General features: G+C 31.4%; 30 protein-coding genes and 1 long non-coding RNA gene across 42 annotated transcripts in view; 14 read left to right on the top strand and 17 right to left on the bottom strand.

Annotated features, from left to right (window-relative positions):
• LOC105790257 (subtilisin-like protease SBT5.4) overlaps window positions 1-746 on the bottom strand; it is a 3017-nt gene extending 2271 nt beyond the window's left edge. Inside the window, exons 1-4 of the mRNA XM_012617756.2 lie at window positions 663-746; window positions 449-558; window positions 273-370; window positions 3-167 (exon numbers count right to left, since the gene is read on the bottom strand). Of these exons, the coding sequence (XP_012473210.1) occupies window positions 3-167; window positions 273-370; window positions 449-558; window positions 663-746 (457 nt within the window). The remainder of the gene's footprint in view (window positions 1-2; window positions 168-272; window positions 371-448; window positions 559-662) is intronic.
• Window positions 747-5450: 4704 nt separating this feature from the next.
• LOC105790255 (heat shock cognate protein 80) lies at window positions 5451-8660 on the top strand. Its single transcript, XM_052635099.1, has 3 exons — window positions 5451-5694; window positions 6425-6566; window positions 6670-8660. Exons 1-3 carry the CDS (start codon window positions 5572-5574, stop codon window positions 8502-8504), a joined length of 2100 nt encoding a protein of 699 aa, XP_052491059.1. The 5' UTR covers window positions 5451-5571; the 3' UTR covers window positions 8505-8660.
• A 9392-nt stretch (window positions 8661-18052) lies between these two features.
• Window positions 18053-21000, top strand: LOC105790254 (heat shock cognate protein 80). The gene is given in 4 exon segments (XM_012617752.2): window positions 18053-18299; window positions 18744-18885; window positions 18989-19870; window positions 19873-21000. Coding segments are annotated over 4 exon segments (2097 nt in total). The 5' UTR covers window positions 18053-18176; the 3' UTR covers window positions 20823-21000.
• A 37-nt stretch (window positions 21001-21037) lies between these two features.
• Window positions 21038-24071, bottom strand: LOC105790256 (ABC transporter G family member 26). The gene is made up of 10 exons (XM_052635100.1): window positions 24007-24071; window positions 23859-23937; window positions 23491-23780; window positions 23262-23417; window positions 23000-23183; window positions 22644-22922; window positions 22266-22550; window positions 21883-22167; window positions 21674-21781; window positions 21038-21572 (listed from the first exon to the last, which is right to left on the bottom strand). The coding sequence occupies exons 1-10, from the start codon at window positions 24069-24071 to the stop codon at window positions 21303-21305; spliced, it is 2001 nt and encodes a 666-aa protein (XP_052491060.1). The 3' UTR covers window positions 21038-21302.
• A 4669-nt stretch (window positions 24072-28740) lies between these two features.
• LOC105790250 (nicotinamide/nicotinic acid mononucleotide adenylyltransferase) lies at window positions 28741-31336 on the top strand. Of its 2 annotated transcripts, none has more exons than XM_012617750.2 (9): window positions 28741-28902; window positions 29026-29102; window positions 29235-29275; window positions 29540-29623; window positions 29767-29851; window positions 30332-30411; window positions 30561-30662; window positions 30871-30929; window positions 31042-31336. In XM_012617750.2, exons 1-9 carry the CDS (start codon window positions 28853-28855, stop codon window positions 31142-31144), a joined length of 681 nt encoding a protein of 226 aa, XP_012473204.1. In that variant the 5' UTR covers window positions 28741-28852; the 3' UTR covers window positions 31145-31336. The 2 variants fall into 2 exon arrangements, with proteins under 2 accessions (XP_012473204.1, XP_012473203.1); XM_012617749.2 differs by having other exon boundaries at window positions 29190-29275.
• Window positions 31337-32293: 957 nt separating this feature from the next.
• On the bottom strand, window positions 32294-36884 carry LOC105790249 (nuclear transcription factor Y subunit B-9). Its single transcript, XM_052634460.1, has 3 exons — window positions 36531-36884; window positions 36422-36435; window positions 32294-33261 (listed from the first exon to the last, which is right to left on the bottom strand). The coding sequence occupies exons 1-3, from the start codon at window positions 36882-36884 to the stop codon at window positions 32538-32540; spliced, it is 1092 nt and encodes a 363-aa protein (XP_052490420.1). The 3' UTR covers window positions 32294-32537.
• Window positions 36885-50031: 13147 nt separating this feature from the next.
• On the bottom strand, window positions 50032-55609 carry LOC105790248 (inactive beta-amylase 4, chloroplastic). 5 transcript variants are annotated; one of them, XM_052634972.1, is made up of 10 exons: window positions 55301-55609; window positions 54307-54435; window positions 53819-54065; window positions 53238-53458; window positions 53055-53132; window positions 52823-52994; window positions 52108-52361; window positions 51520-51640; window positions 50629-50697; window positions 50032-50397 (listed from the first exon to the last, which is right to left on the bottom strand). In XM_052634972.1, exons 1-10 carry the CDS (start codon window positions 55474-55476, stop codon window positions 50245-50247), a joined length of 1620 nt encoding a protein of 539 aa, XP_052490932.1. In that variant the 5' UTR covers window positions 55477-55609; the 3' UTR covers window positions 50032-50244. The 5 variants fall into 5 exon arrangements, 4 of the variants coding, with proteins under 4 accessions (XP_052490932.1, XP_052490933.1, XP_012473200.1 ...); XM_052634973.1 differs by having other exon boundaries at window positions 52823-52982; window positions 55301-55607; XM_012617746.2 differs by having other exon boundaries at window positions 51520-51589; window positions 55301-55605.
• A 3056-nt stretch (window positions 55610-58665) lies between these two features.
• On the top strand, window positions 58666-59311 carry LOC105793512 (uncharacterized). The gene is made up of 2 exons (XR_001133459.2): window positions 58666-58808; window positions 59089-59311. It is a non-coding gene; the product is annotated as an uncharacterized LOC105793512 (long non-coding RNA).
• A 20915-nt stretch (window positions 59312-80226) lies between these two features.
• LOC105793068 (uncharacterized) lies at window positions 80227-80667 on the bottom strand. Its single transcript, XM_012622007.1, has one exon. It carries the CDS (start codon window positions 80665-80667, stop codon window positions 80227-80229), a length of 441 nt encoding a protein of 146 aa, XP_012477461.1.
• A 9237-nt stretch (window positions 80668-89904) lies between these two features.
• Window positions 89905-94094, top strand: LOC105790246 (mitochondrial import inner membrane translocase subunit TIM50). The gene is made up of 10 exons (XM_012617744.2): window positions 89905-90288; window positions 90377-90465; window positions 90894-90930; window positions 91671-91732; window positions 92382-92495; window positions 92602-92706; window positions 92803-92901; window positions 93275-93431; window positions 93590-93692; window positions 93784-94094. Exons 1-10 carry the CDS (start codon window positions 90000-90002, stop codon window positions 93830-93832), a joined length of 1104 nt encoding a protein of 367 aa, XP_012473198.1. The 5' UTR covers window positions 89905-89999; the 3' UTR covers window positions 93833-94094.
• Window positions 94095-97619: 3525 nt separating this feature from the next.
• LOC105790245 (probable WRKY transcription factor 20) lies at window positions 97620-101369 on the bottom strand. Of its 2 annotated transcripts, XM_052635237.1 has the most exons (6): window positions 101058-101369; window positions 99633-99791; window positions 99029-99458; window positions 98797-98920; window positions 98554-98709; window positions 97620-98437 (listed from the first exon to the last, which is right to left on the bottom strand). In XM_052635237.1, exons 1-6 carry the CDS (start codon window positions 101262-101264, stop codon window positions 97945-97947), a joined length of 1569 nt encoding a protein of 522 aa, XP_052491197.1. In that variant the 5' UTR covers window positions 101265-101369; the 3' UTR covers window positions 97620-97944. The 2 variants fall into 2 exon arrangements, with proteins under 2 accessions (XP_052491197.1, XP_012473197.1); XM_012617743.2 differs by having other exon boundaries at window positions 98797-99458.
• A 3261-nt stretch (window positions 101370-104630) lies between these two features.
• LOC105790247 (40S ribosomal protein S8) lies at window positions 104631-106454 on the top strand. Its single transcript, XM_012617745.2, has 5 exons — window positions 104631-104777; window positions 104882-104954; window positions 105395-105722; window positions 105877-106046; window positions 106188-106454. The coding sequence occupies exons 1-5, from the start codon at window positions 104774-104776 to the stop codon at window positions 106261-106263; spliced, it is 651 nt and encodes a 216-aa protein (XP_012473199.1). The 5' UTR covers window positions 104631-104773; the 3' UTR covers window positions 106264-106454.
• A 2202-nt stretch (window positions 106455-108656) lies between these two features.
• On the top strand, window positions 108657-111947 carry LOC105790244 (syntaxin-51). The gene is made up of 6 exons (XM_012617741.2): window positions 108657-108819; window positions 109437-109655; window positions 109830-110032; window positions 110108-110208; window positions 110324-110368; window positions 111454-111947. The coding sequence occupies exons 2-6, from the start codon at window positions 109441-109443 to the stop codon at window positions 111583-111585; spliced, it is 696 nt and encodes a 231-aa protein (XP_012473195.1). The 5' UTR covers window positions 108657-108819; window positions 109437-109440; the 3' UTR covers window positions 111586-111947.
• Window positions 111948-112323: 376 nt separating this feature from the next.
• On the bottom strand, window positions 112324-115604 carry LOC105790243 (V-type proton ATPase subunit e1). The gene is made up of 4 exons (XM_012617740.2): window positions 115457-115604; window positions 115250-115377; window positions 114177-114224; window positions 112324-112674 (listed from the first exon to the last, which is right to left on the bottom strand). Exons 2-4 carry the CDS (start codon window positions 115345-115347, stop codon window positions 112608-112610), a joined length of 213 nt encoding a protein of 70 aa, XP_012473194.1. The 5' UTR covers window positions 115348-115377; window positions 115457-115604; the 3' UTR covers window positions 112324-112607.
• Window positions 115605-118654: 3050 nt separating this feature from the next.
• Window positions 118655-123515, top strand: LOC105790242 (hypothetical protein). Of its 2 annotated transcripts, none has more exons than XM_052635227.1 (7): window positions 118655-119339; window positions 120369-120747; window positions 121064-122433; window positions 122522-122635; window positions 122816-122922; window positions 123010-123133; window positions 123245-123515. In XM_052635227.1, exons 1-6 carry the CDS (start codon window positions 118938-118940, stop codon window positions 123056-123058), a joined length of 2421 nt encoding a protein of 806 aa, XP_052491187.1. In that variant the 5' UTR covers window positions 118655-118937; the 3' UTR covers window positions 123059-123133; window positions 123245-123515. The 2 variants fall into 2 exon arrangements, with proteins under 2 accessions (XP_052491187.1, XP_052491186.1); XM_052635226.1 differs by having other exon boundaries at window positions 118656-119339; window positions 122768-122922.
• A 1833-nt stretch (window positions 123516-125348) lies between these two features.
• Window positions 125349-129288, top strand: LOC105790240 (phosphatidate cytidylyltransferase 1). 2 transcript variants are annotated; one of them, XR_001132428.2, is made up of 12 exons: window positions 125349-125491; window positions 125900-126037; window positions 126532-126785; window positions 126872-127023; window positions 127287-127428; window positions 127570-127726; window positions 127938-127985; window positions 128068-128157; window positions 128310-128438; window positions 128551-128621; window positions 128717-128800; window positions 128886-128908. XR_001132428.2 is itself a non-coding variant. In XM_052634465.1 (12 exons), the coding sequence occupies exons 2-12, from the start codon at window positions 125960-125962 to the stop codon at window positions 128973-128975; spliced, it is 1281 nt and encodes a 426-aa protein (XP_052490425.1). In that variant the 5' UTR covers window positions 125349-125491; window positions 125900-125959; the 3' UTR covers window positions 128976-129288. The 2 variants fall into 2 exon arrangements, 1 of the variants encoding a protein (XP_052490425.1); XM_052634465.1 differs by having other exon boundaries at window positions 128551-128607; window positions 128886-129288.
• Window positions 129289-130200: 912 nt separating this feature from the next.
• Window positions 130201-131322, bottom strand: LOC105790241 (ethylene-responsive transcription factor 3). Its single transcript, XM_012617738.2, has one exon. It carries the CDS (start codon window positions 131097-131099, stop codon window positions 130422-130424), a length of 678 nt encoding a protein of 225 aa, XP_012473192.1. The 5' UTR covers window positions 131100-131322; the 3' UTR covers window positions 130201-130421.
• A 12023-nt stretch (window positions 131323-143345) lies between these two features.
• On the bottom strand, window positions 143346-145820 carry LOC128031911 (ribonuclease 3-like protein 2). The gene is made up of 4 exons (XM_012617732.2): window positions 145692-145820; window positions 144543-144689; window positions 144242-144372; window positions 143346-143940 (listed from the first exon to the last, which is right to left on the bottom strand). Exons 1-4 carry the CDS (start codon window positions 145818-145820, stop codon window positions 143781-143783), a joined length of 567 nt encoding a protein of 188 aa, XP_012473186.2. The 3' UTR covers window positions 143346-143780.
• A 6998-nt stretch (window positions 145821-152818) lies between these two features.
• On the bottom strand, window positions 152819-167700 carry LOC105790239 (glutathione S-transferase U17). The gene is made up of 3 exons (XM_012617736.2): window positions 167338-167700; window positions 166049-166425; window positions 152819-152917 (listed from the first exon to the last, which is right to left on the bottom strand). The coding sequence occupies exons 1-3, from the start codon at window positions 167656-167658 to the stop codon at window positions 152893-152895; spliced, it is 723 nt and encodes a 240-aa protein (XP_012473190.1). The 5' UTR covers window positions 167659-167700; the 3' UTR covers window positions 152819-152892.
• On the bottom strand, window positions 154312-157063 carry LOC105790237 (ribonuclease 3-like protein 2). Its single transcript, XM_012617733.2, has 4 exons — window positions 156439-157063; window positions 155476-155622; window positions 155172-155305; window positions 154312-154866 (listed from the first exon to the last, which is right to left on the bottom strand). The coding sequence occupies exons 1-4, from the start codon at window positions 156925-156927 to the stop codon at window positions 154692-154694; spliced, it is 945 nt and encodes a 314-aa protein (XP_012473187.1). The 5' UTR covers window positions 156928-157063; the 3' UTR covers window positions 154312-154691.
• A 9104-nt stretch (window positions 167701-176804) lies between the features above and the next one.
• LOC105793066 (ribonuclease 3-like protein 2) lies at window positions 176805-178470 on the bottom strand. The gene is made up of 2 exons (XM_012622005.2): window positions 177843-178470; window positions 176805-177430 (listed from the first exon to the last, which is right to left on the bottom strand). The coding sequence occupies exons 1-2, from the start codon at window positions 178347-178349 to the stop codon at window positions 177368-177370; spliced, it is 570 nt and encodes a 189-aa protein (XP_012477459.2). The 5' UTR covers window positions 178350-178470; the 3' UTR covers window positions 176805-177367.
• A 615-nt stretch (window positions 178471-179085) lies between these two features.
• On the bottom strand, window positions 179086-180966 carry LOC105790238 (glutathione S-transferase U17). Its single transcript, XM_012617734.2, has 2 exons — window positions 180590-180966; window positions 179086-179664 (listed from the first exon to the last, which is right to left on the bottom strand). Exons 1-2 carry the CDS (start codon window positions 180908-180910, stop codon window positions 179263-179265), a joined length of 723 nt encoding a protein of 240 aa, XP_012473188.1. The 5' UTR covers window positions 180911-180966; the 3' UTR covers window positions 179086-179262.
• Window positions 180967-190337: 9371 nt separating this feature from the next.
• LOC105790234 (aspartic proteinase A1) lies at window positions 190338-195071 on the top strand. Of its 2 annotated transcripts, none has more exons than XM_012617723.2 (14): window positions 190338-190504; window positions 191371-191758; window positions 191852-191912; window positions 192240-192334; window positions 192446-192558; window positions 192696-192864; window positions 192953-192992; window positions 193135-193199; window positions 193487-193600; window positions 193730-193794; window positions 193954-194110; window positions 194202-194321; window positions 194566-194654; window positions 194756-195071. In XM_012617723.2, the coding sequence occupies exons 2-14, from the start codon at window positions 191387-191389 to the stop codon at window positions 194838-194840; spliced, it is 1545 nt and encodes a 514-aa protein (XP_012473177.1). In that variant the 5' UTR covers window positions 190338-190504; window positions 191371-191386; the 3' UTR covers window positions 194841-195071. The 2 variants fall into 2 exon arrangements, with proteins under 2 accessions (XP_012473177.1, XP_012473179.1); XM_012617725.2 differs by lacking the exon at window positions 190338-190504 and adding an exon at window positions 190523-190617.
• A 2114-nt stretch (window positions 195072-197185) lies between these two features.
• On the bottom strand, window positions 197186-202449 carry LOC105790235 (dihydrolipoyllysine-residue succinyltransferase component of 2-oxoglutarate dehydrogenase complex 2, mitochondrial). The gene is made up of 15 exons (XM_012617726.2): window positions 202357-202449; window positions 202092-202161; window positions 201934-201999; window positions 201236-201299; window positions 201117-201144; window positions 200716-200786; window positions 200076-200150; window positions 199914-199969; window positions 199792-199836; window positions 199395-199670; window positions 199199-199293; window positions 198867-198957; window positions 198648-198758; window positions 197902-198096; window positions 197186-197739 (listed from the first exon to the last, which is right to left on the bottom strand). The coding sequence occupies exons 2-15, from the start codon at window positions 202140-202142 to the stop codon at window positions 197548-197550; spliced, it is 1416 nt and encodes a 471-aa protein (XP_012473180.1). The 5' UTR covers window positions 202143-202161; window positions 202357-202449; the 3' UTR covers window positions 197186-197547.
• A 2332-nt stretch (window positions 202450-204781) lies between these two features.
• On the top strand, window positions 204782-210145 carry LOC105790233 (NADPH--cytochrome P450 reductase 2). The gene is made up of 17 exons (XM_012617722.2): window positions 204782-205337; window positions 205437-205496; window positions 205598-205674; window positions 205807-205864; window positions 206007-206127; window positions 206689-206758; window positions 206844-207038; window positions 207135-207227; window positions 207386-207611; window positions 207705-207788; window positions 207871-208022; window positions 208322-208418; window positions 208651-208800; window positions 208879-208956; window positions 209070-209192; window positions 209294-209407; window positions 209686-210145. Exons 1-17 carry the CDS (start codon window positions 204981-204983, stop codon window positions 209764-209766), a joined length of 2136 nt encoding a protein of 711 aa, XP_012473176.1. The 5' UTR covers window positions 204782-204980; the 3' UTR covers window positions 209767-210145.
• Window positions 210146-211945: 1800 nt separating this feature from the next.
• LOC105790232 (hypothetical protein) lies at window positions 211946-212980 on the top strand. Its single transcript, XM_012617720.2, has one exon. It carries the CDS (start codon window positions 212118-212120, stop codon window positions 212838-212840), a length of 723 nt encoding a protein of 240 aa, XP_012473174.1. The 5' UTR covers window positions 211946-212117; the 3' UTR covers window positions 212841-212980.
• A 2371-nt stretch (window positions 212981-215351) lies between these two features.
• Window positions 215352-219808, bottom strand: LOC105790231 (hypothetical protein). Its single transcript, XM_012617719.2, has 6 exons — window positions 219420-219808; window positions 218812-218926; window positions 217993-218637; window positions 217780-217891; window positions 216991-217055; window positions 215352-215745 (listed from the first exon to the last, which is right to left on the bottom strand). Exons 1-5 carry the CDS (start codon window positions 219500-219502, stop codon window positions 217030-217032), a joined length of 981 nt encoding a protein of 326 aa, XP_012473173.1. The 5' UTR covers window positions 219503-219808; the 3' UTR covers window positions 215352-215745; window positions 216991-217029.
• A 28652-nt stretch (window positions 219809-248460) lies between these two features.
• LOC105790230 (zinc finger protein 2) lies at window positions 248461-249285 on the top strand. Its single transcript, XM_012617717.2, has one exon. It carries the CDS (start codon window positions 248721-248723, stop codon window positions 249204-249206), a length of 486 nt encoding a protein of 161 aa, XP_012473171.1. The 5' UTR covers window positions 248461-248720; the 3' UTR covers window positions 249207-249285.
• Window positions 249286-273783: 24498 nt separating this feature from the next.
• Window positions 273784-274909, top strand: LOC105793510 (nicotianamine synthase). Its single transcript, XM_012622411.2, has one exon. The coding sequence runs from the start codon at window positions 273858-273860 to the stop codon at window positions 274677-274679; it is 822 nt and encodes a 273-aa protein (XP_012477865.1). The 5' UTR covers window positions 273784-273857; the 3' UTR covers window positions 274680-274909.
• A 4055-nt stretch (window positions 274910-278964) lies between these two features.
• Window positions 278965-280210, bottom strand: LOC105790229 (xyloglucan endotransglucosylase/hydrolase protein 22). The gene is made up of 3 exons (XM_012617716.2): window positions 279897-280210; window positions 279630-279823; window positions 278965-279531 (listed from the first exon to the last, which is right to left on the bottom strand). Exons 1-3 carry the CDS (start codon window positions 280152-280154, stop codon window positions 279141-279143), a joined length of 843 nt encoding a protein of 280 aa, XP_012473170.1. The 5' UTR covers window positions 280155-280210; the 3' UTR covers window positions 278965-279140.
• A 3675-nt stretch (window positions 280211-283885) lies between these two features.
• LOC105790228 (hypothetical protein) overlaps window positions 283886-288358 on the bottom strand; it is a 6369-nt gene continuing 1896 nt past the window's right edge. For all 3 annotated transcript variants that reach the window (XM_012617711.2, XM_012617715.2, XM_012617712.2), the window contains 6 exons: window positions 287969-288027; window positions 286473-286966; window positions 286235-286395; window positions 285952-286155; window positions 285438-285657; window positions 283886-284934 (listed from right to left, as the gene is read on the bottom strand). In XM_012617711.2, the coding sequence (XP_012473165.1) occupies window positions 284333-284934; window positions 285438-285657; window positions 285952-286155; window positions 286235-286395; window positions 286473-286966; window positions 287969-288027 (1740 nt within the window). In that variant the 3' untranslated portion in view covers window positions 283886-284332. The remainder of the gene's footprint in view (window positions 284935-285437; window positions 285658-285951; window positions 286156-286234; window positions 286396-286472; window positions 286967-287968; window positions 288028-288358) is intronic.

The following is a 288358-nucleotide window of genomic DNA, read 5'->3' as shown; positions in this document are numbered from 1 at the left end:
GCCTGTATCAAGGTTTCCAATAATTACGTCGGCACCAAAATTCGATCTGTTCCAAAGTGAATCAACTGGGACCAAACCATCCCTCTCTAATCTGAGAAAATCCCATGAATGTGTTGTATGCAATTTTCGTCCTTTGTTCAAGAAAACCGACACGACATTCGGATGTTCTGTTTTTAATCATAGACCAAACATACATACATGCATCAGAAAAAACATAGGCAGAGTTTAATGATGTATCCATACACATATACATATGCATATATATATATTACTTGCAATTTCTGAAGCTTCCTTGTCGTCCAAGATAGCAGCAAAGCCATTGATGTTTCGAGTGTACGAGTAAAATATTTTCTCTCTAGCTAATTCAGTACTGCAAAACAAGAACTATATTGAAATTGAATTACAAAAATACATTAAATTAAAATTTACAGAATGTTTTTAACTATACCTTCCTACAGATGTAGCCAACAATTCGTAGTGAGAATTCGTGGCGTAATCTAGATCGGCAGTTGTCGGATTTAGACCGTGAGTATGTCCTCCTAAGTACACTATATAAGACTGCAACAAGAACAACAACAAAAATAAATTAAAAAAAAAAAGAATTTATACAATAAACCAAGAATTTGTATTGGGATATTAAAAGAGATGAAGATTTTTCCCACCTTTTTTATAGCAAAAGTAGGAGACTGCGACAAAGAGAAAACAATGAATGATAAAAGCAATGAAGAAAGAATTGTATGCATCATTGCTTTGGTCTTTGATCTTATATGTTTTGGTTTGTTTATATATATGTTGCTTGTGATGTGGTGCTAAATGCTCTTTGTGTGTATGGGTATTTTTTATTTTTATTTTTTTGGAAATAATTTGCTTGATTTCACCCATTGATGAAGGGTGGGAAATGGAAATTCTTCCATTTTGGAAGCCAATATTTTAGGGGATTTGATTTTATTTAAAGATTAAAGTTTCCTAATTGATTTTAAAATTAATTAGTATAATTTCATAATTTGTGTATCTCCAAACCAAATCTTTGAAACAATCTGCAATGATTTAGGGATCTTTTCAATTTCGTCCTTGAAATTGATTCAAACAATATTAGATTAAGTGATATTATTATGATTAGCTTTCCAATGAATTTTGAATTTAAGTAAATCGAAATTTTGTAGCTTGAGTTACGATTGACTTATGGAGAAGTGCCCAAGGCTTTTTTTTTGTTACATTATTAACATAAAGGATAAATTTCAAATCTAATCCTCTACTTTTTAGAATATATAAAATGATTAAATTGCAATTTCAGTCTTTGTATTACGTTTAATTTAATATTTAATCTTTATGCTTTAACTTTTTACATAATTTGATAAATCACCGTTTAGATTAAGTGATATTATTATGATTATCTTTCCAACGAATTTTGATTTTGAATAAATGCGTTCTCTTTCGCTCTCTTATTTTTCTTGTTATTTTACTCTCTTTATTATTTATTTCATAATACGTAATAAAAAAATCATCACCTACAAAAAGATTAAATCTCGCACCACTAATTGCTTTCATTATTATTATTTAATCAAAAATGCATGTGGTTTTAGGATGTGATTTTATATTTTAATCACACCACTTATTAATTTGGTGTTTTCTTCAATACAATATAAGGTCCGTTTGTTTACATGTAAAAGGTTTTACAGAAAATGTTTTCTGTATTTTCCTGTGTTTGTTTTACAGAAAACAGCTTGGTCAACAGAAAATGACTTACAAGTCAACGGAAAATAAGCCTTTTTCCTTGTAAAATAACTTACCCTTTTGAAAAGCGTAAGTCATTTTCCGGAAAAAACTCCTCAATAGATAATTTTACTTTTATATAAAAATTAACTTAAATCAAGTTTAATATTATTATATTGATAATAATTTTATTTTATTTTAAAATATTTAAAATATTAATATAAAATATTATATTTTTTAATATTATTAAACATACGTATTTAATTATTTATATTTAGTCATATAATAAATTATTAATATAATTAATATAATTTATTATTTTAATACATTATTTAATATTTAATATTTAAATTTTATTTTAAAAGTAAATTTTAAAATAATTAATTTTAAATAATAGTATTCACATATTATTGAAAATATCAATATTAATATTTTAATACTAAATATTTATTACAATTATAAATATATTAATAATAAATATTTTGTAGTATAAATGTTAAAATGTGTCATAAGTCTATATACTCTTCACAAATTTGCAATTTAGTTTCAGACTTTTATTTTCAAGAATTTAGTCCTTTTACTTTCCAGATTTGAAAATAAAGTTCAATCACGACATTGTTGATTTTTTGTCAAATTTGTTAAAGTCACATTTTAAATATAAAAATACTCAGTTGGTAGTCATGTAACTAAAAATAATCGTTGCAATGAACCTAAATTTAACAAAATATTTTTAATATATGTAAAAACAATGTAAAATATAAAATTATAGATATAAAATAAACTCAATTAAACAATAAAAAATAAAAAAAAATCTCAAATGTATGTTTGTTTCATTGAAAACGACTTTTATGAAATATTTTTAAAGAACCTGCCAAACAAAAGAAAATATTTTACACAGATTCATCCAAACACCAAAAAAAATTAGTTTTTCTAGAAAAGTAAGTCATTTTCCAGAAATCATTTTCCGGAAGCCATTTTCAGTGAAACAAATGGAGCCTTAGTATAATTGTTTGTATGGTTAAGTCACGTCCAATTGTAAACTAAAAGTTTACTTTAGTATTATTGAATCACGTGCATAATAAATTTCAAATTTACGAGTCCAAATATACTAATTAATTAGCATGATTGATTAAATTGTCTCAATCAATAATGATGCGGCAACATAAGAATTTACATAGAAATTTATTAAAGAACCTAAAGATACTTAATTTTAAAGATTTTTTAATCGTTGATTGTTCTCAAAGAATATGAGTTATTAAAAACATCACTAACAAAAGTTAAAATTGAATCTGTAGCATTTTTTAAAAAACTATGAACCCGCTTATCCAACAAATGGATGTTTTAATATGATTTTGGTAGATGCATCTACAAGATAATTACATTTGAGTTATGAATGTGCGGTGGGAATAAATGTCGCAAATATGTTTATGTGTATAAAGTGGTTCAATGTAATTAATAATTAAATGCCTCCAGTTAGTAGTTAAATCGTAATTTTTAGAGCAAAAGCTTTTGTATATATGTATAAGGATACGATGTTTTATATGAATTGGAACTTGTACGGCTAATAAATTTTAATAAATTCAATTAAAATTTATTTGCAATTTTAATAATTTATCAATTATTATATTTAAAACATTAAAATAGTTTACATTTTATTACTTTATCGACAATTACTATTTTTTATACATATATATCCATCTCTATACTATTATTTATTAGTTTATCGAATTAATACCACTTATTAACTGAGTTTCAATTTATTTGTAAAATTACAAAAAAACCTCATTGTTTTTACAAATCAACAAAAATATTTTGAAGATATTTTTTCTTTTATATTTTATATAAAATCTAAACAACGATATATATATATATATATATATATATATATATATATGATGAGATTTAAATTCAAAATATTATGATTTTCACACCTCAACTTTATCATTTCAGCTAAAGTCATACTTAGTTTTTACATCATTTAATTTTGTAAATTTGTTACAAAAATATTTTCACGCAAATCATGAGGTGTATCATAATCTAGTTATTGTTTAAATTTTTATTGAGTTTAATATGATAAATTAATTGAACACCAACTCAATTGAGAATTTACCAAATAATTAATTTTTAAAATGAACGTAATATATTAAAAAGGTTATGTACGTAATTTAATTTATTTAAAAAACAATATAAAATTTTATATATTATTTTCTTAACAAAATAACAAAAATTATTTTTAATTATGATGTAATGATATTTTCATCTTTTATTAATTTTATATGAATAAAGTGTTTAAATAAAACAATTAAAATCAAAATTTATAAAAAAATATTTGGGGTTTAATATTTATAATTTAAATTATTTTTATTTAATTTTATACATATTATATAAATCTCATACATCATCATTGTACCATGTCAAATAAATTCATTAATAAGTAAAAGGAAAAAAATGAAAATTTATTAATGAATACTATTAAGTTTATTTGAATATAATTAAAATTGATTAATTTTATTATCTTCTCATCTCCTACAAGAAAAAAACTTCTTTAAAATCCTAAAAAATTTATAATTTTATTATAGAGAAATACAGGGCAGGAGATAAGAAAATAATAACTTTACAAGTTCCTTTTAGGATTTTAAAGAAGTTTTTTATGTAAGAAATGAGAAAATCACAATTTTAATTAATTTTAATCACATTGAAGTAAATTCAATAGTTTTTATTTACAAGTTTTCAAATAATGTTTTATTCAATGATACAATGATTTAGACTCGTTCTTGACATTTTTGAGCCCTAGGCGAAACAATAAATTGAGCCTATTTTAGGAAAAATTACAAAATACAATACAATAAAAACTGAAAATTTGTTAGGACCCTAAGATATGAAGCATTTATGGTAACAAAAAAAATGGAAGTACTAGTCACTTAATTAATTTATTTTAGTTTGAATTTTCTTCATATTAAAAGCTAAAAGAATATTTTTTTTGGACCCCTTTCAGTTTTGGGCCCTAGGTTGCTGCACTATCAAACAACCCTTAGGGCCAAGCTTGCAATGACTTGATATGATTTATTAAGGTAGCGCTTGGTACTTTCTAATGTTATAATTTCAACAAGATGTTATTTTACAACGTTTGGTAGACATTAAAAAATATTAATTAAAATATTTAGAAAGTTATCACGATTGATTCACTAATTTTTTTGAGAATGTAGTGATAATTCCTAAATTTACCTTTATTAAATACCAATAGTATTCATGTATTTAATATCTTATCATAAACTTTATTTGCACTAAATTTTTGGATTAAATATTTAATAATATTTTAATTGATCATTTTAATTGAAAAAAATTATTTCATATTTTTCTTACATGTATTTTTCATCATATCAAATCCTACTTAATAGTAGCCGATTGAATTTTGGTTCGATTAGTATGGGTATTATTGTCAATGCAGGAAGATGTGGATTCAAGTGTGTTGAAGCCCATTTTCTTCTCATTTATGAGTTGGGGAGTAACTATTTGTAATTCTAGATATTATAGAAAAAAAAATATAACCATAATCTATAATAAGATTGTTCCATCTCTAAAAATATATATAGATTTCGTTGGTTGATAGTATTTATTTTTCAGCTTCAATTATTGCTATTTTTCTAATAAATATATTTTTAATATAAAAAAGAGCGGCAATGGAAGGATCTAGAAACCCTAATTAAGTTTTATATATAAACTCTCTTTTCGTGCAAGTTCAGAGCAGTGCCTCACTTTGTTCTTTTTCTTCTCTCTTCAAAATCTAACCTCGAAAGCTTTCGAGATTCTCATTTTGCTAAGCGTATTTTAGATCGGGAGTTTAGAGGTTATTCATTAATGGCGGATACAGAGACATTTGCTTTCCAAGCTGAGATCAATCAGCTTCTTAGCTTGATCATCAACACTTTCTACAGCAACAAAGAGATCTTTCTTCGTGAGCTCATCAGCAACGCATCCGATGTAAGTTTCCTTTTTTTATGATATTTTTCGTTTTTAAAAACTGAGAAATATTGAGTTTTCCTTTTTCTTTTTTTAATTTCCTTTTGAATGCTTTTTTTAAATGAATCTGATATTTTGTGATTTGATGATGGTGGATTTTGTTTGTTTGTTCATTCTTCATGATGGAAGGTATAGGTTTTGTTCAGGGTTATTCTGACGTTTAATTCTGGATGTCTGTTCATTGGTTATTCAATTTGATTTGCATATGGCTTTTATTAGTCAGTAAAAGATTTTTAGATTTAGCATTTGATGTATTTTTATCGTTACGGATAAAAGTGAGTAATTTTGTATGCATAAAAGTTAGTCGAGAGTGAGAATTTTCCTTCTTTTATGAAAGCTTCATGTTGTTAGATTCAAATTGCGCACTTTATTGGTGTTTATGAATTGTAAAAAAGTGAGTGAAAATGATCTCGTGAATCTAATTTTGTTAAACATACTGCAAATTAAGGGGCCTTTAGGTATGATTAGTAATTAAAATAATGTTAAACCTGTTCCTGGTAGCTTGTTTATTCAATACATGATACGCTATGTTCATTTGTTGTCCAAATGACTGATTTTTTAGACTTAAAGGTTGGTTTGAATTTGTGCTCTTTATTGGTATGGATGAATAGTGAATAAAAATGATCTCGTGAATCTAACGTGCATAACATAATGCTAGTAGTTCGTTTAATCTTGTACATGTTCGCTGTAGGCTTTGGATAAGATCAGATTTGAGAGCTTAACAGACAAGAGCAAGCTAGATGCTCAACCTGAGCTCTTCATCCACATTATTCCAGACAAGACTAACAATACACTGACCATCATTGACAGTGGTATTGGCATGACTAAGGCTGGTAAGTGTTTTCTTGAGTATTGGAGTATCAACTATTGTGCATTTAGTTGTGGAGTTTCGTTTAAAATGGGAATCTAATGCATTTATATATTTCTGTTGTTTAGATTTGGTGAACAATCTTGGTACAATCGCAAGATCTGGTACTAAGGAGTTTATGGAAGCACTGGCTGCTGGTGCTGACGTTAGTATGATTGGTCAATTTGGTGTTGGTTTCTACTCCGCATACTTGGTTGCTGAGAAGGTTATTGTAACCGCAAAGCATAATGATGATGAACAATATGTGTGGGAGTCCCAAGCTGGTGGTTCATTCACTGTTACCAGGGATACTTCCGGGGAGAACCTTGGTAGGGGTACAAAGATTACTCTGTTTTTGAAAGAGGATCAGCTTGAGTACCTTGAGGAGCGACGTTTGAAGGATTTGATTAAGAAGCATTCTGAATTTATTAGCTACCCGATTTCCCTTTGGATTGAGAAGACCACTGAGAAGGAGATTTCTGATGATGAAGATGAGGAGGATAAGAAGGACGAAGAAGGGAAAGTTGAGGATGTTGATGAGGAGAAAGAGAAGGAAGAAAAGAAAAAGAAGAAGATTAAGGAGGTGTCGCACGAGTGGTCTTTGGTGAACAAACAGAAGCCCATCTGGATGAGGAAGCCTGAGGAGATTACCAAGGAAGAATATGCTGCTTTCTACAAGAGCCTTACAAATGACTGGGAAGAGCATTTGGCCGTCAAGCACTTCTCAGTTGAGGGGCAACTTGAGTTCAAGGCTGTCCTCTTTGTCCCCAAGAGGGCTCCTTTTGATCTCTTTGACACAAGGAAGAAGCCCAACAACATTAAGCTGTATGTGAGACGTGTCTTTATCATGGACAACTGCGAGGAGTTGATTCCTGAATTCCTCAGCTTTGTTAAGGGTATTGTCGACTCAGAGGACCTTCCTTTGAACATCTCAAGAGAAATGTTGCAGCAAAACAAGATCTTGAAGGTTATCCGCAAGAACTTGGTAAAGAAGTGCATTGAGCTCTTCTTTGAAATAGCAGAGAACAAGGAAGATTACAACAAGTTTTATGAGGCATTCTCAAAGAACCTCAAGCTTGGTATCCATGAGGACTCTCAGAACAGGACTAAAATTGCCGAATTGCTCCGCTACCACTCCACCAAGAGTGGTGATGAGCTGACCAGCTTGAAGGACTATGTGACCAGAATGAAGGAGGGTCAGAATGATATCTACTACATCACTGGTGAGAGTAAAAAGGCAGTTGAGAACTCTCCCTTCCTTGAGAAGCTGAAGAAGAAGGGTTATGAGGTCCTTTACATGGTTGATGCTATTGATGAGTATGCTGTCGGACAGCTCAAAGAATTTGAGGGCAAAAAGCTTGTGTCAGCTACCAAGGAAGGTCTTAAACTTGATGAGAGTGAGGATGAGAAGAAGAAGAAGGAAGCTTTGAAGGAAAAGTTTGAGGGTCTTTGCAAGGTCATCAAGGATGTGCTGGGTGACAAGGTTGAAAAGGTTGTGGTTTCTGATCGTGTTGTTGACTCACCTTGCTGTTTAGTGACTGGCGAGTATGGTTGGACTGCAAACATGGAGAGAATCATGAAGGCCCAGGCTTTGAGGGATAACAGCATGGCTGGTTACATGTCAAGCAAGAAGACAATGGAGATCAACCCGGAGAATCCCATCATGGAAGAGCTGAGAAAGAGAGCTGATGCAGACAAGAATGATAAATCTGTGAAGGACCTTGTTCTCCTTCTCTTTGAGACTGCTCTCCTCACCTCTGGCTTCAGCCTTGATGAACCTAACACCTTTGGCAACAGAATCCACAGGATGCTGAAACTCGGCTTGAGCATTGACGAGGATGCAGGTGAAGCTGAAGCTGATGCTGATATGCCCCCATTGGAGGATGCTGATGCTGAAGGCAGCAAAATGGAAGAAGTTGACTAAGCACCACTCTTCTTGTTGGAACTTTTTACTAGTTTTTTTTTTAATTATTATTGAAGTTATCCTTAGGTTTAATATTTTGTTTTGTGCCTTTTTGGGAGGTTTTGTTAGTGATTTTGGAGAAAGTTCTTAATGATAATTGCTGTTCTGTTTCTGGTATATTTATACATTTTATCGGTGCCTTATCTTTGGTGCTTGCTTAGAATGCTTAGAATGGTTGCTGTTGCCATATGTTTTCTTAAATGGTTATTATACATTGCTTCATCAGGACTTTACTTGAATAAAAAATGTGAAAGTTGGAAATTAACTACCATATGATCTGATGGGACGGCTTCCTTTTTCTTTTTCTTTTTTAATATTGAATGGTGTAAAGCCTTGTTAAGATATACGGTATTGTATACAGCAGCAGCAGCAGTAGGTGTATTTTCTGTTGATTTCCACAAACAAAAATGTGAATAATGGGGGTAACGGCTGCAGGAACTTCTGCGAATCACCAAGTAGGAAATACCGTCGACAACGAGCCGTAGGTGTCGAGGAAATTAATCAAGCATGCAAACCAAGCACCGTCGACACGCATAGCTACGCCGACTCACAAGTGTGTTAATCTTCTTTTTTCAGTTTGAATAGCCTTATCTCAACTCATTCAACACATCTAAATCCAATATAACAGTTTTAATACACAAAATTCAATGTACTAGACCTAAAGACAATACACACAGGCTCAAGCCCAGACAAATATAATGGTTTAATCAATAGTAGGCTAATCAATCACCAAAAACCCACAAAAAGGTTATCAGCTCATAATATAATAAGAACAGGTTTGAAATGCTTCAGAAGGGACCTTCTTGTGCAAAGCTCAAAAGCTTTCGCACAATCAAGGACCGAGAAGAGTTAAAACGAAATAAGGTAGGAAGCTAATGACCTTGAATATGCGAAAAAAATGCCCAAGCACAACCAACTGAAATCGAGGCACCAGCCCGAGCAGCTCTAGGCACAAAGCCTATAAATATGCACTTTCACCATGTTGATCAGGTACGAAAACAATCTCTTCCATAAACCCTGCTTTCTTTGATCCTTCTTCCGTTATACTTTGTTGTCTTAAGCAGAGGGTGCTTCAGAAGACTCTTGCACCCTTTGATTTTGTGTTACTGATCACCAATAGCTCACCTTCAACCTACCTTGACCAATATCACAAAAACGATGTCAAGAATTGATGTCATTTCTGGGAATCCTTCATGGATTCTTCTGCTAAGCAACCTAGCCTGATCGTCACTGATCCAAACAACTTTGAACCTAGATCATAAACAACAAACACGAAAAAACAAAACCAATGGTTCATAAAAACAATATAAAAGTTCAGTCATCCTCGACAACAGTAGTCGCTTGACTAATTATAACATTCTATTCAAAGCCTAGGGTAGCATCTAGAGTAGCTTCCTTCGTAGTCTCTCATTATTCTCTAGTGGAGCAGCAACAGTAGCACGAAGCTCCACTCTTTTTAATAAGGGTTCTAACACGGGATGCAACAACTCATGAGGAAATCTAATGGCCCATACTTTAGCTGCATTTCCAAAGCGTCCATTCGCGGTGGCATTGTGTAGTGTTGATTATCTGCTCGACTAGATCTTCATTCTTTGCTGTATCAACAGGTAGCTCCTTCATTACCCTCTTCAGTTCCTCAGACAATGCTTTGTCTCTCTCTCCAACAATGCCAACTCTTTATCCTTGCTCTTAATAACATAATGCAACACCCCGAAAATTTCAGTATTGAGTTCATGCTGATATGAGATCAGTTCGGTGAAAATTTTTCGAACTATTTGTATAATATTGGTAAAATAAAGGCTTAATTCATCATTTGACTTTTAAAGAATTCCCAATTTTTTCATTTTGGTACTTAATTTTTTTTCCTAATTTGATATCTAAAATACACTTAAATCCTCAATTTGGTATATGTCTCCTTATATTTTTAGTTCATTTTCTGACAAACGATAAAAAAATCTTGTAACTAATCACAAAGCGCCATGTACATTTTGATGTAAAATAAATATTTTCTTTTACTAAATGCATATATACATTAAAATATAAAAATAAAATTAAATATATTAAAATTATAAATAAATATAAAAGATAGAAAAAACATATAAATTATAATTTTTATAAAAATAAAATTTATAAAAATAGGATAACTGAAAAGAAATTAGTTGAAATTAATAATATTATTACTAAAAGTGTAAAAAATTTAAATACCTTTTTTAATTTTTATAACATTTTTAATTTTATATATTATTTTGACTTTTAAAATTTAAAATTATATATTTTAAAATTTTATAAAAAATATTTTTAATTTTTTAAAAATATATATTATATATGATTTTTTTACATTCTTAATCAATATAATAGTAAAAAAAAAAAAGGGACACATTGCATGTTCTAATTGCGCTATGTGGCCAGTCAATGTTGTGGTTGGTCAATGTCAAAAGTATTTTTTAATATTATAATTTTTAATTTTTAATTTAATAATTTATTTTAAATAAAATTAATTGCCATGTGACATTTTTTCATTGGCCAAAACATGCCATGTGCCGCTTTTTCATTAGCCAAAGTTGCCTAAGAGTTTTTTTTTAAATTTTTGTTACAAATGGACCAAAAATAGAGGAAATTGATACTTTAGGTAACAAATTGGGACAAAAAATTTTAGGTATTAAAATGGAAAAATGGGTATATTTCAAGGGCTAAATTGTGAATTAAGCCTAAAATGAATTGTTTCAGAAAATTCATATGAAATGATAAAATTTAGATTTTTAGTATTGTTATGAATCATGGACTTCTTTGAATTTTTAATTTCGAGACTAAATTGAATGATTGATTGAACTAGTTCGTGCTAGCGACCACTATAAGGCTTTGGATCCAACTGGACTTCTGAGCCAGAATTAAGGTGTTACACATAATGTAATTGGTCTCTTTTCGGGTGACTATCCTCATTCAAACACTTATTCTTTAAAACTTCCAATTCCCCCTCCAACAATTGAAGTTTTTACTCCAAGTTTTCTCTCTCATTCGTTATAAAAAAAAACCAACACACAAGTAAGAAAATAAAAGGTAGACTAAAGATATATTAGTAGAGGGACATATGTCTTTGCCACTTGAAGGAGGGTGCGATTTCTATAACCTTCAAGCTCATTTACAGGCTAGTACCTTAAAGGCTATTCAAAGGGGTGGAGGCAACAACATTCGGAGGAACATATTTCAACAAAGAAGTAGCTACAAGTGAAGATCCTTCAACCAAGGGAACAAGTTCAACACTTGACAATCTAGGGATGTTCTTGTCTAGTGTTTTCCTAAAGGGTTCTCCCAAAGACCTTCTGCCCTTCTTTGCATAGATATTAAAAACCCAAGTTCAAATTGGTAATAGAGTCAAAAGTTGGTACATTAGGCATACAACTTCTGCATGACATAACACCACTTACAATAGTGGAATTCATAGCCCAAATATGGTAAATGATATTTTTTCATCGGCATGACATGATAAATGGAAAAGTAAAATGGTCACAAGTCATTTGTCCAGGAAAAATAATTTAATTATTATTTGTAATTAATTAACATTTTTATTTAGGAAGATAGTAATGGTTACCATGAGAAGTTAGCTGAAATTTATATCTCAAATATTGTCAGATTATATAGTGTGCCATTGTCTATCATTTTAGACTGGGACTCAAGATTTACCTCCAGATTTTGGGGTAAATTACACGAAGCCTTGAGTATGAAACTGAATTTCAGTATAGCGTTTCATCCTCAGACTGACGGACAATCAGAACGAGTGATTCAAATACTCAAAGATATGTTACGATGTTGTGTGATTAAATCTGAAGGTGGCTGGAAAAGATTCCTACCGTTAGCTAAGTTTGCTTACAACAATAGTTATCATCCGAGCATTAAAATGACATCTTATGAGGTTTTATATGGTTGTAAATGCATAACTCCTCTATGCTGGCTAGAGTTGAGTGAAAGAAAGTTAACAGGAACTGATTTGATACAATAAATTAAAGAAAAGGTCTAGATTATTCGAGACTGTTTGAAAGTTGCTTTCGACAGAAAAAAGTCTTATAGTGACTTAAAAAGAAAAGACATTGAATTTCAGATTTGTGATAAAGTCTTTCTGAAAGTTTTGTCTTGGAAGAAAGTTTTGCATTTTGACAGAACAGAAAAACTCAGTCCGAGGTTTATTGGGTCGCATGAGATTCTTGGAAGAATTGGACCTGTAGCGTATCAACTAGCTCTACGTCCATAATTAGACAAGATTCATAATGTCTTCCACATATCAATGTTACCAAGATATATATCCTATCTATCCCATAAGTTATCTCCTGATGAAATAGAGTTACATCCTGATTTGATGTATAGTGAAGAATCGGTAAAGATTTTAGCTCGAGAAGTAAAATATTTAAGAAATAAACATGTGGCACTAATGAAAGTATTATGACATCATTACAGTACATAAGAGGCTACATGGGAGCCGGAAGAAACTATGTAACAACCAGATTGTTAGTGGTGTCAAAAACTATGGTTTCAGAACCCTATTTCCGTAGTTTAAGTCCATAAATATTAATATTTAATATTTACGAGGTTAATATAAAAATATATTAAATTTTTATCCAGTAATTTTTCCGAATTGATAGTTAATTAGGGTACATGGACTAAATTATAAAAATCTTATCTCTATAGATTTTTAAATAGCTAAAGGATCAAAAAGGCAATTAAACCATTTTAATTGCTTCAAATAGTGGTGGATGTATTTAAAACCCATTGGTTGATTACACTTAAGGTTTAATTAATTAAGTTTTTATTAATTAATTATGATTAATCAAGTTAATTAAAGGTATATAAGCAAAAATTAAAAGAAAAACAAATCATTTTTTTCTCTGCACCATCTTCTCCACCGAACTAAAAGGGAGAAATAGGGTTTCAAAAGCTTCAAAGTTTCAGCAACTATTAGGTATGCTCAATTAAGTTCTTTTCGTGTAACTTTTATGTTTTTGTGGTCATGGGAGCTTGATTTAGCTAGCCCATGTACCAATTTGTAAAAATTGTTAAAGTTTTTGAAAGTTCCCATTGATGATTTCTTAAATAATTTGATGTTAAATTTATAAATTTTAAACTTAGATGTGAAAAAAGGGACCAAATTTTAAAGTTTAATTCTTAGTTTTGTCAAAAATGACTAAAGTGTATACATTGAATATTTGATATGAAATTTCTATAATAATAGATAATAGAGGGTCCTAGAAGGATGTGATTAAGATCGGCTCTGAAATTGAAGCTTAAAATTGAAAGTTATTGCTATTTCGGGTTTAGGGACTAAATTGAATAAAATGTAAATTTTTATAGGCATTCGAAAAGATGGAATTTAAACTAGTTCATGCATATTATGAGATGATATAAAAATTTTTAGTATTGATAAATTGAATTGAATAATTATATAGATCGAAAATTGAACCAAACCAGAGAAATTGAGGAAAAGCAAAAATTGTCAATTAGTCCTCAAAGACTCGTTTATTTGTTGTTTTACCAGGTAAGTTCATATGGAAATTATTAATTTTTTTTTGAATTGTATTGTTTCAATTGTGTGTTTATACTTAATATGTGAAATTAACATATTTGAGTTCACATGGACTGAATTGAAAAACATGAAAATATTGGTTATTACGAATAGGTACGGAGTATCAAATGTGAATGTTGAATGTTTACAGCACTTGTATGAAATATGTAAACTAGTACAAGGTTTGTTAATGATATGTAGACGAAAATAATACCCGTGTGAACTTAGTAAAAGATTAAGATACATATTACATGTCATTAGGATTATACACGTAATCGATCAGGGATTTACATGATGATACGAGATATAACATTTGTTGCAGATTCTCAAGTTATATGTATCATTGGTTTAGCCTGGACTAGTAACCTTAATACGATGCCAACTTGTGTGAGCATTTTCGTTAAAATCTCAGGTTGTGTAAGGAAAATATTCCCGTGTATCCGAGTTCGTTTTACTATAGTTCCCTCAGACGAAACTTTAACCTAATGGAAATGGAAATATTAAAATGGTTTGGGCATATATTGGGTTGCATATGCTTTCAAATTGAGTTATGGTATATGATTACTTACTTAATGATCTTGGTATGCAAATTGACTAACCTATTTGGTTGTATATGTTTATGTGTCTTAGTTGCATCAAAGTATGTCAAGGAAGGGCAATTAAATGTCAATATGTTTAGTAATCTAGCTTGTTGAATTGTTAAGGTAAGTAATGTAAATTTCATATGAACTTACTAAGAATTTTATATGCTTACCCCGTTGTTTTTCCTTTTCCTTGTAGATCAATACCTTGTGGAACACGTCAAGCTGGATTACCTCGAAACTCACACTATCCTTAAATTGGTAAGCTTTTTGATCACTTTGAGTTTTGGGATCGTGACATGTAAATAAGGATTAGATGTTAAGGAAATAGTCACTATGTTGATCATTTGGTACGTTTGATATTTGTGGCAAATATTGAGTTGTTGAAAAATTGGTATGTACTAGATGGTGTATGAAATATTAGCTAATGCTTGATGTGGTTTAATTGATGATTTTAAACTTGAACATGTCATTTGATATGTTAAAAGTTAAATATGGAAGAAATGGTAAGTTGAATGAATAGATGTGCAAATATGCTGAAGTCTTTGAAATGAAAATGAAATGGCATGATCCTATATGACTTGGCCTAGGTAAGGATTGATAATTGAATGGTTTGGTTGATTTATATGGAATGGTATTTGATGGAATGTATGAAAATGAATAATTGATAATAGTTGAACTTATGTTGAAATGGTTGAATGGAAGTAGTTGATGACTTGATTTGGTATGAAATGTTATGTGTTTTGGTATGCTTGAGGTATGTTTTTATTCAATTGAAGTTGGCTTTGGTGCGTAAATTGATAGGTATGTTTGGGAATATTTGAAATAGGTACCAAATGGTCCATTTTTTTTTTACCAAAAACAGAGTTCACATCCCGATGAGTAACCTATCTCGTCGCAATGTCGATCAATGTGAGTCACGTTGTGACGTCGAGAGGCTTGAGGTCATAACATGACAAACTATTTGGAGACGTCACGACGTCAACCTTGAAATTTTAAAAATTTGCAATTTGGTCCTATTTTGAGCTCAGGTTGACAAAAGAGCTTTTGTAAGCTTGAACAAGACTCAGTTTTGATTCTTTAACTATAGATGAATGTGTTTGATGTTAAATTACATGCGATTATGATTATTTTCTTGTAAATTAACTGTAATTGCTTCGGCAACGACTGTAGCATCCGGTAGCTAGGACCCGACAATTAGGTCAGGCGATGGGTATTACTAGAAATATGTTTCGAGACATCGAAACTGCGAACCTAAAAATCTACAGTAACATTGCCATGTCTCAAGATATATTGGACTTTATCTCGAGAAAAAAGCCCCATTTTCCCTAGATAAGGCAATTTCAAAGCCAAATTTCTACAATGCCATGACAATATCTTGAGACATGAAGGCCATGGTCTCGAGACATACAGACCTGCAGGGCAAAAATTTTAATTAAGTGATATGAGATCTAAAACAATATTTACATGCAATTAATCTTTATTATTAGATAAATTATGTTCCTAAAAACATAATAAGGACCTGATATCATTTGTAAAATTCCAATTTAAAACTATTTGAATTCGTAAGTAAATGTTCAGTGTTAAATGTAACACTCATTGCCCGAGTTTACTCGAATAAAGGGTGTTACACATGTAAACTTGTAAAGGAACATTAGCAACCTACAAAGATTGAATTTTGCTTAAAAATGGTAAAAACAATTTTCTTTCTTGTTGTTTCTCCGCCATAAATTTGGGTCATTGAAGCACTATTTAAATTACAAGTGATGACGATTTACAAGTTTTTGAAAAATATTAATGCTTCTTTGGCATTGGAAAGATTGTTGATTACTTATTTATTTCTCTCTTTGTTCTTGAAACAATCATTTGTTGCATATTTACAGGATCTTTGAATCAAAATCCATGGCGATTGTTTATCAAATTACCCAAGAAAGATGAATGACTTCCCTACCAACATCATCAAACAAAGGCATCACATGGAATAAAAAAAATTCAAAAAATTTATAATTTTAAATGATTTTTATTTGGATAAAACTCGATCAACGTCCACATCAGCGGTCAACAGGAACACATAGTGTGTTCTAATCGATTTTTGTTCTTTTAACACCATTAACGGCAAGGGCCAAAAAAGTGTAACAAAATTATAATTCAAGTACTAAAATGGTACAAAAAAATTTAGGTACAAATATAAAAAAATGAATATACTTCAAAAGCCAAATGGTGAATAAAAACCTAGTATTTAAAGTGCAAGAACTATTCTAATTAGACTTGATCATGGGCCAGGTCACTCGATCGGGCCCGAAGGCCTGCCCTAAAAGTGAGAGGGTTTGGGTAAAAATATAGGCTCAAAAAATAGGCTTAGGCAAAAAAATGAAACCCATTTTCTAAAGGGGTCAAGTCTTGGGTAAGCCGTTTTTGGCCCATGCCCAGCCTGGTCTGATCCCAATTTGTAAAGAAACAAACAAACATGGTGCTGTTTCCACTGTTTTGGTGTTGCTTTTTCACTGTTTTGCTGCTATTTCGTTATTATATTATTACTATTTTGTTGTTATTGTTTGAATATTGTACAACTCTTGTTTTATTATTAATTTTGCTACTATTTTAAAGATATTTCCTTACTAACTTGCACATATCTTAGTATTATTTAAGCATAAATATTAAAAAATTTTAAATTTATTTTCAATACGGGCAGATCAATTCGGGCTCAAGTTTTAATATTTTCATCCGAGTCAAATATAGACAAAATTTTAAATCTATCTTTTAGACAGAATCTAAAATTATATTGATGCCCAACCTGACCCGATCCGACTTGAACCAAACCCAACCTGACCCATCATCCTCACTAACTCTAATAAATTCTATAAATTTTAAAGTCGTTTTCAAAGTTTCCATAAGAAGCTTCATCGAACGTGGAAGCTAAAACGTTACTTATCATACACGTTTTACAAAAAACGATTTTAACCAAAAGCATTTTCCGCCATTTGTAATTTTTATTTATTTTTCTAAAAAATGTATTTGAAAAAAAAAAAACATCATCTCATCTTGATTAATAAATTTTTTTAATTTTCTATTTTGTAATTGAATATAATTTTTTTATTTTTAACATTTAATTTAATTTTAAGCGAACATTTTTGCCTTATATTTTATATATTTATAATAAATATAACAAAAAAGTCAAAAAAAAAAGAAAAAGAAAAAAAAGAAAGCAAAGTCTAATTGGCGAAGAAAAGTATTAAGCATATAAATGAGTGGCTCCCGCATTCCCTATTCTGCTATCATATAGGTAAACCCAAAAATAATTTTTTTTTAAAAGTACGTCAATAGAAGGATCTAGAAACCCTAATGAAGTTCCCCTATATAAGGTACCCTTCAGCCTTGCATCACAGAACTGCCTCACTCTGATATTTTCTGCTCTTTCTCTCTATTCGAAATTTGAATACTCTCTCATTTTACGGTATTTCTTAGTGTGTTTTGGATCGGGAGGTTAGAGGTTTATCATCAATGGCGGATACTGAGACGTTTGCTTTTCAAGCTGAGATCAATCAGCTTCTTAGTTTGATTATCAACACTTTCTACAGCAACAAGGAGATCTTTCTTCGTGAGCTTATCAGTAACGCCTCTGATGTAAGTTCTATTTAATAATAGTTTTTGATTTTTTTTTATGCGTGATTGTATGGATCTGATCTCTTTATTCGATATTGATGGATTTCTTTTTGTTTGTTTGTTTCATAATAGAAATGTTGGAGTTTATTTTGGATTTGGATATATGTTATTATGATGTTTAATGCGTAATTTTCTGTTCAGTGGTTGTTTGTTTTGATTTGCATAATGCTTTTGTTAGTGAAATATTTTTAGGGTTTAGGGTTTAGCTTTTGTATTTTTAGTTGGCCGTTAATTTATGCTTATTGGAACTTAATTGAAGCGGTATGTTAGTACATTTTTTTGGTTTCTTTGAATGTAAAAGAGTAAATAAGAAAGATCTCGTGAATCTAATGCGTGTAACATAACTGAAGTGCCTTTTTGGTGTGGTTAGTGATTAGTATATGATGTTAAATCTTTTACCTGTAGGCTTTGGATAAGATCAGGTTCGAGAGCTTGACAGACAAGAGCAAGCTCGATGCTCAACCTGAGCTCTTCATCCACATTATTCCAGACAAGACTAACAATACACTGTCCATCATTGACAGTGGTATTGGCATGACTAAGGCTGGTAAGTGTTTTCTTGAGTATTGGAGTATCAACTATTGTGCATTTAGTTGTGGAGTTTCGTTTAAAATGGGAATCTAATGCATTTATATATTTCTGTTGTTTAGATTTGGTGAACAATCTTGGTACAATCGCAAGATCTGGTACTAAGGAGTTTATGGAAGCACTGGCTGCTGGTGCTGACGTTAGTATGATTGGTCAATTTGGTGTTGGTTTCTACTCCGCATACTTGGTTGCTGAGAAGGTTATTGTAACCGCAAAGCATAATGATGATGAACAATATGTGTGGGAGTCCCAAGCTGGTGGTTCATTCACTGTTACCAGGGATACTTCCGGGGAGAACCTTGGTAGGGGTACAAAGATTACTCTGTTTTTGAAAGAGGATCAGCTTGAGTACCTTGAGGAGCGACGTTTGAAGGATTTGATTAAGAAGCATTCTGAATTTATTAGCTACCCGATTTCCCTTTGGATTGAGAAGACCACTGAGAAGGAGATTTCTGATGATGAAGATGAGGAGGATAAGAAGGACGAAGAAGGGAAAGTTGAGGATGTTGATGAGGAGAAAGAGAAGGAAGAAAAGAAAAAGAAGAAGATTAAGGAGGTGTCGCACGAGTGGTCTTTGGTGAACAAACAGAAGCCCATCTGGATGAGGAAGCCTGAGGAGATTACCAAGGAAGAATATGCTGCTTTCTACAAGAGCCTTACAAATGACTGGGAAGAGCATTTGGCCGTCAAGCACTTCTCAGTTGAGGGGCAACTTGAGTTCAAGGCTGTCCTCTTTGTCCCCAAGAGGGCTCCTTTTGATCTCTTTGACACAAGGAAGAAGCCCAACAACATTAAGCTGTATGTGAGACGTGTCTTTATCATGGACAACTGCGAGGAGTTGATTCCTGAATTCCTCAGCTTTGTTAAGGGTATTGTCGACTCAGAGGACCTTCCTTTGAACATCTCAAGAGAAATGTTGCAGCAAAACAAGATCTTGAAGGTTATCCGAAGAACTTGGTAAAGAAGTGCATTGAGCTCTTCTTTGAAATAGCAGAGAACAAGGAAGATTACAACAAGTTTTATGAGGCATTCTCAAAGAACCTCAAGCTTGGTATCCATGAGGACTCTCAGAACAGGACTAAAATTGCCGAATTGCTCCGCTACCACTCCACCAAGAGTGGTGATGAGCTGACCAGCTTGAAGGACTATGTGACCAGAATGAAGGAGGGTCAGAATGATATCTACTACATCACTGGTGAGAGTAAAAAGGCAGTTGAGAACTCTCCCTTCCTTGAGAAGCTGAAGAAGAAGGGTTATGAGGTCCTTTACATGGTTGATGCTATTGATGAGTATGCTGTCGGACAGCTCAAAGAATTTGAGGGCAAAAAGCTTGTGTCAGCTACCAAGGAAGGTCTTAAACTTGATGAGAGTGAGGATGAGAAGAAGAAGAAGGAAGCTTTGAAGGAAAAGTTTGAGGGTCTTTGCAAGGTCATCAAGGATGTGCTGGGTGACAAGGTTGAAAAGGTTGTGGTTTCTGATCGTGTTGTTGACTCACCTTGCTGTTTAGTGACTGGCGAGTATGGTTGGACTGCAAACATGGAGAGAATCATGAAGGCCCAGGCTTTGAGGGATAACAGCATGGCTGGTTACATGTCAAGCAAGAAGACAATGGAGATCAACCCGGAGAACCCCATCATGGAAGAGCTGAGAAAGAGAGCCGATGCAGAGAAGAATGATAAATCTGTGAAGGACCTTGTTCTCCTTCTCTTCGAGACTGCTCTCCTCACCTCTGGCTTCAGCCTTGATGACCCTAACACCTTTGGCAACAGAATCCACAGGATGCTGAAACTCGGCTTGAGCATTGATGAGGATGCAGGTGAAGGTGAAGCTGATGCTGATATGCCCCCATTGGAGGATGCTGATGCCGAAGGCAGCAAGATGGAGGAAGTTGATTAAGCCTAACATGTTTTTATAAGAACTCTAATCAGTAGATTTATCTTACTTTTGAAGCATCTGTTAGCTTGTTTTACATTTTGTTTGGTGCTTTTGTTATGTTTTTGTTAGTTATTTTCGAGTACTCTTAAATGATAAGTGCTGTTTTTTTCTGGGATATTTATACAGTTTCTTACTGCCATATTTTTCTGTTTTTGATTGTTCCCAATCCACTGGAATTGTGTTTATACAGTTTCTTACTGCCATGTTTATACAGTTACTAAAATAAATTCCATATAATTTAATGACTTGATTAAATCAAATTAAGTTTCTTTAATATTCAAATCAAATTACTTTATATGCAGGACACCTTGAAAATTTAATGACATTGTTTTAGAACTTCTGCACATGCTTGGAATTCAAAAGTTAACAGGTGAGGAGTAATCAAAGCCCCTCGACCTTTGTCTTTTGTTACATATATTCATCAGCAAAGTAGAATCCTGCTCAAATATGACATCCACTGATTCTTTTGCGCAGGCAAAAGTAAGCACACAATCGGTAGCCTAGCGCCATGGCAAGTAAAATCCATACTTCTTGCAAGCCTCCATCGAGGTTAACCGTATCAAACGAAGGTGAATTCTGCAGAGTCCGACAGCCACCTTTGCTTTGACATTCGTACAATTGATCTCCAGAGTATTGCACTTTCACCAGGAGCCTAAAGCCATAGTACATGAAAGATAAGTACTTCATCCACCTCATAAATTTCGGTATATGCTGCAAAACAAAAACAACACACTCCACATTTTTTAGTGAACTCATTCATAGTTTTCTCTAATGAAGACTTGGAACCGATTTTCATGGTAGTTTTAAAGTACCTGGACATAGTAACCTCCTGTTAGAAGAAACAACATCAAAACCAAAGAGGCCATCATCCCGGCCCTCTTAATACTCAAAACTGCAGCCCCAAATAGCTCTCCTGCTCCCTAATTTTGTTCATTTGTTAGGTTTTAAGATTGCATTAGTTGAAAGAGATATTCGAGTCTTTAATGAAAATAAGTCTTATATCCGAAATTGCTTGACTTACTTGGCTTATAATTGCTATCAGTAAGATGGTAAACAATGTGAGGAAGAAACAAACGACTGTTCTCTTAAAGCCAGCCATGAAGTAGACAATCAACATGAATGATGTAGGATACAAAACATGTGCTACCATGTCACACAGAGTGCTGCAAACATAGTATACACTTAACCTGTACATGTCGGCTTTCCTTTCTTTCACCAAATATACCTTTTCGAAAGGAAAAACATATACTGCTCCAAAAATTGATGAAGATGTCCAAAAAATGCATATGTAGAATAGCAGACCAACCTAAAACAAAAAAGAGTGTGGAAAACTGCACTTTACACATACTGATTAATGTAATAGGGATTCAAAGAATTGTATAATGAAGTTTGAGAAATGTTTACTTGATCCCTCAGTTGAGCCTCGGTTGCAGCACTGGATTTCCACCAAAGCAGACCTAGTAAGACTGCAACTCCTAATGATTGTAGTAATCTTAGTTTATCGAAGTAATCCCTTCGTCTTTCTCGAAAGGTTCTCTTCATTATTATCATGAACTGCTCCCACCAAGTTATTGTCCAGTCTTTCTTAACTTGAATGGCTAGTTGAAGTTGTTGTGGCGCCTTGGTACTTCGATGATTCTCTTCCTTTTCCTTTGGCTCCAAATGAGTTTTATACTTGAGTTGAAGATACTAATATGATGTAAAGAAAAAATTGTTTTCAGGAGAAGATCATAGAAAGGGATTCAATGCCCACTTAAATTGTTAGTTTGAAGGAGTTTATACTTTGATTACAGCCCTGTCTGAATCAGCAGTTCCTTGAGATGCCACTAGATCTTCAGGCAGAGTTATGTCATTAACTTGGCCAGTTGCTAAATCAAGCAAGAACTCAGCTGGATTCATTGCTATTTCCGGGATGAATCGCAATGATGAAAAATATTCCATGCACTCTCTTGCCTTCCCGGAGTAAATAGGGTATCCTTCCGATATCAGGAGAAGCTTGTCAAACATGTGAAACATTCGGCTTGATGGCTGGTGAATTGTTGTGATTACAGTTCTCCCTGCCTGTAGAACATCAACCATTTACTAATTTGTTATATGAAAATGGTGCATTTTGTACATGTTATGGTCAATTAGGATACCTTAGCAACTCCTTGAAGAATATGAATAAGTTTATTGGCTGAGGTGGAATCAAGACCCGAAGTTGGTTCATCGAGCAACAACAATGAAGGATCAACAAGAATTTCATAGCCAATACTAGTCCTTTTTCTTTCTCCTCCTGATATTCCTTTAACCAATCCTCCCCCGATTCTCGTGTGACGACATCTACAGTTATGCAACAGATAACTTAGAAAAGAAGGTAAAAGGTCTGTTTGTTATCTCAGTGATGATCATAGTTCATACCTTTCAAGGCCTAGCTCCTTCATAATCATCTCTACTTTTGCATACTTTTGTTGCAGGCTCATGTCACTCGGAAGTCTCAGAAATGCTGAAAAAACTAAGGTTTCTTCCACTGTTAGTTGGGGGAGCAAGATATCATCTTGTGTCACAAAACCAATCCTGCAAGAAAATGAAACACTCAAAATCGACTGAATGACAGAAAAAAGAAAAGCTTCGATAAAAATGAGCTAACCTTCGTTTAAGAGCCGGATTGTAAGGTATGTCATTGTATGTTATATTCCCTTTCACATTATCTGTCAACCTTCCACCTATTATTTTTAACAAGGTTGTTTTGCCACTACCAGAAGGACCCATCAAAGCTAGGATTTCACCAGGGCCAGTGCTGCCTGTTACACCTTTAAGGATCTCCTTGTATTTATCTTGTTCCAAGTTAAGTTGCGAGGCAAACTTTGACACCACCACTCGCACCGGGTTGATTGAGGCGGCTTGGCTACTTCGAACCTTGTATTCCACATCTTCAAACTTCATTTACGAAACCAATAGAAAAAGTTAATACCGATAAATATCAAATAAATCAAAAGAACCCAAGAAATCAACTACCTTGAGAAATATGGGGAGAGGGTGGTCTTTATCAGCATACACGGTGTAGTCCTCAATATCAATCTCAGAGTATCGGTTTCTGAGGTAAGCCTGAGACATGAACTCAATGTTATGACCAAAACCATTGCTTCCTGCAATCTGCATAGACCCCATTGTTGGTGGGGACAATGGCATTGGCATGTCCTCAATTTCACCCTCTTTTCTATTTTCCATAATTGAAAACCTTTAACTAAATAGTTGTGTGTATATAAAGTGGGTGTAAAAATGAAGTGAATCAACTGTGATGGACCAAATGCTTGCCTATATATTGAGGGGAAGAGCCTTGGCTGGTAGACCACATGCTTTCCATTCTATGCCTGCCTGCCCTTGTTTTAATGAAGTATTTTTCAAATAAAAATACAAACTATATATAGCCAGAAGAACATGCCAAGAATATGAATTTGATTTGGGGTTTTATTTAATTTTTTTATTATTTAAACTATCTATTAATTCTATCTAGATTACTATTATTAGGAAGTAAAATGTTGCAGCAATTATCATTGGGAAAGTCTGCAATTTTCAGTTGTTTATACTACTATATCACAAGGATGGATTATCTTCATCCAAACATAAAATAATTTTTTTAAAAGATAGATTATTATATTATACTTCGTAGATGAATTGGTTTATTATATTATACTTCAAGATTAATTGTCAAAAGTAGAAAATAAAGATATACTAAGAGATGCATGTTTGAATTTTGACGACTACATTGTTGAGAAAAATATTCATGAACTTCAAACATGATCGTAAAGAATGAAAATATAGAATATAAAAAATTTACATATTTCCTTATTCAATTATGTCGTTGAAGCTTGGGTAGTATGACATATTCCCTTATTAATAAAAGTACTCGGTAGGGTATTCGATGAGATTTCAACTGTTACCTCTTCTATTACATTTAAAGATGGATATCTGATACTTATAAAGTATAATACAACATAAATATATGAATATTTTAAATTTTTTATATATTTTTATAAATAAATAAATATATTAATATCATAAAAAATAACATTCCACTTTTACCTTCCTTTCCAAGTATCCCATTATCTAATATCATACCATTTGCTGGAGTTAATTGTCAAGTGTTACACATCCTGTTCTCAAGGTTCTCAAATTTATGGGTTTCTTTGTGTCATAAAACCAAATAATCTTATAGGACCCTACCCTTTGTCTTTGCAGACAGTGAGTGTTCACTATTTTGGTGCTTATGCATCAATGGGAGACTTTGATGATCTCTGCAACAGCTTTAGGGTAGAAGTGGCTCGACGAACCGAAGACGAGATCGAGTTTGATACAATTGGTATTGATGCAGCAATTGCCGATGCATTTTAGAGGACCCTTATAGCTATGGTCTGTATCTTTTTGGAGTACTTTTAGGTCTATGTTAGCTTGCACCGATATTGGCCTGAGATTCTATGAATAGAATTGATAGTGCATGCAGCTTGCAACAATGGCAATTCAAAGGATTCCCATTGCAACCAACATAAATCCAAGATGAACTTCTTATCACAGCATAGTTAAATTTTAATGAAAATAAATCCCGATTTTCAATGGTCTGTTTTCTTTTTAATGAACATAAATCTCGATTTTTAATGGTGCCGAAAAAGACAGTTTCGAAACTCCATTTTCGCAAATCGAGTCCGTAAATATTAATTATAAATATTTACGGAGTTTATATAAAAAATATTAGAGTTTAGTCCTTCAATTTTTTCTATTAATTGTTTACAAGAACTAAATTGTAAAAATCTTACCACTATAGAACTTTAAATAGCAAAAGATTCAAAATGATAATTAAACCATTTTACTTAATAAAATAGTGGAGAATGATGTTATCTTCCACTAACTTTGGTTAATTGAGATTGAAGTTTAATTAAGTTACTTAGGTGATTAAGGAATAAACTAAAGTATAAACGGCTTGTAAGTGAAAAGTACTTTTTTCTTCTTCCACCTAATTTTTAAAATTGTTAAAGTTTTTGAAAGTTGCCATTGTTGATTTCTTGAAGATTTTGGTGTTAAATTGATATATTTTAAGCTTAGATATGGAAAAGGACTAAATTGCAATGATTAATTTTAGTTTTTGTACATATGACTAAAGTGAATAAGTTATGAAATTGATATAAAATTTTGTAATAATAGATAGTAGAGGGTCTATAATGAATGTGATTGAGATCGGTTTTGAAACCAAAACTCAAATTTGAAAGATATTGTTATTTCAGTTTTAGGGACTAAATTGAATAAAATGTAAAAAATTAAGGGCATTCAAAAATAGAGTTAAATAGATTCATTCATATCATGGAATGATATAAAATGTTTGGTATTGATGAATTGTTTAAAATAATTGTTTAGATCAAGAATTGAATCAAACCGAAGATAATTAGGGAAAAGTCAAAATTGTCGAATAGTCCTTGAGGATTCAATTGGTTTGTTGTTTTGACTAGGTAAGTTCATATGCTAATTATTTATATATTGTTGTTGTGTATTTGATTTATATGTGGGCTTAGTTATGAATTGATGAAAAATGTGAGAATTGGTTTGAATTGTAAAATGATGGTATAAGAGGAAATAAGGCCTGTGTGAACTTATTAAAGGTTAGGATATGATTGACATGCCAATGCCAATAGAGTTTTGTGAATGCTTGTACAAGATTGGTTACAGATATTACTGAGATCCAACATTTGTTGTGGACTCGAAGACACATGTGACACATGTTTAGCCTGGACTAGTATCTTAATGTAATTTTAAAAGTTTAGCTCAGACAAATAACCTGACATGTATACTTTTAATTTGGATAAGCAATCAGATGTTTCGTATAAATGTTTATCTTGAACTGGTAACCTGATATGAATATACTTTGCTCAGACAAAATGATTAATGTGAAATTTACATGATATGAACTTAGTGTCCAAATGGACAATTGTTAAATTGAACATAAGTATGGTATTGAAATGTTGACATTGTCATATATATAAATGATTGTAACAATCCTTAATTGAATAAGTTTTGAGTTTGGTTAAGTAAATGACTTGAGTTGACATATTATTTAGTTGTGATATCATATGATTGTATATAAGTAAATACTCACATTGTTAACGTTTTGGTTTGCCATGCTAGCTAAAACATGCAACTTGTGATAGCCTTTTGTATTTAATTGAAAGCTAATGTAAGTTTTATTTAATGTTTATGAACTTACTAAGCATTTTATATGCTTATCCCGTTTGTTTCCTATTTCCCTTTTAGATCATCATCTTACGGAACGCGTCAAGCCGGATCGTTGGAAAGCTCACACTATCTTATCACTGATTTGATAGCTTTTGATAATTTTGAGTCATAAATTATGACATGTATATAAGGTGTCTTGTGATATAACTTAGCATGTAAATATGCTTACTTATGATAAGTTTGCTTTAACCTTTAATGATCATATTGAATTAATAACCTAAATCATTTATGTTGTTGAGTACATATATGTGCTTATGGTAATAGGTGAGGTGAATTATAATCAAAGGAATGATATATGAAATGGCATGAATGAAGGTTTGGAAATGGTTGATGCTTATATGAAATGGCACATGTTGTCTTGGTTGAATTGTGATTTGGCATGTATTTGATTAACTAAAAAGAGAATGGTATGCTTCAAGATGTTATGGCATAAACAAGGGTTGGCATTTAAATGGCTAAATGTTAAAATAAAATGTCATTTGAATTGTTCGAGTTTAGTTGGAGATTATGTATTGAATGCTTGTTTATTGGTTGGATTGAATGTTTGAATTGTTTAACGTGATTTGGTAAGTTTGAAATCAAGTAAAAATGATGTTTTGCTGAACATAATGATAGATATGTAATGAAGCATTGAAATAGGTACCAAATGGTTTAATTTTATCAAAAATAGAACCCACGTCTCGATGACCAACCTTCTTCGTCGCAACGCCGGCCGACAGTGAATCATATTGCGACGTTGAGTGGCCTGAGGTCACGACATGAGAAACCGTTTGGCGACATCACCACGTGAAGGAGGTGACATCATGACATCGACCTTAAACTTTTAAAACTTTGCAATTTGATTCCATTTCATACTCGAGTCAACAAAAGAGCTTTCGTAAGCTCGATTAAGACTTGAAATTTTTTGATTAACATGAATTGAATGTGATTGGCACTGGTTTACATGTATAAATGGTTGTATGCTATCTGATTGACTATAGTTACTCCGACAACGAATATGATTATATATGTGATTGCATTTAATACTATCATTAAATCAATAACAATATTTTGATACTATTGACAAATGTTAAAGTTATCGTGAGTATCTAAATTTGAGTTTCACTTTATACAACTATTGCATATGGATTTCAATTTGATACGTGCCACCTTTTCTAAAAGTATTTCTTTATAATAATTTGAACTATCAAATTAATTGGTTCTTATTGCTCAAATTGGTTGGTATTATCTAATTTTAATAATATACAAGTATTGAGGGTTAAAGTTGTTATTATATTAATTTTAAAACTGTCAAATTATATTTTCGTTAATAATTTAGATGTTGGTGACAAAAAAGAATAAATCAAATAGATAAGTGACTATTTTGTAATTTTTCATAATTAGATGATAAATAGTTGATTCAAATGTTGTTTACCCTTTAGTTTAATGGTTTTTTAAATTAAATAATTTAAATGCTATACAAAATAACAATATAGGCAATTAAAAAAAAAAAAAAAACTAGCCTAGTAGACGGCGTCGTTTGCAGTCAATTTACGTTAATCACACGCTGTCGTTTTTGACACGGTGATTATCAAGACCGGCTTTCTCTTTTCTCCCCTGTTTTTTCGTCTCTGCGTTTTCTTCAAGAGCTTTGAATTTTATTCTATAAAATTGTTCTGGTTTTTTTTTTTTTTAATTCATTCAAAAAATTTCTGAAATACTAAACCCTAAACCCCAAAAAAATTCTTAAAATGGAGATCACATTGCCTTTAGATAAACTATGTCTACCATCAATAACCAAGTAAATTACTCTCTTCTATTTATTTTATTTTATTTAAATTATTGCTTTTTTTTATTGTTTCAATTCATCTACTTTTGATATCATACTAATTTCTCTTCTTCTTCTTTTTCTATTTAATCAAAGTGGGGACAAAATTTATGTAGTTTTAGTAGCTACTGGAAGCTTCAATCCTCCTACTTTGATGCACTTACGCATGTTTGGTAAGTTTCTTAAAATTATAATTTGCTTTCACTTTTTTCTTTATTTTTATGGGTTTTGATTTTTTTTTAAAATTTTTATATGCTTAGAACTGGCTAGAGATGCGTTGAATTCAAATGGGTTTTGTGTTATAGGAGGCTATATGTCACCTGTAAATGATGCTTACAAGAAAAAGGTTAGTCTTTTTCTTTACTGAATTATTTATTAATGGTAGAATTTACCAATTTTTGTTATAAGCTTAGGTTTTGATTCATTAGCATCTGGAGAAAAATTGGAAATAATTTGGTTAGTGAAATTTGCTAGAATTCAATCACTAATGCGTTGGATTATAATCCAAAAATGAATAAATTAGAGGAAAATGGCAATAGCTAGTTATATGTGCTTATCTTGTTATGTGGTTATATATACTACAATTGAGTAGTTTTGATTGATTATGCAGGGCCTTATAGCTGCTGATCATCGTATCGAGTTGTGTAATCTAGCCTGTAAAAGTTCCGATTTTATCATGGTTGATCCTTGGGAGGTACTGTTTCTCTTTCTCCCGTGTTTGTTTTGCAAATTTGTTGGAAAAACCGAGTTGAATCGTAAGGAACATCTGTTGCATTTGCAAAGTATGACTTGCCTTTTAAAGTGCTTTTCTTTTTTTTTTCCCATTCTCATTTACAGGCAAAACAAAGCTCTTTTCAGCGCTCTCTAACCGTTCTTAATCGAGTCAAGAGCTTCTTGATTGAGGGTGGACTGATACCTAAGGGTATACAAGCAAAAACTTAAACTTTCTTTCCTACCAATACACATAATTTGATAGATACAGTTATGCATTATAATCAGTTTGCAATAACGGGTTGATGCTTGATTAAATGGAAAAACTAGATTCTTGTTTCCCGGAACTGTCTCTGTGAACCATCATATTTTTTAAGTTTAACAAATGAACAATTTTTAATTTCAAATAACATACTATATACAACCAAATGAATAAATATTAGAAGCTGTATCAACATGCATATGGGTCATTCATACATTGTTGTCAGCTCAAAAGGGTCATATAATATATTTATCTCATGTTTAATGATACCATTTAGTAACTTCTTTGGTTCGTTTGTCGAGATCAGATGTATTGGTTGGGATAAAATAGAACTATGAAATGTTAGATCCAATAAAAAAGACAACCTACAAGGTTATTGAATTGATAATGAGGAGTGGAGATACAGTAACGATATCGGTCTTTTTGCAGAATCCCTTAAAGTCATGCTTGTTTGTGGTTCTGATTTAGTTCAATCTTTCAGCATTCCCGGGTTTTGGATCCCTGAGCAGGTATATGCTTATTAGTCTCTTCGTATGGTATTGGTGTTAAAGGACGATGGGGACATTAAGGATATATTTTTTGGTCTAAATATAATGCGTAGAGCATGCTCTAGCTTATCATATGAAGGCACTAACTTTGGAATTTGATCAAATTTCAGGTTAGAAGTATATGCAAGGATTACGGTGTGGTTTGCATTCGTAGAGAAGGACAAGATTTGGAAAAAATCATCAACAACGATGAAATTTTGAATGAAAACCAGGTTAGTAGTGGGGTTTCTCGATTCTTTCCACTTTGTCACAAGAAGCAAATTGAGGTCTCAATTCCCGGTCATTACCCTTGATGATATTTGAACTTCAATTGGCTCCGGAAAGGAACATTAGAGTCCCACAAAGTCATATATGCTGGTTTCTTTCAGGATAAAAGGCCTATCTCACTGATTTTGGCACATTTGCTTTTGTTTCTTTCAGGATAACATTAGAATTGTCGACGAACTTGTCCCGAACCAAATCAGTTCAACTAGATTGAGGTAAAACAGCATTAGTTTTTGGTCTATTATAGTACTAGAAGATATATGCAACTTTATTTTCGAGTCTGATTTTGATGGAGATTCCCCTGTTTTCTTTTCATTTTTGTTTCAGGGAATGCATTTCAAGAGGATTGTCTATAAAATATTTGACTGTAGATGAAGTGATAGAGTATATAAGAAAACAGAATTTGTACTTGAAACCAAATGAGAAATGAGGATTGACTAACTGATCAGATTAATGAACTTTCAATCCTTTGAATAAAGAAACTTTCATTGCAGTGGGAGGAGTTATATATTATGATACTCGGATTCGGGTGCGAGTGTTGTATAACCCTATGTTTCAGATACGAATATTTAAAAATAAAAATTCCGAGCCACATAGGTTATATGTTTTCATTTATAGAGAAGCAGCAGCTCTAATTTCTTATGTATGTATGTGAACTTAATCACCATTGCTGTTAAGTCAAAATAACTTGAAATGCCATTATTGATATTGGAAATGTTGTTTAAATTGGAATGGATCATAAATTGGTTGGGGTATCAATCCGGAGAGTGGCTTTGAACCGATTAGATCAGGAAATGGTATGGATCGATTAAACCAGCTAAAAAGTCAGTTGAATTGGGGTTTTAAATTTTTCTTTTTTGAATTATGAATAATTTTTTAATCAGGTCGGTTAAATCAACGAATTAATGGTATGATAAGTACCATGGGTGTAATCCAAGTAACATGTTTTCATTTATAGATGAGTATAATCGAGTAAAATTTAGTTAAGATTATTAAGCTTGATTAAGCCTATTTCCTAGTAAAAATGAACATGATTCTCATGGTTGAGCTGAAGTAGTAAAAATGAACATGACTCTCATGGTTGAGTTGAAGTTGAAATTGAGATTTTTCAATACTAGCTAAAAATAAAAAAATTCCGTTAATCTTATGAGTTATTCAATTCAAATATTAGTATATTCAAATTTTACTTATTAAATAGTTTGAAATTTGACATTTAAAAGCTCAATCGAATTTACCATGGCTTAATTAAGAAGAAAAATCAAACTGCTCGAGCTTGTTAAACTTGATTAAGCGGTAAAAGTATTATAAGGATTTGTATTAAAAGTTAAATTGTATTTTGTCTCTTTTACTTAAAAATGAATAAACTAATTCTTATACATTAGAACAAACAGAAACTGATATTTTTATTAAAATTTGGCGTGACTAATGAAATAACTAGATACTTACATGTGGTATACTACGATAAGGATTAATTTGCTACTTTTTATTAGATGAGAGAAAATGTAATCCGACTTCTAATATAGCAGCATCTTTAAATATAACAAAACAAAAAAAACTTTAAATTTATAATTTACTCAAATTCAGCTCCAAATACATTAAAAAAACACAAGCAATCCTATTACTGTAACTGTTTAAACCATACCAATGAACAGATACATGTTCAAGTTCATTAAGCAAAATGAAAATTATAACCCTAACTGATGCCCACACTGTATCTGTGTATTTGCCTTCTCCATATATTCCTAAACAACGGCTACTTTGATACTATGATTATCTGTTTATTCAAATTAAATTTGCTTTTCCCTTTTTTAATCCATATTTTCTCATTTGAACTCAACAAATGGATCCAAGTTGTTATCGAAAGGAGCCTGCTGCGATGATGATCCAGCGGCACCACCTGGATGAGCACCATGGTTGTATCCACCCATGATGGCTCGGGCGGCGGCGGAGGTGGCATCCGTCATCCCTTCCTGAAACCCCGCATTGAAAGGCTCGACGCCGTGAGGGGGAATCATCATTGGCCCATAGGCATTCCCGCGCTTCAAAAAGGTGTCCCCGCGCAGTGAAGTCCTCTCGTTCTCGGATTGCCTGTACCGGGTCAAGTAAACGGTGAGGGGCTCGATGTAGTCGTCGAAGCCTAGTTTTCCCATGGCACAGAGGATGTCCTCGGCGGTGACGGTCTTGCGTTGCTCGCTTTGGCAGCGTTCGTTGGCTTCCCCGGTGATGAAACTGATGAACTCCGAAACGCATTCTTGGATGGTTTCTTTGGCTTCGTCTGAGATTTTGGCATGGGGTGGTAGGATGCGGCGCATGATGCGGATCACGTTGGCTATTGGCATGTACTGATCCTGTTCGCGCAACACCGGGCTCGGTGGAGGCATGGTGCTGACGGCATTGGTGTTGCTGGTGTTGGAGATGTTGCCGGCGTTGCTGACATTGTCGGTGACGTTGAAGATGTTGTTAACGTTGTTAATGGAGTTCGATGAATCACCATGTTGAATGATACCCAAACCTGCCAAAAAAATATAAAATTGCACTTTGACCCCTAAAATTATTTAAAATTTAAAGATTATCCTAAAATAAGTAAAAATTATAGGATGGTTAGTGCCATTAACGCACAAATAATTTAAAACTCTTAAAATAATAATAAAATCTTCTTCCTTTAAAGCATTCAAACGAAAGAGAGAAAAATCCAAAAGATAAAAAGTCATAAGTAAATGCTACCTCCGTGTCAGAGGGATTCTATATACACGTGGAAAACCGTAAGTGGCTCATTCCAGGCGTTAAATGGGTCCCACTTTTAGAGAGGGGCCCAATGAGGTACTAAAAAAGGGCCCCACCTATCACTGTTTAGATTCTTTGTTGGGAGTCTTAAAAGTCAAACCCTTTTTCTCCTTCTCACTCTACAGGCTTTGACTTTTCTTTTTCCCTAAATAATGAAAATGAAAAAGAAAATAAATAACAAATAATATTTTCTTCCTGCTTTATTAATTGAATTGATTTTAGATCCGTGCAAATAAATTTTCGACTTTTTAACGACCTTAATTCAAATAAATTGTTAATTTTAATTCAATCAATTTGATTGGCCGTATACAAATAATATTATTTAAAATGATTGGTTCAACACACGTGTTAAAAGATGTAAAAAGTATTGATTGAAAAAAAGTGTTTAAAGAGACTAAACTAGAAAACAATTGAAAGCAAAACACTTCTTAAATTAATTCATATTTAAAAATTCTTTGTTTATAATATTTATAATGATTTATTTTAATTAAAGAAAAAAGAAATAAAAGTGTATTTGTTTTAATTATTATATTAGTTATTAATTTTTTTTCATCCACAACACTAAAATCCAAAGAAATCAAACTTTTACCACATGGACCTAATAAATATTTATAAATACGTATAGATGTGTGGAAATCACGTATTTAAAACACAAAGATGTGTTTTAAAATAACACATAATAAATAATAAAAATATAATTTTATCCAATTAATTTATGACACAAACTCAATCAACAACATTATTAATATACAAATATATATATATATATATATATATAAACAAACAAAAGACAAAAGTGAAGAATGAAGCAAGCGTTACTATATGAACATAGAGGAAATTCAAGATGAAGTCAAAAAGGTGGTCTAAATATATTGCTTTTAAGCTTAAACCCCGTCGAGAAACAATCAATGGTGAAAATTTGATTTTTTTTCAAAAAAGGACTTAAAAAAGGGGAAAATTTTGATATAATACATAAGAAAGAAAGGAGATTTGCGATGAACAACATGCAAAAGGGGGAAAAAAAACCAAGTCAATAAAAAAAATGAAAGGAATGAACTGTTGATGCATGCAATAAACCTTAATCATTTTGAGGATAAATCTTTGTGTATTTTTCATTAAAAAAAAACAAAAAATGGGTATTATATGTATATGAAACATAAAAATAAAATAAAAAATATATCTAGTTGAAGGGTGCTTTACCAGAATTTGATTTTGCAAGCTTGGGAAAACGACTGAACTCATCACCACGTTCCATGATTTTTAAGGATTTGGGTGTTGAAAGCTTAGTTTGTGTGTCCTCGGAATGGGAATTTGACCATTTTTATAGTGGCCAACACAGTCCATTTGGCGAACCGGCGTTTTAAACGAGGAACTTACTATTGCCGGTCACACCAACTCTCTCATTGGACACTGCCCTTCCCCCTCACCGGTATTTACAGGTGGTGGCCCCTCTAAAACGCTTTTTCTTTTTTCTTTTTAAATAAAATAATAATTTATAATTATGAGATACAAATTTTCATTTACTGTAGTTATAACCTTGGAAAGTGCTATTTTTGGTATTATTAATTTCTTAATTATTTTTAAAAATTTTAATTATCCCGCTTAAAATGGTATGTTGTAAAATTTATAAAACAAATTATATATTTATAATGAGTATCATTAATTATAGGATTTTTAAAACTATTATAATTATAAATACAAGTCTGAATAATCATAAAATAGAATCAAATTATTACAACATAAACGGACTAAGAACTGTTATAATCTAGACTAAAGCCAACAAACCAGGATTAACTGGATTAAAATCCCATAATATGATTTATTTTAATGCATTAATAATGTATAGATTTATATATAATGTATCAGTAACATTAATTATATTTAATTTTCTACATATCATTACTAGGATTTCTTACATTATTTTTTAATAATTATAAGAAATTATTTAGTTCGTTATTAATGGAGTACTGTTTAGAGTCCACAAACAACGTTGATTCCAAGAGCGAATTGATGAAATTTTTTAGGGGTGGAATTGAATTATAAATTTTTGAAATGTGAAAATGTAATTTTATTAATTTATCAATTAATAATTTCATTATTTTTTAAAAGGTTAATATTATTTTTGTTTTTTTTATTATTTATAAGGGGACCACAAGGTTAATTTTCCCTTTTCCTGGGAGGGGGCGCAAGGTCGTTACGCGACCCCTTAAATTCGCCCCTGGTTGATAGGATAACGTGATGATATGTATCCAGTTAACGTATTGGGCAATATAAAGTAATACAGGACAATCTAAGTCACCACTCTCCGTATAAGGCAATGATTACAATAAAATTTAAAGAAAATGAATTAAAACCTATAATTTCATTTGTTTTTTTAACCCATCATGGTATAAGAATAGAAAAAACCGTTTATAGAGTTAAGATTTAACCTTGATTTGGTTACGTCTTTAAATAAATTTCAACAAAAAGTCACAATATTAATAAAGAAGGATTATGCATGCTAAAACTCGAACTTTGCCTTTTGAATGTTCATCGGACCAATCATTCTTAAATCATGCAATGTTAATTATAAAATCTAAAAAATATGCATTACAAAAATCTACAACTTCGTTTACCTTTTAACTCACTGTGATGCTTACAAGTTAAGATTTAACTTTAGTTTAATAAAACATGCTTACAATTTAAAAAATGATTAATAAATTCAATAGAATATCAATCAGAACATGTTTTTTAGACCATAGAGGGATTAGGGGATGGGATAACATGGTTTGAACCCATGCTAAATGGATGCTTGACAAAAGTTTTAACCATTATTTCATACTAATACAGACACAAAATACCCTCATAAAATAATGCATAAAATATAAATTCATTAATAATAGGATTTTTTTTTGGTAGAAAAAAGATAGCACAGAGCAATTACATCAAACCCTCAAACTAAATATGCATGAAAGAGTTACAATCAGCCAACAATAAATTAACCACAGAGGATGATGGCTCCTTAAACCACTATAGAAGTGCTAGCCACTTACAATACCTTTTTCCATATGATCAGCCATTTCATTTAGAGATCTTAGACTGTGATGAATCCTTACTTTCCAATTCCTACTTAGAAGTTGGCGCACTAAGCGTAACTCCACCAATCTACTATATGCATGCCATCCAGCTAAAAGCAACTCGACCAGAAGTGCATTATCGCATTTCAATTCAATCTGCCTGAACCCCATGTCCCACGCAATGCGCAGACCTTCCAACATTGCACGAGCTTCAATCCTAAAGATAGATTCTTTGCCAATCCTCATTGAATAGCCACCCAACCAATTTGCATTAAAGTCCCTAAACACCCCCCGTAGAAGCAGTAGTGTTACCTGAAGCCAAAGCCCCATCAATATTAAATTTAATTCAATCATTCTCCAGAGGAGTCCAATGCCTCAATGAGACCATAGGATTAGGTTCTAGGATCTTTGAGAGTGACGTTGCAAAACTCATTGCCCAAGTAAAACCATTATTCATAATATCATTTACACAATTATGACCATTAGAAAAAAAACAAAGAGATTGTGGTTCTTCCAAAGCAACCAACATAGTATGGAAAATAGAGTTTGCCAATCCACATCCATACTACCACAACCATGTGTATCGTGCAAGTTCTATAATAACCATTCATTAAGAGGCAATGATAAAAACGTAATTTAAGCATGAATCGACACCATTGCAAGCCACACCGATCTCGAGAAAGGGCACTCCTAAATCGTATGGAGACCAATTTCCAACACATTATCACATCTAGGACAACGACCGTCACTGGACATGTGTTTCCTCACTTGTTCCCCATTCATTAACAACTTATTCTGCCACAACAATCAAATAAAAGCTTGAAACCTCTGAGGTGCTTTCGCATTCCAAATCAGCCTCCAAATATTAGCAAGCGCAATACTGTCCCCCTGATACATATTTCTAAACATTTCTATTGTGGAAAGAATGCCTCTCTCCATCCATTTCCAAGCTAACCAATCCTGACATGTATCACTAGAAGGGGGCACAATAGATGTTATTTGTGTAACAATATTAACCGATAATAGCAAGAATAGACAAGACCAGTCTCAACAACCATTTACGTCTATCAAATCACATACTTTTAAAGTATCATCCTGTATAAAACCCTCAGGGAGGACCAATCCGTCAAACCCAAACGTCATTTCAAAAGTTTACAAGCCAACCATCCCCAATAAACCAATATGCATTAGTGATGTCATTAGACCAAACTCTCATCAAAGATCTCTAAATAAATGAACAATTACTCTTAGCAATAGAGACCAACAACACCCCGTGTATATTATACTTATTCCTCAAAACCTAACCCACAAGGCATCCATATTGGTAAGCAGCCGGAAACCTAGCTTTAATAGAAAATTTTGATTCTAATCAGCAAGGCTTTGCAACCCTAGATCTCTATTATCTATTGGACGACAATAAGCCCCCAAGACAAAAGAGTCAGCTTCTTTGATTCGATACAAGTACCCTGAATAAAATTATAGGCAATCCTCTCAATCTCATTACACACTGAGACCAGAATACAAACCGTACACATAAAATAATTTGGTATAACTAAGAGCACCGACTTGGCCAACATTATTCTGCCTTCCAAAGAAAGGTTCCTCACATCCCAACCAGATAGTTTATTACGGACTTTATCAACCACAAAGTCAAAAGTACTCGACATAACTCTGTTATGCATCAATGGTAACCCCAGATAAATACCAAGATCAATCACACGAACAAACCCCACAAGATTACAAATAGCATCAGCTAACTCGTCCAGTATATTAGGAGAGGAAAAAATCTAAGACTTGCATTTATTCACTTTTTAACCCAAAAAGTGATAGAACCTATTAAGAATATCATTAAGAAGCACCACTTAACCCATATCAGCCTCGTAGTAAAGCATAAGATCATTGACAAAAAATAAATGGGACAAAGTCGACCCTCTCCTAAATAGAAATAAAGGCGTCCAATTCCCATGATCAACTACATCACTGATTAGGTGCCCTATCCATTCCATTCAAAGGACAAACAAATACTAATTAGGTGCGCTAACCGCCAAAGTGCAAATTTATTATATTTTTTTATAAAGGGGCCGCAAGGTTATTTTTCCTTTTTCTAAGAGGGGGGCAAGGCTCTTGCGTGACCCCTTAAATTCGCCCATGGTTGATAGGATAACGTGATGATATGTATCCAGTTAACGTATTGGGCAATATAAAGTAATACAAGACAATCTAACTCACCACTCTCGTATAAGGTAATGATAACTATAAAATTTAAAGAAAATGCATTTAAAACCTATAATTTCATTTGTTTTTAACCCATTATGGTATAAGACTAGAAAAAAACCGTTTACTGAGTTAGGATTTAACCTTAGTTTGGTTACGCCTTCAAATAGGTTTCAATAAAAAGTTGGAGTCTTAATAAAGAAGAGTTATGCATGCTAAAAACTCGAACTCTGCCTTTTGAATGTTCATCTAATCAACCATTCTTAAATTACGCAATGTTAACTATAAAATCATAAAAATCTACATTAAAAAATCTACAACTTCTTTTACATTTTAACTCACAGTGGTCTAAGATTAGAAAAATAGATGCTTACTAGTTAAGATTTAACTGTAATTTAATAAAAAATGCTTACAATTTTTTTTAAAAAAAATAGTAAATTTAATAAAATATCAATTAATACATGTCTTTTAGACTATATAGGGAGTAGGGGATGGGCGTAACATGATTTTAACCCGTACTAAATGAATGCTTGACAAGAATTTAACCATCGTTTCATATTAATCGAGACCTAAAAAGCCCTCATAAAATAATGCATAAAATATAACTTCATTAATAATAAGATTTATTTTGATACATTTAAACGTAACATTACATATATTTAATTTTCTGTATATAATGGTTAGAATTTCTTACATTATTTTTTAATGATTATTACAACTTTAGTCCTCAATAAATTACTTAGTGTACTTAGCAGAGCGTTTAGAATCCACAAATGATATTGAAAGAATGACTTGATGACAGTAGAGGTGAGCATTCGATCGAGTCGAGTCGAATTGAGTCAAAAAATTTCGAGTCAGTCAAGTTGACGAATACTTTTTTAACAATCGAACTCAATTTGAATTTTTTTCAAATTGAGTTAAAAAATTTCGAGTCAAATCGAGTCGAGTTAACGAATCCTATTATTTATACTTAATGTTGCGTTTACATAGACCAATTATTTAACTAGTAGACAAAATAAAAGATTATTTAAACAATATAATGGTTTTGCTTTTTAACTTAATGGAAAAACATTTATCAAAACAATGTAGTTTTACTTTTTCTTATTCGAATTTTCGGATAACTTGAATTGTATAATTCATATTTGAGTTAAACCAAAAAATTTGTTTTTTATTCGAGTTGATCCGAATAACTCGATTAACTTTAATAACTCGAACTATTTGATTCAAAATTTGAATATTTATCGAGTTTTTCAAATCGAATTTTGCTCACCCTTAGATGACACATATCCACTTAGTTTACCGGACAAAATAAATTAATACAAGAGAATCCAATTGACCAATCTCGTATAAGGAAACATTAACGGTAAAATCTATAATTTCATTTATATTTTAACTCATCATGGTGTAAGATTAAAAAGAACCGTTTAAGTTTACTCACCCTTAGATGACACATATCCACTTAGTGTACCGAACAAAATAAATTAATACAAGAGAATCCAATTGACCACTCTCCCTTAAATGACACATATCCACTTAGTGTACCGAACAAAATAAATTAATACAAGAGAATCCAATTGACCACTCTCGTATAAAGAAACATTAACTGTAAAATCTAACTAACATGCTTTAAAAATCTATAATTTCATTTATATTTTAACTAATCATGGTGCAAGATTAGAAAGAATTGTTTAAGAGTTAAGATTTAACTTTAGTTTGGTTAAGTCTAACTTTTTAGTTTACTCAAATAAGTCTATAATTTTAAGGTAAGGAAAAGTTACACGTGCTAAAACTCGAACTAGACCTGCTCATGGGTCGGGCCACCCGACCCGACCCGAAAGTTCGCCCGAAATGTGGGAGGGTTTAGACAAAAAAATAAAGCCTGTTTAGAAAACGAGTCTGGTTTTGGGTAAGGTATTTTTTGCCTAGGCTCGGCCCGAATTCATTGAAGGACAAAAAAATTACTTTTTTTGTTTTTTAATATTATTTTCTTGTTGTTTTCTCCCTATTTTGCGACCATTTTACTATTATGTTGCTACTATTTTGTTGTTATTGTTTGGATATTGTATAAAACTTATTTTATTGTTAATTTTGTTATTATTTTAAAGACATTTGTTAATTTTTTTATTATTTTAGAGGTATTTGCTTGTTAAGTTGCATCTATCTTAGTGTTATTCAAGTATACATATTTTTAAAAATTTATTTTCAATTTATTGGGAAATATTTATTTTGATATTTTTAGTATTTTTTATGTATTATATATATTTTAAAATAATATAAAAATTAATATGGGCGGGATGGGTCGGGCACGGGTTTTAGCATTTTTATCCGAGTCGGGCTTGGACAAAATTTTAGGCCCATTTTTCTAGCTGAGCTCAGGCCTAGCAAACGGGCCTGAATTTTTAGTTGAGCTTAGCCTGGCCCGGCCCATGCACACCTCTAACACGAACTACACCTTTTTAAGATTGAAAAGAACCGCTTAAGAGTTAAGATTTAACTTTTGTTTGGTTTTGCTACGCTTTAAATTATTTGCATTGTACCCACTATTATCAACCAAGGAAAAAATATGGAATACACATGGGGTAATAATTCCATATTGATCGAATTAATCCATATGCTCCCATTTTTTATAAAATTTCGGTTAGAAGCATACAAGTACTATAATGGGCCTCTCCGTGGGTATCTGATAACCACATAGGTAAGGGTATAATCGGTGATTTGATAGGAAAAGCAACAAGATATCCAATATATAATATTATTTCGAGTGCGATAGGATATGATTGATTAGCTAATGTTTTAAAATTTAATGTTGGCTCATTAGAACCATATAAACCAGACCCAAAACTCCTATTAATAGAAAAATGGAACCCCTTGTAGTGTACAAAATAAATTTTGTAGTCGAGTACAGACATTTCTTCCCCCTGGATAGAAGTAGATAAACGAGAATTAATCCGAACTCCCACATGATGAAAAAAAGTAAAAGATCTCGAGAAAAAAATAACCCTATTTGACCACTATACATTGTTGGCATCAAGAAATGAAATAATTGTGAATCTCGAGTAATTGGCCAAGCCACCAAAGTCGCTAAAATTGTGATAAATTTTGTCAGTAAAATGGGCCTTATAGAAAGCCTATCTATCCCCAATCAACAATTAAAAAATTATCTATTTATAATCTTCCGCCACCTGAATTAATGGATCATCCAATCGGAAATTATAACAAAATGCATAGGCTTTTAGGAGTTCGAATTTTTTAATTTATTTAAAATAAAATATATCTTTTTATGCCTCCTTTTTTTTTCATATATCTTTTTATGCCTCCTAACTAGTTTAAGGATGAGGTTGGATGAGCGACGCGTCTACCTACAATTAGTATAAAAATAGTGGTAACGGTGAGATTAAATACTGTAACGTAAAAAAAAAAAAGACTAAACGCACCACACCGTAAATTAAAAAATATGCATTGAACTTCTTTTATATTTTTAATTCATTATGTTATAAGGTAGGAAAGACACAATTATTAATTAAATCATTATGATTTAACCTTCATTTGATTTTATCAATTTTCTAATTTATTCAAAGTAAAATACATCATATTCTAATCGTATATATATTTCGTTAAAAATGTTATGATAAAAAAAGTTGTAAATATTAGGATTGAGCAAAGTAAGAAAAAAATTTGGGACAAAAATTAAATTATATATTTTATTATAGTAAAATGTAATTTTATTACTTTAATAGATTATATTTTATAATTTTAAAGAATTAAATCAAATTTTATTATTTTAGAAGGACCAAAGTGCAATTTTATTATTATTAATTTAAAATTTATAATTTATAAAGGAACCTGGTAACTCCCCGAATTCACCTCCGTATTCAAACCTCAATATGCTGAAGGGCACCTAATACTTTGATGTAATAAAATTCAAACATTTACATTTTAACTCGTTAAAGTATAAGACTGAACAAAGATGATTATGAGTTACAACTGCAGCTGCATGTTGACAAATCTTTAATTTCATCTACATTTTAATTAATTAATGTACAAAGTTGGATAGAAATGATGATGAGTTATTTAACCTTTGCTTGGTTTTTTTCATATTTTTAGTTTATAAAAAAAATTTATAAGAAAGAGTTATAGATAATAAAATTGAATTATAGATATATTGATTTTTTTTTAAAAAAAATCTAATGCAATTGTGAAAGTATCTGAAAAATTGCTATAATCCATCTCAACCCTTAAATTAGAGGGTAAATGTGCTTAAGCATGCTAGAACCTATGTCCTTCTGCACTGGCTAACCAAGTTAAGACTCAATCGACTAGATATATTGATACTTAATTCATCATTCTCAAGTTAGATGATATTAATTGTAAAATTTATACGTTAAAATCTATAATTTCATTCACATTTAAATTTAATAAAATAAAAAGTTGAAAAAAGATTGTTAAGAATTAAGATTAATTTAATTTTGGTTTGGTTTGATTTGGTTTTGCTAAGTTTTTAGTTTATTCAAAGTTGAATTTGAAATTGAAATTTGATTTAATTAGTTGAAACTGTCACCCTTAAAATGTGATATTCAATAAACTGTATTAAATAAATTTGGATTTGGAAACTACACTTCATTTATACCAATAAAACAAAAACAATAATGTTCCTCTTAGTCTTTAATGCTTTAATCAAGAATTTAATCGAACTTCAAGGGTGGATTTGGCTCAAATTAAATGTAATTGTATGCGTGAAACTCTAATTGTAGTTCAAATGTATACTTGAAATTTTAATTTTGATTTAATCATACGCATTTAAAGAGATAAATACATCAATTTATTTTTATATTAGATAAATATAATTAATTGGATCAAATCAAAATTCTTGTATGTAATTGCACATTAAACCATAGTTCATGTATATATAGTTTTGAGATTTATCCCTAATTGATACAATTATAATTATGTTGAAGGTTGAAAGTATCTGAAAGTTTCTAAGTTGTTACAATGTTTAGAACTGCCCATAACTCATTCCAACCCTTAAATTGGAGGATAAACACGCGTGAACCCACGTCTTCCTGCACTTACAACAGTGCTAATGCCAATTGAATTAAGACTCAACCAACTAGATTGTTCTCAAGTTAGGCGATGCTAATTGTAAAATTTATATGTTAAAATCTATAATTTCATTCACATTTAAATTTAATAAAATACAAAGTTGAAAAAAAGATACTTAAGAATTAAGATTAATTTAATTTTGGCTTAGTTTGGCTAAGTTTTTAGTTTATTCAAAGTTGAATTTGAATTTAAAAGTTAATGAAACTGTCACCCTTAAAATGTGGTATTCAATAAATTGTATTAAATAAATTTGGATTTGGATTACCAGACTTCATTTATACCAATAAAACAAAAACAATAATGTTTCTCTTAGTCTTTAAGACTTCAATATCAAGGGTGGATTTGGCTCAAATTTAAAAGTTAAAGTCTTAATTGATACAATTATAATTATGTTTTAAGGTTGAGATTGCACTCTTATGAAGGTCGATCCTACTTAAATTCTAAATATTTGCTTAAATCTAAAGGTTCATTCGATATTTAGAGAATTTGATTAATAAATTAGACGCGTTCAAAATATAGATCAAACTTAAATTTTAATATCTAAATTCCAAGACCAATTAGCCGGCTAACCTGTTTCTAAGTTCAGACAAAATAAAGTAATACAAGAGAATCCAATTGACCACTCTCGTATAAGGAAACATTAACGGTAAAATCTAAAGAACATGCCTTAAAAATCTATAATTTCATTTATATTTTAACTCATCATGGTGTAAGATTAGAAAGAATCGTTTAAGAGTTAATATTTAACTCTACTTTGGTTACGTCTAAATTTTTAGTTTACTCAAATAAATCTCAATAAAGAAGTCATAAATTTAAGATAAGAAAAACTTATGCATGCTAAAACTCGAACTACACCTTTTTAAGATTAGAAAGAGATGCTTAAGAGTTAAGATTTAACTTTTGTTTGGTTTTCTACGCTTCAAATTATTTGCATTGTACCTACTATTATCAACCAGGGAAAAAATATGGAATGCACATGAGATAATAATTCCATATTTATCGAATTAATCCATATGCTCCCATTTTTAAGAAAATTCCAGCTAGAAGCATACAAGTATTGTAATGGGCCTCTCCATGGGTATGCGGTAACCACATATGTAAGGGTATAATCGGTGATTTGATAGCAAAAGCAATAAGAAATCTAATATAGAATATTATTTCCAGTGTGATAGGATATGATTGATTGATTAGTGTTTCAAAATTTAATGTTGGCTCATTAGAACCGTAAAAACTGAGACCTAATACTCCTATTAATAGAAAAATGAAACCACTTGTAATGTATAAAATAAATTTTGTAGTCGAGTACAAACGTTTCTCCCCCCCCCCATGGATAGAAGTAGATAAACGAGAATTAATTCGAATTCTCACATGATGAAAAAAAAAAGTAAAAGATCTCAAGAAGAAAATGACCATATTTGACCACTTTACATTGCTGGCATCAGGAAATGAAATAATTGCTAATCTTGAGTAATTGACCAAGCCACCAAAGTCGCTAAAATGGTGATAAATCCTGTCAGTAAATGGTCCTACAGAAAGTCCATCTATTCCCAATCTCCAATAAAAAAATTACCCATTTATAATCTTCCGCCACCTGAATTAGTGGATCATCTAATCGAAAATGATAACAAAATGCATAAGTTTTTAGGAGTTTGAATTTTTTTTAATTTATTTAAAATGAAATATATATTTTCATTCCTCCTAGTTTCTTTTATATTTCGATTGTGTTTTCAAATATTTTTTATGCCTCCTAACTAGTTTAAAGGTGGGTTTGGATGGACGATACATTTACTGTAAAATCAGCGGTGGAGGTGAGATTAGATATTGTAGTGATACTGTAACGTGAGATAAAAAGTAAATTAAATGCATCGCACCACCTATCCAAATCTACACTAAGTAATATTAACCATAAATTAAAGAATATGCCTTTGAAATTTTATAACTTCGTTTATATTTTTAACGCATTATGTTAAAAGGTAGGAAAGAGACAATTATGAATTATGATTTAACCTTGATTTGATTTTGTCAATTTTCTAATTTATATTTTTTCCGTTAAAAAGGATTTATATAGGGCAAAGTAAAAAAATTTGGGTTCAGAATTAAATGGTATGTTTTATTATAGTAAAAATATAATTTTACTATTTTAATAGTTTATATATTTATAATTTTTAAAAATTTAAATTAAATTTTTATTATTTTTAGGAGGACCAAAGTTTAATTTTATCATTACTAATTTAAAATTTTATAAATTATAAAAGAGTTTAAATGAGATTTTTTTCTATTTTAAGGGACTGCCATCTCCCCGATTCGCCTCTCAATTCAAACCTCAATACGCTGAAGGTTACCTAATACTTTTATGTAATAAAATTCAAATAGTGTATTGAAAAATGTATAGTTTCATTTACATTTTAACTCGTTAAAGTATAAGATTGAACAAAGATGATTATGAGTTACAATTGCAGCTGCATGTTGACAAATCTTTAATTTCATCTACATTTTAATTAATTAATGTACAAAGTTGGATAGAGATGATCATGACTTATTAAGCTTTTGCTTGGTTTTTTTTTTCATATTTTTAGTTTATAAAAAATAATTATAAGAAAGAGTTATAGATTTTTTAAAAATCTAATTTAATTGTGAAAGTAAAATTACCTATAGCCTATCACAACCCTTAAATTGGGGAATAAACGCTTCAATATGCTTAAATCCACATCCTCAAGTTAAAATTTATATGTTAAAATTTATAATTTAGTCACATTTAAATTTAATAAAATACAAAGTTGAAAAACATACTTAAGAATGAAGATTAATTTAACTTTGGTTTGGTTTTGTTTTGTTTTGCTTAAGTTTTAGTTTTTGAAAGTTGAATTTGAATTTAAAATTTGATTTAATCGATTAAAACTGTCACCTTTAAAATGTGATATTCAATAAATTGTTTTAAATAAATCAGGATTTGGAGTCTTGGACTTCATTTATACCAATAAAATAAAAACAATCATGTTTCTCTTAGTCTTTAAGACTTCAATATCAATGCTAATCAAGAATTTAAAATTTTGAACTTCAAGGATGAGTTTGGCTTAAATTAAAAATTAAAGTAGGGATAAGTTCTAAATTATACATAAATTTTAATTTAATGTACAATTGTATACATAAATCTTAATTTGATGCAATTATACACGTGAGACTCTATGCTATGCCGGCTTCCATATAAATATTTGTCGAGTCCCTTATGTCTCTCCTACTACATAGAGCTAGAACACTCTGAATCTTTTGGTGGTTCTAGCCGGCTTCCATGGTTTGAGCATTGCTATCAACATGGCCTCTTTCATGGAAGCACGCGTGCTGTTGATGGTGCATATGCTTTGGCCCTCGAACACTTTGGTCACTCTTTTGCTCACCTCTTCGATCTTGGCGCCGACTTTTTTGAACCCCTTTCTTATGTTTTTTTATCCGGGTTCCTTTCAGGCCTGCTCGATTGTACTGTTTGCTTTTTTTTTCAAGGAATCATGTTGGAAAAAGAAAGGGTAAATTGTGTCCTGATACACTATTAGTAATTTTTAAATCCTATAAGCGAGACCAAATACTGTTATATATGCTTAATAGGTATCCAAAATTTTTAAATTAAGTAAATGAGATTTTTAGCCCTTGAAAAATTAGTAAAATAGTGATGTAAGGTGTGTCAAATTCAAGTAATGGAACAGATGAAATAAAAAACTTCTCTTTTGCAAGAAAGAAGTTCATTTTCATAGTCACATACGATAAAATTAGATGAAATAATGTTAGGGTAAACTATAAAATAGTCATTTTGTTTGCCTCAAATTATATTTTGATCATTTATGTTTGAAATGTTATATTTTAGTCACTTACGTTATCGTTTTGTTACGAAATGTCACTCTACCGTTAAATTCTATTATCTCCCTTATAATAATTCTACATGACAATCCAAATAAGTTTTAAATGCCAACTTAAATTTCTAGTTGTTGGAATGAAAACAAGTTTTTAATTAAATAAATTTTAATTTAAACTACCACATAAGACATCTAAGTTGGCATTTAAAACTCATTTAAACCGCCACGTAAGTCCACTGTTAGGGAAGTAACGAAGCTTAACGGTAAAATGTCCACTTCGTAACAAAACAACGTGAATAACTGAAACGTAATATTTCAAACATAAATAACTAAAACGTAATCTGAGACAAACAAAAATAACTCTTTTTATAGTTTACCCATAATGTGATGCAATTATTTTGAATATTCTGTTTTTTTTCTTTATTTTCAATCGCTTGAAAATGATGATAGAAACATCTCATTTATTTATGCTGCTAGTTCCGAGAGATTAAGAAATATCCATAAACGCCTTATGACAATCTCGGTTTTTAGAATCAAGGGTTTATTATTAAACAATTAATAAAGTAAAACTGAATATATTCAGTTTAAATTTGTATTAATAAAATAGATAAAAAAATAATTTTTAATATTAGTTTGAATAGTGAAACAAGCTTTGCCTAAACCAGTTCAACCCAAGCCAGGATAATGAAATAAAAAAAGAATCCCCCGACAGATTGACACGAACCAATTAAAATAAAACTGGGATCAGTAAAAGCAATATACAAAATGGAAATTTCACGCCAAAAATTACTCTCACAGCACCATTCAATTCCCAGGTTTCTATGCTATGCTATGGCATATAAAGATCTGGTTACACTATAGGCGAGACCCTGAATGGAATGACGATCGGAAAAGGCTGGCTGATTATACAATAGGGCTCGGGGAAAAAATACCTACGGGGGTCCAGACGGTGAAGTTCATGTAGATACTATAATGATGATCCAGTTACGTCCAACTCTAGCAACACTATGTCATGCAGCCACTAAAGAAAATTGTCGATAAGAGTTTGAAGGTTTAGGCAGTTCACACAGTAGTGTGCAAATAGCCGTAAGAGGGAGGTTTATGAGTGTCTCTGGTTAATTAGAAAGGTAGAAGGAGAAGCATTATTCTTCTCCCCCTTTCTTAACCTGGGGTCTTGACACTCGTAAACCTCTCTCTTACGGATGTCTGCATACCACCGTTTGAACTGTCACTCAAGCTTCCAACCTCTTCTTCTTCTCAACAAACATCTAAGGATCATCTTTGATCATCATAAAGTTGTAAGCCTAAAGCTTCAATTGGTAGGATGAAGAAAAGTCAGATAAAGAACGAAAATGTTTTAATCTAATAGTTGAGCTACAAAATAGCACATTAATGTAGTTCAACCATTAGATTAAATTGTTTTCTCACCCGTTTCTTTCTTTCCTACCAAAGGAAGTGTAAGTAAGACAACTCCGAACCAACATAGACATCGACAGGAGAGGATACATTATCCAAATAACAGGCAGATCATGCACAACCTTAGATAATGTGAATATTTAATCATACATAACATCTATATCCATTATTGCTTACCTTCAGGACATGACATGGTGTGGGATCAGTCATCCCCCAATATGCAATAAGCTGTTGTCCTGATAGGGATAGGATCTCAATATTTGGCTCAAGGGATGTGTGGATTGATCACTGCACGGTTGCATATTGTTGACACATAGGGTTCCAACATTGATAACAATCTCTAACAACTATATGCTACATCACAACAAATCACGATGATGAGAAATACATGCAAGTCACAGTTGCCTCCAATTTATTTGCCAAAGGCCAGGTTCATATGTGTTTGATACAAGTATTTCAAGAAAAATGAAGAATTGGAACACGCTACAGAAATACAACATTTTGGTATTTTCATATTAACCACAATATAGAAAGACTAATAGCAAAATAAACAAAGTGCCTTTAGTACAACATGGCCTACGAACATTGAAGAGTAGAAGAGAAGCAAAAAACTTAACGAAACATTGCTATTTGATAGAATCTCTCTCCTAAAATAAGCTAAGTACTGAATACCATGTCCATCAACCACTTCAAAAATGAATCTATGAGTTTCCATGTGTTAATAATTGAACTTTCAACCAGGTCATAAAACATGAAAGCTATTAGATGCTGAGTGGAAGAACTGGGATTGAAAATCAGAAGGATATGATTCTCAATGATCATTTTTCACACCTTCTGGAAAAGAAGCTCCACAAAGTTATACTAGCATCAAGCACTGTGGCAAAACCAACATCTTCCTTAAATTTTGGTGAACCTTTTGATACTTTTTGGATTTATTTTCCAACATCTAAAAATATCAATGCTGGAAATGAATGAGGAAAGGATGTATAACCAGATATAAGACAAGACCACAAAAGCTTCTGCAATTTCCCCATCCCCCAGTCAGGTAAAAAAAAATATAGGGGCAGGGTTATCTTAATGAGCTTAGTAAAGTGGTAGACAGTTGAAACAGTATATTACAAATCGGTGCTCATCATTCTGACAAAAGGTACAAAGTTATTCCAATTTTCAACCCTAAATATACTATCATTCATTCTGAAATAAGTAAATGATCTTACAACTTCTGCTTGGGGATTGTAACAGTTTGAACGAATCTTCCATAGTCCAGTCTGCGAGAGTTTGAAAGAGAATGAAAGAGAAAATATGAGTCATTCTAGTAAAGAAAATACCGGCAACAGAAAGTTCAAAGGAACTGGGAAAGGACAAGTACTAAACTAATTGTGAACCTGAGAGTTAAAAGCCATCACGAGTACCATATTAATCATTGCCAAAAAAACAATTAAATCTTATTATTAAGCTGAAGGGTAGAAAATATTGTGTTAAGATAGAATGATATTTACTTTGTCAAGTCGTTCGGTTGTATTTCTTCCAATCAAGTTAACGATCCTTTTCTTTGAAACAGACTGCATCTGCATTGAAAGTCAGAAGGTCAAAGAAATTAGGTTTTGGCACAAGAGAAGCATAGGAATGACTAATGAAACAAGTTGCATCTGGTATTGACACTCTTTAGCTGTTAAATCATATATAATAGTAATACAGTTTTACCAACTTCATTTAAACTTCCTTATAACATGCAACCAGATGTTTTCTCTATATATCTGTCATAGAAGGTGAAAACAGAACTGTTTCTTGATGTCTGGAAAGGGATTAGGCCTTAAGCATTAGCCCATTAAGCCCTAAAATGTACACAGATTCAGGTTCACTCGTCACAAAATCATGGAGATGGAACAAGATAATCTTTTCTCTTTTCTTTTTCAAGGGGCATATGGTGAGAGGCTACACTTGTAAACATATTTCAGCAAAACAGTAACTAAAAAATAGCATCAAATAAGTCTTGTCAATATCCAACATGCCACTGGAAATAATTAAGTTTGACAAAAAAACACTCTACATGAAAAATAACAAGAACTTTAGTAAGAATGTGTTAAAATCTATATGTCAAAATTTATATAAATATAAAACAGCTTAAAATGAATATGACATAACAAAATACATAAACACAACAGGAATATTGACAGGTCTACACCAAATTATAATACCCACTGCAATAGGCATGAAGGGAATGTCAAAACATGTTACTACATAAACTTCTTTAATCAATTACAAGATAAATTCAAGTCATGGAACAGTACCATTTGTAGATTTAAGCAGCTAAAATGGCAATGACTAAAATCACATATTTCTTGGTCAAAGAAGAAAAGAAAATTTTGTCAATAAAAAAGAACTCATGCCTGTTTCAGTAATCCTTCAGGACTGCAAAGATAGGTTGGTGGGGTTTCACTGTCCATCATCTCTAAGCAGCTACAAGGTAAGTTGAAGAAATGAAAATGCAGGATGGAAATGGATAAATATCTACAACCAATATAAATGATCAAACTTAGATAACAGAGAGGAGGACGAGGAGGAGGGGCACAATGAAGAAGCAAAGAACAGAAAAAAAAAAAAAAACTTCAATTGTTGATGCTTGCTATTCCCTAACATCTATATTACATCTTGTAAGCTTTAACCTCAAGATTTGGTACATCCGCAAAATGATAGAAACATATTGGTTCCAAAGTTTCTACAAAAATTAGTTTCATTACGGAGACTCAAAGGTGGATATGAGATTCACAGCCTTGTATGTCAATCATTCCACTGAAATCTGTGAGCAAGTATAAGTTCACCCCAAATATTGCACCAAAACTATTTTCAGTCATTAAATGAATAATGCATTGTGCAGAAAGTTTTTGAAGAGGAAACCCAACCAAACAGAAATCCATCTGGGTAAAGAAGAAAATGAAAAAAATAAAAAAAGAACTAGATAAAGATAAAATTCTCACGGAATATGCAAAGCAGCTCCATGTCGAGACAACACTGAGACAACTGGATCATAACCATCTCTCAGAGCCGTGTTGTAGTAACCAGCAGTAAGTTCAGCAGGGTGTGATACAGTCTGGTACCACCAATAAATTCCACTAATTTTAGCCACCAACATAACAGAAGTTTGCTCATTTTCTTGGTATTTTTTCAGTATCTTTGCTGCCTTTGCAAGAATGGCATCTGCATGACAAATCAGCCTACCACTGTACCATTCCTGCAAAAGATCATTCCCAAGTATGGTTTTTAAATGCTAAGTTTGTTTCCATAATCATGTTTAATCTGAGGCTGGGGATTGCATATTGGATTTCTGAAAACATGATGTTATCACGCACTTTCCCCAATAAATACATACCTATTTGTATATCACTATGAGCTCCAGCCAAAAGGAGCTCTACCCCATATATTACCATTTTAGTAGACGAGTAACTTAGAAAATAAAAATGTAGCAATGATCATAAATAACCTCTCAATATGACAGTCAGTAAATTCAGCACCACTCTTCTATATTGCAGATATCTGGTCAATGGATTAAATTCAAATGGACGGTTTGAATACCATAAGTTAATGCATGGTAGCAGTACATATTATATTGGTGCATGAATGTTGTAGAATATTAACCTGCACAATGTACAGACATAAATCTGGTACGAAAATATTACAGATAAAGCATAGTACCAGGAAGAAACGGCCATAATCAGATAGAAAGCTCTCCTTTCCCTCTTCAAAGAAGGGCACCCCAGATGGAAGACTGTTGTAACAGCCAGCATTCTGTGGCCCTTTGTCCCCCCATTGAGGTTTTCCTTCTCGGCATGCAGCCATCTTTAAGTCCTCCATCCTGCAAGCAAAACTATCTTGAGAATAATGAAACACCTGACCTTGTATTAGGATGGAAACAGTTTATGCCTACATGTACTTATCATAACACTGGAATTCACCGATGCCAGGGAATTTCCATCTACCATCACCAAAAGGATGAGCAGGATACCTGCACTAAGACAATCATGCAATGACTTCATAATCATGTTTCAACAATAACTTCATAGACTGAACAAAAAAAAAGGAAAAGAATAACATAAGAACCATAAAGTACCTAAGTTCTCCAGAAGGACCAAGACCGATGCTTATTTCTTCAATTACAGTTCCAATAAAGGATTCAAATTTGTTAACAAAACTAAGCATGAAATCTTCATAACACTGGAGGGCAGTCCGCCCAGATAACAGAGGAACATGATCCACCCCTAGTGTGAGATAATCATTGTTGGAGAACCCCTGTTGATCTCTATAGTATATATCTTTATTTACATCACCAATCTGACAGCAAAAGGGAAAAAAATATATTAGCTAGCAGTACGATAATATAATTTATAAATAAGGTGCTCTTAGTGAATTTCCTATCTCATAAGCTTTTCAATGAAGTAGCTTAAGACATATTGGAAGATAGAATGCAGTCTCACTTACAGGATAACAAAAGTAGATCACCTAGCAAATGGAACTGGTGGTTGAGTAAAAAATGTAAGTTTGGCCATCTGAATTTATTAAATCACTCAACAGATAGGATGGCAAGAATCCTACCAGTCTAATGTGTTGCACCAAAATAAAACCTTAGTAAATTGACAGTGCAATTCTTACTCTGTGACAATTCCATTAGAAGATAACAAGTAAATGGCAAACCTCCAAAATCCACAGTGGTAGACTCACACCCCCTTTTCCATGAGTTGAGTGAATATTTGAGTGAAAAGACAAAGCAACATGCAACTTCAGCCCTGAATCAGAAATCAATTTAAACAGCTCTTCATACAGAGACCAATCGTAGTCAAAAGGTGAGAAACGCTCCACTATTCCCCACCAGACTTCAACTCCAATTCCATGAACACCTGCCAACTTGAGTGCTTTTAGAGATACAGTTAAGGCCTTGAGTCTGAAACAACAAAGACCAAATCAAAAACCGTTTTATTTTGGAAAGCAAAACAAGGCATAATATCCAAAATTTAAGATATCAAAAACAAAAATCCTATAAATGAGAATGTTAATTAGGACAAGGTGGTTATATAATCCTTATAGCGGAAAGTATGAGGCAGACATTGAGTCTACCTCCCTTTTAGAAAAGCTGAACCATACAATATATTGATAATCGAGCAGATGAAATGCCTAAACCTTACTTTCTAATTCTTGGACACCCAGAGGCATCAAGAGTGAATATATCCACAGGCATCATTACAAAAATAGGCACCCTCTTATCTTTTGATGATTCCAGTATCGTCGATCTCGATTTCTCTCGAGCATCCATGCTGCAAGAAATCAGTACTTCTACATCAGAGCAAGGTATATAATTCAGCTAAAAAGAAAACCATAAAATTTTAAATTTTGTTTAGTTTGCCAAGTAATATCCCATCACTGCAATCCAAGCAACCTAAGCAGTAACTTGTTTGAACAGAATCAATCTCTTCCAATGAAATTAAAAGGAATAAGAAGAAGAAGTATCATAGAACTTAGAAACACTTGAGCCACAACAAAACCACATGCTTACTTCACCATACTAAGATAATTCCATTTCAGTAAAAACCAGAAACATGAGCTTTGTTTTTAAAGAAAACAGTATACTAACTACCCGAAGACTCCACAAAATCATTTTCATCTTTTTCCCCGTTACATTGCCTTCAAATCTGATCAAAACGGACAAATCCTCCTAATCGTTAATTGGCTTCATATCTAAATTCGAAATTTGATAATATAGCTTTACAATTTACAAGTGTTTTCTTCTTTCTTTTTCTTGTCAGAGCTGAATGGTTACGATTTCTCTCTTCTGAATTAGATAAACTAAAAAATCGTCACTTAATTTAATTTTTCAGCTCTAACAAAAACAGATTCCGCTTTTTATCAATTCAACAATTTTCCTTGCTCTCTTATTTTTATCGCCAACGAAACATTAACTGCAATGTACAGCTCTAAGATACGACAAACCCAAATTTTCTCCTAAAATAAACGCTTCCAATCAGCTCTTCGGTTATTAAGACTAATTACATTCAAGCAAAAAGAAGAAAAAAAGGAAAAAGAGCACGGATATCGAAATTTTCATTTTGTACAATTTTCTCGGTAATCAAACAGGAAAAAGTTAGAAATCATAAAATAAAACGAAAAATATCAGTCACCGACCTCAAGATGCGACGTTTACCAGCAATGGATCGCCATTTACTGCGGAAGAATCCGCTCGTGAACATGCGGATCACCGAAACGTTTCGCAGAAGAAACTTTCGCGTTTTCGCTAAGTCGCGATCGAAGCTCGCCTTTGCGTTCAAAGTGTAGTAGTAGCCTCCACACTTGCATGCCATCTTTTTCTTTTTCTTCTTCTTCTCATCAATTTCTCTGGTTTTGCACAAAGAAAATATCAAATAATAAAAATAATAATTGTGAAAGCTATTTTTTCTATTTTTTTTTTCCTTTTAAGGGAAAAAAATGTTAGTACTACACTTTTTTTTTCTTGGTTTTTTAAAGGAAAAAAATTCTCCTCCTTTTATTTTATAATATGTATATTATACAAAGTTTAATGGGCAGTTTTGCAGTTATGCCCTTGAAATTCAAAACATTTTGAAATTTGACATGATTTACTATCCCTAATTCTTTTTGCCACTATCATGATATTCAAGTTGTTTTTTTATAAAAAATCATATTCATAATTTTGATTCAATCATACATAATTAAAATAAATAAATACATTAATTTATTTTTATATTAAATAAATATAATTATTTATATATACAATATGTAACATAAAATAATATTATATCGATAATTATATTAATAATTATTTTGTTGAAAGGCTAGTAGATAGTCACTGGTTAGTTAGTATTTTAGTTTGTAATCTAACTAGAAACTGTTAATTGGTTAGGGACTAAACTGTTGATGTATAAATATATTATAGTTATAATTTAAAATAATACTTTTTTACCAATTTAATGAAAGTTACTTCCGGTTATTTTCTTTTCTCTTTTTCGTGCCCTAGCTATCGCCTTTGCTCCTCTACCTTGTTTCTCTTGTGCTCATCATCGGCGTATCACTAGTTAACTACGATCATTGACGTTTCTTAACATATTGTATGATAATCGAATCAAATTAAAATTTCATGTGTAAAATTACTCGAAATTAAAATCCATATATAAAATTACACATTAAGCCAAAATTCGTATATAATTTTGAATTTTATCTATTTTTAAATTAATCACGACACCTATAAAAGAAAATAATAAGTGTCAATTGAAGTTTACTTTAACTATCATCGTTATTGTTGCAACAATCAAAAGAGATGAATTCAAGCTAAATTAAGTGTATATTATCCTCCATTTTAAATACATTTTATTTGAATTTAATTATAAAAATATATAATTATAATTATTTTTATATTTTATATTAATTTTAATAATAAAACATGTTGATCTAAAATTGAAAAATCTAAGCTTAAGCTCAACCTAAAGTGAATTAGGTCAATTAACTGAATGAGAGTTACTCGATCAATAAACCCCTTTTACTAAGAGTTGACTAATCAATTTTTTAAATTAATTTTTTAATTTCTAAACTTTTAACATTTTTTTACGTTTATATTTATTTAATATTCAATTTTATTTTTTTATAAATTTCATATATATTCTTTTAATTTCTAAGTTTTTTAATTAATAATTAAAAAGTAATGAGCCTACCACAGTACCACCCCATATTTGTCCAGTCACTAAAATTTTCAGAAAAAGCAACAACATTAGCATAGGTAGCAACTTATGTAATGATTGTCAATTGGAACTGATTAATCCGTTTTAATGGCGGTTTACATTATTTTTGTCGAAACTATTTTTTGAAAACAAAAATTTATTTTCGACTTTAAAAAAATAAAAATTGAAGTCGCTACCGATCCTTGATCGAGGTGTGATCGGCTCACCTTAAAAACGATTTTGGTCTGCGAAATTTGAGAAAACAGGTTCGGGAGTCAGTTACGCACGAGGAAGGGTTAGCACCCTCGTAACGCCCAAAAATCGATACCAAATTGATTATTTAATGTCTTAGTGTCGAGGGTTAAAAAGATTTTTTTAAAAACTCAAATGATGAAATCTGAAAAGGATAATCAAATGTTCAAGTTAAATAAAGAAATCGAGACTTAATACGTTAGGATACAATTTCTCAAAATCCCTGAACTTTGGATATCGCTTTTTAGCTTTTAAAGAAAATATTCATTTCAAGAAAGCAACATGTCATGCCAAATACGTTAGACACCACAAATTAAGTTCCCGAAAATGATTTTTATACTTATGCACTTTAAATAAAGAATATTCTCGGTTATTTAGGATTAATAAAGAAAATCGGAACCCAATACGTTAGGGCTCAATTTCCTAGAAACTCCCAAATATCGAATATTGCACTATTTTTTAGAAATTCTTATTTCGATATGACAAAACGTCGTGACCAGTAAGTTAGGACCCAACATTTTTGAATTCTCGAGAATAAGCTTTTATTTGAAATATGTGAATTTATTACAAAATAAATACTTGGTTTTCTAAATTCATCGAAAAATAATCACAATCCAGTAAGTTAGGACACGATCTTTCTCGAGAATCATGAATGTCAAATATTTAAAAATTTAAAAAAATGATTTTAATGCTTTGACAAAACCAAAATATATGTTCTTTGAAAGCATGATAAAATGTTAATGCATATATATATGTATTCAAAAATCGTGAAAATGAATCAATAATAAAATATACTTACAGTTTAGAAATAATAAACATAAAAATGTATAAACATAATATATTAGTAGATCATGAAAGTATGGATATACAGGTATATAAAAAATGCTTATAATATTTTGAATGGTGTATGAATATATATATATTATAAAAATATATATATATATGTATAAAATGTAAAATATAGAAAATGTATGAATATTATAAAATATAAATGGATATATGTGTATATATATATTTATAAAACTATGAGAATAAAATAATAATAAAATATATAAAGTATACGTATGTATTTAAAAACATTTAAAATACATATATATATATATATTAACCTACATATGCGTGTGTATATATAAGTATAATAATAATATAACAACAATAATCATAATAATAATAACAAATAATATAATATAGCAAAAAAGGACTAATTTAAACTTTAATCAGATATTTGGGGCAAATTTATAAATAAATAAAATGCGAATGGACCAATTAGAACACGCAATCGACAGTGGAGGACCAAAAGGAAAATTTCACAAACAACCCAAAACACTGCGCAGCAATGGACCAATTTGAAACAAAAATAAAACGTGCAGTAGAAATTTAAAAAAAAATAATTATAATTTGAACACATTGTAAAAACAAGGGGACCACTTGCAAAAATTTCCCATCCAGGGCAGGAACGCGCGGACCCTGTTTGCGGGTTGGGTCGACGTGCGGATCCTACCCTCACCAAACGGCGTCGTTTTACTTTAGTCTTAAAACCAAAATTTCTTTCAAAAAACAAACATTTTCATTTCATCTTCTTTTTCTTTTTTAGAATCAGCTGAGGGGGGAAAAAAGAGGTGGCTCTCTGCTAGGGTTCGACCCTAGCCCCTTCATGCCACCGCCGCCTAGAGCCGCCGCGCACGGCGCTCGAAACCAGTGCCCGAACCCAGGTAAGTGCCCCTTTCCTTCTTTATTCTTCTTTTTATTCTTTTAAAAAACGAAAAATGAAAACAGTGAGAAGAAATCTCGAAGAGAAGAAAAACAAATCACCTTCTAAAAACTGCTTTTGATTCTTTGTTTTTGTATTTCCAGTGTTTTTTACAACATTTGTCTAACCCCTATTACAGAGAACAAATGGCCTTTTATAGCCGAATCTTTACAGCAAAATAATAGTTTTTACAACTTTTGCCCTATTTTCAGTCATGCTCTTCGTGGTTTAACCTGTTGCAGGTACGTGGAAACGGCGCTATGCGAAGCTACTGGTCGTGGGTGAAGCGACGTGGGCAGTTGCTGTGCGTTCGTGCGCTCGGAGGGCTGAACATGGGCGATGTGGAGGCTGCCGAACGTGGGGCATGTGGCCCTGTAATTGTGTTTAACTTGGCCCAAGTTTTTTTGGGTTCAATTGTATTTAATTTGGGCTGTGTAAATGATTTTGGGTTGGTCTTATTTTGAATGGGCCGGGCAAAAATAGGCTATTACAATTTTATTATATAAATTTTTAAAAGACAAAAGTGTCTTTAAAATTTTAGTTATTAATATACAATAAAAGTTTAAATTTATTCAAAAATAAAAATTAGACTGTTTTTTTTTACATAGATAATACAAAAATAAAAATTAAATACCTAAATAATATACCAATATCATTATTTACCAAAATAGTATGTTTGCAACAGTTTTAAAGATGGAGGGTATGGAGGAGGCGGCACCACTTTTTTTTTCTGACTTGATCATCAAAACATCATTACGAAATGATATGGGGTAATATATATATATTAATTATGGAGGGAGTCAGAGAGGTGACACTTGTATTCTGTCCTTATACATGAGTCAAATCAGGTAAAAATACGGGTTAAAGAAGTGGAGGGTGATTGAGAGACGGGACCAGTGGAGGGTACTTGACAGGTGGCACCCAGTGGAGGGTGGCTAAAAGGCGGCACCCAGTGCTGAACCCATATTTAAGCAGTGTTTTTTGAACGGTTTTGAATATAAGAAGAAAAGATGAAAAATTTTGAATGTAAAAGAAGTGAAAACAAAGAAGAATATACAAGGTTAGTATATATGAATTTTAAATTTTTTCAGTATTTTTTTCAAATGAAATATTGAGAAATTTAATTAATTTTGCATATTTAGTATTGAAAATGGATTGTCAATTTTTCGTATGCGTTTGTTCCGATGAAGTAATTTTGACAACAATAGTTAGATGTATATTTGAATGTCGCCAACCAATAGCAATGAGATTTAATAGAAATGTATTGGTTGATGATATGAAAGAAAGGTGTAACACCCCTTACCCGGGACCGTTGTCGGATTCAAGCATGAGGCGTCATCTAACTTAACTTACTAGTTCGGAGCATAAAACTTTACTTTTAAAATTAATTTCACTATTCACAACAAAACTATCCACCTGCGCAGCTGTCACTAATTTAATTATAACTCGAGTTATGAAACTTGAAATTTAAATCCGTAATTTTTTCCTGAAACTAGACTCATATATCTTCTCACCATAAAATTTTTAGAATTTTTTGTTTCCAATTAGTACAGTTTATTCATTGAAGACTCCCCTGTTTCACTGACTGACGGTTCTGACCACCACTCACTAAAAATAAATTATCACACTGTACAGACTTTATATGGTGTTTCCGCTTGTTTCTATAGAAAATATACTCACTAAGTAATCTATACATATAAATTATAACTCATAATTCTTTCTGTAAAATTTTTAATGATTTTCTAAAGTCAGAACAGGGGACTTCAAAAACTATTCTGACCCTGTCTCACTAAAATTTAAATATCTCAAAATATAAAATTTCTTTACCTACATCGTTTCTTTCATGTAAAAATAGACTTGATAAGATTTAATTCTATATATCATTCACTCTCTAATTCCATTTCTACTATTTTTGGTGATTTTTCAAATTCACATCACTGCTGCTGTCCAAAAACTGCTTCTTTGCAAAATTTTTACTCTTTTATAGTTTCTTTGTTTTAGTTACCATTTAAGCATACGTAACACCAAAACATATTCTTTACTAACCATTCCAACAGCTAATCTTTAGCCATATCATATGAACATACTCAAAATGAGTAAGTCTCTATACATGCCATAACTTTAAACATTTTGAAATCACATAATACCGAGAAGTTTGTTGATAGTGTGATACGAGGCTCCTACGATCCCCAATTCGAGCAAGCTCAAAACACTATAAAACAAAGGAAAGAAAGAAATGTGTAAGCTACTAATAGCTTCGTAAGTTACATGTAAACAATAAGTACTCATTTAATAATTAACATTTTTAACAAATAACTAATCAATACATTTTTTAGCAATTTCAATCACTTACACATGCACAATCTTACTAATTCACTTGCACATACATTTACATACTTAACCTTTATCACATATGCTCACTCTTTCAAATGTATCTGCATACACACTTCATTTCATGTTCACTTTAACTCATTATTAATCCCGTTGAACACTCGAAATATACACGGATACGTAGAGAATTAGCACATAAGTGCCACACTGATATGTAGCCGAAGCTACCACTGATATGTAACCGTAGCTACCACTGAAATGTAGCCGAAGCTACCACTGATCAATAACACTGGAAATGTCCTCGGACCTGCTCACACAAGCTGTAAAGTGTCTGCAGCACATGCTAGATCATCCAACACCCGGGACTCACTGTAACACTGTAACACTGGTCTCTGATGACATGTCACTTGTAGCCACTTCTATTCCTAAGTTCAATCGGGAATTTACACTTAACACTTTATCACTTGAATAATTCATGAACAATTTTCCTTCCACATTCAATATTAATTCACATATCAGATATAATTCACAATTTATAAAAATATATTGCTATTATTTACATGTAACTTACCTCGAATGCAAAACGACTCTTTTCGTAAATTAGTCGATAACCTTCTCTGTTCCCCGATCACTTCCACTATTTCTTCTTTCTTGATCTATATTAACACAATTTAATATATTTTATCAAAATTCCATTCAAATATAATTCATAGACAATATTTTGGCAAACTTACTTTTTTCCCATAACTTTTCAAAATTACATTTTCGTCCCAAAGCTCGTAAAAATAAAATTCACTAAATTTCTTAAATTTCAAACCTCATTAAATCATATTTCATACTCATAACAGCCCTCAATTTCACAAAATCACAAATTTATGCACACTTTACTATCTTTCACAATTTAGTCCTTTTTCAACATTTTTATCGAAATTCATCTAGTAAAACTCGTAATTAGCACTTCAAACATTCATTATCTATCATCACTCATCAAATTACAACTATATCATGAATGACTCAATTTTTAAACTTTAATTTCATTTAAAATAAATGGTAGAAACATGAAATTCAAGCTTCAATAAGCATAAAAATACGAAAATAATTAAAAACAGGGCAAGAAATCACTTACAATTGAGCTTAGAAAAATCAAGAAGCCTAGCTATTGGGACATGAAATTTTCAGCAGCAAGCTCTTTAATTTTTGAAGAAGATGAACACTTGTTTTCATCTTATTTTCTCTTTTATTCTATTTGGACAAAAATGCCCTTGACCCACTTACTTAGATATTTTTCTAGAATTACCCTTATGTGTCCATAACACTAATTTATGGTATATTTTCCACATAAACACTTCCAATTTCATGCAATAATTCAATTAAGTCCTTTAATCACTAATTAGTCACACTTTGCATTTTTCTCAATTTAGTCCTAAAAATTCAATTAGGCACTAAATCATTAAAATTTCCTATCCATATTTTCACACAATATTTCAATCAATTGGTAATTAATAAAAATTTATAAAATTAAACTATTTCACTTCAGATTTGTGGTTATGAAACCATTGTTCCGATTAAGCCCTATTTAGGGCTATCACAAAAGGATTGATGCAAAAATTGTTAGACGTTGTGTGAGAAGGATCTCAAAACTATTCTACAAATTTCCAGTTTTGACAGATCCCATCAAATTCACTGAGATGGAACTTGCAGATGATGAAGACGTGGAGACAATGGTTGCACTTTATTGTCGAGATTGGAGCCGCTAAACTAATCTGATTCAGTTGTTTGATAAGTTAGCTGATGTGGAGCCAATTGAAGATTTCATTTCATTAGGTGAAGAACTTGGAGTTCAAGATCTGTGTACAATGGTTCTGAAAGTGTATGTTAATAGGTGATCGACTGTACATGGTATCGACATCAATCTTAATGCTCAACCTTCGTCTTAGAACCTTAACCTGGGTCTCCATTTACAACTACATCCAATGGTGATTGAGACCGATGCGGATGGTGATGATGGGTTTGATAATAATGGTCCTTTTGATTAGAGGTGAGTATTCGATCGAGTCGAGTTAAATTGAGTAAAAAATTTTCGAGTTAGTCGAGTTGACAAATCCTATTTTAGCAACCGAACTCAATTTGATTTTTTTTCAAATTGAACCGAATTGAGTCAAAAAATTTCGAGTCAAATCGAGTCAAGTTAACGAATCCTATTATTTATAATTAATTTTACGTTTAGATGGACTGATTATTTAACTAGTAGACGAAGTATAAGATTATTTAACTACATGAACAATATAATGATTTTGCCTTTTAACTTAATGGGTAAACATTTATCAAAACGACGGAGTTTTGCCTTTTAACTTAATTATTTTGAATTTTAACTTTTAAAAGTTTTGTCTTTTCTTATTATGATTTTTGGATAACTCAATTGTATAATTCATATTCGATTTAAACAAAAAACTTAATTTTTTATTTGAGTTTATCCAAATAACTTGATTAACTCAAATAACTCGTGTAACACCCCTAACTCATATCCATAGTCAGAATAGGGTTACAGAGCATTACTGGAGATTACATATCAAATATAATTAAATCGTATCATTTACTATTCATATCCAAAATATAACCTATTCAATCATAGTGTCCCATATATGGGCCCTCGAGACCTAATTTATGCATTAGAAACAAGTTGGTACTAGATCGGGAACTTAGAGAATTTTTCGCGAAATTTCAAAATTTTTCTTAGGTTTAGGAGATACATGCATGTGTGGCCAGGTCGTATGGCTCACATGGCCAAGTGAAACGCCAGTGTCCTAGGCCGTGTGGGCATTCGATGTGAGGCACACAGCCGTGTCCCAGCCCGTATTCATACCCGTGTAACTCTCTAATTAGGTCACAAGCCCAGCCGCACGCCTTTATGCTAGGCCGTGTGGACAATTTAATTTTTGAAAATTAGGTGCAGGGGACACACAGCCAAACCACATTCTCATGCGTATGGCCATGTGTCACACACGGCTAAGACACACGCCAATGTCTCTGCCTGTGTGGACGAAAAATAGGTCATTTTCAGGCCACTTTTTTCACCCAATTTGCCTTTCACCTACAACATTTAATTCAAACATATAAATGTACACAATTTAGTTACACGAACTTACCTCGACACTTGTTCGTATACGAGAATCTACTAATCCGATACTTTTTGTTTTCCTCGATCCAATTCCGTACTAGGTCTATCCGGATCTATACATTTAAATTTAATTCAATTTAATGAAATTCATATTCAATTCAATCAAATTCAAATTTTAGGCAAAAGTATCATTTTTCCCCTATACTTTTAATTAATTTCAATTTCATCCTTAGGCTCGGAAAATGAAATTCATGCAATTTAATCCTTATTCCAAGCCTAGCCAAAATTTTCATATAACAATAACAGTCCATGTATTTCACAAAAATCAAAAATTTTCTATGAATTTTACATCTTTTCAGTTTAGTCCATAAATCACAATGGCATGAAAATTTCCTTTACAAAAGTTGTTTATCTATCAACAACCTTTCATTTTCTACCATAAATTTCAAATTTTCAGCATAACCATCCATGGAAAAATTTTAATACTTTGATAACTTTGCAAATTGATCCCCAAAATAGATAGATTAGGTTACTACAATATCAGAAATGTAAAAATTACTAAAAACGGAACATGATTACTTACCCAATTAAGCTTGCTTGAAGTTCTCTCTCTTAGCTAGGGTTTCCATATAAAATTTTTGGAGAAGATGATGATATAAAATGATATTTTGTCTTTTAATTTAATTATCATCTTTTATTTTTCCACTTTCTAATTTAGTCCTTTTTTTCCTTAAATTTCCATGGATGAATCATCATAAATATCTACTAACTTCTCTTAATGGCCTATTTGCCTTATAAGGACCTCTAGCTACTAGAATTCAACCTTTGCATTTCATGCAATTTAGTCCTTACTAATAATTAAATATGAAATCGGTAAAATTTTCTTATCAAAATTTTCATACGTCTTTCCTATCATAATGCAGACCATGTAATAATATTAAAATAAATTTTCTTTTTGACTCAGATTTGTGGTCCCGAAATCACTATTTTGGTTTCACTGAAAACGGGTTGTTATAACTCTCTCCCTTTAAAAAATTTTCGCCCTCAAAAATCTTACCAGTAAAAGGGTTCAGATATTGCTTTCTCATTGTTTCCCCAAGTTCACAGGTAGCTTCTTCTATCCCGTGTCGTTGCCAAAGAACTTTTACTAAAACTACCTTTTTATTTATTAACTCTTTCATCTCACGTGCCAGTATTTTGATCGGTTCCTCATTGTAAGTCATGTCAGGCTAAATCTCAACTTCTGTCGGAGAAATAACATATGAAAGATTTGACCGGTACCGTCGCAACATAGACACGTGGAAAACATTATGAATTCTGTCAAGCTCTGGTGGTAATGCTAATCGGTATGCAACAGGTCTGATTCTTTCAGTAATCTCATATGGCCCGATGAACCGTGGACTCAGTTTTCTTTTACGACCAAACCGAAGAACTTTATTCTAATGTGATACTTTCAAGAATATCTTATCACCAACCTGAAATTCTATCTCTTTTTGTTTAAGATCAGCATACGACTTTTGACGATCAGAGGCTGTTTTTAAGCTATTCCGAATCACTTTCACATTTTCTTCAGTCTCACGGGCTAAGTCAACTCCGTGTATCTTTTTCTCACTAAGCTCAGCCCAATACAACAGAGTTCTAAATTTACAACCATACAAAGCCTCGTACGGTGCCATTTTAATGCTTGACTGATAGTTATTATTGTACGCAAATTCAACTAAAGGCATATATTTTTCCCAGTTACCTTCAAATTCCAAAATACAACACCAAAGCATATCTTCTAAAATCTGTATTACACATTCAAATTGACCATCAGTCTGAGGATGGAATACGATACTGAAATGTAACTGCATACCCAGAGCTTCTTGCAACTTATTTCAGAATCGAGATGTAAACTGAGGACCTCTGTCTAAAATAATGGAGACCAGCACTCCATGCAATCTGACAATCTCAGAAACATATAATTCAACCAATTTTTCTAGGGAGAAATCCATATGTACTGGAATAAAGTATGCGGACTTCGTTAAACGGTCATCGATTACCTAAATAGAATCTTTATTTTTCGGAGATAGGGGTAACCCTGACACAAAGTCCATAGTAATTATTTCATATTTCCACTTATGTATAGTAACCGACAGCAATAATCCCAAAGGCATTTGATGTTCAGCTTTAACTTGCTGACATATCAAGCATTTAGATACAAATTCAGAAATATCTCGTTTCATTCCCGGCCACCAGTACATCTTTTTCAAATAATTGTACATTTTGTTACTTCTCGGATGAACAGTCATAGTACCATTATGAGCTTCGTTTAAAATCTTCTATACAAGTTCTAAATTTTTCAGTACACATATTCTGCCTCTGAATAACAGACAACCATCAGACCCAATCTGAAATTTTGAATCAAAATTTGACTCACATTGTACCCGTCTAGCTTGTAATTCATCATTATTTTTCTGAGCTTCGCAAATCTACTGCAGAAATGTTGGTTTAACTTTCAACTCAGCTAGAATTAAACCATCATCAGACAACGAAAATTGGGTATTCATTGCTCACAAAATAAGCAGAGACTTTTTGCTCAGAGCATCTGCAACTATATTGGCTTTTCCCTGATGATAATCGATAACTAGATCATAATCTTTCAATAATTCAAGCCACATGCGCTGTCTCAACTTCAAGTCTTTTTGTGACATCAAATACTTTAAACTCTTGTGATCAGTGAATATATAAAACCTTTCACCGAACAAGTAATGTCGCCAAATTTTCAATGCAAACATAATGGCTACCAATTCTAAATCATGTATCGGGTAATTCCTTTCATGTGGCTTTAGCTATCTAGAAGCATAGGCTATTAGTTTACCTTCTTGCATTAAAACACAGCCCAAACCATTTAATTATACAACATTGTAAATTACAAATTCTTTACCCGATTCAGGTTGAACTAGTATGGGTGCTTCAGTCATTAAAGCTTTAAATCTGTCAAAACTTTGCTGACATTTATCAGTCCATTCAAAATTCACATCTTTCTACAACAAACGAGTTATCAGATAAGTTATCATATATAGAAAATCCTTTTACAAATCTCCGATAATATCCAGCTAGTCCCAGAAAACTTCTAACTTCAGACACATTTTTTGGTGGTTTCCAGTTAACAATTGCTGAAATTTTATTCGGGTCTACTCTGATGCCTTTAACAGATACTATATGTCAAAGGGATCCAACTTCCCGAAGCCAAAATTCACATTTACTGAATTTGGCGTACATTTGTTTCTCACGCAGAGTTTGCAGCACAATTCTCAAATAATCAACATGCTTATTTTCATCTCGGGAGTATACCAGAATATCATCAATAAACGCCACAACAAATCTATCCAGTGACGGTTTAAAAATTCTATTCATTAAATCCATAAATACCGTAGGTGCATTTGTCAAACCAAACGGCATCACAAGAAACTCATAGGTCTCGTACCTAGTTCTAAAGGTTGTCTTTGGCACATCTGACTTTTTCACCCATAGTTGATAGTAACCAGAACGAAGATCAATCTTTGAAAATACAGTGGCACCTTTTAATTGATCAAACAAGTCATCATACGAGGCAATGGGTACTTGTTCCTTATTGTGACTTTGTTGAGTTACCGGTAATCAATACATAGTCTTAAATATCCATCTTTCTTTTTAATGAACAAAACTGACGCACTCTAAGGTGAAGAACTAGGTCGAGTAAAACCTCTGTCAGTAAATTCTTGCAACTGTGCTTTCAATTCTTTTAATTTCGTCAAAGTCATTCTGTAGGGTGCTATAGATATTTGTGTTGTCCCCGGGACAAGATCTATGAAAAATTCTACCTCTCTGGCTGGCAGTAATCCGGGTAACTCATCCGGAAACACGTCAAGAAATTCACAAACAATCGATACTGACTTAATCTTTGATTCGGATACTTTAGTGTCCAATACATATGCAAGATAGACATCATACTCTTTCATGATATATTTTTGTATTGACACGACTGATATCACATTAAACAACTCATCTAATTTATTAGATTCAATACGGAACAACTGACCATTCTGACATTTTAACACAATATACTTTTGCTTACAATTTACCACGGCATCATGCTGAGTTAACCAGTTCATGCCCAGAATCACATCAAATTTAACAAAATGGCAGTAACATGAAATCAGCCGAGAAATAATAATCTCATATCATTAACGGATAATTTTTACAAATTTTATCCACCATTACGTATTGGCCCATGGCGTTTGAAACTTTAACCATGAATTCAGTGGACTGGACAAGTAAATTTTTAATAGATACTAAATTCGTGTATATATATGAATGTGTTGAACCAGGATCAATTAAAACAGTAATATCAGTATCAAGAAGAGAAAATGTACCAGTAATTGCGTCGAGTGTAAAGGCATCCTCTCGTGTACGAATAACATATATCCTTGCCGTTGCGCATGCTTCAAATTTAACAGTTGAATCTTTTGTCATACCTCGGCTACCACTAACATTGCCGGGGTGACGGGGTGGTCTAACTCTTGAGGCAGGATCACTCGGCTTTGAAGTCTGAACAATTTATTTTTTAGGCTTTTCCGGGCAATCTCTAAGATAATGGTCAATAGAACCACATCTAAAACAGGCTCCACTTCTCATACGACACTCCCCGAAATATAATTTATTACAATGTTTGCATCTAGGTTTGGGATTTTCGACACTTTCTGCACTTGCTACGGATGGGGCCGGATATATCGAATTAGAGCATTGAGTACTTCGGTCTCTCCCTGAATACCCCACGATTGTGGTAGAATGATCATGATATTTTTTTTGATTTCTTTGAAGCCGACGATTGTGACTTTCTCATAAATTTTTTACTTGAAATCTGGGCTTCCATCTTTGCCTGTCTCTTTTCTTTACTTAATTCTTCGGCTTATGTGCCAAATCAACCAGTACCACAAATTCTTTTAGTTCCAAAATCCCAACCAATAGCTTGATATCTTCATTCAACCCCTCTTCAAAATGTTTACACATAGCAACTTCGGTTGGGATACATTCCCTGGCATATTTACTTAACTGAACAAATTCTCGTTCGTACTCAGATACAGTCATATTCTCCTGTTTGTGCTCTAAAAATTCTTTCCTTTTCTGGACAATGAATCTCTAGCTAATATTTTTTTTAATTCTATTTGAAAAATTTCCCATGTAATATTTTCCCTCGGTACAACAGAAGTTATGGTATTCCACCACTGGTAGGCTGAGTCTTTTAGCAGAGATACAGCACATTTTAAACATTCGTCAGGTGTGCAAGATAATTCATCCAGAACTCTGATAGTGTTTTCTAGTCAAAATTTAGCCATTTCCGGATCATCTTCAACAGTAGCCCTAAATTCTTCTGCCCCATATTTGTAGATTTTAGCTACTGGAGGCTTACTAGATCTAACAAGCTCTGTACCTTGTGGCATATCAAGAAATGGTTGAGGAACAAAAGGGGAAGGTTGTTGTACAGTGGGATTTATTCTTAAATATTCAGTAAACTATTCATTTATCATTTGGAAAAAGGTTTCTTTAGCCTCATCACCTCGGCCCTCAGATACGGGCTTTCTACTACTCGATGCAGCTATTTGAACTGAAGCTTGGTTGGACGACATTACTATATGGAAAACATGTTTAAATTAGTCAGGAGATATCACACTATCACAAATTATATAATGGCATGTATAGCTAAACTCGCACTTGCTACATTAGTCTGAGAATCGGCTAAACTTGGCTCTAATACGAACAAATGTAACACCCCTAACTAGGGGTGAGAAAAACTCGATTCGACTCGAAAAAATCGAAAAAAAATTCGAATTTCGAGTTAAACGAATCGAGTTAATCGAGTTATTCGAATCAACTCGAATTTTTTTTCGATTTTCGAGTTCGAATCGAGTTGAGTTTTCGAATTCGAATAACTCGAATAATTCGAATAATTCGAATATCAAACTATAATATTTTACATTTTTACCCCAAACTCCCAAACCTTTTTACTTTTCCCTCAAAACTTTTACTCCTTCCCACTTTCCCCCCAAAACTTTTACTCCCCTCCCCTCCTAACCCCTCAATCTACCCAAAATCCATTTCCCACCAAAATTTTACTCTCCCATTTATTTTTTCTCAAAATTTTACTCCCAAAAACCCTCAAAACTTTTTATTTTCCCCCAAAATTTTTACTCCCTCCCACTTTTTCCCTAAAACTTTTATTCCCTTCCCATTCCACCTCCCATTTATCCCAAACCCTCCCCCCTCCAATTTTTTTTTATATTTTCCCTCCAAAATTTTACTCCCCCTATTTACTTTCCCTCAAACTTTTATTCCCCAAAACTTTTTATTTTTCCCCTAAACTTTTACTTCTCACCATTTACTCCCAAAAAAAAAATCAAAATTATCCAAAAAAATCACTAAACATAAATAGTAATAATTTTATTTATATTATTAAATTAAATTTCACATTTTATATTATTTATATTATTGAATTGTTTAGTCATATTGAATATTTATATTAAAATTGAATTATTAATTATGCCATAAAATATTCGTGTTAAAATTTTATATTGGTATTAATTTCACATTTTATTTTTAAAATAACTTTTATTAAAAAATCATATTTTTACATTTAATATATTTTTAATTCTAAAATACATAGTGACAAGAATCAAGATAATTAAAACAACTAAACAAGCAAAGAAGCTAACCAATATATAAAAAATTAATAAATAAATTATGAAGTGATGAAAGTTAATAAAAAATTTGATTAATGTGGACAAATTTTATTACGATGGGTGACAATGGTTACAAGGACCCAAAATTATTTTTTAAAATTTAACTCGAACAAATATATTCGATTCGATTCGATTCGAATTCCATCTCACTCGACTCGATTCGAGAAAACTTCAAATAAAGTTAGGATGATAAAATGAGATTCGAAAACTCGATTAACTCGAAAATTTTCGATTCGATTCGATCGAATGCTCACCCCTACCCCTAACCTATATTCGTTATCGAAACAGGGTTACGAAGTATTACCGAAGTGTACACATAAAATATAATTAAATCATATCATTTACTATTCATATTTGAAATCTAACATATTCAATCATAATGTCCATTATATGGGTCATCGAGACCCAATTTATGCATTAGAAATAAGTCGGGACTATATCGGGAACTCAGAGAATTTTTCGTGAAATTTCAAAAAAAAATTTAGGTGCAGGGGACATATACTCGTGTGGCCAGGCCGTGTGGGCATTCGATGTGAGGCACACGGTCGTGTCCCAACCCGTGTCCATACCAGTGTAACTCTCTAACTTGAGTCACACGACCAGCCACATGCCCATGTGCTAGACCGTGTGGACAATTTAATTTTCGAAAATTAGGTGCAAGGGACACACGGCCAAACCACACGCCCGTGCGCATGGCTATGTGTCACACACGGCTGAAACACTCGCCTGTGTCTCTGCTCGTGTGGACGAAAAATAGGTCATTTCTAGGCCACTTTTCTTACCCAATTTGCCTTTCACCTACAACATTTAATTCAAACATGTAAATGTACACAGTTTAGTTACACGAACTTACCTCGACACTTGTTCGTATACGAGAATCTACTAATCTGATACTTTTTGTTTTCCTCGATCCAATTCCTTACTAGGTCTATCCGGATCTATACGAGTAAATTTAACTAAATATAATGAAATTCATATTCAATTCAATCAAATTCAAATTTTAGGAAAAAGTACCATTTTGCCCCTATACTTTTAATTAATTCCAATTTCATCCCTAGGCTCGGAAAATGAAATTCATGCAATTTAATCCTTATTCCAGGTCTAGCCAAATTTTTCATATAACAATAACAGTCCATATATTTCACAAAAATCAAAAATTTTCCATGAATTTTATATTTTTCAATTTAGTCCCTAAATCACAATTTCATGAAAATTTCCTTTACAAAAGTTGTTTATCTATCAACAACCTTTCATTTTCTACCATAAAATTTCAACATACTCATCCATGGAAAAATTTTAATACTTTGATAACTTTGCAAATTAATCTCCAAAATAAATAGATTAGGTTATTACGATATCGTAAATGTAAAAATACTAAAATGGAACATGATTACTTACCCAATTAAGCTTGCTTGAAGTTCTCTCTCTTAGCTAGGGTTTCCATATAAAATTTTTGGTGAAGATGATGATATAAAATGATATTTTGTCTTTTAATTTAATTATCATCTTTTCTTTACTTTTCAATTTAGTCATTTTCTTTTCTTAAATTTTCATGGATGAATCATCATAAATCTCTACTAACTTCTCTTAATGGTCAATTTGCCTTATAAGGACCTCAAAATTTGAATCCCATAGCTATTTAATCCCTCTAGCTACTAGAATTCAACCTTTACATTTCATGCAATTTAGTCCTTACTAACAATTAAACATGAAATCGGTAAAATTTTCTTATCAAAATTTTCATACGTCTTTCCTATCATAATGCAGACCATGCAATAATATTAAAATAAATTTTCTTTTTGACTTGGATTTGTGGTCCCGAAACCACTATTCTGATTTCACTGAAAATGAGCTGTTACAACTCGAACTATTTAATTCAAAATTTAAATTTTTTATCGAGTTTTTCAAATTGAATCAAATTTTACTCACCCATACTTTTGATCACGAGGTTGAAGATTATAGTAGTCCCAATCTAGACGAGGTCCCAAATGATGTTAATGATAAAGGCGCGAATAACGATGGAAATGTTAACGTGTCTTCAGTCGGGAACCCAAGTTGAGGCATTATAATACGTAACAATCTTGGGGCACACATGTCAATCAGAGATCCCGATGTGGTGCATGCATCCGAGTTCTTAAAGTACCCTGATATACTACCTACTCACTAGTTGGCCGCAAATTTCAAATGTGAGGAGTTGTTCGTGGGCCAAGAATTCGCAACCAAGAAAGAGTGCGTATTTGTCATTAAGCGGTATAGCATGAATTTGTCGATTGACTACAAACTCGTTGTGTCTAAACCAATATTGTATATTGAAGAGTGTTAGAGGTCTGTAAAAGGCTACAATTGGTAGGTACGAGCTGCATTTATCTAAAAGTTGCAAATATGAGAGATTCAAAATTTTGTTGGGTCTTACACATGCACTTCAACACGTATGCCGCAAGATCACTACAAACTTGATTCCAAAATTATCTACAACCACATCATGTCAATGGTGAAAGACATGCCGACTATTTTAGTTTTGGTACTGATTATCGAAATGTAAGAATAATTCCAGTACCGAGTGTCATACCGAAAAGCATAAATAGCTAAATAAATGGTCATGGAGTAGTTGTACGAAGATTGGAATGCATCGTACAATGAGCTATAAGGGTGGATAGCCACTATGTGGGAGTATTTGCTAGAGACTGTTATTGAGTTATAGACACGACCTTATTACGGCCCTAATGACCAAGTACAACCGGGAAGAATAGTTTTCCACCGAATGTTCTGGACATTCGATCCATGCGTGCGAGCATTTCCGCACTGCAAGCCACTTGTACAGGTTGTTGGGACTTTGCTATACGAAAAATATACGTAGATCCTACTTATTATAGTTGCTCAATATAGGAACTGAAATTTACTCCCTATAGCGTTTGCCATTGTGGGTAAGGAGAATATGGAATCATAAAAATTCTTCTTGACGAACTTGCGAACGTATGTTGTTAGGGAGGACAATATTTGCATCATATCAGATAGAGCGAATGGAATAATTGTTGTGATTAAGCGTTTCGGTGTTTCATGGAGATCCATTTACTGTATCCGACATATCGCGATTAACTTTCACCAAGACTATAAGAATGCATATTGGCGAAAACAAGTTGTGAAAATGGGTAAACTTTAGTTTCAACATATGTTTTAAATGTTCTTAATACTTCAACAAATTAATGAAAGTTATTTCCATTATCTCTTTTTCGTGCCCTAGTTGCTGCCTTTGCTCCTCTGCCTTGCTTCTCTTGTGTTCATCGCCGATGTATCACGGGTTGTCTACGGTCACCAACGTTTCTCTAAATATTTTATGAAAGTTGAATCAAATCAAAATTTCATGTATAAAACTGCTCAAAATTAAAATTCATGTATAAAATTACACATTAAACCAAAGTTCATATATAAATTGAAATTTATCTATTTTTAAATTAATCACAACATCTATAAAAGAGAATAATAAGTGTCAATTGAACTTTAACTATCATCGTTATTATTGCAACAATCAAAAGAGATGAATTCAAGCTAATTTAAGTGTATATTATCCTCCATTTCAAATATATTTTTATTTGAATTTAATTATAAAAATATTTTTTTATATTTTATATTAGTTTTAATAAAAAAAATATGTTGACCTCAATTTGACAAACCTAAGCTTAAGCTTGGCCTAAAATGGATTAGGTCAATTAATTGAGTGAGAGCTATTCGATCAATGAACACCTCTTCACTAAGAGTTGACTAATCAAATTTTCTTTTAAAATATATTTTTTAAAAATTCAATTTTTGTATGTTTATGTTTCTTTTATATTCAATTTTTAATTTTTTATAAATTTCATATATATATATTCTTTTAATTTCTAGTTTTTAATTAATTATTAAAAAGTAATCAGCTACCACCCTTATTTGTCCAGTCACTAAAATTTTAAAAGAACAACAACATTAGCATAGGTGGATACTTATGTAATGATTGTCAATTTTAACTGATTAATCCTTTTTAATAATGGTTTAAATTGTTTTTTATATAAATTATTAAATGACAAAACTGTCCTTTAAATTTTAGTTATTAACATAGAAGAAAAGTTTTTCAAGTAAATTTATTCCAAAATAGTAATTAAATTCTAATGTGATATTTGTATTATTTGTTTGGTTTGATCCAATGTCTATATTTGATAAATATTATATATTTTGATATTCAAAGGTAAATAATGTTAATTTTTGTATTTAATTGAGTTTTAGGGTTGATCGATGAAATTTAATTGTTAATATTATCATGTTTGAATTCGATGATTTTGTTAATAGAAAAAATTAATTTTAATAGTGGATTTGTTAAATTATTTGCTTGTATTTTTTTGTTAAATTATGCTAAGTCTCTTTACTTTTCAACATCCAAAATTTAGTTATTTTACTTTATTTTTGAGATTTTAGTCTTTCTGTTTTTTATATTTCAAAATTCAAGTCGATTGCTAACAACACTAAAATTATTTTTGAGTAGAATTTTGAATAAAAAACACTCACTCTGTAGTCATATAACAAAAATAACGGTTTTAAATAGAAACTAAATTTAACATAAAATTTTTAATAATGATAACAATTAGATTTGTATTTTTAAATACGTAAGTAAATGACTAAATTTTTCAAATAAAAGTAGAAAGACTAAATCTCAAATGTTTAAAGAGTACATGGACTTGAAGTAGATTTTACCATTTATTTACATGAATTGAAATTAAGATTGCATCACCTTCTCTAATTACAAAATCTACCTTGTTTTTCAAAACTTTTGCATTCTAATCCTACATCTTTACGAAATTGTATTTTGGTTTCAAAAATTTCGATTCTAAATTTTAATCTTAACTGTGAATAAATAATGCAAAATTTGACTGAAAGAATACAACTTGTTTTTTGAAAATTATAAATAAATTTATACATAAACATCCCGACTTGGAAATAGTTATCCAAAATGGATAAGAATAGAATTTATAAAAAAAAAAACCAAACAAAATTTTTTTTTTTTTTTGCAATTATTTAAGTAGGTCCACAATTGCATTATTACCGCCTCTAGAAAATAAGAATTAAAGTGAATTTTGGGTTTTAATTTTTTTAATAAATTTTAAAATTATACATGAAATTTGATGCATGAATTTAGGGACAAAACCGAGGGTTGGTAGGGGCCCCGGCTCCTTTAAAATGAATTTAGACCCTTTGAAATTTTTAAAATTTTAAACTAATAAAGATAAAATTACACTTTGACCACCTAAAAATGATAAAAATTTAATTTAATCATTTAAAAATTATAAAGATAGATGCTATTAAAATGGTAAAATTGTATTTTTACTATCGTAAAAATTACAATTTAATTTCAACTGCTCTAAAAAAATTTCTGGCTTCGCCCCTACATGAACTTTAATTTGGTGTAATTATACAAATGAAACTTTCATTGTGGCCCAACCCGAAGGCCGGCCCGAAATGTAGGAGGGTTTGGGTAAAAATATAGGCCTGAAAAATGGGCTTGGACAAAAAAATGCCTGTTTAAAAAGCGGGTTGGGCCTTGGGTAAGGCATTTTTTTCAAGCTCAGCCTGGCACGGCACGAATTTACTAAATAACAAAAAAAATTTGCTTTTTTTTTTTGTTTTTAATGTTATTTTCTTGTTATTTTTCCCTATTTTGCTACCATTTTATTATTATGTTGTTACTATTTTGTTGTTATTGTTTGGATATTGTATAAAACTTATTTTATTGTTAATTTTGTTATTATTTTAAAGACATTTGTTAATTTTGTTATTATTTTAGAGGCATTTGCTTGTTAAGCTGCATCTATCTTAATGTTATTTAAGTATACATATTTTTTAAAATTTATTTTCAATTTGTTTGATGTTTTTAGTATTTTTATGTATTATATATATTTAAAAATAATATAAAAATTAATATGGGCGGGTCGGTTGGACCCGAGTTTTAACATTTTTATCTGGGTTGGGTTTGGGTAAAATTTAGGCCCATTTTTTGGGCAAGGCCCGGCCTAGCAAATGGGCCTAAATTTTTAGTTGAGCTCGGCCCCAAACTTGGCCCAGCCCAAACCTAGCTCGGCTCGGCCCATGAACACATCTAATTCAAATGTATGCATAAAAATTTAATTTTGATTCAATCGTACACATTCAAATAAAAATAATAATTTATTTTTATACTGGATAAATATAATTGTTTTTATATGCAAGATATAAATATACAATGAAGCTATGTCAATAATTGTGTCAATAATTTGTGAGAATTGGATCAAATAAAATTTTATGTATAAAATTACATATTGAACTAAAGTTAATGTTTACTTTTGAGATTTATTTTATTTTTTTAAGGGAGAGGTTATAAAGTTTTCAAATAGATCCACCTTTAAGCTTGAGTTATTTTAATTTTCTTTTTACAAAATAATTTTCATTTTTAATCAAAAAACGTGAGAAATACTTCTAGTATTTACTTTCACATAATAGAAACGGGAGAAATAAAAAATATATATTATATTTATATAGACTCAAATTTAAGTAAGGGATTTGATATTTAAAATTTATTAGAAATATTTTAGAATTTATATTGATTGGAATAAGGAAAATTATTAATTTAATTTTATAATATTATTATTATGGATAAATTATTAAAATAGTCACTTTTGTTTATCTCATGTTACATTTTAGTTATTTATGTTAAGGTGTTATAACATTTTAGTCATCGAAGTCGTTAATTGTCATTAACGATTATAACGGTAGATCGATGTGGTATGTTAAATCATCATTTCAAACAAAATTTTTGGTTAAATTATACAATTAGTCCCCATATTTTTTCGTTTTGAGCAATTTAATTTTTTTTTTTATGTTCTTTTAACTTTCCTTTTTTTTTTCCATTTTCTTCGCTTCTCCTCTCTTTGATTGATCTTTCCAATTTAAATTGTTCAAAAATAAAAGTATAAAGACTAGTTTTAACAAATGAAAATATAGAAAAATTACATTAAAAGAAATAGAGAATGGAGGAAAACAGAGGAGAAGGAGAAGAGAATGTAAAATAAAGGAAAAAAAAAAGGGAAAGTTCAAAGAACATAAAAGAAAAAAAACTCAAAATGAAAAAATATGGGACCAATTGTATAATTTAACCTAAATTTTTCGTTTGAAATAATGATTTAACGTGCCACATTAGTTTACCGTTACACTATTAATGACAATTAACACTCAATGACTAAAATGTTGCAACACAATAACGTAACTGACTAAAACGAAACATTTCAAACATAAATGACTAAAATGTAACCTGAAACAAATAAAAGTGACTATTTTAAATTTACCCTATTATTATTTTCAAATTGCTTTGTAAAATATTTTAGTGAAAACAATAAATATATATTTTAATTTTCACTTATTTTTATTTTAATTTTTCAAAAATTATTTATAGTTTTAATTTAAACACGTTTTTATGTATGTTTTTTACAGAATTTTTGTTTTGATTTTTCATTTTCTGACAAAACGAAAATGATGTTTTTCTTTTCTAAAACTAAAGACAAGTTTTTCACCGCAGACAAATTACTAAATTTTATTTTGGCATAACTTTTAATTTTTAAAGCACAAAGTTTTATTTATAAACACAATCAAGAGGATTTCTTTTAATCTCAAGATTGTTTATTGAGATCTTATTTCTCAAAAATATTATCTGCAAAATCCCAACACGCATAATTTTCTTTTTCCAATAATTTCTTTCCTCAGTTAATTCGAAAAATTGTTTTTAAAAATAAAAAAATAAATTTAAATATTTGTAACCCCTCACAGTAAAAAATAATGTTGGTTGGAATTAGATCAGATCGATTCAGACAAAGAAATTGAACCAAACCAAAGCAAACCATTCGGAACTAATAAAAAAGGAAAATTGAGACAAAAAAATCAATGATTGGACCAGTTCATAAATTTTTTAATATTTTAATTAATTTTTATTATTTTTTAATAATTTATTTAATTATTTTTGAATTGACAACCCAATTGGCTGAATTAAAAATTGGTGGCCTAAGAGTTTCATCTGATTTTTAAAACATTTATTTTTTTAAAGCAATTTAAGAAAAATCTTAAAGCTGACAAATGGGGATTTATTATTGGACTAATTTTAAACTTTTCTTTTTTCTGGTGGTGTGTACTGAAAATAATGAGCCTTAATCCACAATTTTCCAATTGAAGTAAATGTAAAGCTACCATAGGGCTTTTGACAATCAAAGCTAAGTCCTAATTGCCATAATTTTCATAGTCCAATAATACAAATGGACCAATAAAAATTTATACCCAATTTCCAGTTGATATTTAAAAATAATATAAGGGGTTGCAGATATAAAAAATAGTATTTCACGACAAGACTAGTTAAATTTTTGACTTGAAAAGATTCGATATTAGATAAGAGCCATATGATACGTAAGTTTATGAATTTGTTGAGGGAAGGCCGATTTTTTTTGGAGAAACATTCAAAATGTCGTTTGTTTGGAACCGATGAATCCCTCAACAAGTCGGTATAATCCTCGAGTCCAGTTAGGATTTTATCTTCTGACTTTGCAAAGAACTCGAGTACTTTGATAGATTGCCTAAATAGACGATGGTTCATAAGTGACAACACCTCGTCACAAGACAATGACCTACCAAAGAAATCGTGGCCAGTTACCCATGGTAGAATTTGAATCCCCAACCTAAAGGATGTGAGTCCCTTGAGGTATTCTTGTTTTATGAACTTACCACATTTTCAAGTAGCCTTCAACGTACTTGAGCTTTTCATAGAATTAAAAAACAAAATTCTAGTTCAATCTTAGAATAATATCGACCCGTTAAAGGACCCGTCAATTTTAAATGTACGACACTTCAAAAAATTTTCCGAAACACAAAAACTCATTAAATTTGAATATTTATTTTAACAAATTTCCTTGCAAAATGGAGTATGAAAGCTAAAGACTGAATATTGCATAATCAAACACATAATTTACAAGCAGCAACCTAAATACCTTGGAATATCGAGGAAGAATTTCTATTTGTAGAGATTCCAACTTCAAAAATCTAAAAACATGCTAAAAATTGATCATAGAAACATGTAAAATTAAGGAGATTATTATGGTGATTGGATCCATTGAAGAGGACCGATCCTTAAATTAAACCATGACTAACTGCTGTTTAGCTTCGACCCTCAATTCTTCCTTCATCTTTCTAATAAATTCATCAAACCTTTTGTTGAGCTCATCTGTACTTTCAGTGCTTTCTCCAACAAAAACACCATTTTTCATCAAAGGATCCAAACCCCATTTTTCACCTTCATCTTCTTCCTCTAGCAGGCTGCAGTTTTGAGTTTCGATTTCAGCTTCTGCTGCTGCTGCTGCTGTTTCTTCCATTAAAGCACTGTTTTCTATTGCTTCATCTTTCTGCGACAGTGGTGTTTTGGGCTGGTCCAAGACAAGTGACTCAACTGTATGGGGAATATCTTCATCTTCATCATCATAATCAAGAACACTGAGATTATTATTGTACTTCGATGAACTGATAGATCCTGAGAATTTTGCTAGAAAAACAAGCAGGCCATTGCAGAGAAGGAACATGTAGTTCTTATCTATATTATGACTAAATAATTGGAAAGGGAGTGTGTTGTGGAAATTGAAGCTAAAACAACGGAGCAAAGAAAGCCAACATGAATGAGACAACAAAAGGGAAAAAACAGAAACCGAAAGGATCAAATGAGGAAATTTCCCATGAAACTGAGTTTTCATAAATTGAACCAAAGATTTCTGTTCCTTGTTTTCTCTTTGATCCATTTTGTAAACACCTCTTTTGGGTGTTTGATCTTGAAATGGCTTGAAATCTAGAAAGGATTGATTTTGAGTATTGAAACTAAGACTCCATACCCTTTCTTTATAGAGGGACTAAATCTAAATAAAAGTGACTTCAACTTCATGGAAATATGGGATTGATTTCCCCCCACCCCCCAAAAATATCCCTTGTTTGCATGCAAATAATATTCAAGTATTGAGGCAAGCAAAGCCAGCCTTTTAAGAAACTATGTGATGTGGATGCAATTCAATGTTGCCATTTGGAAATTGGGGATTTGACATTTTACCTTAACTTGATAATTTGAAACTTTGTTGTTGTCAAACTATTTAGGTCCGATTTGAGGTTGATGGCTTTGATACATTATTGGGATTTAGGTTAGGGGTTTCTGAAAAATTAATTAGTATTTGAAAACAATTGAGGGAATAAAGTAACGTTGTCGGATGTGAGTTCGAGTGTGCTAAAACGCATTATCCTAATTGAAGAAGTGCTATGAAAAATTCTAAACATTGTATCAAAAAATAAAAATTAGGAATCATAATGCTATACTCGTGTGAAATAAAGTAAATAAATTACTAATGTTATAAAAAAATTTAAAAGTTATTATAAACAATGTACACATGCATTGAGAATACAACTTAGTTTACACTATAGTAAGTTCTTTGAGCATTTTAGGAAACATTCAGTTCTAATGTAGATCTTTGTTAGATTAGTAACGCATAAACAGTTGTTCTTATTTAAGCCATTGCAGCCATTAACTTATTCTGTACCATTATATACAATTTAGTAGGAGCCCCATCTCCCCTAAAACGAAAAATTTTTTATTTAGGCTTTTTTTATAGTTCGTAAAATTTTAAATTAGTAATGGTAAAATGTACGTTTATCTCCAAAATAATAAAAATTTAATTTATCCTTTAAAATAGTAAAATATATATTATTAAACTGATAAAATTATATTTTTACTATCGTAAAAATATACAATTTTAATTCCGTCCAAAAAAGTTTTCTAGCATACCGTTTAAAGCATTAAAATTACTGATGAATTGGGAAGTGGTTCCAGCGGCGGATGATATGGAGGAAGGCTTAGATGCCTCCGGTTAAAGCAATAAACTGTCTGCCGACTCTTTCAAGATATGGTTTTTAACTGCAATCTGTCTGACATAGGTTACAAGGGACCCAACTTCACTTGGAGGAGAGGGGGACTCCTTGGGCAGTTTCATCGTGCTCTTTGTAACGTTCAATGGGAGTGCAAGTTCTCAGGTACGACTGTTTTACACCTTCAAAAAATTACATCTGATCACATACCCTTGTTAATTACATTAGGAAATAAGGAGGTTGTAGAGTTATTTAAGGGTGAGTAAAAATCAATTTGACTCGAAAAAATAAAAATAAAAAATTAAATTTTGAGTTAATCAAATCGAGTTATATGGTGTTTTTTTAGTAAATTGAGTTTCAAGTTACAATTGAATAACTCAAATAACATATTGTTATAAATATACTTTTGGTCCTTATCAATTTTGAAAATGAGCAAATTGGTCTCTTAACAAAAATTATAAAAAATTCAAATTTTTTATAAAATATTAAATAATCTTAAATAATAATTTTGGGACCCAACTAAGTAAACTAATTATTGAAGTTTATCATATTAAAGTGTTTTTTTTCTTATTTTGCTTTGAAAGTGTTTTCGAAATATATGGTTTCAAATTTATGTTCTCTAACATTGATTTAATCATATTGTAACAAAATTTTAATTTTACATGTGTAATTTAACTCGAATAATTTCATTTGATTCAACTAGACTCAATTTCATTTTACTCGACATGATTTGAACAAATCGAGTTAGGATGATAAAATAAGACTCATTAACTCGATTAATTCAAAAAATTTTACTTGATTCGATCGAATACTCACCCATAAATGCATTAGACCTTTTCGTTATTTTAAAATTATAAAAATATTTTTAAAATATAATATAAAAAATTAAAAAAATTAAAAAATAGCATGAAATACATGTGGATTATCGTGCAAAGTGCAAACTATTACGTTAAAATTTTTACATTTTAGTCAATAGGGATGATAACAATTCAGTTCAATCGGGTTTTTTTTTTTTGAACTATCTATCATAATTCGGTTGATTCGCTTCAGTTCTCGACTTTTTCATATTAATTTTTTGTATTAATTTTCTGGTCACCCAACTACTACCAATTTTGATTAGTTCTCAATTTAATTCTCAAAAATTATTAATAATCTCAATTTAACGGAAATAGGCTCAAAAACAAAATTTTGATTAGTTAAATGACCAAATTAAAAAAATAGTTAGGTGACTAAAAAAATGAGCAATAGTTAAGTGACCAAATTTAAAATATTGATAGTTAGGTAACCAAAAAAGAAAAAAGATAATAGTTGAGTGACCTGCAATGAAATTTACCCAAAAAGTTGTAATAATTTCTAAATTATGGCCGACCGACAAAAGATCCAACCAACTTTTAGTTATAGTCCAAATGTAAAATTTCACAAACTGACTTTTATTGCTTGCTTTATTTACACGCTTTATTATAGCATCAAAGCTTTCTTTCTATTTTATCATTTTGGTGAGTACACTAACCTAACAACAAAGCATAAAAAGGAACTTTAACTAATATGGATGGTGTAAGCAATTATTCTCAAAGTGTGATATCCAGTGATTTTTGAAATTCGAATCTCGATATTTATAATTAACTTTTAATTTTTAAACTTGTTAGAACAGTTTCTAGTTGGTCGCCTTATTAGTCAATTTATCTTCTTCTTGTCATAGATGTTTAGAGTTGGGAAGAGACACGTTTTCTGATGAAAAATAAGGTAAAAGTCCAGTGTCTAAAGAACTGACCCCCTTCAATAGGGTATTTAGAAATGTGTATAAGAGGATATTTTTCTGGTCGGATTCCGAATCGGGTTAAGATATATTTTGTTATAATTCTATAACAATTTACTCAATAAATTTTCGAGTTAAAACTTATGTAGTAAGCCCTTAATTACATGTTGCACGCGTGTAACTTTATCTCAGAAGAGTCACTTTATAACTCTTCTTCAACAAGGTGGAGGACAAATTGTTATAGAGTTATAATAAATATATCTTAACCTGACCTGGAAAAAAACCTCTTATACACATTTCTAAATACCCTCCTAAGGGGGGTTGCCCTCCAGATACTGGAATTTTACCTACTTCTTCATCAAAAAACCTGCCTCCTCCCAACTCTAATCATCTATGACAAGAAGAAGATGAACTGGCTAACGGGGCGACCAACTAAAAATTGTTCTAACAAAACTATTTAATTTTATTGGATATTCCCAAATTATGCTCACATTGGCAATTGGTCGTTAAACTTTCAAACATTTTGGTTAAATTCTTAAAGTATCAATTTCGTATCAACTAGATCTTTTTGTTAACCTAACCATTAGCTTAGGCGTTAAATGTTAGCTGAAATCTAATGTTGAACATATTTAAGCATGTGCACCTACAACATGGACTGCTTGAATCCGACAATTTATTCTTTAACACGTTAAATTAAAACGGTCTATATAATAAATATACAGATATTTATAATCTAATTTGTGTATTTTAAATATATTTTGAGTCAAATCTAAACCAATATTTAATGCTTAAATTACTCAACACTAATTCATAGTTTCTTTGGAACCAATAATTTGTCTAATGGTGGTTAAGTAAGTGGTTAGCATTTGGATTTAAAAAAAATTGTTTAAATATTTATGGAGGTGTGTAAGAGATATTAATTTTATGTTGGGTAAGTAGATTCTTTCCTATTTAATTTATTATTTAATAATAACCATTTTTTAAAATTAATTATAAAAAGTATATAAATATTATTTTAAAATATTTAATTACCTCCTAATAATGAAATAAGACATCAAACTTATATATAAACCCTCTTTATAACCATTTTTCATTATAATAAAACAATTTGTTGAATAATTGATTTTTATATTTTATTTTATCCTTTTGAATAACTTTTCATTTATAATTATGAAATATACTTTTTTTGTTGAGTTAGTTATCTATAACAAACTTTCAATCAAATTTTAATGAAATTATGTTTATTCCTAAATAAAATAATAATAATTTTAATTAAAATGTTATTTCAATAAAATATTTAAAATCATTCATAAAAATCTATCAATCACATTTTATTAAAGAAAATAATTTTCAATCAATGGAATTACATTGTTAAATTTTGTTAAAGATGTGATCCAAATCTCAATAATTGACATTATTCTCGGAAATTTAAAAATATATATCTAAATATCGAATGTTATTATAAGTGTAACAACAAAAATCTTGGTAAATAAATGAAACTATCATGGAAAAAGTTAATTGTATAAATCAATAATAAAAATCATAAATCTTAGTTTGAGAAGACAAGATTTTAAAGAAAATTTATTATTTTTAGGAAAGAGAAAACTTGAGTACATTTTTAAAAATTATAAATATATTTACGAATACAAATACAATTACACTTATAAATAATATTAATAACTAAAATTGATTATTAACTCATAATCAAAATACATTCCAACCAAAATAAAATAATTAAATTAACATCAAACATTACATAGAATTAAGCAATCAAGCATTAGAAGACTTTGCTCATCAATCAAGAGATAATTAATTATTATATAACACAACACTCTTTGAAAATAATTTCTTATGGTTGTTCATTCTTTCAAGCAAAGAGAGGAAAGCTAGCTTATTTCCTGTTTTAGTAGACTTTTAATTAATCTTGAAAATTTATGATTTTTTATTTATAAATAAACATTTCAAAAGTAATATCTTGTGTGATTATAGAATTACATATAGATAATTATTTGATATATCGCTTCTAAATTTTTTAAATTTCACAAATAGATTGAAAATATGACAAGTATCATGTATATATATATATATATATATATATATATATATATATATTATGCATCCTATAATATACTTGTCAATCCCTTAATCCGCTTGTAATGTTTAAAAAACTCCATAGGCGGTGTATGGAATAATTTTTCATTATACAATATATGATAAATGTTGCAAGTATAATTTAAGAACACATTTCCTATTTATTCCACAAGTGGATTGAGGTTTTGCCACATGCCTTTTTTTTTTAATTTAAATATAATTTAAGAACACAGAGCAAAATCTCAACTCTGCTTGTGGAGTTAAAACTTTTCACCATAAATGTATCAAATAATACCCTATGATTAAAAATTGTTTTATGCAATTAAAGCTCATGAAAATCTCATGCTAAAACACCTGGCCAAACTATGGAAAATACCGGTACAATTCAGAGGATCAGAATTGAAAGCCATATAAGGTTGTAAGTAGACGTTGAGTTATCTACTCAATTTAAATCTGTCCGAAATTTAAGAAGGTTTGAGTAAAGAATTAAGCCCATTTAAAACATTAGTAACTTTTGGGCTTGAATATTAAAGGCTCCAACTTGAATGAACTTATTTTTTAACTTTATAATATAATATATTATGTAACTTATAACACATTAAAAAGAGTCTATAGTAATAAATAATACTACAGTGTAAACATTACAAAAATGTTATCTATAAGTAAAATTTTAATAATCTAAAGAATTATTAAATTTTAAATTAAAAATAATATATTTTTAAAAATAAAATAAAATAAATTGGACGGCCCTAAAATAGGTTTGAGTTAACCATTTACAAATATAGGTGAGCTTGGAGCAAAATTTTAGGTACATGTGTCGAGCTTGGTTAGACTTGGATAAGCATAAAGTATGTTATAACATGCTTAAACTCGACTCGACCCATGAACACCTCTAACTATAAGCATAGGTTATTGATAAGGTTAAATACTGCTACTAGTCATTGTATCATGTGTAAGTTGTAAATTTAGTCTCTATACTTTTTTGAATTTTAAAATTTCAATTCTAACACGAATCATGGGCATTAATTTTTGCTATTTCCAAATCTTATGTGACAAATATATTATCACATGTGTAATGACATGTCACATTGTTTTTTCACATAATAATCATAAAGAAAACTATAATATTTTAGTTAACGAATTTAATTTCTACCGTTTAAGTCATAACTAAAAATGTATTAGACTGAATTACTTAAGAATTGTATTAGACTTGTACAAGCCCATTTGCCTGGGCCCAATAAATAAACCAATGGCCCAAACATAAAAATGTGGCCCAACCCCGATGAAAAAAACTAGGGTTTCAGAACCCTAGTCTTTGCTACAGGTGCGCCGCCAGTCCCATCACCGCCTCTGCTATGCCACTTGCACCGCCCCCACCTACTATTTGTCACCCGCTGACAGACCTGCAAAGTGAGAAACAAACACACAACAGCAAACAGTAAAAATAGAAAATAAAAATAATATGTAAAATCAGGCTATAAAGGCCGAATGAAAATGTAGTTTTCCTTCTTCTTCTTTTTTATGAACATTTTTAGAAAATAAAAAGCAAAAAAAAAAAGGCAATGAAGGTGATTTTTGTTTTTGTTTCAGATCTGTTTGTTTGTTTTTATTCTTCTATTTTTCTTCTCTGCATATATAAACGAAAGCGAATAAAAAAGGGAGGAAAAAGAAAGTACCTGGAATCGCCCCGCGAATCCGGTCGTCGGAGACCCTTTTGGGTCGCCGAAATCGGATCGAGAGAGTGCGTGGGGGAACTTTTTTTCCTTTGGCCTCCCGGCCAATAAGGGTGAGTTTTTGCGCGTGTTTGGAACTGGGTTTAAAAACTCGACTTTTGGGTGACTCCGGCCACCGCCCACGGCGGGGCCGACGGCGGCCAACGGCCGAAAACCCTAGGCCGAAAAGGGTAGTGTTTGAGAGAAAAGGGGAGGCTTTTAATTTTTTTTAAAGGGGACGGCAAAAATGATTTTTTTTTTAATTTTAGTTTAAATAGAGGTACAAAACGGCGCCGTTTTGGGCTAAGGTTAACAGACTCCAAAACGACGCCGTTTAACTCTGACCCGCGCGCGACCCGACCCGCGCCTGAAGATCTGCGTGTTTTCGTTTAGTGGAGATATTTGCGCAATCGGTCTTTCTGCTTTTTAATGGTGTTACAATCAAGTACTTTTAGTTGTTTTTAAATTTTACCCCGTAATTTTTCTAAGATTTCAGTTTGGTCCTTCTTTGAACGACGTCGTTTTGGAAGGAGAAGGGAGATTTCCCCTTTTAGTCCCTCTATGTTATGCGCGTGTTTAGAATGGTCCTCCCTGTTTTTATTTATTTTTGATTTGCCCCCAAATTTCATTTTAAGTTTCAATTCGGCCCCCTTTTTTTGTTATTTTTGCTATTTTATTATTAAATTAGTTAATGTAATATTATCATTACTATTATTATTTTCTTTGTATATATTTTGTTTTATTTTATTTTATATTTTACTATCTTTTTTAAAATACATAGTTACTATTTATTGGTGCTTTAGTATTTAAAACTATCTCTTTTTTAGTATATTTTTTATATATGTTTTCATTTTGTTTCTATATTTTTATTTATTTTATCATTATTAAATTGTTTTACTTAAATATTTATTTATGTACCCATTATTATTATTTAAATTGTTCTACCTAATATTTACTCGTTTATTTATTTATTGGTTCACTATTACATTTTTAATTATTTTTAGTTTCATTTATTTACTTACTCATTTGTTTAATTAGTTTGTCTTGTTTTTTTTATCTTATTTTGTTTTTACTCTTATTATTCTTTTTTATTTTGATTTATTTTATTTCAACTTTTACATTTATTATTGTCATTTCATTATCTATTTATTTACGTATTTATATTTTGTTACACATACTTTCAAATTTTGACTATTCATTATTATTAACTTTATTATTATTGTTATTTATATTTATCATTGTCATCATCATTATTTTGTTGCACATTAGCGCTGTAATTCATTTTACATTTTACTATAAAATCGCTTTACATTAACCTTTGTCCGATATTTTGTATTAAGCAATTTTGTAACTTGAAATTCGAGAAATCGTACCTTAATTTATTGGGTTTCGATTTTTCTCGACAAGTCTAAAGAACCAATCATTTTTAAAATCAAAGCATAGGTTAAATAAAAACATATTCTCAGGAGTTCAAAAATGTCGTGTCCTAACATATTGGATATGACATGTTGTTTTCTCGAGATGAGAATTTTTCTAAAAAAAATAATAAAGGTAATATTCAAAGTTTGGAATTTGTATTGGGCTATGATTTCTTCATCCGTCTTAAACAATTGAATATTCTTTTAAATTTTATTGTATTAATTTTTTGGACAATCTTATTTTTGAGATGGTGAAATATCATGCCCTAACTCATTCGGTGTGACATTTTCTCTCTTCAAAATGAGAGGGTCTTAATAAGTAATTTGTTTTATATAAGTTTTTTTTACAAAAGATCACATTTTAAATCTCTTCAAAGTTTTCAATTTTTGATACTAAGACATTAATTAATCAACTAGGTACCAATTTTGGGTGTTATGAGGGTGCTAATCCTTCCTCGTACGTAACCGACTCTCGAACCCGTTTTTTTGAATTTCGGGGACCAAAATTGTGGTTTTAATAAAATCAAATCGTTTATTAAAGACAACTACTTTTCGAGATGATCTGATCACACCTCATCAAAAAGGATTGGTGGCGACTCCCACTTTTGTTTTCATTTTTCAAAACCCAAGTCGACCCCGTTTTATCAAAAAAATGGTGTCAACAAGACTAATAGTAAATTTTGACCTAAACATGTTTAAATGTTATTATTTAGGAAATGATAATATGAAAATTTGAAAATATAAAAACTAAAATTAAATAAATTAAAATACAAGGAGTAAATCCATAATTTAATAACAAATTTTCACCACTAGATAAAGGCTAAACGAGACAACAAAAGAGAATTTTGGCCCATTCCGGATGTAGATTCCACTATTCCACAGCAAGATTGTCCCAAACTAGTTTCCGAACATTCCGATTAAAAATAACCCTTGTGTCGGGTTCGATCTGTAAAACCCGAAAAACCCTAAACAATTACTAAAACCTCCATCAAACAAAGCCAACTCAAGACCCCAAAATCAAAACCCTAATAAAAATGTCTTCGATTGTTCTTCCATCGCGAATAAGTTCACATAAATGCAGTTCAAAGATCATTAATCGAAGGGTATTTAGTTCAGGAGTGGATACTTCATCTTCAATTCCGTCTAAAGAAACGGTCATTGCTTCACAATCCATTCTTTCCGATCAATCGCCGGTGCCTCATCCTCCGCCGGCCCCGGAAACTTTCCCTCCAGCTTCGGGAGGGAAACTTTGGAGCTTTCTCAAGTACGGACTCGTCGGAGCTGTCACTGGAACTGTTGGCTATGCTGGTTATCTCTCTTACAGTAAGTTCCTTTTTTTTGTGATTTAATTTGTATTATTGTTTAAGAATGCGGGTGTTTTTTAGATGATTATATATATATATATTTGCAGAGTGTTCGTACGAGGAAGTAGATCAGAAGGCAAAGGCATTGCGGGCTGCAGCAAGTTATGCTCCTAGTGAAGATGCATCTGCTATTGATGTATGTTTGAATTTGTTTGGGGTTTTTTAAAAACGATTTTCTCTCATTTTATTTTAGTGTTTGAATAATGCCTTTTACAGTAATGCATATATTTGGTCTATTACAATTTGATTCTCACTCATATGCTTAACACTTTTGATTACTCTTTGTAATTTGATCAGTGGCGAATCTTGGCCTTAAGTAGGGGCCTAACTAGAATATTTTTAAAATTTTGAGGGATTTACTGAGAATTTGCAAAAAATGTAGGAGTCTAATTAAATTTCTTTTTTTTTAGTTTCGAAAGTTTTAACGGGAACTTTCACTAATTATAAAAGTTTCAAAAATTTTGGGATGGCCTAATGACCGTTCACCTCTGAATTTGATATGGCCATTGTTTTGTTGCTCCTATGAATGAATCAGTTGTTTTCCATTTCTTTTTTTTCTCTCAGAAATATCGAGGCTTGCTTTACTCTGCTGCTATGACAGGTGAGGATTCTATTATGCTTATTTCTTATTGCTCTTTTCTTTGTTCATAGCAACAATTTTCTCTACACTCTTTCTTCTTTATGTTAACCTAATAACTAGAAGAATATTTGCATGAAAGTGAGTTATGTTTGCCTTTTGTGTAAGCATTTTTAGTTAAATGCATCCATAAATGTTCCTTAGAAGGTAAAAGTATTATAGAGACCTTTGTACTAGGAGTCAGATTGCATTTTACCCCCTTTCCTCTAAAAATGGCTCAAAAAATGGGAAAATTAGTTCCTGTACATTAGATCAAAGAACAAATTGGTCTTTTTTGTTAAAACTTTCATCCATTTCTACTATTAGAAGTTGGCGTGGTTGACGGAATAACTAGATAGTTACGTGTGGCGTGCCACATATACCTCATGCTGACATACAATGACTTGTTTTTAACAGAAAAATGAATGAAATTTTTAATAGATGGGCCAATTTGCTACTGGATCTGATATACAGGGATTAATTTACCCATTTTTTGAGTAGATGGGACAAAATGCAATCTGACTCCTAGTACAAGGGCCTACATAGTATTTTTACCTTCTTTAGAATTATTGGGTTCATCATAAATGGATTTGTTGAGCCAGCAAAAAAAAAAATTCATTACTTGATGATAATTGCTATCTGTTAACTTGTTCAATGCTCGACTTCTTTACATGTTCTGCTTCCACTCTTATTTGTTCACGTCTTTGTTGCTCGTAAAATTCCAGTTCCAGCTAAAGCACTTGAATCCTATCTGGATCTCAGGAGGTTGGTGGAAGAAAACGTATTGGTGAGTGCTGTTCTTCTCTCTTGGTTCTGGCTTTTTTAGTATTGTCAGACTGTTTTTTTTTTCTTCTTGGTCAAATTCTACTATTAGACCATGTGCTTTGTGTAAGTTGTGGATTTACTACTTGTTCTTTAATTTGATCAATTTAGTCCCTGTACATTTCAAATTTTGAAATTTTAGTCCTGACCAAATGGTAGCAGTTAAATTTGTTTGGTTAAATTATGCTATTAGTCTTGTATCATGCGTAAAGTTATAAATTTAGTCTATGTTCTCCAACTGGATCATTCTTAGTCACTATATTTTTTCCACTTTTGAAATTTCAATACAACAGCCGTTAAATCTATTAACTGATTTTTTTTGTGACTAATATGTGGAAATAACAAGCTGACATGGTATTACACATGCTATAATATGTTTGACGCGTCAAATCTTGAAAATAACAGAACTTAATGAATTTAGTAGTTTTCATTTGGTTAGGACTAAAATTTTCAAATTCTAAAAGTAGAGGGACTGAAAATGACCGAATTAAAGTATAGGTACTAAATCCACAACTTACACAAAGTATAAGGTCTAATAGCAGAATTTGACCTTTCTTCTTCATATGAGCATTAAGATTTTCTTTATTTCTTATACTTACTATGTCATATTGTAGGAATTTACTGAACCAACCTCAGATAAGCTTCTTCCTGATTTGCACCCTCAAGAACAACATGTTTTTACGCTTGTCCTAGATCTTAACGAGACATTACTTTATACAGATTGGAAGGTAAGAAATTGACTTGCATCCTCAAGAACAACATGTTTTTATGCTCATGTTTTAATGTCTAATTATCTTTTCTTTACTTTTTTTTCTCCCTTTCGGTTGGCAAAAGCGAGAGAGAGGCTGGCGTACCTTCAAAAGACCTGGAGTTGATGCCTTTTTGGAACACTTGGCGAAGTTCTATGAAATTGTTGTTTACTCCGACCAGATGAATATGGTAGCTTTGCCTTTGTGGCAACCATTTTGAATACTTGAGCATTGGATAACTGATGTTACCTGCAATTTAATTTTGTATTCATTTTGTTATATGCAGTATGTCGATCCTGTTTGCGAAAGGTTGGACCCTAACCATTGTATACGATATAGGCTATCAAGGGGTGATACTAAATATCAGAATGGCAAGCATTATAGAGTATGTTACAATTGATCACATTCTTTGGAAGCATCCCCCCCCCCCCCAATTAAGTGTATTAATCTAGGGTAAACTACATTAGTAGTCACCCAACTATGGATTTTTTTTTTGGTCCCCGACTATGAAAAGTTAAAAAATGATTACTCAACTATTCAATTCTGTTTTTTTGGCTACCCAACTATCTTAGATTTTAGGGTGTTTCCATTTTTACGTTAGCGAGCTGGTGACCAAAAAAGGACAATTGAATAGTTGAGTAACCAAAAAAGAAAAAAATCCTTAGTTGGGTGACCTCTCGTGTAGTTTACCCATTAATCTATGAGATAATGTCTTTAAGTGCTTGAGTATTCATTTAACAAATAGTTCCTGTTGACAGGATCTCTCGAAGCTTAACCGGAATCCAGCCAAGATTTTATACGTGAGTGCTCATGCATTTGAGTCTAGCCTTCAACCTGAAAATTGTGTTCCTATTAAGCCGTTTAAGCTCGAGGGAGATGATACAGCACTTTTGGATCTTATTCCATTTCTTGAATGTAAGTTTTATGCTACTTCTGTTATTCTTTGCCTGTTGCCGTTGCTCAAATCTAATCTGGTGTGTGTGCCAACTGGCGTAGTCAATAGGGTCTACTTTTGATCGATCTAAACAGTCTCTCTTGATTGGTACTACATGTTTTGGTTTTTATTTCCACAGACGTAGCGCGCAATAGTCCAGCTGATATCAGACAAGTATTACAATCGTATGAAAGAAAAGATCTCGCGAAAGAGTTTCTTGAGCGTTCTAAAGAATATCAGAGGTGAAGTTTCTTTCTTACCCTTATGTATTACCAAAATTAAGCATTTTGTTTAAAAAAACGACATTTTGATTTCGGAGTGATAATAATGCAGGCGAAAGCAAGAACAAAGGCAGCAGCAAGGTCGATTCTGGTGGCGATGAGGAGAGAGTTATGTATAGTTTAATGGAAGCAAAAGAATGTGAAAGCCGGTATTGTCCAAGTTTTTCAAGCTCCAATTTTGCCAGTAAAAAAAAAAAACTATTTTTTTTGATAAATCATACTTTGGTGAATTCCATTTTTTCACTGCACCATTTAAATGTTTGACAAAATAACTTTATTATTTTTTTGCCTAGATGTAGGCAAGCTTCTAATATCTTTAAATTGTTTGATGAAATCAAAATTTTGAGCATAGCTTATATTATATATAGGGTAAATTACACCCATTGTCACTTTAAAATAGAGTTTATCCAATTTTAATTATTCTATTTTTTTAATTTAGCCACTCTAATTAAAATAATTGTTCGATTAATCACTGTTAAAAATCCCGTTAATTCACAAACAGATTGTTAATGTGGCATATTAACCCATTGAGTGATTGATATAGTATTCTTTTTTTACTTAGAATTAGCTCAAAACATTTTTTTCCTTTTCTTTTGTTTTGGGGGGTTCTAGAGAGGTTTTTTTCATCCATTTAGTGAAAGATGAAACAAAACCTGAAAAATGTTGCTCAACAAACCCGGATTTCCTAGCTATAAATCAAGTTTTTTGTTTATAATCATCTTGGCTTTATAGTAAATCATTTTAAAACCCATGGAAACAACAGCTAATTACCAGCATCTGCCTAAAGCCATTGGCCTTTCAGTGAAGAAGATGAAGAATTTCTTGTGATATATATAGCTTATGACTTGATTAAAACCCATTATTTAAGCGAAGAGTATGCTTGGATGAACGGTGCGTTTACCTGCAATTAGTGTAAAAACAGCGATGGCGGTGAGATTAGATACTATAGCGATATTGTAGCGTGAGATAAAAACGTACCGCACTGCACTCAATCGTCCATCTAAACTTACCCTAAATGTGTGTATATATATATATATATATATATATATATATATATATATATATGATGGATTGCTTAAGTTCTTACAGAAATACCTTGGCCTCTGTTTTTTTATAATTAAATGAGAAGGCTTGTATATCTTCCAGTTTTCTTTATTACTTTCACTCTATGATTTGACAAATCGATTGGGGACTGTAAATCTCCATTTTTGCAAGCAGCCCCTTCTTTCTTAAGATCTCCCCATTGTTTTGGCCCCTTTTTTTTTCCCTCTCATCCTCTCCAATTCATTTCATTTTCATATATATATATATATAATGTAAGCAATGCAAAAAGAATAAAATAAAAGATAAAATACTCTGTTTTTGACATTACCAACTTCTTGAGCCGAAACTGAAGTAGGGTAACAGAGAAACGGAGCTGAAAAATGAGAAAGGCTGGGACGAAAATTGGCTCAGCTTAAACCCAAACAGAGCGATTCATGGATATACGTACCACCCCCTCATAAATCACACATCTAGCCAGAGGCAGATTAAATAATGCCTCCTACAAAGCGTCAAGCTAGAACTATGGTGCTAATGGATGTAAGGCAGCAGTTCCCATCAATGTTGAGGAGCAGCACCTTGTATTCTCTAAATCCTATTGTTTTGAAGAGCAGGACAAAACTGTAACTACATTAAGGACATGGCAAGATATGCTAAAGTTAACCATCACAAAATAGTGGTTCATGTGCCGCATTTGGAGCACCAATAAAACCTTGGAAAGGGTTGTGACTAGAAGGAAAGACCAATTTCACTGGAAGCATCACCCCCTGGTGGTCTCTATCAATCATAAAGATTATTTGATGCTCACCTTACAGGAACATAAGATGCTACGGAGGTTGCAGAGGAGAAAAATCATGTGGACTTGGCTGCTTATGGTAATGAATTTTGTATCTTTGATAATTGTTAAGACTTGAATAAATTGGAAAACATCATATTAAAAAATTTCTCATTCAGAACTCATCGATACGATTTTCATGGAGCAACATGGATTGTTAATTTCAGCTTAGATTAATAAAGAATCACCCCAAGAAACTTATCCTTGAGCTATAAATGAGACTCTAAATGTGTCATTTAGGAAAACCGTGAGAAGAGAAAAAAACAAAAGATAAAAGCAAAGAGTTTTGGCTAATTATAAAGAGTTCTATAGTTTTAGTCAAAAGTTAAAAAAAAGTCACGTGTTAATCACTCAATGGGCTAATGTATCACGTCAAAAATATGTCAGTGGACTAACGGAATTTTTAACGGCAATGACTAATTTAAACACTTATCTTAATTAGACTGACTAAATTGAGAAAAAAATTAGAGTTATAAAATAAGATAAACCCTATTTTAAAGTGACCATGGGTGAATTTTACCTTTATATATATAGTTAATCAAAAGATAAATTGATTTATGGAGCAAAGAACAAATGTAGTGAATCCATTAACATTGACGAAGTTTAATCATTAAATTTTATCGATGTGAGTAAATATTTAAAAAATTATAGAAATATAAAATTATTTTAAAATTCTTAAGAGTTATTAAATTTATCAAAAAATGAATAAAAATCACTTTTGGAATGAACTTGGACAAGTGGCTTTCGATGCATTTAACAATTAAGGACAATTAATCATAGCGTTTGTTTTCATTTGTCAATTTATCCCAGTTTGATAGGTATACTAATAAATTTAACTATCAACATTTACAAATTCTATCATTTTGGTTCCGATTCTAAAAAATCAACAAATTTAATCCTCATTGGATATCAAAAAATTTAGAATTAGGACCAAATTGAAGATGTGTAAATGTTGATGGCTAAATTTATTAATTTTTTTTAAAATTAAAACCAAATTGACGGAATAAGTTATCATCCTGATAAATTATCCTTAAATTGCTCACTTCCAAAATTAAGAAAGACTAGATTGCTCCTCTTTTCTAAAAAAGGATCAATTTGTTCAATATCAAAACTAAAAGGGATTAGATAACCTTTTTACCATATTTTTAAAAGCATATTTACCAGGAAAACCTTGTCCCCCGTCATCTGCCTGTCACTATCTCTGTTGTTCAACGCATCAAAACAAAAGACAAAAAGTCTTTAAAACTTGGAAAACAGAATACCCTGAATTTTCTTGGAAAAAAGTTTGTTTTTTTTTTTTATGCTAAATGATTGTATTTTTAAGCCTAAGCAAAATTGCCCTTTTTTTTCATTAGTGAAAATGCTTCTCTTAATTCAGTCAATCAGAGCTGCATCTTGGTGCCTTTGGGTAATCTCAAGCTTGGACCTCAGCCTTCTTCTAGGGTTTATCACTGATCTGTTTGCAGATTTTGAAGGTTCAGCTTTTAATGAGTTCTGGTCAGTCTTTTCCAATTCCCCTCTCTTGTTTGGTAGAATCCTTTGAAAATTTCAGCTGGAAATTCATGGCGCCATCTTTTGTGGGGGTTTAGCTTTGATTTGGTGCAAAATGCTTCTCTTTAGACAATCTGGCTTAGTTCTGATCTCTAATGAGAACTGGTTTAAGTGGATCTGTGGCTTCTAATCTTCACTTATTTGTAATCATTTCTTTAAATGTCTATCTTTGAATCAAAATTATCTCAAATTTTGACAAAATTCATGTATAATTTTGAGATAGTTTTTGGACTTTGGTTTGAGTCTTGGAAGTAGCTTGATGCAAAGCTTGTCTGAATCATTGCCATGAATGAATGGTCTCCTCCCCTGTGAAGCTGATATTACTGCTTGGAATTTAATTCTTCATATATTTGGTCAAATGATTTGGATATTTCAAGCTCTCGAACAGACCTAAAGCAATCATTTTTTTATTATCTAGATGCTTGGTAGAGAAGCCTTGATTTGACAAATGGTCAAGAAAAGAACAGGAACATTTTCTTACAAATTCCAATTCAAGAACATGTTTTTACAACACTTGATCCTGTAAGAAAAAATTATACATGTAATGTATCACTTCCACTTTTGTACAAACCCTGTAATTTATACAAATCGTGATTTCCCATCAGAAAGTATTTTGTAGGTCTAGTTAACAATATCAATTCAGAGTTCAAGCAATATATATATATATATATAACAATCCATATTTGCAGAATTCAATCCTAACTTTTCTCTTTTACCAGTCGTAAAGATCGAAAAAATGGCATCCTGTCCACGTTTTATTTCTCGTCACCTTTGTTGTTCACGGATTTATGGTCCCATTAGTATTCTTCCGATGCTCTGTGGAAATGCATAAGAATGATTTAAGGGTGTAATTTCGACGCCGGGACCTTGGTTTGGATTTTCTCTAGATCCATACTGATTCATGTCGCTACTGTTTAGGACACTGTAATATGCTGCCATTGGATGAGGTTGAACAAATTTGAAACTAGAGCCACCGGTCTGCGGATGGCATTGGACCAGTTCAGAATGCAGTTGCTGATGCTCGTTTGAACTATTTTCCGAAATAGAACTAATCCCAACACCAAGATCAAGGCTTATGGCACCATTATCTTCTGATCTAATCCTTGAAGGTCCATTCACGGGTATTGGTCCGGTTGTATCATGACTATTGGTCCTTGCAGTAGGTACATTGTGATTGTGCTTTCCCTCGTATGTGGTTATAACAGCTTTTGGATCATGAGATGCCCTCTCGACGTGTTTTCTAACAGGGCAACCGGCATTTGTGCACTTATAGTAACTCCTACACAAATCCAAACGCAAGCGACAATGAAGTAATGGCAATGAGTCTTTATGCAAAACAAGATATGAATACTACTATATATGGCGTTCTATCATCATTGATTTTACAATATGTACCTAGGATTAGGATTTCCTCTCACTACTTTTTGGCCATATTTGCGCCATCGATACCCGTCATCCAGTATATCAACTTCACTCAGAGTCTGAACAACAACACGGGGCTCCCGTATTGGTCTCACCACAGGAATGATATCGATTGCACCATCCATCTTCCTGCTCGTAGTTTCATAGTTTCACTTAGCAAAGCAGACAAAACCAGATGGAAAAGAAGTTAAAGTCTCTATATAGGAAAATAAGTACCTTCGCTTTGATAATGGATCATCATCGTCAACATCATCTACGTTATCATCATTAGCTGTGACAGGCAATAGATCTGCAGTACTATTTGGCTCAACGCTATGAACTGTCTGGCCATATATGCTATCTCTACCATTCAAAGATGAGAGCTTGTCAGATCTTTCTTTTTGGCCAGAGACGATATTACTCGAAGAATATCGACAGCTAGGTTGAGGCTTAGGATGATCATGTGTACCTTTGTATATTATCTCCATAATCTGACCATCATGAGCTCGCTCAAATAGCTTTTTCACTTCACAATTAGGATGCGTACATTTGTAATAACTGCGTGGAAATTCACTTCCTTTAACATGTTTCTGTCCGTACTTCCTCCAGTTGTATCCATCATCAAATGACACGGATTGACCACCTACTCTATGATCAGACTGCCCCGACTGAATCCCGATATTTGGGTTTCCCATCTGACTTAACTCTTCAACATCAACTTCAGGAGGAACACTAACCATAGAAGTAGCTGTATGAACAGGCACCGAGAGACTCAACTCATTCGAGAGGCCAGCCATCTCACTCTTAACTGAAGCTGATGAATCGAACAATACAGTCCCGTTTTGACCTTGAATGTGCAGAGACTGTTCACTTCTTTGATGGTTTAAATCTGCAGATGCCTTGAACGAGCAAAAAACGTTAGTCAGCTATACCAATCAACAAACAGAACATAATGAACTTAGATAACAATGTCAGTGTTCAATAACTTTACGAGAAAGATCTTATAACAGGCTGCTAAGTTTTACGTGTGCCAAGGATCCTGAAATAGCCATTAACATTTATCAGGAAGTTACCATGTTTGATATAGGATGGGTTTTAAACTCAAAGCAGCTGGTATTTCTTTCATCAAAAGCATTAGAACACGCAACAGATTCTGGATATGTAGAAGAAGCAACCCAGGCATGCACTGGTTGAGGCTTAAACAGCGAACCGGTAGTCGGTGAAGGCTCCACCTGGGAGAACAAGATGCAAATCAACAACCTTTTAACTCGATATGGTTTTATATAACCGATCTGCTTCCATTTACCAACAACCAGCTATTATTCTCATCAGCACAAATAAGGGGGACAAAAGAAAAGATTCCAGAACAAATCAAATAAAGATATATAAAAGCAAAATCCGTTCAATAAAATATTCATCGAGTTAACCTACTCTTATGCCGAAAACAAGTCCGAAAAAACCACCTATCAACTCCTTCAGCTTCCACTACTTATATTCCTTTCGCAAATTCAACTATATGTGATGTCATATACTCTATTAAGTCACAGGCAATCGTGTCTTTTCTAACTTACATTAATTCATTTCTATGTTACTCGTCTTCGGGTGTGAGCTTTGAACTCAGTATTTGGAGGATTTGAGGATCATGCACCATACACATAGATTGATTTCATTTTCTCCTTGCATCAAACATTAAACAAAACATTCATCCTTTGATATAAATCAAAACAACGGCCCTTAAAGAAGCATTGATCCATCAATCCACTCGACCTCAACACCGGCATTGATTATTAAAGCTCCTATCAGACACTTAAATAACACGAGTTCAAACCAATATTGTAATGCTCCTATCTAGCACTTATATAACACGAGTTCAAACCAATATTGTACTGCTCCTATCTAGCACTCATATAATTTTCCATAATTCCCACATTCTAAAGGGGGAAGATTCATTATGAGGAAAAACAACAATTGCATTAATTTCATTAAAAAAAAAAGCCTAATTCCTCTTTTCATAAAACAAATATCCATGGACACTAAGAGCCATATTTAATAATTTTATCTAATAATTGCAATAACAAAAGCATCAGAATCTAAGTTTTAAATAAGAAAATAAGGCAAATAAATACAGCAGAAAACCATAATTTTTCTCCTTATGCATCTCTTTAGCTGACAATTAAATCCAAATCACATCATGCAAAAAAAGCCTAGCCAATCAAACCCAATATGAAAAGAAAAAAGAAAAAAAAATTCCCCACTAAAACTAAAAAGCTACTTTGAAAGATTAGCAATCAAATCCTTGAAGCCTCACATTGCTGAATTCCGCAATCACTTAAAAGAAAAAAAAAGGGAAAAATCTTGGGTTTTTTTATTAAAAAAGGAAAAGAATTCAATTTCAACAGTGAATTTTCAAAAAGAAGTCCACTTTCCTCTATTTACTCAGGAAACAAACATAACCCAAATCCGATCCAAAAAAAAAATTTTAAAAAAACAGCTCTAACCTTAACATCTGATAAAAGAACAGGAGATTCCAAGAAAGACGAAGGACTAAGCCCAGGTGGGGTCGTAAGACAAGCCGACCTTGAGATTGGTAGCTTAGACGGAGCCACCAGCTTGTAACGAGCTCCACCAGAACCAGCCGAACCCGATAGAACGTGCTGAGTAGGTAAAGAAGAAGAAGGAGCCAATATTTGTTCCTCCATTACCATAAACCAAAGCTAAAAATATATATATACAGTGAAGAGCCGAGAGTCAAAAGAAGTTCCTTTTTTAATTTCTACAATGAAAATGGGAGGAGTTTCACAGTAAATTCAGTTGAAATTGTTTCCTTTTTTGGGTTCTCCTATAAAATTAAAAATAAATGAGTTGAAATTGTTGGGCCAAGTTTTTGTATATCTAAATAATTTTTATTATTTATATGTTACAATTAAATTTAATATTATATATTTTTAAAATATTAATAATTATCTTATATCATTTTAAATATTATTTTAAAACTTGTTTTAATGTGGTATTTTATTGAAATAAAATTAACTCATAATTATCAATTAAGAATTATTTCTTAATCTTGAAGTTTAATAAATTTCTTAAGTAAGTTTTAAATAAAATGAAAATTATTATGTGTATTTTTAAGGATATATATATATATGTTATAATAAAAAATTATATTATGTATTAAACTCATGGGCTAAGCTATAAAATATGTTTAGAAGAGTCAAAATTAAATTATAATTTTTACGATAGTAAAATAAAATTTCACCATTTTAATAACTTATATCTGCATAATTTTTAAATGATTAAATCAAATTTTTATCATTTTTAATGGTAAAAAGTAACTTTACCTCTACTAATTTAAAATTTCAAAAATTTAAATGACCTAAATAAAAAATTTTAGGGAGACCGTGGCTCCTGCCAGCCCCCTAGCTATGCTATCATTATGGCAATAAAGAGTAATTTTAATTCAATTTAATCATGATTATTGTTATGAGAAGAAAGCAATAATTTATAAGTACTATAAATACTTAATTTCTTCAAAAGGTTATAAACATTCATTATTTATAGCTTTGAAATCGTATAAGTCGTAAGACCGGTAGGGTTCGGTCCTAAAATAATTTTTATTTATTTATAATCTTTTATAATTTATAAATTAAAATTAAAAATTGTAAGATTACATTTTGGTTTCCTCAATAACAATAAAAATTAATTTAATTTTTTATAAATTATAAATATATAGGTTATTAAAATGGTAAAATTACATTTTACTATTGTAAAATGTATAATTTCATTCTCACCTTTCAATTTTTTTTATTTCACCCCTATTTGAAAATTTATTTATTTATGTTTGAAGGTTTGAAACTTTATTTATAGAAACTACACATTATTACATATACAAATAAAAATAGGCATTTTAGCCACCAAACAAACAACTTCTAACTCAAATTTTTAATTTGTATTTATAATAAATAAACACAGAAAAAGAATGGATAAATGCCATTTAGTCGACTGGAGTTTTATATAAAATATAAAAATTTCAATTTCTACCATTATTATGATATTACATATTCCAATTCGATTGAATAACAGAAAAATGAAAGGAATTCTGATTTGATCTGTCCGTTGAGATAAAAACAAAATAATCATAATATATATATATATATATATATATATATATATATATGAGGAGAGAGTTAATTTTCCAGAGCTTAATTTTTTCATGGACTCCGTTGTTCAAAAAACAATTTGCAGAGAAGATAGATTTTTACCCACTTTTAATTTTTAAAATTTTAGTAAAATATTTAGAATATAATTGAACTGCATACGAAAAGGGTTATATTTATTAAACATGCTAAATATAGCATTTCTATTTATATATGTCTTTATTTTATTTCGTTATAACGTTCTAGTGGAGATAAGACATTGCGTGCTTTATTAAAATTCTATCTTTTCTTTTATTTTAATCTATTCAATGAAAAATTGAAACATGATAATTTTTTGTTGATTCCCTATGGACATCATATCTAGATAGATAAAATACCTCATTAGATAACTATAATTGTGTAACAACTTATGCTCTGGGGTTTACATAGACTCATAATTGTTGCTCCTATTTTTAATAAAATTCTGACTAGAAGCATACAAGTATTGTAATGGACCTCCTTGTGAGTATCCGAGAACCATGTATGCATGTAAGGGTATAATCGGTAATTTAACAGCAAAAACAATAAGAAATCCAATATAGAATATTATTTTAAGTGCGGCGATATATGATTGATTAGCTAATGTTTCAAAATTTAATGTTGGTTCATTAGAACCGTATAAATCGAGACCCAAAACTCCTATTAATAGAAAAACGAAACCCCTTACAGTGTACAAAATAAAATTTGTAGCAAAGTATCGACATTCCTTTCCCCTCCATATTGATAGAAGTAGATAAACGAGAATTAATTCAAACTCCCACATGATGAAAAAATAGTAAAAGGTCTCGAAAAGAAAATGATCCTATTTGACCACTGTACATTATTAACATCGAGAACTGAAATAATTAGAAAATGATAAGGATGACGTGACACCCATTTTTTATACAATCATTTATCTAATTTAAATACAAAAATAAGATTAAAAAAAAAGTACACATTGAGAGACTAAATCTTCATGTAAGCCTAAAAAAATCTCTCATTGATATCTACATCTTTGCCACCTCTTAAGTTAAACAAACTGAAGATTATAGATACAACGACAAACCATCTCTCTCTCGTTTTGTTATATCGAGATGGGGTCTCTTCCAGTATCACCGTCACATGTGCGATTGACAATCAAATCGACTGTTGCACCTTGTCCTCGAGTACCAGTTCCTACAGCTGGGGACCATCTTATGTTCTTTTTGTGGCGAAAATAAATTGACTGGTATAACCTTCTCCATTGGTTTCCCGGCATCGACAATGTCAGATGTTGGCGTTGATGGCTTGCCCTCTTTGGTGCCTTGCCTGACGGTTGAGAGTTTGGTCTCTCCGATGGAGTTTTTTCCAATGGTGGTTGGCTTCGATTTTCTAGGGCTTTGTTTTGGACCGTTTTGCCATTTCTTCAGGTCTTTGTATGTTATCAGATTTGATCCGACATGCATGTTCATGTTTGTATTTAATTACGTTTTTGTTAATCTTATTATAGGTTCCGATTATATCTGTTTTTTCTTTATACAATACCTAGAACTACTAATAACCTCTCCCCAACCCGTAAATAGGAGAATAATGAGTTTTAACATACTCAAACCCACGTCATTCTAAATTGATAATAATATCCATAACAATCGAGTTAAAATTCAATACACATGTGTTTACATTATTTAATTAGTAGTTTTGATCTCTAAGTAAACTTATTTTTAGCCAGTTGTTTTTCTTTGTATAAAATCTCTACTAAATTAAAAAAAAAAGTTATCCTATAGAAGTTAGGCCTAAAGCATGAACCCAAATGTTTTTTCTAGTTGGGCCCAAAAGAGATAATGTACTTATTGACTACTTTTGTCCCAACATAAACCCAACCCAACCCAACATGGACATTACTGTAATTTCACAAAAACTAGGGTTTTTGTGTATTGCAAAGCTTCAAATCTCCGCCTATGGCTGTACTGCCTCTCAAACCCTAGCTTCAGTCTCTTCTGGGATTTGCTTCAACAGACCCCCCCCCCCAAAAAAAAAACCCTTGAACTTTTTCCGCAGTCAAAATGGGTAATTCTGAAATTCCTCTAGCTCATCACTAATCTCTTCTAAATCATGTAATTTTCTGCTTAATTTATTGCTTAAATGGGTTTATTATCTTTTTTTCTTGGTAGGTATCTCTCGTGATTCGATGCACAAGAGGCGTGCCACTGGAGGTAAAAAGAAGGCTTGGAGGAAGAAGAGAAAGTAATAATCAAACCCATTATTTCCCAAAAAAAAAAAATGTTTGATTTTTCTTGATCTGTTTTTTGTTCTGTTTGATATCTTAGAAAGTTGATTTAGGATGTTCTAAAAGCAGAGTCCTTGTAATTTACTTAACCAAATATACAGGTTTTAGCCTCTCGTTTCAGATTTAGCTTCATTTTTCTGTCACATGAATTTTTGGAGGAATTTTATTACCTTTATTTGGTTTTTTTTCTTTGTATATTTATTCGAATCGTATACCGTGACCAAAGATTAAAACCTATGTTATTTATTTAATGATTGTAAAAGCTGTGCCATATTAGTTTTTGCTTAGATGCCATAGATCTTGTCCTATTTTCTTTCTTAGAGTGTTGTTTCTTTTGGTGTTTTTGAGTTTATGTTCATATATATATTTCTAAATTTTGGTGGTTTATTTTTTTAAGGTATGAGCTTGGAAGGCAACCAGCAAACACAAAGCTTTCAAGCAACAAGACAGTTAGGAGGATTAGGGTTCGTGGTGGAAATGTCAAGTGGCGTGCTCTGAGGCTCGACACTGGAAACTACTCGTGGGGAAGTGAGGCCGTGACTCGTAAGACCAGAATTTTGGATGTGGTGTACAATGCATCCAACAATGAGTTGGTTCGTACTCAAACTCTGGTTAAGAGTGCTATTGTTCAAGTTGATGCTGCACCATTCAAGCAGTGGTATCTCCAGCACTATGGTGTCGACATTGGTCGCAAGAAAAAAACAGCAGCCAAGAAAGAAGGAGAGGTAGTGCGAATACTTTTTATGCTATAATCACATGGGCACTATTTCAATAGATCAGCTCCTATGTGATGAGTTAATTGTTTTAGTTGCAATTATTTGCTTAGCCTTCTGTGTCTGGTTCTTTAAATCCTCAAATGATGGCATTTCTTGTTTACAGGAAGGTGAAACTGGCACTGAGGAGGTGAAGAAGAGCAACCATGTCTTGAGGAAGATGGAGAAACGTCAACAGAATCGCAAGCTAGATCCACATATCGAGGATCAATTCGCAAGTGGTCGTTTGTTGGCTTGTATCTCTTCAAGGCCTGGTCAGTGTGGCCGTGCTGATGGGTACGTCGTTGACTCGAAACTTCTCTTACAAAAAAGCCTTAAAATATATTCCTTAAACCTCTCCCCTTTCACTATGCAACTAGCTTATCATTGTAACTATTATCATTCTTATTCTAATGCGAGGTTGAATGGGTTGGACAGGTATATCTTGGAAGGCAAAGAGCTGGAATTCTACATGAAGAAGATCCAGAGAAAGAAGGGGAAGGGAGCTGCCTAAAAATTTTGTTATGTGAGCTTTTATATATCATGATAGAATCTCCTCTTTGCTACTTTTTATCTTTTTACAGGACATTCAAGATTGTATTAGTTTTTGAACTTTTTAGTTTGAATGTCAACTAGTGGGTTGTTGTGTAATGTTGAACAATATAATATTTGTGTTTGAATTTTGATATTCTTGAACTTTATAAATGCAGGCCTTCCTCTTTTCTGATTCTTTTTTTGGGGGGTGGGGGTTGTAATGACCAAAGTTGGTAGACTTTATGAGGTAGGGAGGGACTAGGATTACTCTCAAGTGTTCCGCAATTGAAGCTAAATTTTAAAATGATGGCTACTATTGATTTGTAGGCTAGTCTTTAATGGCAACAATGCACATCAATATTGTAAGAAATCCATGCTGCCTTGTGAGATTGAAATGTGAGAATTGTTTGGTAGTAGCGTGCGTGATGGTGATTTGCTCTTGCTTCTCAGAAGAAAGAATCTGCAATGCACAGCATGTGTCCAAGCAAACACAATTATACTTGAACACTACAAAATCATTCAATTACTAATAAATACTGTGTGGGGGGTGTCCATTGTTTTGGGCCACAATTAAAATTTTATGCCTGTTTTTAGGCTCAAGTCTGGTTCGACTTGAAAAATAGATTTAAATTTTTGTTCAAGTTTAATTTTGATAAAAATGTTAAAGCTTAGGCTCGGCTTGTTTTTATTAAATTCTTTTATATAATTTTTTAAAAAATAACACATTAAAAATGTTAAAAATATTAAAATAAATATTTATTAACAAATTGAAAATACATGTGCAACTTAGGGTGAGTTTGGATGGGCGGTGCGTTTACTTATTATTAGTGTAAAAATAGCAGTAGCGGTGAGATTAGATACTGTAGCGTGAGACAAAAAGTAAACTAAACGCACCGCACCGCACTCAATCGCCCATCCAAACCCACCCTTAATAAGTAAATATTCCTAAAATAGTAACAAAATTTATAATAAAATAAGAGTTTAAAATAAAAAATATTAACATGATTTAACTATCGAATTTTGTCTCAATTTTTTACTTTTATAAATTTCAAGCAATTTTTAAGTGGGGATTTTTTTTTAAAGCACATTGAATTCAAAATTGAGTAAACATAATATTGTAGTAAAAACATATAAATAAATGTAATAAATTAAGTGAATAGTTTTAAAAATACCATAGGTTAAAACATACAAACAAAATTCTTTAAAAAACGAAAATATTAGTAATATTTTTTAAATGTACTTTTGAAAATGAAAACTGTAAATTGAGAATAAAAATCATGGTACATAATATATATATAGAGAGAGTTATTAGTAGGTAATTAGAATTAAAAGATAACTATGATTTAAAAATTAAATTATGATCTATTTTTAAAAATATATATGATCTAATAGGTAATAACGATTTTAACAGATAATTATGATAAAGATATTTTATAATATATGAGATTTATCAATGTCAAAATAAATAAAGGGATAATAATAAAAACAAAATCATTTGATTTAAATTATAGAGTTATATAGATAATAATGATAAAAATACTTTATAGGATTTAAGAATTTTTAACATAAATCAACTTGGAATTTTTAAATGTGAAATTGTAATGTATAAAAGATTTATAAGAAAAATTATTTTATGACACTTTTCTCATCATATTATTTATGGTCTATTTTTAATTATTTAATGATATTTCAATAATTTTTTCCATTCACGCAATTTTGGTACATTTTTTACCCAGAATCTTGAACCTCAAACTCAAACCTTAAATTCTAAACCTAGAACCTTGAACTCCTAATATTAAACTTAAAACTTTAACTTTGAATCCCAAACCCTAAACCTCGAACCATAATCTTGAATCAAAAATCTTGAACCTCGAACCTCAAACCCCTAGAGTTCAGGTTTGGTGTTCGGTGTTCAATGTTCGAGGTTTTAGGTTCAAGGCTCGAGGTTTTAAGGTTTTGAATTCAAGGTTCGGGGTAAAAAATTACTAAAATTATTTTTCATTGACATGAAAAAATTTATTAAAATATCATTAAAAATTAAGAAAAAAGAATAAATAATATGATAGAAAGAATCCATAAAATAATCAAACAATTAAAAAATCTTATCAATACCAACTTTATCCTGATGACTATGAAGATAAAGATAAATACAAGCATCGATTAAATTGGACGAGATCAGAATAATAATAATAATAATTAATTTAATTACCAATTCAAATAATAAAATAACTTTTATTTATTTTTTTATTTTTAAATTTTGGATAAGATTTATTTAAATTTTTTATTTATAAAAAGAACAGAAAAATGCGCGCTTAGCCCCTACGACGCCGTTTCTCTTATTCCATAATTCAACGATACATAATTTCTATCAAGTTCAGCTAATTCCATTTAGAAAACCAAGAGAATGCTATTAATCAATTGATTACTTAACGCGGATCTTCAAAAGTTAAGAACTTTCCCTTTCCTGGGTTTTCGCTTTTTCTTTTTCGGGATTTGATCGACAGCTCCATCTTCTTCTTTTAAAGTTTTCTTCTTTGTAAGTTACTTCTAACTTCGCTTTTTTAATTGAATTTTGCATTTTATTATACATGTATTTGTTTAATTCCATCCAATAAAAAGAACGTATTGATGGGTTTTTAATGAAGTATCCTTCTTTTTCTTTTATTTTTCCTTTTACAATTGGGATTAATTTGGCTACTAAATTTTGGGGAAAAATATTCAATATTTGAACTTATACCCAGTTCAAAGAAGGTTTTTAGAGATAAATATGAGTTTCTTTTTATTTTAATTAGGAAAAGAAAAGGGGGATTTTGTTGATGGTTCTAAATAAAGTTTATGTTACTAAGTGGATTAGTGTGTATAATTTGATTTTTTTTTTTCAATATAAGCTGATATCCAGTTGCAAACAGAATTTTATTTTTCCTTGTGGGTAATGGTCTAATTCTTTTTTAAAAGGGCATCAAATTCAAAAGGAGGAGATAAAAGGAAATGTTGTTCTCAGAATTATTAATACTTTGGTTAATTTCTCTTATATGTTTTATTTCATAGTTTGAATGATGTTTTCAAGTGTGTAAAATTTATGCTTTCTGGTTATATATTAAGTTTTTTTTTTTTTAAAGATCAGATTTTGACTTTCATTGTTATTTGTTTAAGGTCAATGGCATCTTCTTCAGACTCATGGATAAAAGAATATAATGAAGCAGTAAAAATGGTTGATGATATCAATGCCATGATATCTGAAAGGAGTTCCTTGCCTGCTTCGGGTCCAGAAACTCAGCGTCATGCATCGGCTATACGAAGAAAGATTACTATTTTAGGGACTAGACTTGATGGATTGCAGTCCCTTTTGTCTAGACCGACCGGGAAGCCCTTGTAAGTCATCTTAGTTGAGGTGCATATAGGACTGAATTGAGGTTCGATTAGTGATTTTGATTGTATGTGATGTTTATAAACACGGCACTTCGTTATTTGCTTACTATTGAAGTATGTTTTATCATGACCAAACCAACTTTGACCGTATGTTGATGCTTTATACTTTGCTTACAGAACAGAGAAGGAGATGAATCGTCGCAAGGACATGGTTGCAAACCTGAGGTCAAAAGTGAACCAGATGGCTTCTGCATTCAACATGTCAAACTTTGCTAACAGAGATAGCTTGTTGGGGCCCGAAAGTAAGCCGGATGCCATGAGTAGAACGGTTGGTTTGGATAATTCCGGCCTTGTTGGTCTTCAACGACAAATAATGAAAGGCAAGTTATTTTAGTGGTAGCTTGCAAAATGGTTTGAGTTTCCTCGATTTATGAGGGTTGTCCTTTTTCGAGCAGAGCAAGATGAGGATCTTGAGAAGTTGGAGGAGACAATAGTAAGTACGAAGCATATTGCATTGGCGGTCAATGAAGAACTTGATCTGCAAACCCGACTAATTGTATGTTTCTGTTTATTTCTGCTATACTCTTTTGCCTCTTATTTCTATAAAATAAATGCTAGTGAGGTTTGATTCATCCACCATAATACATTTATCTTGTGCTTCCTCTGTGCAGGATGACCTGGACCAACACGTGGATGTTTCTGATTCTCGTCTGCGGGTAAAATAGTCATTATTAATTAACAATTTTATATGCATTGCAAAATATCCTCCTTTCTTTTTTCGAATTAAACAAGATCCAGTTACTGCTTTTGAATATATTTCTATGGTCCACTCAGATGTGATCCTAAAGTGGTATGCGTCTTTTTTTATATTTTCACTCGACAGTCATCCAAGCTTTATTAGTAATAGATGAAATCCTCCTCAAGTTTACTAAGAACTACATAGTCTTTGATTATTGAATTCTGTTGGAACCAAACCGGTTATCAGTAGTATTCTTTGTCAGCTGTTAGATGAAGCAGAATAAAACAATACAGAACTGTTGATATGAAAATGTTGCTTTTGCTTTACTTCCATATTGTTTGTGACCATTGATATGTTGGTAGTGCGAGCAAGGTTGGATCATTTGAAATATTCCATGTTGAAAGCGATGTGCGCGTATTTTCTTAGTGCCTCAAGTCCAAAATAGTTAGAATGTAGAACACCCTTTATCACTTACCATACTCGTTTCTAGTGTCGCCGAGGGTGTAAGATGCACTCTCAGCACTAGAATCATTGTGTCATCTTAAGGTGATACACAGCAAAAAAAATCACCTGAGTGAAGATAGGCGCGATATGTACATGTTTGTGTTTTTTGTATGTGTTATGCTTAAGTTATGTAATTATGATAATAAACACTAAAGACTGCTCCAATTTATCTGAAAAGCATGCCGAATATTTGTTCCTTTTGTTAAATGCATGCATGATTTCCCGTGTTTATTGTTGAATACTCGAATATCATCCTCTTTCTTACCGGTAAAGGTAATATGCTAATGAAAAATATTAAAAATAAGACATTGAAGAGAACTTATAATATATGGACTTGTTTTGCATGTATTGTCTTACTAAAAAAGGTGTCCAAGCGTACTAGGCATGCATGCACCTGATCAAATGCTAGCTTGTCTGATAAGTGGTAATGCATGCAGTGCCTTTGGTGCATAGTTTTAAGGGTCACTTCTCGACGACATTGCTAGTTCCTATAACTTTGATATCGAGGTGGCTTCTAATAAATATGTTTTCCTTTGGTTTTATCTTGTTTTGTAACAGAGAGTGCAGAAAAACTTGGCGGTATTGAACAGGCGAACCAGAGACAGTTGTTCCTGTATGTGCATGCTTTTAGCTGTGATCGGGATCGTGATTCTGGCTGTCATCATATACCTACTCATCAAATACTTGTAATACCAACAAACACCGAACCCAACAAACTTGCTCTTTTTGTTTTGTTTGTGGTTAGAATTTGTTTTTTCAACTTTTATTCTCTTGATTATATGCTGGAAATTTTGTTCGGTTTTCCCCCCTGTTCTTTGAATATTTTCTATATTACTTGGACTCGAAGTAAATGTCGGATATAATTGTGGGTATGCTCAATTTTTTTCAAAGGACACAATGGCTGGACACAGGTATTTTAGAACAATGAGAGAGTCCATGTAACAAGATGTGAAGTAGTTGTCTTGTTGAGTGAGCTGTATTTACAACTCTGTAAATTTATTTTGACTCTTAAATTAATGTCAACTTGAATGACATGAGCTTGTTTTGATTTACTTTTGAACTTTTTCTTTTAAAATTACCCTATTCAATAATAAACTAATGCATAGATTGTATATAATCTTTGTAAGACATTATCACTTAAATGTAATAATAGGGTAAAAGTATCCTAGAGGTTCTTGTATTAAGAGTTGAATTGTAATTTGTCATTTCTGTTCATTTTAACTCTTAAAATTGGTCTTTATAGGATCTTTATAAATCAAAGTAAAATACACATAGCATTGTCTGATTAATTTACTATTTGGTCTAATGTACAAAATTAATTTAACTGTTTTTTTTAATAGAAGGATAAAATATAATTAAACTCTTAACATAAGGAGTTCCATGAACATCATCAAAGAATGTAAACAAGCATCTTGGAAACAATGATGATTATTAATAAATGTAATCTTTTTCGATATCATTTCATCAAAACTGCATAATGTCTAATGGAAACAACACTATTTTTTATGAAAAACGGAACAAATGAGAAACAAATAATAAAGTACTGCTAACATAATACCAATTCAAAGTTCAAGCTTTGAATAAGGATTTACTTACAGAAACGACATGAGAAAGACATATTACATGACAACTAAATTCAGAGGCTAATCCACAATCAATATGACTACAGCTTGTTTACTGATAACCTCGCAAACGATCTCGTGCGAAGAATTTCACTCTCCTTCACTCAAAATGGGGACAATGAGTGGTTTCATTTGTGCAAGATATACAATTGCCCACCTAACAAGGCAAAAAAAAATAACATTACAAACTAGCAAGACAATGAAACAAAACATGTTTTACTTATTAAAGCTAGAGCTATACCTAAAAGTAGTTACAAAGATAAATTTCATCAAAATCATGCCGTGTTACTTGGACTCAAGTGAGAATGTCAGATAAGTAATGTGTCTGATGCGAGTGTGTTCAATTCTTTTTAAAGCTTTTCTGTGTCTCCATACCCATGTCTGAATATGTGTCGGACACGGATGTCAAACATGAGTGTTTTAGGAAAAATATAGAGTTGAAGCAGCATAGAACCAACGAGCTTAATGCAGGACATGGGTCATTTATACGAAAAATTGAAGTTCATCATCAACCATGACAACCTAATGAACTTGCGAATCTACCTTACACCACAGCCATTATTTCAACAATCATAAAATCCAGCTAATTCTCACAAATGGGCAGTATATTATGGCACTCAAAGATATCAGACTTCAATAAGGTGTCCTATTTGGTGAATTAATAGCTAAAGAACCTAAGGAACAAGCTACACAAGATATTATTCTCATTTAATGACAAGTTCACTTTATACACCTTCAATAAGATTCTTGTAAAAGCATACAAACTTAACACATGCCAAAAAGAAAATTTAGGCTCCGCTTGGTTTCAAGAAATAAATGTCATTTTTATTTTCGGTTTTCTGGAAAACGGAGAACACTAAAGAAAATGTGTTTGGTTGAAATTTTTAAAATAGATTCTGGAAAGCAAAAATAAAAATATATGAAAATTAGAAAAGAAAAAAATTGTTTTCATTGTTTTTATTAAAAGTTCTTATTAAAAATGATTTGTAAAATTGAAAATGATGAGAACAAAGGTTTTTAACTTTAAATTTAATTAATGAATTAACCCTGATTCAAATCAATATAAACACAAGAATATTTTTCTTCAACAGTTTTAAATATCAAATCTCTGACCTTAGTTCAAGTCCATATAAATGTACGAACTTATTTTATTTTACTTCTCATGTTTCTATTATTAAAAAAAAGAGGTAATGAACGACTTTCATATTTTCATTATTGAAAACAAAATTTTATTTATATTTACCAAACATGTTTTTTATTTTCAAAAATGAAAAATAAGGTTTTTTTTAAATGAAAATAGAAAATAAAAACATAAAATATTTTCAAAATGAAAATGAAGCCTTAAAATCATAGGAAGGAAGAGTAGTTCCTTCTTGCAGAAACAATAGGAAGAAAAGGCAGCGGCACTATATGATTCATCTAAAACAAAATTTTGGAAGGGCAATGAGCATAGCCAAAAGATTCCCGCAGTTAACAATCATCGCGCTTTGAAGATTTCATATTATTATTGCTTTACAAACAGTATCTATAAGAAAGTCGAGCTACTACATAAGAAAGATAAAATGTAAAGCAGAAATGAACTTACATCATCCAACAACAGACCGTTGCTGTAATGACCAGTGTTAGGCAAGATAAAATGTAAAGCAGAAATGAACTTACATCATCCAACAACAGACCGTTGCTGTAATGACCAGTGTTAGGTGGAGCCTGTATAAATAAAACAAGGAAAAGCAGTTTTTCAATGAGAGCAAGGAAAATCTAGGGAGACATTACTCTGTCGGCAGGAAATAGTAATCGAACAAAAGAAAACATCCTAGTATGGTAGTATCTAGATAGCAAACCAGACTATGGTATATCAAAAAATGGTACTACATAACTAAAATCGACGCAAATCAGTTTACTAGTCACTAATCTTTTACCCAGTGGCAGTATTCTCAAGGGTGAAAGGCACACTCTATGTGCTAGAATCCTTATATTGCCCAAGGCACCAAAGAAAAACAAAAAAAAAAAAGGAATAAGAAGCTTCCCCAAGTGAAGTAAAGCACAAAATGTATATGGACTTATTTTTGTATATGTGTCTGTGTATATATATAAAATAAGGTTAAGATATATAAATATGATAACTAACTCCAAAGAGTGATCTAGTTTGAAGCAAGATCATATCATAAGGGAAGGTATGTTACGATTTCTTTGATCAATATGCATGATTTCGTTATGATCCCCATCTATGGTTGAATATCAAATATTACGAAGCATATTATCCCCTTTCTTACTCATAATGGTACAACTATTGAAAGAAGTCTAAAAATAAAAGAAATGAAAGAGAACTTCGATTAGCCGGGGGGCCTTTCTTCAGCACACATATTGCCTTGCAAAAAGCACATCTCAGCGCACCAGTTGTGCGCCTGATCGGAACACCAGTTCATGCCTGAAAAGGATCAAGGCATTTTTGTTGTCTGGCACAATGCCTTGAAACACGGCTTACTGCAATCTTTACAGTAAATAACCACAGCACAAATAATTCAGCATTGGTTTACAGTGCCAACTCGTTATTCTTCCAAGTTGCAATACCAAATTAAAGCATATTTCATTGAAGTATACCAATCAACAGATACCCTTTAAAAGTTTAAACTTAATTAAAGCAACATCAACCCAGATTGTAAAAAAAAAAAATACAAGTTTTAACATATGAATTATAAATCTAAAAAAGAGATTGTGAAGAGGACACTCACAGATTAGCAGAGGGACCTCTGTTACAGCAGATTCTGGTACAAAGCGATGCAATTATCCCAATTACAGCAAAAATCAGGGTTGTTACCAAGAAACCCATATTCCAGATGTCGATTTTACACAAAATTTCCTGCAAAAACAAAAAGGATGTAAATTAATCAAAAACAAATATGGATATAAGACGAAATTCTTATGCTAAAAACCAAAACCTTCTGTATGATTTCTGGGAAAATGGGAGAAAATAACAGGAATTGAGATCTTAAGCTTGGATTTGGAAATCAAATGGTTGAGGTTTTAGTTTTTAGTTTCGGATCTTCCCCCACAAAGGAACACTGAGGGTTCATCAATGACCCGTCTCATTGAGCCCAAACTTGAAGTAAATGGATGCCCATTTTGGGCTAAGATAATCCAATTTTGTCAAATATTGGGCTCAAATGGATTTTGGGTCCTATGGTCTAATTTGGGCTGAATTGGCTCAAATATACCTTAAAATCACTAAAAAATTAAATTTATTTATTATTCTTAAATCATCTGAATATTACTATCTAATTCTGAACATATTATTAGTCATATATCTGAATCTACAAAAAAATTTGAATTCAAATTTTTAACCATATGTCAAATATTTAAATCTACAAAAATTTAAATATGTTAATTTTAAATATATATATATAATTGAATAAAAGTATGTAACATCCCATACTTGACCTGATCGTCTGGTTCGAGTTATGAGATGTTATATTCATTGTCGGAGCAACTACAATCAATTACAATTCAATTGAACAATTCATACATATTATTAAGTTCAAAACATCATTACGACATGTTTTACAATTATATACAAGATTACAAAAACTCTTTATATAACTCGAAGTTGAATAATGATCAAATTATAGAATTTTTAAACTATCGAGTTGACGTTGTAACTTCGGGGATTTCAGATCGTGACGCCACTCACTGACTGTTCCTCGTCACGACGTTAACAATAAACAAGTGTTGGAACAAATAACAAGTGTACCTAGATAACAATTCCAAACAAGTTAAACATACCAAGAAATTTAAGCAATTCAATTGTGTATGATCAATTGAACAAGGATCGAATTAGAGTGTTTTTAAGGGGAATGTGATTATAATTTAATTGTATTTCTATATGATCAGGTTGTATTATGTTAGAAGGTATTGAGAGAGCACTTTTTTTTATTCGTATAGAAACTAGCATTTCGTGTGCAAAATTGAAAGTAAACTCAATTGAGTCACTTGGTTTACAACAAAATTTGCAGGGAAAGAGTTTCAGTGGAGAGTGATTCGTATTAAAAGTATAGATGTGAAGTTGTTATATGTTAGGTGAATATGACTTAAATCGTAATTTATACTTGTTGAATCGTGGTGAATTAGCTCTTTATACAAGACTCTGTAGAGGAATTTGAATCGTGTAACAAAGTTTTCTATGTACATTTTTGTGTTTCACGTGCACTTCTGTCACTTAATCTAGTTACAATTTACCATGTGTTAGAGTTGTGTGACTCAAATTCTAAGAGATTGCTTGCAAGTCAAGTTAAGTAAAAATATATTTTCTTTCTATAAGATTTAGTATTTATTAGTATAATATATTTGGCATTTATTAGCATAGTTTGTTTGACATACTAATTTAGCGTATAAATAAGTTCTTTTACAATCTTAAAAAATACACCCATTAGAGATTATAACTTATAACACATTTAGAGAATTTTATGTTTACGTTTTGAGAGTGCTTTGTTTTCGGGGTTTAATTTTTATCTCAATCTTTTGTACTCTTCGTTCTTTTGCCATTATAGTAAAATTATCTTTGCTCGTGGTTTTTTATCCTCTTTGGAGAGGTTTTTTCACGTTAAATTTGTGTGTTCAATTTCTCAATTTATTCCGCTATTTTTTTTACTTGTTGCTTAGTCGGGTCGATCCTAACACCATGTATATATGAACTTATAGCTATCAGGAAAAAGCAACAAAAAATAAATTTCTATTTATGCTTTTATAAAACTTTTGACTAGTTTGGTGTCACAAATTAATAAAACATTAAAATATTGTTTGATAAGTCGTTAAAAAAAATAAAATCAGCTAAATATTAATATTTTAAGTGATTTATATTTTCAAGCACATTTGATAATTCATAAAATAGTTGTCTCATAGAAATTTTCTATGGCAAAAATTATAATTAAATAAAGAGTTACTTATCACGTAGAATATTTTTAATTAATTTATTTTAACATTATATTATAGTGTAAAATAAAAAAACGAGGATAAAATAAAAAATAAAAGAATTACATTATTTAAAATTTATATCTATCAAATAACTTAATTATGTATCATACTTAATTTTTAAGTAATATATCGAAACATATTTAATTTTTTACTTAAATTTTCAACTTAATTTTTAGTTTTCCAAAAACATATTCTGATTTTTAAAAATACTTTTATATATAATATTTGAAAAGATCTTTAAAAGGTAAATCTAAACATCAACAAATTTATTTTAAATAACTATTTATAAATAAATCTGGTATCAACACGTAAGTAATGGTAAAAATATAATTACGTAGTAGGAAGTTGATTTTATCATACAACTAAAGTCTCATTTAGTAGTTATATAAGGTTTTGCATAAATTTATTTTTCACTTACATTGTGGGTGTATTGTAATCTATCTAATATATAATAGGAACGAGGGATAAAATTTTTATGGTAAATTACACTTAAGGTCATCAAACTATTAGTAAGTTTACATTTTGGTCACTCAATTTTAAAAAGTTACAAAATAGTCACTGAATTATTCAAAAGTTTTCATTTAAGTTACTAAACTATTTAAAAGTTTTCATTTAATTCATAGACTGTTAAGTTTTTTTTTTCAAAGTTCGGCTAGAGAGCTTTAAGCGATGATTTGAAGATTGGTATGGTGGAAGATGAGAGAAGAAAACTATTTGGATTTTTGTTCAAAAATTCGAGATGTTCAAAACTGTTTCATGAAACAAAAAATGAACTGTAAAAGAGAAGGGAAAAAAAACTTTCAATTTGTGCAGATGGTGCAAATAGAGAATGTCATAGTTTACTGACCATTTTGTAACTTTTTAAAAATAAATAACTAAAATATAAACTTACAAATAGTTTAGTGCCCTTAAATTTAATTTAACGAAAATTTTATGGTTACCTTAGTGGTGCCATATAATCTAGATTTTTACTTGTTTTTTCTATTTTGCTGACGTGGCTACTTTTCATTGCTCACTTCCCCCATAACCACAAAGCCTTCACCTCACGTTGTAAAAACTCCAGAAACCCTAGATTCACCTCAAAATCCCCAAATTATAATATCCGGTTCGATTTGAGCAAACCGCCCGGTTCATGTTTAAATTACAAAAACTCCCCTAAATAAACCATCTTTTTTATCTTTTTCGTCATTCGACGCTCTCACAAAATCCCTTCGTTCATTCAATCCTTACTCTGATCCCTGCTTTGACAAAGTAAAAATTTATTTTAAAAATTTCTCTCTCTTTCCCCCAATTTACCCGCCAAAAGTTCCCTGATTTTTTTTTAATTTTTTAGTTTTATAATTTCTTAATTCCCACTCGGATCTTTATTTCTCCCTCTCTCTCGCTCTCGCTCTGGTTTCAGTCCCTCTTCTTAGAAGACGACGTTTTTTTCTAGATTGGCTTTGTTTTGTAATGGATCCCGAGGTGGGTGTCGACGAAAACGCAGCGTTTGAGCCTTCTCCTGCGGTGGGGGAGAAACGTGGGGTCGAAAACGGGGCAGTTTCTGCGTCCAAGAAGCAGCGGTGCGGTGGGGGACTAAAGAGGGTAGCGGAGATTGTGCTGGTGTTGTCAACGATGGGGAAGATGAGGGGAGGTAAGAATCCTACGTCGGCGGAGATGTCGTTGATGGCGGAGGCGCGTGAGACGTTGGCGGAAATGTGCGGGGAGATGGCACCTAAGGATATTGTTGGGAGGGATGCAATAGGGAATGTGATTGAAGAGTTGGGGCTTAATTCCAACCTCAAGGAGCAGAGATTAGGGTTTAGGGATATGGGAATGTCGATTTCTCAGAAGGTTTTGTTCGCCAAAATGAAGGTAAAAAATGTCTTAATTGTATTATTATTTTTTATTCTTTTAATGAATTTTTCATTAATTTTGTTTTTTGTTTGGTCTGGAATTATGGGTACATTTGGATTTGTGTGGTCATTTTCATTTTTTGATTGATTTGATTTTATATTGGTCAAGAAGTATTTAGGGCAGGCGTTAATTTTGTTTTTCTTTGGTGCAATTTATATGAGAAATTGTCCTGAAATTCAGTTTTCCGTATAATTGCGAAAGTTAAAGTTCTCAATCTATTGTATAATTTGATTTTCTTCTCGGTTTTTAAAGTGAATTTTGGTGGATTAAGGGCTGTGTGTGTAGCTGTGAAAAGCTTAATTTGGTTTAAATTGCTCATAAGAAAAAAAAGGAATATAATGATTTTAGTTACTGCTAGCAGGATTTTGTCATTTTCAGTCTGATATTTTTTGTGGCATAGTTGTTTATTTATGGGTTCATGGTTTTGAGCACCATAAGATAGACATGGCTTAAGGTGGTCGTTGTTTATGGATTGAAAGATGCATTTGATTCACAGGTTGTTGTACTACTTAGACTTGGGTGTGAGTGTTAATACTCAATATAGGTATGTGTTTGACGTGAGTATGTTCAAATTTTTTTTTTAAATATTTTCATATATCTGGAGGATCGTATCTGTTCATACTCATGTCTAAATATGTGTCGAACACAAGTACTTCAAAGGAAATTAAATCGGAATAACATAGATATGTTGTCTTAAAGGGTGGCAATGGCAAAGAATAGTATACCAATCATGCTATCTAAAGGACTCATCCTTTAGTTCCATAATTTTGTAGCATTCTCATGATATTTATTAATGTAATATTAAATTTTTGGTATCAAATGCTTCCTTCCATGATCTATGTGCTGCCAAGCTTTTCAGCTGTTTATGCAGATATGGCTTGATTTAATTTAAAGCACACATTTTCTGGGCATGTTAAACGATTGAAAAGGTCATGCCATAGTATTATATTGGAATCTGAGTGTTTGATTACCTTAATGCTTTTCCAGATGGAAGAACCTAAGAAATTCACTACACCTGGTACATATACATCTCAGCCTTTGCAAACGAATATTGGTGGATCAGCTGAAAACCGTGGAGCATTACATGCAGCTCGCCTTTTGCCATCAGATCAACCGATTCACCCAGCCGTATCTTCTGGTGGCATCCCAGTTTCTTTGCCACCTGCTCATGTTGCAGCAGCAGGTTCAGCTCCCTTACAGCATCAATTGCCCACCAGCGATGTAAAAATGCCAACAATGTCCACTGGATTACCAAGTGGCCATCTTGGAAGGGATTCGTCTTCATTTGCATATCCCAGGGTTGAGAGACCACAAATTAAGTTGGATGGAGGATCAAATGCGGCTTCTTATGTTTCCCAAATGCCAGGTAATTCTCTCTTCAGCCAGGTCTCTGTCCCTTATCAGCAAATAAAATTGAAGCGCTTTGTACATATCAATTGGAATTTTTGAGCTTTGTATTTAGTACCATCTAGAGATTAGATAATATGGTCTACTTACTTTTTCCATGGGCGGGGTGGGGTGGGGATGGCTTCCTTGACTTGCAATGGTGTTCTATGATGAATTATTGGATGATCAATGCTTCCTTTACCCAAATGTTCTGCTACTATGTTATTACTATTCTCTCCCTTATTCGGTTCTGTTAAACATTTCTGCATCTTTATTGCAAATATTGTCTGTTTCAGTTAATTCTTCGGCAAGCCATCCACCTGCGAATGCTCCCACTTGGTCCATACAAGCTCAATCTGCAGGGTTAGCTAAATCCGGGCAAGAGAACAAGGTTTTGACTCATAATCCAATAAAGGTTGAAGGAAGTTCTGGTTTGACTACAGCCCAGATGAATAATCAAGCAGTGAGAGATCAAACCTTTAGACCATTCATTACTCAAACTGCACCTGGAACTTTTCCTAGTGTGCACCAGCCAGTGCAAGGTGCAAACTTTACACAAGCTCCTCCATTTATTAATAATCACAATGAAATTGCTCGAATTGTTCAAAAGCTGTTACAACCGAAGCTTCCTGCTCATCCAACTTGGACTCCTCCTTCTAGAGAGTATATGAATAAGGCTTTGACTTGCCAAACGTGCAAAGTTACCATTAATGACGTGGAAACTGTGCTGATTTGTGATGCATGTGAGAAAGGATTTCACTTGAAATGTTTGCAGTCAAACAATCAGAAGGCAATCCCTAGAGGTGAGTGGCACTGTGCTAGATGCTTGTCATTTTGCAATGGCAAGCCTTTGCCCCCTAAATATGGTCGTGTCATGAGAAGTATCAATGTATCCAAAGTGCCTTCTAGCACAGCTGAACCTCAGTCATCTTCAGAGAAGAAAATGGAAAATCTGGGTTCAACTGTCAATCATGAGAAGGTAACTGCAAATGGAAGCTCCGCATCACAGACTCTGGCTATGGCCACTGCAGTTGACAGCAACTCTGTTGAGTCAGCATCTGGTTCTAAGGTTCCAAAAGAGAACTTGACGAAACCTTTGGAGGCTGTATGTGATTTGCCTTCTGTTGGCACCGTAAATGAGAGACCTGAAGAACATTCTCAAATGACTGAATCATCTAATCATGAAGAAAGAAAAGATCCTACATCAACATCAGAACCTGCTGATACATCAGATAACACAATCTGCAAGAAGGCAGATCATTCTCAGCCTTCAGATAACTCTAAAGATATCCAAACAGGGCAGCAAAACTTTGCTGAAGTCCCTTCAAATAATTGCCATGTTGAAAGTTCCGGAGTTAAAGATATGGAGAAAGATTGTTCGAAAGGAGATATTGACTGCATTAAACAGATTAATCAAAGTGAACAAGATGCTGTAGCTGCACAAGTTAATCCTTCTGGAAATTCTGGAGCTAATACTGAGATTTCAAGGCATCTGGAGTTTTCTTCTGATGGTTTGCGTGCTGTGGAATGGGCTGGTGACATACTTCAAGTTGTGGATGGGAAAAAATTTTACCAGTATTGTTGCATTGATGGCATAATTTATAAAGTTCACGATCATGCTCTTGTTCATTCTGGCCAGGATAAACTGATACCATCTAAGCTTCAGGTGAGCATGTTTGAAAAAATTTATATCAAGATTACTGATTCCAGTGTCCCGTAAAAAACAAATTTATAATTTTGGATCTTCACTGCAGGCAATGTGGGAGGATGCTAAAACAGGGTCAAAGTGGGTGGTTGTCAAAAGGTGCTACTTTCCTAGTGATTTACCGGAGGGTGTTGCACATCCATGTCCTCCTGAAATCAGTGAGGTAATCCTTCATGCATGTTTACTCAAACTGTTCTCTTACTATTGTTCTATCTGTTGTCTATACATGATGACTGTCATAGTAGCAAGTAAAATCTGGTGGTTTGCCAATTGTTGCTTCTGTTATTATCTGTAGGTTTATGAATCTAATAACGATAGCACTGTAATGGCAAGCGCGATCCAGTGCCCGTGTGAAGTTCTTCCTGCTGATAAATTCAAAGAAGAAAGTGAAAGACGAAGTCAGTTAGGAATTGAAGCAAATGAAAGATCAAAGGCAATTTTCTTATGCAGGTATGTCTTTTTGATTGATAAATTTAGCATGTGTTAAGCACACGACAGATCGGATTTCGACTAATGATGGAACTATTCATTCTGCAGATGGCTTTATGATGAATTCAATGGAAGCTTTCAGTCTATATCAAGTTAATACAATTATGCACCCACTTTACCCACCATGCCATGACTCGTTGCCTTGGCAAATTATATCCGCTACTCAGATTGGGTAAACATAGTAACAACATCTCGATTTTGTTTTCGGTTTTCTAATATTACCCTGAACCATTTCTTTTCCTGATAAATTTTCCGGAATTGTAACCTTTTGTGCTGAATACAGGTATAGAAAAGGTTTGCAGCTTGGACCTGTTGTACACATCTGAGGATCATTATTACTTGCTATTTTGCCTTGTATTGTACATGTAGGCATAGTCCTAGAACTACTTTGTGTATCATAGTTTGGTTAGCAATTTAAGTCGATTTCTTAGTGCCTTTTCTAATTTGTTTCAACTATTGTAATGAGCCTGTTTCAACTTTTTAGAACATTTCCCCACATTTTCTTTTATATGAAATCATTTTTGGGTTTATGTGACCAAATGCTTAAATTAAAATCTCAAATCGATTAGACTTGTTTATAGATTAAACTATTCATTCAGCTCAGAAATTTGATCCTAGTTTTGTTTTTGGAAATGAAAACTGATATTAGAAAGACAATTTTTTAATATTATTTTTATTAATTGAGCAATAAAATGGACATGTGACTTTGATGCAACCATGGTAATTTGGTAATTTTCTTTTTACCAAGGATTAGATTAAGGGTATAATCGAGTAGAGTTGTTTAAATGGTGGTAATTTCAGCCTCTAACTTGACTTAAGATTTTGTATTCAGTTCGAGCTTAATTTGAACATTAATTTTAAATTTGAGTTTAGTTTGAGACATAATTAAATTATTTAAGCTTGAGTTCAATTGAGTGTATTTATTAATTTTTATACTCAAATTGAATTGAATTTGATTAAACTTGTCCGTATTTAAGTTTGATCTCATTTATAATTAAACTCTTTTATGAATATAAATATGTAATTTTATAATATAAAAATATTAAGATAAAAAGCTTAATTAAGTTTGCAAGTGGAATCACTTGAGTTTCATTTGATGGCTAAAATTCAATTTAAAATATTTTCATATATATTTCTATAGATTAGAGTTCAATCACTGACAATTTCAATTATAGAAAAAATTGTTTTTATTGAAATAATATTTTATATAAAATTTATAAATTCAATGATACACTTTTTAATTAATTTTAATATTCTTTTGGGAATTTAATATTATTTTATTATAATTATTTTGTCAAATTCACTATTAAACCCTTTTTCCTAACTAATATTATACAAATTTTAAATTGACAATCGCCTTTGATTTTAATATTGAAGTATTACATTTTATCCAAATTTTAACTATTAAAACCATTAAATTGTTAAACAAAAACCTTTGATTTATAATTTTAACTCATAAAAATCTTTGACTTTTTAATAGTTAATTTTTATTAATGAAAGGAAAATTATATACACTTTAAAATCAACATAAAATTTAAAACAATACTCAAAATTTTCAAAACGTAATTAAATATGTAGCATAATTAAGCACTTTCAAAAGAATTTAAAAATATATATATATTATTTTACTTGTAAAAACATTATTTTATTTTATTTCATAAACTATTTCAATTAAATTCACATCAAAAGGCAAATCAATTTAAAAATTCAAAAATAATTTTAGTTTAAGGCTTTCATATTAATTTTAACTCAATGGAATGCGTTTTTTTTTTTAACTCAAGCACATCCTTTTATTATTTGGCTAAATTTGTTGTATGTATTAAAAAAAAATTGTTAATTTGTCAAATAGGTTAGTTTTTCAAAAATTTAGGAAAATAAACTGTTTTTTGAAGAGAGAATGTGAAAGTTTGTCCAACTGAGCGAGTTTTTTATTGACATGTCAAGAAAAATACGTCCAGTTGAAAAGAAAACGCGTCTAGCTGGGTACGCTTTTCTTAACATGTCAATAGAAAACTCGCTCAGCTGGACGAGTTTTCTTACCAACTGTCTAAAAAGCGCGCCCAACTAGATACATCGAACTAGACATGCTTTCACAATCTCTAAAAAAACGGTCTATTTTTCTAATTTTTTTCAAAAAAAAATAGACCCATTTGTTAATTAACTTTTTTCTTTTTGACACGTATGATTAATTTAGCCTTGTTATCTATCGGATTTACCGGCAAAAGGGCAAAAAAACTATTTATCATATTCACATTTGATTCCACGTGGCAATTATATACAATTAATTCTCAAAGGAGCCTACGTGGCAGATTCTGGGAATTCCAAGGAAGAGTTTTTTCATGTTCTTCAGTCTTCACTTTCTGTTTGTTTCCTAAGAATCGGTAGAAGCCGACAATTTGATCCTTCATTCTCCTCTTCAATCTTTCATTTTATGTTTTATTCCCTTTTTTTTTTTTCACATCAATTCGGTCGTTCACCGTTTATGAGTTTTGCATTCAAAGGACGTTTAAAACTTTTCGGATTCGGAACTGTAAGCTCACCATTTCTCCTTTCCTCATTATAACTATGGCAGTAGATTTGCATGGATATTTTTCCCATTGTTAACATTTTTGTTTTTATTTTTTCACATTCTCCATTTTTTATGGAGAATGTCAAATTTAAGTATTACAGTTTTGGGTTCCTTTAGATGTACGAAAAAAATACAGATAGAACAAAGAATGTAAATTGAAATTTTCTTTTTTAAGAAGGAAAAAACGTTTTCAAACTTTTTATTTTAGGGTAAAAATTGTATGTTCTAAGAGGAAATCTAACAAATAAGCGAAAATTAAAAAAATGGGTTACCCCTTAGGCGATTAATGCGTGATAGCATTGACTAAAATTTCATCATTTGCTTGAATTTCTTTGTTTGTGATAAGAAGAAACTGTTTTATTGGTGCAGGGAGGGGTGTGTTTATGTTGTCTCAAAGTTTATTAGATTAGCGGTATAATAATAAGAGCAATGCAAAAGGATCATGGTTCTAGTGCACCATCTACGCCTACTTCCGCCCGATTTCGGCACCGGCGACGTTCCAATGAGGTCTGTATTATTTACACGTACATAAATATAATTCAAGTGTTCTGGGACAGTTGATTTTTATTTTTATTTTGGTATAATTAAAGCATTTTTCGTGGTGCTTTTGGGTTCGTCGTTGCACCTGCCAACGATCTCGTCTCGAAATTGAGTTCTTTCCTGATAGTGCAATGATCGTTGCACCCAACACTTATTGTTGATTCTTTAAGACCTTGAGCTCGATTTTGATATTTGGAGAGTATGTTACTCACATACCCGTGTCCAAATATATGTAGTTGTTTAATAGGTGAACTTTAGAGAAAATGAAATGTCCGGGTAACAAGATAAGTTACACAGTAGCAATGAAAGGTTTATTCCTTTTTTGCAACTTGCCCTTTATAGTTCGATTTGGACGTGCTCACTTGATATGCCATTTGTTCTGTTAAGTGATGAGATCCCTTTTTTCTTTTTTTCCTTTTATCATCAAATGGTGAAAGTGCGACTATGTTCTTTGATGTCAGTTTAATTTTGAGATGAGCAAAACAAATGGGAATCATTTGCTTATCAATGATCACGACAAATATAAATCGATGTGGATTCGTGCATGTTCATCTCTGTGGATGCTGGGGGGCTTCCTTTTGATTATCTATATGGGGCACCTTTATATTTTGGCAATGGTTGTTGTTATCCAAATATTCATGGCAAGTGAACTCTTCAATCTACTCAGAAGAGCTCATGAAGATAAACGCTTGCCGGGGTTTAGGATCTTGAATTGGTAAGAATACTTACAATGCAAATTCGATTCTGTGGTATAGCACCTCAGATGGATTGATATTCTGGGGGAACTTTATGTCCTTGTAGGCACTTTTACTTCACAGCTATGCTGTTTGTATATGGTCGCATTCTCAGTCACCAGCTCGTGAACACAGTAACTTCGGACAAAATTTTCTACAAGCTTGTTAGTAAGCTCATCAAGTATCAGATGGTTATTTGTTATTTCTTATACATAGCAGGTTCGTAATTATATTGCTTTTGAAAATAACCGAGGCATACACACATTATATAAGCCCATGAACAAATATTTAATCTTAATCATCTTGCATTCATTGCTTTTTCTCAATTATGATGGAGTTGATTAACTTGTTCGGTTGTCTAGAACATTAAGTTCCATGTCAGTTTATTATTATTTTTGTTCTGGAATTTGAGTTGGTTCATAATAATATTAAGTTGTTTTTATTTGCATTCCCTTATTAGTCCAATATTGTTTCGTACTCAGGTGTCATGTGGTTCATTCTTACACTAAAGAAGAAGATGTATAAATATCAATTCGGGCAGTTTGCATGGACACACATGATTCTCATCGTTGTCTTCACTCAGTCTGCATTTACCGTAGCCAACATTTTCGAAGGCATCTTCTGGTAACATGCGAGCCTAATTAGTTAGTCTTTAGCAGCTTCGGTACTTTTTATTTATTACAGTCCAATAAATAACATTAAATTGTTTTTATCATTTACTCTTTTCCTGTTACTGAAATCGAAACAAGTCTTGGATTTATGCAGGTTCCTTCTCCCGGCATCACTAATTGCTGTCAATGATGTTGCTGCTTATTTCTTCGGTTTCTTTTTCGGCAAAACTCCTTTGATCAAGCTATCTCCTAAGAAAACATGGGAGGGTTTTATCGGTGCATCAGTTGTAACAACAATCTCGGCATTTGTGGTAAGAAATTTTACACTGTGCTTGACTCAGTCTTCAACTTTTTTCCTTTTGGGATAGACTTGAAACTATAGAGATGCCTTATTCATGTTTCTTTTGTGCCGTCAATATTAGTTTGATTCTGTGAGGTGAGTTTTTCTAATACTTTGATCACCGCGGGGGGTAACCATTATGCATGATCGTGAACATAATTTCTTTGCATCTTTTTATGCAGCTTGCAAATGTCTTTGGTCATTTTCAGTGGCTGACATGTCCAAGGAAGGTAACTCATTCTGCAATGCATTCACCTTCTAAAAAAAAGTGACGCTATTGTGACAATGCTCATATGACTGAAATGCATGCAGGATTTATCAACTGGTTGGCTTCTATGCGATCCTGGTCCACTTTTTAAGCCAGAGTATTATCCTTTGCCAGGATGGCTTTCTCGATGGGTGGTGAGGGATTGAGAAATGGGAGAATTTTATTCAATTTGAACTCTGCTCTATAAATATCTCTTACTCGGCATTTGCTAGCTTTATTTATATATTAATCTGTCCAGCAAAATACGATCAGTTCCGTATTTTACACTTTTACTAATATGTTGCAGCTGCCATGGAAAGAAGTAGCAATTTTACCAGTTCAGTGGCATGCTCTATGCCTAAGCTTATTTGCGTCGAGTATTGCACCATTTGGAGGCTTCTTTGCAAGTGGTTTCAAGAGAGCTTTTAAGATTAAGGTACACCTTTTTGTTTGTTATTCCTCTGTTTGAGATCGAAAAAACCGAACATTCATGAACTTTGTCATATCCATTCCGATTTCCTTGGCCAACCCTTTCTTGGGTGACACAGGATTTTGGCGATAGTATACCCGGACATGGAGGATTTACTGACAGAATGGACTGCCAGGCAAGCAACTAGTTGTATGACATATTTTTCAGTGAACAGCTATAGTGTTTTATCTTTTCGTGTAAAGCTCGAATCGAGAACTATTTTTTATCTGTTTATCTGTTTCCAGATGGTAATGGCTGTTTTTGCATACATCTATCATCAGTCATTTGTTGTTCCACAAGATTATACGGTCGAGATGATTATAAATGAGGTAACCACATCGATCTTCTCATCATTTCTTTTAAGTTTTGGAAACACAACCGAATACGATTTTATTTGTTTGTTTGTTTTTGTAGATATTACGCAGCCTTACTTTGGAGGAGCAGAATATTCTATATACCAAGTTAGGTCAAATATTGCAGGAGAGAATGGTTGAACTATATTGAACAAAATTCTTACACAAATGCACTTCGATTTCCAGCTTTTTTTTTTTTTCGAATTTTTTTGGATTGAAGGAGAATAGTGTACATTTTTTCTCCCTCGGGTGATTGCCAGTCGATCTTTGGAGGTCTCTTGTATGATCCATACGAACGTAGCACGAAGGACTCGGTTGCCGGCGAAGTAGACAGAGGTTTCAGCTGTTAGTGAACTTAGTTTTATGGCACCAAAGATTAGAATGATCCCTATTAATGTTCATAATGCAAATTGAGTGATGAGAAAAGTGGAACATAAAAACAGATATTTGGTTGAAACTTTGCATTTTGGACCCTCTCTTGTCTTCAAGACTTGACATAGATTTTTACTCTTAATAGTTTTTTTTATGTTTGTGTTAGGTTTGGATTATACTAGATCTAAACAAGTTCAATTATGGTTTTATATCAAAGTGATTTATCTAAAATTTTTTTTAAGATAAATTTTATATATTATATTTTTAAGTCATTTTAAAGCTTGAAAAATAATTTTTAAGAATAATTTTTAAGTGTTTTTAGGTTAGGTAAGGTGCAGTACTTCAAATTTAGTGTAGAAAAACACAGAAGTATAAAGATACGGTGCTAAGAAGTTAGTATGTAAAAAGGCACACATGTATAACACCTTCTCAAGAGGTACAACACCTTTTAACCCAAGTATCGGATCCTACTCGAGAGGTATCGCAGTTTTCTCAAGAGATACCGCACTCTTCCAATTGGGGTTTTTGTGTTTGTAAATTGTTTATTTTTTTCATCAATTATGTTTAATAAAAAGTAATTTGAGATATACGAGAGTTTTTAAGCCTCGTCATTTCATTTATGATATCTAAATTGTAAATTTTTTACAATAATTTAATTTTACTTTATAATTACTCCAACATTCTGTATTGTAATATTCTGATTTAAAGTCATGTAAAAATTTAATTTGAAACTTAATTTTATCTATTCTAACCTGCTTAAAATTTGATAATATGTGATGAACTAGTTTTTTGATCATTTGATTATGTAATTAAAGTCACCAAAAATCCAATAAATAAAAAATTCTCCTTGCCAGAAAATCAATTATGTTTAGCAAATTTGTAATTTGAATGTTTAAATTTTCTTATAAATGACAGCAGGAAAATTTATTTGAATTGAAAGTTATGAGATTTGCTGATGCAGAAAGATTCATAGTAAGATTGAAAGGAAATGCATTAATAGATCGTAGAATCAAAGACCCATTTTTGTTTTGAGGGATTGAATTAGACAAATTGTTTTATACAAAAAGATCAGATAATCAGACTGAGATATGAATATCGAAAACCCTAAATTCATGATCATATTTCTAAAACAACAATGATCTTTATCATTTGATAAATAGCAAAGGGAAATCGTACTATTTCATCTTAAATCATAAGGATTTGATAAATTGATCGTTACCGTTGATCAGAGACATAACGTGAGATCATCGACTTCATCCAACGGTGGAAAATTGAGATCGAAAGGCAAGAATTTCCGACGCGAAGACGACACGTTATCATCATCCCCGTTATCGAAAACCGACGACGACGAATCACAGTCACTACGACAATCCTCCGGCGCCGTCCGCGGCATCTTGGGGTGGTATTTCCTCGTCGAAACCGCCTCGAAATCTGATGGTTTTCGCGGTGGTTGGGTAGGTCTCGGACCACTAAACGACTCCACCGTGCTACTCATGCTACTCCTCGCCGGTCTCTGCGGGTTCACTTCCGGATCTTCATAATCGCCGCCCGTCTGATGTAACCGGTGGCCGTCGGCGATAAAGCCTTCGTTGTTCCGACGATGATGACGATCTATTCCGAAAGCAGGGAAATCGGAGGAATTAAAAGGGAAATTCGTTTTCGCTTTGTTTCCACGGAGGGTAATCGCCGCCGCATCGTAGGCTCGAGCAGCTTCTTCGGCCGAATCGAAGGTCCCTAGCCAAACCCTAGTTTTTTTCAAGGGATCTCTAATCTCCGCTGCAAATCTTCCCCATGGTCTTTTCCTAACACCTCTGTACCTTTGTTCTTTTACCGATCCGTTGGCTTCTACCGCCGGTTTCATCGCTGTATCGGCAGCCGCGGCGGCTCCTCTCCCTTTCCTCATCGGAAATATTCGGAAGTTAAATCTTCACCCAATTCTCTCCAAAAGGTAATGAAAAATCAGATCTTTTAAATTTCAAAGACTGAAAGAATAGCAAAATTGTTATATCAATACAAAAGGGTTTGATGAAGAAGATTAGAGATTTTTAAAAAAATTATATAGATCAAAAAGTAAACTCATCAGATCGATAGGCCCAAATTTTATATATTTAAGAAACTGAAAAGAAAAAAAGGGATTAAAATGAAAAAAATAAAAATAAAATATGGAAGAGGGAAGGAAGAAGGATGTCATAATCTTCTCTTTTACACAAATTCTATTAATTTCAGTATGGTTTTTAAAAAAAAGATTTTTACTTTGCTTATTTATTTATTAGATTAGGATTGTGTTTTATTTCAGGGTAAGTTATGGAGTTAGTCATTTTAAATAGGTATTGTTCATATTTTGATTATTTTAATTTTCTTGATTAATTTGGTCACTTAAAAAAAAGTTGATTAAATCAGTCATTCTAAAGGTAATTTATCTATATATGCTGAAATAAATAAACAAATTGAGTAACTATGTCATTTTTTCTGAAAATTTCTCAATGTATGTTGTTTTTAGAGAGAAAAAATAAAATGCGTCCTACATAGTGCGTTTTCTTTGGCGGATCAGTTAAAATGCGTTCTATCCAATGGTAACATTTGCCAATGGGCAGAAATCCCAACGGCTATGGGACTCCAACGACCAATTCTAATTTTTTCAATTCAATTCTCAGCTCTCAATTTTCACAATTTGATTCTCAATTTCTTGTTTTTGATTTGTTATTCTCAAATTTCAATTCTCGGTTTTTTATTTTAAGTTCCAAATTCCAAAAAAAAATAAAAATAAAAATGGTCTAAATCCTTTCATTTTATTTTAAACAAAACAATTTTTAGAAAAGAAAACACGTCTTACAGGACGCGTGTTCATTGGTCTGCCAGAGAAAAAGCGTCACGTAGGACGTGCTTTTAGGAAAGAGACGAAAACGCGTCCTACAGGGCACGCTTTCTCTACCAGATCAATGAAAATGGGCCCTGTATGACGCATTTTATTTTTTCTTTCCAAAAACAACATAGATCGATAAATTAAAAAAAATGATTTAGTTTCTCAAATAAATTTTTTTTCAGCATATGTACATAAATTTCCCCACTCTAAAATTAGAATAAACTATCTGATTAGTCACATTAAATAGGAGTCATTCTTATTTCGGTCACCCAAAAAATTATGTGAAAATGCACGATTAGTCTTTTGTTACCATTTTAATGGTGAAGTGACTAATTTGATCAATTTCTTTTTTAAGTTGATCAAATTAATAAAAAAAAAAAGGGTGATCAAAATAAGAATAAACCCTATTTTGAGGGACTACTGGATAGTTTATCCTTATGTACTTAAAAAATTGCATAATGATAAATGCAATCTTTAATATTTACAATTTTGTCAATTTGGCGTTATTCTTTTTTTGAGCTAAATTTGACCATCAACCTTTCAAAAATAGTTGAATTGTTGTTTTTTAACGATAATCTTGACTAAAACATTAAATTTTTAAACATAGTAGTTTGCACGACAATCCATATGTACTTCATTTTTTAAAATTTATAAACTTCTTTTTATAGTTGTTTTAATTTTTAATTTTGAATATTTTATATTTTTAAAATTACTTGTCGATGTGGCATATAATACAAATAATATCATGACAATATGAGGTACATGTGGACTATTATACAGTTTACAACACCAATATTGTTAAAAAAAATTAATGTTTAGTTAGCATTTACATTAAAAAAATATTTGACTCTTTTTGATGCAATGCCTAGAACTACCCTTAGCCCCTCAACCCATAAATGGGAGGGTAATGCGCTTCAGTGCATTCGAACCCACGTCATCTTGCATTGACAATAATACCCATATCAATCAAGCTTAATAACTGGATTTTTTTAACATTACAAATAATCTTCACATTAAATTACTTAAATAAATAATGTTTATAAATTCGAATCCTCTCAAAACAATTTTCAATTTTCATTATATTTACAATTTTGTTTAGATAAAATTTAAGGATAGTTTTGTATTTACATTTCCTTATACAAATTCTTGTTTTACAATGAATTAACCAAAAAGTACAAAGGAACCGAGAAGAAAAAAGGTAAAAGTATCATGGAGTCAAGTTGTTTTTTTGTTCTTTTACTAAAAATAAATAAATTAGTCTCTATATATTAAATTAAAGAGTAAATGAGCCATTTCTGTTAAAAACTTCATCCATTTGTACTGTTAAAAAATGATGTGAATGATAGAATAACCAAATAGTAATGCATGATGTGTCACGTGTACCTCATGCAAATGTACATGAATCAATTTTTAACAGAAAAATTGGTTTGCTCTTTGATCAAACATACAGTGATTAATTTGTTCATTTTTTTAAGTAAATGGGGCAAAATGCAACCAACTCCTAATACAAGAGCCTTCATGCTAATTTTACTGACAAAAAAAATATAGTTAACACAAGTCTTAATGGGTCAGAAAAGGTAAAAGTACTATTGAAACCCCTAGACTAAAAGTCAGATTACATTTGATCCATTTTACTCAAAAAATGGGTAAATTAGTCCCTGTACATTAGATTAAAAATCAAACTAATCTTGTCTGTTAAAAATTTCATCGATTTCTACCGTTAAAAATTGGATTGACTGACAAAATAACCAAACAGTTACACGTGGCATGCCACGTGTATCTCATTCAGACATATAATAACTAGTTTTTAATAGTAAAAAAGGATGAAATTTTTAACAAAAAGACTTATTTACTCTTTAGTCTAATATATAAAAACAAAGAGGATAAAATATACTTCGACTCCCGATATAAATTAAGATTGTGGTCAAGAATGTAAATTAATATGCTACTTCTTACTCTCCACTAACAAAAATATTGTAAAAATTGAAAACTATAGTATATTTTCTGTAAAAAATCTATCCCACATCACCTAAATCTTTAATTTAATTTAATTTAATTTTTTGTTTATAAACGATATTGATTTATTAAACTTAAAGGAATTAATGAAAAGAAAAGTTTGCGTATACAATAATTGGATTTTGAATGTTTAGTATAACGTAAATGGATAGATTCTTTTTGCACGTTACTCAACTATTTTATTTTGGTTAAATTCTGCTATTAGACCCAATATTTTACATAAATTATGGATTTAATATTTGTACTTTAATTTGATCAATTTTAATCTTGTAATTTTGAAATGATTAATTCTAATCTCTATACTTTTTGATTTTTAGTTCGACTAAACGGTAATAATTAAATCGGTTTGGTTAACTTCGATATTAGTCTTGTATTATGCCTAAAGTTATAGATTTTAGTTCATGTTTTCCAATTGGATTATTCTCGGTCGCTATATTTTTCGAATTTCGAAATCTTAGTCTCAATACGACGACATTCATTAAATCTATATATATTAACTGGCTTTTTGTGTAACATGTGAAAATAATAAGCTGAAATGACATTATACATGCGATAATATGTTTGTCGCATCAAATTTGTAAATAGCATGATTTAACTTAATGAATTTAGAGTAAACTACACAGATAGTCACCCAACTATAAAAATTTTCATTTTAGGCATCCAAAATAAAAAGTTTGCAATTTAAGCACTCATGTTACATAGTTCGGTCATTTTGGTCACTCTCGTTAAAATCACAAACGATAAGCTAATGTGGCAACTAGAAATTGGTATAATAACAAATTTATCCCTCAAATTTTACATATTATATCAATTCAGTCATAATTTAAAAAAATCCCTTAACATTTATAAATATTCTCAATTTGATCCTAATTTCAAAATCCTCCACCCCCGTTCCTCTCCCCCGATTTCTAGTTGTGTCAGAAAATGCAGTTTTGGGATTTCATTTATGTAAACCGAATCCATAAATATAAAATAGGGATATTTACGGAGTTAGAATATAGATTAATTGAAATTTAGTTAAGTAATTTAGCCAAAATTGTGGTTAATTAAGGACTAGGGACTAAGTTGTAAAAGGATAATCACTATAGATTTTAATTAGAAAAAGGTTTGAGGACCTAGATAGCAATTATCTAAAAGATCAAAATGGTAAATAAACCAAAATTTGGCATGTATTAGTGGATGGTAATGATGATAGGCAATTAGTTTAAAATTAAAAGTAAATTAAGTAAATAAAACATGATTAAATATATTAATTAAGATCAATTACGGTATAAATAAGGAAAGTTAGTGGGAAAATGTCATCACTTTCCTCATCTCTTACCGTCCATGCATAGAAACAAATCAAAGAAGATAACTTTAAGTTGATCCAATATTCGACCACTAAATTGGTAAGAAAACTAAGTCATTTTTCTTGTAACTTTTATAGATTTGAGATCATGAGAGCTTGATTTAGCTAGCCCATGTACCAAATTGATAAACTGTTAAAGTTTTAGAAAGTTTTCATTGTTGAGAATTGGGTGAATTAGGTGTGAAATTGATAGGAATTAAGCTTAGATTATGAAAAGGACTAAATTGCAAAGCAATTGTTCGTTTAGTACAAGGACCAAATTGAATAAAATGAAAAATATTATAAAATTTTGGTAGGAATAAAAATATGAGGTCCCTAATGAATACATGTGAAATCGAATTTCAATCCGAAGCTTTAGATTGAAAGTTTTGTTTGTCCCAAGTTTAGGGACTAAATTGAATAAATTGAAAAATATGTTTGGTATTTGAATGTGATTTGGATGGAATTTGATATTGTGTCATTGTTGAATTATCATTCGTACCTAAAGACAATGCTGAACCGTCGAGAGGGAAGGGAAAGGCAATAGTTGACACGAGTGACACAAGCTTTTAGTTTGTATTTCTATGATTCAGAATAAATTTAATTATTGTATATTCATGTTATTTTGCATTATATGATATTTAGGTGAGTTGAAAATGGTCACTTGGTTTGAATTGTTATGATTGAGATTGGATATCGAGATATGGACTAAATTGAATAGAATACAAAGTAACATGTTTTAATGGATATACAATAATTGGTGTGAAATTGTGTTGAAACATGTTATATGATGAGTTGAAATGATGAAATATTGATGTATTTAAAATAGTGATTCATGAATTGGAATATATAACTAATTTAGAAATTAGTTACTTATTAACTATTCGACTAGTTTGGATATAGTTAATATGCCACAGGGTTGAGATATTGATTGCAAACCATCTTTGTCGGGCAAACTGGGATGACAGGATAATCAAATTGTGAAAGCCATCATTGCCGGGCAATCTAGTGTAGCAGTATGTACATGTTTAGTGTAATAGCCCGATTCTGGGCCTAGTCGGAACAGTGGTTTCGGGACCACAAATTTGACGAGAGAAAATATGATTATCATTATATTTTTATGGTCAATAAGTGAAAGCTGAGCATCAAGTACCATCGGGTTTACTTCAGCCGGTAATGATTCCAGAGTGGAAGTGGGAAGTATCACGATGGATTTTGTGACAAGATTGCCTTTAACTCTAAAGAAGAAGGATGCTATTTGGGTAATTGTTGATAGACTGACAAAGTCAGCCCATTTCATTTCGTTACGCATTGATTACTCACTTGATAGGTTGGCGGAGTTCTATGTTGCTGAAATAGTGAGATTACACGAGGTGCCAAAGTCTATTATATCAGATAGAGATCCGAGGTTTACATTGAGGTTTTGGATAAAGTTGTAGGAAGCTTTGGGTACAAAATTGAACTTTAGTACTGCGTTCCATCCGTAAACTGACGGGCAATCAGAAAGAGTGATTCAAGTTCTTGAATGTATTTTAGAATTTGAAGGCAGTTGGTAGCAATATCTACCATTGGTTGAATTTGCTCACAACAATAGCTATCAGTCAAGTATACGAATGGCACCGTATGAAGCATTATATGGGCATAAGTGTAGAACTCCTTTATATTGGACAGAACTCGGTGACAACCGGATTCATGGAATTGACTTGGTGAAAGAAACTGAAGAAAAAGTGAAAATAATCCGTGATTGTTTAAAAGCTGCTTCAGATCGGCAAAAGTCATATGCGGATTTAAAGAGGAAAGAAATTGAGTTTCAAGTGGGTGATAAAGTGTTCTTGAAAGTATCTCCATGGAAGAAGATTCTGAGATTTGGTTGTAAAGGCAAATTGAGTCCACGTTTTATTGGACCGTATAAAGTTATTGAAAGAATTGGACCTGTAGCTTATCGGTTAGCTTTACCGGTAGAGTTGGAAATGATACATAATGTATTTCATGTATCGATGTTGCGACGCTATCGTTTGGATCCTTCAGATATAGTTTCTCCTACAGAGATTGAAGTTCGACCAAATATGACTTATGAGGAAGAACCGATAAAGATTCTGGCTCGAGAGGTCAAACAGTTAAAGAATAAAAGTGTAGCCTTAGTGAAAGTGTTGTGGCAAAAACATGGAAAGGAAGAGGCTACGTGGGAACCGGAGGAAGTTATGAGGAAACAATACCCAAACCTCTTTTTCGGTAAGATTTTCGGGGATGAAAATCCTTAAGGGGGGAGAATTGTAATAGCTCGATTCTGGGCCTAGTCGGAACAGTGGTTTCGGGACCACAAATCTGACGAGAGAAAATATGATTATCATTATATTTTTATGGTCTACAATTTCACGGAAAAATTTCGTAAAAATTTCGTTCGAAAATTTCGACGTTTGGGCATTTAATTTAGTCAAAAGGACTAAATTGTAAAAAGTGCAAAAGTTGAGTTCTACATGTTAGAAGTGTCTAATTGTTATGAAATTATAAATTGGGGGTACTTATGTGGTAATTAGACCATTAGTTAATTGATGGACAAAAATAGACATAAGAAATGGGTGAAATAGATTTTTTTAAATGGGGGCATTTTAGTCATTTAGTAATAAAAAGAATTAAAAAGGGAAAAAGATGGCAAAATGTGCTCATCTTCTTCATGATGAACGAAATCAGCAAGGGGGAAGCCATAGTTAGGGTTTTTAAGCTTCCAAGCTCAATAGTAAGTGATTCCAAGCCCCGTTTTTAATGTTCTTTACGTTTTTGGAGTCCTAGTAACTTAATTTAGCTTATTCTAGCAATAATTTAACCTAGGGTTTATATTTGGAAAAATACCCATAGGTGAAAAGTGTTTATTTTGCTGTTTTATGGTGGGATATGAAGCTAGAAATTATGTTAAACAACTTTTGCTAAGCGATTTTAAACGAAAACGGGTAAATTGACATAATCGGTAAGAATACCTAATGTTCAAAAGTGTGTGTTAGAGTGAGAATTTGATGTTCTTATAGAAGGGAAAATTGTTCAGCATGTCATAAAACATAAGAATAAGAGATGAATTTTAATTTTCGAGCTTAGGGACAAAAGTGTAAATATGTAAAAGTTTGGGGGCAAAATTGTAATTTTTCAAAAAGTTGGGTGGAGGGCTATTTTATTAAATTTGAACATTAAATGAGTTAAATTTGCTATTATAGATCAAGAAAGACGAGAAGACTACCTCAAACAGGGAAAAGAGAAGATAGTGGAGTAAATTGCAAAATTACGATATTTTGCACCGAGGTAAGTAAACATGTGATTTAATGCATTATTTTGATATTATTCAATATATGTTGGGATTTAATAGAACATAGAATAAATATTCGGCAAGATTCTAAAAATGTGGTTAAGTTGGGAAATGTGGTAAAATGTTGAAAATATGAGTTCTGGTTGAACACTCGGAATAATCCGGAGTACATTGAATATAAAGGGGGTTGCTAAGTTCTGATTCCCCCAAGGGGTTGCTAGGTGCTGATTCCCTAACTCATTGGTGGTTGCAAAATGCTGATTCCACCGTATCTTTGAATATAAAGGGGGTTGCTAAGTGTTGATTCCCAAAGGGATTGCTAAGTGCTGATTCCCCGATTCATTGGTGGTTGCTAAGTGCTGATCCCACCGTATTTTAAATGTGAATGGGGTTGCTAAGTGCTGATTCCCCTAAGGGGTTGCTAAGTGCTGATTCTCCGAATCATTGGTGGTTGCTAAGTGCTGATTCCACCATATCTTTGAATGTGAAAGGGGTTGCTAAGTGTTGATTCCCCGAATCACTGGTGGTTGTTAAGTGCTGAATCCACCGATAACGGTTAACATTCCGAGTATTCAACGAGTAAATTAGGAAAGTGAATATTTATATGTGGTGGACAAGTTTATGGGAGGAGTATTGGGTTTGATACTTAATCGACCCATGTATAAGATGGGAGGAAATATCAAAAATACAAAAGAAACAATTTAAATACAAAACTATTTTGAACAACAGTAGTTTGGCAACTTTGAAAAATCACCATAAATGATGGAAAATGAATTAGAGGTTGAATAATATATGAAATTGAAGCTGAATGAGTCTATTTTCATATAAAAGAAACAGAGCAAGCAAAAGAGTTGTATATTTGGGGATATTTGAATTTATTTGAGAAAGGGCTAGATTAATTTCGAAATCCCCTATTCCAAGTTTGGAAAATCACCAAAAATTGTACAAAAATAATTATGGCCTGAAATTTATATGCTGGATTCCTTAATGAGTATATTTTTAGCAGAAACAAACAAGAACATTTTTATAATTTTTTACAGGGAGTTAATTAAATTTTAGTAAAGGGAGGTCAGAACCGTCAGGCAGTGAAATATGGGAATTTTTAAAGAATAAACTGTACTAATTGGCTAAATAAAAAATTCTGAAAATTTTATGGTGGAAAGGTATATGAGTCTAGTTTTGGGAAAAATTTACGGAACTTAATTTGGAGTCCTGTAGCTCCAGATAAAAATAAATTTTCATCTGTGACACAGAAAGACAGTTTGCTGGAAATTAAACGAACCTTGAAATTTATGTATGATTAAAATAATGTTACTATGTAATCATGTGAGGAATTTATTTATTTGTCATATGTTTACTTACTAAGCTATATGCTTACTCAATTTTATTTTCCCTTGATTATAGTGACATAAGCCAGCTCGGAATTTGGACGAAGTCAGGAAATCATCCACACTATCATCAACTTTTTGGGTATTTTGTAATTAATATTTTTGAAATATGGCATGTATAGATGACTTTATGTGATGTGGTATAAATATATATATAGTATTGTTCGGTTTAATATGTTCGTGATTATTAATGGAAAAATTATGTCTGAACATATATCTGTAATTGGTTGGAAATATTGAAGTTGTTTGAAATTGTTTTTGGAAAGTTGCAGGGGGTTTTATGTAAAAACAAGCAGAAATACTGCCGAATTTTTTTATATAAAAAAGTAATTTATAAGTGTTTGAGTTCTACTAATACCTCATACTCTGTTTCGGCAAGGAACACGAGTAAGGGGTGTTACATTTAGCGTCATCATTGTCAGACAACCCTGGGTGACGGATCCGCATATCCATTCTAAGTCCGTGTCTGGTTAATATTGTTATAAAACATGAATTGATTAAATGGTATGTGAACTGAAATGTGAATTTCGACAGCATGTGAAAGATTATGCGAAATGAGTTGAAAACGAGCCTTAAGGGCCAATTGAATAATAATGAGCCAATAGGCTCGGAAATGGTTGAAATGTTGGCATAAAATTATATATATGTTGATGATGGTAGATGAAATAATATATGTATGCCTATAGTTCTCAATATGAATTAGTTAAATACTATATGCAACGAATGAGAAAAGGCAAATGTAGGTGCATTCATAGTGAATTGGTGTATAAGAATGAATATATGTATACTTAAGTAGTAATAGAAGTTTTTGACATGAAATTGCATGAGAATAGGTTGTATATTGAGTTTGAATTAGATGTATGCATCAGTTAAACTTGTGTGTTTATTGACTTGAATCATGGAAATACCACAGAGCTTTATCGCTAGCACACAGTTTGTTTTTCTATGCGCAGGTATAGGTACATCTCGAGATTACGAGAAGTGATTCCAGCATCCAATAAGCGATCTCCGACACATTAATGTTTGTAAAGTTCCTTTTTTATTAGTATTTTGGATGTACCTAGGGTTTAAGTCAGTTTTGTATCATAAATGTCGATTTGGAAATTGGTTGATTAATGTTATCATGAGGTACCGTTTTGACATATTTTGGTTTGAATATACTTGATATGTTGTTGAATTGACTGTAATTGAATGTTTATGTGTTATTTTAGGTTATTCCAACTTGTACCAAATTGGACCTTTGGGAAATAGTCGATCATATTGCGACGACGTCCTCTCAATATCGTGATGAGATTAAACAGAGAGTTACGTCGCATAACATACTTTCAATGCCGCGATGAGCCAAGTCAGTTTGTTGCGTCGCAACCGCGACAAAGAACCCCCAAAGTCGCGACGTCAACCCCATACTTTGGAATCTTTACAATTTGGTTCTATTTCAATCTTAGGGTAACAAAAGAGCTTTCGTAAGCTCGCGTATGACCCAAAAATGATTATATATTGTATTATACACATGTGATACTTATATTTAAATGTTTAATGATATGTAATTGAATATAATTATCGTAGTTGCTTCGACAAGGAATATGGCATCCTGTAGCTCGGATCTGATGATCGAGTCAAGTATCGGGATGTTGCACCCCCTCCCCCCCACCACCGTCCCATTCCCTCTCCCTCTCTGCTACTGCTGCTTTTGGAGACGAAAATTATTTAGTTGCAATTTCAAGTATTCCATTATTTTGTTTACTACCATGTTTTTCTTTTTAAAAACCTCAACCATTTTCTTCTTTTCTTTCAAATTTCTCATACCCTATTTTATTTCCACCATCCTTTAACTCTCCTATTACCTACACTTTTATTTTTTTTTCTCTTTTTTTTTTTGCACTCTACGTGATAAGGTTCCCATTTGGGACCAAATATAATAGTAACAACAACAATTTTTTAGATGATTTAAATAAGAAATTTGGGTGTAAAATCATTTGGCAAGACCAATGGAATGATCAGAGGATTGTAATTTTGTTTCATATGAGCTTGACACCAATCTAAGATTTTGGGTAGTTTAAAACATGTTACTCAATTAACACAGGAATACTTCACATGGGCGAAAACCTAAAAAAGGATTTTGGCATATAAGTGAATTTTATTGTATATTTGTGCATTATTTTGTTTTATGATAGAATGCACTTTGATTCTAGTCGTATCCTCAAGGTACTCATTTTGTTGAGACAAAGGGTGGTATCACCTAGTTGTATATAGTCATAGATAGTATACGCAAAGAAGGCGAATTAGACACTTTGCAAGTATATGTTTTTTTTTGGGGGGGACAAATGAAATAGATTGGCTTATTATCGGATATTGTCCTTAATTGATGGATATAGAAATGTAGGATCATTGGATGAAAAACGTAGCATGTAATCCTAATGTTATAATGCCTTGTTAAATTGCTTTTGTAAATTTCAGAGGATGCCTCAACCTTGAGTTTTTTCATGGAATAAGGAAAAGTGGAGGGAGAGGTCCGGTGGGGGAGAGGGATGGGGCATTTTTAAATTAGGATAAAATTGATAATATTTTAAAATTATAACTAAATCGATTTAATATGTAGAAGTTGAGGACAAAATTTATTATGATACTAATTTTTTTATCTACCACGTCAGCTTGTCGTTTGTGATTTTAACAAGAGTGACCAAAATGATTGAAATATGTAACATGGGTGCTTAAATTGCAATTTTCTTTTTATTTTGAGTGCCTAAAATGAAAAAAAAAATAGTGGAGTGACTATCTATATAATTTACCTAGGAATTTAATAGCTAACATCCGATCATGATTAAAATTTTAAAATTCTAAAATTAAAAATCTAAAAATAACAAAATTAAAGTATAAAGATTAAATCCACAACTTACAGCATAATATATGTACCAATAGCTGAGTTTAATCTTTTATTTTTGAAAGGAAAACCTGAAATAGCATAAATCAAACTAAAGTGTTTGTGCAAAGTTGTTCAAATTGAGCTGGTTGGTACATAAGGCAAAACCTGGATAATCCGTGAAACGATTGAATATAGTTTTATATTTTTTAATAATTTATTTAATTTGAACTAGATAAGCTAATCAAGTTAAAATAAGTGGTTAGATTGATTCAACCATAGATCTGATTCTATAAACATCGCCAAATAACATAAAATGAAATTAAAGTATATGGTGTACAGATGGTATAAAACAGACCAACAATTGACATTCTAATCAAGAGATCGATGGATGAATTGACGCCCACCCCGATCAATAAGCATATTTGAAACGACAAAATCGAACCAATCACACAATCCATATACCTCCGGAATGATTTATCCCTCAATTACAAATACAACTATGGTTCGTTGGGTTTAAAGGGGAAAAAAAAAACTGTTTTCTTGGTTCAAGAACCATCATTGCTCAACGATCAGAAATTTTCAGACTACAAATTTACTATCCAAAGGTACCACAACATCAAAGTCGCAATCTAAAGCTGCCTAAATTGCCAATATATGTTGCTTCTAGAGTAAAATCCAACACGCATATACCAATATGAGTACACGAGGGTATCAATTTTCGAATGGTGTATAACAGTAACGGATATGTATTCATATTCCACACTCACCCAAATTCGATAATATTATTCATATACCCCATAGATATGATCCAAGAGACTCATATAATAGAAAATTATTGCAGGGAACGAAGCAAAAGGTAAGCAGCAGAGTTACGGGCATCTTTTGGGGTTGATTTTTCATCACCCTTGTGGCGGCAAACACCAGCGTCTGTTTCAACTTCAACTGAATATACATATTTCATTTCGTATTGGCAACGGTCAGCTTTCACTAGGCTGTAAGTAAAAAACACCAAGGCAAAGGACACAAATGACTGGATATTTTTCAGGAAAAAAATAAAATAAAATATGCTAAAAGTTCCTATACCCTTTGTAAATTCGGAATTTAGTCCCTATATCCAGGTCTAACTGTTAACATAGTTAATAATATTTTGTTAAATTCAGGTTCTAACTAGTGGGTCACCAATAAATTTAACTGTGTTAACAATTGAATTTGCATTTTAAAATTTAGAAAGTAGAGAGACTTAATTCCTGAAAATAAAAATATAAAGAGTAAAAAACTTTATATATATGCAACCTGTAAACTGGTTTTCCCCAGTTTCTCTTGCCACACAATCCATATAGCTCAGTTTGTGCTCCATTAATCTCAGAAGATTCAAAATCGTTGGGCACCGTAATTTCATCTATCATTAATACATCTTTAAATATCTGCCAATATCATCATATAAAGTGTACATTTGATGATGAACTAATCTCCATGCATGTGGTGTTGCATGCTTGCAATCCCCACTCAGAAAGGGATAATATAGTTTTTGGTCCTTGAACTGCAGGGTCAAAAATTATATTAACCGAATAAAGAATAAACGAAAGAACCGTACCGTCCACAGCTTGGTGAGATCAAAATTGAGATCTAAATAAACAGCACCGGCTAGAGCTTCGACAATAGCAGCCAAGATATCTGGACTTCGAACTGTCAAGTTTTTATGATCATCTCCTTGTTTAACTGCCTTTACATACTCCCTAACCTTCAGCCAATAAGATATATATATCATGGGCTTAATGTATTACATTTTGATTAATTGAAATTATATAGCTCTACCGAGAGTGAATTACCCAAAATGCTGAAAATTTTGAAAAATTATCGGATTAGGTCATGTTTTTCGAAATTTGTCAGATTAGATTGATTTTGGAGAGAGAAGGAAAATACATCTTAACATATTTGACAAGAAAACGCCTTCAGTTGGACGCACTTTACTGTCACATCTGTTGAAAACAATTCTAAAATTTATATTTTTCACCAAATATAAATATCATAAAAAAATTCTAAAGAATATATAAAAATGTTAAAAATTAAAAAAAATCCTAAAATAATAATTTCCTAAATCTTAAACCTTAAATTTTAAAAACCATTACAAACCCTAAATAAAAATCTTTAAAAAACCTCTAAACTCTAACCCTTAAAAGCTAAAAGAAACCCTAAACAAATCGTGGATAGAGAAAGAAAAGGCGTCCAGTTAGACGTGCTTTGCTGATTGAGCGAGAAAGCTTGCCCAGCTAAAAGTCTTTTCCTGTCAAATCTGAAAATTTTACATTAAATTAAATTATATATTATAAATAGGTTTACATTATTATGGTTCATTTACATTAAATTAACATCTAATTGAATTGAATAAAGAGATTAGGCCTAACAAATATTAACACAGGACGGCATATATATTATATATAAGGATAAGAAAACTTATTGTAAGCTGTCAAGAACCTTTGGACATGTTTTTCTTCTCTCTCTTTAAAATCAATTTAATCCGATAAATGTTAAAAAATCTGATTAATTTGATAATTTTCAAATTTTCAAAATTTTTGAATAATTCATATCGAATATTAAGGAGTTTAATACTCTTTAAAGAAAATTCTCGAGTACAAATTTTATTAAATTATGTTTTAAAACAATAAAAGGTATTAATGAAAAAAAGTGAATAAACATAGAAAAAAAACTGAAAATTGGAGGAGAAGTAACAGTTTATGCTTACATTGCGGTTAAGAGGAGCAGTGTCTTTGCTCCTGACGAACCGGTCAAGCTCATGCCTAGCCGCCACGAGCGCCAGTCTCTCGTTGCTTACACTTTTATTGAACAACGTAAGCTGGTCGAGGTTCATCATGCGGTTCCCAACAGAAGAAATAGGTAGCAATGCCAAGCCGAGCGCGCGTCCCCAATGAACTCCAGGTCTTTCGACGACATGTCTTGGCACACGAAGAGTGCGTCAAGGCTTCTTCAGAGTCTTTTGTCTTTAAACGTGTATTTAAGGATCTTCTCCACGGCGGCGATTATCGACGGGTCCATGTTAGCGGCGGAAGAAGAAGAAAACTTGTATTTCTTGACATGATTATGGCAAATTGAGCGACAGCAACGCCAAAATATTTGTAAAAGCAAAGCTAGGAGCACCGTCGCAACCGCCGCTCCAAAATTAGATGCCGGTTTGACGTCGGCGGAGGCGCCGTCGTCGAGTTGGGTGAAGTGGTGTTCCATGGTGAAGTACAGTGATCGAATAATGAGACTTCGCTTAGAATCCAAGCAATCCCAATAATTTAGCAGAAAGTAGGTTTTGGTAGAAAATAAAGGGGCAAATTACCAAAAAAAGCCATTTTTTTAAATTTACCGAAATGGGCCGATTTTTTGATTATTTACCGGAATGGGCCATTTTCCGCGAAATCGCGTCCACGTCAGCGCGATGTCAGGGTATGCATCAGGAAATCGTGTCCACGTCAGCACGATTTACTGACGTGGACACAAATCGCGTCCTTGAGGGCGCGATTTGCTGACGTGGCATGAACAGTTTATGTTTTTTAGCTTGAAAAAACTTTGAAAGGCCATAACTTTTGGCTCGGTTGTCCAATTGAGACGATTTTTTTTATTTCGAATAACTTTTCGAGATCTACGCGGTGACAAACAGCCGAAGGTGGTTTGCCGCAGTTTTCATCGAAAAAGATCCTTTTTTGCCCCTAAATTTTTATTTTTTCGGTTTAAAATTGAATTTTGAAACATTCAAATCATTATTTTCTTATTTATTTGCAGAAACACGGATTTTTTTACGAATTGTTGTATTATTTTTCCGATTTGACACGTGTATGGAATAGGTCGATAAATCGTTAGAACGTAAGTAATATAATTAAGATAATAACAGTATTTTTATAATATGTCAATTAATTAGTTTAGCTTAGTTGGTTAAGATGCTTGCTCATTTCTCTTAGGTCCTTGGTTCAAATCTTGTTACCAACAAATTTGAATCTTTTTTGTACTTGTTGCTATTGATGTAATATTGAAGAGTTAATTGATTCAAAAAAAAAAATTGTTACCAAAGAGCATTTGATGCATTTCGATCATGCCATCCTAATCTTAGGCATATTTAGGTTCATTATACATGTCATGTTCCCTAGAAAACAGATCGGTAAAATCACAAAGCCTTGCCTCCCTGAGTTGCAGCGGAGCAAGCTGAAAATAGCAGATCTTCCATTCCTGTACTGACAGTGAAGCAGATCGAAGACACTAGCGTTGCCTCCCTGGGTTGCAGCGGAGCAGGCTGAAAATAGCAGATCTTGCCTTCCTGTACTGACAGTGAAGCAGATCGAAGACACTAGCCTTGCCTCCCTGGGTTGCAGCGGAGCAGGCTGAAGATAGCAGATCTTGCCTTCCTATACTGACAGTGAAGCAGATCGAAGACACTAGCCTTGCCTCCCTGGGTTGCAGCGGAGCAGTTTGAAGATAGCAGATTTTGCCTTCATGCACCGACAGCGAAGTAGATCGAAGACACCAGTCTTATCGCCATGACGTTGCAATGAAAAAATTGAAGCCACAACGGCGAATCTTATGTACCTAGCGTCGCAGCGGAGCAAATTGAAGTCACGACGGTGAATCTTATTTTCCTGATGTTAAGGCTTGGATTAGCTGAAATGGAGTGGATTGAAGCTGTGGGCAGCGAATCCTATCTCTTTGGCATTAAATTAAAAAGATTGAAGCCACAAAGGCGAATCTTACTTCCCTAGTGGTGTAGTGGAACAGATTGAAGCTACGACAGCGGATCTTGTTTCTCGACATTGCGGTTAAATAGATTGAAGATGGCGAATCTTATCTCCCTGAAAATGCAGCGGAGCAGACTACAAGGTACAAATCCTAGCTCCCTGACATTACAGTGGAGTGGATCGAAGCACTAATTCCTATACCTTTGAAGATGCAGTAGGAAGGAATGAGGCTACTTGAAGAAGAAGAGAGTACCAAGGTCCAGCACGATCGGGCAAAATTGGGCATTTCTAAAGTCTTTACTCCGTTCCTGTTACACGACAACGAGTAAAGAGGGGCAGCTGTTGTAACAGCCCGATTTTGGGCCTAGTCGGAATAGTGGTTTCGGGACCACAAATCCGACGAGGGAAAATATGGTTATTATTATATTTTTATGGTCTACAATTTCACGGAAAATTTTCGTAAAAATTTCGTTCGAAAATTTCGACGTTTGGGCACTCAATTTAGTCAAAAGGACTAAATTGTAAATAGTGCAAAAGTTGAGTTCTACATCTTAGAGGTGTCTAATTGTTATGAAATTTTAAATTGGAGGTCTTTATGTGGTAATTAGACCATTAGTTAGTTGATGGACAAAAATAGACATAAGAAATGGGTGAAATAGATTTTTTTTAAATGGGGCATTTTAGTCATTTGGTTATTAAATAGAATTAAATGGGAAAAAGATGGCAAAATATGATCATCTTCTTCATGGTGAACGAAATCAGCAAGGGGGAAGCCATATTTAGGGTTTTTAAGCTTTCAAGCTCCATAGTAAGTGATTCTAAGCCCCGTTTTTAATGTTCTTCGTATTTTTGGAGTCCCGGTAACTTGGTTTAGCTTATTCTACCATTAATTCGTGTTAGGGTTCATATTTGGAAAAATATCCATAGGTGAAATGTGTTTATTTTGCTGTTTTATGGTGGAATATGAAGCTAGAGATTATGTTAAACAACTTTTGCTAAGCAATTTTAAGCGAAAACGGGTAAATAGACATAATCGGTAAAAATAATTAATATTCAAAAGTATGTGTTGGAGTGGGAATTTGATGTTGCCATAGAAGGGAAAAATGTTCAGCATGTTATAAAACTTAAGAATAAGTGATGAAGTTTAATTTCCGAGCTTGGGGACAAAAGTGTAATTATGCAAAAGTTTGGGGGCAAAATTGTAATTTTCAAAAAGTTGGGTGGTGGATTATTTTAATAAATGTGAATATTAAACGAGTTAAATTTGCTATTATAGATCAAGAAAGACGTGAAGAGTATATCAAACGGGGAAAAGAAAAGATAGTGGAGTAAAGTGCAAAATTACGATATTTTGCACCGAGGTAAGTAAACACGTGACTTAATGTATTATTTTGATATTATTTGATATATGTTGAGATTTATTTGGAATTAAAATAAATGTTTGGCAATATCCTAAAAATGTTGTTAAATCGGGAAAGGTGATAAAGGGTTGCAATATATGGGTTATGGGTTGAACACTCGGAATAAGCCGTAGTATGTTGTATATAAAAGGGGTTGCTGTGTGCTGATTCCCCGATTTATGGGTGGTGCTATGTGCGTGATCCACCATATCTTTGAAATGTGAAAGGGGGTTGCTATGTGCTGATTCCCCCGAGGGGTTGCTAAGTGCTGATTCCCCGATTTCATTGGTGGTGCTAAGTGCGATATCCACCATATCTTTGAAATGAAAAGGGGGGTTGCTATGTGCTGATTCCCCGAGGGTTGCTAAGTGCTGATTCCCGATTTCATTGGTGGTGCTAAGTCGATATCCACCATATCTTTGAAATGAAAAGGGGGTTGCTATGTCTTTGATTCCCAGGGGTTGCTAAGTCTTGATTCCCGATTCATTGGTGGTGCTAAGTGCGATATCCACCATATCTTTGAAATAAAAGGGGTTGCTATGTGCTGATTCCCCGAGGGTTGCTAAGTCTTGATTCCCGATTCAGGTGGTGGTGCTAAGTCGGGATCCACCAATAACGGCTAACATTCCAGTGTTCAACGAAAAAGTGTGGAAGATGAATATTGCCATATGGTGGAAAATTTTATGGGGTAAATATTGAGTTGAATACTAAATCGACCCATGTATGAGATGGGAGAAAATATCAAAAAGCAAAAGGAACGATTTAATTATAAACTGTGTTGAACAACAGCAATTGGGTAACTTTGAAAAATCACCATAAATGGTGGAAAATGAATGGGAAGCTGAATAATATATGAAATTGAAGTTGAATGTATCTATTCTCATATGAAAGAAATAGAATAAGCAAAGGAGTTGTATTTTGGAGATATCTGAATTTTACTGAAACAGGGCTGGATTGATTTCGAGATCCCTGTTCTAACTTTGGAAAATTACCAAAATTGTAAAAAAATAATTATGGCATGAAATTTATATCCCTGGAATCCTTATTGAGTCTATTTTATTAGAAACAAGCGAAACCATTTTTCAAATTTTGTACAGAGAGTTAAGTGAATTTTAGTGAGGAAGGGTCAGAACTGTTGGGCAGTGAAACAGGGGAAGGTTTAATGAATAAACTGTACTAATTTGCTGGGTTAAAATTCTGAAATTTTTATGGTGAAATGGTATATGAGTCTAGTTTCAGGAAAATTTACGGAACTCAATTTGGAGCCCTGTAGCTCCAGATAAAAATAAATTAGCGACTATGACGCAGAAAAACAGCTTGCTGGAAATTGCCTAAACAATAAAGTTATTCATGAATAAGTTTATATTTTGGTGTAGTTATGGGAGTAATTACTTATTTATCATGTGTTTACTTACTAAGCTATATGCTTACTCGATTTTATTTTTCTCTTGGTTATAGTGACTTCCAACAACTCGGAAATTGGAACGAAGTCAGACAATCATCTACACTATCCTTCACATTTGGGGTATTTTACTACTAGTGTTCCGAAATTTTATGGCATGTATAGACACTTTATGTAATGTGGGATCATCATGTAAATATATGTTATGGTTCCCTTTTAAATGTAGTGTTTATTAATAGTTAAACTATATGTGTGTTTATACAAATGAAATTGGTTGGTATATTGGAATGTGTTCTAAATTTGCAGGAGGTTTAAGCAAAAATAAGTAGGAATGCTGTCGAAATTTTTTAAAAATTTAGTAATACCTCATACTCTGTTCCGGTAAGGAATACGGGTAACGGGTGTTACAGCTGTAATACCCAATTTTAGCCCGGGCTCACAAAAAAATAATAAACCAACAAAGTCTAAGTCCAGTACAAAATTATATCATTTGGCCCGATCGAAATGGCCCATTACTTGAAAAGGTTGAAGGTCCATCTACAAGCTTATGGAAACATAATCTTCAAGGATATGCAATCTTAGATATGATATGCAATCTTAGATATGATATGTAATCTTAGAAGATATGATTTTTTAATCTTAGAGATTTAATTTGTAGATACCCTTTAATCTTAGCCGTTGATGCAATTGATCTGTACCGTTGGATTTGGGGAGGCTCAACTATAAATAGAGGCCTCTCTCTTCATTGTAAAGGGGACGGGAGTTGGGAGTAATAATAATTCTTAAGAGTATTTACTCAAATTTCTCTCTCTCTTGCGTTTTTATTTTCTGTGGCTTGTTCTTATTTTGTTGATTTGTGTATAATTTATTTATTGATTTGTATATTGTTGATTTCAAATCTCTTTTTCCCTTTTCATTCATTTTCAAATTCATTATTTTCAAATCTGTTTACATTTTATTTTATTTTTATTTTATACTCTTTGTTTTAAATTCATTGGTCTTTTATTATTCATGCTATTTAATCCTCTATTTGTTATTTTAGTTTTTTATTAAATTAATTATTTTAATATTATTAATACTATTATGTGGCATCATTAATCTTGTATCATCATTATTTACTTTTTTATGCCTTTCAATTTCAAATTTTGTTATATATATGCATGTATACATACATACGTTTTATAATATATACATATATATATATATATATCTATTTTATTTATTTATTTATTTTGAAAATGTTTAACTACCTACTTATATTTTTAACGCATATGTATATATTATTTTCTTATTTTCTTATTTTCATAAATGCATTATGTATTTTATATATAAGTTTTATAACCCTAAAACTTTATGTGTAAGTTATGTTTACGTTTTTATTCTTCATAATTTCCACGTATATATTTTGTACCTTTTCTCTTTATATTTTTTTTGTTTATTTCCTTCATTTGCTTATTGATTGATGTTTCCATTTATATTTTGTTCATTTGATACTTTACATGTCGTTGTTTTTTATGTACATTAATTTCGTTTATTTCTATGCCATTGTTGTATTTATTATTGTATTTTACACTTAATGTAGCATTACATTATTTTTTTTACTCGATTTTAAAATTTTTAAAATTGAGATAATACTCGTATTTAGGATTTTCAAGGAAATTAAGCCCTAACGTTTTGGGTTCCAATTTTCTTCGTTAAATCTAACAATCGAGAATTGCTCATTAATCAAAAAAATAAAATGAAAAGCTTGTTGTCGGGAATTTAATATGTTGTATCCTAACGTATTGGATGTGACGTATTGATTTCTCGAGATAAAGATTTAAAAAAAAAAAAAGGAAATATTCCAAGTTTAGGATTTTGAGAAATTGTGCCCTAACGTATTGGGCCGCGATTTCTTTATAAATCTTAAACAAATGAATATTTTTTTAAATTTTATTACACGAGTATTTTGGACTAATTCATTTTTGAAGAATTAGAATGCCGTGCCCTAACACATTGGGTGTGACATTTTCTTTCTCCGAAATGATAAGAGTCTTAATAAGTAACGTTTTTTTAAGTTTTTATTAAGGATCATATTTTAAATTTTCGACATTAAGACACTAATTAATTAACTAGGTACCAATTTTGGGCGTTACGAGGGTGCTAATCCTTCCTCGTACGTAACCGACTTCCGGATCCATTTTTCTAAAACTCGTAGACCAAGCTATTTTTTAGGTGATCCAATCACACTTCAATAAAAGATTGGTGGCGACTCCCAATTTTTGTTTTTTTAAAGTCGACAACTAATTTTTGTTTTTCAAAATAAAAATGGTTTCGCAAACAGTACATTAATTAGTCTATAAATTCAAAGCACAGCAGTGACCCAACATTACAAACCTTCAAATTTTATTAACTCGGTAATATCCTCACTGATTAATCACTAATTCCGAGCAGCAACCTTAGCTCAGGCCTATCTCCCAAGACAGGTATAAGCTTCATAGCAAATTCTATAAGCTTTTCAGCTTCAGGAAAAATAGTCTTCACGACTGCATGAGAAAAGAAGCTATCAGCCCAACGAAGCAACGACGGAGTGTTGGTTTCGTTGAGCAGCTTGACCCCATTAAGCTTCTCCATGATCCCAATCCAGACCAAGAAGGGACCCAATGCAATGTCCATGTACCCAAGATTTTCCCCACCGAACAAAGCTTTCCCTTTGCTCAACTTTGTCGAGGCTGCTTCTTCCAAATGCACCAGCCCTTGTTCCAGTTCGGCTATTGCTGCGTTTTTTGAATCTTTTGACTTAGCGGCCAATGCTATTATCAAGGCGGGGACGAGCTGTAACAAATTTATAAAAAAATAATATAAATATTAAATATGATTGTGATTGTGATTAAAACAATAAAATTGATACAGTAAAAGCTACTATATTTTGGGTTTAAATCTTATAAGTTTTATCATATGTTTATATATATTTAGATTTATCAAACTATAAAATGATATAAACACTATCAAAATAATATTTGTTACTTTGTATAAGAAATGGGCTTTTAGTAATTTTACAATTGAGTTAAACTCGGTTAATATGTGACATCAACTCAATCAAACACATTATATCAAAGAGCCATAGATAAGTCACTAACGGTAAAAGTATCATAGTGGCCCATCTACCAGGAGTCAGATTGCATTTTACTCTCTCTACTAAAAAAATAGGCGAATTAATCCATGTCTATTAAATCAAAGAGTAAATTGATCCTTCTATACGAATTTTTTTATGCATTTATGCTGTTAAAAATCGATCTGTATATGTCAGCATATACAGATTACCCAGGAATTTAATAGCTAACATTCGATCATGATTAAAATTTTAAAATTCTAAAATTACAAAATCTAAAAATCTAAAAATTAAAGTATAAAGACTAAATCCACAACTTACGCATAGCATATATACTAATAGCAAAGTTTAATCTTTTATTTTTGAAAGGAAAACCTGAAATAGCATAAATAGTGTTTGTGTCATTCAACACAAACGTTTTTTTTTTCAAGAAAAAACTTATGAAGGGAAAATGGAAAAGTTGTTCAAATTGAGCTGGTTGGTGCATAAAGCAAAACCTGGATAATCCGTGAAACGGTTGAATATAATTTTATATTTTTTAATTATTTATTTAATTTGAACTAGATAAGCTAATAAGGTTGAAATAAGTAGTTAGATTGATTCGACCATAGATCTGATTCTATAAACATCGCCAAATAGCATAAATGAAATTAAAGTATATGGCATATAGATGGTATAAAACAGACCAACAATTGACATTCTAATCAAGAGATCGATGGATGAAATTTGAAACGAGAAAATCGAACCAATCACACAATCCATATGCCTCCGGAATGATTTGTCCCTCAATTACAAATACAACTATGGTTCGTTGGGTTTAAAGGGAAAAAAAAAACTGTTTTCTTGGTTCAAGAACCATCATTGCTCAACTTTCAGAAATTTTCAGACTACAAATTTACTATCCGAAGGTACCACAACATCAAAGTCGCAATATAAAGCTGCCTAAATTGCCAATATATGTTGCTTCTATAGTAAAATCCAACACGTATATACCAATATGAGCACACGAGGGTATCAATTTTCGAATGGTGTATAACAGTAACGGATATGTATTCATATTCCACACTCACCCAAATTCGATAACATTATTCATATACCCCATAGATATGATCCAAGAGACTCATATAATAGAAACTTGTTGCAGGTAACGAAGCAAAAGGTAAGCAGCAGAGTTACGGGCATCTCTTGGGATTAATTTTTCATCACCCTTGTGGTGGCAAACACCAACGTCTGTTTCAACTTCAACTGAAAATACGTATATCTTTTCGTATTGGCAACGTTCAAATTTCACTAGGCTGTAAGTAAAAAACACCAAAGCAAAGGACACAAATGATTAGATATTTTCCAGGAAAAAAATAAAAGAAAATATGCCAAAAGTTCCTATATATACCCTTTGTAAATTCGGAATTTAGTCCCTATATCCAGGTCTAACTGTTAACGCGATTAATAATATTTTGTTAAATTCAAGTTCTACCAAGTGGGTCACCAATAAATTTAACCGTGTTAACAATTAAACTTACATTTTAAAATTTAGAAAGTAGAGTGACAAGATTCCTGAAAATAAAAATATAAAGAGTAAAAATCTTTATATATATGCAACCTGTAAACTGGTTTTCCCCACTTTCTCTTGCCACATAATCCATACAGCTCATCTTGTGCTCCAATAATCTCAGAAGATCCAAAATCCTCGAGCAGCACCTTAATTTCATCTATCATTAATACATCTTTAAATATCTGCCAATATCATCATATAAAGTGTACATTAGATGATGAACTAATCTCCATGCATGTGGTGTTGCATGCTTGCAGTCCCCACTCAGAAAGGGATAATATAGTTTTTGGTCCTAGAACTGCAGGGTCAAAAATTATATTAACCGAATAAAGAAAAAACGAAAGAACCGTACCGTCCACAGCTTGGTGAGATCAAAATTGAGATCCAAATAAACAGCACCGGCTAGAGCTTCGACAATATCAGCCAAAATATCTGGACTTCGAACTGTCAAGTTTTTATGATCGTCTCCTTGTTTAACTGCATCTACATACTTCCTAACCTTCAGCCAATAAGATATATATATCATGGGCTTAATGTATTACATTTTCATTAATTGAAATTATATAGCTCTACTGAGAGTAAATTACCCAAAATGCTGAAAATTTTGAAAAATTACTGGATTAGGTCGTGTTTTTCGAAACTTATCAGTTTAGATTAATTTTGGAGAGAGAAGAAAAATGCGTCTCAGCATATTTGACAAAAAAACGCCTCCGGATGGACGCACTTTACTATCACAGCTGCTGAAAACAATTCTAAAATTTATATTTTTCACTAAATATAAATATCATAAAAAATATCTAAAGAATATATAAAAATGTTAAAAATTAAAAAAATCCTAAAATAATAATTTCCTAAATCCTAAACCTTAAATTTTAAAAACCATTACAAATCCTAAATAAAATTTTTTTAAAAATTTCTAAACTCTAACCCTAAAAAATTAAAAAAACCCTAAACAAATCGTAGATAGAGAAAGAAAACGCGTCCAGTTTAATGCGTTTTACTGACTGAGCAAGAAAGCGTGTCTAGCTAAAAGTTTTTTCCTAATAAATCCATTGAAACGTTTTTTTTTCTCTCTTTAAAATCAACTTAATCACATAAATTTTAGAAAAACCTGAATAATTCGATAATTTTTCAAAATTTTCAAATTTTTTTAATAATTCATATCGAATATTAAGGAGTTTAATACTCTTTAAAGCAAATTCTCGAGTACAAATTTTATTAAATTATTAAATTATGTTTTAAAACAATAAAAGGTAAGTGAATAAACATAGAAATAAAACTGAAAATTGGAGGAGAATTAACAGTTTCTGCTTACATTGTCGTTAAGAGGACCAGTGCCTTTGCTCCTGATGAACCGGTGAAGCTTATGCCTAGCCGCCACGAGCGCCAGTCTCTCGTTGCTTACACTTTGTTTTCGGAGCCGCGTAAGCTGGTCAGGGTTCAGTCGCGGTTCCGAACAGAAGAAATGGGTAGCAACAGCCAAGCCGAGCGCCGCGTCCCCAATGAACTCCAGTCTTTCGTACGACATGTCTTCGCGGCACGAAGAGTGCGTCAAGGCTTCTTTCAGGAGTCTTTTGTCTTCAAACGTGTATTTAAGGATCTTCTCCACGGCGGCGATTATCGACCGGTCCATGTTAGAAAACTTGTATTTCTTGACATGATTACGGTAAATTGAGCGACAGCAACGCCAAAATATTTGTAAAAGCAAAGCTAGGAGCACCGTCGCAACCGCCGCTCCGAAATTAGACGGCGGTTTGACGTCGGCGGAGGCGCCGTCGTCGAGTTGGGTGAAGTGGTGTTCCATGGTGAAGTACAGCGATCGAATAATGAGACTTCGCTTAGAATCCAAGCAATCCCAATAATTTAGCAGAAAGTAGGTTTTGGTAGAAAATAAAGCTATTCCAAAGACAGACAGACCATACTTTTTTCACTTTAAAATTACCTGCTGCATTTTTTTTTAAATACACCTGGGTTTTATCACTTTATTTAAAAAGTATTTTAGATTAAAGTGTGAATTGTTTTTTTTAATTATTTATTTTACTGTTTAAAATAAGGATAATTGATAAAATAATGAGACAAATAATATATGGCGTGTTATGTGTATTTTATACTAGTGCATATGAACTAGTTTTTAACGTAAAAATTGATAAATTTTTAATAGAAAGAACTAATTTGTCAATTTTTTAATAGTGGAGGTAAAATGTAATTCAACTCTTAATATAAGGATCTTCATGGTGCTTTTACCATTTAGAATTACTATTCATGTTCGGGTTCATAGTTATTTACTTCAACAATATTATCTCCTAAGTTCGAATCTATATTCTCCTCAAATGAACGTAATGTGTTTTATTGCTACACTAACACTTACTAATAAACCTTATATATCAATTAATTTAATATGAATAATGCATCTTATCCTATATTGATAAAAGGAAACTATTGGTTGGAGTTAGAGAGCAATTTTTTAGTCGAAAAAATTAATACCCTAAATCATAATACAAATAATTTTATCTTATTATTACGTATCAAATATTGAAATAATACAATAGACCAAGAACAATTAAAAATAATCACTATGGACCTCTAATACATGGGATATTTACTAAAATATTATAACAAAAATAAAAATTATCAAAATGTTATAACTTTTTTATTTACTAAAATATATATTTTTATTTACCAAAATATATCAAAAAAACTGAAAAAAATCGACCGATGTGACGGTGTATTTTAGTCACGCCAATGGGATTAGCGGCACCAAAGGTGCCAAAAGCCATTAAGCGGCACCAATGAAAGCAATACCATTGGCGGCACCAATGTTTATTAGGGGGGGTCGGTGGTGGGGGGACCAGAAGGAGAGGGAAAGAAAGAAGGAAAGAAAGAAAGAAAGGAGAGGAAAGAAAGAAAAAGAAGGAAAGGAGAAGAGAAAAAAAAAGAAAGAAAGAAGAAGAAAAGGAAAGGAGAAGAAAAAGAAAGAAAGAAGGAAAGAAAAGAAAGGAGAAGAGAAAAAAAGAAGAAGAAGAGGAAGGAAGGAAAAAAAAAAGGGTATTTTTTTATAAATTTAATTTTTAATATTTGTGTGTTTAAAATTTATATTACGTACATTATAGTTATTTTATTATTTTGTTTAGCATATATATTTTATGAAATATATTTAGAATGAAAAAATAATTGTATGTACATTGTATGTTGATTAGGATTTTTTATGAAATTTACTTAGGAATTTAAAATTTAAATTTTAGGAAAATAGCATTAAAAGAAAAATGACAAAAAAATTATTTAAGAAAACATAAAATACGAAAAAATGACAAAAAATTTATTTAAGAAAACATAAAATACGAAAAGAAAAATGGAAATTGTATATTTATCGAAAATAATAAAATGCGAATAACAATGCGAAAAGTGTACATGTAATAAATTTCAAACATAATAAATTGAAATTGTAATGACCCAAATTCAAAATTATCGGAATAGTGGTTTCAGTAACCACAAATCCGATTTAAAGAGAAATTTATTTTAATATTTTTGCATGAATATTGATATGATAGGAAAAATCGTATGAAAATATCGATAGAAAAATTTTACTGATTAAGCGGTTAGTTAGAAAAAAGAAATTATTGAAGAAATTAGGTAAAAATGAGATATCGAGACTTCGATCTCGTAAAACCGAGTCAAAAATATTTTTATAAATATTTATGAAGTGTTAGTAATATGGTATTAAAATTTCGTTAGAAAATTTTAATGTTTGGGTAGTCAATTAAGTAAAAAGGACTAAATTGAAAAAGGTGTAAAAGTTACTAGAGAGATTAAATAGCTCAATTGTGAAATGAGGAGGGACATAAATTGCAAATAACCCCAAAAGGAGATATTTTGGGCGGCATACGCTGAGAAAAATCAGGAGAATTGAAGAAATAAGGGTAAAATTGGAATATTACAAAATTTGCTTTAAAAGTTAGGACTAAAGTGGAATTATCTAGATTTCTCTTTATTTTTCTGCACTCTCATCAGCCAAAAAAACGTCCTAAGGGTTTCTTTAAGCTGGTTTTTCATAATTTTTGCACCAAGTGAGTTAATTCTTGCCTTTTTCTTGTAATTTTTGTGTTTCTAAGACTTTTACAACTAGGTCCTATTACTAAATTCATTAGTTTTTGATTTTATGAATGATATTGAAAGTTGATATGAATATGTGCTGGAAGTTTATAAGGAAATAGGATGAAATTGATGCTTTAATTTGTTTATGAGATGATTTTATTAGGTAATTCCAATAGAAATTGATTTGTAGTACCTAATTGTGAAAAAGTTTGGAATTACAGTTTAGTGCTGAAATTCTGATTTCCAAAGGTTATAAGGTAGTTTAAAGTGATATAATAAAGTGTTGATTGAGAAAAATCAGCTCAATTGAGAGGTTAATTGAGCAGGGACGAAATTATCATTGTTGAAAGTTTAAGGGAAAAATGGTAATTAACACCATACACTAAAACAGTTTTGGACAGCAGCAGTACTCTAACTTTGAAAATTCACCAAAAATTGTAGAGATCGAATTAGAGGATGAATAAAATATGAAATTAAATCTTATTGAGTCTAGTTTTTTATAAAAGAAACGGTGTAAGCAATGGAATTGTAAATCATGAGATATAATAGATTTTGTGAGACAAGGTCAGAATGAATTCGGGTTCCCCTGTTCTGACTTTGGAAAATCATTAAAAATTGTACAAAAATGATTATGAGTTATAATTTATATTCTTAGAATCCTTAATGAATCTATTTTCTGAATAAATAAAGGGAAGCATAATCCTAATTCTGTACAGTGAGATAATTAATTTTTAGTGAAGAGGGGTCAGAACTGTCATACAGTGAAACAGGGGAAACTTTAAGGAATAAACTGTACTTATTGGCTAAACCAAAAATTCTGAAATTTTTATGGTAAGAAGATATGTGAGTCTAGTTTTAGGGAAAATTAACGGATCTTAATTTGGAGTTCTGTAGCTCAAGATATAAATAATTTAGTGACTGTGACTCAGTGAGGCAGCTTTGAATGCACTATAAATAATAATGGAATTGTAGAGAAAGTTACATATGAACATGAAATGTATTAGATTAATGATTAAATTTATTTATTTAGATCCGGAAAATTTAAATACGAAGCAAGATCGAGGAAAAGAAAAAGTTCGGGATTTGTAGATTTTTGGTTACGAACAAGTGTCGAGGTAAGTTCGTGTAACTTGAATTATATTCATAAATGCTTGAAATGTTTGTTATTGATGTGAATATGAGTTGGATGCTTATTGTATGATAATTGATGAAGTATTGATATACTTGATGAAAAGAGGAAATAAATCCCGGTTGAATGAAAGGAAAGTTCGATGGATCTCTGAAAAGGAATTGACGGTAAAAAGGATCTAGCCCAGACGGGTGATCCTATCCTGATATAGCCCTCCCAAGAATATGTGGAAAATGGATTTAGCCGGACGGGTAATCCGAATCGTGTCTCAATTTAGCTTTGACTGGTAATTCGGATCCAAGCTCATTAGAGTAATTGTCGCTGCGATTTAGCCGGACTAGTAATCCCGACAATACTGTGAGTTTATATTACAGGGGATTTAGCCTGGACTGGTAATCCCGCTGTAAGGATGAGGTTCGCGGGAGTGTGCTCTCTGAAATGGAAATGTGCGCACATGAATATGAATTGACGGATCTGGATTTGTACACTTAGGTGTACCCCTGAATATCCATCGAAATTCCAAGTAGTTCAACAGGATAAATATGGAAAAATAACAAGGAAATGGAAATCATGGAATTGATGAGCTCATCAATCATTTATCTTTGTAATGAATTTGTATGAGGTTGAGTTTGTATGTGATAGGTATATGTTTATGTGAATTGGATGTGTGCTTGTGTTATTAAATGATGGATGTATAAGTATGGTAAGTATAATTCCTGTTGCATGAACTTACTAAGCACAAAGTGCTTACCTGCTTCTTTTTCCCTGCTTGTAGAGTTAAGAGCTCGGAAGTCGGATTTGGTGGAGACACATCACACTATCAATCTCGAGATCTCGGTACATAAAGGAACTTTATTTTGGAAATCAATGGCATGTATAAGCTAGTAAATTAGATGTTAATGTGAAATGAATGTATGGTTAGCCATTGGTATGGCTAACAAATTTTGGTTTTGGTATGTGATGAAATTATCTTATGAATATGATAAATCTATCTTGAAAAAAAAATTCGGTAAAATCTGGTAATGCCTCATACTCTATTTCGGCGACGAATACGGGTAGGGGGTATTACAGAAATAATATAAAATTATAAAATAAAAAATTACGATATTTTTAAAAATAATAAAATATGGAAAAGAAATACGAACAAATGGTCAAGTAAGAGTGTATTAGTAAATTTTAAAAAAATTTAGAAATAAGTTATACAAATAATTGAAACAAAATGTACTGAAATAATATAAAATAATAAAATACGAAAATAATATATTTTTCTTAAAAGTAATAAAATGGGAAAATAATAATACGACCAAAGGGAGGGGAAAGGGTTTATTTCGGTTTTTACCAAAATATTAGAAAAAATACGAAAATATTATAATTTTTTATTTACCAAAATAATGGGTTTTACAAATATATTAAAAAATTAAAATAACCAAAATTTTATAAGTTTTTTTATTTACCAAAATATATCAAAAAACCTACAAAAAAAGGGTGATGGTTATTTTTACGAAAATTAATACGAGCAAAGGACAGGGGTAAGGGTTATTTTTTACAGAAAATTAATTTAAATAACACACTAGATTAATAAATTTCAAACATTATGCACTGGAATAATGTAAAATTATAAATTTAGAAATTATGATATTTTTTACAGGAATAAAATGCGGAGAAAAAAATATGAATAAATGGCCGAAGTAAGAATTTTTTTCTAACTTTTTTTTCAACTTGCAGGCATCACAATGGCTTGGATTGATTCAAAGCAATATTAGACACATATCTGATGCGGCTAATAACGCGGTATGATTTATTATTTGTTAATCAGGAGTTCTATTTATTTTAAAAGGATATACGCAGTATATACAAAGAAATTATGTTATCGTAATATTTTTTCTGTAATTTAACACTATCAGGACTCGTTCCGAGTATTAAGGGGCCGCGTGAGTGTTTTAAAGAAAGCTCCGGATGATCGATTGCTGCTGTACCTGGAGTTAGCCGGATTTGGGTCAGTAGCATTAATCCGGTCGTCCGACTTACGCTTTGATTTATTATCTACGCTAGTGGAGCGGTGGCGTCCGGAGACCCATACTTTCCATTTTCCGTGTGGGGAGTGCACGGTGACCTTGGAGGATGTTGCAGTGCAGCTGGGGCTTCCAATTGACGGGAGTCCCGTAACGGGGGTATCGTCATTCACCGATCCGGCTGCAGTTTTCTATCAACTCCTAGGAGAGTCGCCAGAGGACGGCGACAAATATTTTTCCGGCATCAAATTTACATGACTAAAAGCCAAAATTAGACAATTATCAGCGACCGCCACTGAAGGTGAGTTAATGTGCGTTGCCCGAGCGTACATCATGCATATGATAGGGGCAGTACTCATGCCTGATGCAAACGGCGACTGTGTGCATTTGTCGTACCTGCCCCTGCTAGCTGATTTTTCTACTGCTAGGCGGTATAGCTGGGGTTCCGCCGTTCTAGCAACGCTCTACCGGGAGCTTTGTCGGGCGACAGAGCTGCAGGTTAAAGACATCGGCGGATGCCTCATACTGCTGCAGTAGTGGACGCTTTATCGGATGCCGTTTTTGGCACGCGTTAGTCACCAACCCTATCTGTATCCACTGCCACTCAGGTGATAAGACGTTAAATTGTCATTATTTGTAGTCATAATATATTTAGTAATGTTACCAACCCTAAACCCTATACTATTTTTTGTAGGTGGACGACCCGTCCTGGCATCGGAAAGTCGTCTGATGTCCCAATATACCGCATGAGGATGGAACAGCATGCCCGGGAAGGGGTAAGTTGCTATTCTAATATTCATGACATCTATTCTATTTCTATATCTTAATCACATGTTATCGATCTAACTCGTTACAATGTTATTACTCATGCAGTTTATATGGATGCCATACCGGATGCGGGAAATTACAAATGTCGTACCCTCGTCCGCACTCGTTGATTCCCACATATGGTGCATTAACACACCAATTATTAATTTCAACGTCGTCGAGTGGTATCACGGCGATCGCGTGCTTCGACAGTTTGGGTGCATCCAACCTATCCCGGATCCACCGGCCCAGTTGGAGGATGATCACGACTTGACAAAGAGAGGAAGAGTTCAATTGGACTGGGGAATCAAGCACCGGAAATATGTCACACTGTGGAACGATCGATTTCGTCGAATTCCTCAAATGGTTATGGCTACGGACCTGCAACCATCATTGGAGTATACACAATGGTACCATAATTGCGGGAAGCCATATTTACTTGGAGGGAAATCGACTATAATCCCCTCGTACGTGCAGCAAGTTGGGGCATCGGACGTCCCGAGCCCGATGGATCCAGATCCGACGGCATATTGTTCTCCGCAACTGACAGAGCCGGAGCAGGACCCCCAGCCAGATCCCGGACATTCACAGTCAAATGTGGATTCACATGGCTATCCAACCTTGAAGCTCGTTATACGACGAATTGTAATCCCCATACAGTTGCTCCATCGCCATCTGTTTAGCTATCCATGCCTTCTGATATGAGACTCGATACTGGAATCGTGCTTGCATTTCCGCAATGAGTACCGAAACTTTAATGGTCGGCATGTCCTTCACCATTGGCATGATACACGCACAAATAGTTTTCGAATCAAGTTTTCCATGATCTTCTGTCATACGTGTTGATGTGCATGTATGAAGACCAACAAATTTTCGTATCTCCCACAGCTGAGAACTTCTAATGAATGCATCTCGTACTCGCCAATTGCAGCCTTCCGCTGCCTTCCAACACTCCCCAACATATATTGTCGGAGTAGACACGGATACTTTATAATCCACAGATATCTTCATGCTATACCGTTTAATGGCATATACGCACTCTTCTTTACAGCTGAATCTCTGGCCTATGAATATCTCATCATCATCAGATGTTACGGGCAGCCCGTGAGAATGAACTATTTCAGGGTACTCCGAAAACTCAGCTACATACGCTGCGTCGGGGTCTATGAGTGACATGTGTGGCCCAGGATTATTGTGTATCACAATACGCCGCATCTTCTCCCCGACCGAAGAAGCGTTAATGCCTTCATCGTTGTTGACATCTTCATCGTCAATATCATCAGGTACATCGTCAACATCGGGATCACTGTCACTATCGACCTCTTCATCCCAATGATCGTCACCACCTTCTTCTTCGCCAGCACATTCTTCTTCACCACCAACCATGTCAACATCGGGTGTAATATTCAGGTCGATACTGATCCCACCCATAGTTGATTCATTATCAACGTATGATATTGGAGCCACCATCCACGGTTCTTCAGCCCCGTCTTCTTCATCAGATGCATTAACATCTTCATTTTGCTCCATACCGACTAACTTAACAAATAAGTGAATCGGTGCATTCTTCTCACTCTCATTCCCACAGTAAAGATCGACCATTGTCTCCACGTCTTCGTCGTCTACAAGTTCCATTTCGACGAATTTGACCGGATTTGTCGAAACTGGAAACTTGTAGAAAATTTTTGATATCCTTCTCCCACAACGTCTATGATTTTTTGCATTAATCATTGCCTTCATTTCATCGAACGATACATTTCTATTAAATCTCATTGCTATTTGTTGCCGACATTCAAATACACATCCAACACTTATTGTCAAGATGACTCCATCGAAATAAACGCATACAAGAAACTTAGCATCCATTTTCAATATTTAATCTGTCAAAAAAAATAAAATCTCATAAAAATTCTCGAACGGTAACTAAATTACTTAAAAAATTTTATACTCAAAATAATATTCAAAATAATACACACTAAAATTATTAATCTTACTAAAATAATAACTAACTAACTAACTATAATAATAATATTAGTTTTTACTAACTAGTTTATTTTCAGAATAAAATAATAAGTAACCATAATAATAATATTAGTTTTTTGCTAACTATAATATTACTAAGTTACATCTTAATACATTAATAACATCTTAATACTAACAACAACAACAACAACAACAACAACAACAACAACAACAACAACAACAACAACAACAATAATAATAATAATAATAATAATAATAATACTAACTAATACTATTATTTTGAGTTTTATTAATCTTAATAAATAAAGTAAAACAAAAAATATTAAAAAATATACAAAATAATAACAACAATATAATCAATTGTTTTTAAAAAAATACCTTCTTTTTCTCCTCTTTTTCTCTCTTTTTCTCTTTTTTTCCGCAGCAACTCTTCTTCTTCTTCTTTTTCTTTTGATTTTTCTCTCTTCAGCTGGATAGAGGTCGTATTTATAATACGAGTAGTACCGCCAATCAATACGGCACCATTGGTGCCGCCAATGGTATTGGCACCATTGGTGCAACCAATTGCTTTGGCACCTTTGGTGCCGCCAATCCCATTGGCGTGATCAAGGTACACCTGTCACATCGGTCAGATTTTTTTTTTCAGGTTTTTTTTGATATATTTTGGTAAATAAAAAATATATTTTTTTTAATAAATAAAAAAAAAGTTATAACATTTTGGTAATTTTTTATTTTTGTTATAATATTTTAGTAAAAAACCCTCTAATACATCCTTGCTTATTAAACAGTACATTAATTAGTCTATAAATTCAAAGCACAACAGTGACCCAACACTACAAACCTTCAAATTTTATTAACTCAGTAATATCCTCACTGATTAATCACTAATTCCGAGCAGCAACCTTAGCTCAGGCCTAGCTCTCAAGACAGGTATAAGCTTCATAGCAAATTCTATAAGCTTTTCAGCTTCAGGAAAAATAGTCTTCACGACTGCATGAGAAAAGAAGCTATCAGCCCAACGAAGCAACGACGGGGTGTTGGTTTCGTTGAGGAGCTTGACCCCATTAAGCTTCTCTATGATCCCAATCCAGACCAAGAAGGGACCCAATGCAATGTCCATGTACCCAAGATTTTCCCCACCGAACAAAGCTTTCCCTTTGCTCAACTTTGTCGAGGCTGCTTCTTCCAAATGCACCAGCCCTTGTTCCAGTTCGGCTATTGCTGCGTTTTTTTTATCTTTTGACTTGGCGGCCAATGCTACTATCAAGGCGGGGACGAGCTGCAACAAATTTATAAAAAAAATAATATAAATATTAAATATGATTGTGATTAAAACAATAAATTTGATATAGTAAAAGCTAAGATGTTTTGGGTTTAAATCTTATAATTTTTATCATATATATATATTTAGATTTATCAAACTATAAAATGATATAAATACTATCAAAATAATATTTTTTACTTTGTATAAGAAATGAGTTTTTGGTAATTTTACAATTGAGTTAAACTTGGTTAATATGTGACATCAACTTAATCAAACACATTAAATCAAAGAGCCATAGATAAGTCACTAACGGTAAAAGTATCATAGTGGCCCATGTACTAAGAGTCAGATTGTATTTTACTCTCTCTATTAAAAAAATGGGCGAATTAATCTATGTCTATTAAATCAAAGAGTAAACTGATCTTTCTATATGAAAATTTTTATGCATTTATGCTGTTAAAAATCGGTCTGTATATGTCAGTATGAGGAACACTTGGCATGTCACATGCTACATGTCATTGTCTAGTTATTTCAATTTGCTCTTTAATCTAATGTATAATAATTAATTTGCTCATTTTTTTAGTGCAAAATACAATCCAAGTGATAGTACAGAGATCTTCATGGTACTTTTATTGTCATTAACAGAAAAAGTTAACCACAAGTTTTCATAGGTATTAAAATAATTTGTCATAACATAAAAATAATTAGTACAAATGTAAACTAATTAAAATTAAAAATATGAGTAAATTTATAATAAAAGTAATAAAAAAAACTTTCTCCCCTTTATTGAAAAAAAATCATGAGCAAATAAAATTAATTTATTGTTAACTCGTGTCTTAAAATATGTGAAAATTTTTTTTCCACCAAACCTAGCGTAAATTTATTGAAGACACACCATCTAAGATCATCAATGTTACATAAACAAACCTTATCATCAAAATAAGCAACCCAAAATCGAGAATCAGCTCGTTGAGCGGCATCAGAAGGAAGAATGGAAGGGGCATTATGCCAAACTTCATCGATGTATTGAACAATGATTTGAGACTCAAGGATGGTGTTACCATCATGAAACAGGACTGGGATTTTCTTATAAATAGGGTTGGATTTAAGAACCAACTCACTTTTGGGTCCCAATAAATCTACCTCAATGAACTCGTAGTTGATAGATTTGAGGTGAAGAGCAATTCTCACCCTCAACATAAAGGGGCTTGGCCAAGCACCTAAAAGCTTCACCTCACTCTTTCCCATTAATGTTCTTTCCTCTCTCTAAAACAAAAAAACTACGTAGAAACCAGTAATAAAACTGCCTCACAGGCAACGTTATGTTAGAACATAATATGTATATATAGATGAGGGTCTTTGACTTTTGAGGAAGATTGGTAGAAGCATGCAAAATTTCAAATGAGGGGAAAAGTATTGCATATATATATATTTCAAACTAGGTAAAATATTAATTTTTCATCATTGAAAAAGTATTTGTTAATTTTATGAGATATATTTGATTAAACGATATCTTGATATTGCCTTGTTAAAAGATTGGTAGAAGCATGCAAAATTTCAAATGAGGGGAAAAGTATTGCATAGATATTTCAAATTAGGGTAAAATATTAATTTTGTCATTGTTGGAAAAAGATTTGTTAGTTTTATGAGATATATTTGATTAAACGATATCTAATATTAATTTAAAAGTTTGATATAGTCTTCTTAAAAGACGTAATATGTTTACTCGGCTCATTATAAATTAAAAGAACTTGAGTTGTGCCAATAAGGCCTTGGTTCAGTTAGCGAAGGCAGATGCTTTGGGTCCTAATGATAGGGAATTTATTAAATTCCATTTACTGAAGCTGTCAATTCTCAATTTTGGGATATCATGAGACTTGCAACGACTTTTTGGATGGGATCCAAGCATTTCTTGGTTAAGATATCTTCATGGCGTTCGAAGATCTATCTATTAGCTTCGAAACGCACTTTGAATCACTCGATTTTAAGTTTGGGAGCTCAAGTTATGACCGTTTTAGTAAAGACTATGCGAACAAAATTTCTGATACGCCCCGGCCTCGTTGATTAATCCGAGTCGTATAGTTGCCCAATCGTTAAAACAAAAAAGAATCATTTGAGATGGAATGAAGTCGGATGTTAGGCTAAATGTGGTTTAAGGGTGTCAAGGATAGGCTTAAGAATAAGATGGCTAATCGAATTATTGAGGCTTGGTTGTAAAATAAAAGAAAACTCGGTAATTAGAATTAAAATGGTAACTTAAGAACAAGAGTGAACCAACACTTCAATTGAAGGTTGACCTGAAACTTATAGGTTCTAAAGTTGTTTATGAGATGGATAGGGAAACCTCGACCCACTATCTATAATAGATAGGAACCTTGGTATAATTTAGGATGAACACCACCGAAATCGTGATAAGTTCGGTTGAACAAAAATGGGTTGACGTCACTAACTAGTTAGATAAGTCAATAAAGTTTTTGGACGAAATTTAAGAGAAGAAATCTCTCCACAAATTGACAGCAATTCATTAAGGTTTAAAAGTCCTTTATAAAATGAAATTTTCAACTATTTATAAGCAAGGACTAAGCTAGCTGAATAGTCAAATGTTTTTCTTAAAAATTCATTTAATTTTGCTGGTAAGGTTCAGCTGAATAGGGAGCTCCAATGGTCAGCTTCTAGAATAACCAATATACTTGGAAGCTTGGAAAATGCATGGCAGCAGATAGATTCGGTTGATGTGCATAAAGGAGCTTATTTAAGTTGCAACTATTGCTGAAAAGTGACCAGTAATTAAGGAGATACTGAGCAGTCCTTTAAGGTGTGAAAGCTTGAAAATGAACAGCCAATACATGTGAAAATATGTCCAGCAATGTGAATGAAATAAGTTCAGCCGAATGGACATCTTGGAAGCATGAAACAGCAGCTCCCTTGGCTGAATGGTCACCTAAAAGACTTCAAACAACAGCTCCCTTGACTGAATGGTCACCTAAAAGACTTCAAACAGCAGCTAACTTTAATTCCCCAAACATGCATCTGTCGTCCCTTGCATGTATCTTCTTTTAATTCCATTCATGCACCTAAAACGTCCAAGTGTAGTGTACCTGCAGCAAACTAATCAAATGCATTTTAGACACAATAAATTTGGCAGCAAATAACATTAAAATTCTGCACATTAAATTCGACAAAACATATTAATTCTTTGTAATAGCTTAGCACATATTTAAAACACTCATAATTAATTAAAAGCATAATTAAACACTTAATTTAATTATTATGTCTAGATTATGACAAATTAATTATTTAAACTGAATAACTAATTAAACCAACGCACTTAATTTTATTCCAGCATCTATATAAAAACATAAATTAAAAATGAACTGAAAATGAGCTGGTTCGAGCTCATTGAGCTAAGATTTGAGCTAAATTAAGCTCAACCAGCTGGGATCGAACTACTTCAACTCGCAATGGATTGTGAGCAACACTTTGGGAGCTAGTCCAAGAGCGTTCCCGGGGCGGGGTCGTATCAATTTCTAAACGGGATTATGAAGGGAATTACGAGTTTCGGGCTTTTAATTCGAGTTTAAATCATATTGGGTTCAGGTTCTACGCTTAATTTTTATCATCATATGTGAGTTTTAGTATAGTTTGTTGCCTTTAGTCTAGATTGTACAAGTTCTTATTCCGTTGTGTTGTAATGATTTAAATTTAATTTTAATTTGTGATTCCTCGAACAATACATATTGTTATAGTTTGATATTTGTGGTTCCTCGAATGTATACTTATCATTTTACTTGTAACACTTTAAAAAATTTTGAATTGTTGCATTCAATCTAATCAATAACATATTCACAAATTAAATGAGATAGATTGACCATGTCATGTGTCTAGAAAACACTACATTTTATTTTTCTAAAAAAAAAGTCACATCATTTAATTAAATTTATATCATGAAATTAATATTTTTCCTATTTGCTACAAAATGATAATTTACTTTCAATTTAGTTGACATAGTTGTTATTACAATATTTAAAAAATATGGGTTTGAGTGAGTTTAAAATATATTATCCTTTGTTTTAAGGGTTCGGTGGATTATTAATAGTCATAGAAATTCGTAAAAATTAAAATTTTATCACATGCGTATGCATGTAAACCACATATTTAAAACACAAATGCTTGTTAAAAAGTAATATACAATAAATAATGAAATGTATGGTGTGAAACTAATTATACAATTAATGTAGACAATAAATTGCGTATATTAAAATAAAAATATGAAACAAATTAAAATAAAGTTTTAGTTGAGTGATAAATTTAATATTTTACAAATCTAATTAGTGCATATTTTAATTGGTTTTTGTTAATATGAAAAGGCTAAAATACGTTTGAATAATATTTTTTTTAATTACTGGGCATTTCCGTAATTTTTTGACCGAATTGGTGACCCGTTTGAGGGTGACACCAACTCGGTTAGTGGCTTAATAAATAATATAGTATGATCCTAAAATCTATGATTTTTAGACACCAATAAAATAGTGTGACAACCTTAATTTTTAAATACATCCAAAGCATATTATACACTCATTTACATCTAATAACTTTTCTAATTTAATTAAATTAAGTATAATTACAATTTTGAAAAAAAACATAAACAAACAATTTTCTTTATTTTATAATTTATTTATTTTTAGTTTTTTTCTTTTGAATTCTAATTGTCTTTTATTTATTTTATGGGAAAATATTTGATACACTATCGGTGCATAAGTCTCATGCACATTCGGTAAATAATAACATGACATCTTATCATTAAAAAAGGTAAAATAAATATTTTTCAAAACATCAAAAAATACAAAAATAAAAAATTCATGAAATCCATTAAAATTATAAAACAAATTTATTTAAAATGAAAACAATAATATTCATCAAAAGTCATTAAGGAAAAGATTTTTTGAAATGTTTTTTAAATGGTATAATATCACTTTAAAAGAATTTGTAGAAAGACGAATTTTCTAATAAAACTTACAAAAGAGAAGTGTCAGAAAAAAACTCTTTTATATAATGAACTGTTAATTAATATTTTTTTAATTTTCTAATAAATATATATCTTTTGTTATAATTTTTAATGAATTTTTGAGTTTTTATATTTTTATATTTTGCAAAAAAAGAAAGAAAGAAAGAGGAAATTTTATTGTTTTTGAATTGTTAACTGATAAACTCGTTTTATTAAAAAATCTAATATATATTTTTAATTTTTATAATATTTTAAGATCCTTTTTCCAAAATTTGGAAATTTTATTGAATTTCTTCAGAGTTTTATTGGATTTTCCTTAGTCTCCGCAATTTATGATATTTATTACAATGACTAAATCAATTTCTTTAACACCTAATTTACAGAAATTGGAAATCAACCAGTTTGACTCAACATTCATATCTACATCTTGGAAAATTGATCATGTTTTACATTAATGTTCTTTCCTCTCTCTAAAACAAAAAAAAAAAAAACGTAGAAACCAATAATAGAACTGCCTCACAAGTTACGGTACGTTACAACATAATGTATTCATAGATGAGGGTCTTTGACTTTTGAGGAAGATTGGTAGAAGCATGCAAAATTTCAAATGAGGGGAAAAGTATTGCATATATATATATATATATATATTTTCAAACTAGGAAAAATATTAATTTTTCATCATTGGAAAAATATTTGTTAATTTTATGAGATATATTTGATTAAACGATATCTTGATATTGTCTTGTTAAAAGATTGGTAGAAGCATGCAAAATTTCAAATGAGGGAAAAGTATTGCATAGATATTTCAAATTAGGGTAAAATATTAATTTTGTCATTGTTGGAAAAAGATTTGTTAGTTTTATGAGATATATTTGATTAAACGATATCTAATATTAATTTAAAAGTTTGATATAGTCTTCTTAAAAGACGTAATATGTTTACTCGGCTCATTATAAATTAAAAGAACTTGAGTTGTGCCAATAAGGCCTTGGTTCAGTTAGCGAAGGCAGATGCTTTGGGTCCTAATGATAGGGAATTTATTAAATTCTATTTACTGAAGCTGTCAATTCTCAATTTTGGGATATCATGAGACTTTCGACGACTTTTTAGATGGGATCCAGGCATTTCTTGGTTAAGATATCTTCATGGCGTTCGAAGATCTATCTATTAGCTTCGAAACGCACTTTGAATCACTCGATTTTAAGTTTGGGAGCTCAAGTTATGACTGTTTTAGTAAAGACTACGCGAACAAAATTTCTGAACTGGATTATGAATAGAATTACGAGTTTCGGGCTTTCAATTCGAGTTTAAATCATATTGGGTTCGGGTTCTAGGCTTAATTTTTATCATCATATGTGAGTTTTAGTATATTTTGTTGCCTTTAGTCTAGATTGTACAAGTTCTTATTCCGTTGTGTTGTAATGATTTAAATTTAATTTTAATTTGTGATTCCTCGAACAATACATATTGTAAGAGCCCATTTTTGCCCGGCTCGAGCCCAAGTATTAAAACCTAGAAATATATATAATAAATAAAATGTTCAGCTTTTTTTAATAGTAGGCCCAAAATAGCCCAATCCAAATTACCCAATAACACAGTCTAGTCTCTTTTACATTAGCAGGCCTAAATCCAAGTAGGCCCAAAAGCCTATAACCAGAACACTAAACCCGATTGGCCCAGTTACAGTGGCCCGATACCTAACCCAAAACCTAATTCAACCCAACCCAACACCAAAGAGAATCAGAAACCCTAGGGCAGCAACGCAGCATCCAGCGCCGCAGCAATTTGCCCTCGCACGTGCGCCACCTCCACGTACCAAGCCTCCACGCCTCTCTCCTCCATACGCACACGTCCACTGCTTCGTACGACACCTGCAAAGGACAAAAACGAGCAACGCAATAGAGGCAGCAAAAAGGAACGAAAAAGAGAAATAACAGCAAAAAGAAAAAGAAAATAAGAGAAAAACGAAAATACACTTTTTGTAATTTTCATTTTTTTTGTTACTTTCGGCCATAAAAAGGCCATTTCAGCATTTGTAAGGGGACTCACGCATACGGTAAAAAAAAACAAAATCAATACCAAGAAAAGGTTCTTCTTTTTTCTCTTTTCAATTCCTTTCTGATTGTTTTTTTTTTGTTCACTATTAATCATACATAGGCATACTTATAAAATAAAAGGGGAAAGGGTTTAGAAACTTTACTTGGTTCTGTGCGTCGCCGAATCCCCCTCCGTCCAGGCCAAGATTGAATAGGCGAGGGGGAGGCTTTCGTTGCTAAAGCGGCGCAGAGGGTTGAGGGCTGGTGTCTGTGTGTCAACAGACTGGTTTTAGGGTTAGGAGGGGTCTTTTATAGTGCGGAAAACGGCACTGTTTAGGGCCTGTTTCAATGGCCCTAAAACGATGCCGTTTAAAGGTTTTTGGCCATAACCCGATGACCCGACCCGAGCGTGGTAAGACCCAGGCGTTTTGGTCTTGGAGGGGATATTTGCGCCATCAGTCCCTCTGATTTGTTTCGTAGTTTAAATCTGATGTTTCTTTATTTTTTAAATTGGTCCCATATGTTCGACTTGATTATGCTTTGGTCCATGCTAAAGACGCTGCGTTTTGGGGAAGGGGAATATTTCCCATTCGGTCCTCATATTATTCGCGCGTCACGATTTTGGCCCTCTATTCTGATTTATTTTCGTTTTCCTCCTTCCAGTTCTGTTTTGATTTTGATTTAATCCTTTACTTTGTTTGGATACTTTTTTTAATCTTTATTTAATTATTTGCTGTTCCATTATTCTTGATGTATTCATTTTAAATTCTAATAATAGTTTGATGCTAAAGCGTAATGTTATTTAAAATTTATTATTAATTTTAATTTATTGTATATTATTATTAGAAATTTAACATTATAGAACTGGTTTTGTTATTTTAAATTCATTATGTACATTCATTTAAATCTATTATGTATAATTGTTTTAATTTTATTATGTATTGTTGTTTTAAAGCTATTAGGTATTATTATTTTAAGTTATCTTATATTTGTCTTATTCTTCTAATTATAATTTTGTATGTTTTTTAATTGTTATTTTATATTTTATCATTGACATATAATAAATTATTTTGTTTTATATTGATTTTACATCATTGAGTTAATAATTTGTATTTTAAAGCCCTATTCCATTATATTTTATTTATTTCAGCTTTTATATGTATATTACCATTTGAATTAAATCTTTCATTTTATATATATACCCAATATGTATTATTTTCCATGTTTTTGTTTAATGCACCTTGTAAGATAGATTAATAGTTTGTTTTTTTATTTTCATATATAAATTAAATTGGGTTTATGTGTTATCCCCTTTATATCGCACATTATTGTCCAATTGTGTTTCATTTGTTTAAAATATTGGAGTTGATTTGAACATTGAAATTGTTTAACCATAAGTTTTTAAGTCATTTGGCATCCAAGATTCTCGAGAGAATTGTGCCCTAACTTACTGGGTTCCAATTTTTCTCGATAAATTAGGTAGCCATGTGCTTCTTTTATTAAAATCATAGCATTTTAAAACTAAGCATCTAAGATTTCAAAATGTCAGATCCTAACTTACTGGATGTGACATTCTGTTATCCCAATTTTAAAATAAAGGCAATGTTTGATGTTTAAGAACTCCGAGAAATCGAAACCTAACTCACTGGATTTTGATTTCTCGTTTGACTTAAATGACCGAACAACCTCTTCAAAATTCATTTCAAAATTTGAAAATACTTAATTTTGACGATTGAATTGTTGCACTCTAACTCACTGAGTGTAGCAATTTATTTCCTCAAAATGAGTGATCTTGTTATTCAATTTGGTTTATTCAAATTTGAACATTAAAATGATCGTATTTTTAAAATCTTTTCAAATCCTCAGCACTAAGACATTAAACAATCAATTCGGTACCAATTTTGGGCGTTACGAGGGTGCTAACCCTTCTTCGTGCGTAACCGACTCCCGAACCTATTTTCTCGAAATTCATAGACCAAAAATCATTTTAATGGTGAACCGTTCACACCTTAATAAAAGATCGGTGGCGACTCCCATTTTATTTTTTTTAAAGTCGATCCCCGTTTTTTTAAATTTAAAAATGGTTTCGACACATATTGTTATAGTTTGATATTTGTGGTTCCTCGAACATATACTTATAATTTTATTTGTAAAACTTTGAAAAAAAAATTAAATTGTTTCATTCAATCTAATCAATAACATATTCACAAATTAAATGAGATAGATTGACCATGTCATGTGTCTTGAAAACACTACATTTTATTTTTCAAAAAAAATCACATCATTTAATTAAATTTATATCATGAAATTAATATTCTTTTCCTATTTGTTACAAAATGATAATTTACTTTCAATTTAGTTGACATAGTTGTTATTACAATATTTAAAAATATAAGTTTGAGTGAGTTTAAAATATATTATCCTCGGTTTCAAGGGTTCGGTGGATTATTAATAGTCATAGAAATGATCTGTAAAAATTAAAAATTTTATCACATGCGTATGATGTGTAAACCACATATTTAAAATACAAATGTTTGTTAAAACTAGCATACAATAAATAATGAAACGTATGGTATGAAACTAATTATACAATTAATGTAGACAATAAATTGCATATATTAAAATAAAAAATATGGAATACATTAAAATAACGCTTTAGTTGAGTGATAAATTTAATATTTTACAAATCTAATTAGTGCATATTTTAATTGGTTTTTGTTAATATGAAAAGGCTAAAATATGTTTGAATAATATTTTTTAATTACTGGGCATTTCCGTAATTTTCTGACCGAATTGGTGACCTGGTTGAGGGTGACACCAACTCGATTAGTGGCTTAATAAATAATATAGTATGATCCTAAAATCTATGATTTTTAGACACCAATAAAATAGTGTGAAAACCTTAATTTTTAAATATTATAAACTCATTTACATCTAATAACTTTTCCAATTAAATTAAATTAAATATAATTACAATTTTGAAAAAAACATAAACAAACAACTTGCTTTATTTTATAATTTATTTATTTTTAGTTTTTTTCTTCTTGAATTCTAATTGTCTTTTATTTATTTTATGAGAAAATATTTGATACACTATCGGTGCATAGGTCTCATGCACATTCAAGTAAATAATAACATGACATCTTATCATTAAAAAATGTAAAAATAAATATTTTTCAAAACATCAAAAATACAAAAAAATAAAAAATTCATGAAATCCATTAAAAATTATAAAAACAAATTTATTTAAAATGAAAAACAATAATATTCATTAAAAATCATTAAGGAACAGATTTTTTTGAAATATTTTTTTAAATGGTATAATATCACTTTAACTGTTTAAACAATATCGGCCAAAATATCTGGACTTCGAACTGTCAAGTTTTTATGATCATCTCCTTGTTTAACTGCCTTTACGTACTCCCTAACCTTCAGCCAATAAGATATATATACCATGGGCTTAATGTATTACATTTTGATTAATTGAAATTATATAGCTCTACCGGAGTGAATAACCCAAAATGCTGAAAATTTTGAAAAATTATCGGATTAGGTGTGTTTTTCAAAATTTATCAGATTAGATTGATTTTGGGAGAGAAGGAAAATGCATCTCAACATATTTGACAAAGAAACGCTTCCAACTGGATGCGCTTTACTGTCACATCTGCTGAAAACAATTCTAAAATTTATATTTTCCACCAAATATAAATATCATAAAAAAAATTCTAAAGAATATATAAAAATATTAAAAATTTAAAAAAATCCTAAAATAATAATTTCATAAATCTTAAACCCTAAATTTTAAAAACCATTACAAAACCTAAACAAAAATCTTTAAAAAACCTCTAAACTCTAACCCTAAAAAGCTAAAAGAAACTCTAAACAAATCGTGGATAGAGAAAGAAAATGCGTCCAGTTAGACGCGCTTTGCTGATTGAGCGAAAAAGTGTGCCCAGCTAAAAGTCTTTTCCTGCCAAATCTAAAAATTTTACATTAAATTAAATTATATATTATAAATAGGTTTACATAATTATGGTTCATTTACATTAAATTAACATCTAATTGAATTGAATAAAGAGAATAGGCCTAACAAATACTAACACATTACGGCGTATATTTTATATATAAGGATAAGAAAACTTATTGTAAGCTATCAAGAACCTTTGGACTTGTTTTTTTTCTCTCTCTTTAAAATCAAATTAATCCGATAAATTTTAGAAAAATCAGATTAATTCGATATTAAGGAGTTTAATGCTCTTTAAAGCAAATTCTGGAGTACAAATTTTATTAAATTATGTTTTAAAACAATAAAAGGTATTAATGAAAAAAAAGTGAATAAACATAGAAAAAAAAAACTGAAAATTGGAGGAGAATTAACAGTTTCTGCTTACTTTGCGGTTAAGAGGAGCAGTGTCTTTGCTCCTGACGAACCGGTCAAGCTCATGCCTAGCCGCCACAAGCGCCAGTCTCTCGTTGCTTACACTTTTTTTTCGGAGCAGCGTAAGCTGGTCAGGGTCCAGTCGCGGTTCCCAACAGAAGAAATGGGTAGCAACAGCCAAGCCGAGCGCCGCGTCCCCAATGAACTCCAGTCTTTCGTACGACATGTCTTCGCGGCACGAAGAGTGCGTCAAGGCTTCTTTCAGGAGTCTTTTGTCTTTAAACGTGTATTTAAGGATCTTCTCCACGGCGGCGATTATCGACCGGTCCATGTTAGCGGCGGCGGAAGAAGAAGAAAACTTGTATTTCTTGACATGATTACGGCAAATTGAGCGACAGCAACGCCAAAATATTTGTAAAAGCAAAGCTAGGAGCACCGTCGCAACCGCCGCTCCGAAATTAGACGCCGGTTTGACGTCGGCGGAGGCTCCGTCGTCGAGTTGGGTGAAGTGGTGTTCCATGGTGAAGTACAGTGATCGAATAATGAGACTTCGCTTAGAATCCAAGCAATCCCAATAATTTAGCAGAAAGTAGGTTTTGTTAGAAACGCTATTCCAAAGGACATACCATACTTTGAAATTAGCTGCTGTTTTTTTTTTAAATACAGCTGGGGTTTTATCACTTTATTTAAAAAAATATTTTATATTAAAGTGTGAATTGATTTTCTTATTAAATTATTCATTTTTACTGTTTCAAACTGGCGTAATTGATAAGATAACCAAACAAATAATATATGGCGTGCTATGTGTACTTTATACTAGTGCACATGAACTAATTTTAACCGTAAAATTGATAAATTTTTAATAGAAAGAACAATTTGTACAAAAATTAATTTACCAATTTTTTAATAGTGGAGATAAAATATAATTCAACTCTTAATATAAAGATCTTCATAGTGCTTTTACCATTCGAATTACTATTCATATTCGGGTTCATAGTTATTTACTTCAACAATATTATCTCCTAAGTTCGAATCTATATTCTTCTCAAATGAACGTAACGTGTTTTATTACTACACTAACACTTACTAATAAACCTTATATATCAATTATTTTGATATGAATAATGCATCTTATCCTATATTGATAAAAGGAAACTAGTGGTTGAATTAGAGAGCAATTTTTTAGTCGAAAAAATTAATACCCTAAATCATAATATAAATAATTTTATCTTATTATTACGTATCAAATATTGAATCACATTTCAACTCGAAATAATACAAAAGACCAAGAACAATTAAAAATAATCACTATGGACCTCTAATACATCCTTGCTTATTAAACAGTACATTAATTAGTCTATAAATTCAAAGCACAACAGTGACCCAACATTACAAACCTTCAAATTTTATGAACTCGGTAATATCCTCACTGATTAATCACTAATTCCGAGCAGCAACCTTAGCTCAGGCCTAGCTCTCAAGACAGGTATAAGCTTCATAGCAAATTCTATAAGCTTTTCAGCTTCAGGAAAAACAGTCTTCACGACTGCATGAGAAAAGAAGCTATCAGCCCAACGAAGCAACGACGGGGTGTTGGTTTCGTTGAGCAGCTTGACCCCATTAAGCTTCTCTATAATCCCAATCCAGACCAAGAAGGGACCCAATGCAATGTCCATGTACCCAAGATTTTCCCCACCGAACAAAGCTTTCCCTTTGCTCAACTTTGTCGAGGCTGCTTCTTCCAAATGCAGCAGCCCTTGTTCCAGTTCGGCTATTGCTGCGTTTTTTGTATCTTTTGACTTAGCGGCCAATGCTATTATCAAGGCGGGGACGAGCTGTAACAAATTTATAAAAAATTAATATAAATATTAAATATGATTGTGATTAAAACAATAAAATTGATATAGAAAAAGCTAAGATGTTTTGGGTTTAAATCTTATAATTTTTATCATCTATATATATATATATATATTTAGATTTATCAAACTATAAAATGATATAAATACTATCTAAATAATATTTGTTACTTTGTATAAGAAATGGGTTTTTGGTAATTTTACAATTGAGTTAAACTTGGTTAATATGTGACATCAACTCAATCAAATATATTAGATCAAAGAGCCATAGATAAGTCACTAACGGTAAAAGTATCATAGTGATCATGTACTAGGAGTCAGATTGCATTTTACTTTCTACTAAAAAAATGGGCGAATTAATCCATATCTATTAAATCAAAGAGTAAACTGATCCTTCTATATGAAAATTTTCATGCATTTATGCTGTTAAAAATCGGTCTGTATATGTCAGTATGAGGAACACTTGGCATGTCACATGCTACATGTCATTGTCTAATTATTTCAATTTACTCTTTAATCTAATGTATAAGGATTAGTTTGCCCATTTTTTTAGTGCAAAATACAATCCAAGTGATAGTACAGAGATCTTCATGGTACTTTTATTGTCATTAACAGAAAAAGTTAACCACAAGTTTTCATAGGCATTAAAATAATTTGTCATAACATAAAAATAATTAGTACAAATTTAAACTAATTGAAATTAAAAATATGAGTAAATTTATAATAATAATAATAATAATAATAATAAACTTCCTCCCCTTTATTGAAAAAAAATCATGAGCAAATAAAATTAATTTATTGTTAACTCGTGTCTTAAAATATGTGAAAAAAAAATTTCCACCAAACCTAGCATAAATTTATTGAAGACACACCATCTAAGATCATCAATGTTACATAAACAAACCTTATCATCAAAATAAGCAACCCAAAATCGAGAATCAGCTCGTTGAGCGACATCAGAAGGAAGAATGGAATGGGCATTAGGCCAAACTTCATCGATGTACTGAAGAATGATTTGAGACTCAAGGATGGTGTTATCATCATGAAACAGGACTGGGATTTTCTTATAAATAGGATTGGATTTAAGAACCAACTCACTTTTGGGTCCCAATAAATCTACCTCAATGAACTCGTAGTTGATAGATTTGAGGTGAAGAGCAATTCTCACCCTCAACATAAAGGGGCTTGGCCATGCACCTAAAAGCTTCACCTCACTCTTTCCCATTAATGTTCTTTCCTCTCTCTAAAACCAAAAAAAAAAACCTACGTAGAAACCAATAATAAAACTGCCTCACAAGCAATGTTACGTTAGAACATAATGTATTTATAGATGAGGGTCTTTGACTTTTGAGGAAGATTGGTAGAAGCATGCAAAATTTCAAATGAGGGGAAAAGTATTGCATATATATGTTTCAAATTAACTAGGGAAAAATATTAATTTTGTCATTGTTAGAAAAATATTTGTTAATTTTACAAGATATATTTGATTAAACCATATCTTGACATTGTCTTGTTAAAAGATTGGTAGAAGCATGCAAAATTTCAAATGAGGGGAAAAATATTGGATAGAATTTTCAAATTAGGGGAAAATATTAATTTTGTCATTGTTGGAAAAAGATTTAATAGTTTTATGTGTTATATTTGATTAAACGGTATCTAATATTAATTTAAAAGTTCGATATAGTCTTCTTAAAAGATGTAATATGTTTACTCGGCTCATTATAAATTAAAAGAACTTGAATTGTGCCAATAAGGCCTTGGTTCAGTTAGTGAAGGCAGATGCTTTGTGTCCTAATGATAGGGAATTTATTAAATTCCATTTACTCAAGCTGTCAATTCTCAATTTTGGGATATCATCATACTTGTGATGAATTTTTGGTTGGGATTCTTGGTTAAGATATCTTCATGGCATTCGAAGATCTATCTATTAGCTTCGAAACGCACTTTGAATCACTCGATTTTAAGTTTGGGAGCTTAAGTTATGACCGTTTTAATAAAGACTACGCGAACAAAATTTTTGGACAGGATTATGAAGGGAATTACGAGTTTCGGGTTTTTAATTCGAGGTTAAATCATATTGAGTTCGGGTTCTATGCTTAATTTTTATCATCATATGTGAGTTTTAGTATAGTTTGTTGCCTTTAGTCTAGATTGTACAAGTTCTTATTCCGTTGTGTTGTAATGATTTAAATTTAATTTTAATTTGTGATTCCTCGAACAATACATATTGTTATAGTTTGATATTTGTGGTTCCTCGAACGTATACTTATAATTTTATTTGTAAAACTTTGAAAAAAAATTAAATTATTTCATTCAATCTAATCAATAACATATTCACAAATTAAATGAGATAGATTGACCATGTCATGTGTCTTGAAAACACTACATTTTATTTTTCTAAAAAAAGTCACATCATTTAATTAAATTTATATCATGAAATTAATATTTTTTCCTATTTGTTACAAAAATGATAATTTACTCTCAATTTAGTTGACATAGTTGTTATTACAATATTTAAAAATATGGGTTTAAGTGAGTTTAAAATATATTATCCTCGATTCAAGGGTTCGGTGGATTATTAATATTCATAGAATGATCTGTAAAAATTAAAAATTTTCACATGCGTATGATGTGTAAACCACATATTTAAAATACAAATGTTTGTTAAAAACTAGAATACAATAAATAATGAAACGTATGGTATGAAACTATTTATACAATTAATGTAGACAATAAATTGAGTATATTAAAATAAAATATATATAAAATACATTAAAATAACGCTTTAGTTGAGTGATAAATTTAATATTTTACAAATCTAATTAGTGCATATTTTAATTAGTTTTTGTTAATATGAAAAGGGTAAAATACATTTGAATAATATTTTTTAATTACTGGGCATTTCCGTAATTTTCTGACCGAATTGGTGACGCGGTTGAGGGTGACACCAACTCGGTTAGTGGCTTAATAAATAATATAGTATGATCCTAAAATCTATGATTTTTAGACACCAATAAAATAGTGCGACAACCTTAATTTTTTTAAATACATCCAAAGCATATTGTACAAACCCAACAATGCCCGGGCCCAACTAAACCTAGAATGGCCCAACACCTAACCCTAGCCCGCTAGCCCAAAGCGAAACCATCAAAAAACCCTAGGTCATTAGCAAGAAGTTCAACAAGAAGAACGGCCTCGCCAATCTTCGCGCCCTCGCTCCGCAGACTTTGCGCGTCAATCCCGCACATCGCGCTGTCGCGAATCTCGCACCTTCCCCACAAGCACGTACCTGCAACAAGCGAAAGAGAATAGCAAAAGATCCGGCCAACAAAGAGAAACAGAAGGGATTTCTTTAGATTTTGGTTTCATTTTTTCCCATTTTCGGCTATTTAAAAGGCCATTTAGAATTCTGTAAAGGGGGATATACACAAGAAAATCGAAAAAATACAGAGAGAATACTGTAAATTGAAGGAAAAACAGTGAAATAAAATCAAAAGAGGTGAATTTCATCTTAGTTTTTTTTTGTTTGTTTTATTTATTTTCTGAATTTTTGTATATTAAACAAAAAAATAAAAAGGGAATATCACCTTCAAGGATACGCCGTTGAAACCCGAGCTTGCTTCGCCTGAATCGGGACTGGAATGGCCGGGATTTGAATTGGCCGGTTGGTTGAGAACGGCGGCGGCGCGGAGAAGGGGTTGAAAACCCTAGCAGAGCTTTTGGCTCTCTTTTTTTTTTTGTTTTCTTTTCTTTCCTTTATGCTACAAATGAAATTTTTTAAAAAAAAAATTTGTTTTAAATTGTATTAGCAAAACGGCGCCGTTCAGGTGGCCATACCCGCGCGGTGACCCGACCCGAAGGGGAGGATCCGCGCGCTCTGACGTCACATGGTCTATTTCGCAATTGGCCCTTCCTTTTTTGCAACGCTTTTCAATTAAATCATTTTTACTTATTTTAGAAATTGGGCCGCATGTTTTATTTTTGTTTCAATTGGGTCCCCCGCTGCGCTGCGTTCTGGAAGGATGGGATAATTCCCCTTTTGGTCCTCCGTTGTCGCGCGCGCGTTCAAGTGGGTCCTTTCTTTTTAAATTTATTCTAAATCTACCCCATTTTTTTCGTTTTTAATTCAATTTAATCCATTTTAGTGTCTTATCATAATTATGCTATACCTTTATTTTATTTTATTTATTGTTATTATTATTAACATTATTATTGTTATTATTTCATTCATACATACGCATATTTTATGTATAACATACATGCATGCATACATTTCGTTCGCACATTTTTAAAATTTCTTTTTATAGTTTTATTTTTCTTTCACATGCTCATATTTTATACATACTTACACATTCTTTATTTTGTAAATATATATGTATATATAATTTTATATTTTATTTTATTGATTCACATGTACATATTTTATTTATTATTATTTTATCTTCACCGCTCCCACATTTAAAATACACATACATTTTCTATAATATATTTATGTACACATTTTTCTTTAAAATCATTGTAAATATTTTTATCATTTTATATATACATATTGTACATCTATACATAAGCATTTAAATGTGCACATATTTTCATGGTTTACCTACATATATATACTTATACATTTTTATTTCGAAAATATATACACATATGCATATCTTTATACTTTTATTTTATTTTTACAATTTACATTTACATTTTAAATTAAAGTGTTTGTTCCATGTTGTACCTTAACCCTTTTTAGCATCCATTTTAAAAATATATATTTTGATTTTCTCAAAGTATTTAAATCATCCTATTTTATAAATTCCAAGATATTTGGCATTCATGATTCTCGTGAAAGATCGTGTCCTAACTTATTGGATTGCGATTATTTTTCGATGAATTTAGAGAGCCAAGTATTTGTTTTGCAATAAATTCACAAATTTCAAATGAAGCTTATTCTCGGGGATTCAAAATGTTGGGTCCTAACTTACTGGTCATGATATTTTTGACTTCTCGAAATAAGAATTTTCAAGAACAAAAGGTAATATTCGGGTATTTTGAAGATTTAAAAACATCGTGCCCTAACTCACTGGGTGTGGTGTTTTATTTCTTTGAAATAAGAATTGTCTTATTATTTTAATCCATTCGTGAAATAAAAAAGTTTCCTTTTAAAATCTTTTCAAATTTTCGACACCAAGGCATTAAAAAAATCAATTTGGTATCAATTTTGGGCGTTATGAGGGTGCTAATCCTTCCTCGTGCGTAACTGACTCCCGAACATGTTTTCTCAAATTTCGCAGACCAAAATTATTTTTAAGGTGGGCCGATCGCACCTTAATAAAGGATCGGTGGCGACTCCAGTTTTATTTTTAAAGTCGACAACTAAATTTTTGTTTTCAAAAAAACAGTTTCGACACATATTATACACTCATTTACATCTAATAACTTTTCCAATTTAATTAAATTAAGTATAATTACAATTTTGAAAAAAAAAACATAAACAAACAAATTTCTTTATTTTATAATTTATTTATTTTTAGTTTTTTTTCTTTTGAATTCTAATTGTCTTTTTTTATGAGAAAATATTTGATACACTATCGGTGCATAGATCTCATGCACATTCAGTAAATAATAACATGACATCTTATCATTAAAAAAGGTAAAATAAATATTTTTCAAAACATCAAAAATACAAAAAATAAAAAAATTCATGAAATCCATTAAAATTATAAAAATAAATTTATTTAAAATGAAAAACAATAATATTCATTAAAAATCATTAAGGAACAGATTTTTTGAAATATTTTTTAAATGGTATAATATCACTTTAACTGTTTAAATAATAAATCAATAAAAATCTAAAAGAATTTGTAGAAAGACGAATTTTTCTAATAAAACTTACAAAAGAGAAGTGTCAGGAAAAACTCTTTTAGATAATGAACTGTTAATTAATATAGTTTTTAAAATTTTCTAATAAATATATATCTTTTGTTATAATTTTTAATGAATTTTTGAATTTTTATATTTTGTATTTTTGCAAATAAAGAAAGAAAGAGGAAATTTTATTGTTTTTGAATTGTTAACTGATAAATTCGTTTTATTAAAAAATCTAATATATATTTTTAATTTTATAATATTTTAAGATCCTTTTTCCAAAATTTGGAAATTTTTATTGAATTTCTTTAGAGTTTTATTGGATTTTCCTTAGTCTCCGCAATTTATGATATTTATTACAATGACTAAATCAATTTCTTTAACACCTAATTTACAGAAATTGGAAATCAACCAGTTTGATTCAACATTCATATCTACATCTTGGAAAATTGTTCATGTTTTACTTTTTCATTTCAGCTTTCTTGAATGACCAACAGAAAACTAAAACAAGATTTTCTGTATGTGGTCGTGGAACATTCCATAGCCGTTAATTAGTAATTTAAAGAAAAAAAAACAGAAAATATGTGGATATAGAGTTTTAGACTTATTTTTTACTAAATTGGGAACAAATAAAATTAGATTGTGTAGTCAAACCCTCTAATTATAGGGTTTGGAGGATAGAGGTTTGTAAGAACTTAATGAGCTAAAACCTCTAAAGTTGGGGATGAGATATGTGAAATGACATATTTGACCATGCTTGTTAAAAAAATTACTCCTTTTGTCACATGCTCTCAAACCTAATAGAGATGTCAAGATATCAATAACATTCATCCTCTCATTTTCACTTTCACCTCCAAAGTAAATCTAAAGAAAAAAAAAATCCATCTTGAATTTACAAAAATCAACATTGCCGCAAGAAATTTTCAATCGAGCCCATTCATCCTTGAATATTTATGTAATCTTAATTTAATTTTAATTTACTTGCGCAAAATGCTACCTGAGAGTGTGACATAATTATCACTAATTTACATACTAAGAACATGACATAATTATGACTAAGAATATAATTTTCAATTATATTGATACATTATTAATATTTATCAATTTCCACAAGGTTAATATTTGCAAATAAGAAACTTAAGAAATTTGTTTATTTAAATTTTCAAAAATATTCACTAATTAATTTCCATAATGGATGTTTTAATTCATTGGTAATAGTATTTTATTTCAATAATTTCACCCAATAAAGACTAAAGTATTATAAACAAATAAATACTTAACAAAAAAAATGTCATGCTCTTATTTGTCATTTTACATATATAAGCTTTCAGTTGTCATGTAAATTTTGCTAAACGCTTTTAAATAAGGTCCTGTTTGGTAATTGGTTGATTGTTAATTGCAGTAGTTAGTTTGACCTAGACCTGTTCATAGGCTTGACTATCCACCCAGGCCTGAAGGCACACTTGTAATTTAGGAAAATTTGGGTAAAAATATTTGGCTTGTTTAAAATATGGTCAAGCTCAGGCTTGAATATTCAATGCCCAAGTTCAGCCCGATCCATTTTTAAATTTATAATATTTTATATTAAGTTGTTTTTATATATTATGTAATTTAGAACACATTAAAAAAATAAACCTATACTAAATATATAATACTACTCTAATGTAAACAATAAAATAATGTTAAGATGACTATATAAAAATTTTCAATAAATAAAAAATGTATAAAATTATTAAATAATAAAATAAATATAAAATAAATATTTAAAAAAAATAAATTTAGAAATAATATGGGCGAGCCTAAAATGGGCTTAGGTTATCTTTTTGCAAATATGAGCAGTAAGTTTGGACAAAATTTTATACCAATATTTCTAGCCGGACAGAGCTTGGGCAAACATAAATTATATTAATATCATGCTTAGGCCCTATAAGCACCTCTAATTTGATCAACTGGTTCTATTAACTGATTTAACCAACTGATTTTATTAGCTTTTTATTTAAAATTATAAAATAATAATTAAGGGAGTATTTTGGAACTCAAAAAACTAATTTAGAATTCAAAGTTTTGGTACAACAGTGATTCGAACCCATATTATTTTTGGGAAATTTGAACACCCGACTAATAAATCATGACTTGAAATTCACATGTATAAAATTTTAAAACCGTGATACAACATGAACATTAAAAGTTGTGTTTAAACATGTCATATCGTATCTATTTCTTTATTATATATAAAACTCTTAACTGAATTGATATCATGAGAAAATGACACCACTTATATCTTAAAATAAAAATAAATCTGGTTTAAATATTTTACCTTTTTTTTCTTAAAGACAAATTTAAATAATAAACCTATTATAATTTATTTTCAACAATCACATCCATTTCTCTCACATATTAATTTTTTAAAACTGCCTATTTATCATAAAATTTTTTTATGGAGTTAATATTTTAGTCAGATGTGCATGTGTTGGTCACCTAAAATATATCGTTTGAAAAAATTAAAATTATTAAAATAATTTTGACTAGCAAAATAAAATCAAGTTTGAAAATACAGTTGTCTAAAAAAATTGACATTCTCATGACATATTTAAAGAAAAGTACCATACATCATATAGTATCATTATTTTTAACGTAATCAATTTAAACTTAATATTTAAAAATTAAACAAGATTATGTATGTGGTTGTGGACGTGTTAATTAATATTTTAAAAAAATAGAAAATAATTGATTGAGTCTTTACTCAATTGATATGGACATTGTTGTTAATATAGAAGGATGTGAGTTCGAGTGCGCTGAAGCGTATTATCATCCTATTTATGGGTAACTCTAATAGGAACTATGAACAATAAAACTATAAAGACGTAACATGTTATACAAACGATAAATAAATTACTACAAACTAATGCACAAATGTCATGCCTAGAAAAATCATCTAAAAAAAGAGAAAGACAAACTAACAGTAACTGCAACATTGGAATAATTCAAAAACAAACTAGAGATATATCAATTTGATTAAATCATTGAAATTTGCATGACCCTGCTATCATCAAATCAGCCTGATGATGAACAACAGTCAAATAAGAAACAATTGCCAAAAGCCTTGGGAGACCCATCGCATCAGTGATGCATAAAATGGCAAGTCTCAGATGACCTATCTTCTTCCTCATCATATTGGATTAATCACCATCACTATGATCTATCATAATAAAATTCTTTGAGAATGATTCCTAATAAATTTAGCGACACCTTTAGATTGACAAACCTCATATATATATATATATGTCAAAACTTGACTAGAAATTAAAAATTGCTTTCAAAGAAAACAAAGTGAGTAAAACAAAAATCTCGATAAATATAGACAAAATAATACCTTAAAACTACAAACAAAACTATAATAATGTGAACTGAAATTAAAAATAAAATAAAAGCCAAAAAAAAAAAACGTTGAAGAAGTCGTGATCAATAAATACCACCATTGACAAAGCAAAGTTTTAGTTTGAAAAATTGAGCGATTTGTGTTTTAAGTTGGATAGCTTTTGAATCAAGAATGAAAACTTTAGAAAGATATTTATTCAAATATTTTACTTTTTTCATAAAAAATTAAATTAAAAAAATTAAAAGTGGTTTATTTTCAACTATCACATTCACTTTTCAACTAACATTCATTTCTTATGTTTTTTTTAAATATTTAATGACAAATTTGGCCACTAACGTTTACATATTTTGTCAAATTGACCTTAATTATATTTTTGAGCCTTTTTTGGCTATCAACATTTGTTTTTTTCAAACTGTTTTTTTAATAAATTTGTTGAAAGTACCGTTAAAAATATTAACGTGGATGATGTGAAATGTTTTAATGAGATGTAATTTATTACTTAAGTAACCCAATAAGATAATTACATATGAAAAGTAATAAAATAAATAAATCATACATGAAATTTTAAAAATAACTCTTAAATTAAAAATAAATATAATTATCTAAAAAGGTTTTAAAATTAAGAGTTAAATTTTAACTTCATGAATTATTTACTTTATTATTTCCACATGTAATTATTTTATTGAGTTATTTAAGTAATAAATTACGTCTCATTAAAAATATTCCACGTATGAAATTTCAAATCATCCCGTTAACTTTTTAACTGTACTTCTATCAAATCTATTAGAAAATGCAATTTGCAAAAAGAACAAAGGTTGATGGCAAAAAAGATTAAAATATAATTAAAGCCATTTTGACAAAATATGTAAATATTAGTGGCCAAATTTGTCATTAAGCCTTTTAAAAAAACTACCTATTTATCCTAAAAATCACCAACTATTTAAAAAATTAAAATATAAAATTTTCAATTAAACAAATATATTTATCTATGACAGCTCATACAAATTTTTTTAACAATCTCATTATATTTGCTCTTTTTATCATAATATCTAAAATTAGACATAATTTCTCCCAACTCATAAATAGGATAATAATACATTTGAACGCACTCGAATTCATATTTTCTACATTGATAACAATGTCTATATCAATTGAGTTAAGACTCAACCGGCATATATTTTTCATATTTCGATCTATTTTTTATGGGTTTACCGTATAACAAAAATGATCCCATTTAGTATGCAAGGGCCCATATGTACAATCCAGTCATTATGGTTCTATCAAATCGCTCCCTCACCCAAAATCGTCATACACTCAGCCGTACTCAATCACGCTCTCCATTTCTTACACAACAAGGAAAAAAAACAAAATAAATGAACCGCTATAATGAATAGCCTGTAATCACTCTCCACGTGTACGGTCATGATTCTCCAAGAAATCCACCAATTAAACTCTCTCTTACTTGAGAAAAGAAGAAAAATCGGGAAACAAAAGGAGTGGATAGTTGAGAGACACACCTCAAAAAGGATCTAGAAAAGAGAATATCTCCTTTTATTTTCATTTCGCAAATTCATCATCGAAATTGTAAGTAGCTCTCGTTTATTATATCGAAATTATTCATGTAATTCATCTTTACTTTTTATTTTTGGTTCTAATCTTCTTTACTCTATCTCCTTTGGATTACTCTTTTTCCTTCTGTGAGTTTTCTCTTCTTTTTCTTTAGTTATTTTTTGAATTTTTTGTTTTGATTAATGAATAGTTGCGATATTTGGAGTATGTGATGATATAAACTGATATTTCATGGAAAAAAAAATTTAAATTAAAAGATTTACTGTTTGGCTTTGATTATTTTTGGTTTTGACTTTTGAGTTGACCGTGTAACTATCGAAGTTCAAGTTATCTGTTTAAGTTTGTAGTTATCTTTTTGTTGTGTTTTCCGTTTATGTGATGAGATACTGTGAAATTTTTAGTGTTTGGAACCTGAGAGAAGTGGAAGAGTAACTAATTGACATTTAAGTGAAATCTCTTTTGACTTCACTGTTCAATTGAATTAAGTTGATGATTTTGTTTTGAAGTTCTAAGAAGATAAGATTCTGTTTCTGCTTTTTTCTCCGGTAGTCTAACATGAACTTGCGGGATACTGACTTTCACTTAATTGAAGTGTAGAGCAACTATATTTAAGATTTCTCTTAGCTTTAATCAAATTAATTTGACCTTAATAAACTTGACATGGCAACGTATTTGACTATATGTTTTAGGCATAGGTGAAATAGAGACGGTTTTGATCCCTGTGTAAGCAAAAAGTGGCTTGTGTGCTAGTTTTCATGTGAAAGTACTGTTTCCAGTTGTACTGTTTCTAGTTGTGCGTTTGTATCATATTTTTGAAGCTTCCGTTTGGAGTTCTTATCATATCTGACTGCAATCTTTGTTTTGTTGGCTTTCAATTGCAGACTTGTAGTTATCAGAATGGGGACAATAGGCAAAACTACTACGGCCACTCTTTTTCTTTGTCTTCTTCTGTTTCCTATTGTCTTTTCCACGCCTAATGACAGATTGGTTAGAATTGGACTCAAAAAGAGAAAGATTGACCGAAACAATCGGATGGCTGCACACCTTGAATCCAAGGAGGAAAAGGCATCTGAAGCTTTTCTTAGAAAGTATCGTCTTCATGGGAACTTGGGGGAATCAGAGGACATTGATATTGTGGCACTAAAGAACTACATGGATGCTCAGTACTTTGGTGAGATTGGTATTGGCACTCCTACACAGAACTTCACTGTGATATTTGACACCGGGAGTTCTAATTTGTGGGTTCCTTCATCTAAATGTTATTTCTCGGTGAGTTTTATTCCTTAAATTGACATTGAAGTGCTCAAGAATTGGACACTTGATTTGGAATATTTCTTACATGTTGTTGTTGTATGGGTGCAGATAGCATGCTATTTCCATCCAAAATATAAATCAAGCCATTCACGTACCTACAAGGCTAATGGTTTGTTTCTGCATCCATTCAAGCTTTCCTGAAATCCACTTATAAACTGGTTATTTTCTTTTGATCTATCTAGAAATGCTAATTAGAACAGATGTGGTAGTTGAATTTGGTGTTATTTACTCTTTTTACTTTTATAATATTTTGTTTTCTTTCTGTTTTTTAGATGAATAAAAAGTCTCGTGTGTTGGTTATTACTTATTCATAATTAATTCTGTGTGCTTTTGATCGTGGAAGGATGACAAGAAGGATATTACACTTGTTTATTGCAGTCAAAGTGAGGATAATGAAGTTGATGCCTATGTACTTTCTTTTGTTGAGTACTTGCAGGTAAACCAGCGGATATCCAATATGGCACTGGAGCTATTTCTGGATTCTTTAGTGAGGACCATGTAACAGTTGGTGATCTTGTAGTTAAACATCAGGTATGTTTGGTAAATTATTTGTTATTATATGTTTACGCTGTATTTCAGTGGTACTCTATTGTTGATGGTCCAGGTTTCTAAAAAGTAAATTTTTCATCTTTATCTGTTTAGGAATTTATTGAGGCAACAAAGGAGTCCAGCTTAACATTTTTGATTGCCAAGTTTGATGGTATACTTGGACTTGGATTTAAAGAGATTTCAGTTGGAAATGCTGTGCCTGTATGGTATGCGATGGTACCTTTTAGTTTTTATGTGCTTTTATGCATTGTTGGTCTCATATTTTGACAGAAGATGTTTATTGTGTAAGAATTAATGACGCAACTGCCATTGCATGGAATATTAATTTTGTTAAGTGCTACAGGTACAACATGGTCAATCAAGGTCTTGTTAATGAACCAGTTTTTTCATTTTGGCTTAATCGCAATCCTGAGGATGATGTTGGCGGAGAAGTGGTTTTTGGTGGGATGGATCCAAAACATTACAAGGGGGAACACACTTATGTTCCTGTAACACAGAAAGGATACTGGCAGGTTAGGATTCTAAACTTCCCTTGTTTTCATATAATATTTGATGTCAAGTATTCATTTCAGTAATGCTACTGTTTTTTCGAGTTTGCAGTTCGATATGGGTGATGTTCTGATTGGTGACCAAACAACTGGTGAGACTGTCCTCAAAATTATCTTACGAAGAAGTTTGCATACCTTTTTTATGATATTATGCCTGACAGGATAAAGCTGATAAGGGACTGGCAAATATTTTAGTCTTATACTGATTTCCTTACTTTCTTTGACATGTTTCAGGACTTTGTGCCAGTGGCTGCAGTGCTATTGTTGATTCCGGAACTTCCTTGTTGACTGGACCTACGGTTTGTATCCCGATATGTGTATATTACATGTGCATACATGCTTGTGTAGCTGCACTTGTGTAGCAAGGTGGTTGTATCCATGTTTTGTCTTTTCTATGATAATCGTGGAAAAATTGGATTTATCATTTATCCACGACAGTTTTTCTTCTTTAACTAACACTTCTAAGCTTGTAGCTGCACCCATTTCCTTCAAACAATTCTCTGGATGTACTATAAACCTGGTGCATGCATTGGCTATTTAGTCAGATCTTTCAATGGTGATATTGTTTCTTATACTATGTTTTCAGGCTATTATTGCTCAAGTCAATCATGCTATTGGTGCAACAGGGGTTGTAAGTCAAGAATGCAAGACTGTAGTTTCAGAATACGGAGAAACAATAATTGACTTGCTATTATCGAAGGTATATGTTCCATTTAAACATGTGATTGTTGTGTTGCAGCTGCATGGTATCGGGATATTGTCAGAATAAGATTCTGGTAGTTTATTGGTCGGCTGCCTAATTATAGTATTTATTTTTCTGCATTGACAGGACCAACCACTGAAAGTTTGCTCACAAATAGGTTTGTGTTCATTTGATGGAACTCGAGATGTAAGGTTGGCCACATATCTTTCTGTTTCCTTTTCTCTCTGTTTCATGCCTTGAGTGAAATCGTCAACATAGCTCGAATCAGCTAGCTTAGAAATATTAGTACACGTCTTTTCAAAAACATGTTCTGTTACTTCATTAATTTATGTAAATTTTATCGTTTTCAGTATGGGAATCGAAAGTGTTGTGAATGAGAATGCTGGAAAAGCCTCTGGTAATGTCCATGATGCAATGTGTTCTGTTTGTGAGATGGCAGTCATATGGGTGCAAAGCCAACTTAAACAGAACCAGACTCAGGAGCGTATACTTGATTACGTCAATGAGGTGAATGAACATACCCCCCTTCAACCATTTTGTAAATTCCGGCAAGTTTAACAAAAAGGTGCTTACCTTTTGCCAAAATTGATAATTGCAGCTCTGTGACCGGTTGCCTAGTCCAATGGGAGAATCAGTTGTTGATTGTAACAGCCTATCTTCTATGCCTAGTGTCGCCTTTACAATCGGTGGAAAGATACTTGAGCTTACCCCTGAGCAGGTATGATGTATTATGCCAGCCTTTTCCTTCGATGTAATTCATGATCATAATGTTCGTCGTCATATCAGCTTAGCTCCAGTAATGATACCACCGTGCGTATCAATAATTACTTGATTATCGGTTTGGATAGGACTTATGAATTATAAACCAATCGATTTGGCTGCAATATCATGTTAGTGTTCACCGATTCTGTTCCTGACCTCCTTTTGCCTTTTTTTTTTTTTTTTTGATGACCGGAAATCAGTACATTCTAAAAGTTGGTGACGGAGAGCTAGCTCAATGCATTAGCGGATTCGGTGCTCTTGATGTACCACCGCCTCGCGGACCACTCTGGTATTCTTTATATACTTCACCACTCTGATATTAGATTTTTATTCTAGGCTGGCAAAGAATATCCGAAATCATACTAATATTTCCATTCGGTCGATATACAGGATCTTGGGCGACGTGTTTATGGGTAAGTTCCATACGGTTTTCGACTATGGAAACATGCAAATTGGATTTGCAGAGGCTGCATAAAGTAATCACTATTCAACATTTAAACCCCTTTGGTATGTATAATATGCAGTGCTAAGTATTACTCTTATAAAAATAAGAGAGTGGGATTTAGTATCTAATGATAATTTGCATGTAAATATAATGTTGGGTGTGGTAGGAGCTTTTATTGGGAAAGAATTTTACTTGCTATATACTTATAATTAATGATGCAACTTAATTTTAGCTTTTATGAGAGCTAAGGTTACATATTTTATAATCTACCATATTGTTTGAAAGGTACGTTGCTCCTCGATAAATTCAGCGGAGAAGAAGGGTAGAAATTAAATTATAATTTTTACGATAGTAGAAATGTAATTTTATTATTTTAATAGTATATATCTTTATAATTTTAAAGAATTAAATTAAATTTTTATCACTTTTGGGAGACTAAAGTGTAATTTTACTTTTATTAATTTAGAATTTTAAAAATTTAAAGGTCTAAATGGAAATTTTCTATTGAGGGGTCGGTACCTATCAGGTCTCTAGTTATATCAATCTTATATATTATTGACGCTTAAATGTTTTCTGAATATAGATTTAAAATTTGAAATTTATTTATTATATAAATAATAATTTAATATCTATATTATAGATAAATTAGTTGAGATTTAAGATATATTAAAATAAAAAAGAAAAATGTATTTTAAGAATTTTAAAATTATTATTAAATAGATGTTTAATAAATTTATAGATTTAAATATATATTATGAATAGTATATTTTAAATAGTTTAATTTTAAGTAATAAGTTTTAAATGCTGCCAAAGGATTTGTGTTGAATTTTGAAATGGGGATTTCTTTGATACTATAGTAGATTTGAGTCTAAATTTGATTCATGAATGTATGGTTTTATGGAGGAGAGCAAAATTGATTCAAATAAAATTGAACATATTCTTTTTATTTAATTTTTGTTTTAATTTTACAAAAATATTATTTTAGCTTTTTTTACATTTAAATTTATTATTTGTTAAATCACATTAAAATGAATAGAAAATTTAATGTTTGTTAGTTTTGTTGATGCGACATGTATGTCAACACATTAATAATTAATTGATTTTTAAAATATAAAATTTTAAAAATTACTAAAAATATAAGAATTATTAAAAATATAAAATATTTATTAAATTTAAAAAATTTAAATACTTGTTCACATGGTATTTTAAGTGCATGTTATATTATCAAAGTTAATAAATATTTTAAAAATAATTTGATAAACAACGTAAAATTAAAAATTAAAAGAAACGAAAAATTAAAATAATTTTTTAATTAAAAAAATAAATCATTACGTTTTTTTTTTAATCTTAGAATTTGACATATTTTCAGGACGTTAGTGCATGTGACACCTAAAATTGTGATGGACAAATCCCATCGCGAATACGATGGAATCGACCGAATACTTGTTTTTTCCTTTGCTCACTTGCAAAATTAGATTGACGTTTACTCGAAACTTGGGTACCTCTCCATTTTGGGATTTAGATATTGTCTTGATTGATGGTCCCATATGAGCGCAACCAATCAGATGATCTTGTCCTGTTAGGCTTCAAGATGCTGGAAAATCTACAATGCCTGACCACATACGATTTTGGAGGAAAGCAGATAAAAGGATTCATAGAATTTTATGGCCTGGCGTTTAGTAATTTAAGTTGCGTTTAGTATTGTTTTTAAGAAATATTTTGAGATAAAAATTATTTTTGAAAAAATAGTGGTCTAAACAAACTGCTTTTTAAGAGAAAAATATTTTCTGAAGTTAAAATTAGCTCAAAAGTATTTTTAAAAAGCTGAAAATTTTAGCTTCTCTAAAAATATTTTTTCTCAAAAGTATTTTTAAGAAGTATTCCTAAACTAAGCCTTAGCTGCAAGTTGTTTGTTAAAAAATAAAATCACAAAATTTCCATTCCAACTCTTCAATTTTTTTCGTCACTTAATTATGAAAAATTATAAATTGGCCATTCAACTATCAGTAAATTTTTTTTCTGATCACTCAACTATAAAAAATTATAAAATTATCATTCAACTATTCAATTTTGTTTTTTCTTGTTACTTCATTTTTACTTTAGCCATCTAAGGATCAAAAGACAAAATTAAATAATTAGATAATCATTTTGTAATTTAAGAAAAATTTCATGGTTGGGTACTATTAATGTAATTTACTCAAATTGTAATAAATGTTATAATAAATCATGTAATTGAATAATATTTTATGTAATTGTACAACTACAGAACATTACAAAATTGTAATAATTTGTATAATTAAAGTTGACTGAAAACTTAATTTTAGAAAGCTCGCCAACTTCTCATACGTATAAACTAAATAACACTAATCCAATAATAATTTCAAACTGTCCATGTCTGATTTTTTTTTTTCACATTTAAAAGTGTCACAAATGTTTGATTTATGGGTAATACATTAAGCTAGCAGTGGTACTATGCCCACCCTTTCTATACCGGAACTTCAAACAACTTAGTGCAAAATAGAAAGAACACCATAGTTGCCACATCAGCAAACTCGAGAACAGTTCAACGATGGCCAGCCGCGATTTTGGAACTCGTTTACGGGTGAATCAACAAATGAAACCCTGCAAAACTTCAGGCATTTATTCGTGTTCATTTAGATAGGAGATATACATCCAATGCTAAGTGTGCCGGAAAAAAAAGCATGAAAATTATCACGGCAGTTGCTATTTAGGCCTTTTAGACATCGAGTAGCAGCCTCCGAGGGTCTTCGACAACATCCTTGATACGTCGTAAAAAGAAGACTGCTTCTCTTCCATCAATCAGCCTATGGTCATAAGTGAGTGCAATGTACATCATTGGTCTCGGCAATACATTACCTCCAACAACCATTGGTCGGGACACGATTGAGTGCATGCCCAAGATCGCCGACTGCAGAAAAAGAACAGTTTAGTCCACAAGCAAAAATTGAAAACGAGAAACTTGAAAGTGACCAAACACCTCCACCAATACGGATTAAGTCACATGTATTGAACCCTCATACATCTACAAGTATGTCTACGTTCATACAGTTTATAGTTTGCAACCACGAACCTGAGGAGGGTTGATGATGGGGGTACTCAAAAGACTGCCATAGACACCACCATTGGATATCGTAAATGAGCCTCCAGCCATTTCATCAATTGAAATGGTCCCATCATTTGCTTTCTTAGCAAGGTTGTTGATTGTTTTCTCTATCTCAGCAAAATTCATCTTGTCAGCATCACGGACTACCGGAACGACAAGCCCCTAGAAGGAAAGATAAAAGGACCAAAAAGCTTAACATCAACAAAAAGCGAAACAAAATGAGAAAAGACACGTCTAATCTTCGAGAAATCACATTTTCTTACTTGGCATGGAATAGATAAAGCATCTTAATTAATAACAAAAACAAGTAAAAAATAACAGCGTTACTTGGAGGGTCCTAGGTGGTTCATATTTCTATTCTTATGTCGTGATATAGATTTGACACAAGTGACGTGAATACTTCAAGAAAAATGAAAAATCTGAGCAATCTAAAATATCCCTTGAACAAATCTATAGTGCTCTTTAATTGTCAAAGGTCACTTTTGAACCTATTGATTACTCTTTCCAACTTTCATAAATGCTTTCACTTTTTAATTTCTATAATTTTTACACGCATAAAACCCAGAGCTTTATAAATTTCTTCGAAATTAGCCAAGATAAAATGTTGAGAGACAGACTGACAATCCCAGGTTCAGCAAGTTATTTGAATGGCTAAACTGCAATTTGGAAAATAAAAAGAATGTTAAAGCAAGACAATCAAGAAGAAAGATAACCTTTGGAGTACCAACAGCAATGCTGATATCTACATAATCTCTATAAATAATATCATCCCCATCGATTACAGCATTTACAATAGGCTGATGTTGAAGTGCACTAACAGCAGCCTGAAACAAAAAACAGGTAACGGTTATGAAAAAACGAGAGACCAAGGCTATGGTAAAGGCAGGCCAGCAATGCCTATGTGAGCCTTTCAAGAACAAATCATTGTATACTTTAACAAATCCCGACATAAATCCCAACTTGACACCATGTTTCTCAACAAAAGCATCCTTGTAATCAGATCGGAGCTTCATCAAGTTAGTCCTGCAACACGAAGCAAACCAATAAGAAAAGTAAACAAATTCATGGAGTCAGATTTATCATGAACACACCATAGCCTTTATAAAGTGCTCTCAACAAATTCACAGAAATTAGTTTTGAAAAAGGGAAGCAAAATGTTAAGTACGGACAAATAGAAATGGTTCAGAAAGTCGGGTAGCACAGGCAGGCAGGGTGATTAACACCTGATACAAAGAACTAATGTATGTGGCAAAAAAGAACTCACATGTCAACTTCATTGAACGTTGTTAACATTGCAAAAGTATTCTGGGAATCTTTCAATCGTGTAGCAACCCGTTTCCTAAGCCTTGTCATTGGAACCTGTAATCATGAAGCAATACATTCAGGATTCTTTTCTATGATGCTAACATAATTTTTCACCAAAGTTATAATTTGGATATAAACAGAATGAAAAGACTTACTCTTCTTTCCCTTTCCTTCGGTGGAAGTACAGGTTCAGTAGCAGTTTGCTTGGGAGGTGGAGAAGAACGGGGTTTAGGCTTCTCAGCAGCAGGAGAAGCTTCAACTTTAGCTTTTGGCTTATCTTCCTTCACAGATTCAGCTGGAGGAGATGGCTTGGAAGCAGCTTTTTCTGATTTCTTTTCAGCAGGAGCAGCAGGTGCTACTCCTTCGCCAGACTTAGAAATGACAGCAATCTTGGCACCTGCTTCCACAGTATCTCCTTCCTTTGCTACATACTGGAAAAACATTACAAGTCACGACACGGAATGGAAAGAATCTAGGAATGACCAACAAGCTAGATACATGCATGCATGCATGCAAGTGTGATCCATAGATCCAAAATTGTTGAAAAATTACCTCTTGTATCACACCAGCTTGGGGACTGACAACATCAATTGTTACCTGATGAAAATAAACACTGCAGTATTAGTGGAATAAACACATATCTCTCTGATACAAGAAAAGGTGAAGAATAGTACCTTATCTGTTTCTATTTGAGCAATTGGTTCATCAGCTGCTACTGAATCACCAGGTTCTGCTCTCGAAAATTCAATTCACATATACCCAAAATCAAGCACTTACAACAATGAAAAAAAGTGTGCCAGAGTGATGGATGGAAATCAAATTAGTAGAAAACATACTTTTCAAGAATGTTGCTAAAGTGCCATCACTAATTGATTCTCCCATAAAAGGGACAACAACATCGACCAGATCCCCTGCACAAGTTGATTCGGGAAGCCAAAATATTTTTATTTTTAAGATAATAAAGAACTAAAAGGAATGCACAGTCATTTTCAAGCAGACACCCACTCCTCAACAATATGTACTTTTGCAAGTGAAAAATGAATAAAAATGCCAAAAAAGGCAGAGGTGCAAATCTTGTACCATAGAATTTCTACTCCAAATCATTATACAACTAAATTACAGCCAAAATTTTCATGCTATGCCCTCACATTTTTCCAAAGAGAAATTTTATAAGAATTTCTGAACTAAAACTATTTTCTTATTTTCATATATTGCCTCTGATCTAGTAACTCTTGACCAGACACCTTGGGCTGCCCAACTGCAAACCAAAAAACAGGTTTGATAATATTTAGATGTTAAAGGTATATTCCAGGTTATGTGGTGATCAAATTAACACTTCTAAGGCATGGGAAACAAATTCTTAACCAAAAGAACACACCCATGTATTAATAATGGTTTAAAATAAAACAATAACAGAAAAATGATAAAAAGCCTCAGCAAAATAAATATCATTAAGTAAATTAATCAATATCATACCCCCTCCAGAAGAGAAAGCCCTGCATGACTTTTGCATGATAGTCTCTGACTGAATGCTAGAAAAGACATCCCTGCACATAAGAAAAGCTGTCAGGGGAAAGAAGTGCTGAGAAGCAGCAAATTGATTGAAAGAACTTTAAAGTATATGTATGTATATGAGCATAAAATTTCCTTTTCTAATTGCCCTAATTAACCTAGTTTCGTGATAAACAACAATGAGATGGACTATTTTGCATCGAAATGGTCCTTCTATTAATATATATACATACGGTAATTGGACATACAAACATCCTGAGATTAATACAGCAGTCAACACATACCCTCACAGTCTGAACTAATGATAAATGAGTGATAGTGGAATTCCTACCACAAGTGCATTAGAAAGTTCAGAACAAACTAACCTTGTCTTTGCTAAACCAACAGAACAACCTGTAATAATCATGAAATAGTTTTCATTCAATAACAGAGGCAACTAACAAAATTTTGCCAACATCAGAACAAAACCACCCAGAAGATTTACCTGGGAGAATGAGATGAGAAAAGTTACGGACATGGGCAATTCCTCTAGGCTGAAGTAATAGAATCTGTTCAAACACATGAAATTCAAATCTTCCGAGAATATTTACTACTGGATGAATGATGAATAAAAATCCAAAATGATTAAAAAAACACAAAAGCTTCTATTTGATTATTGCTTGTACTCTGAATTATTCGAAACGGGATGAGTGTCTGATTGGGACATGTGTTTGATACAAGTATGCTCGAGTTTTTAAGAGTGGTTTCATATATTTGAAGGACCATATAATATACGTCGAGCATAGGTGTCCAACACATACTTTCGAGAAAATGAAAAATCCGGGTAACATGGCTTTAACTACTTAATTTTTAACTCTTTGCTTCCAAAAGTGAAAATAGCAAGCGTAAAGCAACTAATAAATTAATGAAAAAATGCAAGGTTTTTACCTTCAAAATGACAGGACTAAGTTTGAATTGCAATTACAATTTCACTAATTATTCTTTATATATTAAAAGAAAAGGAAACAAAAAAAAATGTTAATCTTGCATTCTTTACTATCTTCTTAGTTTATATCAGCATTTACTGAGACAAAGCCTAAACAAATCAAGCATGTTCGACATCAATTACAAATAAAAGAAAAATAAGATCGATCAAAATTCAAATAAAAATGAACTATAAGCATGAATTACTCGAATATTTACCTCTTCTCCAACATTGACAGAAACTCTAGATGCTGAAATACCTGGCCGAATCGCTTTCCCTAATACCTGAAAAAAATTGAAAAAATAAATTAAAAAAATCCAAGGGCTTTACTTAAACGAAGTACTATTCAAAAAAACTTAGATTTAGAAGTTCTAACCGAGGCTGACGAGCCTCCAATCGCAACTTTTCTCCTTAAAGCGCCCAACATCACCGATATTCAATCCCTTCTATTTTCAAAATAAAAAATACAAACCAATACTTTAAATTCAAAATCAAATACCTTAATTTTTTTTCAAAAATCAAAACATTTACCAGATTTCTGCTTATAATCGATATTTAAATCAATAATTAAAATAATAATAATAATAATAATAATAATAACGAGACGTGGATTAAAAAAAAAGAATAGAGAGATGTAAGACCTGATATTTTAAGCTTAATAGACAAATTTTTGAATCGTCGAATACAGTATAATAAGAATAATAATAATAAGTAGGGTTTTGACTTTTAATGTTGAGAGAAACCGCGAAGATGCGCGTTAACGTGGCCAGCTTAATTGAGTTTGTTTACGTGGAATTATCTTATTGGTTGATGCATGAAAAAGCGAGGATTCTTTTTCTTCCCTCTTGACCGAAAGCGGGAAGGAAAAGTCTAACGGCGGCGTTTTGAAATAGCTTTACACTTTGGGCTTGTTTTGGGTAAGAAATATGAAGTTTGGGCTTCTGTCACCCACAAATCTTTGGTTAAGAAAGAACAGCCCAGAGTTAATAAGCCCATATAAATTATAACATTTTAAAATCTCTTCAAAATTTTAAAATTTTAAATAAAAATAAATTTATTTGTCTCAAAATAAAGAAAATCGAGAATTTTAAAATTTACAAAGAAATTAAAAATATATTTTTCCAATTTCATTTAATTTATATGTCTTCACTATAAAATAAAAATTTAAACAGTAAAATATCATTTTATTTAAATTTAATATATTTTATATTTTATATTTTATACCATTAATGATAAGCTGAGTATTTAATATATTAGCAGTTTATCAAATGATTTCCTTAATAATATTTAGATATTTTACAAATATAATGATACTCATGTTAAATATTTTTCTATAAATGTATTTTTCTTTTTACATTTTTTGTAATTATTTTCAATTTTATTAATTTCTAATAACTTAAAATTACTTTTAAAAACCATAATTTCAAATTTCTTCAATAAATTTAAAATTTTCTATCCAAATGCAACATTAAGATTTTTCATCAATTTATAAATAGAATATAAAAATATTTGGTATATTTATTTGTGGACTGTCTAGACTCCATATGCAATATTAGAGAATTGACACGTAATCGTGGTGAATCTTAATGGTGCGATAGTTGTGGCTAATTGAAATTTTCAAAATTTTAAAGGATTTAATGAGAATGATTAAATTTTCTGATAATTTTAATTAAAACATTTAAAAGTTTTAAAGACTTAAATGAAAATGGACAAAATTTTGGAAGACCCTAACTACAATTTTTAAAAAATTTAAAAAGACTCAAAGAGAAATTTAGAAATTGGAGAGCTCTAACTAAAACTTTCAATTTCTTTTTCGGGAAAGAAAGAGGCTAAACCCCGTAATTCCTTAAATAGTATAAAAATGAAAGTTAGCACATCTTTAGCTTTACTCTTTGAAATTTAAAAATTAATATCCAAACCCATAAAATATATTTATATCAATATATTTAATGAGCGGTTGAGAGTTAGACTTTTATTTTGAGTATGGAGCAGTTTTAAGATTCGTGGCTAACATCTACATCTTAATGGACCTATAAAATACAAAAAATTAATTACTGAGCTCACTCTAATAAATATCTTGAAAAATTAAAATATATGTATATCTAATAAAATGTGATAATATACTATATGCTAAATGCATTTTCTTGTCGATCCAAGAATTAATGCATATTATTTATGTTTTAAAACTTCGTTTAATTAGAAATATAGCTCTTGATCTCCTAAAATAAATAAAACTTTTAACTATATTAAAAATAATAAAATAATCAATGATAAAATTATATTTTTAACGTATTTAATTCCTTCAAACTAATAAAATTATAATTTAAAATATATTAAAATTATCTTTCAAAAATTTTATAATTCTAACTCCGATAAATATTTTTTCACCGCGATGCTTGATTGCTTGCTTATCGTAAGCTTTTACATAACTTAATCTGTCACGTGTGTCACAAAGTCACAATTACATACGTATCAATATTTCCGTATACAAATTTGAATTTATTCAAGCGAAACGGCGCCGCTTCAATCATTAAATCTAACCGTGGTTATCTGGCAAAAGAAGTATCTAACCAGAGTTAACTTTGGTGTTAGGTGGGTGACTAGTATAGGTTGGTAGGCGTTGGCTTCCTTCATTTATAAATTCGATAATTTTTATGGTAAAAACAATTAATATATATAATATAATAAAAAGTTAAACTTTTATGATCAAAAACAATTAATATATATAAAATATAATAAAAAATTAAATTCTGCTATTAAGTTGTAGATTTAGTCTTATATTTTTAAAATTTTTTACTTTTTAAATTTATTAATTTAAATAAGTTTGAAATTTCATAATTCAAATAAAACAAAAATTAATATTGATTAAATTAAAATATAAAAATTAAATTCACAAATTATATAAAATACGGAGTAATATGCAGAATTTTATCTATAAAAAAACGGATCAAAGAAAATCTAACAAAATACATAATGAAGCATATTAAAAATTTATAATAATTAAAATATAGACAAGTACTTAATATTTTAAACCAAAAAGAAATTCCTCCATTTGTCACCTGGGTCTGCCGCTTTGCTTTGCCTCCCTTTTTAACCCACCTTCTCTATTAGTCTCACAACTCTCAACTACCACCAAACTCTCAACGACGCCAAATTTTATTTATTTATTTATTTATTTCATTAAAGCCGATCAGAGATCTCCTCCGCCCCTAATTTCTCCTCCATTTGTCTTTTGCATTAACGGTTCTTTAATTTTCTGTAACAAATGGAACCTTCGTCTTCATCTTCTGGTTCAATGAAAGTTTCGCCGCTCGATCTGATGTCGGCGATAATCAAGGCGAAAATGGACCCTTCTAACGCCTCCGCCGACTCGGCTGCCGAGATGGCCACCATGCTTCTAGAGAACAAGGAGTTCGTTATGATTTTAACTACCTCCATCGCGGTGCTCGTTGGCTGCGTCGTCGTTTTGGTATGGCGTAGATCCGGTTCTCAGAAACCTAAGCAAATCACTCCTCCTAAGCCTCTGATTGTTAAAGATCGTGAAAATGAAGTTGACGATGGAAAGAAAAAAGTCACTATCTTCTTCGGTACTCAAACCGGCACCGCCGAAGGCTTCGCCAAGGTTCCGTTACATTTATTTATAAGTGTTTCCTTGATTTGCTTTTTCTTTATGTTTTTCTTATTAGTTTTATCTGTTCATTTCTTTTTTATTTTTCCTTAGGCTCTAGTTGAGGAGGCAAAAGCACGCTATGATAAGGCGACGTTTAAAGTTGTAGATTTGGTCAGTTTAATGTTGAGCTCCTTTTTCTTTTGTTGTTTGAATTTTTGAACTCGAATTGGTGATTTTGACTTTTGACTTTTTTTTTTGGGCACTCTAAATAGGATGATTATGCGGCCGATGATGATGAATACGAGGAGAAGATGAAGAAAGAAAGTTTGGCCTTTTTCTTCTTGGCCACGTGAGTTGTTTTGAATCGTTTTCTTTCTGATGATTATATGTTTATCTTTTGTATTCGTGTGTTTTGTGTGTAACTGTGTTATATATTGTTCGTATATGTTTTGCTGATTTGCTTAATTTGGTAAACTTGTAGATATGGAGATGGTGAGCCGACTGATAATGCAGCTAGGTTCTATAAATGGTTCACTGAGGTAAATATTAATTGTAGTTAGTCAGGGACAATAACGAGTTAGATTTTTTTTTTCAGCAAAGTTATGATATTGCAGTTGTATCTAGAGTGATTTTGTTTAATTAGCTGTTATTGTATTATTTAATGTGTGGTTGGATATTTAGGGAAAAGAGCGGGGAGAATGGCTTCAAAACATGAAATATGGAGTTTTTGGCCTTGGTAACAGACAGTATGAACATTTTAACAAGGTTGCGAAGGTTGTTGATGAAATCCTTACTGAGCAGGGTATGCTATTAATTTTTCTTTTATCTCCCCCTCGCTTATAAACTGACACTTAGATTCATGGAATTTTAATTTTTGTAATGGCTACTTGGATGCTAAAAATGCTGTTAATCTTGGCTAGCTAATTTTCGGTTTTATGAATTATGATGATGCATCTTAATATCCACATCATTCCAGTATAAAAGCTATATTATCACTCACCTCTAGTCACTTGACTGTTTCACGAGGAAAAGTTCTATTGAAAGGTGAATGCAGAAGTTTTTGGCAATACTATTACTTAAATCACTAAATATACATTGCAATCCAGAACTATAATGTTCATCTTTTAACTTGATAATTCTGAATAGATGTGCATTCTAATTTCAGTGAGATGAAGTGAATCTTGACATGTATCCAAATGTTTCTATTTATGTATTCAAATGTTCAAACAGAAATATACACAGATGGATAAAATGCTTGGGCCATGTAGTAGAAGATTCTTTTAGAGTTGGTTCATACATAATGTCGTCAAATTTTCACTACATGGGAACCTATGTGCTAAAATTGGCCTTACTATAATTGCAGGAGCAAAACGCCTAGTTCCTGTGGGTCTTGGAGATGATGATCAATGCATTGAAGATGACTTTACTGCATGGTAAAAAGAACATCACCTCTGTTCGAATAAAAAGCTTTTTCATTCTTTTACATTTACCCTTTATTGAACCATGTTGCTCTTCTAGGCGTGAATCAGTGTGGCCCGAGTTAGATCAGCTTCTGCGTGATGACGATGATGCAACAACTGTTTCTACCCCATACACTGCTGCTGTTTTGGAATACCGTGTTGTATTTTATGATCCTGCAAATGCACCTGTCAAGGATAAGAACTGGAACAATGCAAATGGCCACACTGTTTATGATGCTCAACATCCATGCAGGTATACTGGAATAGTTTTTTCAGATATCCCGGTGGCCATTTTTTTAGTATTCTTCTTTGATGAAATCTAACTTGGTTTTTTGTTTCTAACTTGAAGGTCTAATGTGGCTGTGAGGAAGGAGCTTCATACTCCTGCATCTGATCGTTCTTGCATCCATCTTGAATTTGATATTACTGGCACTGGACTAACGTAAGTTACTACTTTCCTAAATATTTTGTTCTGTATTGCTAAGTTTTTTTTTCTCTTTTTCCAATTATGATGACCTCCTCTCATCTCTTATCCTCATCTTAAGACTAGATGCTACATAATAGAGAACTTCACCAGCTCATACTTGTCTTCCTTTTCAGATATGAAACAGGTGATCATGTTGGTGTTTTCTGCGAGAATCTAGACGAAGTTGTAGAGGAAGCATTGAGATTGTTGGGGCTATCCCCAGACACCTATTTCTCTGTTCATTCCGATAAAGAGGATGGCACTTCGCTTGGTGGAAGTTCTTTGCCTCCTCCTTTCCCACCTTGCACTCTAAGGACAGCACTGGCACGATATGCTGATCTTTTGAGCTCACCAAAAAAGGTTAAATTATTTTGTTGTTCTCAAGATATCATGGACTCTTCTGTCTTTTTTCTTTGAATAAAGAAGCTAATTCTTAATGCATGCATCTTCCAGTCTGCTTTACTTGCTCTGGCTGCTCATGCCTCTGATCCCACTGAAGCTGATCGACTAAGACACCTTGCATCGCCAGCTGGAAAGGTTCTAAGAGTGAACTTATATTATAGTTTGGTTTCCCCATTTGTGGCTTATTTGTAAACTAATGCTCCTGGTATTTATCCAGGATGAATATGCACAATGGATGGTTGCAAGTCAGAGAAGCCTCCTTGAGGTCATGGCTGAATTTCCTTCTGCCAAGCCTCCACTTGGCGTCTTTTTTGCAGCCATTGCCCCACGGTTGCAGCCCAGATACTATTCTATCTCATCCTCACCAAGGTAATCCTCTTTTCTTATCTTCTCTCTCTTTGGCAAGTAGTTTTGCAAGAGGAAAAACACCATTTTCGAGTCCTGATTCCTCTTGTAGAAATGACTCCACAGCCATCTATTTCAGCATTTTTTTTAGCAACAAGAAACCTTCCAAAAGGTTGAAAAATATGTAGTAGGCAATTATGTCAGTGGCATGTAATTCTCTCTTTTAGGAGACTTCTATCATCTTTAATTACATATTTTTGTTCTAGCTCTAATATTTTCAACTGTACATGGACATATTTACCATCTACAATGGTGTTTTACAGGATGGCACCATCTAGGATTCATGTAACTTGTGCATTGGTTTATGAGAAAACACCAACAGGTCGTATTCACAAAGGAGTTTGTTCAACTTGGATGAAGGTATTAAGTTCATGTTTCCTTTTTCTCTTTTACATGGTTAGAGAAGCCAGCCTTTGCAGTTGACTTAAATGGCATTTTTGAGGAGATACATGATTCCTGGTTGCAATGTGCTAACTCATTAGCATCCATTTTCTCCTTTCTTCTTATTACACCTCCCTGTTGTATTTTACATATCTTTTCATTGAATAATAGTGTTTATATAATCTTTATCCCCCATTTGCCCCCTTTTCAGAATTCCACACCATTGGACAATAGCCATGACTGCAGCTGGGCACCTATTTTTGTCAGGCAATCAAACTTTAAACTTCCTTCAAACACTAAAGTGCCAATTATTATGATTGGCCCTGGTACTGGATTGGCTCCTTTCAGGGGATTCCTTCAGGTAAGTTCTATTACCTTCTCAAAGTTCATGATGGTGAGTGAATATTATAAAACTAATTATTTATATTTTCCCTTTCAGGAAAGACTTGCCCTTAAAGAAGCTGGAGCTGATCTGGGTCCATCTGTATTGTTCTTTGGCTGCAGGAACCGGAAAATGGTAAGTCATGCACTTTCAAGTCCTACAATAGGTTTTATCTCCAGTGCTGGTGGGTTTAGGGATACATTTGTAATTAAACACAAGTTTTAAATTGGTACACATTTTTTGTCCAGGATTACATTTATGAAGATGAGCTCAACAACTTTGTCAACAGTGGTGCACTTTCTGAGCTTGTGGTTGCTTTTTCACGCGAGGGACCTACCAAGGAATATGTGCAACATAAAATGATGGAGAAGGTGTATATTTTGCCTACCTTTGTTTTTGATAATTTGTGCATTTCAGTTCTCTGTAGTACCCTTAATTTCAAGTTCTAAGCACATTTCTGCCTTCTTTCCAGGCCTCGGACATCTGGAACATGATTTCTGAAGGAGGTTACCTATATGTGTGTGGTGATGCCAAGGGCATGGCTAGAGACGTGCATCGAACCCTACTCACTATTTTGCACGAGCAGGTATGTTCCTTTCACATGTATTCTAGACTATATAATTGCTGATATCAATAATTACCAGCCGCCAGTTTAGAAGGCAATTTGACCAAAAATGGCCACTGCAACTTTTGGAATTTTATATTCCAATGCTAGAAAGTTTTTCCTTTACGTTGAGATTTGATTATCATTTGATGGCGCTCCCAAAAGTCTCATTAATATGGGGCCCGAGTGTCCCCTCGATCTTTTCTTCTATTCACTACTATTCCATTTCTGTTTCATATCTGTTGTTTCGTTGATTTCAGGGATGTCTAGACAGCTCAAAGGCTGAGAGCATGGTGAAAAATCTGCATACGACTGGCAGGTATCTGCGTGATGTATGGTAACTTACTACACCATGAAAATGCAGAAAGAAAAGAAATGGCTTCATATATATTATATATAATACACAAGCGGACGCCATATTGTTTGGGCCAAATAAGCTTGAATAGAAAACATCACCTTTTAAAAAGGGGGTGGAAATTAATGATTCTTTTGCATTGCAATATGAAGGATTTTTTAATTCTTGATTCATGTAATTTATGTATGACAATATAATTAAGAGTATTAGGGGGTATATTTCATTGGTTTAGTTTTTTTAGTTTTTACATTGTATGAACCGGCCAAGGAAGGTTCAAAATTACAACCAAATGTTGCCGTTATTCTTACGTTGTAACTTTCTTTATTCTTCTGAATGGATAGTTTCAAGTTTGGAATCTTTTTTAAGAGATTGCTTTCATTGGTGCGGAGAATTGGTATTTTGACATTTCACATATTGCATTTATTGCTGCTTCTGAAAATTGACTTCGACCAACTTGAATTTTGATGTTAAGGGGACCTAAATCAACCCTGTGAAATTTCTCCATTTTTTTTAAAAAAAAAAGGGAGACTGCAATGTATAGTGTAGTTTTTCCTTTAGCGTAAATGTAAATCGTATGAACAACAATGAGAGTATTTCTCTAGAGAAAGTTTAGTACTTAGTCCAATTTTGTCATTAGTCTAACACTTTTTAATGGTATTCGTTAAATAATTGTTTTTTCAAAATCTTATCTGATAAATTTATGATTTTGTTCATTTAAGGTAAGGCTTAAATTTTAAAATTTAAAAGAGTTTATAGACCGGAAATTGATATATTAAATTTATTCTTTAAATCAAATTGATATTTTAAAATTTGAGGGATACAAAATCTAGAATTATTAGATTAAAGTACGTAAACTAATTCCTCAACGCATGATACAAAGTACAATTCCACAAGCCAAATCCATTTGAGGGAGAGAAGTTTAGCAAACGTGCTAAAATATCAACCATTCATGCAAGCCTACTCTTAAAAGCCAAGCAACGGTTATACGTCATGTCAACTTTCTTGATGACGAAGGTGAAAGCTCGAGAATCAATCCCCCCCACTCCACAAACACAAAGGTCGTACCATCCACGGCTTATTGCCCATGGGGCATAACAACAGACGTTGCTAGCAAACTACCCTCAAATGCAATTATTCGAAATCTTCATTTTAAGTTAGTGCATGGTTAAAATTTTTGTGTTCTTTATTTATACAGTTTGTGTTAAATCAAAGTTTTCTTTTTAATTTTTTAGGGTAAACTATAAAAGTAGTTATTTATGTTTATCTTAGATTATATTTTAATTATTTATGTTTAAAATGTTACGTTTTAGTCATTTACGTTATCGTTTTATTACGAAGTGGTCACTCTATCGTTAAACTCTATTACCTCCCTAATGATAGTCCTATATGACAGTCTAAATGGGTTTTAAATGACAACTTGGATGTCCTCTGTGGCAGTCCAAATTAAATTTATTTAATCAAAAACTTATTTTCATCTCAGTAGTTGGACATCCAAGTTAGCATTTAAAACTCATTTAGACGGTCATGTAGGACTACCTTAGGGAGGTAACAGAGTTTAACGGTAAAATGACCACTTCGTAACAAAACAGTAATGTAAGTGACTAAAACGTAATATTTTAAACATAAGTAACTAAAATGTAACATGAGGCAAACAAAAATAACTATTTTTGTAGTTTACTTTTTTATTATTATATAATTTAGTGTTTCCTTTTAATGTCATGAATCTAAGAATCAAAATCTAAACAACTCTGTTCTTTCAATCTCTGGTATTGACCATCAGATTGCCTTGGACTTAAGGTATATTATTCTACTTGCCGATGTGTTATGATCGTCAAATTGCTGCGTGAAGATCGTTAGTTAAACTTATTTAAAAAAAAATAAAACTTAACAACTCAATGATAAGTAAATTAATAAAAACTTTCAAATAATTTAATAATAATTTAATAATTTTTTAAAATTAAATAACCAAAACAAACAACATGAAGTTCTCCGATTACTAGGCTTCCTATTATCCTTTTATATGTTTTTTAATCAGTTTCTAGATGTTTATCCTTGTTTTCCTCATCATTTGTTTTGTCATACTCTTACATTATCGTCTAGAAGCTATATACGAACAATAACCCCTTACATTTCAACTTCAATAAAAGCCATCTAAAAATAAACAACTTTTCCCCATCTCTCTTTACTTTTCCTTCTCTTCCAACTTACGCGAATCAATTAAACTAAAAACAAAATTCATAAATTTTTTTCATATATATAATACTCTCCTTAGCCGACCAATTCATTCTCTCCCGAGCTTTTCCCTCTTTTTTTTTTTCTCTTAAGCAATCAAAAACAATGGGAGAAGAAGACATTACTACTAGTATCCAAGTTCTTCATGAAGAAGATGAAGAAGCACTTTCTCTTTGTGATCTTCCTTTAGAATATTTAGATACCAAAAACAGTCCTACAAATGATCATTTGCCTAATTTAAAGCATACCCGAACCCAGAAATCATCATCCGAGTACGACCCAGAATTTTTCGAGTTCTTCAGCGACAAAAACGGTTCCCATATGTGCCCGGCCGACGACTTAATCTTTGGTGGCAAGCTCGTTCCTTTGAAACAACAACAACAACAATACTTTCCGAGTCAAACTCAAAGCCATGTACTTTTTCGCAAACGATCCGAGTCACTTTCCGAGTTACGTACCCAAAACAGAGCTGTTCTTCTTAGGAATAGTCGTTCTTTGGATTACCAAAAGCCGAAGCTTCATCGGTCTGATATGGCGGAGAGGAACTCTAAACCCGAGGTTTCTTCGCCTAAAAAGGTGGTTAAGCCAAGGTGGTACGTTTTCATGTTTGGGAGTGTTAAGTTTCCGCCGGAAATGGAGCTTAAAGATATAAAAAGTCGGCAATTCCGTCGGAATCCGGCAGTTATGTTTCCCGATGACGGCAAAAAGATGGGTGATAACCGGAGCTCCGACAAGGGTTCTTCTTCTTGGTGTTTGTTAAAAGCGTTGAGTTGCAGGGATTATACTAGCGTTGCCGTAACGTCGTCGTTTCACTTGTCCCATGCCTGATAATACTGAGATTAGGAGATTAATTATGGTTCATGCAATTTCTTATGTACATTTTTACCCTGCTAATTTTTATGAATGGTAGGGCATTTTGGTAATTCCATATCAAAATACTAATAATAATTATCATGATCATTACAATTTCTTAAGTCTACGGTGGGCATCTTTAAAGAATAAATATGTATTTATGTATATGAAATTTTAAAAAATATAAATGCTTTATTTTTTATAAATAAATATCTTTATTTTATTATTGTCATTATAGTATATTATATTTATTTTTATAAAGTTTTATTAATATAAATACAAATTCAACTACAAATACATGTCCGATCAATTTCAAGATAGAATTTAATCAATACAACACATAGCGTAGGGACGAAGTCATAAAATCTTTTAGGAGGCGAAACTAAATTGTATTTTTTACAATAGTAAAATATAATTTCATCATTAGTTTATATCTTTATAAATTTTAAAGAATTAAATCAAATGTTTACGATTTTTAGGCAGGCAAAACATAAATTTACCTTTATTAACTTAAAAACTTTAAAATATCTAAATAAAAAAATTTTCATTTTAAAGAGGTCGAGACTCTTACCAGCCTCACTAGCTATGCCTTTGATACAACATACACACTAAAAAACCCAGACATCGCAATTTTAAATAATAAAACACAAAACCGATCCAAGACCTCAACCTTCATTTACTTTTATTTTACTAATTTTGTGTACTGAATAATAGTGATAATGCCTTTCTTACTTTCTATTATTAGGAGAAAGAATGCTATGAAAAGATTAATTTAATATTTTTAAACATTATGTATCGTAATTAATATTTAACAAATAATTATTTATTACAAAAATAGTTGCTGGAGTATATTTATATTTAATTTATATGTATTGTGTAATAAATAAATAATTCTTTTCTTTTAAAAATTTAAAAATTATCACTATCATTTAAATTAAAAGATATAATCAATATATATATATATATATATTTGAATAGTCTCATAGTAGGTTTTGATTATATTTGTTCCTTTTTACATAATACCTGGAACTATTAATGCGCTTCAGCGCACTAAGTTCACATTCTACTATATTGGCAACAATGCTCGTACCAATCGAACTAAGACTCAATCGATAATATATAATTTATTTTTAAATATTGATCTTTTTATTTTAATTTTTTATTACTTTAATTAAATTATTCTTTTTTAATTTTTACTTCAATGAAATACTGGAGTATGTCACGAGACTCCCGGCCCTAACATTAATATATAGTGCCATAGCTCATCAAAGAATATTGATTTTGTAATATTTAAAGAGAAATAATATCGTCACTTTTGTATTTTTGCTTTTATATTTATTTGGAATTCGGTGGTTAATAATTTATTATTTTCTCATAAAAGAACAATTATCATTACTTTGCATTCTCAACCAAAAGGTGACATTTACGTATTACAGCATGATTTAGTTTTTTATTGAAGGAAAAAAAATATTCCAATTAATTTGATATACATAAAAGTACATCAAGTATAGATATTATAAGATATGGTTGATACAGGAAACCAACAATGAAGAAATAGGGAGATGACAGTGAAGACTGCGAGACTAATTCACATATGATAAGCAGAGAGTCAGAATAGAAGGTTAGGGGAAAAAGGGAGTAGGAGGAGGAAGGTCCAAGGACAGGAGAAGGTTGGTAGATGCTTAGCTAACATGTAGAATGCCCGAAGAAGAAAATCCTTGGTATTTCTCTTGTTTGGTCACCAACAATACGTATGGTAAGTTGCTCATGTGGCCGACTAGATGGCAGGCCTATTACATGTTAGTTGTTGTCAAGTGTAGTAGTGTGTGGTCTTGCTCTAATATTTTCTTTATTAAAGTAGTATGAGGTTGTTATGTCTTGGCTGTCTTTCAGTGGTCTCCCCTAGGAGGATAAAAGCGGTTGACATGAAGTACACAGATGGCCACCATTGAGGGTACAAGGCAGAGGACCATCCGCGAGTACTCACCGAGCCATTCCTCGTGCTACCATGTGTTCAAGTTTAAGTAGGGGAACAACAAATATGAATTTTCATTTTAATTTAATATGTAGTGTAATTTGTGTATTTTAATTATGTGTAATAATACACAAAATTTTTATTTAAATTTAGTTCTTCTGGATAATTATTCCCTACATCGCATGTGGAGTTTTTAAGACTTCACAAATAGGTTTAGCGTGTGACAAACATCTTATAGGGCATAGCAAAAAATATTAAATGTATAAATAAATCTAACACTTGTTACATTCTCAACTCACTTGTAAAATCTAAAAAACCCCAAATCCCGGAACATTGTTGCAAGAAATGGATTGAAATACCTTTTAGACACTGAAAGTAAAGAAAGTTGAAGCTTCAAAGTAAAGGAAAAAATGCACCAACCCAATAGACATTAAAAATTTTCAAACAAGAAAAGGTGAATGAATTGATAGCACATAACATGACAACAAATTGCACTAAATTTGAAGCAACAATGAAGGACAGAAACAAGCCTTTCAAATATTAATTTGGAGTAAATGTGAGGGCAAAGCATCCTTTTTTGCTTTACAAAGGTAGGGTAAGTTCATAATGCTACAACTGACACCCCTTCTTACTTAATGTAAATATTTATTATTTAAAGCACATGAAAGCTTAGCTCACATGAGAATTGACTGTTCCAGACCCTCTCTATGCTACCAAAAAATCCTTCAACCATATATATATATTTTTATATAAAAGACTATCAATGCATTTACAGTGTAGCAATGAAGATGGCAACCAACCTTTCTTGTTCAAGCTTAGCTCAAGATGAAGTTTCACCCAGATCTTGAAAATGACTGGGAAAGAGGTTAAAGCTCGCAATGTATGCCTCCAAAGGGAATCCGAAGCCTGGGGGAATAGATACAACACCCGAAGGGGAAAACGATTTAAGAACTAATCAAGACTTTAATCTTTTGGGACATGTCATGTGAAACTAGAATCCACACCACACCAAAATCACCAATATTCACTTCTCCCTCCTCCCGTCGTACAAAACAAGTTCCCCAACCTCAAGTAGAATGACTAAAAAGCAAGGATTTAAATTGTGGTCTTGTTGCATTTATCGTGGATGCGGATATAATGAAGGTTAAAATATATTCCAAGTCCTTCTAAATTTAAAAATGGAAGTTCAATTATTAACAACGTTACTCATTTTTGTTGCATGGCTACCAAGCGAGTATTGTTTTATTTTAAAATGTTACACCAGCAAATTTAACAGCATAATTATAACAATGCTACGAATTGGACCTAAATTTCTAAACCCAATAAGTAGAGGGACTAAATTCCTAGAAATAAAAGCAGAGAGACTAAATTCTAAATGTACAAGAAGAACAAGGATTTGGAGCATATTTTAACCTATAATGAATGCTACCTCATTAATTGCAATAAATATAGACAACGGAGAAAGCTGAAACCAAATAATAGCAGCCAAATATTGCCTTGTGGTTACTATTTAATTAATCCTGCCCACAAGGGAAGCCAGAATTTTTTTTTTTTTGTGCGTGTGTGTTTGATGCATTTCTTCTAGTCTTCTCAATTGGGCAAGTTGAGTTCGTTTTGGGTCCAATAAATTCGAAATCTAAAATTTTCAAGTCATTTTGGGGTTCACATTGTTCCGGGTTCGAGTCATTTAGGCCTAATCGTCATGATTTTGAGTCATTTTGGATTCTAGTCACTGCACATTCAGGTCACGTTGGGTTACTTGTTAAGATTATTTCAGGTCTAAATCATTTCAAGATTGGGTCGTTTCTAGTTCAGGTCAGTTTCGGATTTGGGTTCAAGTTGGAATGGTTTTGTTTGTTTACTTTCATAGTCGGAAGTATAGAGTTGGGTTCAGGTTTAGGTTTAGGTTGATCAGGTCGAGTTTCTATGTCTAAGTTGTCAGGTTAAATTTCTTCAGGCAACAACTGGTACCATGCACTCCCAATTATTAAAAGATCAAATTTGTTCTAAATTATAGCACATTAGCACCACCTCGAAAGAGAACTGACTTAAGTCCAGTATCTCCAACTACACGGCATATAATGAAAAACGAGTTTCCACACCAAGTATAACAAAAAATTGAGTTACTGCATTCCGAGGCAATAGACTTACCTCTTGTCTTGATCAACAGCACATAACAGCCACTTGCTCTCAACTCGAATAAAGCACAAAAGGCACTGCAGTGCATTGTTGAAAGAAAAAAAAAGAACATAAGAAATATTCCTTCAGTAGTACAAAATCATGAATAAATGTTATCTCATTAGGATAATTCACAAATTTACAGTCCCTATGAAATTTACGATAATAATTTGTGAAAGTTCAAGAGCACTTCAATGACTCTTAATCCTAAACATTGTCCAAAACAGAACCAACCATTACTAAAAGTAAATCAGGGTATGGATTAAAATGCCAGATTATATATATATCCTTGCAGCTTGATCATACTGATACTATAATGGACCAAAACTACTTCACAAAATTCACCTTGGCTTCAAGCAAAAACACATATAAACAACACTAATTTGGTCATTGTTAAAAATGCATATTTTTCTACAAGCGATGTTAAACTAAAACACTTCGGAGTTAGTGGGTGTGTTGAAAGCATGAAAAGATAATTATTGGCATCTCAAGAAAGTGCTTCGAGTTCTTAGCTTGTAATTGATAAACACCGGATTCATCAACTGAAAATTTCTTATATGGAGCAGAGCCCGATTGAAAGGAATAGAAACAAGCATGCTGTCGGATTTTTAATCGATTTTTTGCATTTTTAAGCCAAAGACAGCATCTATCACAAGAAACCTGGAGTGACTAATGATAAACAATCTATTATAAGCATATACAATGACACTCTTTCAAGCATAAAAAGTCCTCGACTGCTTGAAATAGAAAAGAATAACTTACCAATTAGAAAAATAGCTATCAGTAAAGCAAGTGTAAGTTGCAATGAGCAACTAAATTGCAAGTGCACCGGACTTTGGAGATGTCTCAATAACCCACTGATCCAGCCAAAGCGCTGCGACATATTACAATTAGTATACTCCCCGAGTACTTAGCATAGCATAAAATCAAGATAAAAAGGAAATAAGTAAATGATGCTCCTTCCGTGATTCGTACCTGATAGAATAAATTAAAAGCACCTTTGGCCTGAGGAAGATCTCCACACCTTTGCTTACGGAAGAAAGGCTTCGATCCTTTTTCTTTAGGTGTGGACTCGATGCCTGACCTGGTTTTGGTCCTATCATTGTATTTATCGGCGATTACAATGTTCAATGTGCCAAGATTTGGTGAACACCATGTTTTTCTTGTACCAGTTGTTCTCTCTAGTCCACAACTTACGTCATTTGACCTTCCTGAACTTTCACCATCTTCTACATCAATGATACACTCGGCATCTTTACCGGAATCTTTAAAAACTTTCGTCATCTGCACTTCAGATGTATCTCCATTACAAGTAGCATTGTTAGAATCTGTGTCTTTTCTCTTTTGGCAATTCTCTGAAAGAGTGTTCTTTGTAGACGGTTGCAACAAGCTTGGAGAAGTCCCGGAAAGGAAGATTGCTAAATCATCACATTCTTCTTCATCCAAATTAACCCACCGAAGTGGTTGCTTCCCTTCCTCGATAAATGCTTCTTTTAGTGCTGCTTCTACATGGGAAATTTGACTCTCGATTGCAGAAATAAATTGTTTGTGCCTAGTTGCTGTAATATCATCGCTACAATGTCCATGACTCAACCTTATTGCTCTCTCAAACTCCTCCAACTGAATTAAGCATACAAAATTTATGAAGCAAACACTAACATGAGTAAGCTTCTTAGAAATAGATAAAAGGCATCGATATGGAGATATTACTAGTCAAACATGCACCCGCATCCAACAAAGACCAAAATCCGAGTGACATAGATGTCTTAAAATCAAAAGAAAGAAAAGACAAACCTGCCATTTAGCTGTGCCTAATGCAGTTTGCAGTTCTCTACAAAGTTCAACAGAATCACCAGTTCTTAGCCCTTCTTTCCTCTCTTTGATCCACATTCTATATGCTGATTCCATTCTGGAAAAAAAAAACCAACAGAAGCCATTAAATTACTTCAAAGACTTCATGAAGTAATTATTCTAAAAAATATATGTTTGAAGCTTAAACTTGTTTATATATACAAAAACCTTATTAAGTGGTTGATTCATAACATTAAGCATTACAAAATTTCCATTAAAGTTTTCAAATCACAAGCATATAACCTTCCACCAAAAATGGAACCTTTAATTATATGTTTTCCCTGGTTCAACAGATATATATATATATATATATATACATAAGCATGAACATACATATCAGCATGAAAATTAGGAAATATAGCACATTTAGTAGAAACCCAACAACAAAAAAGGAACCTTTAAACCCCCCCCCCCAAAAAAAAAATTGAACAGTCAATTATTTGAAATTAAACAAACATCTAAGAAGCACAAATAAAACCCATGTCACCAACCAAACCCCAGTAAATTTAAAAAAAGGCATGAAATTTAAAATTAAAAAGAAAATAACATACATATCAGCAGATTCTTGAACCTCTTCTGCTGCAGAAAAGAAGGCATCTTTTTTCCACAAATCAAAACTATTTGCAACCATCATCTTCTTCACCGTTCAACAGCTTAAAACCCAAAAATAATTCGCTTTTTTTGAACGGGCAACCACACACACACACACCAAAAAAAAAAAAAACACTAACAAGAGATTTGAATTTTTTTGTGGGTTTTCACTTGTTTACTTTGATTTCTTTGCTTTCTCTTCTTTGCTAAGGAAATTATAGAGAAAGCAGAGACATGGCTAAGCCAAAGAAGAGAAAGAACAACAGACAGAGAAGAGAAGAGAAGAGAAGAGACGTACAAAGGATTTCTATTATTCCTCCATTCCCTCTTTCGTCTTTCTTTCTTTTCCTTTCTCTTTTACCTTTATTATTATTATTATTATTATTATTATTATTATTATTATTATTTTATTTTTCTTAAATAAATTGGAATTGTGCACATAATTTTTAAAAAGGTTAAATTTGAAGTTTGGTCCCTCTAGTATGATAAAATTTTAATTTAGCAAAATTTCATAAAAATTTGATATGATTTTTTTAAAGAAAAAATATCTCTTCAAACTTATCATACTGAAGATAGGGGTTAGCCAAGGTCTTGGTCCTTTTCCGTTAAAATATTTTACAATAATATTAAGAAATAAGGAAATTTTACTTAAGTCAAACTTTAAGCGTTCGAGTTCGAATCTTACATTGTGTGAATCATATGTAGGCTTTGTTAAGATTTACTTTTACTTAAATCTCACTATGTGTGGATTTTATCTAAAGTTGTTCTAGTCCAATGTAATCTCAGACTCCCGTATAGTATCGATATTTTGGAACATAAAGGATAATTTCAATTAACGTTAATAGTATTTCTAGCTTTGTCCTTGTTGCCATCGATTTTTTTTATTCGAATGGTGCTCTTCTTTTAAAAAAATATTCAAGTTAGCATTTTAATTGAAAAAGATAACGACATTAACTATTTGAACTAATTAATTATATTATAAAAGTAGAGATTAAATTGTGTTAAATTAAACCAAGATGACTAAATCTCAAATTTAAGTATAATAGAATGACCAAATCAGAATTTGACCTAAAAATTCAGTATTTATATACAAAATTTTTATTTACGTGATACGGTGTTTGGTTCAGACTTCAGAAAGCAGGAGGTTCTATCTGGTGCTTTTAGAGCCAAACATTTTATTGCTCAGAAACCAATCAAAGCTCTCCACGCCAATGCAATAGGTCACTTTGACTGACGTGTTTTAATTTTAATGGTTGATTGTATGATATCATAAAAAGGAGTAGAAACAGGTAATAAAAGCTCAACAAAAATTAAAAAGTAAGCTTCGGTAGTTGCAAAAATTAATTAAAGTGTTATTTAAAATGTTTTTTTTTATTTTCTTTCCCGTTTATTAGAAGAAAATAGCTAATGATAATTTATAAAAATTATAAATTAATTAATTATATCGGATAATATAAATAATAAAAGGTTTAAAATAATAAATTAATTATTTTAAAATTTTTGCTTGAAGGAAAGTTTAAAAGTAGCTTTATATTTAAAAATTTTAAAATTTATAATACTTTGTAAAAGTTTAAAATATTATACAAATAATAGGTTTTTAAGGAAATTAAAAGTTTAGTGAGTGGTGTGTGTTAAGTAATAATAAGATTCGCAGATTAAGTCTTAGTTCAGTTGCTATTGATATTATTGTCCATGCATACAAAAAAATGTGAGTTCGAGTCAAGAAAAGTATTTTTTCTTATTTAAGGATTGGGTAACTATGAATAATAGAGTATTTTAATTATTATTAATTATTACTGGAATATTGATTTATTTCGCTAAAAATTCCCAAATATTCATCATTTATTGGTTAATTAAATGTCAGATGAGAATCATAAAAGATGGTAATTAATATATCTTTATTAATTTCACTTATTCATTATATTTAATAAATAATAATAATAATTTGAACATCTGTATCTTGAATTGAATGTCACCAAAAATAACTTCAACATGAATCATGTTTCTAATTTCTTAAAGTAAATCTTACTCAAAATATGTTTTAAACTTCAAAAGACAAAAACATTAATTGAGGCTTAAATCATAATTTGGTTTTTCAATTTTTGCTTAACTCACTAATTTATTTTTTTTTTTAAGTTTGGTCAGTGAGCTCCGAGCGACGATTTAATGATCGGTATGGTGGAACATTACCTATCGGCGAGTAAAAGAATATAACCCAGATCCAAGCTAATCTGACTGTTAGTGTCAGAGATAAAAGAAGAAAGTAATTTTACTTTGTAGATTCATGACATTCGAAGCTATTTCATAAAGATAAAAAAAAAAAACACTAAATTGTATTGGGAAGTTTACCCTTTCGATTAGTGCTAGAAGTGAGAACGGAGAAGGCCATGCAACAACAATTTTAACAACCCAATGACTTAAATGAAAACTTTCAAATGGTTTAGTGACTATTTTGTAACTTATTGAAATTGAATTACCAAAATACAAGGTTACTAATAATTTAATGACTTTAGATATAGTTTACCCATTAATAAATTAGTATTGATTGTAAATTTTTTTTTGAATAATCTCATTACAAGTTTTGATCATATCTGTTATTTTTGACACAATATTTAGAACTGCCGATAGTCCATTCCTAACCCATAAATAAAAAGATAATGCGCTTTAACGCACTCAAACTTATATAATTCTATATTTATAACAATATATAAACGAATCGAGCTAAGACTCAATCCACAATATTGATTATAAATTAATTTTGTTTGGTGGGGAATAATAGAAGAAAAAGAGTGAATGGGATTGTTGGACTTAGAATTTATAGATTAATAAATGAATGGTAAGGAAAGATGTAAACATCATGAAAGTCATACCTCACTTAACCACCACTTTAACCACCATTTCCCCTTATTTTATTATTATGTGGCTTCAATTAAATTTGCACCCATTCCTACCCTACTATTTTTTCTTTTATTTCTCTTTTAACTTTAATTATTTTACTTGTAGACACACATGTCTTAATTCAATAATCTGTCCTCCAATTATTGCCTAAATTTGAAATTAGTCCTCGAATTCTAAAACTTTCTTATTGAGTCTTAAAAGTATTTGTATTCAGGGATCAAAGGTGGGTTCCATTGCCTCCTGATTCTTTTAAGTTAAATGCTGATGACGCTTGTAATTCGACTTTGGGACTAGCTTGCTCGACAGTAGTGGCACACGATGAGCATGGCAGATGAATGTGGGGAATCGGAAGAAATATTGATAGATGTAGTGTAGAGTAAGTTGAGCTTTGTGAAATTTATGGTTACCTCCAATTAGCGTAGGATGCTAATTGGGAAAATATTATTGTTGAAACTGACTGTGCTCTAGCTATCAAAGGTATTCAAAGTAGCGCCAGAAGGCATTCGAGATTTGGTGTTGTGAATTTAAGAATTGTGCGGACGTGAGTGGAGAGTGGATATCAAGCAGATACTAACGGAGGCAAATTGTGCTCCTCGTATTTTGGCTAGACTGATGAAAGGTTTTCCTATTGATATTTGAGTCTTTCATGAAACTCCTTCAATGGTTGCTAACCCTGCTGCTACTACTATTATTTCATAATTGATAATTATTTTTAATTTGTTATAAAAAATATACATGTTTATAATTTAACTAATATATTTTAAATATATTGTATCAATTCATTGAAGTTTTAAATATGGTATTAAAAAAAGGGAAAAAAAATAAAATTTGTAATGATTTTTTTTAGGAAAATGGATGTTTGTTTAATTAAAGCAAAATTATATGGTCCAATTCTCATTCAAATTTTTAGTAGAATAAAGGCATTAAATGACAAATCAAAACTTTATAATAAAGTAAATAAACTATATATATTATGGTAACTTAAGTTAAATTATTGTACCATTATTCATGTCGAAAATCCAGGGTTTCATGCTGCTTATATTATAAAAAATGTTCGACAGCTCATTGAGCTTCCCAGAGTGGGTGTGCCTATTCACATTATTTTGCAATCAAATGAATAAGATTCTTATAATTTACAATTATCCAAATAAATTATTATAAATATTAAATTAAATAATTAATATAGATGAAACTTAATGTTTTTTTTATCAAACATGAGCTCTAATATTATTTTTATGGACGTACTCTTAACAAAAACAATTCACTGTTGCACCCACGATAAATAGACAATCATTATAACTCGAACTTACTATGTTTGATAGAGAAATTCTATGCTTTAATTTAAATAAATGAATTAGTACACTAAACTTTGAATTGCTTTGAAAAGAAAAAGAAAAAAATGATTTTTTAATTGATATATTTAGTTTCGCTTATTAAAAGTTATTTTTATTTAATAAAATATGATTAATATATTTTTATGTGAAACTTAAATATTTTATTAAAATAATATCTAAATTAAGGTCATTTTATTCAATAAAATCTAATTATTAGGTCTGATTATATGAAATAACTATAATTTTACTTAAAATTTGAAACATTAAGTGAAAAATTATTTCAAAAATTAAAAATAAAATATAAAAAAATCGATCCTATTAAAAACTTGACTATTATAAAAACAACATACTGATTTGAACAATGATTATAATTTTATTGAGTCCATGTCTCAATTGGTTCTCCAAAGGCCCATTGAATTTTGGCCTTCAATTGAAGCCTCATTGTAGTTATAGAAAAATATTCTCACTCATTGCTTTTTTATAAAATATAAAAAAAAATAATTTTGCGGATAAAGTCTTGATTAAAATGTTAATGTAAAAATTTATATACGAGGGGCAGATTGAGTTGTAATTGTCAGTACAGGAGGACGTGGGTTTGAATACATTAAAGCGTATTATTCTCCTATTTAATGGTAGATGAGAGGTTATAGGTAGTTTTAGGAAATTGATGTATGAGGGAATTTATTTGATTTGAGTTGATTATTTAATTTAATATTTATAATAATTAATTTTGATGATAATTATTGACATAATCTGTAATTTTAAAAAAATATAAATTTTTTTGGTCGAGGGCTCGATTCTCGCCCCGGGTATGGAGCAACTTTAAAACTCATGGCTAGCATCTACCCCTTAATAGGCCTATAGAATGCGGAGAATTAGTTACTGAGTTCACTTTAGTAGATACCTCAAGAAATAAGTAAAAATTATAATTTTGAAAATCAATCTTAATTTTAACAGATAAATTAATTAATTAAATAATTATAATTTTATTATTTATATGGATGATTATTTTCGAATTCATGTATTTATTACAGGATTATGTAGTAATAAACTTAAAATTCTTTAAATATTATTGAATTTAATAAATTAATATTTTATATTTTTAAAATTGATATTTTATTAAAGTTTACCTAGTTTCAGTTCAATTTTTATGTAATTAATCCTTAAACTTGAATTATTTATTTAATATTAAAGATAAATAAATAATTTTATATAAATATAGTAATTAAATTTAAATAAAATAACTTTTAATCATTAGATTGTAATTGGGATTGGATTGAAACTTTATCCGAAACTAAATCCAAATCAGTGAAGCATATAACCCAACCTCATCCATCCATCTTTTTTCTTTAAAAAAGTTAATATCTTTTCCAATATTCTTTTTGAACGTAAATCTTTTTCGAGCTTTTGATATTCAAGAATTCAACAAATTAATAAGTGTTTAAAATATTATATTATGACTCCCGTGTTAGTCTGATTGTTAGGTTGTTCACTGCTCTAGATGTAGTTTAGGTTCGAGTCATGCTAATCTCATTACTATTAAAGCTTTGCCATCCTATTATAATTCACAACAAAATATTATATTATCATTTTTTTTCTAAATGGTGAAATTTGGATTCTTTTAACCACATTAAATTGTGAATTTGGTTTTTCGTTATTTTGTTATTAAAACAAATTAATTAACCATAATTTATAAAATCCGATTCAATTAATTTAAAGTTCAAGAATCAACATAATTAAACTGACTTTAAGTCGATTGATTAATCGATTTAATTTTTTTAAAATTTTAATTGACTTAGTTGGGTTATTTGTAATTGAGTTATTTCTACTTTAATTATTGTGTTGGACTTATTAGGCTTGAATAATATTATATATTATAAATAATTAAAACAGATTAAAATATGCTATAAGTCATTTTACTCTTTGAAAATTTAGAATTTAGTTCCTTTATTTTTTTACTTTTAGAAATTTAGTCTCTTTACTTTTCGATTTGAAATTCAGATCTAATTGTTAACGATGTTATTCTTTTTTGTTAGAAATAAAAGTATAATGACGAAGTTTCAAATTTTTGAGAAGTAAAAGAGCTTATGATATTTTAGCTTAAATTAAATTTTTTTTAAACATCAATCTGATTATAGATTCTTACTATATCTGTTCTTTTTAATACAATATCTAGAACTAACTATAGCCCCTCCCCAACTCTTACATAGGAGGATAATGCGCTTCAGTGCACTTGAACCTATGTCCTCCTACATTGACACCAATACCGATGCCAATCAAACTAAAGGTAGATTTAGATAGGCGGTGCATTTACCTGTGATTAATGTAAAAACAATGGCGGCGGTGAGATTAGATACTATAACGTGAGACAAAAAGTAAGCTAAACGAACTGCACCGCATCCCACCGCCCATCCAAACCCACCCAAAGACTCAATCGGCAAATTACATTTAACATAAATTACCAAGAAAAATCTCCAGCCATGATCCTAGAATACAATGAACCATATTCATGTGGAGATAACAATAATATGAATACGAAACCAATATATAAATACATGTCGTGTTGGTGCCTCGTGTATCTTGACCCCTATTACATGAAATAACAAGACGAAGTTTCATTGGCATCTGCATATCATCCCACTTAAAGAACATGAGTGCTTCCCCACAATGAGAGATTGGTTTACAAAAAGAGAGCAAAGTGTTAAAAACCTATGTAAATGGCTTCTCCCACCTCCCCCCACTTTAAAACAATCCTTCAATGCCGACACCTTAGCTTTCCAAGACGTTTTTCCAATTTCTAGGGTCAACTTGTGTTACTCTTTTATGTCTGCCACCTATCATTACCAATAACCTACTTTCCCATTACATCACGTTTTGTCTTTTTCTGTACCCCTCGTTGTCTTCGTTATATTCTTAATCACGATAAATCCGACACGATAGTCCAACTCGTTTGTGATTACTATTTAATTTACTGTTTTTGTTTTTCTCTTCTTTTTTAAGAGTTGAAATTCACTTCGTGTGCGTCTTGCATTCCATTCCTTTACGTGCCCCACTTTTTTTTATGTAAAAGAAGTCCAAGTTTAAGAATTGGGGTTGAATTTATATTTTGTGAAGACCATTATTTTGAAATGACTGCATGAGCTGCATGTTTATGTTTAATGTTATATATATATATATAACAAATATATTTAAAGATAAATGAGGTTTTGTTTGAAATCATTAAAACTATAGTGTTTAATTATATGTGTATTTTTTTAATTTTTATATAAAAGATGTATAAAGATATTATAAATTTTATAGCGTTTAAGGTACAATATTTCAAGTTGAAGTAAGGGCGATACATGAAGGGCTTCACTTAGCATAGAATAAAGGATTTCGGAAGTTGGAGTTAGAGTGTGATAATGATCTGTTAGTTGATATTATTATTATTGCTGGTGGTGCTACAAATTGTAGGCTGATGGAACTTCGACTGATACATTACCTGCTTATTTGATCTAGGGAGGTTCGTGTCAAATATATTCCTCGGTCGCAAAGTGGCAGATCTTTTGGCCAAAATTGAAGCTTTGGAGTTACTACGGTTAATTTCATCTATTGGAGGAACCTCCATCTTTTGTTAGGGAGGTGCTTGTGGTAGATTATAATCCTTCCGTTTTGAATTAGGGTATCCCTTTATCTCGCTTATGCTGTTTATTTTACTAAAAGAGTTATAAAATTTATTTTATAAAACAATAACATATTAGTCATTATCTAATTGAATTAGTGTTCGATTAGCTCATAATATTAATACTATTTAGAAAGTAATATATAGTACAAATATCCTAGCTTGAGAAAGATTACCAAAGCTTAATTTCAATGATAAAAGATTGATTTTATTATAAATATATGATGAGATTCGATATTAGTCTTGAGTTTAAAAATGAAGTTATGTTATTTTTGAATATTATTTATTATATAAATAGTAAGAAATAGATCATGAGTATGTTATGTATAAATGAATTTAAATTTAATATGGTTATACATTATAAAAATATGAAATTTAAATCAATGTATATAAGAAATAATTATGAATATTACAGTAACTTACATGTTGAAGTTTAAATTTTATATAAAATTAAGATATCTCGAATTACATTAAACTTGAGATTAATCGTTATTTAACTTAAGAGCATTTAAATTTTTTATAAAAATTCTAATAAATTATTAAAGCGTTTTAATTTTATAACATACAATCGAAATTATTAATATGACATTGGTTAAGTTGGTGTCATCTTTAACCGGATCATCAACTCGATTAGAAAGTTACGAAAATGTATTTTCGTAATTAAAATAAGTAATATTATTTTAGGGTATTTTAATGTTTACACTTAAAAAACAAGAAAAATATACATATGGTGGAATTTGAATCCACGCCAATTACATTAGTAAAACTTTTAATGTACCACTAATCTATAACTTTATTTTAACATTTTATACACTTTACTTTTATTATGCATACTACCTCCATCAGTTGTATATCTATACTATTAATAAAACCCCTGACTGAGTTGGTGTCATAATCAACTGGGTCACCAACTTGGCTAGAAAGTTACAAGAATACCCTTTTGTAATTAAAATAAGTAATATTATCTGAGGACATTTTAATCTTTTCACTTAAAAAAAAAACTCAATAAAAATATACATATGGTGGCCAATTGCAATACTAAAACCTTTAATTTACCACTAACCTAAAGTTTTATTTTAACATTTTTATACATTTTAATTTTATTATGCACACTTTATTACATCAGTTGTATATATTAATAGTGTATTAGATTGAGTTGGTGTCACAAGTTAACTCGGCATCGACTCAAGATATATGGCAACACTGTGATAAACAATTTAATCTGATTTTTTCATTTTAATAACGTACATATTTCATGTGTTATTATTAATTAGTTTCAAACCATACGTTTCATTATTTATTGTATGTTATTTTTAGACGGACAGTTGTATTCTAAATTTGTGATTTCATACGCATACACATTTCTAGTATATACTATTAAGTTGGTGTTACCCTCAACTGGGTCACCAACTCAATTAGAAAGTTACGAGAATGTCATTCCATAATTAAAACAAAGAATATTATACGAGAGTACTTCATTCTTTTCACTTAAAACCAATAAAAATATGCATATGGTAGAATTTGAATCCAAATTTGTTTAAATTAATTTACAAACATCTAAAGACAAAAACATTGTTTTGAATCCTTTAACATTCATGTTTAAATTTTATTATTTACAATTGTAATATCATCGTGTATATGACATATATGAGTTTTGATTTTACTTATTATATTTATAATGATGAAACTTTAAAAAAGGGAAACCATTCATATGTTTTTAAAGGGAGAAAGAAGGTTGATAATGGAACTCAATGGAAAATTAAGGCATATATAAATTGGGAAGAAGTATAGCAATTGAGATCACATAGAGATAGGTTTGATTGATTGGACTGCAACTGACAGACAAAGATGGTTTCACAAGCATAATTGACAGCAATGGATTAATATGGTTGTCTTAAAATTGGATTTCATTTGTCTTACGTACGTTATTAGGATTCCATTACATTGAGACCAGTTAATTATGATGTTCTTTTCAATACATATACAATATGATTCTCATATTAATAAGAGTTCATCAACTCACACACTGCTACTATGATTTTAACCCATAAAAGTGAATTTTGGAGTCAACATCCGATATTACTAAACTACAAATTTGGGATTCAATTAATGGTTTTTAATTTCTAGAGATAATGTTTAACATAGATTTATATTTTATGGATGGCTGAAATTGGTGTTGTGTGAATCAAATCAGCGATTGAATTAAGATAAGTGTTGAGTAAAGAGTTGGGGTTTGACTAAGTTGGTGACAACATTCCTAATTAGTATTGGTAGAGTGCTTCAGTTGAACTCTTTACTAGTTTCCTTTTGGTCAGAATGATTAATTTAACGAAATTTTTTTAGGCGAAATTATTTGTTTATTAATTTATGCCTTATGGCAAGTCTTTATATAATTTATTCACAATGTAAAGGGTACAAGTTCTGTTAATATAATTTATCCTCAAACGTTCCTAAATGGTTCACATTAAACATGTGTTTAGAGAGAAGAATGAGGTTGAGGGTGGCTTAGCAAAAATAGCATTCTTAATACCTTTGAGAAAATATATTTACATGCAATCACCGGATGAAATGTTACTGCACGATGATTAAGATGAAGGGGAATCGTCTTTGTTGACACTATTTTTTGGATGAAAAACGGGGTCGACTTGGGTTTTGAAAAATGAAAACGAAAACTGGAGTCGCCACCGATCCTTTTTGATGAGGTGTGATCAGATCACCTCAAAAAGTGGTTGTTTTTAATAAACGATTTAATTTTATTAAAACAACGATTTTGGTCCACGAAATTCAGGAAAACGGGTTCGGGAGTCGGTTATGCAGGAGGAAGGATTAGCACCCTCGATACGCCCAAAATTGGTACCTAGTTGATTACTTAATGTCTTAGTGTCGAAAAATTGAAAACTTTAGAGAAATTTAAAATACGATCCTTAAAAAAAACTCGGATGACATGAATTGAAATTCGAGAGGATATTTGGCTATTTGGTTAAACGAGAAATCGAAACCCAGCACCTTAGGGTACGTTCCTCAAATTTCCAAACGCAAAACATTGCCTTATTTTGAAAATTTTTAAAATGATATTAAGCCATTTGGTTGAACGAGAAAAATCGACACCCAGCACCTTAGGGCATGTTTTATCGAATTTCCAAACGCAAAACATTGCCTTATTTTAAAATTTTTAAAAGGATATAAAGTCATTTGGTTGAACGAGAAAAATCGACACCCAGCACCTTAGGGCATGTTTTCTCGAATTTCCAAACGCAAAACATTGCCTTATTTTGAAATTTTTAGAAGGATATTTAGCTATTTGGTTGAACGAGAAAAATCGACACCCAGCACCTTAGGGCGTGTTTTCTCGAATTTCCAAACGCAAAACATTGCCTTATTTTAAAAATTTTAGAAGGATATTTAGCTATTTGGTTGAACGAGAAAAATCGACACCCAGCACCTTAGGGCACGTTTCCTCGAATTTCCAAATGCTAAATATTACCTTATTTAGAAAAATTTTCTTTTTTGAAGTATGATGTTAATATGCATAATGAAATAATAAATATGATAATGTGAACAAAAATAATATGAGCAAAAACGAATAAATAAAATAAATCGATCATGCATATACCATAGCAAATAAATAAATAAATAAACTAAAGCATAAAATGGACATATAAATAAATACATAAATGAACATAAAAATAAAGGAAAATATATGAAAATTATAAAATATGAAAATGTATATATGAATTATAAGATATAAAATATAAGTATTTACATGCATATGTATATAGATTATAAAATACAAAGATATATAAAATATAAGTATATACGTTATAAAAGCGAGTGTACGTAAATTTATAAAATATGAAAAATATATGTATATATGTATTCTAAAATTATTATATAAAATATATATATATAGTAAATATGTACATATATACGTATATAACTATCATAAAATATAAAAAGTATTTATATAAGTATATATGTAAAAATATAAAGAAAAAGATATACTCCTATATATATAAAAGCAATAATAATAATAATAATAATAATAATAATAATAATAACAATAATAATATGAAATTTATTAAGAAAATAAACAAAATAACAAAAGGATTAGATTAAATATTAAAACAAGATTCGGAGCTCAAAACGCAAATAAACAAAAGAGGAAGGACTACTCTGAATACGTGCGAGACATGGAGGGGCTAAAAAAGAAATTTGTCCTTCTTCTTTAAAACGACGTAGTTTCAGAAGGGACTAATATTGAAAACGCAATAAATTAACGGGGTAAATTTAAAATATAAAAAAACCTGATTTAAAAATAATTAAAAAGTGGAAGGGCTAAACGTGCAATTAGCCCTTCTGTCAAAACACGCGGATCCCCTGGGGTAGGCGGGTCGAGTCTCGGGTCAGGAGCCCAAAACGACATCGTTTTGGGGCTTTCCTGACCCCATCAAAACGGCGCCGTTTCATTTATCTATTTTAAACCCATTTTTTTTATTCTTTTCATTTTTCCTTCCCCACCAGAAAAAAAGCAGAAATCCTCTTAATGCCCCCCATGTCTTCCGTCGATCGGGCTTCTCACCGCTCGTCACTTTGCCATTGCGGCGTTAAACCGACAATGATCAAGCACTGCTGGCGTTTCAAGCCCTATTTCCGGTGGGTCTCTCCCATTTTCTCTTTATTTTTATTATATGTATAAGTAAATAGTAAACAAAAATAAAGAAAAAGTTGAAATATCTAAAAACCAAAACAAGAAGAATCGAAAATCACCTTTTGATTTCTTTATTTCCTATTTCTGTGGAAATGTTACAAAAGAAAAGAAAAAGAGAATTCCCCCCTTTTTACAATGGTTTCAGTCGGTTTTTATACCGAAAATAAAAAAACAAAGAGCTCCCCCCATGTTTTTGTTAGAATGGCTTTTTTATATCAAGCCATTTTACAATTTTTTCTCCTTTTTCCTTGCTTGTTGTTGCTGCTTTCTTTATTTGTTTGCAGGTGAGCAGTTGGGCGGTGGCAGAAAGTAGGTGGCCACTTGCACTGATGAAGTGATGCGGCGGCGCTAGGGCAGGCTAGGGACGGCGGCAGTACTAGGGTTTCAGAAAAGTTGAAACCCTAGTTTGACAAATTGGTTTTGGGCATGTTGGGTATTTGGGCTTGGTTTAATTTGTTGGGTCTAGGTTTTGGGCAGTGTTGGGCTTGATTTGTAATTGGGCTGCGGTTTAGGTGTATTGGGGTTTTTGGGTTAGTGTTTAGGTGGGTAAATATTGGGTATTGGGCCCTAGGGCAAAATGGTTCTGTAACAGCTGCCCCTCTTTGGTCGTTGTCGTGTAACGATAACAGAGCAAAGACTAAGAATGGCCCATTTTGCCAGGTCTTGCCGAGTCTCGACTTCTTTTGACGCTTCTGTTCAAGTAGCTTTATTTCAATCCACTGTGTCTTGTTGCTTCAATCCACTCTGCTACACTTCAGGAAGATCTGGCTTGTAGCTTTAATCTTCTTCGCAACAACTTTAGGGGGACGAAATTCATGGTTTTAGTCTGCTCCACTGCAACGTCAGGGAGATAAGACTTGTATCTTCAACCTGCTCCACTGCAACTTCAGGGAGATAATGATTGATAAGATAAGATCTAATTCAATCTACTGCAACTTCAGAGGTATATGATTTATCATTTTAATCCGCTCCACTGCAACTTCAAGGAGATAGGATTAGTAGCTTCAGTCTGCTCCACTGCAACTTTAGGAGATAATACTGGATGCGATCTGCTCTACTGCCACTTCAGAGAGATAAGATCTGTAGTTTTAATCCGCTCCACTGCAACTTCAGGGAGATAGGATTGATTTCTTTCGTCTGCTCCACTGCAACTTCAGGGAGATAAGACTGGATGCGATCTGCTCTACTGCAACTTCAGAGAGATAAGATCTGTGGTTTTAATCCGCTCCACTGTAACTTCAGGAAGATAGGATTAATTTCTTTCGTCTGCTCCACTGCAACTTCAGGGAGATAAGACTGGATGTGATCTGCTCTACTGTAACTTCAGAGAGATAAGATCTGTGGTTTTAATCCGCTCCACTGTAACTTCAGGGAGATAGGATTGTCGGCTTCAACCTGATGTGATCTACTCTACTGTAACTTCAGAGAGATAAGATCTTTTATTTTAATCCACTCCACTGTAACTTCAGAAAGATAGGATTACTTTCTTTAAATCGCTCCATTGTAACCTCGGGAGATAAGACTCGATGCGATCTACTCTCTGTAACCCGGAGAGATAAGATCTGTGATTTTAATCCACTCCACTGTAACTTCAGGGAGATAAGATAGTGTCTTTGATCTGCTCCGCTGTAATCTCAGGGAGATAAGATCCTGGCTTCAATCTGCTCCATTGTAACCTCAGGGAGACAAGATCTTAAATTCTTCGGCCTACTCCACTGTAACCTCAGAGAGATAAGACCTGATGCGATCTACTCTGCTGTAACTTCAGAGAGATAAGATCCTTTATTTTAATCCACTCCACTATAACTTCAGGGAGATAGGATAGTGTCTTCGATCTGCTCCGCTGTAATCTCAGGGAGATAAGATTTCTGGCTTCAATTTACTCCACTGTGACCTCAGGGAGATAAGATCTGAAATATTCACTGATCTGTTCTCTAGGGAACATGACCTGTATAATGAACTTAATTATTCCTAGTGATTAGGATGTCATGATCAAAATGAATCAAATGCTCTTAACTAGACATGTGTGAATGGTGTTTGCATGAATGCAGAATTTTTTTTTAGAATGATCCCGCTTAGGTTTTCATTACTCGAAGTTTATTAAAGCTTTGCGACTGACGTACTATAACGCCTTCTCGCTTGACTGGCTTTTCTGAAGAAACAATTAGCCAGGTTGCCTCCCATTGTAAAACTTAAAGTTTAATCCACTTGGGCACAAGAATTTATACCATCATTCTCCCACTGTAATCCAAGGGTAGAAATATGTGGCTTTTTCTCAGTCTTCTCTTATCCAATTTAGGGATACAGGATCCGCGTTGTTCTAGTTCCTTACACCATTCCCAAGGTGTTGTACCAAAAGCTTATGAGCAAATGAAGGCTCTCATCTCCGAGGTAACCTCTTCCTCTTGCCTGGTGATCATCGCTTGCTTGTTTATGTAAGTTTTGTCGCCAACATGGCTTCTCGTCAATCAACGCATTTGACAACAAAAATCCAAAGAGAAAATCTAAATTCAAACACTCCCTTCTCAGATTTCCAACCTTTAAAATTGATGTGTTCTAAACAATAGTCCTATTTCAGGCTCCTATATTATTTAGAAACTTTTCAGAGTAATATGCAAAACTTCTTTTGTGAAAGTTTTATTAGTCCATTAATCATTATTCCAATGCAACATGCTTGCAAAAAGGTCATAATAATGGATAAGAATAAAGTTGGTTCTGAGCATAACTCGAAAGAACAAATTCTCGAAAATAGTAAAGAAGGATGACAAAGAAATTGATTGGGAATGTAATATCTTGGAAAAGAAAAGGGTATTCCAAGAATAACAAATAATATGAGAATTGGGTGCCCCAGATATCGCAGCTTGAACTTCTCTGTACAAACTTTCTGAAGACCATTTTGAGTTGGACATGTGTTTAGGAGATCTACAGCGCTCTGTCGATGCCCCAAGATGTCGCCTATCTTTTCCTGTTGATTCAGGCATAGCAAGATCACCACATGCCCCAATATGATTAAAATTTGAATCGCTCTGATCGCCTCATGCCCCATTCTGAACAAATATTTGAGCCGCCCTTTTCGGGTTTTCAACTCAAATCCCCTTTGGCCTAAGGCGCCCTTTCCGGGTTTTCCCCTTAGCCTCTCCATTTTTCATTTTTCATTCTCATTTTTCACATTTTTTTGACTCAGAGTGCCCTTTGCGGGTTTTCACCTTGGTTCTTTCTCCTTCTTTAAACGAAGTGTTTCTTGACTGGATCCGAGTTTATAGGATTAGCAATCTCACTCAGGATCAGTGCTCTTCTGAAGAATGTCTTCTTTACAACGTAGGGACATTCCTGGTTTGGCATTCGTTTCCCTTTAGAATCCTTTCGTTAAGGAAGAATCTTTTTCAACATCCAGCCCTCTCGTGGAATTCTCTGAGACGAGCCTGTTTATTATTTATTTATGGTACATCCGACCCTGATGAATAGCTTTTAACCTTTTTCCTAGGGCCAACTGATCATATTGCGATTGGATCCCTCCAACAAGTAATAAGGGGATTTTAATAGGTAGAACTACCTCAATCCTGTAAACCAAAAAGAGAGGCGTTGCCCCAGTACCGATGTTCGACAAACAATGAGGGCAAATGGTAATTTCTCATGCAGTCCTTGTTCACCTCTAGGTAATTCGGTGACAAAATGTGGTGTCTGCTTTTAAATTGATTTCAGACCTCAGTTATCGTGCTATCATTTAAGTTCAATGCATTTTCCAATACTATCCTCTCTAAAATTCTGTATCGGTATAGGATGACCTTGATCCGTGAAGTAACCTCTCAAAATGAAGCAATGCCCATTAGAAGTCTTCGATAATGGCGATGTCCATGCCCCATTTTGCTTAAAATTTGAGTCGCCCTTTTTTGGGTTTTCAACTTAGATCCATTTTTGGTCAAAGCGCCCTTTGCGGGTTTTCGCCTTGACCTCTCCCTTTTCTTTTTTTTTGTTTTGTTTTGTTTTTTTTTGTTTTTGTTTTGTTTGTTTTTTTAGTCTGTACTCATGAGATCAGGCAAGTCCTGGTCATGCTCTTCGACCAGAATCAATGTTATTCTAAAGTCTTCCACATAAGATCTTCCACTTTCATCTTGTATGTGAAAAACCTTCTTTGGTACCTGATTTCTTTCATAGAGCCCTTTTGGGACGCAACTACGACAGAAAACTTTGGATCTTCCTCTTTAATCAAGATAAAATCCAACAACATTTTGAAAGGATGAAAACTCGACTTCAAATGGGCAAAACTATGCTAACTCTAGGAGAAAGGCATTGCTCCGGAAAAGAATTACACCGTTCATACTGTAAATTTCTGACATCGCGCTATTGTGCAGATTTCATTATCAACGGTTAACTCGAGCATATCCTGGTATGATCATACAAAGACATCTTTGAACTCTAGAGGTAACTCAACAAGGCCTTGCTTCGTCTTTGCAGTAAGGTCAATTCTAATCTTCACCAAGCTCACAATTTCTAATGATTCCTTGAGAGGTAGGATCTGTTTCCCCTTGTTCTACCCTCCTTACCAAGTCCGGAGATAAGCTACGATCTATGTCACTTCCAAAGTCATGAGATCCGTCTAAACACATGCCTCGTTCAAAAGGAAAATCTGAGTCTGTAGCAGTGTCATTCATGTTATTGATATCTGGGGGCTCATAATAAGTACTGAAGAATATACAAAAGAATGTATAAATTTATGAACAATTATTTATACAATATGATTATGAATGAATGAATGATATAGAAGAAAATCCAAAAGAATGAAATAATCAGAAATAATTATTCAAAAAGAATGAAAGAACATTGGCTCAAAAATGATCGCAAAGATGTATTTCATTAGAATAATAACGGCGTTCAGACATGAACCTATTTCACAAAAGAGTTCTTGTTGCTTTTAGGCTAAAAGTAACAATTTTGTTCTGAATATTACTCTGAACAAACCCTAAATACTACAACGATTACTTAGAACACTCCCAAATTTATAAGGGCAGACATCTAACAAGGTCATTTCTTCATACATGTCATTGATGTGAACACTTCCCAACATCTTTTCATACATCGCATTCACCTTATTGTCAATCATGATTGGGTAGCGGATTTTCTGCAGTAGATGAGTCACCCAACTTGACAACATCCATGTTGATGAGTTTTTCAACTAGCTTTTTGAAGGTGATGCAATTCTCTATTGAGTGCCCCGTAATTCCTGCATGGTAGTCACATTGTGCGTTTGCATCATACCACTTTGGATACGGAGGTTGTGGGGGTTTTGAGTAGGAAGGGGAAACAACATGCGCATCGAATAAACTTTGATACAGCTCTTTATATGACATCGGAATTGGTGTGAACTGGAGCTTCTCAGTACCTGGTTTCACTCCAGATTCTTGCTTTAAAGGGCTCTGATGGTTGGTGGTTTCTGTCTTTGGCCGGCCCATAGTGATTGGTTTTGAGTGGCCCTTATTATATCTGCCTACATTATCCCCTTTATTCCCCTTCTTCCCTGAGGCCTTTGTAGTATTTGGGTATTCTATCCTCATCTTCTTTATTTCAGCTAGATTAGCAACATGATTAGCTAAATCATTCCTCAAATTGGATTCTAAGCCTGTCAGGCAATTCACTGGTGTCGATGTACCAGTCTGATAATATTGGGATCCGATAGTAAAAAGTGCTCCTTGTGGACGCCCATCTGGCTGAACCTGGACACTTGTCGGAGTACAATCTAAGGGATAGACAAGATCCTCATTATCAACCCCAAAGTAAACCACCGGGTCTTTCACTTCTTTTGACTTTCTAGCTAGCAATCGGTTGAACTGGTTTATCATAGTTCTCCGTAATTCTAGCATCTGATCTCTCATCTCCTGTTGAAATTCAGTCAATTGCTCCTGCATCTGAATCTGCATTCGCTCTAATTTTTCCAACCTTCGTTCCATTTCTCTAGTCTTTGCTTGGATATCGTAAGGGTGTTTGGTTGGTTGGTTTTCCAGGTTAGCTGAAATAAATTACTCGTTTAGACTCTTTCAATGGATTTTAATGCATGTAATGCAATGTAAAAAATGAATGAAATGAATGCCTAAAGAGACGTTGATTCTGATTCAATTACATTTAGGAAACTTTTCTAGAAAGCAAATTCCCTTACATAAAACGGATACATGTACGGCCTCACCCTCATATTCCAAGAAACAACAACGGTCTTTTTCTTCATTCGCATGTTTGAGGTAATCTCGCCAATAGATGCCATTGCTAGCTCCTTCTCTTGATCTTGGTTGCAATCCATCACCTGCCCATCCTCCTAAGGCTCGTCCGCCTCTTTAAGGGGTTGGAATGTTAAAGGCTATTAGACAATTGCCTTGAATCCTCAGGCCACGAAGCAGGGTCACGAACTCTTCCATCGCCATTCCTGTGTTTCTCAGAATATATTCGGGAAGTCGTATTGTTTTCCAATTTATCAAGGAATCCGTATTCCATGACAAGCTTTCTAATTTAGTAATCGAACTTGAATCAATATCTCTTTCCTAAGATGCAAATGCAATGTAATGCAATCATAATCAAAACACAACAAGAAGGGTTAGAACAAAACCTAAGCAAGCACGGAAAACAAAAGGTACCTAATCAGGTAAATACTAGGGATTTGGAATGGCTCTACCTAGGTTAAGTTCCTAAGTCCACTATATGAGGGTTGGTTCTAAAGATAAGGTACCCGAACCAGCAGATTCATCGATCTTCACCCATTATAGGCTCATATAGACCGAGTTCAATTCAGGGGAATACATTTCCCTATGGCTGCACGGAGATGAAAATCTCACGAAGACATAGGTACGGATGTATCCCGAAAGCGATCCACTATCCTGCACGGAAGTGAAAACCTCACGAAGGAAATAGCTTCTCACTCCCACTTAAAAGGTGTGACCAACGGTCATGTAATGCAATGTGCAGAAAGATATAAAAATTTAAAATACAAAACATGATGAAAACTATAACTCAAAACAAATGAAATGCAATGAGAGGATCGTATATTTAAATCACATTTTCAACTTTCGACAAAAAGACAAGAAATAATCAACTCGATACGCCCATTTTAGTTTTCACTTTCCAAAACCCAAGTCGACCCCGTTTTTCATCCAAAAAATGGTGTCAACAGTCTTATTTAATTTATCTTTAATTTAATACTTCTTTTGTTAAAAGAGAGTATGAAATAGAAGTTTTGTTTAATAAATCATGGAATTGATTTTTTTAGAGTAGATTATCTCTTTCCTTCTTCTAGAGCTTAGACATTTCCACATATGACAATAATGTATGGTAGGAGTCGAACCTAAGTACTCAAAGGCCAAGGGCTTTAGCCTTTGCCAACAATGCTAAAACTTCATTAATAGGAATCCAAATAATAATAATTTTTAGCAAGTAGTTATATTTGGGGTAAATTATACCAATGGTGATATTATTATAAATCTATACGCTCCAAATTAGTATTTAATGCTTAAATTATGATTATCTTGATGAAAGAACCTAATTGATATAACATTGATACTTAAAGAATTCAATTAGAATCCTTGAAATTTAGGAGGCAATTTATAATCTGAATGATAGTTAGGGGACTTTAGTGCAATTAACCCTGGAAAATAAAACTTGATGAAATATTAGAGCTAATACTTTTAAGTTGATGATATAATAATGGCTTTGAGTAAGAAGTCACAAATTTGGAATTTTCTTTTCCAATTTTGGAGGTCTTAGCCAATTAGCAACATCATCATCACATATATAAAAAGTTTAGTGTTTTGTTATTTTCAATCCATAGTTGATTGCTTTGATTTACTGATAATGTTTTTATAAATAATATAAACTTCATAAAGCTATATAATTTAAAATATTAATATATAAGCCGATTGAGTGTTAGCTCGATTGGCATAGGCATTTTCCTATTTATGAGGTAGTACTAGGATTTTAGTTCCTTAAAATGGTAAATTTATCGTTTAATCCTTTAAACTTTTATAAAATTATGCTTTAAACCTTAATAATTTATGATTTTCTAATTTCATCCTTGTTAATATTTACTTTTATAAAAACATATAATGCCTTAATTGTTGTTTGGATTTTAGTGAACGTTAAGGCATGATGTAGAAACAGTGAAGTGATCGAAGTTCAAAGAATGGGGTTCATGTCTATAGTGGGATTATTATCATTATAATGTCTAATACGCAGCATAGGATATGTCAAACTGCTATGTTTTTCTTTTCATGTTTGAATCTTTAGTCTGAGACAAGCCAGTTTATCTTGCATTAATAATTTAGTGATTTTAATAAGGACTGATTTAATCCTTCTTTTCTAAACTTATTTATTCAATTTTTATAAAATGATAAATAAAATTGTAAATTATTAACTGCATTACAACTAGATTATCACATTTTTACGATGCGAGCAAAAATATTAATGTAATAAATCTATAAAATTTTGATATAAAAATCAAATATAGTTTTCCTTGAAATGGTTAAATTAAAATAGTAAAAATAATAAAGTTTTAGGCTCAAATTTCATAATTCCCATTATATATAAATATAAAAATATAAATATTTTCAAAACGATATTAGGGTCTATTTGTTTAACTGAAAATGGCTTACTTTCCTGAAAAATTAATATTTTCTGATAAATCATGTAAAATATTTTCTATTGTTTGATGATTTTTAAAAATATTTCATAAAACTGTTTTAATGAAACAAACATACACTTGAAATTTTCTTTTCTTTTCTTTTCATTATTTAATTGAGTTTATTTTATATCTATAAATTTATATTTTACATTTTTTTGCATATATTAAAAATATTTTGTTAAATTTAGGTTCATTATAACGTTATTTTTAGTTACATGACTACCAATAAGTATTTTTATTTAAAATGTGACATAAAAATTGACAAAAAATTAACAATATCAATAATTGGACTTGATTTTCAAATCTGAAAAGTAGAGGACTAAATTCTTGGAAATAAAAGTACTAAACCTGAATTGCAAATAGTTAAGAGTACATACACTTATGATATATTTTAACCTTTATAATACAAAACATTTATTATTATATTTAAAATTGTAATAAATATTTATTATTAAGATATTAATATTGAATATTTTAATAATATGCGAAGAATATTATTTAAAATTATTATTTTAAAATTTATTAAATTAAAATATTAAATAATTTATTAAAATATTAAATTATATTAATAATTTATTATATAATTAAATATAAATAATTAAATATGTATGTTTAACAATATTGAAAAGATAATATTTTATATTAATATTTTAATAATTTTAAATATTTTTAAAAATAAAATAAAATTTATTATCAATAGAATAATATTAAGCTTGATTTAAGTTAATTTTATATAAAAATAAAATTACCTATAGAAGAGCTCTTTTTTGAAAAATGACTTACGCTTCTCAAAAGACTAAGTTATTTTATAGGAAAAATGACTTATTTTATGTTGATCTGTAAGTCATTTTCCGTTGATTAAGCTTTTTTCTGTGAAACAAACACAAAAAAGTGCAAAAAAACATTTTCCTTAAAACCTTTTACATGTAAATAAATGAACCCTTAGTTTATTTGGAAAAGAAATTACTAGGTAATTTCACAACGGTTTGAACCCAATTAATGGGAGATTCAAATGGCAATATCAAATGATATAAAATTGAACTTATTGTCAAATGTTATACTTAAAAGGATGGTATTGAATATAAAGAGACTTTCTCACCAGTCTTTAAAAAAGACTCAAGAATTAATATGACGTTGGTAACTCATTATGATTAAGAGTTACACCAAATAAATGTAATAACAACCTTTCTAAATGGAGATCTTGAGGAAAAAATGTCTATATGGGCCAATCCAAAGGTTTTTTACTTGAAGGAAAATATCATGTAGTGTGTAAACTTAAAGAGTCAATATATGGACTTAAACAAGTTTTACGAAAATGGTACATTAAGGGTGTGCTTGGTTGGATGGAAAAATGGAGGAATGAGAGGAGGGAGTGAAAAAGTGGAAGGAGAATAAATTTTAACTGTGCTTGGTTGGGAAGAAGAGTGAGAGGAAAGAAAAGAGGAGGGATGTCCATTTTCCATTCTAATGCATAAAAATCAATCCTCCCGAATTGGATAGATGAAAGGAAAGAAAATACGAGAGATGTGTATGCTAGTTAAAAATTATACATTTTTCAAATGTTTTGTTTTATTTCCTTCAATTTTTCAACTCTACCAAGCAAGAATAGAAGAAAAAACAATTTTCTTTTTATTTTTCCATCTCTCCTACTAAGCACACCTATGGAAAGAAAAAAAATGTTTTCCATCCTTCTAGTTTTCCACCCCTTCAATTTTTCATCTTTTCAATTTTCATTCCCCTCTACCAAGCAAAGCCTAAGTTCAATGATATCATAAAGTCTTTTGGTTTTGAACACTGTGAGTTGGCTTGATGGCCAGGGTGTTCATCGCCCTAAGTGTGGCCTGGGTTTGAGTCGCATTGCTGTTAAAGCTTTATCCTCCTCTTGTATTTCACACAAAAAAAAATTCTTTTGGTTTAGAAGAAAATATAATTGATTAGTGTATATACCAAAAGATCACTAGGAGCAAGTTCATTTCTTAGTTTTATACGTTGACAATATTTTGTTTGCCATAAAAGATATAAGTAAATTTCGTGGGAAAAACGTTTTTCTATCAAACAACATTGAAATAAGGCATAGGAGAGGTATGTTATTGATAGAAATTGAAATATTTCGTGATGAATCATAAAGGTTGTTTGAGTTATTTTAGAAAAAAAAACTATATTGAATGAGTTCTAGAGAGATTTAATATGCATGATTGTTTAGCATGAATTGTTTCTATACAAAAGGGACAAATTTAATCTCACGCAATGCCCAAATAATGATGTGAAATGGAAAAGAATGAAATCAATTCCTTATGCTTCTATTATGGGTAGTTTAAACAAAATAATTACATACTTATGTATTGAAGATCCAATCAGTTGGAAGTAAATGTACATTCAAATTCATATTTTTCTGTTGATAGTATAAATTCCACTATTGACTTTTTGGTTTTTAGTTGTTGAATGAGCCATATTATGGAAATAGAGTTTTGTGGTAGTAGAGTTTGTGGAAGTAAGTGGTAAACAAAGTGTGATGGCATCATTTATGATGATGTAGAGTTTATGGAATGTTTTGAGGCTACAATTCATGCATTAAATTTGTGGAACTTAATTTTAGGATTTGAGGTAGTCGACATCATTGTCAACTCGTTGAAAATTTATTGTGATAATTTTCCAATAATATTTTTCTCCAAGAACGTCAAATATTCAAAAGACGCAAAACATATGCAATTAAAATATTTTGTTGTTAAGACGAAATTTCATAATAATAATAAAAAAAAGCCAAAGACTGCATATAGAGCAAATTAGACCTGATCTGAGCAAACTAGACCTGATCTTATGATTATAGGTTTGTTAACTAAAGGCTTACAACTAAAGACATTTAGGTTGTGTTTGATTAAGTGGAAAAGTGAAGGGATGTGAGGAGAGAGTGGAAAAGTGGAAAGAAAATAAATTGAAAATTTATGTCTTTGGTTGGTGGAGTTCATAATATCTTTAGGCTTTGGTGGAAAGAAAATTGGAAGTAGGGGTGTAAATGAACAGAACATTTGATGAATTGTTCGTGAATCGTTCGTATAACGTTCGTTTATGAAGCTAAATAAACGAGTATGAACAAAATTTTTATGTTTGTTTAATAAACAAACGAACACGAATAGAGGTGTGTTCGATTCGTTTATGTTCACAAACAAGCTCGTTTAAAAGCTTGTTTATTGGCTCGTTTATAACTCATTTATTTATTAATGATATTTTCTTATAAAAAATTCATTAGTATATATTAACGAAATTATCTTAAAACTCGTTTATTGTTCTATTAGTATATATTAATGAAATTATCTTAAAACTCGTTTATTGTTCTATTAGTATATATTAATGAAATTATCTTAAAACTCGTTTATTTTTCTATTAGTATATATTAATAAAATTATCTTGGTTTGTATTTTTCATTTATAGTATAATTATTAATATTTATATTTGACTATTTTATATCTAAACAATATATGTGTGTGTATGTATGTATGTATTTATTTATTGTTTGTTTGTTTATTATTTATTAACATTGTTCGTGAACATGTTTGTTTAATGTTCGTGAACATGTTCGATTAAGTTAAATGAACATGTTTGTGAACTTAAACAAACGAATATTAACACACATAATTTTAAATAAACGAACATGATAAAAATTTAAAATTCTTAACAAACATAAACAAGCTTAAAAATAAACAAACAAACAAACATGAACAGAGGTAGGGGTGAGCAAAATTCAATTCGACTCGAAAAAATCGAAAAAAAATTCGAATTTCGAGTTAAACGAATCGAGTTATTCGAGTTAATCGAGTTATTCGAATCAACTCGAATTTTTTTTCGAATTTCGAGTTCGAATCGAGTTGAGTTTTCGAATTCGAATAACTCGAATAATTCGAATAATTCGAATAATTCGAATATCAAACTATAATATTTTACAGTTTTACCCTAAACTCCCAAACTTTTTTACTTTTCCCTCAAAACTTTTACTCCTTCCCACTTTTCCCCCAAAACTTTTACTCCCCTCCCCTCCCAACCCCCCAATCTACCCAAAATCCATTTCCCAACAAAATTTTACTCTTCCATTCATTTTTTTTTCAAAATTTTACTCTCAAAAACCCTCAAAACTTTTATTTTCCCCAAAATTTTTACTCCTCCCACTTTTCCCTAAAACTTTTATTCTCTTCCCATCCCACCTCCCATCTACCCCAAACCCTCCCCCTCAAATTTTTTTTAATATTTTCCTCCAAAATTTTACTCCCCTATTTACTTTCCTCAAACTTTTATTCCCCAAAACTTTTTATTTTTCCCTAAACTTTTACTTCTCACCCTTTACTCTCAAATAAAAATCAAAATTATCCAAAAATCACTAAACATAAATAGTAATAATTTTATTTATATATACTATTTATATTATTAAATTAAATTTCACATTTTATATTATTTATATTATTGAATTGTTTAGTCATATTGAATATTTATATTAAAATTGAATTCTTAATTATGCCATAAAATATTCGTGTTAAAATTTTATATTGGTATCAATTTCAAATTTTATTTTTAAAATAAATTTTATTAAAAATCATATTTTTATATTTAATATATTTTAATTCCAAAATACATAGTGACAAGAATCCGAAGATAATTGAAACAACTAAGCAAACAAATAAGCTAACCAAGATATAAAAAATTAATAAATAAATTATGAGGTGATGAAAGTTAATAAAAATTTGATTAAGGTGGACAAATTTTATTACGATGGGTGACAATGGTTACAAGGACCCAAAATTATTTTTAAAATCTAACTCGAACAAATATATTCGATTCGATTCGATTCGAATTCCATCTCACTCGACTCGATTCGAGAAAACTTCAAATAAAGTTAGGATGATAAAATGAGATTCGAAAACTCGATTAACTCGAAAATTTTTGATTCGATTCGATTCGATTCGATCGAATGCTCACCCCTAAACAGAGGTTTGTTCATTCAAGCTCGGTTCATTTACAGCCCTAATTGGAAGGATGGAAAATTGAAGGGGTAAAAAATTAGAAGGATAGACGACATAATTTTTTCCCTATAGGTGTGTTTGGTAGGAAAGATGAAAAAATGAAAAAAAAAAAATAAAACATTTGAAAAATGTATAGTTTTGAATTAGCATACACCTCTCTCATTTTCTCTCATCTCATGTTTCCAATTTGGAAGAGTTGATTTTTATGTATTAGGATTAAAAATGATTATCTCTGCTATTTTCTTTCCTCCTACTTTTCTTTCCTACCAAGCATACTCAAAATTTATTTTCTTTCTACTTTTCCAACCTCTCCTCCCATCCCTCCACTTTTCCTCCCAACCAAGCACGCTTTTAAAGAACATGTTCAATTCATTGAACATGTTTTGGTTGTCTTGATGGATGGATGGTATTTATGATAACGTGGCCTTTTCAGCTTGGCTACTATGTTTTTCCCGTTTATTATGATTATGTGCACATAATTTATTTAAAAATTTTACAATAGAAAAGTCTTTATGATATATTATAGTGATTATGGCGTGATATGCATGCTACTTAAGAATCTATTATATTGAATTGTAATGTTATAGTATATTGAAAGAAGCATTTGACTTAAACCACATCGAACGTCATAACTTACATTCGTAATTAATTATAATATGATAATAACGATAAATGTTAAATTTTCTTATTCGCACAAAATCTTTGCACTATTAAAATTTGTTTTATTGCATTGGGTTAAGTGGAAAAATATAATATTTTAGTCTAAATTTATGAACCCAAATTAAAATATAATTGAGTTATTTACTTTAATGAAATATATAAATTAATCATCCCTTTATCTATTACGGTTATTAGTCACATAAAATTAATAGAAATTCTTTACATATATATTGTGATGTATAATTTCTTCATTAATTTTAATGGTTGACTTTAATTCTACATCAAATAATTTTATATATAAAATTTATATTATTTTAAATATCTTATAAATTATTTTTTATGCAATATCTAATTTTGGTTTGCATAATTTCCAACATTTTTAACTTTTACAGAAATCCCTTAAAGGAAGGTTAGTAACACATGTTGAGTTCCATTCTTGTCGCGCCATTGACAAACTTATATTTACTTAAATTGTCTCTGTCTTGGACCATTGTTTTGATAGTAGGGATTAGGGGTGTTCAAACGGTCGGCTCGATTATTAATCGAATTAGTCGAATTAATCGAATTGTATAATATTTTAATTGTTAATTGAACTGATTTTTTAATCGAATCGAAATATTTCGGTTAATTTGATCGGTTAACTGAAATTTATATGTTTTTGTTTTGAAAGTTAACCGAATTAATCAAAATTTATGTCTTGAAACACTACATAAGTCTTGAAATTAACACATGATATTAATTAATTATTAAATTTAGTTAATTATTCGATTTCGAATTGAATTAATCGATAACCGAAATTTTAAAAAACTATTAATCGACCTCTGACCAAACTAAGTTCGACCACCGACCGATTAACCGAATTAAATCGATTCGGTTGGTTAATTCAATTTTAACTGAAGTTTGAACACCCCTATATTAGAAATAAACTTCTTATTATATCAATTTTCAAATATATTTTTAATTATTTTTCTTGTCACATGTATATGTATCATACATTGACTACATTTTAGAAAGATTTTATCACGTTTATGATGTCTGTAAAAAAAGAAGATATTTATGTTAAATTTTTAAAATGTATTTAATATTGAATATTTGTAGAATGATAATAAATTTGTATTTTATTATTAATAAATATATGTTGGATTTTATATTTTTAATTTTTATTTAAAGATGATATAAAAATATAAATGAAAAGATAAAATATCATTATAAAAATATTAATTATAATTTAAAATAAGAGGTATTTTATAATTTTAAAATTTTATAATTGAGTTAGTGATCTGATTAAAGGTGATATTAATTCAATAAAATATTAGTATTAAGTGATTGTTTTAAAATTTAACAACCTTTTTATTTTGTGTGTATATGGAGAGTGAATAATTTAAGTGAATTATGCTTTGGTTGCATTGATAAGGCAGACATCTTGAAATTTAATAATTCAAATGTAATATTCTCACATATTTAAAAATAAATCTATCAATCTCATCTTTAAAGAGATCTCCTAATTTGGATATTTGAGTACGTGAAAAAAGATTGTACGAAACTGTGATTTCACGTTATCCTTATCTCTTTCTAATAGTAGAATGACAAATCAGACTTCTCCTCCCAATTTTTACCATTTTTAGTTGAATTTAAATTTTTTTAAAGAGGAAAAAGCTAAAAATAAAGAGAAAAAAAATCTGATTTATCATTCTCCTATTGAAAATGGATAAAGATGACGTGGAATCACAATTTCATACAATCTCTTCTCGTATTTACATTATACTTTGACTATATATATTCTTCAATATATTCAATATTTCATAGTTATATTGAGTCTCGAATATATTCGCAATTATCTTGCATCAAACATTTAAATGGAAAAAACTTTCCCAACATTACTTTTTTTGTTTACAAGACTTAAACCCAAAGGTTGAAGCTAGTTTCTCCATAACCCAATGGGAATTTAAAGAGAAGTATCCAGTACACATATAATACCACACATATAAACTGAATAATTGAAGAAAAAAAAAGTTGAAAATGATTTCCCTGGGCCGACAAAAGATTAGAAAATGCTGCCGTTAATGGAGGCGACAATACTTTGATTCCTCCATGGCTATCTGCACATAACTCACTCAATGGGGGCCATCCCCCTCTTTATAAATTTTTTTTTTTACTCTTCTCACTATTTGTAGTTGCTTCAACAGTAATACCTTTACATTCCTCTTATAACCAACACTTCACAATCCTTTCTCAAACTCCTCCTCATCTTTCAAAACTTTGCCCTATTCTTCTTCTTCTTCTTCATTTGTCATTAATCACCATTAAACTCATTTAAACTCCCTTTCTTTTTATAATGAATTATCAACCTAATACTTCTCTCCATTTAAGTCTCCCCAACGATCAACTCAACCTCGACCTTGCCCTTGAGCCATCGTCTTCATCATCGTCGTCCAATAGTCCGACGACGACCGAACCACGAGTCTTTTCTTGTAACTATTGCCAGAGAAAGTTCTTTAGTTCACAAGCACTTGGTGGTCACCAAAATGCACACAAACTAGAACGAACCTTGGCTAAGAAAAGCAGAGAGCTAAGCTCGTCAGTTCAAATCCATGGGTCTAGTCTTAGTGGTTTGAGCCATCCACAACGTTTTCAGTCACACGTCGCGACTTTCGAACAGCACCATCGAGCCGGTAGGTTCGCCGGAGAAATAGGGTATGGAAGGAGAGACATAAATTATGGTCCTAGAGAAGGGATGATGGGTTCATGGTCGTCCAAGGGTTACCGGCCTGAAGATGTTCAAGACGAGTTTAGCCACCTTGACTTATCTCTAAGACTTTGAAAATTGCACTTTGGTTTAACATAATTTTGATCATATGTCACCTTTATTTTTCAATGCAAAATAATTATTTTTAGTGTTATTTTGTGCAATCATCATTTAAATCCCGTTTGTGTCTAACTTTTATTTCATTTAAATCATATTATAGAGCTTTTTTTTTTCTTCTCAAATATAATGGGTTATAAAAGACTACCCATAACCCTTTTTCAACCCATAAATAAGAGGATAATGTGTTTCGACGTACTTTTCGGCGTACTTGAACTCACGTCCTCCAACATTGACAATAATATTTATGTCAATCAAGCTAAGAGTCGATAGGTAATATTATATAAATTTTAATTTTTTTTTAGATTTTTTATCTTTTATCATCTTTAATATGTCAAGTTTAAAGGAATTTTAAAAGGTGCATGCAAGTATATCCATGTATGTTGTTTAAGAGTAGGTGCATGTCCCAAATTCCTTTAATTTGTTTAGAATATGGATTTTAAAATTTGAATTTAGATTTAGATTTAATTTTTATATAATTATAAAATAAAATGTATATTTTATGAATAAATGTATATCATGAATATATATGAATTTTAAATTTTATAAATATCTAAATCAAAATTTTAAAATGTTTTAATTAAAATTTTGAAATCTAAATTCCAGTTAAAAATAAAAAACTTCAACATTGCTTTCTCCTACTCATCACTTTCTAACCTTAGCATTAAATGCAGATATATATATATATATATATATATATATTTTGCAGATTTTCAGAAAATTTGAATTGAATTTTTTATGAGTTTCGAGATAATATAATTTAAATCTAAATGCTTTATAAATAAGGGAAAATGATAATTTTTTTTGAAAGAAGCAAAGTAAATACATGATAATACAAAATTGTTAGTAAAAATTTCTCTAAATTGAAAGATAAAACACGTTTAAATACTTTTAAATTTATACCGTATCAATTAAGTTAAGAAATATTGGAAAAAGAAGAAAATTATGGTTTTAGAATAGAAAAGAGATTATGGATATAAATATTTGAATTTCATATTGATTAAATGATATTTTTAAAATTATATAAATTAATTCAATCAAATTTTAACTTGGAAGTGTTTCTTTCTTTGTGAAAAGCATTGGGGTAGAATTTTCTTTCTTTCAATGATTTAAGTTTATGATATGATGAATGAATTAATTTGTCAAGTAATTATCAGATAAGTTTTACTTAATCAACAGTGGTTGAGTATAATAGTAAGATACATTAGACTCCTAAAGAAATAACTTAGGTTCAAACCTTGGAGATAACATTATTGATAAAAATAACCCTAAATTTCAAACATAAATCGTAAAAACGAAGATGCATGATATTAAAAAAGTTTTAAAAATATATATTAAAGGTTTAGGGAGGAAAGAAAATGGGTAATGAGAAATGATGAAGGGGGAATAAAGGCTTAAGTGTACCGAATGAAGTGTAAGGTCAATAATTAAGATGTCTATTTAGGGCAAGTGATAATAGCAATTAGTTTGAGATAATGTAAGACCAAATTTATGTAATCACTTGCTTTTCTCTTGATTTGATGGGGCTTCAATCAAAGTTTTTTAGAGGATTCAAAATTAAAAAAAGCACTTGAATGACGTCAACATATTAGCAGTCCAGTTTTAGACGTAATGTATGCCTTAGGGGTCCAATCACTGTCTTCCTTTCATTAATCACTGTCCAAAGTCAATAATATTAAAATTTTGGCTTCTTTTTCAATTTAGAGTTTGACTTCGAGATTACATTTAGTATTTAGACTGAACAAAATTATGTAATTTAATGAATGTCTGAAATTGAATGTTGAAGTTAAGTATTAAATTGAGATAAAAAAATTACAACTATCAAAATGAAAAATTATTTGCGTACTAAAGTAAACATTAAAGTCAACTTCAAGTACGAAATTGAATATTAGAGTTAAACTTAGATACCAAATAATACATTAACCCTATTTTTTTGTCATTTATTTTATTCTTGTTTTTGTTATAATTTTTCTCGAAAATACTTGGGAATGAAATTGCTAAATGTACACTATTTGGGAGTTGCCTCCTCTAAACTTTCCTACTAAAAAGAATGGCTTTTTGTAATGGATTTTCTAATCAACAACAAAAATTACTTACGTTTTGAGTTTGATTTTAGAAAAGTGTTTTTTTTCTTCTTTTCTATTTGATAGTGATCTCGAAATCTATAGAATATGTTTGTTCTTTTGAATAATATCATTATAGATTCTAGTAATATATGTTCTTTTTCATATAATGTCTAGAATTATCTATAACCTCTCCCCAGTCCATAATTAGGAGGAAAATGCACTTCAGCACATTCAAATCTATGTCCTCTTGCATTAGCAGCAATGCCCATTCCAATTCAAAGATTTTATGCCTTTTCATGTACGATAAAATATACATATCGAACATCTCATCTTATAGATGTTAATGTCTTTCCAATACGACTCTAGATGTTCTACTACTCAAATTAATGTCTTTGAGCTTACCTCGACGTGAAATCAAATTAATTGATTCCATATTTTTTGTCTTATAACCCAATAATGGACCCTAATTAATTGATTCCATATTTTTTGTCTTATAACCTTTTTTTTCACACACAATAACAAAACCCTAAATTAACTATTGAATTTCTAAAGTTTCCTAACTGTAACTTGAAACTTAGGATTATAAAATAATTTTGAGATATTTATATCGACACAATTTTCATTGCCATAATCATGATAAAATTTTGTTATTATTAAATTTTATTAAACTTTAATTTTGCAAGTATTAATAGTTTGAGGATAAGCTTTTTGAGCGTGCAATATCTACATTTTGGTGTCTTAAAACGAGTAAATCGAACTAACACAAGACTTTTTTATATGCATTATCTTAAATGAACTATTTTTAGTGTGTGTCTCAATTTCTTGTTACATTAGTTGAAAGATGAAGGGTTGAGGTCGATACTTTCCATTTTTCATGTGGCATAGTGACAATAACACTAGAAAATATAGTTTTACTAACAGGCCTTTCAATCAATGGAAGAGTGGTTGCAGGAGAAGCTTCTTTCAATGTACAATTAGTATTCTTCATATTGTTAGGCATATTCTAAAAGAGACTAATTTTGATGGGTGTGGATGAAATTTACATTGTTGAAAAACCTAACCATTGAGCTTCAACCTAATGCACATGAAGTTGAGATTGAGCAATATGTCAAAGCATACACACCTTGCATGATCGAAGGAATGTTGATGCTAGAAAAGTTTGGTGGTGCGATTCACTTCATGTATCCACACTACTTACTAATTTTGATTGGGCAAAACATACAACTAAGGGTTAGCGGCTCTGCCTTTCTTCTATAGGGATTTTTCAGGGCAAAGCAAATTGAAATTGATGAAATAAATGGCTGTCTACTTTTGTAAGCAAAGGGGTGGTTGTGGTTGTTGTGGTCTATCCCTTCTTAGCCATACACTTTTCCTTTTTACCAGAAGGTAAAAATATTATCATACTTGATATATCAGGTTATGGAATATATTACGTTATATGTTTTATATTAATACTTACATTTGATATTTGTATAAATTTGGTAGTAATTTGGGTCATATCAATTATGAAAATAACCTTAGATTCAATCTCAAATTGATCAACATGCATTTTAATGGGTAAGTTGTTTTTATATTCGTATTTAATTCGTGAAACCCCACACTTGATCCAATCATCGGATTCGAGTATGTGACATCACATTAAGTTATTGAAGCAACTCAAACTATTTCAACATAATTTCACTAGATTTAATTCATAATTACCAATACCATAACAAATAAATCATTTAATAAAATCTTTCATATGCATTTATAAGATTTAAGATCTTATTTCATCGAATTATAGGGTCATGCTAAGTCGAAACCAAGTTAGGACACGAATCCAAACTCACTTATCAAAATTCAAGGTTATGTATCGAGACAATGGACTTCATATCTCGAGACAGGCCATAAATTATTTTGAAAATTTTATCTTTGATGTTTACTTGTCTTGAGACCCTAAAGAGTGTGTCTTGAGGCAAGGTCCCTTATGTCTCGAGACTAGGTCTGGAGACCAACCTCTTATGTTTTCTTATTTTTGCTTCGATGTTTGGATGTCTCGAGACAAAGGGTTCCTACCTCGAGACTTGGAGCAGAGAAATGTCTATTTAGCTTCGATGTACCTCTGTCTCGAGACAAAGACCACTTGTCTCGAGATCTAAGATCAATTGTCTCAAAACTGTACATATATGTCTCGAGACCTAATGCATTTGAATGCAAAATTTAGATGAAATTTGTTCTAATGGTCTCGAGACTCGGTGACCAAATGGTCAAAATCTTGCACTTTTAAGTGTTCAAAGCCTTAACCAAATGAACCTAAACATACTTAAAACTTACCACAAAACATATTCATCCAATTAACCTATCTAAACATATTCAAACATTTCCAAATCATAACCTTCAACACATCATTACTGAACCAACCAATTTGCACATTCAAACTTACAAAATCAAGCATAATTAACTAGTAATCAAGAGATAAAATTCAACTAAAATAACATTATAGGTCACTTACCAACCAAAAGTGCCATAACTAACTTAAGCAACAAGTCAACCAACCTAGGTACATGCCATATGACTTTAAAACATAAATATACAAACAAAATAGGTTCGTAATGGGTTTCGAGCTCAGTTTGAGAATTAGATGCTTGACTTCGAAACCTTTACAACTTTTATCCGAAACCTGCGTAAGGAAGCAAACAAATCCGTACGTTGAGTAAAGTATACTTAGTTTTGCTAACATAATTCGAATTCAATTATAAACATAATAAAATCGAACAGAGATAACTAACGAGATAACTCGAGTTAACTAACCAACCATTTTAACATTAACATCAAGGATACGTATATACCAATAATTTGGTTATCATTTCAACTGGTTCACATCAATGCTTTACTCAACTATTCGATATATTTTTTGATGTACCCTCAGGGTATTTGCATCTAATTTAACATATCAAATCATATAACATATCAACATTTTTATCTCATTTTAGTTTCACATATATATAATAAGCAGTTTTACATTTTTAATCATTATTATAAAATTCAAGTATCTTATTGTAAATTGCATTCAATTAATTTATTTGGCCCTTATTAACTAATTGAGATTAAAGAACGAGTACACGGATCAATCCATCAACACACTGATATACGAACTGAAGTTCTAGTCGGGCATAAAGCACCAATCCCACCAATCACACTAATATAGCATGCATTAATCACTTAATATAACATGTACGAGGTGTTGAATATAACACGCATATAGCACTGAATATAACATGTGTAAAGTATTGAAACTCCCACCTAACAAACGAACCCTATGGCATGCCAACTATACCCATAACCCTATCCGACAATGTTAATAGGAAAATTTTCATTATTAATGTCCATATATCGTCAAACAAGCATTTATCCATACGAATCACATACCAACAATCACAAATCACTTAATCAGGTATATACGTACCTTTCAAACATAATCATGTTGATAGTTTACTATTTTCGATCACTTAACAAGTCAAGCAAATACATTGAGATATTTAACGGACTCGAATTACGAGAGCACAAACTAGATTAGCTATTCGTCGATGACTTTGTCTTTTCCTTTGTTTTTCGACGTCCCGACATCATTTTTAGCTACGTACAATAAATTCAGATTCATGAAATCCATTAATCACACAATTCAAATACAAATAAACACATTATATACATGAATAGATTTTATTCAATTTAGTCCCTATATACCCTAATATCCAAAACACTTGTTTTTCACAATTCACCCGATCAAATTTAAATCTGGCTTAATAAATATAACATAGAGACTTCATACAATCATTATTTATTCTTAAACCATGTAGTTTTTATCATTTATTGTAAAAAACATAGAATTTCGGTAATGACAATATATCACAAAGAAAAGAGAAATAAAAATAAAGAACACACCGATTTTTACGTAGAAACCATTTTGGGAAAAAACCACGGGCAGAGGAGTAGACTATGTCTATTTATAGGCTTGTAAAACCATATTCTAATAGGAGTATAGTAAGATTGAAACACCTTATTCTAATAAATATAAAAAAGATGGAGTTTAATAAGGTTTAAAAAATCTTATTCTAAAATAAAATAAAAGAAGTATAGTTCTATAGTGATTTTACTTTTATTTTATTTTACCACTATATTTTATTTAAATAAAGATTCGAGTCACTTAATTCTAACAATCTCCACCTTGACACGAATTCTCAATGAACAAGTTCTTCATCGCGAACTCTCAACGAACAAGTTCTCCACATCTTCCATAAAACCCCTTAAGGGTTTAACTTCAACAATGAACACCAATCAAGTCTAAGCAATGCTCAAACTTGGTTATAGAAAGTGACTTAGTCATCATATCTGCAGGATTTTCATAAGTACTAATTTTGCTCACAACAATATCACCACGAGTAATAATATCACGAACAAAATGATACTGAACATCAATATGTTTTGTTCTCTCATGAAACATTTGATCTTTTGTAAGGAATATGACACTTTAACTGTCACATCATACTGTATTGATTTGAAGGTCTTCATTGAGTTCACTAAAGATTCCTTTCAACCAAATAGCTTCTTTAAAAGCCTTAACAATCGCCATGCACTTAGCTTCAGTGGTAAACAAAACAACTATAGTTTGCAAAGTGGCTTTCCAACTGATTGCAAAACCTCTGATTGTAAAGACATAACCTGAGAGAGATCTTCTTCTATCAAGGTCTCCAGCAAATCAGCATCAACATACCCAATGACTCCATCTCTTGTTCTTCCAAACTGTAAGCAAACATCAATAGTACCACGTAAGTATCTTAAAATCCACTGAACTGTTTTCCAATGCTCTTTACTGGGATTCGCCAAGTATTTACTACTTGCACTGACTGCATATGATAAATCTAGACGTGAACAAACCATAGCAAACATGAGAGATCCCACTGTACTAGAGTATGAAACATGTGACATGTAATCAATCTCATCATCTGATTGTGGAGACAAAGCCGATGAAAGTCTGAAATGGGCTGCTAAATGAGTACTAACAGGCTTAGCATTCTGCATATTGAATCTGCAAAGAACTTTCTCAATGTACCCTTTTTGACTTAGGTACAATTTACTTATTTTTCTATCTCTGAGAATCTCCATACCAAGTATCTTCTTTGCTGGTCCCAAATCTTTCATCTCACATTCTTCATTTAGTTGAGCTTTGACCTTTTTTATCTCTCATTTATCTTTCGCTGCTATCAACATGTCATCAACATAAAGGAGCGGATACACAAAAGAACCATCACTGTTTTTCTTAAAGTAAAGACAACTGTCAAACCTACTTCTTTTAAAAGCATGAAAAGTCATAAAGAAATCAAACCTCTTTCACAATTGTTTTGGTGACTATTTCAAACCGTAAAAGGACTTTTTCAGCAAGCAAACATAGTCCTCTTTTTGTGAGACAGTAAAACCCTTTGGTTGTTGCATGTAAATATCCTCCTCAAGTTCTCCATGCAAAAATGCAATTTTTACATCTAATTGCTCAAGCTCCAAATTATGCATGGCCACAATACCAAGCAAAGCTCGAATCAAACTATGCTTCGTAACTGAGGAGAACACATCTGTGAAGTCCACTCCTAGAATTTGACTGTAACCCTTTACAACAAGCCTTGCTTTATACCTGGGTTCTTCAACTCCTAGAGTCCCCTCTTTCTTTTTAAACACCCATTTACAACGAACAACCTTTTTACCTTTAGGAAGTTTCACAAGATTCCATGTTTTGTTTTTGTGGAGTGATTCCATCTCCTCTTGCATAGCAAACATCCACCTTTCTGAGTCTTCACAACTAACTGCCTCAGAATAATTAGACGCCTCTTGGTTTGCATCTATATTTTCAGCCACATTTAAAGCATAAGCAACTAGATCAGCCTCGGCATACTTCTTTGGAGGTTTAATTTCTCTTCTAGTTCTGTTTTTAGCGATAGAGTATTGTGGTGAAAAAACAACTTTATTCTAAATTTTTGTACTGGCTTGAGGAGTCCACTCTGTTATAGATTCTGGATTAGTTTGATGCTCCACCTGCTTTTGATTTTCTTTATTGGAAGAGTCTTTAAGAGAAAAGTTAGGTAGCATAGCAATTTCATCAAAAACATCTCTACTAATCATAACTTTTCTATTTTCAAGACACTATAACTTATACCCTTTTACACCAGCTTTATAACCAAGAAAAACATATTTAATGGATCTCGATTCTAATTTTCCATACATATTTGTTCCAACCTCTTCCATAATCTAGCAGCAGTCTTCTCCTTCATCACATCCTGCAAAATTTCATTAGACAAATGCAGATGTAACTGTGTTAATGCCTTTCGATCCTTGCTCTTCTTCTCTTCCTCCGTCAATGTTGAAGGCATCTTATCTACCCCTAGCAGGGCTTCCTCTAAGTCCATCTGTGCAAGAACTGCCTACATCTTTATCTGCTACAACGCAAATCTGGTGTTGCAATCCAACAACGAAATTTCATACTTCAAAGACGCCATTACCGTGATTTAGATGAACAACTCAAAAGCTGTGATACCAATTTGAAAAAAAATAGAATGTCGGTAATGACAATATATCACAAAGAAAAGAGAAATAAAAATAAAGAACACACAGATTTTTACGTGAAAACCCTTTTGGGAAAAAAACCACAGTTAGAGGAGAAGAAAATTCACTATGTCGAATTCGAATAATTACAAGAGGAGTAGACTATGTCTATTTATAGCCTTGTAAAACCATATTCTAATAGGAGTGTAGTAAGATTGAAATACCTTATTCTAATCAATATTAAATAGATGGAGTTTAATAAGGTTTAAAAACCTTATTCTAAAATAAAATAAAAGAAATATAGTTCTATAGGGATTTTACTTTTATTTTATTTTACCAACGTATTTTATTTAAAGAAGGATTCAGTCACTTAATTCTAACATTTATGATTTATTCCTTAACAATACATTATCTATAAATTAATTCAAATTAAATTCTTTAATTCCTATTACATTTCTAACATATTTTCCATCACTTAACTAAATTCATGCATGAATTCAAGCTATTTATATCAAAATTTAAAACTTTCTAACAATGAAAACCTAACTAAAAACTTATTAATTTCATAGATTTATGACATGTGCTTCTAGAATCTAACATTATTAACCAACAAATTTACAAAAAAAACTGGAGAAAAGAACTCACCTATCCTCCTAGTTGATGGCACGACAATGGAGGAAATGAAAGGAAAAATTTTCTTCTTTTCTTTCTTTAATTGGCAGTGAAAGGGGAGAAAACGAGCTAAAAGTTTTTCTCTGTCCCACTATCAAAGCATATATATAGGCAATTAATTAAGTAAATTAATTCACTAATCTAATGGTTTAGTTAACTTAATATTCACTTAGTGGAAAATGATGACACTCCACTTAGTTAAGCACTACCATGAAATTGAAATGGTTTAATTGCTAATATAACCTTTGTTGAATTGCCATTTAAGGAACTTATCAATCAATTTAAAAATCTTTTTCCTTTCACTTTAGTCACTAATCATTTCGGTCCCTGTGCAATTTTTATTAACCGATTCAATTCAATTACATTCATTCATTCAACCTTTTCAATCCGTATTTAACACGTGATTATTTTAATTTAATTATCTATTAATTTTACTCAATAAATTCGGTCCTAAATCAAACTTTCTATATCGTTGAAAAGTGGGTCATTACATAATTAATATAATTTTTATAATATAATATAACTATGTTTATTATAATTGTTTGCAACTTGTATGGCTGCCATACTGGGATAATGCGGTTACTATTATTGTATGGCCAAAAGTAGTTTTGTAGGGATCTTTTATGCTCATATGCTCCCACATCGAGTGGTATCAGACTAGCCGAGTTGTACAACAATTTGGACTAGTCGCATTGTTCACCGAGAGCGGATTACCCTTTAGGATGCTCATGTTCAGATGTTGTTGGGGCATGTTGATAAGAGTCACAAAGGCCTTAGATGCGTACACGAAAGAAAGAGAAAATCAAGATTCACTTTCTTGTTTTCAAGAAAATCAAGAAACCGAATCTTGACCCAATTTTGCTGTTTGGAGCGATTTCAAGTTCAAGTTCGTGTTCTTGGCTTCCAAGAACATCTATTCATAAGTGTTTTGATTCTTGGCTGTTCTTTATTGATATGGGGATTTTTAGTTTCCAGATCTAATTGATTCTAATTAAGCTTTACTGTTTCGTTTCAGATCCAAACGTTTAGAGTTTTCGTAGGAGTTTCCCGTGACTTGACAACTCAATTTTGGTCCGCGCGCAATCCCTTATCACATGTGGATTCGATTTTTCTTTTAACAATTTATTTATAAATTCTGATCATATCTGTTTTTATGAATTTGATATTTTTAGTTCGTTTCATAAGTGACATAATATAAGTAGTATAAGTTGAACAATTAACTATGCCTATATAAGGAAAGACAATTTCTTGAGTGGAGTGGACAACATGTACAAATGAGTCATGGAAGAACACATCAACAAGCACATCCCTAACTTGTTGAAGTGACTCTTGTCTAGCCTGTGTACTAATTGGACTCGTCATCTTTTTAACTTAGTAAGAAAATCCCGACCCTTCACACTCAATCATAAGTGTAACAAATTTTAAGGGTTTTTTACAAAATTATTATAAAAAAAATAAAAAATAACCAAAATATTATAATTTTTTTATTTACCAAAATATACCAAAAAAAAAACAAAAAACAGAAAAAAAAAACTTGACACAGCCTGATCAGGCCAATCACATTGGCGGCACCAATGGTGCCAATGTGATTGGCGGCACCAATGGTGCCAAAGGACTAAAATGTTAGTTAAGAGTAGTTTCAAGGACCTGACATGAAAATTTACCATTTTGAATTTTGAAAGTTAATTGCAGCTGTGCGCACTAAAATTGAAATATGGCTAATTGCCTTCTAAGCCCTCCTGATTTATTATTTTCTTGTTATTCCCCTTCAACTCACTTTTTTATTTAATAACTCTATTTTAATTTATTAAATTTAATATTTTATGTTTATAGGATTTTTTTCCTTTTGATTTAATATTGGTTAAGGGAATATATTAAATTTATAAAATTAAAATAGTTTAATTTAATAACTCTATTTTAATGTAATAAACTATTCTCATTTAATAACTCTATTTTAATTTAAAAAATTAAATTAAACTATTTTAATTTTATAAATTTAATATATTCCTTAACTAATATTAAATCAAAAGGAAAAAATAACGGAAACATAAACTATTTTATCTATTTATAAATTTAATATATTCTTAATAGACTTATAACATAAACATGTTAGACTATTTTAATTAAAATAGTCTCTTAAGATATTATGAAGCAACAAATTTTATATTTCAAGTAAATTTTATATTTTAAATGAAAATAGAGTTATTAAATGAGAATAGTTTATTAAATTAAAATAGAGTTATTAAATGAGAATGGTTTATTAAATTAAAATAGAGTTATTACTTAATTAGAGTTCTAAGTATCTTAATTATCACTTAACTAATATTAGATTTAATTAAAAAATTAATAGAAATACCGTGCATGCCTTATTGAAAAACTAGAAGTAATAATAAACCGATCACCCATAAATGTAACCCAAATAGAAAAATAAATTATAATTATATTATATACTCTTAATAACTCTATTTAGTAAATTTTTAAATAAAATATTCTCATCAAATTATCAAAATAATACATAAAATGCTAATTAGTTTATACTTTTTAAATAGCATTATTTTAGGTAAAATATATTTACTTTAATAATAAAATAAAGGGCTTTTATGAGTAAAAATCATAGATTAAGAGCTTATTTAACTACAAAAATAAGTTGAGGGCTTGTTTATTAAATAAAAAAGTGAGTTGAAGGGGAATAAAAAGAAAATAATAAATAAGGAGGGCTTAGAAGGCAATTAGCCATATTTCAATTTTAGTGCGCCCCACACGCACAGCAGCATCAATTCACTTTCAAAATTCAAAATGGTAAATTTGCATACCAGGTCCTTGAAACTACCCTTAACTAACATTTTAGTCCTTTGGCACCATTGGTGCCGCCAATCACATTGGCACCTTTGGTGCCGCCAATGTGATTGGCCCGATCAGTCATGTCGTTTTTTTTTCCGCTTTTTGTTTTTGGTATATTTTGGTAAATAAAAAATTTTATAATATTTTGGTAAATAAAAAAGTTATAATATTTTGGTTATTTTTATTTTTTATAATAATTTTGTAAAAATCCCAAATTTTAATAATATATATATTTATATTTGTATACATTATATGATTATGTATTCATATTTTAGTGTATAATTTTACCTAAAAAGTAATTGTTAATTAAAAATATTGGATAAAAAAATTGGTTTTCAAAAGATATGAACACAAGACCTCTCAAACTTGCTAAAATATTAATTTAACCAACCAAATAATATAAAATTATATAATTATAAATAAAGAAATTGTTAATTAAAAACATGAATAAAAAATAAAACAAAAAATGTTTCTAAAGGGATTTAAATACGAGTTTAACAAATTAAACACAAGTACATTTAACCACTAGCATGTGATGATGCGAAAGTCTAGGACTGAATTTTATGAGCCTGAACAATCAACTCGAAGTTTGTGACTCTTTTTACAACCTAAGTAACTTTTTGCAAGAGCAGTTTCTAGACCAAATTTCTTGGATTCAAATACGAAATTTCCAACAAGATTTAGTTGATTAATAAATGAAAAAAAAAATTAAAGAACTAAAAAAAATAAACAAAAGATTATAGATGAGTTGATGAAAAGATGAAAGAAGATGAATGGTGTTGATGACAAATAGTTGGGTAGATAACCTAGCCTCCTTTGGTGAGAACTATATCGGCCCTTAGTCAACTCTTCCAATTGACTTGAATTAGACAAGATGAAGTTATTATGAATCCCTTCCATGATCTTGAAAAATTGAAGCAAAAGCTCTATCAAAAAAGAAATAAGAAACTAGTCTTGTAAAAAAAATTCCCTTAAAGTATTTTATTAATAAAAAATTAAGCATAATATATATTATGGTGTATGGCCATACTTAACTCTTTATAAGCATGTATAAGTCCTACTTGAACCCTAAGTAATTACTAAACCTCCTAAGACTCGATCCGAATATGCAAAAAAAATCACTATTTTTTCTTTTATTGTTTTGTTGCTATTTTCTTGTTTTTTTGCTACTATTTTGTTGTTCTTGTATAACTCTTGTTTTGCTGTTAATTTTGTTACTATTTTAGAGACATTTGATTGTTAAGTTGCACCTACCTTAGTGTTATTTAAGTATACATATTGTTTTTTAATTTATTTTAAATTTGTTGGGAAATTTTATTTTAATATTTTTAGTATTTTCGAAGTATTCTATATTTTTTAAAAAATAATATAAAAAAGTAATACGGACAAACAGGACCAATCCTGAATTTTAACATTTTTATCTAGATCAAGTCTAAAAATTTGATTGAATCTAACCTGTTTCGACTCATCAACACTTATAATGCAAATCCCCTATTTTCCTCAACGTGATATTAAGAGACATCCCCATCTGCCCCTCAGCTACAACCTAGCAGGTAGTCATTTAAAACGAGTAGACAAGTTTAAAAAAAATAATATTTTGAAATTAAAATACCTAATTATCCCTATTCTATTTTTTTTTTAATTTGAAATTTTTGTTGGTATTGTTTAAATTTCAATTGCTGAGTTGAGGCCACTCAATTCATAACATCAAATTTAATCAATCAAATCATAATAGTATAGATGTAAATCTCTTATCATTGTTGAATTTTAAGCTCCTTTGCTTCTGTTTTAAGGAATTTACAAATATAATTATACATGTCTTATCGATTAAAATTAAAATTAAAATTAATTTATTATAAAATAAAATAAATTTAAAATAAAAAATATTCGGATCTAAATTAAAATAATTTGGACAGGGCCTGAATATTTACAGAATCCCCATAGGATAAAACCTTATTCCATGGCATTTATATGAGATTCCTCTTTCTTATTCTTAAGCTAGTCCCCGAGAGGGTTTAATTGATCAATTATTTATGTTCCAGCTTTCGTTTGTTTCAAGAAATATATCGATCAATTCTGATTTTTTTTTTCTATTGATTCTTTTCCGATCGAGATTATGAACCCATGAATTTATGTATCTATATCGATCCTGTTCATGGATTAACCAAAATGTACAAAAGCTCTATTTACTTCTGTTATTCTATGAGTCTCTTTTTCTTTTTTTGCGTATGGCATCGCTACTCTCTTTGACAACATCCACTGGTTCGAAACTTAAACTTAAATTTAAAATAATATAAGAAAGAATTCATATAATATTTGTGCATGATAAAACTCGAATTAGCCATCAAAATCTCATAACTTCAACTTATATAACCAAATTCATTTGAATTTGATTGAGTTGAAATCATTTATTCAATCAAATTCGTACTATTCATTTAATTGGATTTCAACTTTTTGAATTTGATTGAGTTGAAATTATTTATTGGAATCAAATTCGTACTACTCATTTAATTGGGTTTCAACTTGTTGGAATCAACATTTCCCCAACAAACTAAAAACATAATTAAGCTTGTCAACTTTCCTAAGTGCCAAAAACAGTTAATAATGTTTAGCTTTCAAGGGGAATTGTTTTCTTTACTCAGAAAATTTGTTTAGAGGGTCAAAATTAAATTATAATTTTTATTATAGTAAAAATATAAAATTTAAAAAATTAAATTAAAATTTAATCAATTTTAAAGGGTTATAATACAATTTTATTTTAAAAGATCAAAATAAAAATTTTCTATTTTACGAGAACCAACCCGGCCAACACCTAAATACGCCTCTGAAATTAAATTAATTAATTATCTATGTAGAATAAAAAGTTATTGAATTAGCCATTCGCGATTTGACTCTTTACAATATGAGGCATTTCCCATGCCTTGAAATCTATATTTTCTTCTTGATAGTGTGAACATGACCCCATTTGGGATCTGTCTCCCCATAATTATTTTTTAAGAAATATAATAAATTAAAATTGTTAGGTAAATTAGTAAATATAAATACAGAATATAATTATATTATTTGATAAAGGTAAATATTGATTTTAATACATTATTTATTCTTAAATTTAATATTATTAATATAATATTTAATATTATTTTAATAATTTTGGATAAAAGTTAAATATACTAATTTGAATATCTCATTTTTTTAAATAATAATTTATTTTAATTTTAATAAAATAAAATCAACATATTTATTTATCAAATAAAACTTAGTGTGAAAAGAATAAAAGCTCTCACTTCGACAACGACTCCTGTGATTAAATTTGTTGTACACTGTTTAGTTCCATTTTTAATAGATTTAAATCCAAGTAATCAAATTGAAGTCAAATTAAAATTGAATTGAAAATTTCGGTTTTGATAATCTATTTTAAGTGATTAAACTATAGTTTAAATTTTAAATCCTCTCAAAACTTCAATAATTATTAATTGAGTTTTCAAAGTATTAGCATCGTATCAATCAAATCCTTTTATTATCGTAACCATTAACTTAAGCAGAAATGTAAACTCGAATTTAATTTGGAGTATTTTTAAAGCATTATATGGATTAAATTGTAAATATTTGTGTGCTTACAATATAAATAACTTGAATTTAACATGTAAAAAATAGAAATAATCTTCTTAAAGTTTAATGATATTAGTCATATCCAAACTTTCCATGTAATAGTCGATTTACATGTTTTAAATGCTCGACATCAACATTTAATATAAAATTGATGGCTAGATTGACTTAATTTCTTAATTAATGTAAAAGTGATATTTTGAGGACTTAATTAAAGTGTTTTCAAGTTTGAAGCCCATATTTTCAATTGGAACAATAGTTTTGAGACATTTGATGGCATTAACCCAATTTTATTTTAAAGACTTCTTTTGAAATATATTAAATACTCTTTTTTTTTTTAGTTTTACTTAGATAATAATAATTCTAACTAAAAAAGAGTTTAATATTTCAAAAGAAGTCGGAATAAATCTAGACAACACTCACACAAAGATGTTATATCCTAATCACTACAAGAATTAAACATTATAGAGCACAAATTAGGCATAACCTACCTAAACCATAATAATTCTAGACAAGACTTACACATGATTTACTGAAGGTGTAACTCAAATCTAGGCATTAAACATCCATAGCCTCATCCTTTACTAACTATGCTAAAACCTCAATAACACTAAGCATGTGTTTGACATAATAATTAGTAAAATTGTATTTTTATTCATTTGATAAATTGTGGGATGGAAGTGAATGGACAGGCAAAAGAAAATAATATAGAAAAGTTTCTCTTCTTCCCCCAAAAACATAAAAGTATACAAATAGGAAGTAATTTTCTTAAGAGAAATTATGTCCCTTTCAATTTCTCTTTCTCCTCCTTTCATTCACCATACTTTCTTCTTCCCTTTCACTTTCTATAATTATTAACATTCATCATACTTTATTCTTCCTTTTCAATTTCTTTTCTTAAAAAATATTTTAAAGACATGATTTGTGGAAACTAGGTTGTTAGGCTACAAGCTTTCCACTACTAGGTTGTTAGGCAATTAGCTTTCCAAATATGTAAACTAAGCTCGTTAGGAGCTAGAGTAGGAAACAACATGAAAGCTAGACTGTTAGACTACTAGCATTTCGGTAACCATTAAGTGAGACTACAAGATGGAAATATCCAACATAGTATCATGTGAAGTTGTGTGACCATGTTAGGAGAAATCGTCATTGATAGCGTTGAGTTTCACTACAGCAAAATAGGGTTATTGCGGTGTACTTTACAGCTTATGGTAGCATTTACAAATGCCACTAAAAAAATAGTGGTGCAAAGGAAAGTGCCGAAAAAGTCGATAAAATTAAAGCCACAAAATTTAACAGTGTTTGTACAATATAACCACACATTCAACAATGATTTTACATACAAACGTCACAATAGTACCACATATTTACTGATGGTTGTACTTAAAAGCGTCGCTAAGTGATTTACCTATAACAGCTTTTTTGTACTCATGTGTGTTTATTGCACTAAACAAATTGTTTAAGGCTTTAAAGATGGCGGATAGTTCTTTTGCAGGAAAATAAAGTTGGTGCGTGAATTTTGCAACATTTTTACCATGAAACGTTGATCTACCACAATTTAATGTGGCAAATTAGGCTTTTCCGGTATGCTTAAAGAGCTTATTCTCAAGCAAAATAGTGCCTTTTGCATAGTTTTTCGTTATTTTTAGATTTAAGTTAATATGTGAAAATGTCTTGTTTTTGCTCATTTTGTTACCCAATTTGGCCAATAGTGTCGTTGGGGGGCCTAATGTGCGATTAAGTGGTGTAGGGACGTGTTAGAGGTTGGAAACAAGCAAGAATGGCACCCAAGGAAACGGTATTGCAATATCCACACCTTAGAAACGCGGTACCTCCAATAGTATGAAATATTGGATCACGATATCCATACTTCCAGGAAGACCTCAAGGCTCGACACTGCTCGAGGTATCATGATATCCTTTTTTGGGTATCGTGACATCGACATTGTCAGGGGGACAAAATTGGACAAAAAAGGTAGTCTTTGTCCACCCAACCCATCAATCACCAAGGCCAGTGTAGAGGCATTTTTGGCAACGAAAACTCATCAGAAGACAGCCTAAAACAACCAAAATTGGCTAAAAAAGAGAAAGACACACATTAGCTTAGTTTTCTCTTAGTTTTTCTACACTTTTTCTAGGGTTTTCATTTTCTCTTCTTCTTTATTAGTTTAGAGCTTATTTTTCTACATTTAGTTCATTTTCTTGATGTTCTTAGTGTTAGTTAAGTTAGTTATCACTGTAGGTTAGGTTTATTTAAACTTTCAGTCTCTATACCTTGGTTGCAAGACATTTTTAACTTTAGTTTAATGTATTTCATTTTTTTTTTACTTTAAACCTGTTGAAGTTTGGTTGATGGAGATGTGGGTAAGCTGATTTTTGGACCAAGGATTAAATCGTAATAAATTGGACTAAATCGAATAGACCTAAAAAATTAAGAAGTGACACCCCTAAGGGAATATCTAGGCAAGTGAGACCGAAAGGTAATCTTATTGTGCACCCGTTCATTAGTCCCAGATTAACCGGTGAGATCGAGAGATAAATTGGAACTAATTCGTCTAGGTCAGTAAAATTGATATCGAAATCAATCAGTGAACCATTTAGTAATTTAAGCAATTTAATTCTCTTGTTCAAGAATCGGTGAACCACATCGAAATCAACCAACCATCTCTAATCATTTCTTTGGTTAAATTCTTATTTTATACTCTTTTCAATTTAGTCCCTAGATTAGCATAATTAATTTTCTTGCAAAAAATTTCCTTTTTATTATTTGTCATTGATCGCTTCTGGGCATACTAATGACCAGAGTGTAAATATTTCAACTAAAGATATAAATTGAGGTAGTGTCCGCAAGTATATGGGTTAGGTTGTAACTTCCTAGGCATGGGTGTCCGCAAGTATATGTACAATTTAGTCCTTGTACTTTATTTAGTCACTAATTCGGCAAAACTACCTATCCAAAATCCAATTCACCTATATAATGACTCCGTAAATATTTAATAAAAATATTTACGGGCTCAGTTCACAGAAACGAGATCCCGATATCTCATTTTTCAACACTACTGACTTTAGGGTTGAAGCAATTGTACCTTAACTAACTATTCAATTAACAAATTAGTCAGACCAAAATTTGATATAACACTATAATTTAATCGTAAATATTAATTAATAATATTTACGGACTCGATCATTGGAGAACGGGGTTTCAAAACCACCATTTCTAGCATCACTGAAAAACGAGTTGTTACAAAAATGACTCAACATATTAGATACATGCCAAACTAATTACAAAACAAAATATACAAACATTGCTAATTTGGGAATTGATTTTTGGATGCTGAGATAACCACTCAATCTATCAGGAATCTACTTCACATGCGCACGGAGAAAATAAAATCGTACGCTGAGCAAAATGCATAGTGGTAAATCTGTGATTCAAAACATTATAAACAAGATTATGCAATTGCACACTTTTAATCCCTAACTTAATTTCATGTCAACCACTTTAGTTTCATATAGTCATGCTTATCCTAATCTTACATGCCAAATCATTTACCTATTCATGTCAAAACTACCTTTTGTACATATATATCATATATGTAATCATCTTTACAACTTAATCCATTGTAAACGTGTATAAACGTATCATTCATTCTCAAATATAAATTTCATTATTTGAATCCATTTAAACACAATTCCATGTTACCATTTTAATCATTTCTGAGTCCACAAACTCGTTATTACTCAATTGGCCCCCATGGCTTGTTTCAACTTATTTCGCATAATGCCAATCAATGTTATTTATCAAATTACATATCATTTACTATTTTTTATGTTTATAACCTTATTAACTAGACACGTACTAGAAACAGATATGTGGATCTGTTACCCCAAGTTACTCGGTACTGATGACGCTATAATGATACATACTACCACCCTAGATTACCTGACAACGATGGTTTTCTCAATCTGATTAAATTGTCACCTCAAATTGCTTGGAAATAGTGATTATCAATCAATATCCTGACCTTATGACATGCCGGCTATCTCCAACTCGATTCGAATAGCTAATAAGGTAACTAATTTCTGATTCATTAGAATTAGATCAATTTACATTCTTTTATTCTCAATTTATCATCAATTCATAAATTTATCATATAACACAATACGTTTCAACTGAATTTCATGCCAATCATCAAATATCAATCGAATCAAGAAATTTTTATTCTATTCAATTTAGTCCCTATCTCGATAATCAATCTCAGATATATCAATTCAACTCAAATAACTAGCAATGACTTACACCAACACCATAATAATTCAAAATGACATGAACATATAGAAAAATAAATGGTTCTCAAATCATAGAAATACAAACCGAAATTTCAAGCTACTCATCGACGACTTTTGATTTTCCTATCCCTCTCGACGATTTCGCTTTAACGTTAGATAAATAATCATAAAACATGTAACACTATCAATTTCCAATCAATTCACAATAAATTCTTAATTCATACAAATTTTTTAATTTATTCAATTTAGTCCTTAAAACCGGGACAAGCATAACTTTCAATTTAAAGCCTTAGATTAAAATCTGATTTTATCAAAACTCATTAGGGACCTCCTATTTCTTATTCCTACTGTCAATTTTACATTTTATTTAATTTGGTTCCTAATATACATAACTATCAATTAAGCATTACAATTTAGTCCCTTTTCACATCTAAGCTTAAAATATATCAATTTAACACCAATTTCCTAACGAAATCAAAAGTGGAAACTTTTAGAAACTTTAAAATTTTTGGAAATTGGTACATGAGCTAGCTAAACCAAGGTCTCATGACCTCTAAAACATAAAAATTACAAGAAAAAAGACTTAATTGAACTCACCAAAAAAGGACTAAAATTGTGAAGCCTTTGCGACAGTTTTCTTTGTTTCCTCACTTGAAAATTTGGGCATGGGAAAGATGGTGAAGATGAATCTTCTCTTACTTTCCACCAAATTTTGTATTTTATACAATGATTAAATGATTAATTAACATAATTAACCTTAATTTAACTTAATAAAACTTATTATAATTAAATTATTAGTCTCATAATCTTACCGTCCACCAACTTATAATCTAAGGTGGTATAATTTTTGTTTTGAACTTTTGGTTAATTAAAAATTTACTAATTAAAATTTTATAGCAATTAGAATTTACAATTTAGTTCTTGGACCCTAATTAATTACAATTTGGCTAAATTGACTATCCAAATTTCATATCACATATATAATAACTTCAAAAATATCTTTATCTAATATTTACTAACTCGTTTTACGAAAACAGGGTTCTGAAACCATGATTTCTAGTATCACTAGAAACTGGGTCGTTACAAAAAGAATTTATCTCAAAGAGATTAAGAATATCCTGTGAGGGTAACACACTTTTGACAAGGTCATTAGGCACACACTTATTAAGTAGCTTTTGTAATTGTATAATAAATGATAGCTCAATCACGTTACTTTAGTAGAATGACTTTGTGACTAAGTTTATAATTAATAGGTGAAAAACTGGAACTTAATTATAAATCATTTGAGTCCTCATTATATATGTTCAATCGGTCCCTCCAGTAGCTCATTGAAATCAGAAATGAATTGCATGTAAAACTAAATGAATCGAAATGAATGGAAATGATGAAGCAAGAGAAATAGATCGCTTTATCAGTGAATGCATTTTCTTGCTAAGTACAAAAATAAATTGAGAATTAATTTAAGCTTTTAAAATTATTATTTAATTATAACTAATTAAATAACTGAATTTCAAAAATGAAATTAAATTAGTTAGTCATTATGAATATGTTGAATACGAAAATTAAATATATTTCCTTAAAGATTCTATTATAGTAAAGTTGTTATGACTTTAACAAAATTAGAATTGAGTTGAGAAATTATTTAATTGAGAAATTAATTTAGTTAATTAAATTAATTAATTAACAAATATTTAGTTTGGAAATAGAAAATAAATATCAGGTTGATTTAAATTATAAAGTGTTGGGTCAAAAATCGAGAAAGCACATATAATTAGACCCAATACATAAGAAGCCCAAACCTATCCCTCATGCAACATGAAGGGTGACAACCCTAGTAAATATACTAGGATGTGCACGCCCATCTCACTTAGAGTGGAATTGTGTCTTCTATTTAAATGATATTATTTTTTAAGGACTTATTCAACCAGGATTCTTGTACTTCTCCCTATAAATAGAGAGCATCAATTGACCTAAAAATACATTTCATACAATATTGAGATATCATTATTCTGTCATAAAGTAGTGGTAATTTGTTTACTTGGAATAAATTATATTTTCAAGGAATTACAATATCTTTCGATTTTTATAGAGAGAACTTATTATCCTACTGAAAGTAAGTAAATCATTTCTTTTTTGTGTTTTGATTCATGTTGCTCGAGCATACACTCGACGCGATCTGTGGTACGGGGATAGTGGAGAAGTTCGTTTGGGTGGAAGCCAAGATAAATTAAATTTGTCTTGCGCAAAGCACATGTACTATTCCAATTTAGGATTTATTATTATAAATATCACAAAATGGCTCAATTTTTAAAAAATTTTAAACTTCCACTATAACTATAAAGATTGTTTCCTTAACCAATTTTTTTAGCAAAGCCATTGGTCAAAAGAGAGCAAGACCAACATAAATCAAAACAACAACAACAAAATGGCAAAGGATCAAATTGTCTCAACTCTACTTCACTTTCTCAATACTGAGCGAAAATTCATTGAAGAATTGAGATTTCACACAATGATATTTATGCAAAGTCGTTAAGCATAAGCTCTGATACTATGTTGAATTTTCAATGAGAATCAAGAGAAAATCATGAAATATTTAGAAAGAAAATGCAGTCATTTGAGAAATTTATTCCATCAACCTACATTCTTAATACAACATTATTGTGTATTTATAGCTAAACCATACTATAAATAGTTAATAAAAATTGATGTTAGCAACTTTCTAACTAACTGACTCTTGATTGACTGTTGTTATACTCTTACTCTAATTGGGAAATGTAGCAACACGAGAACTGACCAAAGAGACCTTTCAAGTGACCCTTCATCGTGTACAGTCTAGATGGTCACACAGTGACCGACTAACCGCATGCCTTGTACCCCCCATGGGAGGGACTGTTCGTCCTTAACCACCCAGTTGGATCCTCTGTTAAGCCATTCGCTATTAACAGGTGCACTCTCCTCAAGAGAGGACCACCCGAAAACCATCACCTCTCTTATAAATACCCCAACTTACCACATAGAAAAGGGGGCTCTTTCCTTCCCTCCCAACAAATCCTAAGATGCTAAGCCCTCATCTTTCTCTTCTCTATTCTCTTTCTTTTCCAACTCTTTATCCAACATGGGGAATCAACCTTCCTCGACACGTTCTCCACTATCATCGATATTGTGTATCGACAATTATAACTATTGTAGTTAATTGAGTTGGGTTGTGGTTGTTATTGATATGCACTTTTAATATTGTAAACATTTTCCTTGCTATTCCTCTCTTCCTTTTTTCACACTTTGTTGACATTCATCAACTTGCTAACATTACCTACCCTTAGTATCGCCCTGATTATTGTATTTAATTACTATAAGTTCTTTAGATTTAAACACACTAATAATTTATTTTGTAATTTTTAGACATTTTAATATTTATTTTGTATTCATATCATTTTTCATATAATATTTTTAAAATATTATAAATTTAAAAAACACAAAATTTATTTTATATAAATCTTGAGAAATTTTAATGTTTATTTTGTATTCATGCTATTTTCATATATATATATATATATATTAAAAAATTATATTTTAATGCATTTACAACTAATTCATACACAACTGGTAAAAACAAATCACTACTAATTCACACAGATAGCTCTTGTGATTTGAACCTATGGCGTGAGTTTTTAAAGTGAGTGAGTAGGGGCTAAAATTGCTTGAAATTGCACCTACATTTTTGTGCCTATAACTTAATACTTTACCCATTAAGTCAAAAGATTGTTGGCATTCTTTTATCCCAATAGTTGGATTTAAAAAAATGAAATTTCTTGTATGGGTGGATATAAATAATTACCATTGTTTTTTGAGAATCGATTGTATGAAACTGTGATTTCATATCTACCCTATCTCTTTTCAATAGGAGCATGACAAATTTAAAAAATTCTTCTAATTTTTAACATTTTTTAGGAGGAAAAGACTGAAAATCATGAGAAAAATTTAATTCGTCATTTTCCTATTAAAAGGGATAAAATTATAGTTTTATACAAAAAAATTTCTTATTTTCCGGTTAGTCAATGGTAGTTTAATTAATGCTTTTCATTTATTTCCTCGAAAAAGAAACTCTTAATTTCATAACTTCTTTTGCATTGAAATATTTCACGTATAATTAGAATATAAAAAAATTAAAGTTGAGAGGCCTTTTTTCAAATTTTTTTAGAGTTTCTAATTTTAAATTTTCTTTAAAAGACATGGGTTTCAATAATACATATATTTGCCATAAGATGCATGTGTGCATGTTCACTTCAATTCAACTTTGGCATATTAAATAAGAAATAGAATATTTTCTAATTTAATATATATATATATATATTCTATTTTAGATACGAAGGCATGAAGCATGAGTCTCGAGATTGACCAATTGATATTTTAACAATTTATAATATAAAAATCAAGAAATGTATATAGTCACATTAAAAGATGACAAAATCTCTATAAGTAGATGGAATTGCAGTGCATGTCCCCTGTATCCGCGTATCAATTATTACATTTCACATCACATATTGTTCTAAAGCTTCAATCTCCCATTTATGGCTTCCGCTCTTGTAACTCGTATTCATGAAATCTATGATAGTATTGTCAAGCTCGAGTCTTTGAAGCCTTCGGAACATGTCAATACCCTCCTCACTCACCTCGTCAAACTATGCATCCCACCTTCGAATATTATCATCGAAGATTTATCTCAAGAAATTCAAGACATGCGTATGAACCTCATAGTTCTTAGCGGCCATGCAGAAGGTTTACTAGAGCTTGAATTCGCGACATTCCTATCGAAAACCCCTCACCCGCTCAAGAACCTCGATCTCTTCCCTTATTATGGGAACTACGTCAAGCTAGCTGGGTTGGAGTACAAAATTCTTAGCGAACATGGGATGGTGCAGCCAAAGAAAGTAGCCTTTGTCGGCTCGGGTCCGTTGCCTCTAACCTCCATTGTAATGGCAACCCATCACATGAAATCCACTCATTTCGACAACTTCGATATCGATGAAGCGGCCAACTACGTGGCTCGCCAAATAATCGCGTCAGATGACGAGTTCGAGAAGAGAATGAAGTTCGTGACACGCGACATAATGGATGTAACGGAGGAGCTAGGGGAATATGATTGTATATTTTTGGCAGCTTTGGTTGGGATATGCAAAGAAGAGAAGATTAAAATTGTTGGGCACATAAGGAAGTACATGAAGGGAGGTGGGTTATTGCTTGTGAGGAGTGCCACTGGAGCTAGGGCGTTTTTATACCCTGTTGTGAAAGAGCTTGATTTGCCTGGTTTTGAGCTACTTTCAATCTTTCATCCCACTGATGAAGTCATCAACTCTGTTGTTCTCGTGAGGAAGCCCATTTTTCATGATTAGAAGAACTCTAAAAATGTCATAATAGTTAGGGTTGTCGTACCCGAATTTCTCTTCAGTTCAATTCGAAAGTTTGAAGCTCAAAAAACGACTGGGGTTTACTTTAACTTACTTTATCAAGCTTGGTATGTTATTTCTTTTCATAATTTTCTTGTTTCAAAGATGCTATATATATGTTTGTATTTCCCTACTTTTCATGTTACTACATTATCAGTTTCACTTTCGTAAGCAAATTGTACTCCAAATCATTTTTCAAATATTTAAATCCGCAAAAGTCCGAATTCAAATCTGCTAAAATTATTTATATATATATAAAATAAAAATTATAAGCATTTTGTAATCCAAATCTACATCCGTTATCCAAATAAATAAGTTGAATTCAGATTATTCTAAGTTCAAATTGTAATATTCAAATATGCAAAAGACGGATTGAATGTCCGAATTTGCAATCTAAATTGCCATCCCTAATTGAGTTATTCAAATTTTAAATTTTTTTTAACTAATTTAAGTTTCACTTATTTCAACTTCGGATCATTTTAAGCTTATAATATTTTAAATTCGAATACGTTTGAGCTCGAACCGAATGAATTATGTTATTACTTTTTATAATCAAATCAATTTAGATCGATTTAGTTTTGAATTAGTTAGATTGGATTTCACTTTCTAATGGACACGTCGTCAACATACATCTGAGAAGCAACAGAGAAAACATTTGAACGACATAGGGGAAACATTGACATTGTAAGGCACTAAAATTATGGGACGAAGAGAGTTGTGTAAGGCCCAAAAATTAAATTCTTTTACTCAACCCTATTCCTGCCGGATAACCCAATCTATAAATTTTATATTTTACCTTTATCATTAAAATTTTAATTCAAGTTTGTCTAGTTCTAGAAACCATCTTTTTTTTAAAGACCATTCAGACAAGTTGAATATGGAAAACCTAACCATTACTCTAACATTTAATCAAATTTTGTTAGAATTATGTGACCCGAATCTCATTTGATCCGGCCTAAAAAGTTTGAGATGCAACTCACTTGTTAAAAAAATAAAATAGAGAAACAAAATAGGGTTACGACCCTTTAAGACCCCGAAATTTTGACAAATTTCTTTTCTTTTCTTAGGAACACATACAAGATTCGTCATAGCAAAGAGGATAATAATAACCTCACGATTAATTACTTCATTTATGAATTTCATAGTAGTAGAAATACATGTCCTACCGAAACAGAATTTGTAACTTGTTATCCTCTTGCCTAGCGGGCAAGGATTTACCTCCATGGAAAAGATGATTCATTCGGATCCGCATGAAAGCCCTATATTTGAAAGAGGTTGACCTTCTTGCTTCTCACATGGTACAATCCTCTTCCTGCTGAGCCCCCTTTCTCCTTGGTTCACAGAGACAAAACCGTATAGGACTATATTTCTTCTATTAGACATTGATTATAATAAGGTTGTTTAACTCTTAAAATGTGTGTAGTCGAAAACCTTTTGTATCATGATTGTTTTTCAACATTCATGAATCTCCTCCTCTTTTGCTCGTGGTTTTTTCCAATAAAAATTCTCCACGTAAAATCTGTGTGTTTTTAAACTTTCTTTCTTATTACTTTATGATCACTCCTACAATCACTATTTTTAATAAATCCAATTCAGTTTAATAATTGAGTTGTCTGGTAAAAATTTTATATATTATCAATCAACTAGACAAATGTGAACCCTAGTGAAGGGAAAGCATATAATAGAAGTTCAAAGTGTTACCGCGTCGAGGGATGCCTAAGGTCCCTTCTCAATACGTAAGATATTGGTATCCAGTGTGTCCACAGCTTTGCATGCATCAATGAGTTTGATCTTTTCAACAACTTTGGTTCAATTAGTTCATGGTCAATTTATTCTTCAACATCTATCTAGAAAACAAAAAGGTGGGTGTAGATTAATATAATAATCTCCTTTATCAACTAAATAAACAATGATTAAAGGAAATTTGTTCAAATAAAATACATCCATTTCATTTTGTATTTATCTAACAAACATTTTAATTAATACCCACATTGGGTGAAGCAACAAATTTTGTTTAGAAGTTTAGAATTAAAATCAGCTTTCATCCTTATATTAGTTTATATATTTATATATTTAAAAGAATTAAATTCAAATTTTATCATTTTGGGAGAGGGTAAAAGTACAATTTGATAATTTACTAATTTATAATTTATAATTTTCTCATTTTAAGGGGGGCCTTGGCCACTGCCAACCCCCTTAGTGTTGCCTTTTCCCATATCTCGTGACTTTCCAACATTGCGAGTTAATGTCACTTACAAAAACAAGATCTTATGGTGGGTGTATCAAATTTACTCGTTGTCTTGACATAACAACCCATACCTAAGAGAACAACACGTGGAGCTTTGAAAAAGATTGGCAACGCTTTTTATAAGATTCTTTAAGCCCAAGAATGGGCCCCTCTCTCTCTCCAAAAACTCTAGACCTCAAATGCTTCTCCTTCTCTTAATTACCATCGCTTACAACTACCTACAACTCTTCATTCACCGTATAAACTATCATTAATCAACATAATTCCATCTTACTATCAACAAGCTCAAAATTAGTTTTATGTTCAATAAGAACTTAAATTTTCACTTGTTATTTATACTTTTACATGTATATGTTTAAATTTGTATCTTACTTCTTTCAAGCATATTTTTTTATACTTGTTCATGAACATATATTTTTAATTTTATATGTTGACGTTTGAGCATAGATTTGATTTTAAATATACTTAAAAATAAGAGAGAATAAGTGTATATAAGTTCCATGCAACATCCATAAATAATTACACGACACCTTATTTGTTGATAACGTGCCAGAATACTATTCACTGATAATACATGCTACTTATATGTCGACGAACGTAAGTATTTTGTTTATGTGAACCAAAAAGAGTCGTCATCTAAAAATAAAGCATGTTATTAAATATATATTTAAAAGATTAAATAAATAAATAAAATTAAGTTTTTATTAGTTATTAGTAGTTCAACATCTAGAAAGAAAAGGGTTAAGCATTACAATATCTTGGTTTGCTACATATTAACATTAAAAATAATTTGATTCTGATTTGGAGACACAAATATGGGTTTTATTAGTTTTGACTTTTTTATTTTTAATATTTATTTACCTCTTTTAAATAATTTCTTGTAATTAAATTAGTTGAGAATTTTCACTTTTCTACATACAAAGTTCCAATATCTTACGTAAGGAACAAAGATATTCAAAGTTGGATTTGTACCGGAACTTGTTATCACTCTACACGTTTTCATTTAATTTTCTAACTGTTTTTCACACCAACTTTTCAGATAATTATATATTTTTTACTATAATGATATATTTACTTATTATTAATGTAAAAATAATGATAATAATAAAATTAAATATTATAATAATACTATAATTAAAATAAAATAATGATAACAATAAACAATACTATAAACTAAAATAAAAAAATAAACTGAACACAACGTTGATAGAAACTGCACTCAAATTTTCACTAAAATTTACTCATTACCCATGATTCTAATAACTTATTTGAGCCGAATGAGGAACATACTAAGGGTCAGTTCTTCATTGCTTTAAAAAAATTATTTCTGACTCCAAAAGTACTTTTGAAAGAAAAGTGGTACAAAATAAGCTACTTTTGCTAAAATTTTTAACTTTTTAGAGGTGCTTTTGAAAAACACTTCTGAAAAGGAGAAGCTAAAAATTTTAACTTTTCCTCTCCAAAAAATACTTTTGGTGCTTAATTACTTTTTCACCCCCAATAACATAGTACTTTCTTTTTTTTCTTGGTGCTTAATTACAAATATGTTAAAATTATTAATTAAAATAAAAAATATTTTTAAAACACTAATTACAAATATTTAATGGTTATATTTAAATATTTAAAATATAATTTATATATTCTAATTAAATTTTATAAATAATTAATAATTATTGCTTAAAATATTTAAAATTTATATTTCATTAATAATAAATTATAATAATTTTTTATATTCTTACTAAAATATAATAATATTAACTAATTTAAATATTAGTTAAATATTTTACTTGATAATAATATATCTAAAATGAATATTTTATTTCTCAAAAATACTTTTGAGAACAATACTAAAATTCAAATATTAAATCAAACTTTTTAAAAGTAGTTAAATAATAATTATTGAAGGTTATATTATAACACGTATATAGGCTCGTATTCCAAACAACGTCAGATGTGTTGACTTCTATCAGAAACGAAGAACCATGCCGAAAGTACTATAATAACATTTATTATTGAACTTAGATTACACGTTACTGAACATAGAACAAATACACACAATATCTGTCTTTAAGTATATTACTCACTAGTGAACAAAGATTTAAAGAACATTCACAAATTTAACCAATAAAATCTCTACTATAACAAATTTAGAATCCCTGTTAATGAACACTGCATTCTTTGGGAAGTCCCTGAGGGAATCGCTTGGTGTCAGTGCAGTAACTGTAGATCATGTAATTTTTCTGAACCCATTTTAGTCTTTGTTGGCTCGTTATATCCAGTTCTTGCGATAGCCATGAATTTTGAGAGGGCAAGGTGGAGGAACATGATGATTTCCCGGAGGACCAGACACATGCATCAGCCTTGTAATTCCTGTAAGCAGCAGTGAAAGGAGCTTGGCTCCAATCTGTCTTAACAAGACCACCTCGAGTGGCCCAATCATCAGCGTTCCAAAGACTCGAATACACTCTCATCGGCTGGCTCTTTGGGAACGCAACGCCCATCGATTCCAAGTTCTTGAACTCTCTGAGCGGAGTCCCATCAACAGAGAAGCTGTGAACATTCAAAAGAATCACAATTAAACATAATGAAAATAATCGAAACTGTAAAATTAAAAAGGAGGGGGAGGGGGGTTGTAAAAGAAGACATACATAATACGTTGAGGGTTCCAAAGAAGGGAGTAGGTGTGGAAGTCTTTGGTGGGATCGAACCAGAGGTAGAACTGTTGCTCTTTGTCACCTTTGCCTTGTGTATATACATTGGTGTGGACTATGTATGGGTCTCCGCTTAGGTTCCCCAAGAACTCGAAGTCGATTTCATCCCATGTCGACCCTTCCGAACGAAGCTGCAATTGTCACCCCACATATCAGCACAGAGTTGTAAAATAAATAAGAGACAAGTAGGAGGATAAAACTTACATAGTAAGTGGTAACAGTGCCAGCAGAGTTGCCTGGGACCAGTTTAATGTTCATATCGATCTTCCCAAACAGATATTGGTTCTTGGATTGAAAACCAGAGCCGGAGAATTTGTCTAGGGTGAGAGTGAGAAGGTTTCCGTTTTCGAGAATCTTGCCCCTGCCATCACCCCAAGTAACATCGATGTCTTGGTTAAAGTTGGCAGCTGAGGCAAGTACTACAAAGCTGAATAAAAGAGATAGAAGCAACGAAGTGGTCATTATTTTGGTGGGTTTGTATTGTAGTTCAGATTATGATGTTTGAAATGGGGGAGTGGTAGAGGGTGGTTATATAGGGGGAAGGATTTGGTGAAACAGAGTAGAGAGGGGTTGTTTGGAAGCTTCGTGCAATGTGTTTCCGTCGGGACATTAAGTGAATCAAAGTTGTAAACAGCTGGAACCATAAAAGAGAAAGGAAGAAAAGAAAATGGTCCTAATAATAATAATAATAATAATAATAATAATACATTACTAATGGCTGTTCCTTGGTTCCATGCATATAAATTTATGAGTTTGGAGCCGCCTTTCTATGTTTGATTACAGTGCATGCAGATTTATATGTGATGAATTTAAACCAAGCTTTAACTCAAATTTCCAAGGATTTTATTTGAATTGGAAAACGAAGGAAAACACTCGTAATTACGCGGTTGAGGTTGGGGTTGGGGTTGGGGTTGGCGACCGAACCGAATAGGTTCATAACCATAGACAGAGACAACAAGATTCCATTAGGCTAAAGCCTATGGTGTCAATTGTGAGTGCTTGTCAATTTGTTGACAGGGTCAGCTCTAAATTAACCTTTGGTACAAGACAAAAAGTTGAACCACTGAGATCATCACGTCAAACAAGATAGTTATCATCATTATTATTAAACAATCTGACACTATTTTCTTCTCTTGTTTATACTATTATAATAATAAAATGATCAAATATATCAACACTGCGGTTTAAAATGTTGGTTCCTTTTAATCCAGACAAGGAAGATCCATGGTTTTGATTATTACAAGGATTTCTGTAATGAAGAAAAAACTGTGTTAGGCATCCAGTTTCTTCTGTAGTTCATATTCCAACTAGCTAGCTCACTCATATAAAATGCTTAATCATAAACGTAATTATTAATTAAAATTATTACAATTTATATGATCCGAATCTCATTATTTATTAAAAAATAAATATACCCTAATTGTTTAGGTAATCCATCAAATCCAAAGGTTAAATAAGGGTTCTCTCTTTCCATATGATATGAAGGAGGGTTGAGTGGCTTAGGAATTGAAGTCCAAGTCGGTGGATAATAATGAAAAATAGAAGATTACAAAAAATTAACAGCTGGCTGCCAAATGGGTTTACTATTAGTTAAGCAAATTGCATCCCCATTTGTCATTAAATATTCTATATTTAAAACTTGTAAAATTAATATTATTTTATATTATTTTATAATTGATATTTTAACAATTTATCTATTATATTTAATATTTTACCTATATAAATCATGCATATCAAATCTAACGTGAAGTTAAAGTCGGATATGTAACTTTTGCTGAATTATGGGGAATTCGACAATGCTTAATACCAAGTAAAAAGGGCATATAAAACCTGATCGTCAAAGTCAATGTGCTTGGTGGGTGTATCTCTTCAATCAGCCTGAAGATTTCAGCATCCTTTGGGTATTTTGGTGGGGAACTGCCTTGCTTTAATCAAAGGAAGGTTGGGTACAAGTCTACAAGATGTCAAGGAAATAGATACACAGACCTTTCGGCTAACTTGGTACAAGTTTCGGAACTAGAGGCGGATTTAGAGTGCTGACATAGCTCGACTCTTTTAAAATTAAAATATTTTTATTGAAATCTTTTATAATCTATAAAATTTTAAAGTAGTAATAATAAAATTATACTTTGGATCTTTTAAAATTGATAAAAATTTAGTTTAATTATTTAAAATTTTTAAAGATATAAATTATTAAATGACGCTATTATATTTTTATTATAATAAAATATATAATTTAATTATGTACTAAAATTTTTCTAACTTTAACTTTACTTCTTAAATTGTATTTTTGAATTCGCCACTAACATTCAAGTTAACTATATGAAGTTTCTATGTCAAAGGCTGCGGTGAAGGTGTTATTAAATTCTAATTGTTGTATTAAAGAAATTATTATTTATTTTATATATAAAAGAATTCAATTATTAAATATATTGATATAAATAATATTTTAGATCAGCATAATAGAAATATTAAATTGATTCAAATTTTATATACATGATAAATATAATTATATTAATTAATTCAACGGTTAAAATTGTATGTGGTTAAGTTAATTTATTTAATTATTCAATTTAGTATTTGTAATTATTAATTCTATAATAATTGTTGCTATAGAAGTTTTAAGAGTTTATCAATATAACTGAATAAAATTTATCTACGGCAACTACGTAGAGTGAAATTTGAATATGAATACTTAAAAATCTAAGATTTTATATTGGTAATAATATCGACGCCTGATTAGTGAGAATTGTTGATATAATTATAACTTTAAAATTTTAATATAATTACTTTGATTGTGCTAGAGACTGTGTGATTCGAATCTCGAATAAATAGAGTGATAAAAATTCTATTAATAAATTAATATATGGAGATGATGTAAACAGGTTTTGGAGTCCAGTTGGGTAGTGAATGCCTAAGGAAAAGAGTGATAGGAAAGGCCAATTGAAGTGTTGTTTGGTGGATGGGATGTATTTCCACTTGCTTCAAGTCGGCTCACACAAAACAAAACACCAACATATCATTAGCACAGACTGCAGATATACTATAATATAAGTGACCTCGCTTTCTTGGTTTTCATCATTATATCGAGTCTTATTTGGATAAAATGTTTTAATATGTTGTTGGGAAAGTTGGAGTTTCGATAAAGGTATTGTTTTTTTATGTTAAAATTTTGGTTGTCTGTATTTTGAGGAAAACTCAATAGATTGGGAAATATGTTAATATTGTGGGTGATGTTTTGTAAGGGTTTGAATCACCTGTTAAGACATATATAATTTTACTTTTGTAATTGTGGTACCACTTGGCCATATGAATGTATGGTTCAAACTCCATTAAAATCGAGTATTTGATTTTTTTTTTTGTGATGAAATATTCCCTAATCTTCATGAACTTATTAGATATTTGTCAGAGTTGGAAGACAAAATCCAAACTAAAAATAAATATAAACACTCCTTTAACTATGATAAAATAATTAGAAATATGATAAGATAATATTAAATTATATATAGTTGAATCTTATATTTGGAGAAAACAGTGTTGTGCCTGATGCACCATCTCTATTTTAAGCAAAATTAAGATCAAAGCGAAATGATAGCTTTTTATTACTATTTAAAAATAAACTCATTTTCTCTATAAAAACAGTAAATATAACTATAATAATGGTAGAATATCAGCTTGATTTATTAGTTGAGGTAAAATTTGGAATCATAAATATTTAGATTCAAGTCTCATTACTTGTAAAATTGTGAGGTACTATATAACATATTTGATTGTTACTTTATTTAAACTTTTCTGATTTGATCTATAATTGTTTAATTGGATCAACATATATTTATACTAATCAAGTTTTCAAAAATTAACGGGATATTAAGGCAAGTTTAAGTAGACCTAATCATTTCAAATAAATACAATTTAAACTTTTTAACTAAATCACGAATTTCCTTATCATGTTTTCGATAGTGTTAACTTTTTTTTAATATATATATATATATATAATTTTGCGTCTACGAAGTGCCATATGAGGGAGGGTCTGAACCTAGCCCTCAGGTGGGTTTCTCGTGACTAACGAAGCGGTGGAAACGGCGCAGCAACGCCGATGAGACCCATCCTGACAACTCGGTGCTGTCCTCTGGGAGCTTCAGTCTAGTTTACCGAATATTCTCCATAAATACCATACGGAACAGCCATAAAAATGATAAAAAGTAGGAGAATCTATACATAAAAAAGCCAAATAAGTAAATTCCAATACAAAAACAAATGTCCTTGCAGTATTCAGTCAAATTGTTGTACGGTGGAGATGAAACTCAGCCAACAATTTGCTTACAAATATCCCAGAAATCTTGATTGATGAAATAACAATTAACTGTAACAAACTCACACCTAAATGCTATTAGAAAAATCAGTCAACAAGGAAAGGAAGGAGGGCCATGAATTTAAAACCAAATTTAGCCTCTCATATACAGTAAAATATATTTAATAATGGGAAGTCAAAGAAACGGCTTACTATACAGGAAATTGTACAAAGAGATTTCCCAATGCCTAATTTAGGGTTCTTCAAGAGTTTTGAAACCCCTTAACCTCATACATTGTTGTTGTTAGCAACTTCCAAAACCATAGTACCAATACGACTTGTTGATAGCCTATTCTTCTTCTTCTTCTTCGTCTTCTAACTCGACTACCTGTGCCCGTCTCTCAGCAGCTTTCTTCCGGATGAAGAAACCCCATCTCATCGCGGCCTTGATCTTTAGCCACCCGACAACAGCTTTGCCAGGACGTGAACGATCTTCGTCTATGAAGTTTACCATTGGGGATGGCATGTAATTTGGGAATCCAAACCCACCATCCTCTGTCACAGTAGCATGGTGACCTCCCATGCTGAAGAGGCGGAGGAGATGCTGCATATCTTCATTCTCGAGCATTTCATGACTTCTGAGGCGAATCTCCTCCTCAGAAAACAAGTCCTCGACTCCCTTATCTCTATTGTTCGACCAATCGTCAAAGGGATTAAGATTTGATGGCTGCATTGAAGAAATAGCATTGTGGAATCCCAAGGTAGATGACTGTGGAGGACCAAGAGCCAGCCCAACAGCATTATTATTAGTCCTTGAGCTTTGTGGTTGCTCTGAATTGTTAACCAGCTGATCATATTGCAAAAATTGCGTGCTGTCAAATTGACTACGAGAATTCGAATTCACAAGCTCTGATTGTCCCGGGTATCTGGTAGACTGATTATCATTAAATCCTGCATTAACCGAAAGAAAGAAATGAAGTTAACAAAATGCCAGCAGTTATTTGTTGAAATGGAAAAACGTCGGTACTCTTTCACCAGTAACATGGTATCATAACAACACATTCTTTTAGACCCAAACTTTTTTCACTTCCCAATAAAACAGGTCATCAATGAACACGCCTTTCCTGTTGATCCGAACCCAAACTGATTCGAGCCATGAAAGATTAGTGGGAAATTGAACTACTTGACAATTACTAGATCAGAGGTTTCTTTTACAATGCGTTGGTCAAATTTTTGAGTTTTGCTATATTATTAGGCAGGTTCCATTTTCTATGCATTGAGCCTAATATATAGCAAGCATTCATCTTGTAGAAATGTCAATCTTCTATCTCGTAAGTAATCACACAAAAAACAAAGCGATGTTTATAAAAAGAACTCCGGAAAGATCAAGCTAAGCTACACGAATGAAATGAAAAATCCTTTAAAGCTAAGGATAATGTAATCATAATCCTTACCTCCAGCTTGTGGGCCTGAGTGCACTTGCTCAGTTGGAACAGCAACCGGTAACTGCAACTGATGATCTAAAGCATTAGGGTAGCCTATCGCATCCGTCTGAGCTTCATTTCGGGCACTTGACCTCCTATTTTGCTTGAAGTTCAACAGTGACTTGCCATCATACTCTATGACTTGATGCCAATTGTCATAGGCTTTCTTCACCAGCGTATCTACATAAACCTGCAAGAATTTTTTATCCCTTTTTCAAATTAGTGAAACTATTTTTATTAAGTTCAAAATATAAATTGAAAATAACACCAACCCAGAGCTTAAGCAGCTGAAAGTAATAACCAGACAAACCCAACCAAAGGTATATCGTAAGGCAAAAAAACAAAAAACTACATTGTGAGAAAATTAAAGCAACTCCAAGTTATCTGATAAATATTACTGTAGGCCTAGGTAACATTGCTGCTAACACATCTCATAGATGTTGCATTTCATTGACAGGTGAAAAACAGCATACATATTACCCACCTTTTGACTATCAGATAGAGAATCAGCAGGTAAATACTGTTCCCCAGAAATAAGGCCATTCAACTCATAGATGTTATTGAAGACAATACCAACATCTCTTGTATCATCATTATAGTAAACATAAAACTTTCCGCTGAGCACACAAGTCTTTGCATGATCTAAAAGAGCATCCCACATCTTATTTGACATGCCACTTCCAAGAATCTACAGAACATAGACAAAAATATCAGAAGGGGAAAAGAAAGCAATAGTACTCTGATTTCAGAACCGAAATCCAACTCACTGTTCGTAACTTCTGTTGATCCTTGACCGCAACCCGCAAAAAGTCTTCAACAGTGAATATTCCTGCAGAGTTAAGCTTCTTGTGGAATGACCCATCTTTCCCAATCTTTTCCAATCTCCATACGTCATCATTTAATGCAGGTGGATAGTGCTTCTTATACACTGTCAAGCAACTCAATTAAAAAGATTCTACAAATCCACAAATGAAAAACTCGATATAGTATAAAGTATGAACTCACATTCCCCTCTGTGATCCTTGACAGTAAAGGCCTCTGTCTTTGCTTCCCGTACACGCATACCCTCACAATATCCTGAAGCAACCTTCAAGCCTAGCCTGAATTTCCTGCTTCTTATCCAACTTGAGTTGTCAGTAAAGGTGAGATCTCCTAGAGTCCCCACCCCCTCTTTGAGGATCACTTGCAAGTCACCAGTCAGCAGTGGCCTTTTCCCTTCCCGCTCTTTTACCACATGGCTCTCAAATTCTTCTTGCGTCCAATCTTCATCATCCTCATTGTTGAAATCACCTTCAAGCACAACGACATCTAGCTTAACAGAGGCCTCAGGTCCAGTTGTTACAACATGTCCAGTCTTACTGTCAACTAGAACAATATGGATAGCAGCACCCTGCTCTCCTTCGACCTTTCCTCCTGTGAAAAGGGGAAGAGATAACCTAGACCTGAAGAGGAGCTGTAAGCTCCGTCCATCTGGACCTTCAATTTGTTTTGGAGAAGACCTAAAAACCAAAAGTATTAGAAGATCATCAATACAAGAAAAGTAAAAGGCATCGCAGGAAGAGAGGAAAAAAGAAAGGTAGGGAGCCACTGAGACAATAAGAATCTTAAAACCAAAGAACAGGCGGTTCTTGTAAACAAGCATGGCATCAAAAAGGATTAAAAAAACATTTCATTTATAGAAAGTAGAGTACCAATCAACCAACCAAAAACATAGAAAATATCATTAACACAAGCTTATTGTCAGGGTTTCATCTTTTGCTATCGAATGCATTAATGATGCTCAAGTATATCAAAAGGCAAGCAACTAATTAGCAAATATCCTACAAAGAAAGAACAAGAAAAGAATCAAACCTAAGAGCATTTCAAAACTCTTTAGAATCTCATTGCAGCACTTCAATTCTCATGTGCAATATTCTTAAACGCCAGCTACTTAATGAGACAATACCAAACACAAAAACTAATAGAATTAACAGAAACTGTTGTCATCATTCATAGTTCAAACATTCAGCAAAAAACCTACAATGCCACAAGCAATTGCTAAAATGAGTAGTAGTAACAAAAGACAGAATGTGTTTAATATGAGGTTCTCACATTATCATGCACAATGCTAAAACATCCCGGAATTTCTCACAATAATCATTATTTACTAAAACCCGGAAATTCAGAAACAAGATTTAATGCCTCCAGCTACTGCAACTGACATCAACTGATAAGAAAACAGTTGTTTTATCACATAAGGTTTGACCTTTCCAAAACCTCAAACTTCCCCAATTGATTTGACATTTTAAGCATCGGAATCCCAATGGAGGTAGAGGGAGCAATGCCAAATATAAGGCTACCAATGCCATTGATATACCAAACCAAAATCATTGGGCATGTAACACAACTTAACATATCATTGTCCATGTCTTCAATTGAAAAAGATAATTTTGTTTTAAATTAAGACATCGGAATAGAGATAATTAACTCTACAGAAGTAAATGATCAGACAAATATTTAACCTTCCACTAAGTCTAGGAGGTCCTAACTTTGCCAAAGCTCTTTCCACCTCTTCACTTACCTGCAAAGCATCAAACAGACATGATAAGAAGGAAACACAAGTGGAAAAGAACACAATCCAAAGGGAAAAATGATAGAATACACAACAGATCTTAGAAACACACCAGAAACTGTTGGTCGAAATTGGGCTTGTAAATGCAACAGAAAAGGGTCATTTTAGTACTATCTAACAAAATTAGGACACAAACAGTGAACATCTATGTTACATGGATGCAGGCAGGCTAGTCTTCATACCTCAGATGCCCTGCCCATGAGTGATATGCAAACCCTAAAAAAGCCATCATCACACTCAAAAGATAGGCAGGCACATGTGCATGGACAAGTGATCAATT

The sequence above is a fragment of the Gossypium raimondii genome, chromosome 8 (assembly GCF_025698545.1).
Source record: "Gossypium raimondii isolate GPD5lz chromosome 8, ASM2569854v1, whole genome shotgun sequence".
Classification (NCBI taxonomy): domain Eukaryota; kingdom Viridiplantae; phylum Streptophyta; class Magnoliopsida; order Malvales; family Malvaceae; genus Gossypium; species Gossypium raimondii.
This window is presented reverse-complemented; position numbering and strand designations above follow the sequence as displayed.

Coding starts and splice junctions, on each gene's coding strand:
- LOC105790231 (XM_012617719.2), bottom strand. CDS start 219,502: ATGATGGTTGCAAATAGTTTTGATTTGTGGAAAAAAGATGCCTTCTTT. Junction 217,892..217,992: donor CTTTTAATTTATTCTATCAG/GTACGAATCACG, acceptor AATATGTCGCAG/CGCTTTGGCTGGATCAGTGG. Junction 217,056..217,779: donor GATAGCTATTTTTCTAATTG/GTAAGTTATTCT, acceptor AATGCACTGCAG/TGCCTTTTGTGCTTTATTCG.
- LOC105790249 (XM_052634460.1), bottom strand. CDS start 36,884: ATGGGGCTTTGGCTTCAGGTAACACTACTGCTTCTACGGGGGGTGTTT.
- LOC105790244 (XM_012617741.2), top strand. CDS start 109,441: ATGGCATCTTCTTCAGACTCATGGATAAAAGAATATAATGAAGCAGTA. Junction 109,656..109,829: donor AGACCGACCGGGAAGCCCTT/GTAAGTCATCTT, acceptor CTTTGCTTACAG/AACAGAGAAGGAGATGAATC. Junction 110,209..110,323: donor ATCTGCAAACCCGACTAATT/GTATGTTTCTGT, acceptor TCCTCTGTGCAG/GATGACCTGGACCAACACGT.
- LOC105790245 (XM_012617743.2), bottom strand. CDS start 101,264: ATGGTAATGGAGGAACAAATATTGGCTCCTTCTTCTTCTTTACCTACT. Junction 99,792..101,057: donor TTCTTTTATCAGATGTTAAG/GTTAGAGCTGTT, acceptor TTGTTCTCCCAG/GTGGAGCCTTCACCGACTAC. Junction 99,459..99,632: donor CCCATCCTATATCAAACATG/GTAACTTCCTGA, acceptor TGCTCGTTCAAG/GCATCTGCAGATTTAAACCA.
- LOC105790229 (XM_012617716.2), bottom strand. CDS start 280,154: ATGACCACTTCGTTGCTTCTATCTCTTTTATTCAGCTTTGTAGTACTT. Junction 279,824..279,896: donor GCACTGTTACCACTTACTAT/GTAAGTTTTATC, acceptor TGACAATTGCAG/CTTCGTTCGGAAGGGTCGAC. Junction 279,532..279,629: donor TGGAACCCTCAACGTATTAT/GTATGTCTTCTT, acceptor GAATGTTCACAG/CTTCTCTGTTGATGGGACTC.
- LOC105790242 (XM_052635226.1), top strand. CDS start 118,938: ATGGATCCCGAGGTGGGTGTCGACGAAAACGCAGCGTTTGAGCCTTCT. Junction 122,434..122,521: donor TGATACCATCTAAGCTTCAG/GTGAGCATGTTT, acceptor TCTTCACTGCAG/GCAATGTGGGAGGATGCTAA. Junction 122,923..123,009: donor AAGGCAATTTTCTTATGCAG/GTATGTCTTTTT, acceptor TTCATTCTGCAG/ATGGCTTTATGATGAATTCA.
- LOC105790232 (XM_012617720.2), top strand. CDS start 212,118: ATGGGAGAAGAAGACATTACTACTAGTATCCAAGTTCTTCATGAAGAA.
- LOC105790241 (XM_012617738.2), bottom strand. CDS start 131,099: ATGAGGAAAGGGAGAGGAGCCGCCGCGGCTGCCGATACAGCGATGAAA.
- LOC105790230 (XM_012617717.2), top strand. CDS start 248,721: ATGAATTATCAACCTAATACTTCTCTCCATTTAAGTCTCCCCAACGAT.
- LOC105790238 (XM_012617734.2), bottom strand. CDS start 180,910: ATGGGAAAGAGTGAGGTGAAGCTTTTAGGTGCATGGCCAAGCCCCTTT. Junction 179,665..180,589: donor TTGCTTATTTTGATGATAAG/GTTTGTTTATGT, acceptor AATTTGTTACAG/CTCGTCCCCGCCTTGATAAT.
- LOC105790246 (XM_012617744.2), top strand. CDS start 90,000: ATGTCTTCGATTGTTCTTCCATCGCGAATAAGTTCACATAAATGCAGT. Junction 90,466..90,893: donor AAGATGCATCTGCTATTGAT/GTATGTTTGAAT, acceptor TTTTTCTCTCAG/AAATATCGAGGCTTGCTTTA. Junction 91,733..92,381: donor TGGTGGAAGAAAACGTATTG/GTGAGTGCTGTT, acceptor GTCATATTGTAG/GAATTTACTGAACCAACCTC.
- LOC105790240 (XM_052634465.1), top strand. CDS start 125,960: ATGCAAAAGGATCATGGTTCTAGTGCACCATCTACGCCTACTTCCGCC. Junction 126,038..126,531: donor ACCGGCGACGTTCCAATGAG/GTCTGTATTATT, acceptor CTTTGATGTCAG/TTTAATTTTGAGATGAGCAA. Junction 128,801..128,885: donor TCGAGATGATTATAAATGAG/GTAACCACATCG, acceptor TTGTTTTTGTAG/ATATTACGCAGCCTTACTTT.
- LOC105790247 (XM_012617745.2), top strand. Junction 105,723..105,876: donor CAGCCAAGAAAGAAGGAGAG/GTAGTGCGAATA, acceptor TCTTGTTTACAG/GAAGGTGAAACTGGCACTGA. Junction 106,047..106,187: donor CAGTGTGGCCGTGCTGATGG/GTACGTCGTTGA, acceptor TGGGTTGGACAG/GTATATCTTGGAAGGCAAAG.
- LOC105790239 (XM_012617736.2), bottom strand. CDS start 167,658: ATGGGAAAGAGTGAGGTGAAGCTTTTAGGTGCTTGGCCAAGCCCCTTT. Junction 166,426..167,337: donor TTGCTTATTTTGATGATAAG/GTTTGTTTATGT, acceptor AATTTGTTGCAG/CTCGTCCCCGCCTTGATAGT. Junction 152,918..166,048: donor AGAGCTAGGCCTGAGCTAAG/GTTGCTGCTCGG, acceptor GCCTGAGCTAAG/GTTGCTGCTCGGAATTAGTG.
- LOC105793068 (XM_012622007.1), bottom strand. CDS start 80,667: ATGTTCCTTCTCTGCAATGGCCTGCTTGTTTTTCTAGCAAAATTCTCA.
- LOC105790233 (XM_012617722.2), top strand. CDS start 204,981: ATGGAACCTTCGTCTTCATCTTCTGGTTCAATGAAAGTTTCGCCGCTC. Junction 205,338..205,436: donor CCGCCGAAGGCTTCGCCAAG/GTTCCGTTACAT, acceptor ATTTTTCCTTAG/GCTCTAGTTGAGGAGGCAAA. Junction 205,675..205,806: donor GCCTTTTTCTTCTTGGCCAC/GTGAGTTGTTTT, acceptor GTAAACTTGTAG/ATATGGAGATGGTGAGCCGA.
- LOC105790237 (XM_012617733.2), bottom strand. CDS start 156,927: ATGGAACACCACTTCACCCAACTCGACGACGGCGCCTCCGCCGACGTC. Junction 155,306..155,475: donor ATCTCACCAAGCTGTGGACG/GTACGGTTCTTT, acceptor TGATATTGGCAG/ATATTTAAAGATGTATTAAT. Junction 154,867..155,171: donor TGGGGAAAACCAGTTTACAG/GTTGCATATATA, acceptor TTTTACTTACAG/CCTAGTGAAATTTGAACGTT.
- LOC105790248 (XM_052634972.1), bottom strand. CDS start 55,476: ATGGCATGCAAGTGTGGAGGCTACTACTACACTTTGAACGCAAAGGCG. Junction 52,362..52,822: donor ATTATGGCCGTTTCTTCCTG/GTACTATGCTTT, acceptor GATCTTTTGCAG/GAATGGTACAGTGGTAGGCT. Junction 50,398..50,628: donor CAACCGAACGACTTGACAAA/GTAAATATCATT, acceptor AAACTCTCGCAG/ACTGGACTATGGAAGATTCG.
- LOC105793066 (XM_012622005.2), bottom strand. CDS start 178,349: ATGGAACACCACTTCACCCAACTCGACGACGGAGCCTCCGCCGACGTC. Junction 177,431..177,842: donor CTGCTCCTCTTAACCGCAAA/GTAAGCAGAAAC, acceptor TAAAATTTTTAG/ATTTGGCAGGAAAAGACTTT.
- LOC105793510 (XM_012622411.2), top strand. CDS start 273,858: ATGGCTTCCGCTCTTGTAACTCGTATTCATGAAATCTATGATAGTATT.
- LOC105790255 (XM_052635099.1), top strand. CDS start 5,572: ATGGCGGATACAGAGACATTTGCTTTCCAAGCTGAGATCAATCAGCTT. Junction 5,695..6,424: donor TCATCAGCAACGCATCCGAT/GTAAGTTTCCTT, acceptor TGTTCGCTGTAG/GCTTTGGATAAGATCAGATT. Junction 6,567..6,669: donor TATTGGCATGACTAAGGCTG/GTAAGTGTTTTC, acceptor TCTGTTGTTTAG/ATTTGGTGAACAATCTTGGT.
- LOC105790235 (XM_012617726.2), bottom strand. CDS start 202,142: ATGTTGGGCGCTTTAAGGAGAAAAGTTGCGATTGGAGGCTCGTCAGCC. Junction 202,000..202,091: donor TTGGAGGCTCGTCAGCCTCG/GTTAGAACTTCT, acceptor AATTTTTTTCAG/GTATTAGGGAAAGCGATTCG. Junction 198,958..199,198: donor ACGTTCAATGAAGTTGACAT/GTGAGTTCTTTT, acceptor TTCGTGTTGCAG/GACTAACTTGATGAAGCTCC.
- LOC105790256 (XM_052635100.1), bottom strand. CDS start 24,071: ATGGAAAATAGAAAAGAGGGTGAAATTGAGGACATGCCAATGCCATTG. Junction 23,418..23,490: donor AATCCGGCTCTTAAACGAAG/GTTAGCTCATTT, acceptor ATTTTCTTGCAG/GATTGGTTTTGTGACACAAG. Junction 22,168..22,265: donor AGGCTCAACTGAGGGATCAA/GTAAACATTTCT, acceptor TTTTTGTTTTAG/GTTGGTCTGCTATTCTACAT.
- LOC105790250 (XM_012617749.2), top strand. CDS start 28,853: ATGGAGATCACATTGCCTTTAGATAAACTATGTCTACCATCAATAACC. Junction 28,903..29,025: donor TGTCTACCATCAATAACCAA/GTAAATTACTCT, acceptor ATTTAATCAAAG/TGGGGACAAAATTTATGTAG. Junction 29,276..29,539: donor ATGATGCTTACAAGAAAAAG/GTTAGTCTTTTT, acceptor TTGATTATGCAG/GGCCTTATAGCTGCTGATCA.
- LOC128031911 (XM_012617732.2), bottom strand. CDS start 145,820: ATGATGAACCTCGACCAGCTTACGTTGTTCAATAAAAGTGTAAGCAAC. Junction 144,690..145,691: donor CTGCTCCTCTTAACCGCAAT/GTAAGCATAAAC, acceptor TATTGGCTGAAG/GTTAGGGAGTATGTAAAGGC. Junction 143,941..144,241: donor TGGGGAAAACCAGTTTACAG/GTTGCATATATA, acceptor TTTTACTTACAG/CCTAGTGAAAGCTGACCGTT.
- LOC105790234 (XM_012617723.2), top strand. CDS start 191,387: ATGGGGACAATAGGCAAAACTACTACGGCCACTCTTTTTCTTTGTCTT. Junction 192,865..192,952: donor CACAGAAAGGATACTGGCAG/GTTAGGATTCTA, acceptor TCGAGTTTGCAG/TTCGATATGGGTGATGTTCT. Junction 194,322..194,565: donor TTGAGCTTACCCCTGAGCAG/GTATGATGTATT, acceptor ACCGGAAATCAG/TACATTCTAAAAGTTGGTGA.
- LOC105790243 (XM_012617740.2), bottom strand. CDS start 115,347: ATGGGTTTCTTGGTAACAACCCTGATTTTTGCTGTAATTGGGATAATT. Junction 114,225..115,249: donor AGAGGTCCCTCTGCTAATCT/GTGAGTGTCCTC, acceptor TTATTTATACAG/GCTCCACCTAACACTGGTCA. Junction 112,675..114,176: donor ACGGTCTGTTGTTGGATGAT/GTAAGTTCATTT, acceptor TTGCCTTGTTAG/GTGGGCAATTGTATATCTTG.